We start from the raw sequence: 243,793 nt of genomic DNA, 5'->3' as shown, positions 1-243,793 counted from the left end.
CGAAGGACTGTTCCAATCTCCAGCATACTTGGAATTCCACCGAGGCCGCGTCCTTGGTTTGGGGGTAATTTCGAGGCTGCACATGGGTACTTTGCGTCCTTAAAATCCCCACAATGCTTTGCGCACGGACCAATTTCCCCAAATCTGTGGCGTAAAATGTAAGGCGGGGCCTCTCATATGATGCACACCTGCACACTTGCTAGCCTGTTCCACACTGTAAAAAAAAAAACTGTAAAAATCTGGCAGCTGGTGCTTCCAAAAACTTACCGTCAAATTACAGTGAAATACCGTAATTACAATAATGGGAAAAAACCGTAAATATAATTAATTTCCTTTACAGAGAAACACTGTTATTTTACAGGTATCTTCCCTTGTTTATTACGGACATAATTTAGAGTTAAGCATGTAAAAACTGTTATTTTACAGTTTTATCCTAAATTATTACGGTCAAACACCTTCAATAAAGTGACAGAACTTAAAGTTCAGCAGTGTTATTTTACAGGTTTATCTGCTCTTTTTACAGTCAATAACCTTTAATAAAAGTACAGCACTAATACTTCTATGGGCAAAAACCCCGTAAAAAAACGGTCAAATGACTGACAGCAGCGGCTGCCAAACAAAAACCATAAAATTAAAGTAAAATTAAAAATACTTTAACTGAAATAAAGTGCAGAAGCAATTAGTATACAGAAATTGTCCTTAAAGATTTTACGGGAAAACACTTTCCTCTCTTTTCAAAATCAATTGTCCTCAAATGTTACATTCAAATACCTTAAATAAAGTTCTGATGAGAAAAACTGTTTTTTACATTTTTTTTTATTAGATTTGTATGATCAAACACTAAAATAAATACAGAACCTAAAGTTCTACAGCTAGAATACTGTTATTTTAAAGCTTTTTTTCTAACAATTTCCAATCAAACAGGTTCAACAAAATGACATGGAAAAATGGAAACAATTACTCTGAAAACTTAAAATATAAAAATATTTGTAGAATTATAGTACAACTAATGAATACAGCATTTCATATTTAAACATCATACTTATAAACAGTAGAAACAAAAAGTAAGCAGAATTTTTTTAAGAGTACTTTGAAACATTCTCAACTGAAAATAACAGGAATGGCGACATATGTTCACATTGTCAATTTGAAGGAGCAGTGTGCAGGATTTAGTAAGTCTAACATTGTAGGTTCCAACCAATGGATAACTTGTTCACTCACCCTCCTATCCCAAGTTTGTAGGATAATGTATATTGGCTGCAAAAAACTTGAGGCCCAATCATGTTTCCTCTGTCCATTCTGCGCTACTGTAGACGTGGCAGTGCAACCTAGATGACAAAAAGATCAGAATCAGAAACAGGTTTATTGCCAGGTAGGTTCACACGTACGAGGAATTTGACTTGGTGTCGTGGTGCATACATACAAATTAAAAAAAGTACACAGATAGCGAACTATATTAAGATCACAAATAAAAAATATAGTATGATAGCAATAAAATAAAGCAGTAATTTACATCGAAATAGAATGCAATCAATTATAGAATATAAAATATGTGCAGTAAGCAATATTTAAACATTGCATTATTTACAATCCTGTGATCTCCATTATGTAATGCATAGAGTCTGCGTTGTGGCTGAGGTAAAGTGTCAGTGGGGGGGGCGGGCCTTGTTGAGGTGGCGAGAGGTTCTGGTCCTGATGGAGAGAGGTTTTGGTCCTGATGGAGAGAGGTTCTGGTCCTGATGGAGAGAGGTTTTGGTCCTGATGGAGAGAGGTTCTGGTCCTGATGGAGAGGTTCTGGTCCTGATGGAGAGAGGTTTTGGTCCTGATGGAGAGAGGTTCTGGTCCTGATGGAGAGGTTCTGGTCCTGATGGAGAGAGGTTTTGGTCCTGATGGAGAGAGGTTCTGGTCCTGATGGAGAGGTTTTGGTCCTGATGGAGAGAGGTTTTGGTCCTGATGGAGAGGTTCTGGTCCTGATGGAGAGAGGTTTTGGTCCTGATGGAGAGAGGTTCTGGTCCTGATGGAGAGGTTTTGGCAGGGCGCACTTCGCACACACTAAAAAATTCCACGCGCTCACATTATGCTGGGCCCACATGCCTTAGCACCGCTGCTATGACTCCATCCTAGGGAAAACACTGAAACACATATTTCCATTTGAGAGGGTAGTGATTGGTCTAATGGATAGTGAGGTGGGCTGAAGATCGGAAGGCTGTGAGTTCAAATCCCGCCAGGAACACCACCACTAGTGTGCCCTTGAGTAAGGCACTTAGCCCTTAGTTACTCCAGGGAGAATGTCCCTGTAATCGGTCATTATAAGTCGCTTTGGATAAAAGCGTCAGCTAAATGAAATGTAATGTGATTATTAAAATATGCATGAATAAATAAAAAGTTAACTAGGTGAAAAAAGGTAAGATACACTTTTTAAAACTTGTTGAGAGCTAAAACTAGTCTTTGCTGCTGCCTCAAAGAGGAGGAGAGGAGAGAGACAAGAGAGGCTGATTCAGGAGCACACACACTCATAACTATAAATGAACCAAAAATAAATTAATAAACAAGTTTCAGTGTTTTTTTCATATTGGAAATGGTATGTTATTGGTTATGGCCATGATTTTATGATTATTGATATATTAATATAGGTGTTTCCATAGATCTAGTCTCTTTATTTTCCCCTGAAAATGCACCAGATTGATGCATTTAACTCCAAAATTAAAAAAAAATATCTTAGCGGGGGAGCATGCCCCCGGACCCCCCTAGAGGATTTGAGGTCGACCCCCACTTAAAATCACATGGATAGGTTCCTAAATACATTTATAAATACATTAATTATTTTAAATAGTAACCCATTTCCATATGTTTATGTGTGAGTAGTAGATTTAAACTATAGGGCTATCATTATGGGTCCTGCCTGTAGCTGTTCGTTCTGCCATCGCGTGAAGGGTCTGCTAACAAGCGACCAACAGAAAGGTTAATGTTGTTGCACGTCACCTCAACCCCCCCCTCCCCCCTGCTACCACCACCCCCCCAAGTATATTTCAGATCTGTGGGAAACAATGGACCAGCACCAGAGGCGTTCCCATACACACAGGCGTTGGAGCTGTTCTTCATGAAACCCAGAAGGATGAAGTGCTCTGACAAACTGCCATCTTTGTGCAAAATGATTATACAGGAATGAAAAGTCAATAAATAAACATGTTGTTAAAACTCATGCGGTTTTTTTTTATTTTGCGCATGGTCTGATTGTCATGTACATGTACAATGTGGGGTATTTTTTTAAATACTTTACTAAACCACATTCAGTGCTTCCCCTACCATAGTCTTGGAGGGGAGCTGCGCCCCGCCAACGGAGCCCCGCGCCCCCCTCCCTGAAATTCAAGGTGTTTAAAAAAATTTTTTATATATATATTTTTTTATTATTATTTTAAATATATATAGCACCAAATTGCAACTAATCTATATCTACGGTCACTTTTCACATTGAACATGAGCTCTTTTATTAAATAAACTAAACGCTTTCATTTTAAGTTGAGTTTAGTGTTTTTGACCCTAAGAAACACTGATGCATTAATCAATAACAATAATCCACAGCTCCTCTCTCTGCTCCAGAGGATTTAAAGAATATATCAGCAGTAAATCTAGGGGAAACACTGACATTCAATATTATGTTAGACACAAGTTAGTTATTACTCACGTATCAAAGTCTTTTCATCTGCAAGATGGAAGAATAGCTGGGTGCTGCCTGGAGAGACTGATGAGAGGGACACAGGCTGGCTTCAGCAGCTTTCCACACAAATTCATCACATCTTCTGTTCCATAGTCTTCACTGTCCACTGGTGCTCTGTCAAAAGAGTGAACATCACAGCTGTCATGGTAACCCTTTGTTACACAACATACAACCAACATGCGTCAAAAGTGACCCAAATTAGTTTAAATTGTAAATATCTTTGCAATAAATTACTTCCAGGAATTCCTCAATTAACCTGTTTTTGATCAACACCAATTCTAATTTTCATTTTAACTTTCTTACTTTAAAAAAAAATAAAAATCATGTTTGTATCACTACTTCTAAGGCACAACATGGGTCAAAAATTATCCATATTATTTTCCTATGTTATTTCATGCATGGCTGAGTGTTTCTTTAAATACATTGTTTTTGATTACCACAAATCATTATTTTTAATTCTCCCATTCTAATTGATGAACTAAAATAGTTTATGCCAAGTGTGATACAAATGCAAACAAATAAAGATACTTTAATGATAATTTTGTTAAAAATAATAATTTTAGCAGAGATTTGGACCAAGCATGTATGATGTAGTAATACAACAACTATTTTAGTTCACACAGTGTGACATTAGCTAGTCATGTTAGCTTGTAATATATAGAGCAGAGCTAACGAGCAAGTTAGCCAAACGTGAGTGGTTAGCAGTTTATGCTATGATAGCTGTTGGCTACTGAACATTAACAAACTGGATTCCGCAGTAAAAAAGCTGTGAAACTTTACAATAAGATTGGCGACAACACTGTGACACCCTGCTGGGTTTATGTGTAATCGTCCCGCGTTGGAGACGAGAGGGTGGCGGCAGCACTGCAATAGCTTGGGTTCAGTCATGTGACTTCTATGACGCGCAAAATTCAAGTGGAGGTCAGGAAGTGACAACGCAATCATTCATCAACGCAGGAATCATGGAGGACACCGAATATGAACCTGCACGCCGCAGATATCGTGAAAAAATCACAACACACTCACAATGGTATGAGCACCAGACATTAGATCACATGCCAATGTGTTTTTAGGTAAATGGTCAAATGTAACTAGTATTTAGCTAGAATCCACTTCAAGACACTGGTACTTGCGTACCATGCTGTGAATGGATCTGGCCCTTCCTACATCCAGGACATGGTTAAACCGTACACCCCAGCACGTGCACTCCGCTCTGCGTCAGCCAAACAGCTCGCTGCACCCGCACTGCGAGGGGGACCCAAGTTCCCGTCAGCAAAAACACGTGGGTTTGCTATCCTGGCTCCAAAATGGTGGAATGAGCTCCCCATTGAAATCAGGACAGCAGATAGCTTACACATCTTCCGACGCAAACTGAAAACTCATCTCTTTAGACTCCACTTCGAGCGATAGAATTACTAACAAAGCACTTATATACTAATAAAGGGCTGGCTTTCTAAATGCCAGTTGAGTAGCACTTGAAATGTTTGGCTCTATGAAACCTGATGTACTTATATGATTCTGTTTTCTTAAAGGTTGTATCTTCCTGGTCGAATGCACTTATTGTAAGTCGCTTTGGATAAAAGCGTCAGCTAAATGCAATGTAATGTAATGTAATGTAATTTAAGGGTAACATTTACAAGAGATGGCTAAGCTAATGTTGGTAGCCAGCTAGCTTATAGACTTCTCCATCCTGCTTAAGCTTAGCAAATATTCAATGAAAACATATTTTAAGTTTGGGGTTGCAAGTAACTTCAATCTCACAACTCTAAACGTTTCAATATATTCAATGTTGTAGTTAATTATACAAAACATTTCATTGTGATGGTAGCCGGGGCATAGCTGCAATGCTAAATACTTAGCTTACCTAGCTGCACACGAGCTAACGTTGTGTCTTGTAGGCCAACTTAACTGTTACAATCATTCCCCGAATTCACTTTAATGGCATTATGATTCAATAAATCCGGTTCACTTAAAGGGCTGATGTTGCGTTTGGGTCAACATCAGCTAACGTTTGGTTAATTAGACATTGCTAGTTTGGTTAGCTAAAGCTTCAACCTACTAAGCTAGTCAGCAATTTGTTAATGTGAGTCCACTGACAGCAGACAACTGCAACAACTTTAACAACCCAGCAACGAGGTTTCACTATACATCATAATTTAAACATGTATAACGCGGGATAATAAAGACTTTGGTTCAATAATAATGTTCTACAACTACACTTTTTATTTTCTTACTTTTATTTCTTTTGATCGTTGAAATGATTTTAGATGAACGTTATGCTCCATGTTTACACATTTGGGTGGTTGGAAATAACCCTGAGTCATGTTTTTGGTCCTTAAATGAAATACATAGATTTCAGTCATTTATTTTGAGGACAACATTATTCAGTATCTTATTTGCATGTTGCAAATAATACATATTCTTAGGATATTCTTTACATGTTATGCTGTATAGAAGGGCCTCAACTTAAACTTAATTTTTATTTCAATGAATGTGCTTAAAAATGAGCTTTATGTTTAAATAGTTTGATTTGTCTCTTTAATCAGTTGTTTGATCTATCAATGGTTTAAGCTCTGACTAACTTAACTCTTCTTACGTTTCTCCTTCTTCATGCAGTCTATTATGTCCTATAACGGAGGGGCCGTCATGGCCATGCGAGGGAAGAACTGTGTGGCGATAGCAGCGGACCGGAGGTTTGGCATCCAGGCTCAGATGCTCACCACAGACTTCCAGAAGATCTTCCCCATGGGAGATAAGCTGTATATTGGGCTGGCAGGACTGGCCACTGATGTTCAGACAGTGTGAGTGTGTAGACCTCCACCTTGTTCTCTCAAAGTGGCTAAACAGTTGTGAACACCAGGGTACTATGATGACAGTATTGATTTACAACTCTATAAAGCTACAACTCTCAGATCTAGACTAAGTAAGACTTCTCATTTAGAGAAAGCCTGGAGTGTCAAGTACAATACTACACCTATAATGTTTATACCAACAACAAAAGGGTTGTAGTTGAATAGTATTACTATGCATTCTAATAAATAGGGGAGAAAACGTTATTAGAAATTCTGCTATCCATAGCTTTGAAATAAGTTAGATTTGTGACGACTGAATTCAATGTAAATATCTGAGGATTGATGGATGTCTTTGCCTTGTGTGTAGATCCCAGAGGCTTAAATTCAGACTGAACCTGTACGAGCTGAAGAAGGGTCGCCAGATCAAGCCCAAGACCTTCATGAGCATGGTGTCCAACCTGTTGTACGAGAAGAGGTGAGTGCACTGAACTTAATATAGACCCATGTCCACATTTAAGCTGCTTACAGTAGGCACAAATACCTGCATAAATGGTAAATATGTCATGCTCTCATCAGGTTTGGGCCATACTACATCGAGCCTGTGATCGCCGGAATAGATCCAAAAACCTCCGAACCATTCATCTGCTCCTTGGATCTGATTGGCTGCCCCATGGTGACAGAAGACTTTGTTGTGAGCGGAAGTTGTGGTTCTCTCCTTGTTGCATTATTATTTGCACAGTGGCAGCTCTTTAACCTGCATTACAGCACCTTCATATTCACTGACCACTAGGGATGTAACAACTAATCGACTTAATCGATTAAAATCGATTACCAAATTAGTTGGCAACTAATTCAGTCGTCGATTCGTTGGTGACGTCATCACATGTGTTCTACACCCCGTTAAGCTCCAACGTTATCGCTCTTTTTTATCGGTACAGGAGACATTTAAAACATATGTCATATGTATTATTGCTACATAAACATTATATCGCAGTCTTAGTGTTGCCAACTCAGTTTCTAATATGCAATATGACTACAAAATGCGTCTATAATGTATTTTCGATCTTCCCAATTCAGACGAGAGATCTCTCCCCCGCCTGCTTGCGAGGGGGCGGGGCAGTTTACACACACAAGCAGGAGATGGCGGAGAGAACGCGCTCCGAGGTGTGGTTAAACTTTAGCCGTCTCGATGTGGACAATGCTCGTTACCAAAAGTGCAATAACAGTTTATCATATAAAGGCGGTAAAACGAGCAATTTGTCTAAACACTTAGCAAAAGTGCACCACATTCAGACGGAGGAATGCACCGGGTTCGACTGTCTTTCTAGTAGCTCTGTAGCCCTGTCCACGAGTAACGTTTCCACGTCAGGTGTTATGTATGCTAGCAGCAACACACAGAGTTAACTCAGTTATAAAAACATAGGTTAATGATTAGAGGTAACTGAGTTATTTTGTTAAAGTTTCAGCTATTCGGTTTACAGTTCTGTCATCACATTATTTAATATGATTTGTTAAAACATTGTTGTTTCTTTTGATGTGAAATATTATGCATTTAATTAAAATAAAAAGCAATGTTAGTTTTGTTCACAATTTGTTTAGTTAGTTTACCTTATTTCTTGTCAAAAGAACCGTTAATACTATCGTTAAAAGGACCGGATCGATAAGCAGTATTGATATAAGTAGTAGTACAGTTAAAACCTTAACGATCCGAATAATCGATTAATCGTTTCATTAATCGATAGATTAATCGATTATCAAATTAGTCGTTTGTTGCAGCCCTACTGACCACACTCACTAGAGGAAGTAGGGCTGTGTGATATATTGCTATTGTAAAAAAGATGTTTACTGAAAAGATTAAATGATACTAAGAAGACTGAATAATACATGGTTTCTTATTTACATTTACAATAACCCTCAATGGCCATACATGGGAGCGTCACCAGACCAATTGTCATCTCTAGAATATTGTTGAATGAATTAAGCCTGAATGTAGATGAAAGTTGTATATTGATTAGGGCTACACAATTTACAACACACAAAAAGATGTTTACTGAAAAGACTTGAACACAAGATGCTTGAACACAAAAAGATGTTTACTGAAAAGATTAAATGATACTGAATAATACATGGTTTCTTATTTACAAGACTACAGCTCCATGACTTTACTCCAATGGGACGACAGACACTGACAGATTAGACAAGGCACAGCAAATAACCCCAATCTTGTCAATTAATGCTAGTGCGTCACCTGGTTTTGTTAGCATGTGCTCTATGGGCACAGCCCTGCTTTGCAGAATCTGATATTTTCTTCTGACTAATCCTATGACTCTTTCGACATGAATACGCACATTAGCTATTTTTCTTGTCTCTTCCACCTCGTATGCTGACAGCTGACTTTCCCCCTGGTGAATGCAGGCATCTTTAGGGTAGCACAGTAAAATCCCACACTATCGCCAATATCGAACCCACGGTCTGCTAGGACAATATCTCCAGGTAACAGTTTTTGTAGGAGCCCACTCTGTATTGTGATCTGTTTATCACTAACTCTTCCTCCCTAGGCAGAAGATATGTAAGCGACATAGCCTTGGGGAGCAACACCAATCAGAAATTTAACAGTATGGTGATGCTTGTAGTTGGACCATGTTTGTGCTCTAGCTAGTAAATTAGAGGGCCTCTCAATAAAAACTTCAAAACAGTCAACAATCACAGCAACTCTACATCCAAATGCCTGTCTGAATCCCATTGGCATTTTAGCCTGAAGTACATGTCGCTCTGGCCACTCAATTATAAATTCTGTACTCTGATGAAGTATGTCAATTAACTTATGCCAAATTCTAGAAGCAGTGGAGAGAGAGATGTTGAACCTGAAAGCCAAATCTTTCAGAGGGAGATTTAGTCTCAGCCTCAGCAAAACTAAAATGAACTGTTCAAATTTGGAGAGCACAGACATAAGGCCACAGGTGATGTAGGGCTCGCACAGTTGAAAAACCTGAAGTAAAACTAAGAAGTTGGGGAGCCCGGTGTAAAACTTTGTCTTCTCTTCGTTGTTCTCAAAGGACTCCTGGTTGAACTTTATGTCCAGTGCCTTTGTCCGAAGATCTCCCAGCTCTGTTGTGTTCTGTCTCAGAACATCCTCCATCCTCTCGATGTCCTCCATCGTTAAATCAGTCTGGCATCCTGCATCTGCATACAATATAGCAGTAGTAAGCATAATTAGTTATTTAAAATAGTCAAATATGAATGTGAATTGTTGTGATGTTATCTTTTTGACAACCTTTTTACACACATGCAAGTTCTCTGTTCCAATTATTGCAGATTCTCAAGTTAGTACTCTATTTTCTAAACCTAAACCTAATTCAAAGTTTGCATTGATTTTCTGACAATCACATTTGTAATATTTAATAATAATGCTGGTGGTTAATTGACCTTGTTGGTCATTTAATATCCCACTGGTGTTCTCTGGTTGTGGGCTGTCAGACGGGGGTTGCGTCGGTTCTGGGCTCTTGGTTGTCTGCAGGAGATCCAACAAAGCCTCTGCACATTCTGATTGTCTTTGTTGGTCTTCCTTGAGCTCCATCCTCTGCTCTCGTCGAAGAGATGCCTCTGATCTGGGCTTACTTGTTGTGTGGTAACCGAGGCTAACAGTGGGAGCCCAGTCTACCGACTCAACGTCACCCAAAGCGCTAGGGCACCCTAAAAAGTCCCAACAAAGTCCATATTAGACTACAGGTAACTTAAACATGATCAGTATTACTAAGTACATAAGCATTTAACCACAACCCAATAATACATAAACAAAGCCACAAAAACCAAGTTAGCTAATACCTCTGATGAAGTGGTCGCTGCAGACACGTGCATTAGACGACTCTGCTCCTCCCGACCGCAGATGTAGGTTTGAAAGCCATTTTTTCCGGCGTTCTTCGGTTAGCTTCTTAAATTGCTCAGCTTTATGGACGACAACCTTCGGCACTCGGTAAAACCTCTTGTTTTTCTCTCGGCCGGATCGATTGGAACAACCGTAAACTAGGGGTAAACCGAATGGGAAATTCTTGGCCGAAACCGATACCGAAAATAGGAAACAGTTGGCCGAAAACCGAATGCCGAAAATGATTAATAGAAATAGAAATATATATATATATATATATATAATGTATACATTTTTTACCAATGTTGTTCAGCTACCTGATTATGGCAAAACTTAGCTTAAATAATAATCACTATTATGGGTCCATAAAACATTTATTCAGCACTTTTGAATGCATTTTCTTTTCTCTGTAGGATAACTACAACAAAGTGCATTCAGAACAAAGCCAAGGTGCTTTAAAATAAACATCTAGGCCAGTAGGCCTACAACAAAATAGTGTAAATAAAGACTGTAACAGCCAGGCCTTCAACAACAACAAATGCACCTATAAGTGCATGCATACAAATGTGCAAACTGGATAAATCCACATGAATGTAACTATTTACAAATGAAATTACAATTGAATTTCAAGAATCTGTAAATAAGGCTGTCTGTCCTCATAAGCAAAGTAGTACAAATTGTATAAAGATACATAAAGTGAAAACTGGATACAAAATCCAAACCAATTACAAATTAAATTACAATTTCAAGAATCTGCAAATAAGGTGGTCTGTCCTCATGAGCAATGTAAACAACATTGTATCATTTAGATATAGAAATTACAATATATTGAACACTGTGCTGCTGTCATTTCCCCCTAATGATAACCTGAGATGGTGAATTATAACTCACAATGAAAATTGTTCAGGAAAGTAGGTATAGAGTAGACATGTAGAACTAGATAAGCTTATGATAAGCCAGCCTTGTCTACTTATTAAGGAAAAGTGGGAGGTTCTTTTTAATTAACAGTAGCTTCTCTGCTTTATCAGCCATAAGTCTGTTCCTCTTCTCATCAAGCACATGAGAGGCAGCGCTGAACAGTCTCTCGCTGTCAGTGCTTGTGATTTGATCTTACTCCGCATATTTGTCCGGGTGTTTTGATTTCAAGTGGCGGAGTAATCCCGAAGTGGTGAAAGTCTTTGCAGTTACGCCCCCTCGAGAAATGTCAGCTGAACAAGTTTTACAAATCGCAATCCGCGCGTCTTTCTCTGATATTTTTAAATATCTCCAAGCGGCAGACATGTTGGCTTTGAGCCAGCCGCGAGCATGGTCGCGCGCCGTGCTGGTCGCCGCGTTTTGATTACGTCATCACAACAACACGTTAGCTTACCAACGTAACCCTGTTCTCTGACATTCGGTGATATTTTTTCGGTGCTAGAAACCTTTCGGCCGAAAAGGCCTTTTTAACCATTTTCGGCCGATAATTTTCGGCGGCCGAATATTCGGTGCATCCCTACCGTAAACTACACAACACACCGGCATTTTCACAATGGTAACAGCAGCTAGATCCTCTGTATAAAAATTACTTCCTGACCTCCAATGGAATTTCGTGCCAAAGGAACGCAGCGGTGTGACGTCAAGTGAAACCAACCTATAAGCTGTAAGCTAACGTTAGCAGCCACCTTGTTAACCTGTATAGAGAGGCGAAGTCACGCCCATCTACTTCCGGTCCATGGGACCCCGGAAGCGAAAAATTATACATTGAATTCAATGGAGAGAGAAAACGTATCTTTTGATCCCGTTTGAATTGTGCCACGAACTACACATATGATGTTTGTCAATCTTAAACAATCATTTCCATGTCAAAAAAGTCACATTTTGTCGTAAAACTGTTGAAATATAAGACTATGAAAAATACGCGACTACAAAGACTACAAATCCCAAATCCCATTCTGGGTCGCGCATGTGATGTCACAGGCGATAATGCTCCAAGTGGTTGCGACTCGTAATTAAAGCGAAGAAGAAGATTTCATAACTGATTTATTCCCTCCAATAAATATAAGAGATTGCTCCAATAAATTCACTTTTACAAGATGCCTGTGTGCTTTTGTACCATGTTGTAATCACAAAAGTGATCATACCACTTGCTCGTTCTATCGCTTCCCGTCTTATGAAAGGACCAGGAGTCGCTGGATCAGACATATCAGGTAATATCATAGGTAATATACATGTTGTGCATGGAACATAGTCAAGTTAGCTACCTAGCTAGTGGCGACGAGTAGTGAGCACGTTAGTTAGCATTACATTACTTAGCCTTGTCATTTTTAGTAGCCTTACCATGAAGTTATTATTTTATTACATGAAGTACACCAAAATGTTAAACAGTAAGAGTAGTCATCATGGTAAGTATTTCTTGAAACATTTGAAGAGTAGCCTACTGCGCCCTCCACCGGGTGCTAAGGAAGCAGTTCAGGGAGAGTCGAAGGAAGGCAGGCAGGCAGGGAGCTTTGCATGACATTCTTCTGGACATGTGTCATTGTGATGATAGTGAGAGTAAGTCAAGCTGTTTGTTGGAAAGACAGTAGTTGAGTGATTACTGAGAGAAAATTATTAAAATAGATAATTATTCAGTGTTGTTACTTTAAAGTGTTGTTACTGACCTTTTTCTCTTATTGTCTTTACCTCACCTGTAACTGCTGAGACCCTGAGGAACATGCACACTGACCTGCTCTGGCAACCTGATTTCCACTGTACGTAATAGTATTTGGTTATGGTATATTATTTATATACATCAAAGGCACAATGCACCCCCCAGAGAGACACATGTATTGAGTGTGATATTTTGCATAGGTCATGTGAAATAATCTTTACATACTAGAAAACTGTAGGAGCGGCAACTTGTTTTGAAATTGAATTAATATCCGATAATAAAGTTGATCTGTTTTCTTTATTCTTCTCTCTTCCCAGCTCCATCCATCACCGTTCTCTGTTCCTGCAGGTCCTGCTTGCTAATAAATGCTTTATTTGTTTACACAATTACAAATAAAGTCAATGTATTGTATGACATGAAGTTGTGCTTCATTCTGAGTCAATAATAAATTCATTCTGCCTTCAACTGCAAAATGATTGTGGACTGCACCGACATCCATGTAGCTGCCCCCCAGTAAGATGAACCAAGCAAAGCTGACACAAAGCTGTGCTCTTAAGTTGACATGAAGAATTTGTGAAATATTGGTAATTATTTGGAAAAAATTACTGACGATGCAGAAAACTTTTTTTATTTAGGAACAGTGGTCAGGTGAAGCATTTATCACTACATATGTGTCACACTTAAAAGGCCAAACACACCTCGTTTACAACTCCCCAGTTGACAGCCATGACTCCGTCTAAATTGTACCCCCCAAGCACCCTCTTCATGAGGGACGCGCATGGAGTGGATGAAAGTCCCGACCTCAGCACAGCACCAAAATTGCTGGCTGTCAACCTGCCCTGCCTGTGTAACTGCCACTGAGGATTTGTCTGCTGTCCTACGGTGGCTGTCTGGATGGCAGCTTAATGGTCTCTGCTCAGTCGCATTGAGGCAAGAATTGCCTCAAGCCCACGACCCCCATGCTCCTTCACCAGCTCCGGCACGTTGAAAATGGCCTGATGTTGAGGCTGCAGCTCTGGCTCAGGTGACAAAAGCCATGCCATGCCACGCTGCGCCCCTCAGTGCAGACCTGAGTCAGTCTACTTCCTCAGTGGCGATGTCTCTGGCCAGTGGGTTGTATGTCTCCTCTTGCTGTTGGTAGAGTTGAGACACCGGCTGGACTACTTTTGAAGTGCCAGGCTTCCTCCACTGGCACTCAACTTCTGTGGAGCTGATCTGCCACATGGCAAATATTGCCAATGCTGCAGCGTGGCTGCATTTGTACATCCCCCGTGCACAACCACAGACAGCGCTCTGCATCGCGCCATCCTCTCCCATGTAGATCTGTACAAATAAAGTAAGTACCATGTTTGTTAACATGCTATAATAGATTGAATGAGCAATACAAGGATGGTCCAGATCTGGGGGTGGGAGGGTTTATTTTTCCATTGTTTTGTCCTCTTGTCTGATTGTTGTTATTGTTTGTTTTTTCTGAAGTTTTTGTAATTTGTGTTGTATTGGTTGTGATTGTACATTGTATTTTTTTAAATGTGTATTACATTTTTGAAAAACATTTGATCAACAAAAAAGGATTTGGTCAGGATCTAGACTCAGTGTGTAGTTTATGAATTAATCAATGCTCTCTACATTAGGAAAACACATACCAGTGTACCAGAGGGAGTCACACACAGCTGTGCCTAGATAACCAAACAAATTGACAAGATAACCAAAATCCTTGAATCTACACACAGCAAATAAACTCAAATGACACAACGAGATGTAAAAAGGAGATCGCACATATAGTCGATATAAAACTGGCCGCTTCAATCTGAAGAGCAACTAAAACAAAACACGGGAGTATACCTTGTTCTTGTGAACACTAATGTTATCCACAGCATACACACCCGTATACAGTACACCCGTTCTAGGTTCTGATTGGCTCTCTAGGTTGGCATTCTAGCTTCTGACTGGCTGTCCAGGTTGTCAATCACAGCCGTGGTTCATATTATGCTAGTCGACTCGTAACATCGCTAAACTTTTTTTCTTGACGGTTTTCTCAGTCAACTAATGCTATTGATAACAGTAACATAAATTAACACAGCCCTGCACACTGCAGTCATTATATGCCGGGTCTGTGGTTCATCATCTTTTTCATTCTCCTCCTTATTGACTGACATTAACGTTAAACATTGCACTCATGTTACTCACCGAAACCTTGTAAAGCCGGTCCCGCATGCTGGCTCTTACAGAACCGACTAACTCCCCTTTCGTGTATGTACAGCTCTCAACGGGCCCAGACTTGTAGTGATTTTCACCTCGTTTTATACTTTTATTCTCATTCTGAAAGAATGAGGTGAAATGTTCCAACGTGACGGTCATCTTTGTGTTGGTGACGCGTATTGTGCGGGACCAGAGACATGTAGTTCACTGAGCGGCTTAACATAAAAAAATGTGTTACTTCACAGTTTTACGACACATTTTAATTTTTTTGACTTGCAAAATGTTCTTTTAAATTGACAAACATCATATGTGTCATTCGTGGCACAATTCAAACGGGATCAAAAGATACGTTTTCTCTCTCCATTGAATTCAATGTATAATTTTCCGCTTCCGGGGTCCCATGGAGGCTCCCGGAAGGGGAGGGACTTCGCCTCTCTATAGCCCGATTGTCCCGCCGGTGGGACATCTTGCAAGAAACAGCATCTCAGGACATCTTAAAATGTAACAACCTATTAAAGATCCTTAACCATTTAACGGGAAGAAACTCAGCTAACTGACGATATTAACCATTTTTAACTAAACGAAACACAAGTCTAACAGCTAACGGGGCTAACGCTACTTTAGCACATAACAAAAGCGATCTTTTTTACTTCATGCTATCTGCACAAACGTATCATATGAAAGCTGAGATTCCACAGATTCCCTTAAAGTATATGTCTCATCACTCAAAACTCACTGAACTAGAAGAAGAAACGTAACCTTAAATACACAATTGAACATTCACAAACTAAGGATTATCTAAATACATGTTTAACTCCATTAAAGTTGCAGGACTCACCAGATCTCAAGTCTTCTGTTCTCTGTTGACGTCCCGATTCTCATATTTAACGTGTAGATGTAAAAATATCCCGATATTAGTCATTAGCCCATAAACTCGTGAGCAGACATACAGACAGCTGTAGCTCCGCAGGAGAGCCGCTCAAACTGACGTGGAAGTTTCAAATTGGATTGAAAGGCGCGGACAGTGTTCATTAGCTGTTTTTTTCGATGACGTTTATATCAACCAATCAGGAGTGTTGTGGACTCATTCCAATCCTGCTTGTCTTGTCTGCCGTTGTATGGCTGGATTCCATTTCAAGTGCCGTAGCTTTTTACATACATTTTCCTTTTTTTTTATTTGACACTTTTTTTTTACAGTTAACTATTTTAGTATACCAAGAAAACTACTTTATTTACACAAAATCATTTTTGGGTATTTCTGCAATATATTACATTTTTTGTGAAGATGTATACATTTATTTAACATTTTAGAGATGTTTTATAATAAGATTTCTTTTTATTCTACAACAGTACAGAATACAGTTATTTTTAGTTTTTTTACATTTTGTTACATTAAATTTAAGGTTTTACTGCAACAAAAAAAGAAAGTTGCCTTCATTTTACATGCAGTAAAATTATGTGTATTTTATGTGTTTTTACCAGGTTTTTTACATAGAATTCAATGTAATTTAACATTCAAGACAATTAAACAATGGAATTATCTTGTAAAAAACCGATAATTTCTCATCAAACCAATTTACAGAATAAAACCTTTATTTATTTTAAATAAAAGTAATTTACTGTATTTTTATGGTATTCACACTTAAAGGTGGGGTAGATAATGTTGGAGAAACCAGCTCGAGTGCGCTAGAATTTGAAAATACCATATATATAAATGGACGTAGGGTCCGTGACGTCACCCATAGGATCCTGCAGAGTTGCCGAGAAGCCCTTAGTAGGCGGAGTCGGCCACTAACGGCTCGACAGTGAGGTCAGAGTTCAACTCCCGCCTACTCCAGTCTACTCCAAATAGAGAGGCGAAGTCCCTCCCTTTCCGGGGGAGCTCATGGGACCCCGGAAGCGGAAAATTATACATTGAATTCAATGGAGAGAGAAAACGTATCTTTTGATCCCGTTTGAATTGTGCCACGAACTACACATATGATGTTTGTCAATTTAAAAGAACATTTTGCAAGTCAAAAAAATTAAAATGTGTCGTAAAACTGTGAAGTAACACATTTCTTTGTGTTAATCCGCTCAGTGAACTACATGTCTCTGGTCCCGCACAATACGCGTCACCAACACAAAGATGGCCGTCACGTTGGCACATTTCACCTCATTCTTTCAGAATGAGAATAAAAGTATAAAACGAGGTGAAAATCACTACAAGTCTGGGCATGTTGAGAGCTGTACATACACGAAAGGGGAGTTAGTCGGTTCTGTAAGAGCCAGCATGCGGGACCGGCTTTACAAGGTTTCGGTGAGTAATATGAGTGCAATGTTAACAGGTTAATGTCAGTCAATAAGGAGGAGAATGAAAAAGAAGATGATGAACCACAGACCCGGCATATAATGACTGCAGTGTGCAGGGCTGTGTTAATTTATGTTACTGTTATCAATAGCGTTAGTTGACTGAGAAAACCGTCAAGAAAAAAGGTTTAGCGATGTTACGAGTCGACAAGCATAATATGAACCACGGCTGTGATTGACAACCTGGACAGCCAGTCAGAAGCTAGAATGCCAACCTAGAGAGCCAATCAGAACCTAGAACGGGTGTACTGTATACGGGTGTGTATGCTGTGGATAACATTAGTGTTCACAAGAACAAGGTACACTCCCGTGTTTTGTTTTAGTTGCTCTTCAGATTGAAGCGGCCAGTTTTATATCGACTATATGTGTGATCTCCTTTTTACATCTCGTTGTGTCATTTGAGTTTATTTGCTGTGTGTAGATTCAAGGATTTTGGTTATCTTGTCAATTTGTTTGGTTATCTAGGCACAGCTGTGTGTGACTCCCTCTGGTACACTGGTATGTGTTTTCCTAATGTAGAGAGCATTGATTAATTCATAAACTACACACTGAGTCTAGATCCTGACCAAAAATTCTTTTTTTGTTGATAAAATGTTTTTCAAAAATGTAATACACATTTAAAAAAATTCAATGTACAATCACAACCAATACAACACAAATTCCCAAAAATTCAGAAAAAACAAACAATAACAACAATCAGACAAGAGGACAAAACTATGGAAAAATAAACCCTCCCACCCCCAGATCTGGACCATCCTTGTATTGCTCATTCAATCTATTATAGCATGTTAACAAACATGGTACTTACTTTATTTGTACAGATCTACATGGGAGAGGATGGCGCGATGCAGAGCGCTGTCTGTGGTTGTCCACGGAGGATGTACAAATGCAGCCACGCTGCAGCATTGGCAATATTTGCCATGTGGCAGATCAGCTCCACAGAAGTTGAGTGCCAGTGGAGGAAGCCTGGCACTTCAAAAGTAGTCCAGCCGGTGTCTCAACTCTACCAACAGCAAGAGGAGACATACAACCCACTGGCCAGAGACATCACCACTGAGGAAGTAGACTGGTTCAGGTCTGCACTGAGGGGCGCAGCGTGGCATGGCATGGATTTTGTCACCTGAGCCGGAGCTGCAGCCTCAACATCAGGCCATTTTCAACGTGCCGGAGCTGGTGAAGGAGCATGGGGGTCGGGGGCTTGAGGCAATTCTTGCCTCAATGCGACTGGGTAGAGACCATTATGCTGTCATCCAGACACCCACCGTAGAACAGCAGTCAAATCCTCAGTGGCAGTTACACAGGCAGGGCAGGTTGACAGCCAGCCATTTTGGTGCTGTGCTGAGGTCGGGACTTTCATCCACTCCATGCGCGTCCCTCATGAAGAGGGTGCTTGGGGGGTACAATTTAGACGGAGTCATGGCTGTCAACTGGGGAGTTGTAAACGAGGTGTGTTTGGCCAGTGTGTTTGGCCTTTTAAGTGTGACACATATGTAGTGATAAATGCTTCACCTGACCACTGTTCCTAAATAAAAAAAGTTTTCTGCATCGTCAGTCATTTTTTCCAAATAATTACCAATATTTCACAAATTCTTCATGTCAACTTAAGAGCACAGCTGTATGTTGAGTGTCAGCTTTGCTTGGTTCATCTTACTGGGGGGCAGCTACATGGGTGTCGGTGCAGTCCACAATCATTTTGCAGTTGAAGGCAGAATGAATTTATTATTGACTCAGAATGAAGCACAACTTCATGTCATACAGTACATTGACTTTATTTGTAATTGTGTAAAAACATATGAGCATTGATTAGCAAGCAGGACCTGCAGGAACAGAGAACGGTGATGGATGGAGCTGGGAAGAGAGAAGAATAAAGAGAACAGATCAACTTTATTATCGGATATTAAAAATTCAATTTGAAAACAAGTTGCCGCTCCTACAGTTTTCTAGTATGTAAAGAAGATTTCACATGACCAATGCAAAATATCACACTCAATACATGTGTCTCTCTGGGGGGTGCATTGTGCCTTTGATGTATATAAATAATATACCATAACCAAATACTATTACGTACAGTGGAAATCAGGTTGCCAGAGCAGGTCAGTCCAGTGTGCATGTTCCTCAGGGTCTCAGCAGTTACAGGTGAGGTAAAGAAAATAAAAGAGAAAAAGGTCAGTAACAACACTTTAAAGTAACAACACTGAATAATTATCTCTTTTAATAATTTTCTCTCAGTAATCACAAAACTACTGTCTTTCCAACAAACAGATTGACTCACCCTCACTGTCATCACAATGACACATGTCCAGAAGAATGTCATGCAAAGCTCCCTGCCTGCCTGCCTTCCTTCGACTCTCCCTGAACTGCTTCCTTAGCACCCGGTGGAGGGCGCAGTAGGCTACCCTTCAAATGTTTCACGAAATACTTACCATGATGACTAATCTTACTGTTTAACATTTTGGTGTACTTCATGTAATAAAATAACAACTTCATGGTAAGGCTACTAAAAATGACAAGGCTAAGTAATGTAATGCTAACTAACGTGCTCACTACTAGCTAGGTAGCTAACTTGACTATGTTCCATCCACAACATGTATATTACCTATGATATTACCTGATATGTCTGATCCAGCGACTCCTGGTCCTTTCATAAGACGGGAAGCGATAGAACGAGCAAGTGGTATGATCACTTTTGTGATTACAACATGGTACAAAGCACACAGGCATCTTATAAAAGTGAATTTATTGGAGCAATCTCTTATATTTATTTGAGGGAATAAATCAGTTATGAAATCTTCTTCTTCGCTTTAATTACGATTCGCAACCACTTGGAGCATTATCGCCTGTGACATCACATGCGCGACCCAGAATGGAATTTGGGATTTGTAGTCTTTGTAGTCGCGTATTTTTCATAGTCTTATATTTCAACAGTTTTACGACAAAATGTGACTTTTTTGACATGGAAATGATTGTTTAAGATTGACAAACATCATATGTGTAGTTCGTGGCACAATTCAAACGGGATCAAAAGATACGTTTTCTCTCTCCATTGAATTCAATGTATAATTTTTCGCTTCCGGGGTCCCATGGACCGGAAGTAGATGGGCGTGACTTCGCCTCTCTATAAGGGCAAAGAGGCGGAGCCGAGGCGGGACCTGCTGCCACCGAGTTGAAAGTTCCAGAGCTGAGCTGAAGCTACCAAGCTAAGCTAACATGCTCCCCATCTGCACACTGCCGTGGCATTTTACGTTTCCAAGGTAAGCAGACATGAAACTATTCGGCAAAACTATAAATAATAATCTAAGTTAATGAGTTTTTAGCATAATACTTCAGAATCTTAAAATCTCTTAATGTTTGTAAGCAATTGTGCTAAATTCAACACTGGAATCAAGCAAATATTAATATGTTTGCATGACATTAGTTATTTATATTTTGATATCACTTAACTATACGTTTAATACATTACACACACCATTGCACGCTGTACGCTTTAGTCAACTGGACATCATTATCAATGCGCAGATCACTGCACTGGTACAAACTCATCTATACCGCTATGCTTGGACTGCTGCCCATCTACATATCCACTTACATATCACACAAACAGTACAGCTATAGACTACGATCTCAAAATTACATCAGTCTGTCCGTCCCCTCAGTACGCACGGTGCTTGGGAAAAAAGCCATATCGTACTCTGCCCCCTCGACCTGGAACACACTTCAGCAGGAACTTAAAGAGCCTGTGACACGAACCCAACAACTGTTGTGCAATGAAATAGTGGGCTACTAGTAATCTCGAACCGTCAGTTTAAAAAAGAAAAAACCGATACCGTTCCGATAAATATCAATAATTTCGAACATCGCGGGAAAATTCCTTCGACTCATTTTGAGGTTTTGGGGGAAGCCGGAAGTGACGTCAATGCAGGAACGCTTCACTGTGCGGCGAGAGAGCCAAACACGGACAAAGTGTGTTGTCATGCGTAGAAATGGTGAATTACTGAGTTTAGGCACGTTAATAACGTTTTAATGAAGTTGACTACAGTATATTCATATTTGTCAGTGCTTTCATGTCAATTCGGCAAACATAAACATAAATGATCGTGGTGAAGATGATGATTAAATTAGGATTAAAAATCGGTAGTGAGAGCTGCTGAATTTCCTCCCATCGGATCTGATATAAAAACAAATCGATTATTTTTGTAAACTCAAGTGGATGAAACTACATTTATTAGTGCTTTCATGTCAATTCGGTGAACATATGATACATTAAATGATCGTGAGGATGATGATTTAAAAATCTTTTGTTTGAGCCGGTCTTCATTTCCTGATGAGAAAACAAACCTTAGCTTTTTGTAGTTGCAGTCAGTGGTGTAGTGGGCGTTGGAGGCGGGGTTACGCCGTACCCCCACTTATTTGAAGCATGATTTCTTTTTTTAATAGTCTAATACATCTAAAATCATTGCCAGTGTTATCAGTTGCAAGTGTGTGTTTGTTATAATAATGACAAAAACATAATAGGCCGATTTCACAGTAATTATAATAAAAACGTAGCTCAAGCATTTATGCAACTTGATTTGAAGCGTGTGTGTGTGAGGGGCAGAACTGTGTGTGTAGGGTGACCAGGTGTCCCGCACTGTGCGGGACTGCACACACAGCATTTTTATTATTTGTCCCGCGTCCCACACATTGAGACTATGTCCCGCATTTGAGTGATAGTCGCGCAGAAAGGCCGGATCGGTTCGCTGACAGCCGGCACCGCCCTTTATTATTATATTGTCTAAACGGCATCATGTAAGTTGCGCTGACAGGCGACACAGAGGTCCCCAAGCCCCCCCCCCACCCGTTGACAGTTCACGAGCGCGTCCATAGTGTCTCCCGTCCACCCACCACCCCGTCCACCCAGTAAAAACATCCCCACCCCACTACACCACTGGTTGTAGTAGTACACCAACATGGATTAAACGTGTGGTTTTTTTTACCACAATGTTGGGAAATTAATGGATAAAATGCACGGATTATTATTATTATTATTATTATTCCCACTCCGATCGGGACACTAGGTCCACCGTTTCCCCGCAGCAAGGCTCCCCCCGTTGACAGTTTACGTGGGCTGGGCTGGGTGCAGTGGCGGACTGGCCATCGGGACGAATCCCGATGGGCCGGTACCGAAGTGAGCCGGTCGGATAAGTCACTAGCACATCCCCCACTCCCCCCATTGACAATTTACTAGTGGTACCGAAGTGGGCCGGTCGAGAGTCCCGGGCTGATTTTTAGTCCCAGTCCACCACTGGCTACATGACCGTATGATCGCCCATATTGACGCACCTAATTCCTAAACTTCTAACAGATACAAAATAAACCGATCCTTCAGCCTCATATGAGCTCTCAGACACGTTCAAAATTAAACTGTCATCGCTGTCTGAGCTTGCTGCTGTGTGCCCCATCGTGCGTTTACATGCAGATGCTGGGATCCTGAACGGTGCAGCTGGAGCGCTGTGCCCGCATTGACGTCACCCATAATTTGGCGGGACTTGAAGAATCCCCGAGAAGATCCAGGAAATGGTCAACATTAAAGGGCAGATTAATGGTTATCAAAGTAAAACTGTTCAGTAACGGTTTTCAAGGGGACAATATTTACTCAAATTGATGGGTTTGGATGATGGGGGAAAATCGTGTCACAGGCTTTTTAAGCTGACCAGTTTGATACCCATCACGGATTTTAAACTCATTTTAAAAAAGCTGGAGAAATCATCTGTGGGTGTTTGCACCTGCTATATCTGACTGTATATGGATTTTGATGACTACTTTTTTTTTTTACGATGTTGTATTTTAGTGTTGCCCCTGTGTTTAGTGTCCTGTCTGTCTGTAACTTTGTCTGGTAGTGTTACCACTGACAGGTCTCTCTTGAAAATGAGACCTTGTGTCTCAATGAGATCTAAAGCTGTATAAATAAAGGCTAAATACATTTTTTTAAGTCAAGCTAAGGTACATTTCATGGTAGGTAGTTCTTACCTGTGAGGCCTCCTCCAAACAGCATAATAACCAGACTGTATCATTAAAACTAAGTACCAGTTCTAGATCCTTGACTTTAGACAAACAATTCAAAAGACAACATGTATTTAAAGACCAATCTTTATTTGAATGTGCCTCTTAACCTGATATATTAGTTATACAGTAATAGTATTGACAATCTAAAAAAACTGAGCAACTCAACAGTCAACTTTATATTTCTTATTGTCTAAAGCATTTATTATTTTCATTTTCCCCCTCTCATATTCAGTGTGGACGGATTGAGACAGCGTGGTGTCCATAGAGCTGCAGAGACTTCAGGGAGAAACCTCCGTGTGATGGACGTCCTGTCTGTTGGTTTGGAGAGGACTGTGGGTCTTTCTGCACGTTATTTGAGTAAATGTGTTTACTTATACATTTAATAGGTTTACACCTTCTGTCCATATGTGCTTTTTATTTAAAATATTTGATTAACTTTTGGTTCACATTTCAATAAATTGTATTTGTATTTGCACTCCTTTCGTCCATTATTCTTACTGAAAATGTTAGGTTACACATTCACATCTGACTGAAGATTGGCCCCATTTATTTGTGACATTGCAAACTCTGGGGTACAAGGCACAAGTGATGTGAAGCTCATAAAGCGCGGCAAATAGAAATAATCAGCGGATGGAGTGTAGATGTGGAAATAGTTGCATTCCATCAGCTGATTGTTTTTACCATAAAAGTAGTTTCTTAGTGAATGTCCTGTACTGGTCTTAAAATCTCATAGCATCAGCTTTTAATTTTCTTCTTGGATGTTCTTCTTGACCCTCAGAGAAGGAGAAAATGTTGTGTCTTTCAGGCATGTCCTTTCCTAACTAAAGATACAGGAAACATAAAACATATTATTGCAGAACAAGTGCGTTATTTATGAAAGCGGTGTGTTTGTGTGTTTAGGGGCTGTAGATATAATTATTTTGTAATTGTAATGTTTTTTTTTTATTTCAACAGTGAGCTACAAAGACAATCAGATTATGAACAGTATGAAGTTCATCAACATTGAAATATATGTTATTATCAAAATAATATTTAACTGTTATCAAAACGTAGTGCAACTGTAGAAGCTTGCTCTGTTGTCTCACTGAAAGAATAACTTTTACCACGTTTTTTACAGACAATATTGAGAGATAAATAGTAGCAGTTTAACACTATGTGTTAAATATCTTTGCCTTCAATACATTAAATTAGAAAGCTGACAAAATCACATTGCTTGTTAACATCTAAATGTAACTTTTTGCATTGAAAAAACCCTCAACTTCACTGGTGTGTAGGTGATCTAGTATTGTTTAATGGAATGTATATCAGTGTATTAAAGTCAATACTTCATTTATTTAAGCCCAATATCTTTCTTGGTTCTTTGTACAGTATGAAAAAAAGAGTCTTTGTACCTGAGCTGAAGTTCACTGCTGTGAGGAGTCCAGTTATGTCTCTCACTCTCTGGTCTAGCCTGTCTGCATCACCTGGAAAACCTTAAACAAACAGATATATATGTAAAACAAACATAAATTATATATATTGTAAACAATATAACTGATTCCCTTCTGTTGAACATGTTGGATTGTGTATTGTACGAGTGAGGGTCCTTTTTATTCTACTGTAACTTTGGAAGTTGTGTTACCAATGCTTACTGTTTATTTGATACCAATTTGGTAACACAATTCATAAAAACAACAAGGTTTGGGTTTGTTCTTCAGATGTTAACGTGTAAGCTCAATAATGAACTCCAGCTCAACCAACCATATTGTCTGTATCTAAGTAATCATCTTGAAATATGACATTAATAATTGTAATATACACACATCTTATTGTGAGGTTGATTTCACATACACTACTTCGACATTAGCTTGTCTACATACTTGAGCATAGCCAATTTAAATTAACCTTAGCAATGCATACAGTTCCTACCTAAATAATAATCATCTCTCTAAGTTACAAGGATGAGCTTATTTTATCAACCTCAAACAGAAGCCCTTTGTTCAACAGTATTATCCCGCTTAACACTTGTCTATTTCGTTTTAACCTTTATAAATATAGTCTATGATTTTAACTTGGAGGCTACTATTAGCATCGTTAGCACCGATGTAGCTACCACTCGCTTACACACTAACCCAAGCCTTAACATTAATTACGTAGCTGATTAAAATCATTAACACATAAATAAGTACTCAAATTTCACTTACCGCAAAACCGCATTCATGCATCGTTTGTTTCAACCGCAGAGCGAGTCACAATAGTCCGATATATAAGCATGAAGAACAAACAAACACGGCCGGGGGCAAGTTGTGTTCCCTGGATGAGCTGAATAGGCAGAGTGACTGTAGCTTCACGGAGCAGCTAGCAGAGAGACAAGAAGCTAACAGCAGCAGTCACTTCACAGAGCCGTCACTCAATATGACCACGCCCTAATTTATGCAAAAACTTTAAGACCTAATATAAATAAAAGGGTCGTGTAAGAAAATAATTCACTCACAGATCCATAATCCATAATGAAGGTGGAATCTAACTATATTCATAATAATATTTATTGCATCCATGGGTAGAAACATGTTTTTTTCTGCTGCAAAGTTGGGCATTTTAACATGGGGGTCTATGGAAATTGCTCCTTTCTGCAGTCAGTCCCTATCGGCCAATAATATGAACTGCAGTGTGTGCCACTTCCGTACCCGATCTTCAGCTCTGCCCGATCTGCAGTGCGCATGTGCGAGATGGTCCGCCATATTGGACAACTCCGGACGGCAACCCAAGTCGGACAACATTGACACAGTGGCTTTTGGCAAAGCTCAAAAGGAAAACTCGAGAGAGATGAGTTATTGTTATTACAACATGACTTCAGTATTATTTAACAACTCTTTTTATGGGGTTCTTTTATTTGGGGTCAAGTACATTGTCAGAATAAGTGACAAATGAATTTAACTTCTGTTAGACAGCTATATGCCATACATTTTTGCACACATTCACAGTAAATATGTATTCAGTATGATAGCTGTCTAACATTTGAGTGATAGTCGGATCGGTTCGCTGACAGCCGGCACCGCCCTTTATTATTATATTGTCTAAACCAGGGGTTTTCAAAGTGTGGGTAGGTGAGCCTCCCCTCAGAGAACATAAGAACAGCCGCGCCCCCCCTCCCAATTATTATTGCTGTTATTATCATTATTATTATTATTATTATTATTATTATTGTTGTTGTTGCTATAATGCAGGGGTATTCAATTGCATTTCAAAGAGGTCCAGTAAGAGAAAATGTAATTAAATGCTCTGTTTTCGCTGTCTACCTTCCGCCATTTGAAATTACTCCGACTGTTTCTCTCCTCTTGTCTCGTCTCTGTGTGTGTGTGTGTGTGTTTGAATCTATCGTGCTGACTGCACCGATTTGATTGGTTGAGTAGCGTCACCTCCTTAAAACATTAAACAATAACTTTTTTAAACCTTTTTATTTTTATGTTTTAAACATATTGTATAAAACTCCCCCACTACTTGGACTATTCCTTGCACCCCTCTAGAATAAACCCGAATGGTCTCAACCATATTGCATCAGTAACGTGCACTTGTTATTATAACAAGATCGCAAGGACACTGGTAGCGATCGGAAAATTGAGTGTTGTTCAGTTTGTGTGTTGTGGAACATGCGTGTCCGTGCATGAAAATATACCACACACCCAATTACAATTGCATGTTCAATTCACTACCCTGGAAGTTAATACAATTGTTAAAGTTGGAACAGCCTGTGGATAGCCGTTCTTCCTTGCATGTCAGTCGCCGACACCTTCTTACAGAGGACAGGCACATCTAGCTGCAGCACGATCCGTATATTTCCGCACGCCGTGTTCTCAAGACATTTTTTTTTTACATTTTCAACATGGTGGATAAATCCTTATATGCTACCGGTAACACACTGAACGTCAACTTTGCCTCCTTATTACACTCACCCCTACTTTAGTGGGAACAATGAGTCTGCGTCTTTGGTCTCCACATACAGCCACAAGTGGGCAAGTGTCACTTTACTCTTTTCTCGTTCTTTTGTGTCTCACGCTGCGCCTCCCCTGAAGCTCTCTGGCGCCCCCCAGGGGAGACGCGCCTCACACTTTGAAAACCACTGGTCTAAACGGCATCATGTAAGTTGCGCTGACAGGCGTAGTTCACGAGCGCGAGTGTCTCCCGTCCACCCACCACCCCGTCCACCCAGTAAAGAAATCCCCACTACACCACTGGCTGTTTGAATGTAAATGTGTACTTTTAGTTTTGAATAAGAAGCGACCCAGACGATCAATCGGATCCTGTGTCTAATTCTTCCTGCTGCACTTTTCTGTTTTCTACAGATATAATTTATTGTTGCTGTGGTACCCAAGCTTTTGGGACCCGTAACATTCAATATTCAATTCAACATTCCTGTCTATTGCTTTCATTTGTATTTAATGTTATTATGTTTACTTGTTTCCACACATTTCACAATTCGGGATGATTGAAGTATCTAATATATATATATATATATATATATATATATATATATATATATATATATATATATTGTGATGTGAATGTTCCTGCATGGGCACTGATTAACTGAACTGAAACAGGTGTGTTAATCAGCGGAGGGACTCACAGCTGGGAAACTGACAGCTGAGAGTGAAAAGGCAGTGGAGAACTGTGAATGGGGGTTGGAGGACGCTACATGTGACTCGGCACTCTTTTGGGTGGGAGGGTGTCGTTGGCAGCGGATAGAGCAGCCGGCGACGAAGACAGCCAGACAGGAAAGACGTTCGAGTGTCAGGATTGGGAGGCCTGTTACCTCCTATAGATGGTCAGGTCCAGAGCGGGTGGGGGGATTATGCGGAAGGGATGCTGGAACTCTCCACCTCTCTCCCTCGACACTGTGACATATTGGTAGCCCGAGTGGTTTGCAAAGTTGAACAGGGCCTGCTGCCAGTACGCGTTATCAATGTAAACAATGAAGCGCGAACATTAAAGAAGGGCATGAAAGTGGGCAATTTTCACCGACATTGAGGTGGGGGATGAAGTGAAGCAGTGCGAAGAAGGTGATAGCGGAGACGTACATCAGTCTTGGACAGTAGACATGCTTATGAAACAGTTTGGGGTGGAAGAGAAGGGCTTTTCCCCCTGGGGAGCTTAGTGCAATCAGACAGTTACTGCACCACAACACCTCTGTGTTTAGTCGTGGGGAGACTGATTTAGGCAGGACTACCTTGATCTTGCATGAGATTGACACAGGGGATGCCAAGCCTGTTAAGATGCACCCACGAAGAATTCCCCTCCACTTGCAGCAAGAAGTAACTGAAAATTTAAAGCAAATGCTGGATAATGGTATTGTTCGTCCTTCCTGTAGTCCATGGGCAGCACCTGTGGTGCTAGTGAAAAAGAAGCAAGTGGGGCTTCGGTTCTGTGTTGATTATCGGAAACTCAATGATGTTACTAGAAAGGATGCCTACCCCCTTCCCAGAATTGACGATGCCTTGGATAGTCTTAGTCATGCTTGTTGGTTTTCCACACTGGATTTGGTGAGTGGCTATTGGCAGGTGGAAGTAGATCCTAAAGATCGCCACAAGACTGCCTTCATCACACGCCAGGGGCTGTTTGAGTTCAATGTCCTGAGTTTTGGTCTTTGTAATGCACCCAGTACTTTCCAGAGGTTGATGGACTTGATCCTCGCAGACTTGCAGTGGACTACAGTGGTTTACTTGGATGACATTATTGTGTTTGGCCGGACTTTTCAGGAGCATTTGACCCGCCTGGATGGCGTGCTCCAGAAGCTCCGGCAGGCGAATCTTAAAAAGTGAAACCATCCAAGTGTAACTTGTTCTCCACGCAGGTCCATTACCTCGGCCATGTCATATCTGCAGGGGGGGTGATGCCAGACCCGGCTAAGATATAAGCAGTTAGGGGGTGGCCTGTTCCAACAAACCAGACTGAGGTTCAGAGTTATTTGGGGCTAGCCTCTTACTATAGGCGTTTCGTAAAAGGTTTTGCGGATATCGCTCGCCCCTTGCATCAGCTCACAGAGAAAGGGAAGCGTTTCCGATGGAGTGAGGACTGTCAAAGTGCTTTTGACCGACTTAAGGCTAGTCTGATCACGACCCCTGTGTTGGCGTATCCTGACCCCAGTAAACCGTTTACCTTGGATACAGATGCAAGTGATGTTGGAATTGGGGCAGTGTTGTCTCAGGAGGAGGGAGGGCTAGAGCGAGTTATTGCATATGCTAGCAGAGCACTTACAAAGCAAGAACGTAAATATGCAACTACCAAAAAGGAGCTGTTGAGCATGGTGACCTTTACAAAGCACTTTAAACACTATTTGTTAGGTAAAGAGTTTGTTTTGCGAACCGACCATAATTCTCTGCGTTGGTTGCATAATTTTCAGGGCTTGGAGGGACAGTTGGCTCGCTGGATTGAACAGCTAGCAAATTTTCAATATAAGATCATCCATTGTCCAGGCAAGCTCCACAGTAATGCTGATGCTCTTTCCAGGCTACCAGCTTTTTTTTAGAACAAATGCCACATTGTGATCAGAATCCCTCCCAGGGAGGCATAAGGATGGTAACCCAATATGTGGGTGCAGTACAAGAGACCCCCTCAGCTTCAGCGCCATGTCAGGCAGAAGAGATGGATGAATTGGTTCAGGCCCAGATGGATGACACCGAGTTGCGGCGGATAATTGACTGTAAAAAGCGGGCTGACAGTCGTATGCAAGAAGACCCTAAACTTCAGAGATATTCCCCTGTGTGGAATCAGCTTCAAATGCAGGGGTCTAGACTGGTGAGAATTCCACCTTTATACTCTGATGCTGCATCACAAGTGCAAGTCATCCTGCCTCGGTCCATGGTGCAGAAAGTTTTTGGAACAGCTGCACAATGTTTCTACTGGAGGTCATTTGGGGGTGCAGAAACTCCAGGAAAAGGTTAAGGACCGCTTTTATTGGCCAGGATGGTTTAGAGATGTTACAGTATGGGTCAAGGAATGTGTGGATTGTGCTTCGCGTAAGACTTCAGGAAGGCTACCATGTGCTCCGTTACAGCCATCAGTTATGGCTAGACCATTTGAACGGGTGGCACTTGATATTCTTGGTCCTCTCCCAGAGACGGCTAGTAAAAATAAGTACATTCTGGTTGTTGGTGATTATTTTTCAAAGTGGACGGAGGCTTTCCCACGCCCCAATCAGGAAGCACGCACCATTGCCAAGGTTTTGGCAGAAGCATGGGTTTGTCGCTTTGGTGTCCCACGCAGTATCCACTCAGACCAAGGACGCAACTTTGAGTCCACACCCGCACAGGCAACCCCATATCATCCCCATATCATCCCCAGTCGGATGGGTTGATTGAGCGTTTTAATCGTACTCTTTTGTCTATGCTGGCCCTGTTTGTGGAGGATAATCAGTTAAACTGGGACACTCTGTTGCCTTATGTGATGTTGGCTTACCGCAGCAGTGTACATGCTAGTACCTCTTTCACTCCATATCAGGTCTTATTTGGACGGGAAATTGTCTTGCCTGTTGAGATCATGCTAAATGTGGACAACCAAAAGTCATTTGCTTCAGCGAATGAGTATGTGTCTAAACTGAGGGAGACGTTGTCTACTGTAATAGAGGCAGTAAAGAAGCACCAGGCTAAGGCATCAGAACGACAGAAAACATCCTATGACTTTAGGGCTAATTTCCAATATTATTCTGAGGGGGGGGGAATTGGTCTGGGTGCGGAATAAGGCTAAGAAGCGTGGGTTGTCTCCGAAATTGCAGAGGAGGTACAAGGGTCCATTTAGAGTGGTGGATAGGGTGACCGAAGTGCTTTATAGGCTTGTGCCAGTAGAGGGGGTTCCAGAGGGTGTTGTCCATTTCAATCGACTTAAGCCCTTTACCTCTTCTTTAACAGCACCATCACCTCCAGCTTCTGGGTCCAGAGTCGAGGGACAGATGAGTCCCCAAGCGGGGACCAGTCGGCGTCCTCGGGTCCAGTTCGGTGCCAGTTGGGTCCACTTTCGCCAGCCCACCCTGGAGGCCCCTGCAGGAGGGAGGACACCACTAACAAGTCGGGAGGACCGGAACCCTGTGCGGGAGGACCGGAATCCTGTGGGGGAGGACCAGAACCCTGTGGTTGAGGACAGGAACCCTGTGGTGGGGGACAATGGACGAATTGCAGGAGCCTCGCAAGGAAACCTATCCGCTGAGGGACCAGCCTCTCTTTCCAGGGCCTGCCTGGTCCCCCAGTGACTTCAGACGCGGCAGCTGTGTCGTAAAACTAGCCCTGCTGAAGTGTATTTAAAAGTGGACTCCACAGTCTAGTGGGGGTTTCTGGTGCCCCGTGGACTCGCTAACTCTTGTTCTCTCCTCTCCTCTTACCAGTGAACTGTTGTGGGTAAAATAAAGATTGTCCTATATTTTGTACAAAGCTGCCTCTGTATTTATTAGAAGGTTCTGACAAAGTAGTAGTGTTTCCTGCCACACCTGAGCGAATCCAATATTACAATATATAGATATAGATTATCTATCCATCTATATGTCCATCTATTATACTCATCTATTTATGAGTTTGCAAATCTTTAAAATGCATGTGGATGGTGTTTTACATTTACAAATCACATATTTACTCACAAATTATTTTTATGTTCACACAAAGAATTATGAGACATATCTAAGCCCATACTTTCTCCTCAGAATGAGTGCTGCAGCCCTCCCTTCCGTCACTAGGGGGAGACACCGTGCCAGAAATCCCCCCGCACGGTAGCATCAGAGCCCTAGAGAGAATTTCTCTACGGCTCTGGGTAGCACCTATTGACGCCCTTGAGCTGCTGCCGGGACCCAGTGACGGATTGGCAACAAATGAAGGTAATCTGACAAATGACTGAAATGATCTCTGAAGCATAAAACCAAATGGAGCAGTGTCTACAAGCTGCTGTTCTGTAGTTGATGATTTCTCTGGAGTTTGGCCCTGACTTTGTTTTGTCTCCTTCACAGAAAACTTTGTTGTGTGTGCGCTTGTCATCCACTATTTATGTTTCAAACTTCTCGGGGAGCTCGCTTCTGAAGCCGAGGCAAACGCTTCTCTAGTCAAAGAAGGTAGGATTTTGTACTTTACATAAATCCTCTCCTGGCCTGATTAATTGGATGTGTCTAAGAATAAACGTAGCTCAAGCTGCGTCAGTCCGGGTGTGTTTACTGTATTTGTGTGAGTAAGACTCGAGCACTCATCATGAGAACACGTTATGGCAGGGCACGAGATAATTACAGGCTGCTGAAACTGTTTGGGGACTGTGCAGAACAGAAGTCGTTGCCAACATACACACCTGCAAAACCCCTGCTTTGCCTGAGGCTTGGAAGACAGTCTTCATCACTGTCTTTCCGTATGTCTGTCACCCATCCCCTAACCACTCCCCCCTCCCTCACGCACCTTGTTGAATGTGTGCTTTATGTGAATGATGCCAGTTCGGTGTGTGGCTGTTGATAGACTTCACTTTATTACAGGCTGAACCCTCCAGTTTCTTTTTGGAAAATATTCTAGGATGGTGGATTAAGCTCAGGGATCCCGAGTTAATTAGCTAATAATTAAGATACTTTTCCAGGATGGTAGAGTTCTGGAATCAACCTCATGATCAGCAAATCTTTTTCATCTTTTTCTGTGCAGATAAATAGCAAAAACATATGGCCTCCAACATACTAAGCATATACATCTTTATATACCAACCCCTTGCCAAAAAGCAAATGAAAACTTAGTTTTTTTCATATTTCCTGCTCAGTATTTAGTGCCCAGATTTCTCACAAGGGCAGTTTTATGTGCAGGGAAGGAGGCATGGAAAAGAAGACCTTTCCTTTTGAGCTCACAGATTTGCAGTAATTACAGAATCACTTCCATATGTGGCTCTCTGGCTGCCTTCTCGCTGCCCCCACCACCCCTCTCTTCCCCAGTGTTCTCTCTCTTTCCCTCTCCCCTCTTTCATTTGCATTCTCCCTTATTCCTCATTTTTTCTGCTTTTATTTTTTGGCAACCCCTCATGCACTCAGGGCATTTTTTTGTAAAACCACAGCTTAAACAAAGTTTATGATAATCAGAACATCCTGGCATTTTTGGCAAATGGCTGCGCTCTTTGGTGATTCAATTAGACCACGCTTGCCAAGAAAATAGTTTGTGTGCTTCAGTGAGAGAGGAGGGAGAGAAAAAAGAGACATGGACAGGAGAAGGGAAATGTTGAAGAATACGGAAATATGAAAAAGAGGAAAGCAAAAGAATGGGAGCTCAGTGAAGAATTTGAAAGGCAGGAACGGAGCGTGAAGGAGGGAGAGGTGGAACAGAAAATGAGGCTGTGAGAGGGAGGGCCGGCGTAATGCTTTTTGACAGAGGTGGGTTCAAGATGGGTTCATGATGACATCATGGCGGATTTTTGAGGAAAGTATAGACAGGAGAGCTGTTCACCTTTCATTGGACACACATGTTGGGGAATAGGCAGAGCGCTCATGTGCTGGCACACACCATGGTAGTTGTGTCGACAGCCTCTGAATGCACCCCAAAATATGCACACAAAAAAGAGCACACACACACACACACACACACACACACACACACTCGTCTTTTTTATTTTCTCTTCCCCTCTCGTTTTCCCTTAGTTTCTTCAGCAGTAAAAATGCTTTTGGCTCTTGCTCTAACTGTTCCAAGCTTTGTGCTCATTTGTTTTTGTTAGAAGAGTACATAGTGGTATATGCCCTTCGGTCCCTAACACATAAATGTCTCCATTTTGCCATGAGCAACTCATTTTCCTGTGACTACTATTCCTCTGTGTATGTTTTTACTTTAAGGCGGTTGGACTCTAAATGAGCGCACTTTGCCAGGCTGGATGAATGAGCTCCTTCATTTCACAGGATGTGTGTTTAAGTCCGTAACCAAGAAAGTGCAAGCAAGTGTATATTTGTGTGTGTGTGTGTGTGTGTGTGTGTGTGTGTGTGTGTGTGTGTGTGTGTGTGTGTGTGTGTGTGTGTGTGTGTGTGTGTGTGTGTGTGTGTGTGTGTGTGTGTGTGTGTGTGTGTGTGTGTGTGTGTGTGTGTGTGTGTGTGTGTGTGTGTGTGTGTGTGTGTGTGTGTGTGTGTATGTTTGTAAATGAGTCTTTAGTGGGGTGTGTGTGTTCTGCCTCTCTCAGTGTGGCACCAAACTTAACATGACATCAATCTGAATGTGGGGAAATAGTGATCTCATTACCGGCATCTTGTTACTGATTAAAACCTGCCGCCACATGCCCCCACCACCAATCCCATCAAAACCCCCCTCCTCTCCCTCCGCCTACAATCCATCCCTCTCTCCATCTCACCCCCCAGATTTTCTTCCCCTCCCTACTATTTCACACCCCTTTCTCTCACATTCGCTGTACTCTGGCCTACAAACCCTCCTCCCCCTCTCCATCTCACTTTAACCTCTGTAACCTCACTTCCTCCCTATTTTGCTCCCATCATCCCCCCTTTCCTCTTTCCTTTTCTTAGCTGCTTTTCCTCTGCCAGCAAGCCTCAGGCCTCTACTCCATGGCTCTGTGAATGCAAATATGTTGAATCTAAAGTGGAAACACACGACTGAGTACGATGTTTTCCATGAATATTTCATATCTTCATAAACACACCCAAAGAAGCTGCGAAGCTGAACAATGCCTTTGTTTGCCGGATGACTTCCTGTGAGGAATTGCCTCTCTTGCGTTCAACTTTTTGTCAGAGCACACTGTGTCAGGATTGATGTCAGGGCAGTGTGTTATGATGTCACAGGCTGAAGTTAATGATACGAGAACGGACGGGGCCATAGGCCATGTTTCCAGTGGTGCCCAGAGAGAGAGATAGCACCCTGATCTATCTTCATTATCCCCCACTCTGCAGCCTCCCAGACACAATGATCATAAATCTCTGCCTGGAGCACACTTCACTGACACTGAAACACAAACACTAGTAACCTCTGACCTTCTCACTGCTACTTCCTACTCATCCATGCACACACACACACACACACACACACACACACACACACACACACACACACACACACACACACACACACACACACACACACACACACACACACACACACACACACACACACACACACACACACACACACACACACACACACGCGCGCGCACACAAAGCCTAAACACAGCCCCTGCTCAAGCTTACTGTCATAATTTAATGAGGAGCACAGCATGCCCCTGCGCACTGACACACACGACTGCCATCATGCACTCAAATGCACATTCTCCTGACACAAATGCATGGTCTCCGTCAGAAGGATTGCATCACACTGACTTGAATTTCACACTTTCCAGTTTTCATCCCTCTAATGGCTAATTGAAAGTGTTTGTAGTGTCCTATGGCTTCTCGTTTCTTATTGTTTTCATATTGCTGATTTAGCACTGCTATGAAAACAGCTAAGGGATTTCTATTAGCCCTAGTGGCCTCATAAGCAACACATAAATCAAATGCAAACAAGATAAGGATCAGCTGAAGTGCTTTTTGCAGTATGGCTTAGATCTGTGCTTCCTGAATATAAGGTTTCTACAAAAAGGCAGCACTGCTTATCCATTCATTTACCCTGATTATGTACCAGCAAATCCACATCTGAAAAATGTATGAAAGAGCATTTCAGTAGCCTACTGTTGACCATATGTGGCAGTACATTTCGGAAGCACACAGGAATAAGGAGAGCGGGGCCGGGCACTTGTGTTTTTTATTATGATGATGGCTTGACTTTATCCTGGAGACATATTAGGGTCAGTGTATTTGAGGATACGATCTCTGCCTGAATCGGGCCGGTAACTGATTTACAAACAAAATATGCAGCGGTTATATCAGGTCTTAAAGGCAAAGATAGCTGGGAAGACCAACAAAAAGTTGTATTTGCGGCATTATTTGTCAGTTATGCCTCAGACTGTTCGATTTGGGTTAATGTGTAGCGATGCATTAATGATTTACCTGATGGAGAACGTTTTAGAGGAAGTTTCATATATATATATTTTTATTTAACCAGATAAAAAGCATTGAGATAAAATCTCATTTACAATGCTGACCTGGCCAAGAAGGCAGCAACGTTACACATAACACATAACACAAACATATAAAATACAGAGAAATTAACTAAGAAAACAAAAGACGAAAAAAAAAAAGCAGTTACTACATTGTGCACATTAGGACAGTAAGAAAGGCACTACTTATTACTGCAAGAGCAGCTGGTGGTAAGGACTTCTGACAACTTCAATTTAAAACAGGCTATAGAAACAAGTGCCGTCAGTTTGAGGCTTGTTAACTTGTTATTTTAAAAAGCTGCACTTACTTGATTTAGATATAAATAAGACTAGATTGTTCTTATGTGAGAATGGATGTTTCAGTATTTAACCTCTTTTTCTTTCTTTCTTCACAAGGTGTATTATCTTTCCTGTGCAGCAGAGGTAAAAGTGCCCGTTGAGGTGTGCCCTCTCCTCCCAGTACTGAGGTTTGAGGTGCTCTTCATAACCAAAACAACTTGAGAAACATTACATTCAGAAAAGCAGGGCACACGCCCATAACCACAAACACATAAACACAGATCTGAAACATATGTTCTCATATGGAGAGAGGGGCACGTTCCGGGGCACACCCAACTCTGCTGCTGCTGCACAGCTCTGCCATCTCTCACAGGACTTTCCTGTGCCACCACTACTTGTTATTTTCAAAACTGAAGTGACTTTACACATAGAAATCTTCAGTTTTTCTTTTAGACAAGCTTACATTTCGACTCAAAAAACTACTAACTGCTTAATGTTTAGCAGGATGTTGACAGAAATGTTAGATTCCTGCTTTGAATGCCAATTTCTGGTTTCATTTATCCTCAGTGAGGATGTTGTTCATATTGTATCCGTTCTCTTTGTGTCCAATACTTAATTATTTTCACAAGGGTCCTCATACTTTCTTTAATATGGAGTCCTATCAGTATTCATAATAATGGTAGTTATTTATTAGTAGTTCTTTATTACCACAGCTGTGGGAAGATTTTCCCACAAACATTGAAATCAATAAAACCCAACGCCAAACACAAATGACTTCATGATAATTCCATAAAGTGATCACATTGGGAATAAGTAACTAGGTGAAAATACTCAGAATAAACCCTTTAAAGCATCATCTTTGTTAAATCAAAAACATTCTAATTTGTGTTTAGGATACTGAAATATCCTTTCCTGTGAATTCCTTGATTAAACATGAGCGATCTAAGGATCACAACATGGCGCCGCGTTTTGACATGCGCAAACAGTTTGTGGGTAAACCGACTCTTTAGCCAAGAAGATGAAGGAGAGAAAAAGATTTCACCCGAGAGACAAAGAGGGGAGAGAGAATTAAAAACAGAAACTTAAGCTCTCTGGGCCTTTTTCTTCCCCCCAGGCATTTTGTGGCTTGTGAAAAAATGTGCTGTATATTTGAAGTGTTGGGTCACGTGACAAAGGAAGGCTTTATGAATCAGAGAGTATAATTATTTCTTAGTGAGTGAGAGAGTGAGTATGTGCCTGTGTTTGGGGAGTGAAAGACTGATTTTAAGAGGTATAGACTGTGAAAGAGGAGGAGGAGAGAGTGCGAGAGGGGGAGCGAGGGAGAGGGAGAGAGAGGCTCACTGCTACTCTGTCTTTGCTGTCAGAAGGACTCTGATGAACGTACACACGTCTTTTCTCCTTCTCCCCCGGCTAGCTCCGCTCATCAGACCGCTCCGGCAGCAGCTTCATCTGTCCGTCGGCCTCATCAACACCAGAGGGGGTGAGTAATTTGTGCTTCAAAAGTTCAAAAACTGTAACTTTAGCCATTGTTTGTTTTCTGTTTTGTCCCTTTCCCTCTCCGTTAACAGAGGGAAAGGAAGGGGTCGACTGTTTTAATTGAAGACAGAGACTGTGTGTGTGCAAAACACTTGAGAGGCTTTGAGACAATTAATCATTGTTTTCCCCGAAATCCGAGCAGATTCTCATGTGTAAACACTAAAATGTCCTAACACACATGTTTGTTTGCATGCAGTGTTTTTGTTCCTTTCTGATTTATAAATGTGAGAGTGACACTGAGTTTATATGAAAACATTCTTGAGCATGTGTGCCTGGGTGCACATATGTGCTTATTAGTGAGTGTTTCAAGTGTTACCCAGTGCATGTGGAGCTCTTTATTATTAGCATATGTGTGTGTATTAGTGTGTACACACTTGCATGTGTTTGATGTGTATGAATGTATCACCATAGGAGTCACCAGTCCTTGACCTTTTTTTTAATAAGCAACATATGAACACTTGGAAGAGAGAAGCATTGTTTTCCACCTTTCAAACAGCAGAGTCTAATTCCTGTGGCGTGAGGTGTGTCTGAAACTCTGGTCTTAGTTTACATCGACATTTATTCATTGTGTTCCCATAGTAAGCATCGTGTCAGTCAAAATTATTTATTGACGCTGGCATACGTGCCAGGGTAACAGGTTCCACTTGTTACAGCCATGTGTAACACAGTGCATTTAGTGCTGTTTGATTTGGGTATCAGATGATCATGCGCCTGATGTCACAGTGTAGCTTTCTGCAGTGTTTTGGTTTATTGCTCCAGCAGCGACTGGTCAGTAGGTAAATTGCTGCAGCTGGACTGCCTTGGCTTTGCACCTGCTGTCCACCGCTTATTTCCCTTGGTGGACTTGACATAAGTGTGGGGGACAGCTTGATTGAAGGGAACTGAAAAAAAAAACACCCACACGGTGGAGTGAGGGATGCCGGCTTGAAGGCCACAGTGATATCTGGGGCGTCCTCCGCTGTCATCTGGTCCATCAGTTCACGTCTCAGTCGGTGACATCTGGAGTGGAAGGAATGGAGCCCCTCTCTGAGTAATATTACTGCGCTGTCCTCCTCCTCCAGAGCACCACTCGTGGGTCCCTTTTTTCGAGGACAGGCTGTCCATGCAGAACAGCTTTACCTTCATGGTGTTCAGTCACAGCATTTTGCTTGTCTTCTGTGACAGTTTGGAATCAATTATTATTTGTGCTTGCTGTTATGTGATCCAGATGGGAATGTGTCATTAATCATGATGCATGTGATCATGAGTATGTCAGCTTTATGGGCCTCACCAAAAACATTCTCTAATTTCTGTTGTTGTAAATATTTATCAGGCAACAGACCAGCTTTAAAATGATTTGGTCAATCCTCAGACTACAGATCAGGAATATTACACTTGTTAAATATCTTATAAATAACTACTTTTGAACAGAATCACAAAAGAGTGTTTTAAAAAAGACTTTTGATTAGTGGTAGTTTTCAGTGCCTTAACTAAGTCTTAGACATATCATAAACAAATATCGATACACAATATAATAATACCGGGAGAAGATTATAATAACAACGAAAAATAACTACAATTACATTTTCTATGATTTCGTTTTTTTGATTAAACCATAAAAGTAAAAAAAAACATTGTTATATATTTGTTACATACATTTTTTTTAAACCAAATAGCAAATCCCTTGCATGTTATGTGATGAAACTCTCCAGGTGTAGAGAGGTATGAGGCTTTGTGGGAACCACTGTAACAACATTTGCCCCATTAAAAGTTTCTGGATTGCAAAACAGTCGTTCATTGTGACATGACTTTGAGCTGTAAATCTGGGAGTTGTTGATACCTGTCTTTTTCTGGAATTTCTATAGCAATTAAGGCAGAGCAGTAGGGAGGGGTTGGACAGGTGGTTTTAGGAGAATCGAGGGGCTCTGCTGCTAACACTCTATAATTAACAAGGAAACTATCTGCAAACCATTTCCTATGTCTATTTTTGCAGGTGTTCTGCTCCGATTGTGAGGATTTACATGTTCAACCTGCCTTCAAGCTCTCATTAAATGTTTTGGCACAACGTTAAACTGAATGTGGGTTGTTTTGCATGTGTGTGTTTGGGCCTGCTTGTGTCTGAGTGTTGCTTTGACTCCTGAGGCTAAAATAGGCGGTGATGATCCCATCCATTATGCATCACTTTATACAGAGAAAGGATTGTTTTCTCTCTGTGTTAAGGAATGGAAACACCTTCAGTGTGAATCCCTTCTTTGAGTTACAAAAAAAGACCTACAAGTTGCACTTTTTAAATCTAGAGAAGTAGCCGTCACACTGTTTCTTTTGCTTTATGTCCTTTCACTCTGACTCTCTCTTTATGTGTTTCTCTAAATGTCTAGCCATCCTCTGCCTTTTCCTTTTCCTGTTGTGCTTTGTTTTCTTGTTGCTGGACCCACTGCTGAAGTCTTAATGTTGGGTTCTCCAAAGAGCTGTACCACATCATGGAAAGAGCAAGCTGTCAGGATGACTTCATGTCACAAAGTGTTTTATGTCTCACTGACTTCTCACTCTTTCCATATTTCTCTCCACTACTGCGAGTCAACACAGTTTTGTGACATTATTTTTAAACAAAGAGACGATTTAGGGATTGACGTGTGATGTTTAACAGATACAAAAACAAGGATTGCCTGATGACACTCCCCGGTGGCACTCATGAAAAACAATACCTCTTAAAGTGACAAATGATTACACAGAGGTGCTTTGAGCAAATATGTGTTGGTGAGATGCCGAGCGCAGGCAGATGTCAAACGGGTTTGAGGTAAAGGAATGCCGGTTTGTTTGGAGGCTCTGGACGTCTGTCACTCGTTGTCTCTCGCAGAGCCATTAGCAGGCCACTTGTTGAAAGACTGGGAGCTGTCAGCCTTGCATCAGATAATAGTGTCAGGGATATTGTTTTCACAGGAAAGATACTGCTGACGCCAGCAACAAGATCAGATAACACTCCTGATGTTTCAATATGAATATTTGGGTTCTCTATCTTGACAGTCCACAAACAGTTTCTGATGGCTGTCGGCATATTAAGCCGTGATCATGCCACTAAGTGTTTTACATTTGGAAAAGCTAGTCTGTCAGCTTAGAATTTATGTGGAATTATTGTTAAACTGCTGAGGTAGTATGACTTCACCAACGACCCAAAACTCAAACATACGCTGCTCTGCTTCAAGTCGGTTCCTTTACAAAGTTGCTGAAAATAAATCACTTTATGATGTTGTTAATTAAAGGACAGTTCCTGGAAGTCATGCACAGTTTTCTAACAAAAATATGAGCAGGAGTGGGCAAGTCAGAGTTGGAAAAAGAGGGAGAAACCTCTGCCAGGATGCATGGTACACTTCATTTGTCTGGAGGCTGTTAATTTACAATTCAGTCCTTCCAGTAAAAGGCTTTGATTTGTTGCTCAACCTGCACTGACTGACACATATTCTTTAATTGACCTCACAATAAATGTCTTTAAATTGCAAATTGTGGTTTTCTGGGGAGTTCAGAAAAACCCAAAGAAAATGTGTGAGCCTTCTCAAGCTCAGAAAAAATAAAACAAAAAGTCTTCCCAAGAGTCAGAGAGTGAGGAGTAGAGTTTGACATCAAAGGCACATTTCCTCAAAGTCAAACATACCATTATAACTCAATATAACATCACAGACAGTTACTGTAAGAAAGTTGTGTTTCCGTAACTGACAGAAGAAAACGTTTTTCAGGTCGGCCATGGCACCCAGAATCCTGCTCATATACGCAGAGTAATCACCTGTGGTTTCTTCTGCTGGCTTAAAAACACACTGACTTTCTCGGCTGTGTGGTGCAGCGCTTCCTGAGATGCCGTGATTTATTTGTTATGTTTGACTGCAGTTCTTATTGCTTGAGGGGCCTCACTCCGTCACAACGTTTAATGCACAATTGTTGTTTGGCTCACAGAGGACTTGATACCCTTTGTTTGACGGACATTCAATCTGTGGGAACTTTTCTCTCTCTCTCTCTCTCTTCCAGTCTCTTTCACTCTTGCTCGATTCTACTTGCTGCTACATCTTCATGTTGAAAGTTAAACTCTTAAGCAAACAAGAGAATCTCATTCTCCATAAGCGTGCCTCGTCTTGAAGCGCCATCTCCAAAGTGATTGATCTCATTTCATTTGCTACACAGCGTTTTGTACTGATAACATCAATGGATTATCTCAAGAAACCAACGAGGTGCTTTAAGATGATGAACTACTGTGAGTTTTGACACTCCACTATTTACAGGAAGAACCAAAGTACATTTAAACTGCTACAGCGCCACTCTTAGGGAATGATGGAAAGTCCCAGTAGCAGCCGGGAACACGCTCATAGCTGGCCGTGGTGCTGCCTGCCTGGCCGCCTGCTGCCTCCTGTGTGCCCCCCAGGCTCAAGGGAAGTGGGGAGGCCCTCCATGCCCATTTGGCCCTGGCTAACAGGGGATGAGGTCACTCCAAATTCCCCTTATCCCCTTATAGCCCCAGACGGGCTGGCGAAGTGAACCTACCACAGGACCCAACATAAAAAATAAATGGCTCTGTAAAAAGCTGCTGGACTGATGTGACTCATTAAAAAACACTGGCGCCAACTCTTTTATTAATTCATTATTGTGTTTGGGGAGAGTAAAGTTACTGGGTTCTATTTTAAAAAGCTGAATGTGTCTCTAAGTACTCTTAAGGTTTTTTTTCTCAGATTTTTTCCTTTAATGACATGTGCGAACGTACAGTGGCACTGCGGTTTATTTTGCCGAGTTAGGATTTTCAAACTCATTAAAGGCTTTGCTTTTAATTGATATACTGTCGTTTCCCTGTATGGGAATACAAAAATCACATGGCTACTCTCTTTTTCTCACACATCTTCCTTTTACTCTCTTCTCTGAGCACTCATAGACAGATTGTGCTGCCTTTATGGGGCCTGGTTTGAGTTCATGAGGCAGATACCCAAACGTGCCAAATGCTGGCCAAGTACACACACACACACACACACACACACACACACACACACACACACACACACACACACACACACACACACACACACACACACACACACACACACACACACACACACACACACACACACACACACACACACACACACACACTTTCTGGCAGTTTTGTTTTTCCAGTCTCTACCTCTTCTCCCATTAGGCTCACTGTGAAATCTTTAGTGATGTTTTTGTGTGTTAGCCACACAGTGGAACCGCTGCACAGGGTCATGGTACAAGTTGTATAAGCAGTAGAGAGATGGAAATGGGGTGGGGGGAGGTGGGGGAGAAAGGATTGAGTATAAGGACATGATTATAGAGAGGAGATGTGGGGTGGGTCAGAAAAGGGAAACAAATCACAAGTAGTTTAGATGAAGGATAGATTGAATAAGATTGGGAAAGAAATGCAGAGAGGAAGAAGGAAAGAAAAAGAAAGATGGCAGCATGGCTGTGTTGGCAGGATGGGGGTTGGTGCCTATCGGCGGCTGCTCCTTCCTGAAACGTGGCCACCCGAGCCTGCCTGGGCCCTGAATGCACATGTGGAACAGTTTACTGTAATGGAACTCTAAATTAGTGGTGGTTTGAAGCTGCCTGCAGCAGTAGGGTGTAATTAACTGGCTCTGTTGAAAGAGAAAGAGCCAGAAAGCGAGGCATTGAGGGAGCCAGAGCCCTGGAAAAGGCAAGGGGTGAGAGAGGTGTGTGTGTGTGTGTGTGTGTGTGTGTGTGTGTGTGTGTGTGTGTGTGTGTGTGTGTGTGTGTGTGTGTGTGTGTGTGTGTGTGTATGTGTGCGTGTGTGTGTGTGTGTGTGTGTGTGTGTGTGTGTGTGTGTGTGTGTGTGTGTGTGTGTGTGTGTGTGTGTGTGTGTGTGTGTGTGTGTGTGTGTGTGTGTGCTCACACACGTGTAGAGGTTTTTCTTTTTTCCCCCTGATTGCATGTGTATGTGTTTCCAACTCTGAGGTTCATATGTGTGCATCTTGGAAAGTTTTGCCTCTTTTTCCTGGGCACGGCGCCACCTCTTAGTGCCCCCCAGTGCCCAGACCCTGTCACTGTTCCTCAGTGCGTTTTTCGCTCAGTTCGGCAGTTCACCAGTTCAGCCTTAGATCTTCCCCCCCCCCCCCCCCCCTAATTTCTTTGTTTATACAGAATTCATTACCAAGATTTTTTTTAACTGTCTTTTCTCCCGGATTCACAAGCCACAGCAGTTCCAAATTCCTTGGCTCTGCTCTTTTTCAAAAGCCACATTTAAAAAAACAAGCAGATCACACCACCCACTCGTGAAATCACGCTAGAAAACCAAAAGGCAAAAAAAAGAAAACATGAAAAAGAAAACCGGAGGCTTTTCTGGGATTTGTGTTCCCCTCTTGTTTGAACAGTCAACAGTGGGGCATAACTGCAGCCTTGTCCACACGTAAGCCTGTCTGTGCCTACTGTGTGCAGTCAAAGTGAGGAGCGGGCTGCAGGAGGTTAGGGCCAAAATGACTGTGGGATGGGAGCCTCAAGAGAAGATAGTTGGAAGTGACAGCAGCAGTTAGCAATCAGTGGATGTCATTTTCCCTACCCTCTACCCCCATCACCACCACCCCTTCCCTTCTCCATGCTCTGGACCCCGTGTCTGGGCCTCTGGTCCTGGGGGAGAGCAGCAGAGAGGCAGGCTGCTGTGCTAGGCTGGCAGCAGGAACAGAGGAGCTCTTTATAGTAGAGTTCTGGTGATTTAAATCATATGGCATAGCCTGGAATCACTGTAGACGTCTGGAAGCTCTTCAAAACTGCAAGAACAAGAGCTCTCTCTCTTTTTCTCTTTCACTTTTCCCCCCTCCCTGCCTCCCTCCCGCTCTTCCCTGTTATAACTTTTTCCAAACGTCTTTCTTATTTTCTTTTCCCCTCGCCCAGTCCCAGTTTTTCTGGCTTTTCCTCTCACAGCTCACTCATTCTTTTACTCTAACGTCTTTATCTGTTTTGGTTCTCGCCGCCCTTCCTCACTTCCTCTTTCCATCCCATTCTCTCATACCTGATGCTATGAAATTGCACATTCTTCTTACATTAGAGCGGTAGATGAACTGTTATCTACCCCAGAATGTAATGGATGACAGTCTCAGAGTTGAAATTAGGTGAATTGTGTTCTGATTGTATTATCATGCCAATTCACACTTATATGTGGTAACACATCCCTTTGCCCTCTCTTCTGCAGGAAACTGAATTGGATGACCCTTCTAAAGGAGAGACACTAAAACCAGAGGCCTCTTCATCACTCATCCATTCCCGACGTCCTGAGAATCTACTAAAGGACACAGATTTCAGCTTTTTTTCGGGGATTTTTCCAGGTGTTGTGAGAACTGTTACTTTCACCCAGCGGCCTGCTGCGGACCCCTGGGTGTGCTCTGTCGCCATGGCTACCAATAGGGAACAGCAGGTGGGTCACATGACTGGCTTCCCACCTGCTGTCTACCCCTTCGCCTTCAACTCCATGAGGAGCCACTCCCCTTTCGACCTGCTGGCCAACAGCAGCCTGTTTGGGAGATTCGGTGCTGACCTGCCTAAAGAGATGGCTGCTCTCTGTAAGTGATGTTCTGTGTGTTTAACTTTCCTCCCTCGAACATATCATTTTCTAATTCAACCCTTACTTCATATAGGTCCATACCTCCCTTTAAGTCAAGCCACATTATACAATTTAAACAAGCACTGGAAAAGGGAAATACTGCTATTTAAATTGCACTTCATTATGTGTAATTTTGTGGAAATGGAAAACCTTAGGGTCTGTTTGTGATATAGGACAAAGTGGTATAAAAAATCGCCCAAAAGACCGTGAAGCAAAAATGCCACTTTTATCAATACAATGATGACTCTTCTCCTGTGGTTTCCGTATAGATGCTCGTAGATGGTGTGGTTATGACCACAAACTCAGGCTCTGTCTGTGTGTGTGTGTGTGTGTGTGTGTGTGTGTGTGTGTGTTGTGTGTGTGTGTATATCTCGACCTCTCACAGTGCTTTTGTGCGGCAGTCAACCCACAAGTCTGCAATTAGAGACAAAACAACATTCTTTCAGTGTGAGGTGATGAGTGCTCTGAGCATCAACAAATATTTGAAAATGAGCACTACTTCAATTCAAAGACTTATCTGACTGTTTATTCAGACATTAGCATACCCCACACCGTATTATAGAAAGAAATGTGAGATCAAACAACCAGACGAACCAGCAGCAAACTTCAGCAGTCTCAGGCTAGTTGTTTCAGACCTGACCACAGGAGGCACTGTTGTATGCAAAGGGAAGAGTATAAGAAAAGGAAGATGGAAGTTACACACTATGAGAGTACAAAGAGGAGATTGTTGGTAACTGAGAACGTTTTTCTATCATGGACAAACTAGCCAGATTTGACACACTGCGGACATACATTGCTCGTTGTTTGAAACACTTGCTAGTTTCGAAGGGCAGTGTCTGATCAGCATCAGGATTCTGGTCAGGGAGTATCCTCTCATAAAACCACTGCTGCTGAGGCTGTGAGGGTGAGAGACAGAAAGAGAGAGACTTTCGTTGAGGTTAGGGTGCGAGGTAAAGGTAAGCAGGGAGTTATTTGAAATGTTATCTGGGCCCAGTGTTAAAGGGGTGGCAGGTGGTGGTGGGTGGTAGGTGGTGGAGGGGCTATAATGGGTGTGGGTGGCAACAGCTGAGTGCAGATCCTGAGAGCCCCCCTGCCTGTGTGTGAAGTCCCCCTCTCTCCCCTACCACAGCATGCCTGAGCACCTCTCCAGCCTTTCAGACGTCAATCACTACCTCACCCCCTCCCCCCTTCCTCCTCGTCGCTGCTGCCCACCTAATCCTCAAGGTATTTTCAGAGAGAGAGAGAGAGAGAGAGAGAAAGAACCTGGGGGTAATGTCCTAGTGTGGTGGAATCCAAGAACACACCCTGCTAGGAAAACACACAGACACACACCTATAAACACACCACCAGAGACTCTTCCCACTCTGTCTCTCTACCTCTGTCTCTCTCTCCGTCCCTCCGTCACACACACACACCCTCATACACTAATAGGGCCCTTCTTTCATCTAAAAACTAGAAACATACCTCTGACGCTGAGTGAAACCCCACTGCACTGACAGATGGATTATTTTTGTTTTTACACTGGAATGAGTTAAAACAAAAACTAGAATCAAAGCATAAACAGACACAAGCAACCACTTGCACCGGGCCCTCACACATGACTGCCTGTACTGACACATCCACGCTGGCAGTAGTATCGTTCACAAGGGTTAAAGACGGCAATTATTTGGTTTAAGCTCTATGTCAGAGCTTAAACCAGGCTGGGGTCAAAGATTAAGTCTGGATCATAGTGACAATTAGTGACGACTCAGCTTTATCTGTGTGTATTGTAGTGGACTTTTTTTCGTTCGACCTCTTTTCTGGCTGATCAAATCAATGTCAATATTGGACTTATATTATACTGTGAATAGAAAGACAGTTTTATTTTCCTTGAAGTCTCAAATAACTAATTTCATCTTTTTTTACACACTTAATCACCTCAAAAAATATATCAAGAATGGTGACAAATGAGTTCTTAATCATAGCTGCTTTGATTATTGGAATAATAATATGTTTAAGAAATAGTGAGACATGCAAGATCACAGAGCAAACATTATGTTCTTAACGCTTTTTAGATTTTTTATTTTGGAATAACCAGTTATTGGACTAACTGTTTGGCACTAAAAATGCCCACAGCTTATTTTGTGCTAAAGCTGTTATATATTATACATATGTGTGAATATTAGTTTGGGTTTGGCCAGTGGACCAAAAACTATCAGCTGTTAGTATCGCCTTTTAAAACATTATTTTGGTGTATCGCTTTAAGAGGAATGTTACAAGTTATTTTACTGACAGCAGTCTTGTTCCCCACTCTCTTAAACGTTAGCAGGGAAGACAAAAGGCCTTGGTTTGGACATTCCCCAGGCCCTGTTTTTCTTCTCCTTCTACTTCTTCTCCATGAGTTAACAGGCCTGCTCATTGTTGTCAGGGCTGTCTGTGTGTTCGTGTGTGTGCAGTAAATAGGACTGCATTATTGCCCAGCTACAGGCCTCTTTGCGTAATTATTTGTTAGAAAGGCAGCCCAGGTGACACCTACCTTTGTTGGGCGTGCCTGCTGTGCCGACAGGTTGGAGCGCCTCCCACGGCGGCGCTGTGTTTTGGCACCAGAGTGTCTTTGGAAATACCTGTTTTGCACAGAGGTGGCAAGAGACAGGAGAGGGGAGGGATAGTTGTGTTTGCACATGAAGAGATAGAAGGCTTGTCTTTATTCTTAATGCATACATGGAGGAAGTGGCCCTAGAAAACCTTAGTGCTTTACTTTGTGAGGTTCACTGACCATGTGGGTGTCCTGCAAGACTCCCACCCTTACCACCCATGTCTTTATACATTCTCAAAGAAGTTTGTTCATCCATGAGAGGGTCTGACGGCTCTCTGTGTGTAGCATAGGCTGTTATCAGTTGATCCCTGTCATTATGGGAGCCCTTCAAACAAACAGTTGGAAGCCCATTAAGGCCACTTACTATGTGATAACATCATCACTGAGCCCTGAAACACCTCTATAAGCTTTCACCAATCAGGGCCGGAGCCCTGGCCCCAAAGCCAGTCACAGGGATGTTTTGAAAAGCTAGTATGTCATTTCCTACAGCCCACATGGCTTGGACCAAAATCTGCAAGCCTTTTCTCTGCTTGGACTTCACATCCAGACCTCAATTTTGCGCATTATCTTGAGTGATGAACTCATAAGGGGCTCAGCTGTGAACGTTTTTGGCTGCATCACATTGGGATGAAATTAAAAGCATTGTATTAATAGATAGGAATGAATAGCATGTTGAAACTTGTTTAAACGCTGCCTCAGTCTGCTCAGTTGTGCCTCTGCTGGAGTTAAAGCGAACAGATGTTTAGTTTATGTACAGTGTGTGTTGGGAATGGATTTAAACCACACACACACACACACACACACACACACACACACACACACACACACACACACACACACACACACACACACACACACACACACACACACACACACACACACACACACACACACACACACACACACACACACACACACACACACACACACACACACACACACACACACACACACACACACCATTAAGTCAGACAGACAATGAAAAGGACCAAGATGTTCCAGCAGAAAAGAATATCCTCATGCAGAGTGACATAATTAAAAACACTCATTGCATTCTTAAACACATACACAAGGAGGTCATGTTGGCTTAGGGAGCTCGGGGAGTTGCGTAAAGGAGCCATTTTGGTGGGAAATGTGGAATGAGAGGGAATGTTAAAGTGAAACTTTAAATGGAGGATAGGGACATCAGGGAAGGATTTCGCCTAGCAGAGTGAAGCCTTCTCCGCTGGATATGGGCAGAGCACAAACAGCACATTGTACGGCTGTATTTATTTTTATAAAGGTTGAAGTGCCGGGTTTCAGCCCAGCCTCGATGGAGGTGCTGTGCGTGACTGACTGTGAGTGTGGGTATACTGTATATTTGAGGCAGGGAGGGGGACGAAAGAGAAAGTGAGCTGTGTATGGATATTCAAATGAGGAGCTCAGCCCTGCTGGCCCTCACTTCCTTGAAGTTTCTCTCCCCGTTTGCTCTTTTAAAAACTGTGAAAGTCCCTCAGAGACACCTGCAAGTTTGATTTTATGTTTGAAAACCGATCCATCTCTGACCTCTTTGCACCTCTCTGTCATTTGTGATCTCTGTTAGATTTATTGAAGGGGCCTGAGCCTGGGGTGAAAACATTTTGGATTTCAAAGAATTTCAGGAGAATTTCAGGAATGAGAGAAATATATTTGGGATTAATAGTAGACTATTATGTTCTCGTTGCATATGGATAACAATCATTTAAAAGACTGAAATAAAACATTGGAAATGATTAATAATAATAATAAAAACAATGTTTTATTTCTTTTAACAAAGAACAACATCTTTAGTCTAAATATAAAGTATATACATACATTTGTTGATTTATTGTATGTACAATTGTGGATAAGACTATAAATATAATCTCTATCCTTTAACGGGTTTGTATTTTTGAATCAATGTAAAGATACTACTACATTTAATGACGAACCATCCAGTTGGTAAATCATTTTGAGTGTCAAAAACATAATTAGTAAAAAAAGGGCCATTAAGGAGCCATCTGCTCGCTGGCACCTCTGCTCCTGTGACCATGATCCAAATAGCAAATTAGCATCGCTAGGACTGGACCATTTGTGTACTTGTGTGTGATGACAGCACGTTCAGCGCTTGTTTGGCTTGATCCATCAGTGAGACCGGAGCCTCCACTGCTGTAATAAACAGCCCTGCATCATCTGACATCCTCGCTTTCATCTCCCTTGGCGACTGCTCGCTTCAAGATGACAGCTCTCCAAGGCGCTCCCCTTTCTTTTTGGAAATCGATTCCCCTCACATTGCTCTTTTCTATTTTGTATCTAGCACTGGCCTTGATTCAATAGATGAGGGGGGAATGAGCTGAGCACAAAGGCTGACTTTGTTTCCCAGTCAATTTAAAGTACCAACTGACAGAGGTTTTGTGAAACTGGGTGGAATATCTGCTCCTCCGATGATATCCTAAACCCTTTAGGCTTATGCTCTCTTGAATTCCCTTGCTCTTTTCTCATGCTTTCTTTCTCCTCAGCCTCCACCTTGGATTTCCTCTCGTTATCCCTCTGTGCAAGTTTGAGCCAATTTGCCCTAAGTGCTGGAAACTTTCTGAAAGTTTGCGTGTTTGTGTGTGTGTGTGTGTGTGTGTGTGTGTGTGTGTGTGTGTGTGTGTGTGTGTGTGTGTTTGCTTGTGCCTGCATGCCTGCGTGTGTGGAAAGTCAGCAAAGGTTGCTGGTAAGGGAGAGGCCACAGAGTTTACTATAGCTCTGACATGATGACAGATGAAGATAAAGAGGCTACTATTAAAAATGGGAGGGGTCTGTTTTCAGATGTGTCTTCGTGGGCACGTGCAAGACAAAGAGCGCGCAATGGCGAGAAATGAGGGATGGGCTCTCAGAAGACGTGGGAGGGCGCATAGGCACAGGGCGGGCCTACGAGAACAAGACGGGGGGCGGGGGGGTATATTTTTGGCCGCACACCTAAAAGATCTTTTTTTTTTTCCCACAAAACACGGATAGCAAAATGTCATGACAGTGCAGATAGAGGGAGAAAGAGGGACAGAGAGTGAAAAACACTTTCTGAAAGATGGCCAAGAGTGATAGAGCTCTGAAAAGTAGCTCTGTTAGGCCTTCGCTGGGACCAGCACCTGAACAGAGGCCAACATGGCCGCCGCCCCATGTCATACTTCACCTTCCACTCATCCCTCATCTGTGACACATCAGGTATCTTCAGAGATAGGAGATTGTGAGTGGGCAGATGAGTGGATAAAGTTACATGTCTTGTCAGAGCTGAACATGTGTAAAACCCGCGGCTGGTCGAGCAGTTGATGGATGTGATGAGTGAAAACGCTTTGATTATGCTCTAACAAACATAACTCATCTTCATAAGAGGTTCATCATTTTTAAAATGGCAATTTGTTTTGGGTGTATGGACCTAATTTTTCTTTTTGTTTAGAAAGCACAGCCTATACAGTATAGGACCTCTGCGTGTGTTTCTGAGTAACCTGAAACTGTCTGCAATGAGAGAGCGCTCTGTGCTGGTGTTCAGTGTCTCTATCATCACCGACAATCTGTTTCAGCACGTCCACACACTGCACATATGTTCACATCAGCGCTGCAAAAGCTCTACATTCCTTTCAAAATCACCGTGCTGCGTTTAGTGCATAGGCATTTATAAACAAGCCGTCTTTATTGCCTCACACACCACTGTGTTGTTGACTGCCTGGCTAGAACCTGAATGACTTTATAGAGAGGAAGTGGCAACAATGTGTTGTATACGTCTTATCTGTAATCGGCATCAAAGTGTCAGACAGTAGTAAAGCCTTATTTTATGCAGGGCTCCAGCCCACGTGGAACTATAAACAGTCTGGGAGCAGTTGATGGAGCTATCTACTGTACAGATAAAGACATGAAACATCATATCACAAAAGAAACATTCAAATATTTTAAATGAGAGCAGAAGTCTGGTCTAATCGGAGCAATTACATTTGATTAAATGCAGCAGTCTCACAAAAGGGCCAGTGAGTTGACAGCCACTGAAACATTTCCAAAAGCAGAAAAAAAAGCAGAGCATTTTGTCAACTAAAACAAATCATGCTGTTATGGGTAAAAAATGGTCATAGGGAACTTGATGAAATGGGGGAGATATTAGGGAGAGTGATGGAGAGACTTGTGAGCCAGAGAGTGAGTGAGAGAGAGAGAGAGGGAGGGAGGGAGGGAGGGAGGGAGGGAGGGAGGGAGGGCAGGATAAGTTTGGGGGGAAAGTTAGTGGCCCAGTGGGGGTTTCTTCTAGAGTTCAACCTCTCTGGCTGGGGAAGGAAGAGGAGGAGGGAGGGGAGGCAGGGACCGGCCTGGGTCAGCAGCAGTATGGAGTATGTGTAGATTAGATGTCTAAACTCACTCTGCAAACCCTCTGAAGCACTAGAAGACTCTCAGCTCACAGTGCTGTGCCAATAAGAGGGAAACCTGGAGTTAGTGGTCTGAATTACAGTCTCAAACACAGTAACAATGAAATGTAAAAACCACGAGAGTCGGATCCATAAATCTCCAAAAACAAAAATCATTTTCAAGTATAAGTACATGATATTACAAATCGATTGTATTGGCCTCATCAGTCCAGAGAGCAGCCGTGGCAAACAACACTGATGTTACAAGGAACATTTGAACACCAGGGGATTAGCCAGTTTAAAGTTTCCAGGATGCTGTTTGAAACTAGCTGCGAGAAAGAAAAAAACAACACAGGAAACAGACGAAAGACGAGTGTGAGAAGAATGCCTGTGGATCATAAAAATGTGACTCGTGGCAGTGATGATTTAATCTGAAATGCATTAAGATCAGGACATTCTTTTGAATGATTGTGTAATTGGGTAGAGAGTGAAAAGGAAGAGAGTAACTTTTAACAACAAACTGTTAGCAGGGGCATATTTGATAGATAACAGTTTGTTTTCTTGCCCCACTGTTCTCTCTTGCTGTCATAAAGCTTCCTCTTTATGACCTGACAGCTGTATGAAGAAACACATCAAGCTACTGATGTTGTTTACTGTTTGATGCAACACAAAAGAGCTTTTAAATGTGTGAGTGAGTGTGTGAGTTGTATCAACCTGAATGTGTGTATGAGTGTGCCAGCCTAACAAAATAAACACAAGATCCCAACCGAAGCAAAAGCTTAAAGGTCAATAAACATTTTGATCAAAATCCTTCAAAATAGCCCGAAATGTGAAGGCACAGTTTTTTTCATAAGACAGGAAAAAGAGTGAAGTGTGAGACGGACGAGGAGGAGGGAGGGCAGTGTGTGTTTATGGAGAGCGTAGCCAGCAGCACAGATTGACAGGAAATGTTGTCTTTTTTGCCTGCTGGGCTGTACCACTTGTACTTGCCTGACAGGGGGGAGATGAATGTGAGAGGCACACAAACCAAAGCCATTCTATTATCATACATCTCCCATTGTATCAAGCTGTTTGCTTTAGCCCGGCCAGAGTCTATCCGTCTGCTGAGCAACAGTTAGGACCAGTGACAGGCTTTTTTATTGACCGCAGACCGCCTATTGATTTCCTTTGATTTACCGCCACTGCTATGTTTTAAATTGAATTATTTTAGATATACAAAGAACAGCCTGTGTTAAAGAAGGGCTAAATGTGGAAGGGCACATTTTCTGACTCAATGATACATTAAGGGGGCACATTAAAATGAATACTTACACAACAACATCACATCTGCATTGTTGCATCTGTATTTCCTCATGATGGTTGCTCAGAGATTTATCACAAACAAGGTCAAGAGAACCTGTGAGAAGTGTGTCCAGAACATGGTGTGTTTGTATATTGGGGGTATTTGTCTCTGTAAATGCACTACGGGGATTGAGCAAGGCAGCCCTCATTCATCACTGTTAAAGCACTTCCAGGGGGAGAGACGGAGCGTACTGCCCATCCTCTGTTCCCTCAAACAGACAGACAGAGCGAGAGGAGGAGGGATTTACCCTGGCATCTGGTTTCTGGGTTCAACCACGACACAATGTTCTGTCTCGCTCTCTCTCTCTCCGGCTCTCTTTCTCACACACACACATACTCACCCGGCCAGTGGCTGGACTTTAATATGGTTATGATTAGAGACGGGGGCTCAGGGGAGGGAGGGGAGGGGGCTCATATTTACTGCAGGGGAATTGGGGGAGGTGCGATGGAAAGAGAGACAGAGACAGGGACCAGATCTGAATGGGACACGAGGGGAGGGGGACCGTGTTTGTTTGCATTCTGTGCTGAAATATGAAACACAAAAGCAGCACGGACAAAAAAAGGAAAAGAAGAATAGCAATAGAGTTTTGTCCTCTAACCAGATCAGTTCTTTCTGTAGTGCAGGCTCTGCTGGCCGGCCCCCTCTCCTCCCTCTCCCTCCCTGCTCCCCCCACCTCCTCCTGGGTCCCTCTCTCTGGCCCTCCCTCTCTGGCATTCTCTCTCTCACTCTCTCTCCACCCCCTTTCAGAGCGTCATGCCGAGGCAGTTGGTTCGCTCCGCCGTGTCTGGGGCTCAGCGAGAGCTGTGAGAGGCTGTTATTTAGGTCTGTTACAGCAGACAGGGAGCAGCTCACCCAAGGGCAGGGGGAGAAGAGAGAGTCAGAGAGAGAGAGTCAGAGTAACGCTCAGCTCAGCCAGGCAGGAACCAGATCTGCATTCCAGCTGAGAGGGAGAGAGGGGAAACTCCAGCATCGGCAGGAAAGGGCAGCAGAGAGAGTGACAGCCAGAGATAAGTGGAGGCAGGGAAGGGAAGGTAGCAGATCCGGCTAGCTGTTGCTGCTGCTGTTTGTTGTTGTCACTGCCTCAGTGAGTGACGTGAGCGCTGGAAGCAGGACAGGACGCAGGCAGGACTGAGGGCTCTTAGTGATTTTTGCTGAGGGCGGGGGGGGGGGGGGGTGCCATGTTTGACTGTATGGAGGCTCTGGGAATGGGCCCCCGTCAGCTCTATGATGTCACCAGCCGCGGTGCATGCATGCTGCGGAAGGCAAGCCCCTTCTTTGCCGGGCTGGACCCCTTCGCCTGGACGGGCAGTGCCAGTGTTCAGTGTAAGTGGCATCCTGTTTGGATTTCTTGTATGACACCGTCACGTCTTTCTTTCTCTGTCTTTCCCTCTCTCTTTCTCTCTCTCACACACACACACACACACACACACACACACACACACACACACACACACACACACACACACACACACACACACACTCTTCCTCTCTCTGCCTTATTTCTGGCTTGCTTACCCCTCAGGGCTCAACCAAGGGGGCTGCTGTCAGGGGCTACAGAGCAGCACAGGAAAAGACTGGGACAGACAGTCTCCTTTCCTCCTCAAGCCCCCCCCCCCCGCAACACACACACACACACACACACACACACACACACACACACACACACACACACACACACACACACACACACACACACACACACACACACACACACACACACACACACACACACACACACACACACACAGCCCAAAGCCAGTTTGAGCTGCTCAGCCATCTGAAAGAAACTCTGCTATGATATGGTGTGTGTGTGTGTGTGTGTGTGTGTGTGTGTGTGTGTGTGTGTGTGTGTGTATATATGTGTGTGTGTGTGTGTGTGTCCATGTTTGACTTCTGGGTTTAAGCATATGGAGTCAAGTTTCAATGACAATGTGAAGCCACCTGAGGTTTGACCTTGCCAGGTGCTGTATACTAAAAACAAAACTATGAGTGTACCCAGATGAAAGAGTAAAAGAGTTATGTGTGTGTGACAGGAAGAGAAAACACTGACGTTTTGAATACACTAACAGGTTTGGCTCATCTTTTCATCTTCGACACTTCAAAGTTTGGTTTCCTATTCATTTCTCACAAAAAGTTATCGGCAAATATTTCCTGTTGAAAGTTTTGTTCAGCCTGCCGCAGTCCTCATAGGCCAGAGAATTGTTTATGCTTCTGGATACAAGATGGATAATGATATTCCTCTGGAGCCATGAATTAATAAGTAGATGAATTATTTAAAGTATAAATGAATAAATTAGAAATGTAGTCTAAATAAGCAGAGGGATATTCTAGCAAGCTTTTCCTTCTCCAGTTTTCTCTGTCAGACTCTCATTTTCCCTGGCTCTGCTTCCGCCTCTGACTTTAGACAAGTCTCTGAATCTAACAACAGGCCTGTCTCCGGACAGACAAAACTGGGGTCCATTTCCATACACTTACAGGGGGCCGCAACCGTTGTGAGAGAGCGTGTGAGAGTAGAAAAGGAGTGGGGGTGTGTATGCATGGTATGGTGGGAGAAGTGTGGAGAGAGTCAAGCCAGAGATGACAGTGGAAAAACAATCAAGAACACAAGAAGAGATAGAGCAGTGGGAATAACAGCACGACTGTGTTGTTGTTTTTGGAAAGAATTTTGTTCTGAATTCTTTGTTTGGTATTTTCCTGTTTATTCGTCATCCTGCTTTTTGTTCCTTTTCGCTGCCTCTTGGGGGGAGTCATCTGTCTTCATTAATCGTGAAGACACCAGCGTTTCAGTGGCTGTCATGCACACTGGCTGAGCTTTAATGAAGACAGATGCCCTGTCATTGGAGGCCGAGGCCAGGGGGGACTCCAGCCTGCTCGGCCTGCTCTGTTAGCTAGGGAAGCCCTGATGATAACAAGATGAGATTTGTTTATTTAATCAATCACACTTCTATGGCCTCTCCTTTTAGCCCATTCACACACATTTTGAAAATTAGGCCTCCAGATTCCAGAAGAACATTTTCCATTGGCTCTTTGTTTCAGAAAATCAAAGAGCTAAAAAAAAGGCCAGAGAAGCTGCCCCGAGGGTATGGGAGCTGAGACTAACAGAGCAGAGCAAAGTGGAGGTTGGTGTGGTGTACTGTTTCTAGCCCTCTGTGCCCAATAACCTTTGTAAACAAGGCAGCCCTATCCCCACATGAGGAGCCATAATGCCTCTCTTTGCAGAAGCAGTTGCCCCTCATTGTCCTCATCAATGAGGCTGATGAATTGATGTTTGAGTCTGATATCTCATTAAGCCGCCCCAGCTGCACAACAGAGGGACCTGTCTCGCTTCTAAAGACGCGCTAACACAAGCATGCACTCTGCACACCAAAATAACCACAGGGTTAATAAATAGTCACCTGGCTCTGGCATGATACTCAACAATGAATTACTGTGGTCAAGCTACACCTTTTAATGTCTGAAACAATAGTTCAATAGTGTGGGAAAATGTGTGTTGGAGGGGAATTCCGTGAAAGCATGAATGTTTGTAAAATAAATCAAAACAGACACTATTTCTTAAGAGATGTGTGGAAAATGTGTGTGTCCCTAAATCTTCCACCAAATGAGTACATCCTATTGTCGTGGCAGTAAATCTCCTGTGGTGATAAGTGTCACTGTTGTTGGCCATTAGCCCGGGACAGTCAGAGGACTTGAAAGTGTGTGGTCAGTTTTCCTGTTTTTTTGTTCACCAGTGGGAGACCTCAATGTCAGAGGTTAGTGAGAGGCTACGGCCTGGCCAATGTCAGATCTACACCATGTGTGGCGGCCTTGTCAGCTTGCTGAAAAGGAGACCCTTTCAACCAGCTTTGCTTGTGTAATGCCCTTAAGTGCCTTATACCACGGAGCTGGTACTACATCTGAGCTGCCCTGCGCGTAAGGATAATGGACACTGATTTAGTCATACGTCAATGAGAACTGAATTAGTCAACTGCCAGGGAAGCCATTTCAGAGAGCCTATGCAGACCGATCCCCCCTCTGTCAATGTTCATTTACGTAGAAGAATGAGGCAATTACGCTTAGCAGTTCTCCAGGGTCAGAAGAAGGAGAAGTGTGTTTTTCTCACCAAAATACACTCTTATTTTCAATCTCTTTGATCACTGTTTGGATATTAATTGTGATGTTGCAAGTGATACATACAAGAGGGTTACATCATACTGAGAGATTGCTAGAGAGATCAATCACTTGGCAATCACCCACACACACACACACACACACACACACACACACACACACACACACACACACACACACACACACACACACACACACACACACACACACACACACGCCTCTTTGTTTTCCCTTAATGTGCTGTTCAAATGTGAATTGAGGGGCTAATTGAAAATGGGGGGTATATCTCGGCAGCAAAGGCAGAGAAGTAAGAGCTTCCTGTGACCGCTGGCACATTCTGGCCCCCGATCATTTTCTCTCTGATGGAAGTCCGCAGTTATTTCATTATAATTACAAAAGATTCAATTAAAAGATTAGAATGCCTGAGGGGGCAGGACTGGGAATAGATAGTGGTATCTTGTGTGTGTGTGTGTGTGTGTGTGTGTGTGTGTGTGTGTGTGTGTGTGTGTGTGTGTGTGTGTGTGTGTGTGTGTGTGTGTGTGTGTGTGTGTGTGTGTGTGTGTGTGTGTGTGTGTGTGTGTGTGTGTGTGTGTGTGTGTGTGTGTGTGTGTGTGTGTGTGTGTGTGTGTGTGTGTAAATATGAAGGAGACTTATAGCACCACGGTTGCAGTTCTAATGAGGACTTGTCTGTGCTGTTATATATACATAAACCTTGTTGATCCTTTCAAGATAATGTCAAATGAATGTGATGAAGTTAAAAGGCTTAAGTAGTCAGCTGGTCCAAGGTCAGTGAGTCGTAATTGATACGACTGAGGGAAGGGCCTTCACTTGTCTCTGAAAACAATTATGCCAATGCAACTAAATGAGCTGTTTGAAAATATGAGAATAACCTTTTCTGTTCTCTAATTCCAAACTGTACTCTCTAGGAATGTGTATGCATACATGTGTATGTGAAAGCTGATATGTATGAATCTTGTTATTTATTTTATTTACCTTTATTTACCCAGATAAAATCAGGTTACATACATACAATAAATTACAAAACAATGCACATCTGTAGAGAATAAAACGTGTGTTTGTTTGTGTCTGTGTATACTTTATATCTTAATAATTTAGTTTGCAGTAACTCAGGCAGCATCTTGTTTTACAGGAATATAACAATTAGGTATAATAATTACTACTGATAATACAAATTGGCAATGAGGACAGGTGTAGTTATTCATACTTGAATTCTGAATATGACGGAAAATGAAATGAAAATGAAGTTAATTGGAACCATATAATAGTTGTAAGATATTTACCTTATTATATTACATTATACCTTGGAAAACATTTTCATAGCATGGAGCCATTTTCACTACAGGGACGAGTTGTGCTGCAGTATCACACCTCCCTGCTAACAGATCTGTCTCAGCTCTGCAGTTAGAGCCAAGCCCATTAATAGGCAGTGCCGCCTATAAATAAACAATTTGAATCCCTGCAGTTGCTTAAAGTTATTTCCACAAGCCCCCTTTTCATGCGTGGTTTTGCTTGTACATAAATATGAGCATGTCAGCCTGCGCTTGCGAGAGTGGAGTCTGTATGTGAATTCCTATATGTCAATGTATGTAGTGTTTGCGTGCCTGTTTGGCTGGCGTTGGGCACCCAGACTGCTGTGTCAAATCCAGAGACAGACAATGTGCCAGGCTAGATTCCACAGGCCTGTGTTGGAATCCAGCTCTGCTCTAATAGCAGTTTATAGCCCCTCAGCAGCGTCAGTCACACCACTGTAAATAAAACTCACCTAACACCATGTGGCGGCTGAATCTGTCACCTCAGACTTTCTGTCGATTTTTGAGATTTGTTGTAGGTATTTCACAAGAGTGCTTACGCATAACAAGATGAACCATTTGTTTCATAAGCAGTGTATAAAAATGGAATTTCGTAAGTCCTTTCACAATAGTTCTCTGGTGACAGGGGTATTGTGGCTGCCCGCCCTAACACCCATGTCTGACTGCTACTATTGTAACTGTTTACTGAGAACAGTTCAGCACATTTTCCCTTATACAAAGGCGTGGGCTTTTGGCAGGTAGTGTATTTATGTGTGCGCACCTTGGCGTTTGTGTGTGCGTGTTGTACTCGTGCATGCACCTGTGAGAGTTTATTCCACTGGTGAGCACGCAATGTACGGTTGCCCATATGTGTTTGTGTATCGTATATATAGGAGTGTGTGTATGTCAGCTCAGGGCCATGTGTGAGTTGAGTGTGAAGATAGCAGTTCTGGTACCACCATGTTATTGACTGACGGCTTGGCTCGAGGGTTGCTAGGGGCTGACTGTTATGAGAAGCGGAGGGCTCGGACAGGCAAGCCGGGACTAGAAACCCAGACGAGCCCGACTGTCCTCCCTGTGTGTATGTGTGAATGGGCTCTGTTTACGCAGCCGACAGTGTTTGGCAGGGAGTGGTGGGCGGCTGGTGAAGTGCAGCTATTATCTGGGCTCAGGGGTGGAGAGTGATGGAAGAGAAGTTGTCCGAGGGAGGGGGAGGGGGGCGGACTCCCGCTGGTGTTGTTTTCACTTGGACATTAGTCAAATTCTGCCAATGTGCATGTGTGCAACTGCCATGTCCACTCTTCCTGAAATATGTGCATCAGTTCATTTGTATATACTTCCGTTAATCCATTTGTTTGTGTGTATATTTTGTGATCACTGAAAGGGAACAGGTGCAATGTTAGACAGTTTTAAAAGGGAAAACATAAATGTCCATGAAGAACTTCACAGAGGCCCCTGTGTGCACGTGTGTCTGTGCTTGTGTGTGTCGCTGTGTTTACTCACTGAGCATGTTTACACGCGCACATAAAACCAGGTTATTGGAAAATCAGGTTAAGACAGGAAACAGGAGAAGTTGTTCACATCTTGAAAACCTTACATACAGCTGGTCAGTTATCAGATTTCAATCTAACCTATGGCCATATTTTTGAACCAAGACTCAGACCACACTTTCTCATTTTACTGGGCACCTTTGGAAACTGACTTCTTTATACTGCTTTCTGTTTTCAGCCAGATGTTGTATGTATGTCGGATAAAGGAATAAACAGCTGCAGTAATTACCTTTCTTTTATTCCATAGCTTTGCAATCACAGCGATACTTTTCTGATGCTGCCCCTTTGCTGTGGGCACCCTGTTACAAACCTATGTGAACATGGCTATGAAATCAGTTTTCCCTTCACTAGAAATGAAGGAAATTAAATCATTTTTTTGTAAACGAAAATAAATCAGGTTACTTCAGAAAACTCAAAATCACCAGGTTACTGAAGTGTGTGTAAACACCCACTTTTTCTCCCTTACACGCGACACACACAGTATGCATGAAACCAAAGCTCTTTTCTCATTAGCAGATAGTATGTCCCTGTCTTTACCGTAGCATATCCTGTGATTGAATGAGAGTCAGCTGTAGTCCTTCTGTCAGTAGGCTTGGATTTATCAGCTCCTTCCCCACTGTTTGAGCACCTCACATTTGCCAGAAAAAACTGAGAGAGAACCAGCCAGCCAGCCAGACAGCCAGTTAAGACAGGAAGCAATCCGGCTGAGGAGTTGGGGGCCGCTAGGGATGATTTATGCCTTGTTTTGGAATGCTGAATGAGTTCAGGGTGCACTTCTGCTTTGGGCTGAATGGGCATTGCTTACTCTCTAAGTGATTTGTATCCTCTAAGAGGTTATAGTATAAATGTAAAAATATGAAGTCAATATGACACATTGCTTAATATATATAAATATATATAAATGGAACTTCCAACACATCAAGAGACAGAGAAGCAAATGAATCATTCTAGGCCCCTAATCTACATTTATTGTCAGTACCCAGCCTCCTAGAAGCAGAGTTGGGCAACCTGTTAGTGGTCGGTTGCCAGGCAAAAGTGAAAAACTCTGATATGCATCATTGCTCTATGAAACACTAAAAGCAGAAGTTTCTCAGCGCTGGTATGACTGTGAGTTTGTGCCAGTTTAGGGGAATTTGTACCTGTTGAAGGGAGTGTGCCAATGTTGCAGTGTTATACATATCACCACATCCTTTCGCAATGATATCTTTCAGTTCTCAGGAAGCCACACTCATTTTCTTTGTTGAGCCATCCTGCTCTGTCTCTCACAGTGCTGCCTTTGAAGTCAAAATATAAAGGAAAATTGTTGCTGTAAATTCAAAATAGTTGCATTGTAACGTTAGACAGACGGCTAGGCCAAGGAATACAGCAAAGGGAAACGCGTAGTGGAGTGTGTGCAGATGCTTGTGCGTTTACATATTGAGTGGGAATGAACTGTGTGCTACTACTTGTGGGTGTGCTTGTTCCTTCCAATAAGAGGTTTGCTTTTTTACGCTCTGGTCTGCGGTGCTTCCCCAATGAGCTGGAGTGAATACTACTGTTGTTGTTTATGTTATCCTCCTTTCCCCTCACTTCCTCTGACAGAGTAAGGCTCCAGCTGGGGCTGGGCTACTTCTACTTTTGTAGGTTTCTATTGTTGTGGGGAGGAAGCAATAGCAATTGAACGAGCGCTAGTGGCCTTGCCAGAGACAGGTGAGAGCTAGGGCTACAGATGGTGAGAGGAAGTGTGGGAGGAGGAGAAACAACCTGAGGATCAAAGGACTCAGGGTTTGCCTCGATGACTCTTCTCTCCTCACCTCGGCTGTATGCCTGCCTCCACTCTCTGTCTGATTCCTCGCCTGCCCGTGAGTTGTTCTGTCTTCCTGACATGATCAACGGCCCAGGCCCTCGCCAGATTGCCAGGTTTTGGGTTCACTCTGCAGTCAGCGGAGGAGAGCTGTGTTTCTCTCTGTCTTCTGGTGGGCAGATGAAGAGTCAGCTGGAGCTCACCACAGGGATGAGGGGGCACATTTATTCCACAGATCTGCACTTGACTGTCAGATTTGGCACTAGCCATAAAAGGGCCACCATTTAAAATCTCTTCATTGAAAGTATGTTTCCTTTAACTTCCCCTCTCTGTTTAAAACCTCCTTCCTCAGGTTTCTTCCAAGGACATTTGAAGGAAACCTTTTTTTTGTCGGGTTCATGGGGGACAGGCAGCGTGGTGGGCAAGTTTGTGTGTTTGAAGCCAACTTGTGTGTGTCTTGACAGGGTTGTGTGGTGCAGGAAAAGGGGGGTGCTTGCTGCCAAATGTTAGCTTGGCCGACTCCATCAAGAAAATATCAAAAGGCCCTTTATGAGGTGCTGTAAAGAAGAAAGGGTGTTTTGAGAATGCCACCAGACTGCAAGGGTAATTCCACTTTTTAAAATGTGCCCTGAGGATACAGGCTTATCCCACCTGCTGCCTTTCCTGCTCTGCTCTGTTTGTACGCTTTCTCCGGGGGGGAACTATAGATGAAGAAGTGCGAAGTGTGTGTTGGCAAGAGTCTGTGCGACATGTCACGTTGTGTCACCCTCAAAAGTTCATAGTTGCCTTCATTAGAACTCGTGGCATCTATGAACACATGCCAAAATGTTTTACTCAACATATCCCTCAGGTCTGGGATCATATGTTTGCATCATGTGCGTTCACATGTGTCCATCTCTCTCTGTGTTTCATGGCTTTCTGCTGGTTCTGACAGAAAGGTGTCAATTCCTGGAGGTGTGTGTGTGTGTGTGTGTGTGTGTGTGTGTGTGTGTGTGTGTGTGTGTGTGTGTGTGTGTGTGTGTGTGTGTGTGTGTGTGTGTGTGTGTGTGTGTGTGTGTGTGTGTGTGTGTGTGTGTGTGTGTGTGTGTGTGTGTGTGTGTGTGTGTGTGTGTGTGTGTGTGTGTGTGTGTGTGTGTGTGTCTGGTTTCTCACTACTCCTGTGTTTTCACCGCTCAAACCCGAGCAATCTCCTGGTCGGCGGCCAAGTTTTATCATAGACCTTGTTTTAAAGGCAGCTTAGCGGGGCCTCTTTACAGGCGTGTGAGTGAATGTGTGTGTGTGTCTGTAGGAGCCCAGGTAATGAGCTTTCTGACAGCTGTTGAAAGGCGTTGCTACTGCTCAGCACCTTTTAATGAAAGCATCCCCCCTCCTTGTCAACACACACACACACACACACACACACACACACACACACACACACACACACACACACACACACACACACACACACACACACACACACACACACACACACACACACACACACACATTCCTCCCTCCTCCCAGCTTTCGACTTCCCCGCCATATAAAACATTTCTTTCTCCGTAGTAGGCAGGTTACATTGTGAGTGCTTGTGTAACTCAACACAATGGGGACTTAATAGACCTCCCACCTAAAAGCAGGTGACTCAACTGTGTGCAACAGTGCTTGAACAGAGCAGCAGTATCACTCGTCCTGTGGGGAATTACAGCACGTAAGAAAGGTGAAGTAACGAGGGACTTCGAGAAGTGGCCATAAAAGCAGTGACGGAGATCCTCCGGAAAGACTGGTACTGACAAGAGGAAGGAAACGAGCGTGTTGTGGGGGACCTTGTAGCAGAAGCCTCAGAGGAAGACGTGGGCAGAGAAACAGAGAAGGAGAGTGAAACATGCTGGCACTACTGTCAAGGGTGTGGTACTTTCTTTTCCTCTTTCATGAAACCCAGTTCTTCACAGAAAGCTTTCGGTGTGTTGCTGGTCACTCAGTCAGCTCCCTGTAGTGCTGCAGCCTCTGCCACGGGGTAGAGGGCCAAAGGCACCCCCCCAAGGCCCCTCCTAGTGTGCCAGCAAGTCTTCCAGCCCACTGTTCACCATCCTTTCTCAATCTGCTCCCCTTCTGCCCCTGCTTTCTGCCCAGTGCCCACCCCTCTTTTCACAGTGAGGCCTACTGTGTGCCCCTCTCTCACACACTGCCTCCAAGTCTCACACACTCTTTTACTGCTCAGTGCATTTGACAAGAACACGCAAGCTTTACAGGCTGTTTAATGAAGGTAGAGACGCAGACAAAGGCCCCACATGCCCCTGCTTGCAGTTTAACATGAACAGGAAAAAAAATACGCACAGAAACGAAGACAAGAAGATATTTTAATGGGGAACAGTAAGGCTCAATATACAAACTACTATGAACAGTCCTGAATTTGCAAATCAAATCGAGGCTTCAGAGAGTGGCCAAGCGGCGCTGGCTGGAGTTACACACCCAACATGAACACAGAAGTGTCTCAGCCTTACGTACTGTATTGAACACACTCTGTCCTCACACAGCCTGTGCATTCACTGCCACATGTTAAGACTAGACTTTTAGAACAGTGTCCTTCTGAAGATTCAATCACACTCGAGTCACGTAGACAAATTCTGCAGGCCTATTGTGAAAGAATACTTGTTACCCTGCCAGAATGTCATATGCTGCTCAGTTAAAAGGAGTGTGTTGCAACACAAAACACGAGCCACATAGTCACGGCCTTTACTCACATACGTTAGGAACACTCCCTTTTCCAGTTGAGTGAACAACAGGCAGCTTTAGTGTTTTATTTGTATAATCTCTTCCTATTCGCTCTTTTTCTCTCCTATTGTACTGTATCTGTTGAACCTAAAGGGACGTCAATTGGCCCAGTTGACCTGACCTAGAATTAAATGTAATTGACCTAGTTGAAGTCACCTTCAGCTAAACAGCTATTTCTGTCGTGTGCAGTAACATTTCAGATCTAATGAGGTTGTGGAGAATAATGTACTGCACATCCCACTCACGCTGAAGCACTTTAGTGTAATGTAGGGGAGGGCAGATTGTTATGTGAGTGTGTTTGCTAGTTTGTAGCCATTGAATAGTATCTGTGTGTATATGACCGGGGGATTAGGCCTGGTCAGTGCAGCTGGGCCACTTGTGCACAGAGAGCATTGAGAGAAGGGGATTAGGGAGTAAACTGATACTGGACAGGAAACGAACAGTGGCTACTGGTAACCCAACTATCCCTCCTTGTTGCCTCTCTTCTCCTTTTCTCCTCCCCCAACAACAGCAGCCACCCACCTATCCCACTCCTCTCCTCTCATCTGTCTGTCATCGGCTCACAGGCCTTGGCCGGCGGATTGTCATGCAAATGGTGCCCTAGGCCTCGGAGCACTGATAAGGAGGGCCTCTCATTTCACAGGGCTTTGTTTTCTAAACAGTGATGAGCTGAGTTGAGGAGACTAGGGAAAGGGGCTGCCTGAATGGACCCTCTCACTCTGGCGCCCTGGGGTGCGGGGGATTTGGATGGAGCGGGCTGAAAGAGGCGAGGTCTGGGAGGCGGGTACAGGAGTCATGTTCTCTGGCAGGAACCAGGTTCAACGTGTTGATGGAGCCTGATGTATTTTCTCTCTCACCGCTGTCCGAGTTTTCTTCGGGATGGCCATTCTCTCTTTGGCGAGCTTTCTTCCTCCATTTAGACGGTGTCAATCAGTGTTCGTTACTTGACGCCACATATGGTTTGTCCTTTTCTAAGGGGTTGTCAGCGCTTGCTCTGGAGCCTCATTTGCCGTTGTTATTATTGCATAAACACAGAGGTTCATGGCACGTTCAGAGGGTTTCTGCTCTCTCACTGACCCTGCTGCTTTGTTACATTCTGGCCAGGAAGATATGAGAACTGCTGTAGAAACATTCAGCGGGTGTAAACTTCAGATTTCAGATTGATTTGCACATTTGGCTTTGAGATCGCTCCTAAAAAACTAATGGAAAACATCTTTGCCTCCAGCAAAGTTAGGCTTTCAAAGCAGGAATTTGAATGTGGATTCTGAATAGTTAAATATAAAAAATGCATATGAAAAACAGATGTTTGAGCAGCAGGCAACAAATGAAAAATGCCGTAGCGGGGCAGTCGCAGCAGTTGTAGAAGGAAATGGCAGCAGTTGTAGAAGGAAATGGCAGTAATGGTCATCTTGGTCTTGAACAAGACTTGCCCTCAAGAGCAACTGTGTCCCCCCCCCCTTTCCCCCTCTGCCCCTTTCTCTGTTTTTTATCAAATTCCTCTTTTTATGCCCCCTATTTTTTCTTCTTCTTCTTTTTGAAGTCTCCCCTCTCTTGTAAAAAGCCAAGCTGGTGGTTTTTGCCTCAGCCTTGGGTGTGAGAGAGGGGAGGTGGAGGGGTGTAGGTTAAGTTTAGGCTAGCCCTCTGTGCTTTCCATTGAAGGTGCTGGGGGGAGGTGGGGGTAGTAAAAGTTAGAATTTTAGAGCCTCCCTGTTTTTTATTTTATGATTGGCTTTTTTTTACGGGCTGGGAGCTACAGCTGGTGGTGTGAATAGCTGCCCAAGGTGACCGAGTCCCAATAAAGTGTAGGCCAGCCGGGCTGGGGCCTCCAGTCCAGCCATGAGACCGCCTTTATAGGCCGCCTTACGAGCATAGGCCTCTATTAAAACCTGGCAGGGCTGCACTGAGGAATTTAGGGCCAGGAAACAAGAGAAAAATAGGGTTTGTGTGTCAGGGGGTGCTGGGATGCAGAGTTGGGGGTTGAAGTTTGAGGGTAACTAAGGGTGAAAGTTGAAAGAGGTGCTGTTGGGTAAGTGGATGTTCAAGTGTGCAGCGTATGGATTCCATACTTCCCTCGGGCAACATGTGTGTCTGTGAGCTTTTGCAGGCTAGCATGTGTGACCAGGGGTCTGGTCCTATGTGTGTGCTGCAGCTTATGTTTCTCAGGGGAAGTATGGAATCCATACAGCACACTTAAATGTCCAAAAGAGCCTGTTTGTGTTCCTGTTAGGAATAAAGTGAAGTTTAATGTACCATAGCAAGCATGTGACTCAAGTTTGCGCTGACATCACAGTTCCAGTTTGATAGGTAGAAGGAGGGCTTTGCACGCATGTGTGTTTGACATTTGTCTACTGTGCGTGCAAGATGTCATCATGAGCTGCCGTCAGTCTGTGGAATGAGGAAGAGCCAGCTTGGACTCTTGGCTGCAGCTCATTCTGTAACCCGGCCTTATCAGACAAGCTGTCAATCAGGAGCTGCTGCTGTAAAAATCAGTTTTGTCTCTGCTGTCAGGCAGTCATACCTCCTTTGTTTGTCTGTGTTCACACAAAACAATAATCTAACCAAACAGTCACCTAAATGCTGCTCCTGGTAATTGCTGCCTTCAAGCAGAAACAGTTGTGAGTTGTTCATACTCTATTCACTGCTTATGTAATCAGTTCTGTCCCACAGAGAGAAAAGCTAAAGAAATCTAAATCCACCTCCAGGCAAACTGAACACAACCAATACTCACCATTTCCTGCTGGCCTCACAACTCAAATGGAAGAATCAAATGCTGTCAGCTGTCATGTCCTGTTTGAATACAGTTGAAAAGCCTCGATTACCCGCATCTGCTACGTGTTTTAACATTTGACATTTCTTACTAGCCGTAGGACAATCATTTGTGACAAATCATGTGCTCATGTGCTCCGCTGTCTTTTTTCTTCTTCTCCAACAGCGGTGGAGACCCAGAGCACCAGCTCAGAGGAGATGTTACCCAGTTCTCCATCTCCACCTCCCCCACCTCGTGTCTACAAGCCCTGCTTTGTGTGCCAGGACAAGTCCTCGGGGTACCACTACGGGGTCAGCTCCTGTGAGGGCTGCAAGGTGAGAAGAACCTCTCATAGCATTTTGAGCTCTGCGTTGTTTGAATTCATATCATATATTTGGGGGGAAATGCTGGGTTTCAATAACTTTTAGTTACCTGCCTTTTCTTTAAGGTGAGAATAAAGGAGCCTAATAGGCAAGCAACTTCTACAACATGGGTTAGATTGTAGTATGAAACATGGAATCAATAAAGTGAACAGGTCTAATCATAATAACGCAAAGAGTTCAAATGTTATGCTTTTTTCTCTTTTTGATTCAAGCTTGTAAAAAAAGAGGAAAGAAGATTGATTATGAAAGACAAACTAAAAGTCACATCCTACATTTGATGACTTGACTAAAACATGCTTTCTTTGCCCTCTCCCCTTTTGTGTCTCTCTTCCTGGTGCTTCAGGGTTTCTTTCGCCGCAGTATCCAGAAGAACATGGTGTACACCTGCCACCGAGACAAGAACTGTCAGATTAACAAGGTCACTCGCAACCGCTGCCAGTACTGCAGGCTGCAGAAGTGCTTTGAGGTCGGCATGTCCAAGGAAGGTGAGCCTTCCAACACTGGAGTGACCCACTTCCAAAACATGGATATTTACTCACACAAACAATCACAAGGCAGCCTTCAAATATTTCAGACATAGATCAAGACATAGTATAATATACCAGAATGCCTTGGAGACATTGGCAAACAGTTACAAACATACCACCAAAGTATGGATGTGCCCTGGGTCACATAGGGTGAACTTATAGATTTATTAATGCTCAGCGACAGAGACTCTGGGAAACTATGCAGCAGAGAGACGCGAGCAGATGATGAGCCTACCAGGGGTGGTGATCCGGGCGAGGCTGGGCACTGTACCAATCATATGACTAATCACTTTAAGAAATAATGTTTCACCACATTACCTCGCCCCTCCGGCCAGCACAGACACTGCTTTCATTGATAAAGACAACCAAGCACAAAACAAGATTTGGGGTTAAGACAAAACTAATGGCGCCAGGATTCATGCAGTGGGTTTAATCCAACACCCACTTTGTGACCTCTTTACTTTGACCTTGTGTGTGTAAGTGGCAGTTTCTTGCCCTTCACAGAGCCCATGGGACATCTATGTGGGTGTAATGTTTGTGTGGGATGTGTGTTAAGACCGGGATCACATTGTGCCTCTGCTATTACTGGATATCCTGAGAGGAAGGAAAGTATGGGAGGAGGAGGGAGAGGAGGGAGCGAATGGAAGACTGGCTCATGTGCACCGGTCAAGTGGATAGAGAGATGGACAAGGAAGAGAACGGGTGATAAGAAAGAGATTGCTAGTGTCCGTCCCATGCTAAAGGAAATATGTTAATACTGTTAAGAGCAAACCTCCGCTGTTTCCGTGTCCTGGTTTCCACTAGCGTGCACAATGTCCTTGACAGTGGTGAAAGACACAGAGCATGAGTGCTGTGGATGTTTTTTCATGTGATCACAGATAGAGAAGAGGAACTTTCTGTAACTGATCTGTGTAGCATCTTGTTTTTCTTTTTTTAAAGCGGTGCGTAATGACAGAAACAAGAAGAAGAAGGATGTAAAGGAGGAGTTGGTGCTTCCAGAAAGCTATGAGCTAAGCGGAGAGCTAGAGGAGTTGGTCAATAAAGTCAGCAAAGCTCACCAAGAAACCTTCCCGTCACTTATCCAATTGGGCAAATACCACACCGTAAGTCACACACACACACACACACACACACACACACACACACACGCACACACACGTACACACACGTACACACACGTACACACACGTACACACACACACACACACACACACACACACACACACACACACACACACACACACACACACACACACACACACACACACACACACACACACACACACACACACACACACACACACACACACAATGTGGCAACATTCTTCATGCTATGCCGTCACTAAGGTCTCCCAGATTGCATGCAAAGACGTACATTTACCGTAGCTTTCCCAACATAGTGGTGGTTTAACTAATTCAGTTCCCCATTAAGCCATCTGTGTGGCCTCTGAATGATTGATGTAACATGTAAATGGCTTTTTTTCTCCTTGATTGATGTAAAATGTAAATGTGTTGTGGGGCTCGGACACGCTCATCCTTGATGCAAACAGGATTGCACACCACCTTTGTACCAACAAACTGTTCTCTGTGTGTTCAGAACTCTAGCTCAGACACCCGTGTCCAGCTGGATCTGGGTTTATGGGACAAGTTCAGTGAGCTCTCCACCAAATGCATCATCAAGATTGTGGAATTCGCCAAACGTCTGCCGGGTTTCACCACCCTCACCATCGCTGACCAGATCACTCTACTGAAGTCAGCCTGCCTGGAAATATTGGTGAGGAGCTATGGTCTTTGTTTTTCCCTTTTGTCCTCTTCACTTCTTACAAATGAACGTACTTGACACATGAGGTAATACTGGCCTCTGGTGGTGAAAACGGGTAGTGCAGAATTGAAAACTAAGCCTCCTTATTCTGTGCTGTGTTATATTAGTTATATAACTCAAGTACATGTGTTTATCTACTGAAGATATTTGTAGATAACCTTAAATCAACATTATGTCATTTTTTGCTAAATGCTTACATTGTTTTCCCTTTTGTTTTGCTCACAGATGTTGAGAATCTGCACACGCTACACCCCAGAACAGGACACTATGACCTTCTCAGATGGCCTGACTCTGAACCGGACCCAGATGCACAACGCTGGCTTCGGACCTCTCACAGACCTGGTGTTTGCCTTCGCTGGCCAGCTTCTACCCCTGGAGATGGACGACACAGAAACCGGCCTCCTCAGCGCCATCTGCCTCATCTGTGGAGGTACTGCAGCATTCACATATACAGTGGAAATATCAATAAAGAGGAAGTGGGTTTAGTAAATCTGTGTTTCAGCATTAATGATTTGTGATTTTGTAAAAATGTTGAATTACATTTTTTTTTACTAAAATGTACTTTTCTGATAAATATATATATTTGTTGCCCTCTTGGTTAGACCGTATGGATCTAGAGGAGCCGCAGAAAGTAGATAAGCTGCAAGAGCCTCTACTTGAAGCTCTGAAGATCTACGCCCGGCGCCGTCGCCCCAACAAACTCCACATGTTCCCCCGCATGCTGATGAAGATCACCGACCTCAGGGGCATCAGCACCAAGGGTAAGTTTAAAGAGTTATTCCTAGAAAGATTTAAGGAATCAAACGTAATCATATCACATTCAATCTTTTGGTGTTTCTTTTGTATCCTCTTTGTATCAGGGGAGCATTGTTTTAAAGACAAGATACTTATTATCTACCATCGCCATGCTCTTTGTTTCAGGTGCAGAGAGAGCCATCACTCTGAAGATGGAGATCCCAGGGCCAATGCCTCCTCTGATCAGGGAGATGCTGGAGAACCCAGAGGCTTTTGAAGACCAAACAGAGGGCAAAGAGAGCCCGCCCCCCCCTCCTCCGCCACCACCACCTCCACCGCCCGCCCAGGTGAAGCAGGAGGTCGAGGATGAGGACGACAGCTGGGCCACAGAGAACGGCAGCGAGCCATCGCCGGAGGAGGAAGACGAAGACAATGATGACGATGAAGATCGAGACAGGGGCTCGGACAGTGATGGGGAGCCCTGGGGGGTTCTGGATGCCATCGATGGGGCGAGGAAAGGCCTTGTTGGGAGGGCGCAGTGAACCAAGCATTTCATACATATACACATGCACATACAGGTTAAAACACAAACATACATAGAGACATACAACACGACCTCACCTACTCTCCACCTCAACAAAATGCTGGTCCTCCCCCTGTCTCTCCTTACTGCACATCACTGTGTCCTCCTCAGCGGAGCACAGCAGAGCCTTATGTGTATAGACACTTCTAACTCAGGCCTCATGGTCCATGACAACTGAACTACAGAAAATAAAGGAAAGGAAAGATGACAGTAAACCATATGAACTCCTGGCCGAGAGGGAAGTTAACGTGACAATAAGAACAGAATCTCTTTGAGAAAGCTTAACGCTGTTTTTTTTCCACTATTGTTGTTTGTAACTTAATAGGGGAACGGCCAAACCAGAACTGAGCAGTTGATTCCAATGGATTACAACAAGCACAATTCTCAAAAGACAACAAGAGTACAGGGCAAAACCAAATCGAGTATGCTAACCTTTGTTTTTGTGGTTATTGCTTTTGAATATTGTTTTCAGTTTTACTTTTCTTATTTGTTTCAATTTATGAATAAGTCCATACATATCTATATACCATTATATTTTTGCCTTTGTTTGTTATTCGGTTTTTTATATATGAATCCTTTAAGACATTGTTTTCTTTGAAGAGCTTTCCTGAGAAGATATTCTTAAGGAAAGAAGGGTAATCTGAACTGGCTGGGTCTTCCTCATCAGCCACATATGTTTAGCTGGGGCTTTTGGGGGCACTATGGCTCAATGTGGATGTCAATGATAATCAACCCAGAGGACTATTGTTAATTTGCAGTGACTTAATCAGTTTCTGTTATCAGGGAATTGGCATTATTATATTAAGCTCTCATTGTAGCCGATTTGTGCTGTCAATGCTGAAATAATTTTGTGCCAAAGTTAGGAAAAGTCATCTTTGGAGCATGAGTTTGAGTACTGGCAGGGACACCAGCCTTGATCCAGCAATCCTCACAGCAGCGCGCTCATTCAAACATGCCCTAACACACCCTGATATCACACACACACACACACACACACACACACACACACACACACACACACACACACACACACACACACACACACACACACACACACACACACACACACACACACACACACACACACACACACACACACACACACACACACACACACACACACACACACACACACACACTCCGTTGGCTCCACCCTCAGCTGTAGCAGATGCGCTGACCTGGCATCATCAGAGGTTTAAATTAGACCGTATATGTAGCACTTGTGTGAGCCTCAATTCAATGAAAGGCACATCCTGTCCACTGAGAGTGAACTGTCTGTGAGCTTACAATATTTCCATTAGCATGTCCAAACTGATGACAACATCAACACACAGAATACAATCAAACTTAGAGCACTCCCCGATGATGTCAATAGAAGAATGCACACTTACAGCACGGAGAAAAAAACATCCAGTAGCAACATCACGCATCAACACAATGATCAAAAACATATGCAAGACAAAAAAAGCAGGAATCTTTATGGAAGACATTTTGGAATCAGACTCAGGGCTTTTCAGTAAGGACCAAACCCTAGCTGCTTTCAGCAAGCTAGAAAAAGGCAATATTTATGTGTGTATTCTTGACTCTGTTTTGATCAGCTCAACCCCTCTGCGTGTACATAGAAGGTGACAAGTCTGACAAACAGCATGGATGCCAGCGTGGCTCTCCCAGAGGGGGACGAATCATCATGGTCATCATCACTGCCCCGCCTGTGCTCGCGCTGGCTTCCATGCAAACAAACTGCCTTCTCATCCCAAAAGCCATTATATCCTCTTGTCTTCTTGTGTATATCGTCAACTCTTTTTAAAGAAGCTATGGAGGATTACGAGTTCTCATTTATCCTTTCTTTATTGCCAAAATGTCTCAGTAGGCGATCAGCTGTGGGAGCTTGGCTGCTTTACAGCGCAGAGGGTTTTTTCTGTCTCTCTTTGAAGCAATATGAACATTCTTTCTGTAGCGGTGAGAGGTCCCATTTTCTGAACATGTGCAGGTCTCCTCAGTGTGTATGTGTGTGTGTGTGTGTGTGTGTGTGTGTGTGTGTATGTCTGCGTGCGTGCGTGCGTGTGAATGCTTTAACAAGTTGTGAGTCATTGTGTGAATGTCTTCAGCATGGTGCTGTTCTCTCTCTCTCGCTCTCTCTCTCTCACTCTCTCTGCTAACCTGTCATGATGTCAATGATGGTAATTCAGGCAGAACATTGAGATTATGTTGTTTCATGTTTTTTGTTTTTCAACATGGCCAAGGTGTTGTCTACCCTCTGTTTATGTCAACTCTTGTCATACAAAGAAAAGCCATATAAACAGTAAGAGGCACAATAAACTACTTTTGCGAGATTACTGGACTTTGTTAATTACATTTCTCTGCAGAAATATTGGTAACATTGTCTATTAAGACCTATGTATAGTGCATTTTGAGGGTAATCAAAGTGCATTATAATGCATATATAATATTTCATAGCTCATAAACACACAGTTTTCTGATGCACGCCTCCGCACATTGAAGCATCCAGATTATGCAACTTTAATCATCATGTTTTATTGTTGGTTGTAAGTAAAGTGTAGCCTATTTTCATGCATTAAAATAATATATGTTGCATCAGAATGACACCAGAATTGTCACTCATGCAAGGGAACAAATATGAATGCAATCACAGTAAATTAGTAGCTTTGAGTGAGTATTACCATGCAGTACCAGATGTATCAGTAGAGGGAGCTCTTGCACCATGACTGCAGGGAGCTCTGCATACAGCAGTGTTCAGCCTGCATGCAGGATGAAAGCAGGGCCTGATGGGTCACGGGGGGCTGTGGGTGCAGAGGGCAATAAATTACAGCCTGCTGCTGAACAAGGACATCAGATAAAGGTCTGTTCACTCTGCAGTTGGGTGGTAAACTATAGGAGGTAAAGAACCTATAGTTTTTCAATTTCTATGTAAATCATTCTGTTTTGATTTATTTATAGAACTGAGAAAAGGTGGACTAATCAGAAAATCCTTATACGACACAACAAATGAAAACAAAAAGATCAGATATAATTATTGTATCTCATTTAAAGAAACATGAAAAGGAATGAAAAATAGTACACAAGTAGTCAATTAAAAATGAATTTTCATTGAGAAATGTTGATGTTTTCTTTCCATCTTATTGTAAAGCTAATATATATTGTTTTTGGACTTTTAGATAAGAGATTTGAAGATAGTCTCCTACTGTGCAAATGAGTTTCCACAATTCTTTATGTTACATTACATTACATTACATTGCATTTAGCTGACGCTTTTATCCAAAGCGACTTACAATAAGTGCATTCGACCAGGAAGATATGTTTATGCTTATGTTTCATAGACTAAACCATTAATCAAAAAGATAGCTGGCAGATGAATTGATATTTAGAAAAATCGTTAGATAAACCCAATATATTAGTCATGTCTATATTGAACTTCTTCTAAGGAAAATGAAAGTGATGCTTCCAGATAAACACTTACATGTTCATGGTCAAACATGGCCGCAATATTTATTGGACTCATATTAGATCTCATAGAAAAGAGATCCAAAACTGAATTGGGTTTGGTAACTCAACTCAAAGCTAACTCATTTAAAAGAAGCACATTAATAAAATAAGCAAAAACCCTACACATATTTCAGATTCCTTATAAATGTCACAAAAAATCTAGAGTTATACGTCTGTCCCAACATTTATTACCACAAGTGCATCACTGTCACTGATAAGAGCAGCTCTCCTGACATCCTGATAAGGAACAGGAACCCTCTCTGTAAAAGACTACTGATACTGAACAGCTTTTTTTTTTTTCACACAAATCAGTGTGGGATACTTCACCTCACCTTGATTTTATGAATAGAGAGAGAGAATCAGAGGAGGGTGATAAACAGAGATGAGAATCTATCAATTATATGATTGCTTTAATTAACTATCATTAAAGACAGATCAATAACGGCAGACTGGAATTAAAATAAGGTCCATACATTATACACTATTTTACAAGGAACAATCAAATGGCCCCATATACTGAGCTCCTGGACGGTGTTGCCATGGGAACCCAAGGGAGGGCTTGGGTGTGCTTGGGGGAATTTAAAGGAGCCAGGCCAGATTTCTATATACTCACCCTTCCACATCAATGATGCTGGATTAACCAATTACACGAGTAAGGAAGTCTTATTCCCTAGAACTTAAAAAAAAAAAGTGTAATGAAAGGCCTCTGGAAAAGAAGGTATAACTGTTGAATGAATAAATAAAAGGGTAAAAATATCTCATGTAATATACTTGTAGCCTCAGGACATCAATTATTCAAATAAAATAGTAAAGAATCTATGAAGTAGTTCATGAGTGTGGCATACCAAATAGTTTAATTTGAATATTTAAACATAGAGAGACCACATCTGCTGAGTTTGCTTTGAACATAAGCAAACTGCAGCAGTACCTTTGTCAACACGCAGGAGAGATAATGGAGCAGGAGAGGTTCGCTCCTCAGAGAGTGATCGGGAGGATAAAGCTCACTGAACCCAAGTGCTCCTGGCAGCAGTTGGGGGGGGGGGGGGGGGGAGCCTGGGCTCAGGGTGTGATAAAAGCAGAGAGTGGAGGTGCATGTGCCCTGGGTTTGATGTGATAAAAAAAAAACCTGTGGGGTCTTTCTACGTGGACCTAAAGCTATATACGAGACAGGCGTACGTGTCATGTGCAGGATGCATGGAGTTGGAAGCGGGGTCACAACACATTATTTGTCTCCTAGTCAGAACGGACAAAAAGGACATCTTCCTCATTTGTTACATATGCAGCAAATCGATTGGGAGGCTTGGGAATCAGTCAAGGGAAGAAAGAAGAGGTGAAGGGAAGGTGACAAACGTTTTCAAGTGCAAAGACCATCAATTATAACACCTTTCAATGTGCGAACAGAAAGGGAGGCGGGCGATCTTAAAGGAAGGGTAATGGAGAACGTGATGAAGAAACGGGTAAAGGTATCTGTGACAAGAGTGTGAATGGAGGGTGGGACAGAAGGGAGGAGGAGGAGGAGGGAATAAACAAGGCCAGGTAAAGGAAGGAGTGAATTGGGGAAGGGAAGCGAGAGCTGTGGAAGGCGGGTGTCAGGGTCATAAAAACTCGGAGATGTGTTCTGGCCTCTGGGTCTTCATATCTTTTACATTTCTAATTAAAAGAGATAAAGAGTGAGGGAGTCATCAATCCCACAGTGATTTCCCAGTTAAGGTTTTAGAGGGGGCTGTAAACTAGGCAGCCCGGCATCATTGATTTTATAATTAGCTATCGTCACCCCAGACTTAAGATGGAGGGAGTGTGGTGGAGGGAGCGGGAGAACCGCCGGAGGAGTGTTCACGCACAAGGATGAAGATGATGAGGAGCTCTTGCCTGAGGGGAGAGTGAGGGAGAGCCAAAGGTGAATGGAGAGAAAATCCAGAATGAGAAATGTATCTGAAACAGGCAATGAGCCAAAGGGGAATATAGGTTATATAGCTGTGTGAAAAGAAATGGCATAGTTAATTACCAGTGAAATGTCATGTGAGGATCAAAATATTGCTATGATCTTTGGCCAGAAAAAGACACATTAGACACGATAATGGATACATAAACCTCTTTATTATACGTAACCCCACCCAAACCCCGGTACATGACTGATAAGAAAATACACAGCGATGTACATGTGGGATAACCTTCACACACAAAACTTCAAAACAAACCATAACCACTGGAGCTTTATTGCAACCGGAGACGTGTCCCGATGAAGAGCACTCGTCCCTTAAACTCTCAGTGGGATGACAAAAGAATAACTTCCCTAAGACATAAAGTCAGATTAAAACCACAAACAAGGACTATGGAGGATACATGTAGTGTAGTGTGCTATCTTCTGGGAAAGAATACCAGGCTCCTTAAAACATTCCCACTTCTTTACAAGGAGAATCAACATGTACTGCAACATCAGAGTAAGCAGTGACACAAGGGAAGTGAGAGGTTGGACAGACATGAACTCCTTTCGAGTACTTTCATAATCCTGTTTAATCAATCAATTCATTTCCTCCACTTTAAACTCAACATGCCGGTTTCATTCCCTTTCATTAGCACCAATATCTCAAAACAATATAACTCAAATCTTTATAGTCAAAGTACGTTTTTAAAAGCAGAATGTAAGAATAGAATGTGTAAATAAAATATACGTAAACACAACACACAATGGTAATGATTAAGATAATGATGAAAGGACACACGACTGACATATAAAGTATCCGTAAACCTACTTTTCATCTAAAAACTCTTCTATAGTAAAAATAGGGTGCAAATTTAGCTGATGAAATCATCAAGCATCAAAGTGTCTAGCAAATATTTTTAGCCAAGCATGGAAAACTTTTTCACACATTGCACAGAGTTGCGTGAAAGACTTTGTCAAACTAAACCTGCATAGTTTCATTGCAGCATAGCCCAAGTTAATTATAAATAGAAAAGTCATGAAAAATGCATACAGTATTGATTAAAAGGTAGGCAGCGATTTTTATTAGGCAGTATATTGCCATAGGGCTAGGGGAAATATACCAACACCATGTCATGATGTCGGGATCTATAAAGCTTTTTTTCTTTGATTATTTTTAAAATTATTCTAGGCACAAATTTAGAACTGCATGAATGCAAGATTTCTGTACAATACAAACCGTTACGAACACTAAATATCTAAACGGCCAGCTAGTAAATTAGGATTTAATTTAAATAATTACGGAATCCAAGATCATTACAAAGTAAAAACAGCAGCTGATAAATGGTAAAGAGCTTATGAGCATTAATATCATAATAATGGTGAAATAAAGGTACTGAAGTAGAAAGTTGCATCTGGCATCTATTTAATAGACTTTAAGCAAAATCTGTTCAATAGGCTTTCTATTTCAAATGCATCTCCACCCGACACGAGTCTGCATCACTATATCTCCTTTACTGCATCTGCATGAAAACAATCAACTTCTACTGCGTACAAGAAAGTGCATATCAAATCTTACTTCTGGGTAAATGGAGGAGAAATATGATGCCATGAACCTACATTACTGCAATATAATTCTAGCACGATGCTGTATCATAACTTTATGCTGCCGTGAATAGCGTTCCAAGCTGCTGTGGAGAATTTAATGCTGGAAGAGAGTTTTGCCATGATTTCAGGAGGGGCCGGGCCGACACAAAACATCATAATTACAGTGCCTGTCATGACTCCTAATCACAAAAGTCATAAAAACGACATAACATCCATCGTAAAGCCCTCAACATAGCAATGATTCAACAGAAATCATTCTGCTACAGACTGCAAACTCTCAAACGCCTGAGCCCAAAAGCATCCCTTTTCATACTGTGCACCAGCCTTATGTCCGTCATAAACACGGTGTTGACCTGCCACCACGAGCATTATGTCATTCCTAACAACTAACAGCAAGGGCGATAACACAACAGTCTAAGAGGGGCAAATCAAGGTTCACTGCAGATACAATAATTGCATATTAGCATTTTGTGTGTGTAGTGAGTGAGCTGTATATGTGCTTGTTAGTGGAAGTAATGTGGAACCACATTAACTCAAATAAAAACCCTTTTTCTCTTTTTGATCGCCTGTCTTGGCTTAGTGTCCACTGGTTACCATAGCGAGGTGTCGGCCAGATCACTGCAGGATGAGACAAAGCAGAGTGTGCGTGTGTGAAAAAGTGAAAGAAAACACACGTTCTGGTTGAAAAAGGAGGTTAGACTGAAGGAGCGGGAGAATGGGAGAGAGAGAGCTTTAATGATGCTGAAAATTGGCCCGTGACTGCAGTACAACCCTCAGGTAAATCATTCCTACAGCTTGCTGTCAACTTATCTGTCCCCTTGTCCTCCCATCTCGCCCCTCCCACACCACAGCTCTGTCTCACACAGTCCCCCCCGCCTCACCCTGACTCAACTTCTTTTACGACCACATATTCAAAACTTCCATCTTCCAGCCATACTCACCCTGTCCCCATAAATAATTGGTCACATGTGTCTGGGTGCATTAGTAAGCTTTAAATTCACTGTGTGCGCCTGAAACCATTTCTCTTTGAGACCTGAAGTGGAAACTCTGCACTCAGGTGCTATGCACGAGTACAATTACTTAATTCCTTTCTCTTTGAAATACTTCGGGCTTTTACTTCTCTGCATTTAAGAAAGAAATATGATGCCAGACTGCAGTTATCTGGCTGCTGTGTTCACTAATTGCTCTGCAGAGTAAGGTTGTACACACAAATCAAGTCATGAGCTCATAAAATATGATGCATTGCTAGAGTTTAAGACCAGCCAGTATGACAGGAAGAAATTTGTTGTCTTGTTTGGCCTTTAAAGAAAATGTCCTTAACATGCAGGCATTAATGCAGAACATCAAATCTTCAGCTGTGCTGAATTGTGTTCTCCCTTACCTTGCATTAATCTAACCTAAATCCTACAATATATTTCAAGGGAAGGCAAGTTTATTTATTAGGTAAAAAGATATGCGTACTGTATTATGAGCTAGCTATTTTTATTGTGATATTTTATTATCTAACTGAGATCTTGGTCTGTTTGATCAAATGTTTGTCAAATAAAAATGTCTGGAAGCTTCATATTTTGTCTGATTCCTGCCATAGTTAGATTTTTTTAACGTAGCACCTTTAAAGTTTTTGGGATGTGCATTACCTACAGTACAACCTGTTTATCTAAAACTAGTCTCATATGAATGTGCCCATCTAAATATACCTTTGTATTTGTAGAAGCTTTAACATTTCTAGTAACATTTGATTCTTGCATGTGTCACAGTGTTATAAGTAGCTCTGGTGGAAGCACCTAAAACCTACATTTAGATTTGAACACTAATTAAACAAGACACAGATATTCCATTACTAGTAAAGGCTCAGAGACAACTATAGACATTTAAAAAAATACTAAAGAACTCAGCAAAACACTGCTTGTTTTTAAAAGGGTCACAAGTGAATAGGGATTGATTAACACCACTTGACAATCTTTAACACGCTAAGTGGAAGCATCAGCCAATGTCCTCCCCTCTAATAGTAATAGTAAAGCACAATTACCTTAAAACTGTACTGTACTAAATCATTTATATTAAGCACAGGCGAAAATAACTTTCTCCCTAAAGCTTTTAATAGCAATACCTACAGTATATATACCAATTGGTAATGCTCCCTGTGTGTGTGTGTGTGTGTGTGTGTGTGTGTGTTTGCGTTTTACCTGATAACAGTGGCAGTGTGCTCTGGCAGCAAAAGTGCTCTTTCCTCTTCAGAGCTGAGCCTTCCGCACTGAAGTGTATCAGCTTCCTCCTCCTTTACACCAGAGAGCAATACACACACACACACACACACACACACACACACACACACACACACACACACACACACACACACACACACACACACACACACACACACACACACACACACACACACACACACACACACACACACACACACACACACACACACACACACACACACACACACACACACACACACACACACACACACACACACACACACACACACACACACACACACACACACACACACAGCAGATATTACAGTCTAATTCCTGGCACACTAGCGGCCTAATTGCTCTGAGGAGATAATGTCTGTATCAAACGATTCACTGCCCATTATTAACTGGTGTGCACGCCTATCAGCATGAAGACATACCTCATTTTCAGTATCGCATGCAATTACACTATGTTGACGCTGAATGGCTCGAATAGCGTGTCTCACCGAATCAGAGCTGTGCGGCAAAGTGTCAGCGTCGGCCTGGTGTGGCGAGGAGAGCGGGGCTGGCTGGTTGATGACCACTGCACAACTCTCCGCCTCCCTTGGGGAGGAAGGAGGGGGGGCAAGGAGCAGGAAGTTTGACTGGCTCTGCTCACACAACCTGTAGTGACCCAGAGGTCTTGCTGGGCGGAGGGGCTGCAGAGCCTCTGGGTTCTCGTCCTCAGAGTCAGATAATGCACTTCCAGGCCGCCCTGCCAGATAGAGGAATTGACAAAGAAAAAGTGTTCGGTTTTCCTCAAAGCACTGCTCCTGTCGCCCCCCACTACAGAGGCTGTTCGGAGGATTATTTAGCGCTGCTGTTATATGATGGTTTACAGTTTTATCTACAGGGCATACAGTAGATTAATGTGTGGCTCCATTCACCTGTAGAGGCAATCGGGGCAGCACTCCACTTGGCTCTGACCATTGTTCCCATCTTCTGCTCCAGCTGACAGATGTACTCCATCAACTCCTGTAGTGGAAAACACAGCCATCATATCACACGCCCGGGCAGGCCTTTCATCGTGGCTTCAGCAGCCATCACCCTCGTAACCCTCATGATGTTCCACTTCTTCCAGCCAAAGCCACATAAAATGGTAACAAATGCACAGCCGCAACACTTGTTATTATATAAATATCATTATCTCCGTTCAATAAACATTTAAACATTAGTTTGATTTATCATGTGCCACAGATTGGCCGCTTCGCTCTCATGTGGCGGATGTTAAAATTAAGCTGGACACTGATTTTAAAAACATTGACTATCTACTCTGCCAGTAGCGGGCTATTGTGAATGTGGTTATCCAACAAAAACTCTGCAGGCACTTTAACAGCGGCAGCACTGACTGCTCTGAAATCCACTGATTTATATTATGCTATAAACCATTTATATTGCACAATAACAACCAAGAAGACAACAACAGACCGAAGATTCCCAACACCTGGGACATTCACAACCCCTATACTTGCATATATCTGTTACATCGGTAAGCTTTAGGATATGAATACATTAATAATAACGAGCATTTAGGGAAAAAAAAACGTATTTATAGATGCACTCAAGCTGGAGAGAGGTACAAATTGTAACTTAACTTTAAAGCTAATAATGACTGAAGTACTACAGTTATGGGCTGATTAGGATAAAACTGTTACACTTTATTTGTTAATCTATACCATACCATAGCCATTTATTGGCCTTGAGACCTTGTCAGCTGATAATGAACAGCACACATATAGTTAGTAACTGTGACACTATAAAGGCACTTGTTTTTAACACAGTTTAGCTTCTCCTTTTTGGACACATATTCGGTAGGCTTCAGCTTTAAGTTGTCCCCTATGTTTAATTAAAGTGAATTCTGACCTGTTTCTCTGCAAGTGTCTGCTCCTTCTCTTTCTGGGCGACCCTCAGGCTGGCCTTCAGCTCCTGGAGCTCCCTGCGGGTTTCCCCCAGCTGAACCTGCAAGGCCAGATAACACAGGACAGGGTATGTCAGAAAACAGAAATACTCTTCTACAAAATACAACTGCGTAGCAAACAACACACACACACACACACACACACACACACACACACACACACACACACACACACACACACACACACACACACACACACACACACACACACACACCCACCCCCCCCCCCCCCCCCAAAGAATAGCTTACGTTTTCTGTACTTAGAAATTAACTATATAAGAATATCTTACGGATTCATGGTAAATGTCGTTGTGTTTATTGCAAACACAAAATAAAAGTGTTTTAAATATTAGCTATATAACCTTTATTTATACAAGTAATCTATTGAGACACAGGTTAAAAAGAGAAACATGGTTAAGAAACAGCAGCAATACAAAATAAAGTGACAGACAAAAAGGACATTCACACACAGACAAAATAAAACACAGTCCTAAAAGTCACAAGTGCCAAAGTGTACAGGAACCCCTACAGCTATTCCCTCCAGATATTACAAGGAACCCTGAGTGCAGTAAGTTCTGAGTGCTCTTCCCACCCGGTTGCAATCCTTTTCCCTGCCAAGCTCGACCTCCAGCTTCACTCTCTCCATCCTCTCGTCCTGCAGCCTCTCCCCCATCTTCTGCATCTCAGCATTGTATTTCTCCAGACTCTCGTGGTTCTTCTGTCAGGGATGAGCACACATACACTTTCTCAGTATATAACATTCTTCATTGGTTCACTGGAACATGTATGAGCTAAGGAACTGTTGGAGCCATAATGTATATTTTGTTTGTTTTACTTTATCTGCACGTTGAATGTATCATACAGTTCCAACATTGAACACAAGATAGAGCATTCACTTGTGAGTGTGTATATATGTAATCACTGGGTGATGCGATTCAGGTTTGTGGGACAGAAGCAAACTGTTTTTGACCATGTCGGCAGAAGCCGTGTCGATATGAGCTCTGTTAACCTGTATGTATCAGAGCGTGACTGGCAGGCATATTGTTAATCTGAATGGTAACAGAAAGGCAATATGGATACAATCAATATGGTGAATATATGGAACACAAAATAAAGGATAATCAAGGATATACACTCGTATGGACATTGTTTTATTGTCTGGAACATGCGTCCGAACTAAGTTCTCCCGTTCCCATCCCTCAGTGGCTTAAGTATAGATAAGGTTAAAAAGTCACTGCAGGAACATTTAGATCTTAAATACATCATATTTGGTGTTAAAACATTGCTATTGAAGTTTTATTCAAACTTTAACTCTACCCTATCACAAATTATTTAAAGTCTGCACTTTAGTTCTAGCAGCTATATGTACCTCTGCAATGCGCTGGAGATGCTGCCTCTCCTGGGTCCAGCGGGCTCTTCCCTCTCTCATGGCCAGACTTGAATCAGCAAGCTGAAGTGTGAGCTGTGCAGCCTGCAGACGAGCCTGATGCAATTCCGCCTGCCCATGATCCCTCTGGGCCACCATGGCATTTAGATCACTCTTTAAGCCCTCTGCAGCACGCTCGCTCATGTTCAGACGCTCCCGCAGGCTCCACATCTCCTTCAGTGTGGCCTCGTTCTCTGCCTGGAAATAACGGGAAAAGAAAGCATGTTGGCTACATATCTGAAGATGATTTCCCAAATAATGCCAGTTGGGGTTATAAATAATACAGAATATGAAAAAGCCAAAGTAGTTCTTCAAGTATGTCTGGTAAAACTTTAGGATGTGCTTTCATTATTATTTAAAGCTATGTGTGTTAATTAGGAAATACACCCATGTATATGTTGAGGTATAATAGGTAATTGAGCCCATGTGTTAAGATACATTTGGTTTGCCGGTGCTTAAAGGAGGTGATGTATTAAAAAAGGACAACATGTATTTTGAACATCAGTGAAGCATTATTCTTGTCTTGTGAACACAAAGAAATGTAATGCCCCTCGCATACAAATTTGCCGATTCCAGTTTTAATGATCAAACCGTATATTATTGTCAACCCTCATTTCCAACCTCTTTCCTGTGTGCAGTGGTGAGTTTCTGGGTGAGGGTGGTGATGCTGTTTTGGAGCTGCAGAACACTCGTGTCTCTCTGAGCCAGCGAAGTCCTCAGCACCTGAAACTCCTTCGACAGACTTCGGAGTTCACCTTCTGTCTGTTCAAGCTTGGTCTTATAGGAAAAACATGACACAGATGGGGAAAGAGAGTGCGATGTTTAAGAAAGAACAAATAAGACACCGCTTTTATTATGATGTACAGCAATATTCATCTGCATTGAAATTACCTGCAGGCTCTTTTTCTCACTATCCTCTTCATTTTTCTGAGCTCCTGCCCTCTTTACTCTTTCCTTCATCCTGCACACATAGAGTTGATTACTGATGATCAAAAGTACTCATGAAACCCACATAAAACTTAATGTAGAAGCGACAAAGCGGAAAAAAAAACGCCATACCTTTCCAACTCTGTCTCTCTTTCCACGGCTCTCTGTGTCAGGGTTTTCAAATCCTCCTCCAGCTCTTTGATTCTCACTTTGCTCGCCTCCCTCGCATCCAATAAAGCACTTTTCTCCTGGGCTAGTGATTCTCCAAAAGCCAGCTTCTCCTAACAGACCGGAGGCATTTTTAATTTTTATGAGGAATTGTATTTTATTATGACATACACTAGGAAACCCATATAAAAATATATTACATTTAATATTTTAATATAACGGCCCAGGCATTTTATTAAATTACATTAGTACTTGACATTAAAAAAGACATGACATTGTTTGAGCAAAGACATGCTTTGCATCTGAGAATAAAGGCACAGATAAGGAAGAAAAATATGGAAATGTCCAAAAGCGAATCGGTCATAAGCAAATTATCTTTCCCTCGTCATTTGCCTAGCTCTATACATACGTTGTGCTCCGTCTCCATCTCCTCTAGCATCTCTTGACTCTGCTTCAGCTCGTCCTTCAGCCTGGCGGTTTCACTCTCCAGCCCTCTGCGTCGTCTGTCCCAGGCCTCCCTGGCCCTCTTGTAATCTTCCACCTCTTTCTCCCTGTGCTTGTTTTCTGCTTCCTGCGCCTGCAGCAGTTCAGCGCGCTCTCGCAAACATTCCTGCAGTCGACTCTGACGAGAGACAGAAGGAAGCGGATGGGAAATTAAAAATTAAATGTTCCGGCATATTTGTTTTATCATCACTCATTAATTTAGCAAAACAAAAATACTTTGCTACCTTATTTTGTAAATATATTCTATGATTGTTATGCTCACCTGCAGCAGTTCAGCCCTGGGCACTACCAGCAACATGCCTGTGCCTCCTTCCTCACCATGGGGCTCCTCCTCAAAGGTCACCAGATCCTCAAGGGGCTTTGGAGCGCAGAAACTAAATGTGGAGCTGCGGGAGCAAACTTCCCCCTTTGCGTCAATGTATACAAACTCATAATCTTGGGAGCTGGTCTTGGGTAGGTAGGAGGCTAAGGAGTGGTGGTAAAAAGATGAGACATGAGATGTTAAGTTTCAGTTTTCAGTGTTTTTTTTTTTACCATTATGATATTCATAGGAGGCTTAATGCATTTTAGTTGGCAAGATAATTTAACTCCCTCTTATTTGGGGAGAGCAAATCTCCTTTATAATAACAGTCTTTATGAAAAATAGTATAACATGATTTAAAGAGTTTAGATTTTAAATGTAAATGCATAAAAAAATCATTTACTAATGCAATTTAAAAATTGATTTAAAAAGAAAAAAAAGGTATTGTATCGCTGCATTGATTCATGAGCGGATTGCTGCAATACAGCTTCCCACCACGAGCGGCAGCATTCCGTCAATTAGACCAGGTGAGCGCCAAAATAATTGGCGTAGAGCAAAACATTTGATTCACAAGTTCAAAACGCTCGCAAACACTTGAGCGGGCTCTTTCAGAATGAACCGATGGTTTGTTATTGATCACCGACTTGGAAAATATTTTGTCCATCCTGATATATCTTCAAGTAGTCTACCTTGCCTTGAGTAAGTTTCCATTTTCTTTTATTATACTTAATGAACGCAGATAGCGTTTCCTATGCAGGTAAATTAATCTGTCCCGTTTGAGGGCTGTTTCAAGTGTTGTCATCAAAGTACTAACATTTCGTCAGATGAGAGTTTATTCTGTCTGTTAATTTAGATGAGAATATAAAGTTTAATATTTCATAAAGTTAGTAAAACAAGTCTCTGGACAGGTGATCTGAGGAGTGGCCTACAATAAAACAGGGTGTTTGTCGAGCTCTATCTTACAACTAGCCGATTCTTCATTAAAAGACCACAAGGTTTAGCTATTTCTTTAAGGTTGATCAAAACATTTGGAATGTGGAAGATAATCGTTAATTAAGAAAGAACGTAAACATTCTTTTAATTAATGCTTCCTGTTTCTCTCAGAAAGTAGGCCTTAGGTTTACCAGCTTTGATGAGGCTACTAAATAACTTCTTTCTTGATTCACTTTAGTTTTGCTAAGACATTAAGACCAATATCTTTTTAAACTGGATTTTACTTAAGGTGCCTTGTCATTTGTTTTCAAGAATTTGTTTAATATTATTTGTTATAGCTTGTACCATGTATTTACAGTTACTTTACTTTATTTTTTAAAATGTAATTTATATTTAAACATGTCATTTTATATTTGATTTAATATTTTCTATTCTTGTTTCTTTACTGTTTATTCTGTGCTGTTTTTAATTATTCTTTGTGAAGCACAAATATTTCAGTTTTTTATTTATTATTCTTGTCTATTTCTGCAATACTTTGTTGATAGTGCTCTTTTTATCTTGCTCTGTAAAGCAAGATAAAACCAATATCTTTTTAACTTGCTTTTACTTAAGGTGCCTCGTCATTTGTTGTCTTATTTTGTATCAGAAAAAAAATGATGCTATTTTTTATTTTGCTCTGTGAAGCATGAATATTTATTTGCATAATGTAAGGAGCACACAGCTTGACTTCCTCCAGGCCATAAAGCTAAGATAATAGTATCCTTATCTAACACAGGCTTCATGTTTAGAATGATATACACTTTGCCATTTTACAAAATGTGTACAGTAAAAGGGCCTGATGGAAAACAGAAAAGGAAGAATGACATACAGCAAAGTTTATGAGCTGTATTATATCTTACAGCACCGGCTTAGGTCACAATGCTGATGATAAGGAAACATCTGAAGTTTATTTATACTTTTCTCCCTCTGCTCTTGGCAGTACGCTTAACTTAGTGAAAGTGCTGTCAATGCTGCACCCGCTGTACATCTGGCCCTCGCTGAATGGGCTTATCAGCTGCCTTTGATAAACAGTACAAAGAGTTTTCTTCAGTATTTAGTAATAGTTAGAGCAGGCTTCGACAGAGGCATTGTGCTTGTCATCCTCATAATAGCTCAGTATTGTAACCATGATACAGCCTAGTCCCATGTTAGAGTCCAAGCTGAGGGATATTTGTCTTCTATTTAGGATAAGTTCAGTGGAAACACTCTTTTAAGGTACAAATAACATTTTCTTCCACTCCTTAGAGTAGAAGCTAGCCTTTTGTGTCTTGGAGAGAAATTCAATTTACAGAAACATCAATCTCCTAGTGAAGGTTTTATATGCGGATCTAAGCACCGTACCAGTATAGATTCTGGCTAACTATGGGAAATAAAATACAATTAGAAAAAAAGGGCATGAGTACCCTGGAACTGCACACAGCAGTTGACATCCATGCCCTCTTGATAGTCAGCCGGGGCCAGTGCCCAAACAAAGGTGTGGTAGTCCTTCGCTGACAGCCATCCCACCTGAGGAACAAAATATGCACAATGTTATTTGCCATTAAATACTCTTCATCCACATTATTTTTCTGACAGTCTTTAGGATAACTGTACCTTGAAGAGTCCTATCCAGTCATTGCTGGCCCAGTTGTGCTGTGAGCTCAGTGTGTAGTGGCAATCGACTCTGCTCTGAGGGAAGTAACTGCAGCCCACGTTTCTGAACTCGACCTGCCAAGTGTTTTCCATGGCAACACTAAAGGAAGGCAGGCTATTTTGCACATGCAGGAAAAAAAACACAATGTTCAATGTTGTTAGGAAGACAAACAAGACAGAGCCTATAGTCTGTGAACGTTTATTTAGTGTAAGTAGATATCCTTAATTTGTGCCAACTTGAGGAGAGAACACCAGAACGTAACCTCAGTGACAGCACTGCTGTTGAGCAACATGACATTACATGTTTGTCACAAGGGCTATTTCAGTCATAGTCAACATAATTTGCTATTGTACACCGTGCACGTGTAAGCATGAAGGACAAGGTGTCGAGAACCTTCAGCTTGTATAGGTCTCAAATTTCACTGGCAAATGCACTTTTGAGGAATTCCTGCCTGCAGTTAACCATTAAACCACTTGTGGCTCAGAGAAGGCATTATTTATTCATTTAGCATTGTGTGGGGTGTTCAATCCACCATATGTTAAGTGTGAGTAACTATTGCATGCGCCCGGTCATCCTGACAGACATTCAGGTGACAACACTTGCAAAGAAATACAATTTGAGAGGGGATTCTAAAGGCACTATTTGGGCCTAAAGTGTACATATGCTGCAGTTGTAGATTAACTGTACCTTTCCCATACTTTATATTTCTCTCTCGTGTTACATCAATTTGTATTCTTGTTAATTTCGTTTTTCACTTATTTGTATGGTTTGGTAACTGAGCTGTTAGATTTTTGTATTTTATTCATTTAATTGTTTCCCTGTACAGCACTTTGGTGTGGAGGCTTTAAAGTACTTAAGCTGTGTTGTGTTGTATAAGCCAAAAATAACTATAGAGGTGTACAGTTTCTATTTTTATAATGCATCTTCCTAAACTTTGCAATAAGGAAAACAACTTATATTGTTTTATTATTTAAAAAAAACATTTTGCAGATGTGTTCAAAAAACATGGATCGGTGACAAAAATATACACTAGCTTTCGGAGGGTTCACATTACACGGCACGAGGCTTGAGGCCCAACAGTAGCAGCACATGTAGTGAAAACAGTGTCCGTGCACGTCGATGCAAAGATAGGAAGACAAACATGTCAACAAAGCAGCTAAAGGTGGATCTGAACATGGAGGCCTACTCGCTTATTATCGACGTATCATTAGTTAGTGGGCTGTGCATGCACGTCAGGCAAGACAATAACAGGCTTTGTTAACTACAAAGACATCTGCGCACATTATCCCTCCACCGTCTCGGCCGGTTATCCTGCTTACCTTCGCCCTCGCGTCTCTGTAAACAGTCTAGACGAACCGTCTTTCTATCAGATACAGGAGTCACAATGTGGAAGAAAAAACAACAACAACAAAAACATGAGCGGTACACACGCACTTTCCTCTTCAGGCTCAGTTGCTCCAATAACCCGAAACAATAACAAAAAAACCAAAGCAAAACACAAGCATGACAGCTTCACTTCCACTGCGGAATTATGGGAGCTGTTGTTCATCATGTGGCTATATCTACGTTGAAACACCGAATTTAAACTACATTTCCCAGGCTCAGAGCAGAACAGTAGAGGTCGCACTGGACGTAATATGATGCTTCTCATCGACTGCCGTTGTTTTTCTCATCGCTTGTCAAGGCTCAGAGAGCCACTGGGATGTCTGACAGAGTTGTGCATACTGACCAATGGGAATTAGTATCTCCGGTTTGCGATGAGGAAAACAACGATTAGCGGTTGATGCAGCTAAACGGATGTGAGCAGAATGAGAGAGCGCAAGCTGATCCTTTGCATTTCTGCTGTAATTGTTGTTGTTGCAACCTTATATCTCATATGTTACAGAGAATATTTTGAATGTTAACTTTATTATTTCGCATATTTCCTATTCAACTGGAAGGTAAACATGCACCCTATAAAGGCTATTTAATTTGAATCACAGTAAGATACTACGTTATCTGTGACTGGTATTTAATGTAATGTTTTTATTTGAAATGTTTTGCTAAACATATGAATCGATATTCTGTAAAAGTTAATTATGAAGGTTTTTCGTAGTTACCTGCAGAGGTTCAAGAAGTCTAATCTTGTACTTAAATAATAGTAGAACCAAAGTGTAGGAATACTCTGCTATAGGTAAAAGTCCTGTACATGTACAACAAGTATAAAAGTATTGGCATCTAAATATACTTACATTTCTAGAAGTACTTATTATTGAGACTGGCCCGTTTTGCAATCATATATATATAAATAAATAAATATATATATATATATATATGTTTTAATTATAGTTACTGATGTATTCATATGTTTATAAAGCTTGTAAAGCTGGAACCCATTTGAATCCCTTTATTTACTGCTGGGTTGAATGAGAATTTGAAATAGATGTAACTCAAATCTAATTTAAGTGTCGATCATTGTTTCTCACTAATCTGCAAAGTAACTTAACTTACTAAATGTAGTGGAGTAAAAGTACAACATTTACCTGAGTACAAAGTATCATGAAATGGAAATACTCAAGTAAAGTACAAATACCTCAAAATTGGACTTAAGTACAGGAATGAGTAAATGTACTTAGTTACTTAACACCACTGATTACCTGTATAACCTTAAATTATCATCTTGTATAATCTTGACTGTTCTGCATTTGATGGAGTTTTCAGGTATTAGTCATGTTCAGTCATTTTTTCAAAGAAGAAAGTCACAATTTGGCAATGAGTTTGGAGAGACATTGCCTCGTAACATGTGGGGGTACAAATATCAGCAGTTGCTGGTTGGGCTCCGGACAGCAGATGGCAGTATACCATCTTGATAATCCTATGCTTTACATTCAGGCTGCAGCATATATTTCTTAGCATCTATAACACACAGTGCATGATCTTCAGCCTCCACATACTGTCCCACGGGCTTCTGGAGGAGTCTAAGGTTTTGCAAATATTGCAACCGCACAGCAAAACTAAAAGTGGGTAGCCCAGAATGAGGGAAATATCCCTGCAAAGCCCTTTAGTGATATACTACTACAGTTATTTGTTTAATTGATTGTCTTGGAACTCTTTTTAAAAGTTTTTATTGACATATATTTAAATAATGGCTTTTTAATCACACACACATTATATTTAAAATGATTTGAATCAAACCTGTTGATAAAGACAGTCAACACACTCTGTTGCAGTGAACTCAATAGGAGTCAGTTGGCTGCAGGAACCACCATCATAGAGGTGGACATTTAAATGAGTATTTAAGATTTAAGGTTATAATGCCTCAGTAACCACAGTTTAAATAATGGTCATCCTAAATTACTGAAGTTATTGATGTTTTTCCCCTAGCCTTCTTATTTATCTCTGCTCATTGATGAGTCCATCCAGTCACATAGTACTTTACTCTTCTCAATTAGTAAGTCCAGTTTGGCTAATTTGGTCTGTTGAAGACACTATAAGGACGCTTCATGTAATTTTATGCCGACGGACAGTCGATGTTGAGACCCTATAAATTGTATTTAAGTGGATTAATAGCGTGCTAAGCCTGTGAGCAAAGCGGTGCTGGAAGTAGTGGCTCTCTATGCAATAGGATAATTAAATAGCTTGTACCGCAATGACTAGCTTATTCAGACCAGTGACAACTGTTTGCATGTGTGTTTAGGGCTAGAATGTGAGGACATGTAATATAATACTCTTCTTCTTGTTTTGTGGCAAAAGATTCATTATAAGTGTCTTGCTCTTTCTTTTATTTCAGTTAACCAGTATGCATCACTGTTTAAACACAGATATAATGATTCACTACTTTGTCTTCTTCTTGCTCCTGTTATGCTAATTGTTTGGTGTTATTTTTGCCACTGTCATTTTAGAAAACGGTATGGCAGGCAGTTAGCCTTGACTTTGAAGTTGTTAGAAGATGGCTGTGCTAAAGGAATGTGAGGCTTCACCCTAATAGAGACTAGACTCAAAGTGGATTGTCCATGAAACTGCTTGATCTTGACCTAGCTGCCTGCTGTTATGGCCCCTTTGTCTGTCATAACCCCCCACCCCAACAGACACACACACAGGCAAACACACACATTCACACAAACACGCACAGACACACAGGAACACACACACCATATGGATGCATACTTTTAGTCTGGAAACTGTAAGCTGGACTAATATCAACACTTTTATGCATTACTTGGAAAAACCCACTACAACTGTTCTGGCAAAAGCTTCTGCAGGCTGTTTGTTTATCTGTTGCAGTACTACTCCGCACAAATGTAATCCCTGTCGGCTGCTGATTTCTAGCAGCCTGGCATGGAATTCCTCTCAATATAAGAAAATGGTATAGCCCTTAGTGCTACTGCAGTTTTATTACCTGAGGTGGTCTGTCTGAATATAGCTTACCACATGTCTCATTCAAAGGGAATGGCAGGTATGTGTCACTAGTCATAAATTGTAACTTGCCTTCAGCAGTAATCAGTTGCCAAGGAAACCTCAAATGGGATTATGACCTTCTGTTGTGTGTAGGCAAGTAAACTGTTAAAGTTGTCAACCTCCAAGAGACAAACATAAAAGATTTATGTCAGTAAACAATTTATTTTCTCATCATGATAAATTAAAGTGTAATGTGTCTAGTGTGTAAACAGAGCTTTTAGATATGCATTTTCCCATGATGGATATATGGTTTAAACCAATCTGAGCACTTTTGAGTTAAATATTACCCATCATCGTAGTGAGTGATGTAAGCAGTGAGGGCTGTGTGACCATCCAGTCAAGGAAAGGCATTAGAAGGGTAGAAAACAAAGAAAGAGGGAGTGGGAGCAGAGTGCCTGGAAGGAGAGCAGAGTGTTGGGAGGGCGGAGATGGAGAAATGGGGGACGGTGGTATTTAGTATGCACGGCCAAGCTGCCCCATCTGCTTAGCGCAGCAGTCCCTGTCGTATAACTGTCTACAGGCCGTGGGCCACATAAAGAATGTCTCAGATTTGATGTAATTCCGCAAAATTAATGACAGCTTTACTCGGTATGGGCCGTGAGGGAATGATTAGTGTTTGATCGTCCATCTGATCAGTTCCCTTGGCTGGCTGCAGGAGATATGCTCCACTATATGACTGCTGCCTATGGCAAGCACACACAGATATACCTATCCCAAAATCATCCCTGGGTCCCCACGCTCTACTTTAGGTTTGAGTTCTGGTTCCTGTTTCCCTTCAACACAGACAACCAATATCTTGTTAAACTGCCTGTGCTGTGACACTTCACATCAAAATGAACATGAACCTATTGATGGGCAGGAGGCAGGTCCCACTGGTGGTGTGATTGTGAACATGGCCGTTTTTTTTTATTCCAGGCTGTGCAGTATTTCAAAGGAAAGTGGGCCAACCAGCATCCAATTTAGAGAACTCAGAGGTCACACTATGACCTTTTACAAGATATGCTTTACTGCAGCTGTGATTGGAATTGGGTATTAGTTTTTAAAAGAGATGGGGAATGGATTGGGAATTTGAGTGAATAAATTGATCCACTGGATGGATTGCAGGAGTTTGACAAGTGGAATTCCTCTCTTCCTTTTTAATTCAGCCCCACCTCAGCCGGCCCAACCCCCATCTCTCTCCTCCTCCTGGGCTGCTGCGTTTACAAGCGAAGGGGGCATTCTGTTTTACAAGTGAGCCTGGTGCGTCTCGGTGTGCTAGCAACATTAAAATTGAACCCGTCTTATCTGTGCAAAGCGTGAGGCTTTACATCAGACGCTGTCGTGCTGCTGCCATGAGGCTCCTGTGTGCTTTTATGTAATGTGGTGCAGTCAAAAACCCAGCGGACAATTAAAGTGAGCTGATAGATAAACAAGTGATTTAAGACAGGGATGTTTGTTTGTGGAATGTAAGGTAGAGTTGGGGGAGGGCAACTTCATTGTTGAACGTTTGACTATTGTTAACAAGTCCAACACATTACACACATTTCTCAGCCAAATCAACTGTCACTGTATAAACCGCCCGATCTGGGGAATTGTTGTTTGTTTTCAAAGTTGTACCTATTTTGTGCTGAGTTGCATATGGCAAAGCTAATTTCCCATCTGACCATTAGTACTCTGGTCCAGTACCAAGCACAATTCTGCAAAGGCTCAGGGAGGGTTGTGTTTATGCCAACACAGATTGTCGGACAGATTGGCAATCCTTCACTGTGTATGGATGCAGTGTTTTCCCCTGAAATTGTTGGCCATTATAACAAATTACTTGCAAAAACACCATTAAAGTAAACAAAAAACCTCTTGCATCTGTTTTGATGCTAGGCTCGTTCCAGTTCAATGCAACTCAGTTCATTATCCTCTCTGTTGTACTCTTTCATCAGTATTTTTCCAACACTCTTCAATAACACTGTCTTTCCAAATTACTTGAACGTATTTCTTCCCGCCTGGGCCCCCCCTTCCCAATCGGCATCCTCTGATGTTCTTTCATATTGCTTTCTTTCTTGGCCCACTCCTCCTCCTCCCCCACTGCTTTCTTTTTCTCCTCCACATTTTATATTTTTGGCTGAGCTGAGGACCTTTCTTAGCACAGTGACCTTTCTGGTTTTAAATTAAGCCCCACTGCGGCATGTCTCTCTTCATAGACCGCCAGTTACGAGCCTTCAGAGAACCGCAAAAGAAATAACGATTCTGATGAAATGGCCCCTTTAAAAAGCTCTTCCAAATTCCTTATACATTTTTCTTCCTCTCTTCCCCCTTTCTGGTCGCATTAATATTCACACTAATGAGGAACATCCTAAAGAGCAGGCCATGGAAAATGTGAGATGAGAAGCATGCGCATGCCTCCCCACATACACATCATACACACACTGTTGCTCATTGCTAATGGGTTCTAATCAAATGCCATGTATGTTTGAAGTGATTTATGAAAACTGGCCAGCGTGAGCTTGCAATGTGATTGCTTAATCAGAAAGGGACCATTTTTCAATGGATGACCCAGTTTGTGGACTTTTAGAAGAGACCATGCTTTACATTATGTGTAGAGATGTCCCGATCCGATCACGTGATCGGGGACCGGAGCCGATCACGCGATTTTCAGAAGATCGGAATCGGGAGAAAAAAATCGGGGATCGGGATTTATTTTAATTTTTTTATAAATACTTTTTTTAAATTTTGTATTCAATGTTACGAAACAAAAACGACCATGTTCAAGTCTTAAAGTCATCCTGAGGCCTTAGTTTTGGTTTCAAATTACACAACATCATGTATGTGTTGCTTCTTTGGGGCTTGTTTTCATAGACCTGGTTGCTTATTTCTCTCAAATCTGGCAACAGAGTGGGCAGGGCGCAGTGTCTAATTGTAGCAGTAAGCTAACGATTACTGATAAGCTTTATTTTGTTTTGATCCAATGCTGCACAACTGAACCGATCCAATGCTGCTGTGAAAAAAAAGAAGCTATATCCATGTTGGATAGAATATCCAATTTAAATAAAAAAATAACCTTAAGGGACAACTTGAATGCTTTTTTTTTTTTTTTTTTTCTCTTAATGCATTGCATAAAGATCGGATCGGGAAAGATCGGTATCGGGAAAGATCGGTGTCGGCAAATTGTCAAAATCAAATGATCGGAATCGGATCGGGAGCAAAAAAAGGTGATCGGGACATCCCTAATTATGTGATTAATAGGCTTCTATTAAATTGTATTTAGATGATGAAGAGTTCTTTATGACTCTACTGAGGTCATGTTGTTACCTGGTTATTCTCAATTTGTTTCAGTACTTCACATATGTTCAGAATTTCACAGTATTATGTCAGCAGTGCTGTGGTAGAAAGCAGGTGATGATAAACCTCAGAGCAGTATAGTCATACAGGACCTCCCAGGTGACGAGTAATGTTTTAATGGCCTCGTTCACTGTCTATCGTCATCTTTTAGTGCGTTATCCTGTTTTAGGTAAATGAACATGAGGAGTTAATTTGATGAGTGAACCAAAGCATGATACATAAATGATACATTTATCTAAAATGTGGGGCATTTATGTGTTGACCTGTGCTGACTGACTTACCATACCTAAAACTCAAGACAGAAAGCTACAGCTATCACAGCGAAGAATCTGAATAATTAAGCTCTGAGCGGAAGGCTGTTTTGGGCCTCATGGGAAAAGGCTTTGAATGGGTGTTGAAGTACAGTGTTTTGTTCACACTCCTATGCACTCGTATCACACCCACTCTGAATTTAGGTGAAGCACTTCACAGTTTTACTCATGAATCCACCACTTCACTATAATGTGCTTTGGTGTAATTCCAACTAATGGTGTAAGAAAATATTGATATACTGTTAAAGGGACTGGGATAAACGCAAATGCAGATCCCACATTTGTATATTTCTATTTCTATATACTATTGTAGTTTTTCCTAAAACAAAAACGTATATATATATATATATCAATATAATGAATCATAACACTGTAATATGATGCCTTAATCCAGACATATACAAAACCTTTTACTGAAGAAAAAAAATACCTGGGGGAAACTCTCGGTAACATGGATCCCACAGTAGGATGACATGTTTAAGGTGTGAAATCCATTGTGGACTTAATATTTTTAAGAATTAAGAGAATACTATTAGGGAACCGTTATTCACTAACTCAGTATCTATTTGTGCAGATATAAATAGTCTGGAGATTTAGTGTGGTAGCTTTACATTTAAAAGGAGATGTGATTGAATAAGTCTGCTTTATTAGAAGACCTTTATAAACAAAGATGATGGTGTGTAATTCCCTTTTACTTGGTAATCAGGACCAGCCTTCTTTTTATATGGTGCACAGTGATTACTATATTTATCTCCTTTATAAAGCATGGGGCACAATGGGACTTGCAACATTTAATACTTTTAACATTTTGGAAGAGGTAAGCCCCATACTGGGTTTATTGCACCGGGAGGAATGCTGTATTTAAGCACATTATAGCTGTCCTTTTTCCAGTTACATATGGCATTTTACGTCATAACATTTCCACTGACACCCTCAGATGCAGACACGGAACCAAGACTTAAAGACTCTGGGTAAATTCAGAGCAACATGGAGTGGAAATATGCAGACATCAAATGGGCTGGTTTTTCCTACTCAACAGATTGTTTTTTTCCACTGGGAGATGAACATACTGTAGCCCTGAATATTAATCCCAACCCCCATCCCCTATACAGGCTGCAGCCAACAACATGCAGAGATGATTTCTGGGGCCTCTCTTCTTAGGTGCTTCTTGTAGCCTTGGTAACCCTAATGAATTATGGGCCAGCCCAGTTAAAACATGTGTGGTATTACCCCATTCCAGGGTGTGTCCTCCTGGGTGTCTATGAATCACTGATCTCATCAGACGGGTTCCTTCTCTCTCTCTACCCTTCTCTCTCCTACCTAATCTTCACATATCTCTCGTTCTCCTCCCTTCCTTCGCTCCCCTCCCCCATTCCCTGGCTGTCACACACCAGTCCCCTGGGGCGTCTGTCTGGGATCTGCCAGGATCATCAGTGTAGGAGGGGAGAAGCTAACTGGGAGTCCGTCCTGGCTGTAAATCTGACCAGGGAGGGAGGAGAACCTGCAGTGGCCACATTTGCAGACCAGCTATTCCAGAAGCCCCCTAATGCACTGAAAACCTCGTACTTGCATCAACATGTGCAGACACACATGACAACAACTACTCCCAGAGGTAGTGTTCACCCAGGTGTTCACTGCCAGTAAATCTCAACTATCTTAGTGTCACTGCAATTAGCTAAACTTGTCTTATCCTGAGAGTGATAATGAGCTCTCATTCTATAGCTTTACAATTCTTTCACATAATCAACCAGCATGCATATACAGGACCTTTATTTTCTGTAAAGGAAAGGCATAAACATGTTTCGCAGCTGAAATTGAAGTTATTTTGTTGTCGATCCTTTATGCCTATGTGTCTTTTTTTCTCTATTGTAAAAACTAATTGAAATTATGCCTTTATCCGTAGGGGAGAGTATATACATTTATTACACATTGTATTCCTGGAGAGGACTTTCCGTTTAGTGTTTCCTAAAAAGACGATGATGGCAAATGTTTGATCCTAAGGAGATAGTGACAGTTTGGTGGAATACTATCCAAGGAGTGAAAAGTATTATTTAATCCATGGTGCTATGCAGAGGTAATTTCAGTCTCCGTTGCTTTAAAGCCCTGGCAGCCTAGCAAAGATCTGGACTGCAATGCAGTGAGGGGGGCCCTTCTCTCTCATACATACATTTAGTTGGGTGTGATACCATTCCATACACATAGACACACACCCTCCCTCTCCTTATCTGAGAAATAAGCATTTTTACAGAGTTTGAGCTGTAAAAGGAGAGGAGCAGATAGCCCATAAATCTAGCCATAAAAACGTTAAGTTGTCAGAGGTGCCATCAGCCATCAATCGTGTGCGGCAAGCTGATGAAGGGGAAATAGGTGATAAAAAACAGCATTTTAGGGAAATTATGTCCAGTCTTCCATTTGCGAAGTGCTGCAGTCGCATCACGGCAGAATCTTAATCACTGGTTGGTGTGGCCAGGGACTGTTCCTTGGTGTGACAGTGAGGAGGAGCACACCCTGGTGGAAGGGTTGGATATTGAGAAGGAAAGGAGAGCCATTGGGGAAGGTGGGGGTGGGTTGGGGGTGTTGTAGAAAATTATACAACTAGCATAAATCACTTCTAAACTACCGTTTTTCTCTCTCCTTCATTTTCTCGCTTCCCTCATCTCCCTCATCCACTCGTTCCCTTTCTCACTGTTTATTTGTATCCTGCATGGCCGTGCATCTCTCTCTCCATTGCTCCTCCACCTGATGCCCCTCCCTGACTTTCTGCCCTTTTTTAATTCACTTTTCAGTCCCCAGCCATATGCTGGCCACCCTCACTAACCCACTCTCCATCCATCTCAACTTCATTTCCACTGTGGTTTGTTTACATGCTTTTTTTATTGATCCGATTTTTGTTGCCTACCATGGATTTATCCCCTGTCCATGGGACTGTATTATCAAACCTTGAGATTGACTCGTCTCTGTGAGATGGTTCAGATATAGTCTGTACTTGAAATAAAAGAAAATACCATTTGGGCTGACGCTTAATTCACACTTTATCAGACAGCACTGTGACATGATTCCTGGTTGCTTCTTTATTGTGGCATTTTCCTCCCCAAATAGAAAAACAACCAGTGATTTTTTTTTTTTATCCAAAGGCATTTGAATACAAGGCAGATTCGTTAAAGTGGCTGCGAGGCAAACGTAAATTGTGCATACCATATAGCTGTTTTTTTTATATTTACTTATAATACAGTGTATTTGTGAGTGTCTTGTTCAGTGCAAAGGAGTGTTAGCTTGTAGCATGGAGGAATGATATAAATGCATCATGTGAGAATAGCCTTGCCTATTGAATTGATAAATGCTCTCATTGTCTGATCTGTGACTCCCCCTTTAATCTAAGGTCATTTGTTAATTAATTTGAATAGCCTTACAGGCTCTGCCTCGGCTCCAGTCTTGGTTGACTGATGTCATTCTGCACTGAGAGCAGACTATAAGCACTGTGAAATGGTTGCAGTGATGCATGTTCATCTGCAGTGGCGCCTCCAGTATATCCTGTCCAGTGTCCATTTATCAGGGGAAGGTGTTACTGAGCACAAAGCAGCCCTTAATAAGTGAAAAGTGGCAACGTTGTATTTCTCACATGAACATGGTGGCAGTGGTGTACAATTGATTAAGTATACAGAGCTAGTTGTAATAGTTCTGATGAGTAAATTATGTTATAATGTTCATTTGGGACTGCCACAATGCCAGCTTTGTTTGCCAAAGTTACTCTGTGGTCCTGGTAGTTAATGCTGAGACATTAAATGCTCTCTGATCAAAGTTAGCGAAGTCTTGTGTAGGGGCTGTGCTGCCACCCGTAGTTAGACTGAGGTACTGTAATGCAGCATCCAATCCTCATGTCAGTTTTGGTGGGCTACTCTGCAGTTCAGTCACACAGCATGTGTTTGTGACAGAGTGTAGTTTAACAACACATCTAACCTTACTGCATTAAAGCTACTGCACCAGTGAACATGCAGGGTTTATGTAAAATGGACTGTTACAAAAACATACTGTCCAATTGCGGTTAGGCTCTCTACCCTCTGCGCTATTAATGTTTAAAAACTACACATGATATCCGTGAGGAAGTGCTGTGTTCCCATGCATTTGAGGCAGTTATACGGCCTTACCATTCTCATACTTTGCTTTACATAAGTGTTGATGGGTATCTTTTTCTTTTTTACCCATGGAATGTTACTTATTGCTATCTATTTGTGTTGCTGCTAAATGTGTGGAAATGCTCTTTTGTCCACAAAGTTGATACACAGTGGTCCTTTGCTCATATTAATACTGTTCTCTAATGTAAACTGTGTAACTGCAAACCGGCCAAAATCTGGAGAGCCATTAAAGAAACATTGCTAGAAAAGTCAGAATGTAAAGGAAATGCTACGCTCAGCAGTGGATCACCTTGATATTTTATTACACACGACCAAAAATCTGGACATTTGCCATACATTTTATTAATTTAATTTGTCAAGGTTTTATTCAGCCTAAATGTGTCGTTTTTTTAAAAGAGGGAGCTGCCACATACTGGCCTTCACTTAAGCGTACACTTTTACAAAGCTCTGAATACCATTGGGTTACTAATGTTTGGAAGCTCAATGTTTTTTATTTGAGTAAAGTGTTAGGGTGCTTCCCTGCATCTTTCTTGGATCATCGGTCAATTGCGTTGTCTCTAGGAGCAAACTCCGAACAATGCAGATGGCAGAAATGAGAAGGGGAATAAGACACATTTGCGCAGCAGCATTTTTCTCTGGTTTTCTGTTGTAGGGAGTGGTTTTCTTTCTGGTGAAATGTTAGCGCAATGACAGCTGCATCTGCCAGGGGGCAGTCGAGCACACACACGAAGGCAGCAGAGAGTGAGAGAGTCCTGCCTCTGCAGATCTCCTTTTCTCCCTTTGTGGCCAGATTTCTCTTTCTGTCATTCTATCAGAAGATAAAGCAAGTTGCTAATCAAGCATATCTGTGTAATGTTGTATGAATCATTGTTGAGATTATTGCTGCTATTTGAATTATTATTTTGAGTGGTGAATATAGTTCTGTTAAGCTCTGCTGTAATTATAAGCACTCACTGGTTTATATCCCCCATTAATGTTCTCTTCATTAGCATTAAATCATGTTAGTCACTTTCTATTTTGGAGGTCAGAGGAGGCAAAATGAGGTGTGGAGTGAAAAGTTCTTATCTATAGGACGATGTCTGGTGAAAAAGGAAATGTTAAGACTATTACATATTAATGTTAAAGCATTTAAAAAGTTTAAACGGCGTACATAAAAAGAACATTTATTCACTCTCCCAAGTAAGCTTGCCAGTTACAGTTAAATGAATTCAAAATGTGGAGTTGTAATTTTGTGCCCATAAAACTGTGAAAAGAATTTCATTTATTTCTCTACACGGCCCATTTATGAGCAATACGAAATAGATACATTAATGTTATTGCAAAGGATAATGCTGCTGTACTAAACTTCTGCCTGAACATTCACACAATGATTTTGTTTTTTTTCCTTTTATTCAAAACCAAGGAAAGTAAAACCAAGTAATGATCAGGCCACTAATGAGGAAGTTTTGAAAGCAACCTTATTTATATTTCTTGTAATGCTTTCTTATGTGTTTCATAATAGGACATAGTTAAATAAAATGTTGCTGTTTGTTTTTATTCACAAGTAATTTGTTTCCAGCTTCTCAGCACTTTGACTGTCCGTGTGATTAAAAATGTTCTGCTTTAGCTCAGCGGGTGTTAGCAGAAAAGTATTTTCATTGCAAAAGTATGGTTGCATAGCACGCTGTGCAGGTCTATCTGTTATTGTGCTATAAAGTTGATTATATCCCAGGCTTAAACTTGTTTTTCAAGCCCAATGTCACTTCTGTTTCCTCAGCCCTCCATAGAAGAAAAGTCATAAACCTTTTTTTTTTCGAGCAACCGTGTTAAAAAGAACACCTGTAACTCGACACACAGACTTCTCTACTCAAATGCCAGGGGCAACTTTATGACTTACTCGTATGGGGACACACGGCTAAATAGCTAGTTTGTGTACTAGCCTATCTTCTCGTTGTGCAATCCTTTGGTTTCAAACAAAACGTGCATTTGGACATCTGAATGGAGGCCATTTTGGTTTGGCCTTATGTTTGCACAGCCTTGGGATTGTGCATGCGCTAGTGGGGGATGGGTGGACTGCTGCTGCTACCCCTACCCTAAAGACTCCTGTTAATGTTTTAGTCATTCTGGAGCCGCTGGGCTGGGAGACAGATTCAGTCAAAAAGCTCTGAGCACCCTCAGGTCCTTAGAGTGATTTACTGCGTATTTGGACATCTGCAAAGAGCTTTTGCACCTTGAAATTCTCCCTCCCTGACTGTCTCTCTTCGCTGTAGTAAACCCTTGAGAATGTTCTGTCGTACTGAGTCACCTTGAAGGTATCCAAGGTAGAGTCACTTCCTTTCACCTTCTCCCTCATTGATTCTCCCCTCCCTCTTTTCCACCCCTCCATCTTACCTCATATTTCTATCACCTTCTAACCTTCTGCTTGGGCCTGAACCACACCCCTCTGGTCTCGGCCATCGCATTTAATGTGTGCTGCTCCTGTGTCTCTTAGCCCACCTCTCGCTCACCAGCTGGACACATCAATCCATGTGACAGGTGCTTGTCAGTCTGCTCCTTACTGGGCAGCATCCCAAAAAGGAAACACAAAGTCTTAGACAGCACAACAGTAATAAAACAAGAGCTAATGTGTCAAAATAGAAACACATCTTTATAGGATATCTATCCTCACTAACAAGACACGTGTAAGTAAATGATAAGTGGTTACGAATAAGTTGCATTACCTAGTAGACAAGTTGTATTTACTGCTTTGTTGCCTATGGCGGCCACCCTGAGTCAAGTGAAGAGGAGAGCCGTCAATGGTCATCAATAACAGGTCTGTGTGGTGTGGGTGGTGCAGGCTGTGTGGCATGTGTTTGAGAAGTGATGGCCAGAGGCCTTCTGTCTCTGCAGCTCGGAAAATATGGTGTCATTAGTATCTGTGTCTCCATAACTGGAACTGTTGCTGAAGAGGCCCAAACATATCTGGTATGCAGTGTTTAGGAGGCACGCCGACAGGATAATTGCTGGGCAGAAACTGGCCGTAGCTCCAGACTTTCAAGTGTTCATTGCCTTTGAGTGTTTTACACCCCAAGTGGCTGAATAGCCCAGGGGAAACGAGGTCTGCATTGATTTATTGCTCACCCTTAGGTCTTTTTGTTTCTTTGGACCAAGGACAACTCAATCAGCCACCAAAGAAGTCTCAAAATTGAGTTTGTAATATCATTAATGATTGACTGGTTATTTGTTGCACAAAGGAATCGGAATACCGTTGAAGTGAACATGTAAAATAAGGAGAGTGTCTAAAGCCTTTATTCCTCACTGGTGCATTCCCTGAAATGTTTGGCTGCATTTCACAACCACAGTCGTCTCTCGCTGCCAGTTACCAGTGATTGAACAGAGGAACAAAGTGTTCTCATTGAGGCAGAGTAAGACTTGGAAAGCTGTCAGGGTAATTATAAAACAGTATATTCAAATGAAAGAATATGTGGAGGTTCCTGCATCATCTTTTTTGCATGCCGAGTTATTTAATATCACAGTAACTAAGTTGCGTGCACATCGTTCTGCTTCTTCTTTACGTTCTATTTTCTTTTTTGCTGTAAGAATGTTAGACATTGAAACTACTGCCAAGTAAAATAACAGCGAAAGATTAACTGTCGTGTCCCCCTTCATCTCTCCTCTCCTCCCTCACTTTCTTGTTAAAACACACAAAAAAAGACTTCATAATTAGTTGCATATGGTAGTCAACTGGCATACCCATTTATTTGTGTGTTGGCCAACTTGGCCAAGACATGTATACAATCAAATGTTATGTCTTGCCATAAACATATTTATTGTTGTATTATACACTTGTGGGGATGACACAGTGATTGACACCACAATAAGGAAAACAGTAGAGAGGCTATGCATGAATGTCGTGCCATTAAGAGGGTTTTTATACCTGACAAAAAGCTAGAGCGAACATACATCTTTGTTAAAATGATGGTTTTGTTTGCGTCAAAGTTTATTCAACATTTAGAATTTATTTCTTCAATGTGGTGGAATACAGAAGCTTGACACAACAAATTACACAAATGAGTCACACAAAGTCTTCCCTTACTTACCGACATTTTTGCACTCCCGACGAATACTTGTTTTTTTTCTCCTGATATTTAAGTTACACCTTAAAATAAGAAGCAAAGCCAATGCCACAATTCTGATAAATTATTTAAACCAACAATGATATGACTTGCTCTTAGTATGAGCTTGGATAGTTAGTATTCATCGGAGGTACGTTCTTTTCAACTGCACTGTGTAATACAGGGTTTCTTTTGTTTGAATTTGAAGTAACACAAATATAGTTTTCCCTCTCTGATGATAAAGTGACACAAGCATCTCTAATGTTTATGAATATATGGCTGAATCCACATAGTCTTTTTTTCTGACTACAAGGATATTTCTACATTTTTACAGTTAAAGCAATTATTTCAAAGACCATACTAAGACTCATACCTCTGCACAATAACTACATGGTTGTTATCTCAACCAGTTTACTTCAAACTGGGAAACCTTTGGCTTGTGTTTAGCTCAAATTAGAGCTGGAATATCCGTCTGTTTGAGCAAACCCCTGCTTAGCCCTCTAAGGTATGGCTTGAAGTATGTTCAACCTCAGCCAGCAGCCAGTACTTGCCAGCACTATAAATGCCCAGATGTCAGTACCTAAGCAAAGCTTAACATGTGGAAAAATGATTAAGACAAGCAACCGATTCACACAAAACATTAGCTGCTGAGAGATAAAACATTTCCTAGATGTAATCGCATAACTTAAATCCATCAGAACTGAAAAACAGTAACATTTTCAAGCTCACATTACCATGTTCATGGGATCCACAATACTTTAGATAAGGACTTTTTAAATGTACAATTTGGTGGAAACTTGTACACTTTCTGACATTTTCAAAAATATTTTGCCCTATAACCGACAAGTACAGTCCTTGCATGGAACCCATTCAATATCTAGCCATAAATGAATAGGGACAAATGCTTTTGGCTATTTGAGGAGAGGCCCCCTAATGGCTTTTATGTGGATCTGAAATACTACGTGGTGGTGGAGAGGCTTAAATTAAAAAGAGGGACATCTGCATACCTGAAAACATGTTAAGTGTAGTTAAGTAGTATCTGTCATTGCCCTATGTGAGGTTGAACTCCTTCATATGTCACAATAAGACAGGATTTATGAATAATTGATATGGAAACTTCGTTAAGGAAGGCAGGAAAGGAGGAGCCATGTTGTGCAGAGGGATAGTTTTTCCATTTGGTTAGAAGGGGACGAGAAAAGATGGCTCCTTTTCTGTTGTGCTGTTTGAACTCCACCCACATTACCAAATAAGTCCCAAAAGCCACGCTATACTCCACCTTCCTTTTGATGCTGAGCAAAGGGTTTTGCGGTCTGATTATAAATAATACTTTTTTCCTTTTGCAAGGATTTTATGACAATGATATATGCATATACTCGTGTAATTATTCACAGGGACACACTAAGGCTCCAGACATGGGTGTGTGCTCATGCAGACATGGAAAACAGAGAAGTAGAGGGAAAACTGCTTAGATGAAGGGAATTAAAGACCTTGTCAAATGACCGTATGTGGTTAACTGTAGAGGTACAGCAGTGGCAGTCGGGAGCGATGCACCACAGAAAGTGAATCAGAGTCACAGCTTCTGCAGTCGTAGACTATTTAAGGAACCGTGCCAACTCCAATCATAAATAAACAGACAACCTCCCACCGAAAGTTAAAACAAGCGATTTGAGTACATTTCATTCTTAAATGTACAGCCTGACTTCTTTATACAAAAACTGACAGAAAGTGACTGTTAAACAAGATTAAAAAAAAACTGTTTATTGATTGTAAAAGGTCTAGTAAAGAAGACCTTTATTTTTGAGTTACGATGTGATGAAAAAACTGTGAAAAGCTATGGCTCATGAAATATCTATAAATACTCATAATATAGCCAACTTTGGAGCCCAAGCTTTGTATAATAGTTTGTGTTACTCCTAATTTGAAATGAGAACACGTACTAAAACACATATTCCAAGTTATGCTCCATGTATGCTTCAATCAAATGGACTCCTTAGCATTTGCTCAATCACTGCAGAAGAAGACGATATTGTGCTTCTCCGTAGGCATTTAAGTATACAGAAACTTATAAGAGAAATAAGATAATTTATACTTTCTTGATCCCAAACCTGAGGGAAAAGCACCCAGTAGGCAATGAGGTTGATGCTTTAAGTTTGAAATGTTAATCAGTGTTGTGTTTCAGTTGCACATATGCCACCAATTGCTCGGTTAATTTGTATTATAGAAATAAATAGACATAAATAAAATAAGCACTTTTCATTTAGAAAGATACAACTAAAGACCTAGGCTAGTACGAACAGAGAACATTTATTTGTTTTGGTTTAAGAAGTCTCATTTGATCTAAATAAACAAAACTAAAAAGCATATTTTCTTTCCAAAACGTAACCTTTCCATCTAATAAATTCCATGGAAATTGGATCATAATGTATTTTGTTGCATTATGTTTTTGTTTTTGGGATTGCTCCCCTCTGCAACGGCATCACTTCTCAAAATTGAGAGTGGCCATTTTCATAAATATAGCATTTAAATTACACAGCTAGCCAATGTATATTTTTGCAAACTGGCCTTAAAATAGGGAGTTCATTCATTCCATATCTGTTTCTTTGATCTCATTATGTCTTGCTATCTGTACTGCAAACCATTTAAATCGTTCTTCTTGATTTATGATTGTCACTGCGGTTGAGTCCTCTTGTGTGCCTTTATGGGCATCTTGCTTTGTGTGCGTACGTCATGATTTGTTTCTATATAATGTAGTCTTGCTTGGACGTATACATGCATTTGAAATACTGGCACTACTGTTATTTGGCCCATATGGCGATATGATGGTCTTTTGGTAAATTGTTGCGTTTGTCGGGATCTTTTTGAAAGACTTCCTCCAACCCACACTTTACTTATCTGTGACATCCATTACAATACAAATAAAGGTTTTCAGATGTAATAGTTGACCTGTGATGTGGCAGACTAAATAGGATTTTAGATTATCATTTAAAAAAATCCTTGGCTAACCTGCTAATTAACCAAACGAGAGTGAAAATGACATTTAATTCTCATCGATGTATGGCAAGCTATAAATAAGCAAGTCGGTAATTTTCCCAAAATGTTGAACTCTTCCTCTTAAAGGGTCCCTATGATGCTTTACGAGGTTTTCCCTCTCCTGTATTGATTGTATATGTAAATGGTTTGCAAAGATTAAAATCCCAAAGTCCGCTCCAGAGGGAGTTTCTCTCCCACACACTTTTCTTTTGTTACAAGGTGAATAAGTGAATCCCTCACATGCAGTGTAGAGCTCTAGAGTTTTGTCAATACAAGTGGCATGGCTCTAGTGACGGCTCTGTTTGTCCATTGGTCCAGACTGAAGTACTGTATTGTTAACCACTATCAAGTTGTTTACTGTGAAATTCTGAGTCCTTGAGACTCCTTGTGAATTTAGTGATTTTTGTGTAGTTTCGGGACTGCTTCTTGCATCTTTGGGAGGCTTTCACGGTGATAACATCTTTCCACACACTGAAACATAAACACCTGGCAAAGTACTCAACAAGGCTGCGGTGGTAGTTCAGTTTACAGGAGGTGCTTCCAAACCACATTTTGCCACTATGACTCACAAACTGAAAACAATACCGACATCGCCTTTGTGGCTGCTAAAAATAGCAACATTGTGTGAGTCTGTGCTTTGGTACATAATAATTCCTTTATTTATAAAATCGTATTCTACTTTTCCATGATTTCAAGCTAGATAGCTTTTTAAGCAACTCATTGAGGCTGTTCACGTTTACCCTTACGATGGAATTCTGCACAATCCATAGGTTACTGTTTACGGCTGGTTAAACATGCTAGCATCCTGACTAAGAAAGGGAACATGGATCACATTATAGCTGCTGTACATCAGTGTAGCGTCATTAATATTGTTGCCATGCTGACATTAGCTTTTAGCTCTAAGCTCCACCTAATCGAAAGCTGAAAAACAAATTTGTCTTTGCTCACCTCAAGGTTGGCCGCAGAGAGTCAGTTACGTTTTGATGGTGAGCTCCCCTGCTAGCTTGTGTTGCTACATCCAGCTGTCATCTGATTTGTTGCAAGTAGAAAGGTCATCTGTAATGGGGTCAAAGTTGAAATAATTTGAATTTTGAGCACAGTGCTCTGAGACAATTTCGGGCGGCACCGCTCTCTACATAGAAAACATTGATAACGTCAGCGAAGAGCTGTCTTTCCACTTGTCATGTGAACGCTCCTTAAGTGCATCCTCACACAGCCAGTTGGGCAGTAGACCCTCAGTCTTGTTTAGATATAACTAAGATTGTCTATGGTGTAAGTGTTTACATTGAAGATGAGATTTTGAATGATAGTTTAAAATTGCGATTGTTAGGCCTTTCTTAAAACTGAAGCAAGACAGGAAGGTCCTCAGCAACTGCTGAGTTACAGGGATGTGGGATTAGAGATCTAATACAATATGCCCCTGCTTGATTCTTCTGTAGAGCTACATTTAATAAATACCTGCTAATTAAGTGAATGCAACAGACCAAATGTTATTGATTCATGCTATCGCCAAAAACTAGTGCAACAGTACGGCCATTCCTACGCCATCAAGATGCAGGGAATCGGATTAAAATATTCTTGTCTTGCATTTTATATATATTATGCTTTTTATTCACTGGTTTTCCTAAAGATATATTAAGAGGCTACAACTAATTAGATATTTTGATGCTAGACTTGTAACTAAAACTAACAAAAGACAGCTTATTCACTGCCATTTCAGCTGTACTACATCAAAAACATTATTTTAAAGTCATTTTGTGTGTACATACAGTAAAGCCCATGATCGCCCTGCTTTGCTGTATTGCAGATTCCTTGAACTTAATGTGCCCTTACGTTTAAGATCTCCCACTGTGGGTTTGGTATATGGTCGGAAACAGCATTGTAAGAACATTTTAGATACAGCTTTTTTTTTCAACTCTGTACTCAAACTAGAGCTGTCTATTATGACCTTACAGTTAAAATAGTTATAATGATACTCAAGTAAAACTAGCCTTTAAAAAATAATGTGGGAAAATAATCAAAGTATTTCCTTTAGTACACTTGCTTTTCAGTTAAAAAATGTAAGGAAACTCAATCGATACAATAGAAAAGTTTGTCTCATTTCAAAAGCATGCATCAGAAAAGCAGAAATGAACAAAGCTGATAGAAAGTGTCTGAAAGGGATCATTGGACATTTGATTGTATTGCATTTCACTTTATTGCAATTCAAAGACTTTTTTCAAAGATCCATTGTTTACCATCTTTAGAAAAGAGATGACCCACCAATCTGAGTCCACCTTATGGTATTTAGTATGTTTTTTAGTCAGGAGACACAAAGGGAATCTATAGGAGTGACACACTGTAGCTAGAAGTATGTACCTTTTATGTTGCATGGGTAGTTTGAAAAATGTTCCCTCTCTTCTTCAGCAGCCCAAGCACCTGTTTTCAGATATATTCATGTTTTGGGTGGTCTGAAACCTTTCAAGAAATGTGTTCATAATGTTTCCATAGTCAGCCAACCCACCCTCTGCATCGCTGATTCAGAGGTGCGGGGAGCACACAAATCATTTAAACTGGAGCTAGCACCACCGCTACAGAATAGTAAAGTGCTTCTACTCATAATTCCAGTATCTCCTTTGCCCAATAAACAGGTCTGATGTTGCCTCATTCATTAACAACACAAAGAGTCCACAGCCACACTAGCAGATCTGTAAGGCTGTACTGAGGCACAGCATGCTCACAACAGCATGCTCACAATGACTGTGGTAACATGCTGATGTTAAGCAGGAATAACATTTAGCATGTTGACCATATCAGTTAGTATGGAAGCACGGTAACCTTTATTAATTGGCAACACAAAAACAACTGAGGCTGATGGGAATGTCATTAATGTTGCAGATATTTAGAAATAAACCAAAGTGTTTGACATGGAAGTTAAGAAACGGTTATCTTATTCTTTACAATGAGAGAAGAAAATCCAATATCAGTGATTGCAAAGGGTCATTTAAGTAGTAGCATAATGAGTTAAATTCAGTTTTCAATTTCAGTTGGCATAATTTGTACAAAGTCCCGGTTTGGGTGTTCTTATCATCCCCATCCCGCGCTCTTATCTCGTATCACTTCTGAATTCTCCCCTTCAGCTTAAATATTGTTATATCTATCTCTATTGTTATATATCTCTATACTGTATTTCCTTGTTAAAGATCACCAGAAACACAGCTAGATATACTTCAATCAATGTGATTGCTTTTTTCTCATTTCAAATCCAAATTGTTGCAAGTAAAACAAGAAACGGTGAATCTTTAGATATAAAAATATTGTTTGTTCGATCAGTTTTGATGTTTCATAAATTTGTTGCGTAAGGCAAAGGAATTGCAAGAATTCTAGATAACACGGTTTCCTTCCAAATTTCATATCAGTATTTGTAGGGATGTCTTGTTTTCTGGGTCATAGTTATCTACACATATGCTTGTGCATTTATGCGAATAAGAGTTTTACTGTTTAGTAATACCAAACAAAGTAGTCCTATCACATTATGCCAATTGCCCAGCAGTTTTTTTCAGACTTCATATACATTACTTAGTGATTGATGCCTGCAAAAGCAACAGACCATGGCTCACTCTCTTATTGCCTGTTTACAGGGCTCCGACACTTTTATAGCCCTCCTAATACCATTACAAAGTATTACTCCAACAGCGGGGCTCTCGCCTTTCCTGTAGAATCAGATACAAAAGGCTGTCTGCTGTGATCATTTGAAGCAGCGCTGTTTATGAAAATGAGTTTTTGTTAAGGCTGCATAAAGACTTTAATTACAAAAAACGCCAGACAGAAGATTGTAAGTGTATTGAAGTTGTATGATTATGTATAATTAACATCTAAAAGTCTAGTGCTACCCTCGATGTGGGGACCATAAAATGCTGATCTAGTAATTGTTTCAATGCATTCATCTTTAGTTAATAGTGCAAAATACTGAAATAGTCAGAGAGTTAAAGATTTGCTCTATGCATGTACGGTGCTGTTTACACGAGAACGGAATGGGTTGTATCCGCTACTTTTCTCTTTCGTATAGCCCGTTCGTCAGAGGTGGGGACTCGAGTCACATGACTTGACTCGCATATTTTTTGACTTGAGACTTGCTTGACTAACATTGATAAAAGACTTGACTTGACTTTGACTTGGTAATCATGACTTGGGACTTGACTTAAGCTTGAGACAGATTACTTGAAAGGACTTGACTGTTTAAAATTAAATATTTGCGTTTGTTTTGAGTGAGATATTACATTTAGTTTTTTCGAAAAACGTGATTATAGCGTCATGCGCGCAAACCTGGCAACCCACTAGAAGGCAGGAGTGTCAGTTAACATGGCAGCGGCTACTCCAACAATAGTGAAGTTTGGATTCAAGGATTATTTTGTCGATGACGCTAATAAGAAGAGAACAGCGGTATGCAGGGTCTGCAGCATAAAGATCAGTGACAGGACCACCACAACATCCAACTTCATTCGTCACTACAAAAAACCCACAGGGAAAGGTACGTGCGTGTGTTGTGTTAGCTAGAAAGCTAACGTTAAGTTTAAGCTACGTTAGACTTGGTTTCAAATCGATTAAGCATTGCCAAAAGAAGACAAAACGGTAAATTAACACTAGAACCGCCAAGGGATTCATTTAGACCAGTGGTCACCAACCTTTTTAAGCCCAAGATCACCGACCTCGGCCTAGGTGAAAGGCGAGATCTACCTATTGCAGAATTGAGTGAAAAAGACGGCCCAGAAAATGCTTCCAATTTGAGGCCTTTTAATATAGGCTAATTGCATCTGAATTACTGTTACAATGAAGGCTCCATAATCAGCTCACGGCATATAGGCAGGGGTAAAGTGCTATTGGGGGGCGGACCTTACCTCCTCTAGGGGGGTCCGGGGGGATGCTCCCCTGGGAAGATTTTTTTTTTTAAATATTGAAGTTCAAAGCATCAATCTGGTGGGCTTTGAGAGCAACATGAAGAGACCTATGGATACCTCTCTCAGCACCCATATGAAACAGAACTGTAAACAGATTTTCTTTTTCTTTATGGATATTTTACAAATCACTCCCCTTTTAAACTGTATTCTTGTTTTATTGACATACTGTATAGTAGGCTATGTCATACCTGTTTTTCATTTATTCTCTTATTGTTTGTATAACTATAATGATCATATGAAGGTGTGCCGCGGAAATAATATTTTGAATAATTTGTGACAAAACCGTTCTAAACACTCAAGAGAGTCCTTTAGCTCACCTGAGCCCCTCAGTCTGACAGGGGAGGACTCTCCTCCAGCTTGCTGTGGAAACAGCTCCTTATGTCCGTTGGTTAGTTAGTGCAGCTAGCTAACCATATGCTAACATCACGGTCCCCGCTAGCACCGGTCCCTCTCCCTCCCTCTATCACACTAAATGCGCTATTGCCACACACACACACACACAGAGCCGAGCTTGAATGACACAAGCACACGTGTATTTCCATGCAACTCTCTGATTGGTGTGGTGTCTTGCCTCTGTTGCGTTCAGTGAACACGGGAAATTACAGTCCTGCCGTTGTCTCTTGTGTCATGATGAGGTTCACGTAAAGCACGGTTAATGTATTATATTATTGAGGTGTCTCAAATATACGTCAATCAAGTGGCACCTGCTAACGGGGTGGTGGATGATAGGTTTAGAGAGAGAGAGAGAGAGAGAGAGAGAGAGACCTCGTGACCTCGTTTGTTTCCCCTGTGTTATTATCAGAATTAATTACATTGAATAATGTAGTTCATCTACTTTTAGTAGTCTGTTTAAACGTTTTAATTATGTTGTTTTTGTTTGTAGAAGTGCATCATTCCTTGATTTATTGTAAAATGAATCTGAACTTTTTGATCTGTTTATGATGATAAACTGTAGCCATTTCTAAATTAACCCAATTAAGTGAGTTTTAAATCGTCCTACTTAGTTTAAAAGGAAATTATGAAGAGGAACAAATTAAATGGTTTGAAATGATATCTCTGTAGATGCTGACGCTGTTGGCGGTTCTAGTGTTAACAGACATTTAAATTAAATATGTGTAATGGCAAATGCCATATATGATTTTCTTACCTGGAATTCTGCCTTTTTGAACAGACTTTTTGAGTCCTAGCTATATTGTCTACAGTTCTGGGATTAATATGAATCTAATATGATTGTCGTCGGTCTAAATTAGATTTCAAATGATTCACTGTGTATGTAATGAAGATCATAGTGTGGGTTGAATCCATTTTCACAACCACTGTCTTTTAACTGATTTAAATGCGGAAACTGGGCTTATTCATCAGAATTTCGTATGACTTGACTTGACTTGCTTGACCTGAGCAATGACTTGACTTGCTTGACTCTCACCACAGTGACTTGGGACTTGCTTGATACTTGTAGGTCAAGACTTGAGACTTGCTCATGACTTGCACATGTAGGACTTACTCCTACCTCTGCCGTTCGTTCACACAAGGCCGTAACGGAACCGCGGAAACGGACCCCTAAAACGATAACGGCTCCCAAGGTGGATAGATTTGCGGACGGACCTCTCTGGTGTGTACGTACTATACGATAATTTTATGATAACGATGAAGCCATACCCCCACCTCTCCCCACCTCTGCTGCTCACTGCTGTAGCATGGTCAGTAGCTACTGACCATGCTACAGATGTTAGTGCAACATCTACAGCTCCTCTATAACAACCATCAGCAACAAGTGGACATGTAGAACTACATGAACAACATGTTGCTAAATCCACCACGGAGAGTAAACAGAAGGGCAACCAGGCAACCATGTCAACCATGCTCGGGGGTCTTCTTCACTGCTTTTAGTGTATTTTGTGGCGGAAGTACAACGCCACTTACAGGCCCGGCATATGTACTATAGCGTCTCCAGCGGGTCGAGCGGTCTTGTGTGAAGGGACACGTTTATTGAGCCGTATCCGTGTGAACAGAATACTTTTTTGATATCGAATTTGGTTCGTTTGCGTTTCGTTTTTGTTTGCGTTCCCGTGTACACGGGGCCTAAAGCTCAGGCTGATTCTGACATCATATCAAAAGTAGGGAAGTGTAATTGAATGTAAATTATGTGTCACAAACAGGGCTCTCACTTGTATATAAGTGCTGATTAAAATGCTTTGTTTTTTCTAACAAACAGTCCTTAACCTGTTCTACACCGCCCCCCCGATACCGGGGGGAAAACGCGTCAGCTGCAGGAAACAGCGTCTGAGGGCATCTTACTATTCAATAAAATATGAATGTTTTATATTCATGTAACGGGAAGAAACTCCGCTAACTGATCATATTTTTTTTTTTTTTCAAAAAAAATCACAAAGCTAGTGCTGAGCCTATGAATTAGCCACGAGCGGGAAAATGCCAATGCATTACTGCACAGAAACTCACTCATAACACCCTGATTACTTATCGTAGCTGCAGGTCCAACCCATCGATTCGCATCGTGAGATGACACAGAATGGTACATATCGCAAGAACTCGCGAAGATATTAACCTGTTATGCCCTGAGCCTGTTTTTCAGATCTCAGGCTCGAAAATGACATTCCCAGAGCAAATGACCATATCTTCCCTTCTAAAAGGGTTAAATTAATCATCTTTTTTCTCAAAGTAATGATAAACCTGTGAGTTGGATGTAGAAACATCAGAATCAATATAGATTTTTTTTATTTTAAAGAAAATTCAGATTGAACATAGTAAAAAAACTAAATTATAGTTTCCGTCCAAAAATTCTTTTTTACTTATAGTGAAAACTACTCTTGGATGATGGTAAGGTAGACTAAAAGCTTTAGGAATACAAAGTACAACATATAATAAGTACCCTGTATCAAGATTGATGATGCAAAAAAAGTCACATTGGACCTTTTTCGAGAGGTTTAGCAAGAAAAACTCCACCTCTGAGGTGATTTGGGTGGAAATGGCCGTTTTTACCGTTTCTCTGGAACCCATTGGTCGATCTTGGTGATTGACATCTCTTTTTGACCGTTAGAGCCAATAGCATCGAAGAGGAATTTCCACATACACACACATGGTAAAAAAAAGAAGTTGGGGGCTTTGCGCATGCAGGTTTGCATTAGAGCGAACCTGCTGAAGTTAATCCATAGGCAGGGCCGGCCCCCGGGAAGATTTTTTTTTTTTTAAATGTTGAAGTTAAAAGCATCAATCTGGTGCACTTTGAGAGCAACATGAAGAGATCTATGGATACATCTCTCAACACCCATATTAAACTGAACTGTAAACAGATTTTTCTTTATGGATATTTTAAAAATCACTCCCCTTTAAAACTGTATTCTTGTTTTGTCATATAGTATTTCATAACTGTTTTTAATTTATTCTCTCTGGACGTCCATCTCATAATGTTCACATAGAAACTAGCTCTCAATAGGAATATCATTCAGAAGAATTATAATTCATGCTAAAATCTGTCACAAAAAGAGGTTGCACATTTAAATGCAGGTGTTGTTATGGCAACGTCAGTGGCCAAACAGCCACATTTACTGCTGCAAATACGTTCAAACATGCTGTCAACACGTAAAGCAGTGGCAACTATGCCACCATTTCAGCTGACTTTTTCTCAGAAATACTGTCACATAACATCCATATATTTCAGTTCTAGGTTGATGCTTAGCTAAGCTAACTATGAAACACTTTAACTGACAGAACTCAAGATAAACTGTGTACTGTAAGGTAGCTTATAGCTTCATGTCGAACAGTAAGTCAACATTTTCCAGAGTGCTTTCTTTGAAATCACCAGGTAACACTAAAAAACATAACATTTAGATTGTATGACAAAGTGTTTATTTAATATCTCTGGCTAGCTATAGCTACTTGCTAGCAGTTTAGCTTACCCCCGCGATTCAAAGTAACGTCAACGTGGCTGTAATTTATGCTTTGCTTACATGTTCGCATAACTTGGAAGTTTACTGACATTTACATATCTTGTTTACCTGGCTCAAGTGGTGGCTCTGGGGTTGTTGTGTGAGCCACCACTTGAGAAATGTCGTATTTTTTAAGAAAAAATGTTCTTATGTCCATCTTCAAAAACTCTGAGTTGACAGTTTATTTTAAACATTGTCACAGCTCACAGGATAGGTACCTGTCAGCCAAAAAGAAAGATGTTTATTTCCATTCAACTCTGGTTGGTCTGGTGTCTTGCCTCTGTTGCATTCACTGAACACGGGAAATTACAATCCTGCCGTCCTCTCATGATGAGGTTCAGGTAAAGCACGGTTAATGTATTATATGATTGACTCAATAATATAATACATGACTTTTGAGAGTAGGCAATCTAGGCATATTAACAACATTTATTAAACATACTTATCACGGCGACGGTGTACTGAGATCTTTTTTTTTTTCTTTTTTTTTGCTAGGGGGCCCTTAGTGGCTGCGGGGCCCTAAGTGGCCGCTTATGTCGCTTAATCGGTCGGGCCCGCTCTGTCCATAGGTTAATCCAATGTGTATGTGTCCCTTTGAAATGATTTCTGATAATCCATAAGCAATAAACCTGCTTTTCCGTTTCCAGATGTCAGAGCGAGAGATCAATCAATCAATCAATCAATGTTTATTTATATAGCCCAATATCACAAATGTTACATTTGTCTCAGTGGACTTCACAGTTTGTACAGAATATCAGTATGACAATACGACACCCTCTGTCCTTAGACCCTCACATCGTACAAGGAAAAACTTCCAGAGAAAACCCGCAGTTTAAAGGGAAAAATGGGAGAAACCTCAGGGAGAGCAACAGAGGAGGGATCCCTCTCCCAGGACGGACAGACGTGCAATAGATGCCGTGTGTAAATTGAAAAGATAATACATTTGCAACATAGGTAGTCCAAATGTTTGGAAATGCATGTGTGTATAATAGGAAGATGAATCCACGAGTATATCCATCCAGGACTTATGATCCAGGACCACAGCCACGACTCAAGATCCAGGACTCGCAATCCATGACACAGGACCGCAGGATCATCCATGACTCCGGATCCCGGCGTATATAGACACCAAAAAGAAAGAAATTTGGGGAAGCTGGGTTAATCGGAACATGAGAGTACACAGGTATAGACAGAGAGAAGGAAGAAGTAAGATGTCCCCCGACAAACTAAGCCTATATCAGCAAAACTAGGGGCTGAATCTAATCAGCCCTAACTATAAGCTTTATCAAAAAGGAAGGTCTTAAGCGCACTCTTAAAAACGGATAGGGTGTCTGCCGTCCGAACACAAACTGGAAGCTGATTCCACAAAAGTGGAGCTTGATAAGAAAAGGCTCTGGCTCCCATTGTACTTTTAGAGACTCTAGGAACAAACAACCCTGCATTCTTGGAACGCAATGCCCTAGTAGGACAATAGGGTATAATGAGTTCTTTAAGGTAAGATGGCGCCTGCCCATTAAGGGCCTTGTAGGCGAGAAGAAGAATTTTAAATTCTATCCTGTGTTCTATAGGGAGCCAGTGTAAGGCAGCCAGAACAGGAGTAATGTGGTCCCTTTTCCTAACTCTGGTTAGTACACGAGCTGCAGCATTTTGAGATAGGTTCGCTCTGATGCAAACCTGCATGCGCAAAGACCCCACCTTCTTTTTTTTTACCATGCGTGTGTATGTGGAGATTCCCCTTCGATTCTATTGGCTCTAACGGTCAAAAAGAGATTTTAATCAACAAGATCAACCAATGGGTTCCAGAGAAACGCTAAAAACGGCCATTTCCACCCAAATCACCTCAGAGGTTATGTTTGTTTCAGCTAAACCTCTCTAAAAAGGTCAAATGTCACTTGTTTTGCATCAATCTTAATACAGGGCACTTATTATATGTTGTACTTTGGATTCCTAAAGCTTTTAGTCTACCTTACCATCATCCAAGGGTAGTTAATAAGTAAAACATTATTTTTGAACGGACACTATAATTTACAGTTTTTTACGATGTTCAATATGAATTTTCTTTAAAAGAAAAAAACATCTATATTGATTCTGACTTTTTCTACATCCAACTCACAGGTTTATCATTACTTTGAGAAAAAAGATTATTAATTTTCCCCTTTTTAGAAGTGTAGTTATGGTCATTTGTTCTGGAAGTGTCATTTTCGAGTCTGAGACCTGAAAAACAGGCTCAGTGCTTAACAGGTTAAACAGAAGAATTGGGTCTACTTAACAAGTGAAAGGCAACAAAATGTACATATTTTAACTTGAAAGTGACTCCAATACTTAATGCATAATAAAGAAGCAGATGTATTATGTTTAAAGACTAATAGATTAATAAAGTTATAGTTGCAGCGCTTCTTGCCAAGTGTCTTTACTTTATTTAGTAAATCCTAGAGTGTGGTGAAAACATTCATATGCAATTGATCTTAATGTTTGATTATTTTTATGGGATAGATGTGGTAACCAAAGTGGAGCCAAGTTTTTTTTAAACACTTCCAATGCCAATAAAAAGGATTATCACCAAGCACATGTTCTTGCAGTATATTGGAAATTGGGAATGATAGCGGTGTCCGTTTGGAAAACATTTAAATGCCAAGCTGACAAACTCCTCTTGGTTTGTGGGTAGTATTAGTGGAGATGTATTGACCATAATAATAGACAAATATAGACTTCTACCGCTTGAATGAATTTATTACAATGCTCTCTAATAATATTTATGGACCACTATCTGCAGAGTTGTTTAAAGCAAACGTGAGCTAACATTTATTGGAATTCATTGTCTGAGTAGCATGTTGAGATGTTTCAGTGGATAAATCAAAACTTGGGGCTATATGAAGACTCAGACTAACACTAGAGTGATTGAAGGGCTCCTATGAATACCGTGGATCTATTTTTAAATGTCATAGTACTCCATCTGATAACTGTTGAGATATTTCAATCTGTACCAAAGTGCTGTTTACTAATGGCGCATTTCCACTGCAGGGCCTCACACGGCTTAGTGTGGTATAGTTAGGCCTTGGTAGGCCAGGCTCACTTTATGCTGCATTTCCATTACAGTTTAGGAACTGGTGTAGTATCTATAGTAACGCAGTGTCGGCGGAGCCGTGACGTCATCTTCAATGCGAATCACAAAACCAACATCAGCAGTTAGCTGTTAGCCCTCAGAGCTCACAGCTCCTCATATCTGTTCAGAAACTAGACAAAAGTTAAACAAGTACAAACCACAGACTGTCTGTGTCATGGCGAATACAGTCGCTGGTTTATTTATGTCTGTATAGGCCGTTGTTGTGAGTGTGGACGGTCGGAGCATATACAACGTTAGCTTAGCCGATCTCCATTCAGAAAACACGCATTTTAAAAGGTTTTTCGCCTGCTGTCTTGTCTGCAGACTTGTCAAAGCATTAATTCATGGTTTTTACTAACCGGTATCAGTATGTTGTTACTTCGGCATCATTTTGAAACGTGTATTACAAATAAATCACGGTAAAAATGTTCATTTTGTTGTAGTTGCCAGCAATTAGCATACTCAAGCCGGTTGTTAGCTCGGAAAGAACCTCGATTTTGGAGAGCCAGAAAACTGTGAAAAAGTACCCGCTAGCTGGAACTGCCTCTAGTGGAAACGCAACCAAAAACGGGCTAGGCACGGCACGCTTAAACCGCTTTCAATAGATTGGCTTCACTGCAGCACTGATGGCGCAGGAAAAAGGGGCGATCATGTTGAGGTTCCTGTTTGTTAGATAAATGTCAGCACAGCAACTAAAGAGTGAAAAAAAGAAAATCCAAATCACAGATGAGTCTGTAAAGGCTCTGTTGCAGACAGGCACCTTCAGGCATCAGTCCTGCTGCAGGAGAAACCTTATATTGTTGGTTTGTACATCCTGCACATTGGAAATGCCCATGAGCAGCGAGTGAATAAGCCAGAAGAATGTCCATATACCATAAGTGAAGACGCTGCCGATTGGCTGTCATCTGTTTTGTATTTTTTGTCTGTTTGTTTTAGTTGTACTGCTCTAAGTTACTTACTTTATATTGTAGTTAAATTGTTGGAGAAATACTGTTTTTTGTCGCAGATCTGGATTTTGTTCCTGCATCATCTAATGAATGCAACACGCAAAACTGAATGAGGAAACCTATGCGAGCCAAACAAGTATTTGAAAATGTTTCTTTAGTATTAAAAATAGTTTCTCTGATCTGGCATACTGGACTCAACATCGCCCCTTTTCTTTGCATTGTTGCAAATGAATTCTGCTTAGGCCAATCAAACACATGTGTTCATTCTGCCCCATGTCTGTCTTCCTTTTGTTTGGGTCCCAGTAGTTCAAGAATCTAAATATATTTCATTTCATTTTTATTTGTCCCGCTCATGGTACGCAAAACCAAATGTACAATAATTGCCAACAAAACATGACTCTACCAAAACACCATTGAGCGAAAAGGAGCAGGGAGAAAAATAAAATCTTATGTGACATGCCCCTTTCTAAAAACACAAAAATAAATACAAATAGATGGTCTGCCCTTCATAATGATTTTTTTTTTCCACAGCCAAACATTACAGTATGTTAGGATACTAAGATAAACACAAAAAACACTTATTTCCCATTTGACGGTTAATGGAAAGAAACAAAACAACAAAAAACAACAACACCAAAGCATCACATGTATAAGGAAAATAATACTATATATATATATATATATATATATACAAATCTGTACTCATTGAATCATTTCTTGATTTTGTCTCCTAGCTGCTGATGTTATTGCTGAAGTCCAAGGCCAGTCTTGGGCATCTGGAACGCCATGTGTGCAGTCTCCCATCAGCTCCTGCAGGTAACTGCCTCTGAAATTACTTTAACCGTTAAGTTATTTTCAATCCAGTGATAGTTCTTTCGGATTAATGCAGATGTTCTCATTAATTTTTGATGTGTTTTTTTCCCTCTGTTCAATCACATGAATGAACATGCTGCTCCTGTAACTACATGGTAAGTCTCAGTGTGCGTAATTTGGATAACTTCTAGTTTTGTATGTATGTGTTCATGTTCACATCTCACAATAAATTGTTGATTTGTTTAATTCCAGACACTAACATAAAGCATAAGCCACTTAATTTAAACATTTTGAGTTTTTGCACAGTTTCTGAAGTCAAGGTCCTGGATTTAGAAACACTTTGTGGCTAGAATTCTACTTTTGGGGTACTTTTTTAGTAGTATACTAAACGCTATGTCTTTAAATCCCCCCCTTAAACTCCACAGCCCAGAAAATCTGTTGCTAACAAGGCAGACTTGCAAGCTTGAAGCATCTGCATCTATTAGAGAGAAGAATCAAAAGCATTGGAGTAAGGATTAGGAGGAAAGGTGAAGAGAAGAGGAAATCAGTCAGGATTTATTTGCCTTCTAGCCATAAAATGGATGTAAAACCTGCATGCTGTAGCCACTTGAAAGTTGTTGTCAGTGAGCCTGACTCAGTAGTACCAAAAGATGTGATGTAATTTGTCTAGTGAAATGCAACTAGAAGTGAATTTCCCCCAACTTCTGATAGACTATAGTTTCCAAATCATAAAAGAACATGAGATGTAACATGAATGATCTTGAAAATAAATTATAGCAGCGAATAACAGACATAGACTCGAAAAATATATACTCCTACTGTAATATAATAAAACAATTATTTAAAAAAGGAGTATGTATAAATCATGTACAAAGTACACTCAGCCAAAAACGCACCTCTTTGCACTGGCTTTTAACATTATTGAACATAACATATTTACTTGCACTATATTTGTCTGTATTATTGTGTTGCACTGTTGGAGAAGCCTGTGGCCTAAGGTCTTCATCGACATAACTACTCATAACTACTCTGTAGCTATGTTCGTATGATAGATAAAGAACCTTGAACATTTGTATGTGTTTTTATATGTTTCTAGTTATTGTGCTTTTATCATGTTTTGAATCATTGTTTTGTTATTTTACTCCCATTGTGTTATTTTATATTGTATTTATTCCCTGTACAGCGCTTTGGTCAACTGAGGTTGTTTTAAATGTGCTTTATAAATAAATAAAGATTGAGATTGAGATATAGTAGTTTCATGAAACATGGGAAGGATTGAAATGAACAAGAAATATACAAATGTTTTTGTCTAAAGTGTAAAAAGAATTCCTCTTTTTCTTGAACTCATTAGTACAATTACTTATTTTTGATCTTCTTAAAATATAACAGACAAAAGTAATCATGGGTAAAAACTATTGTTTGGTCCTAACTTGTAAGAAGTGGTGTTTTGGTCTTCTTGGCTGCTTGAAAATCGCACATGTGCAGAGACATTGAGACTGTGAGACTTTTTCCAATTGGTAGATATCCGGTGTTGGAAAAGCTCCTCTCTTGCGGTTATTATGCCCACAAGCACTATGGGAATGAGTTGTAAAAATGACATTTCCTCGCTCAGTGGCCTAAGTATTCATAAATAAACACAAACAAAATCTTTCTGCCCACTCTCCATAAAACTGCTTTGAGTCAAGTCGATGTGTTTGCACGAGAGCGTAGTCTGAAAAGAGAGGACAGAGAATCTATGCAGATCCCATTAGTTGTCTTTCGAAGAAATTACTTCAATGTGCTGTAATGCTTATGCAACACACCTCAAAGATACAGTCATCAAGTTATTGAATTAAAATCTGATATCCTACTGTAGACAACAGTATCCGAAGATAATTATCCTCTCTTTTACTTAGAAAAGTTCTGAAAATGTTTGATTTAACAAGAAGTAAAATAGTAAATAGTTTGCAACAAAACAGATGTTCCTGTGAACAGTTGACCTACATTCACAAATCAGTTCTCTCGTGCGGAATTGATTCATTAAATACAAAAACTAGTCTTCATAGACTGTTTTCTTTTGTGATATATAATTGCTGCTCTAATCTTATGCTAAAACTTCAAGTTAATTTCACATTTTCTGCTATACGTCTTTAATGATCATGGTGCTGGAGAGTGTTTGGATGCAGCTAGAGGCACCTAGGGTTTAGTTTTTGTTAAAGATGTTGCGTCCAGTATGCCAGATCAGGGAAACTATTTTCAACACTAAAGAAACATTTTTCAAATATTTGTTTGTTTCACATAGGTTTCCTCATTCAGTTTCACGTGTTGCATTAATTAGATGATGCAGGAACAAAGTCCAGATCTGCGACAAAAAACAGTATTTCTCCAACAAATTAACTATATGCTCACTATTGAACTGAATCCTATGTGATATCTTTCATGAGTTTGCTGTATTTCATTTGCAGGAGACATAACGTTAAGGCTCAAGGCAAAACAGGACAATGATTACCTTTTTATGAGAAACATATAGGCAAAGGTGACATGTTTACCTCACATCATATTTTGGTCAAGATTTGTCTCTAAAAATATTGATAAAATGTAATGCCTCAACTAGTTTATTTTCTAAATGATATTCGATTGTTATATTATAACTTTGCAGCTAAAACGAATTACATAAATGAAAACATGACTCCTTTGATTACTTGTATAGCTTTATAACTGTAGCCAGGTATACAGCACTCCCAACAAAGTAAATAAAAAATTTAAAACTACCGAAATGATACTGTGTATGGGTGCAGCAGAGAGGTTCTTCATGTGCACTCACAATTCTCAACACAACTTAATAGTGTTTTTGTTAAATGCTGTTAGATGTATATAAGACAGTTTTAACATTACTGCAGTGAGAATGAATGCTCAAACTGCAGCATTTCCTAATTGCTTTAAAACAGTGATGCTCATTTAGCAGCCTGCAGGTCACATCTGGCTCCAGCTTAAAACTGCCCCCCCAACTCTACCAGTTCTTGGAATGGATTTACCCAGATTCTTGGCCCAATTCTGCAAAAGCTAAATGGTCTTTTTGTGTTAATTGTGACGTTAAGCAAGGTCATGAGCAAATATTTCTACTTGGATATTTCCCGGATCTCACAACGGTCATGGGAGTTGTGCCAGCGGTGTTTTGTGGACCACCAGTATTCATTTACAAAAGGTTATGATTTATTAAAACATTTGATCTACTTAAGGTTCTGTAGTCACTCTCCATTTTGTGACAGTGTTTACTTTGTCAATGTAATGTTTAAATGTTAATAAGACCCCTGAATAGGTGATTTGAATCAAATGATGCAGCTGCTCTCATTTAGATATGTTGTTCGCTGTAAAAATGCAAAAATATTATATTGAATTATCCTTTAATCTGAAAATATACACCTAGCCATTTAGGATATTCATATGGTAAAATGTACAACTATAACAACCTCTCACATTAAGAAGGATTTATCGAGTATATGAAACATTGTTTGTAGTGATGTAAAACCTTTTTTTGTTTAACATGGCAATATATCTCCCGTTAAAAGATGAACTGTTATTATTTAAGCATGTCTAAACGGTCAGTAATGTAAACTTTTCCTCAAATGGTGTAATGTTGTGTAAATATACTGTAGAGATTTGATGATGAGTATTCATCGTTTGTATTATTTTGATTGGTATTATGCCCCTAGAAATGTACTGATTAGTCTATGTGGCTTTATTTAATAAAGGCGTTTTTGTTGTCTTGTTCAGTCCGGTCAGGATTGCTCGATGTTGCTTATTAATTTGTACCCTGTACCATATTCTAAAAAAGATAGCCACATAACTTCATGTAAAACCCTCTAACGCATTTTATATTTTACCGATGCGGAATATTTACAGCCCCTTCAATCGTTAATTATGCAATTATATAGAAAATTAATGAAATCTCTGAAGCGCCGATGCACTTCAGACCCTGACTTGTGATAGGCTACTGTACGTAGCTACTGTACGTAGCCTATCACAAGTCAGGGTCTGAAGTTTTGGAGTTTTGTTGGCTTTTCCATAAAATCCCACGCAGGAAGAAAAAAATGAGAGAATGAGGTTTTTCATCGCCCTAATACTCCTCTGAATATTTTAATAAAAGTGCTGGTTTGTACTAAAGTGTTCTTTATAGAATAATATGCAGAGAAAAACCCTGCACAGCTTTTCAAAAGCACTAACAAAATAGAAAACACGGAACAGCCGGGACCGGTTTGGAAATCTGGAGTATTTCTATTAATTTTTATGCTTCAAATAACAACAAAAAAATACTGAATTTGTGTCTTCCTTGCATTGATGTGTGGCAGATGTGTGTCCAGATCCATATGCATATTAATAATTAATTAGTATTAATAATTCAGAGGAAAATCTACAGTCAAGCCGCAGTTTCACATCCCTTTCTTCCGGTGATCAACAAGAGTTTGGGTTGGCCTACTGTACCAACACTTAGATATAGATACAAATATAAATTAATCGGATTTATAAACCAATGCTTTGTTTCTTACGTTTTTCCCGAGTAAAGGAAATCTCACACATAATATAGTTGATGTGTCATTCACAATTAAATGAACACAAGACCAGATACGCATCTTCGCGCAGTGTTAATAAAAATCCAAATCTGTGGACAGACAACTGCTTTAACATTATTATTTATAGATTAAAGTAAAGCTGGCTTTGTTGCTTACGTTTTTCCCGAATAAAGGAAATCTCACACATATAGTTGATGTGTCATTAACAATTAAATGAACACAAGACCAGATACGCATCTTCGCGCAGTGTTAAATAAAGAGCCCGATCTGTGGACAGACAACTGCTTTAACATTATTATTTATAGATTAAAGTAAAGCTGGTTCATGGGGAGTCAATTGAAAAAAAAGATGCCTGGTGATTTGTCAGTAACTGGAACTCGCTCTGGAGAGGTTGATAAGACTATTATGTTTCGTTGTTAGCTCGCAGGTTGAATCGGAGTCTCGGCTATTTTTTCATTAGGATTGGATTTGGACCCCGTGTATGCAAACGGCTACTGTTTTCGATTTATGGCCGAGGTGAGAGAGGTGAGGGGAGTCCTCTGCTCACCCTGCTCTGTCTGAGCAGCGACTTTGAACTTGAACTTCGCCTTGCTCATCTTCATAATGTTTGCAATTCACTGGCACAAGTGAACCTGCACTAATTATAGTCCGTGGATAAACGCGCCTCGTTGGCCTATCAATCTCCGTTCATTTAGGCCAAAAGACATCCAGAGCAGAATGAGCTGTGACTCACCAGAGAGCAGGCGACACACAAATGTCAGCATAATCCCACTTTGGTTTTCCTCTCGGCCTTTCATTTAACTCGAGCTCTGGTTGCTTTGCGTATAGGCTACTTTGTTTTTTGCGTAACAGTAGTGACCTGGGGCGACTTTTAAATGAGACATTTGAAAAATACGGAAGAATGTAGGCCTATGTTTGCTTTCGCGTTTTAAGCCAAGAACTCATGTTTATTGTATGTAATGGGTCCAAAAAGACCATGGGAGGGATCTTAGACTTGGAAGTAATTTACACTTGAGCAAATCTACTTTAAATCCAGAAATAATACCTCTATATAGCATATGCTGAATCTTTGTACACAATTAATAATATTGTATTTTTTCAATAAGTGTTTTAAAATGTGTTCATTATATTAGGATTCACTTAATGCTATTTTCACATCATTACATGTATTGTATTTCATATTAAGCTTGACTTCTTTGCAATACTTAAGTTCACATCAATACCTTTTCTGATGGAAATATCGCGTGAAAACGACATCAATGGGCCGATGTGAGGAAAGCAGTTGGCAAATGTTGGAACATGCATGAATACAAATACTTGGTTTTACATCCTGCGGGTGACGTGGTCTTAGAGGTTTGAGCCAATCGTTGCGTAAGTACCACATGGGTTTGATTTCAGGTATAGGTGCACTGAGAAATATCACATCGCACACACAAAGTACTGGAGCTATGTCAAGCTGTTTGTTATTGTTTGTAATAACCCTCCAATGTGGACTAGACCTACATTATCAACTTAATAGCGCAGCCATCTCTAAACTTCTTCACTAAATAGAGTAGAACACATGCCGTTACTTCTGTTTCTGGACTCTGTTTAAAATAAAATGTTCATCTGACTGAATTCAGCTTTGCTTATAGCTTCACTGTCAGTTTACAACATAGACATTAGAGCCCCAATCGCCCCAGAGTTGTATTTTTTTCACAATGGTATACTTTGTTGGCTAAGGCACAGCTCTTCTGATCCGCTTGATTGGAAATGTCTACTTACCAAATACATCGATAATCTCTTAAATCATAACATGGCTGCTTTGCTAAAAGCTCCAAACATTGATGTGGCATATAGTGCTGTTCTTTGCACCAGAGTGTGTTCTCGATTCTCATATTAGCTATTTTTTGCATTTCCCCCCTGCAAAACGTGTTGAATTTAAGATCTCCGTGCATTCACTGCAGGATGAGGAAGTTGTTGTCCTTAAGCTCACTTTCTGTACATTTCTTGGATTTTTATTTGAGGTCCTTGAGCAGAGTGGTCTTAACAGCATCGGATATATAAATAAACCATTTTCCTAAACCAAATATATAAGCTTCATGATTTACGTTTTAAACAGCAAAACAGCTCGTATAGGTGTTTCACTATTAACAACTATTAAGGATAGTGTAAATAAAGTAATATATCTTACTGATTCCTTGGATTGTATCTTTACGTAAATTGAATTTGGCCTGATTAAATGTAAAGAACATTAACGCACTTTTTTCTTTTTTTTTAAAGATAATGTGTAAATGTGTCTGCCATATAAGTCTACAATGTGATTTCAGGAACGAGTCGAGAAATGTGCTATTTTAATTTGAATCATTATAGAGAAAGAATTGTGGTAATCCTGCAATTGAAGTTCGTTCACATGTATACACTATCACTTTTCAGGCATGATTTAAACGTATAGTATTTGCCCTTTGTACTTAATACTATAATAAAACAAGTTTATAATTTAACTTTATTGTCAAAAGAGTTTTTCAGTTGGAGATATAGCGATGTGTTAAGCTCACACGATGCAAAGCGCGTGTCCTAAGCATTTTGACACATTTTCTATTTGTGAACATTTGAAAGCTGCACTGTGTTACAGGCTGCAATTCACATTAAGTGGCGTTGAAATATGACCCAAACTCAAGCTTTGAGATTTAGGAAGATATCAGAAGAAGATTATTGTGTTACAGATTGTATTTTCTAGGGGACCTTTTTTCCTCACGGACGAAAGCAAAGCTGCCCATTGAAACTGGGGTGACCTTCAAAATTGAAATGGTCTAAATGACCGTGTTTTTTTAAATCAATTTATAACTGATAATCACATTTAAAATACACATGTTATGCCATAAATAACGTTCAAACTAATTCTAGAAATATATCCTCATCACAAGAAGTGTTCCATTGAAGCCCAAAACCTTTTAAAATGCACATCAACGCATGTTTGTACCGTTTAGGCAAGCCTGCATATTGTCTGAAATATGCGCTACAAGTTTTGAAAGGGTTGTTTTTTCTGTGAGAGAAGAAGTGAGATGATTAATGATGGACGTGTGGGTCTTTTGTTTTGCTGTCTGGACGGATGGAGCGACCGCCTCTCTTAACTTGAACTTGGACTTCCGACGAGACGTGTCCAACTGTGGTTTTATTTTTGTCTGCTTCTCACCGGTTTACCAACCGAACTGTAGCAAGAATAATCCTCTGCGTTATGACTAATTGTAGAAGGATAACGTGATGTGTTCACCCCATTTAATTAAACAATAAGAAGCCACGTTCTTTATTGATAAGACATTAGACCGGGTATGCTGAGGCCCACAATATTGTCAAGATATGAGTTGTTCAATTGTTGCTAGGGCCTAAAATGTTATTAAAGGTAAATATATTGTAATAAGGTAACAACCTCAAAACATTCAATTATGAACATTGTCTGCACAGTCCTTTAGTTACCATGCGTAACATGTGCATATTATCTCATGCAGTCGCGCATGTCCAACTTCATGTTAGGATACAAAAAATATATGTATTTGTCCAAAGTTGTACACTATTGATGTCTAAAAATTGTAATAAGACTCATCTTAAAGTCAATCATTTATTTACGTAAGCTTTAATTGCAAGGGTGAGAGAGTAAAAGGCTTGCCCCGCACTTCTATTCTCGTAGCTTGTAATTTAATATTACTCGAAATTGTGATATTCCACTGTATACTCCACCAGACACGCACATAGATATTTCCCTCTCAAATTAAAATCTGGCAGTGCGCATCGAGTAACGACCAACCGACGGTTTAATAACAATGGGATAAGTGCACTGAATATAAAAGCTGTAAACCTATTTCGTAGATCCAGTCTGGCCTGGCTGCAGCAGTGCCAGCCTGCCCTCCGTTCTGGGGGCGCGACTCCGCCTGCCTGCTTCATTTGGCTGTTTAGCCACAGCCATCCTTCTACCTGCTTTGGGTGAGGTTAAACGAGTAAAATCCAAAGTTAATCCAAAATTAATGAGCATTAAACTTGGAGCTAATCTATTTCATGCATGGCTTTCAACAGCTAGTATATAGACTAATATATATATAATCAGTGGTAAATAAGAAAATATGTATTTACCTCGTAATGATTCTGATACAGAAACAATCCAGAAATCTCCTAAATTTTAAAGGAGTCCTAATGTCTTCATTTAAAGCATCTACTTCGATAAATGTGCGGCACTGCATATCTTCGATGACATTAAGAAGAGTCACATAAGAAAGTGTTGGTGTAAAATGAGTGTGAGGGGGGTTACTCCCTCCATACGCTAAAACTCGATACTTTTTGTGTCCCCTATTCACTGTATGTCGTTTCACGAATACTTAAGATAATGTCGGTGTGGTTTGCAAACACAGCTTTCAACCAGTGGCACAGTTGCAATAGATGTTTTTTGTTTAACTTGAGGGCTGCCTTGCTCTCTATAGTTTTTGTTGTATAATAGTCCAAAATGGTGCATGCTTGTGTCAGTCCTGAGTTGGAAATGCGTTCCTGCAGATGCAGTGAGATTGTGTGAGTAAGGTGACAACTAGAAAATACGTTAGGATTGTCCATAGTACTCTATTTAAGCATAACGATTGTGTTGAAATGTCCCTCTCTTGTTGAAGCCATTTCTTCCTGTTTGTTACGCATCAACACTGCACTGCTCTATGTATATTTTAGACAACATTTTAGTATGTTATTGCCAACATCGTGCCCTGACGGCTGGCATAGAAGGCAAGTGGTCTTGCTTTATGCAATTATGAACATTTCTGATCGTAAATTAAAGCCAGGCGGAGGGAAAACACCAGATTCAGATGCTGTTTTAGTTTTGGAGGAATGTTTTCATGACAGTGGACTGCTCTGCTCTCCCTCCATCGTGCTGGACAACAGGCCAATTTTTTTTAAAGCACACACGCACACAGACGCCACGTGAAGTATAAGGAAGCAAAAGTTCAGATTTTGCTGTGGAAAGTGTTGCAGGACATGAACCAAAATGCAAAATACATGTTACGCCAGACCATGCGCACATGAGTCATGCGCAACTTTCAAATCAGCCTTGATTTATTATGAGATTTATGTATGCACTGCAGTCAGATTTTTTTCCATTTAATTAATTCAGACACTTAATGGGTCCAAAGTTTATTCCATTGAATGTGACATGTTAATTCACTTAAATCTTCCAATCCTCATTTTGAAAATGCACTTGGCCTTTATACTGCTGTTAGAATCTATTTGTTTGTTTTCTTTCGTTCACTTTGTCCACTGTCAATGTTACCACTTGGTGTACTTTGATTATTATAAAAAACAGTTCTCATAGCTAAGTCTGAAGCTGGCTGAAAACTCGTAAACATAAACGCAGCCTGATTTCAGCATGCATGGCGCAGAGTCTACCTGCAAGCTGTCAACACATTCTTGGATCGCTACTTCGCCTCTTCAAAGACTGTTTTATGCGCAGGGATTTGCATCATTCTCAAGACCGGTGAGACAATGTTTGACAAGTGATAGTATTGCTTTTTACTGGCATTTTAGCGGCGTTTAACAAAACACGGAGTCCTTTTGATGGAGGGCTCTCACAGCAGAAAGTGTAGCCAAAAGGTTTCCCTTAAATTAAGGCAAATAAATGACAATGTTGAATAGTTTCCATTGGACTCTTTTTGTAGTAATGTGGAAAAGAGGAACTATTTTTGAATGATTCCAATAGGGTGGAGCGTAGGCTTCTGCAGATATACTTGTATACGTTGTGTGTATAGAAGAGAATATTTTGAGTACATAAAATCCATCTGCTCACTCATGTGCATGTGCAGTCAGTTCCTGAAAGCGGAAGCCGCAGGTAGGCAGTATTTGTATCGGGATGGGTGCTCTCCCCTCCCCCACAAACCTCCGCCTCAGACGGGCTCTCTCAGTCTGACATGGCCTGTCTGGAAGGACATGATGTCTGGTTGTCAAGATATTTACAGCAGCACATCATGGCTGGTTGTGGAGATATTGGTAGTGGTTTCAATTAACAATTCCTGAAATAAGTGAAACTGCAGCGAAAAAGTAATCATTTTGGTAGATTTGTTTTACGCTTTTTAAGAGCGTAAAGCAGTGAAATGTGAACACATTCGTTAAAAGCATATATTTTTCCAGTAAAGTTTTACCAGAGCACTGTATGAATAGTTGTAATAACCAGCAAACATATTGATGTTTTAAACACTTCTAATGCACAAACTGACACTGCAGCAGTGTTTTTTTTAATTATGTGAAACCTGTCGGTGATTATATATTGTATTTTCCCTTTAATGACGCAGGGTAACAGTGTGAAGTTCTTTTCCTTCCTGTCTTGGATTTTGGTTGATTTTAGTGGACTTGGATTTTCGAATGTGGTTAAATAATACTGACAGCTGCACGCGAATATTATTTGTCCTTTCGCCCATGGCTACTTGTTTGAGTGTTAGGAATTTGTATACAGTGTATACATTTAAATTTAAACCCAACTAATTATTTATAATTAATAACATTTCGGTTTACGCATCATACTATTTTAATTCATACACATCAAAGGCACCACCCAACATCCAACGCTGCATCAATAAATAGTTTACATGGTTAGAAAATATAATCTTACATATCCATTGGCTGCCTTTAAAAGTACAATAGGCGGTTAGGTGGCTTGTTTTTAAATACCATCCTGATAGGCAGTATATAGGTGATAACATTAAAATACAAAACAGCCCTGAAATGTGAAAATTGGAAAAGAAAAACATCCTTTAAGAATCCACCTGTGTGACTTGAACATGTTAATGAAGAAAAAATAATTAACGTTAGCAGTAGTTAGTTGGATGTGTTAGAATTCATTGTGAATTTCTTTTAGCAGGATGTGTATTAGATAATAGCGCCGCATGAATATATTTGGTTTTAGATTTGGCCGCTGCAGTGCTCATTTAGCTGTTGGCCTAATGTGGAAATGCGCCAGACGCTTAAATATTTAATATTTGGCTAATCATTAATTTGCTGGCTCCAACGCGAATAATTCTAGTCTATTAGTTATTGAAAATAGAAAATGTTCGTTGTGAATTATTTTGTTGTCCCTTTTATATTAGATAGTACTTTCTTGTAATTGTATTTCTCTTTTGTAAAACATAATTTATGAGAATGTATTTTTTTATCCATCTTTTCAATCTTATATTTGGAGATTCCTAAAGACGTTTGACGTGTCATGTATGATCATTGCAACATTACAATTGACTTAATCAAATCCTGGTATTTATTTGTATTTAACAACTTTATAACTAAGACTATGCCGCCTGTTTGACCAAAGCTACATTGTCCGTATATCCCATGGGGGGAAACTATGACCACAGACACTTTGGCTTGATGTGGAAGTTAAGCTTAATGAAAAAATGCAACAAACTAAACATAATATAGGCCTACTATCATTTAAAAACTGGTAAATGATGATGGAACTTTGTGTTGAGGTCTGAGCTTTCATGGAAAATGTTTGTTTTGAAAGAGCCGCGGTTTCCTGCAGCACAAAAGCTGTCAAATTCCTGATCCTTGGAAAAAAATCAACCCACAAGGCATTATTTAGAGTTCTCTCTCTCTCTCTCTTCACACACAGAAGATATTTTAGAGTAAGGGTCTCTAAATAACAGCTAGTTTGCATGCATACTCTAGTGTGAAGTTCATTCTTGTCTGTCTAGACTCTGATTACGACCCTGTTTGTCTACGTTTTTTTTTTACCTTGACCTTGGACTTCCGTGCAGCTGCCGTTTGGATGAGCCCTTCTTAGTTGTAATTTCCTTGAGACAAAAGAACTATAGTCTCTGTCCGAGGGGGGACAGGGGTCTAGCTTCCTTGGCACACACATACTAAACTGTGGCCTGATTATTCCCAAGGAAACTCAGCAGTGCAATAACGTTCATAAACTAGGAACCCTTCGCAGGGCAGCTTGTAGCCTGCTTTATGAGTAACTCATAGGATAGGCAACGCTAAAACTCAATTTGACGGAGGACTGGGCCTGTGCAATCTAATAATTTCAATTAAAAATACAGTTTTAAATAATAATGTAGGAGTGTTTATTGTAAAAGGAGATGGATATAGCATTGTGATACAACGCCCGGAAATTAGATGAACTAAAAATACATTTTGGATTCAAAATAGAGCTATAACCAGATTTTCAAATCTGAAGGACGATGCGTGCATAAAAGAGTTTATGAAAAACAGGTCCGCATTTCAATTAAAGTGTTTTTGAGCAATATCTGTAAATATACTCCTTCTGAAAGCGACCATTGTTCTTATTTTCGCCTTAGAGCGTCCTCTTACTCAATGTTATGAATTAATAGCTTAGTGATACAGAAACATCACAGGAAGTCGTTTAATCCTCATTTAAATTGGTCACGTTGTCGCTGAAAAATCTTTTGGGCCTAATTGAGAATACTACAACTGAAAATGTCGCTCACATGTAGATGTAACCTGCAAAAACTAGAAGACTATATGATTCATCGTAGCTGATTACTGTAATTATCCCTTCACATGGAAGATACTGTGTAGGCTCCTGAACGGTAATAACAATGACAGTATTTTACCTGAAATAGCTTTCACCTCGTCCTGTGGCTGTTGATGCTAAGGTGCAACGACAACCATCCAACACATTTATCTTTGTCAAAGTCTTAGTTCTGGTTGTACCACAGAAAACACACGCATACACCCTGTAGATACTAAGTAGATTTTATTTCTGACTGACTGAATGGTTACACTTGCAAGAGTTTTATTCCGCTACACACAATATCAACCTCTGAAAGGCAAGATTAGTATAAAAACATAAATATTAGTCCTTTTGGAAAAGTAATAATCCACAACTAGTCACAGAATCTCATCTCAGGATGTTAATAGTTGACCCATGGAAGTGTAATACGGGTTTAAAGGAAATGCGTCCTTCAAAAAGGAGTTTGGATAAGATTGGAAGGATACATGCGTTGAGAGCACTGTATTTATTAATGTTGAATACTTTGTCATATAATATACATCAAATTGACTACATTGCATGCATTTCAGATTACATCACGTTATATGTATTATAACATGAAATAGTGAAACTTAAGCTCAGCCGAACATATCCCTGTCACGAGTGAAACACAAAATGCCTGCAAAAACGCACACATATATTTCAGTTGAGCGATTCAATTGAAATATAGTATTTGTTCTCCTTTCCATGTAACAACTACATGTCTCATATGTTATCATATTATCTGGCAGTCTTCGTAGTCGGCCAAAATTCACAGGTTGTTTTCGTTTGCCTCGATCTTAAAAGTGTCCATATACTCCCCTTTAAGGGTGTGGGTCTAGGTGATTTAAACCAATGATATGTCTCGATATTCTGCAGGAAAAAACGGTGACATGGGAGGCAGTGGGTCTTTAAAGGGCTGCTCTGCCCCAACTCGCAAGCCCAATCTCGTAGGACTTGTTAGCGTATCACGTGCCAGATTCTTAATGAAGTGGACACACGGGGGTCTTGTGTGCGCATGCGCTTGGTGTAAAATGTAGTTGGAAATGAGGTGTCCGTCTTGGAGTAGTCGACTTTTAAAAAGCATCGGCAGCCCCTGATATGACGACTTCGCTGGTTCTGCATCCACGCTGGGCGGACACCTTGATGTACGTTTATGAAAAAAGCCCGAATGAAAACAACCAGAATAAAAGCCAAACAATGGAGGGACTGAGCGGTAATTGCCCTGCGACCCACTGCAGGGACCTAATGTCGCACCCCGCGCTGGGACGACATTCTGGCTCCATAGCGACCCACCAGGGCTCCGTCTACTCGGATATTTCTTCTCCAGACGCCGGCCGTCAGTGTCCCGCTCCTCAAACGTCATCCAGTGCATCTTTGAGCTACGGTTATCCGTTTGGAAACCCATATTACGGCTGTAGATTGTCTCATTCGCACAACGTGAACTTGCAGCAGAAGCCCTGCTCGTACCATCCCGCAGACAAATATGCCGAGACCAGCACAGCGCTGCCCACGGAAGAACTGTCCACCAGGGCGAAAGAGTTTGCCTTCTACCCGAGTTTCGCCAGCTCATATCAGGCTGTCCCTGGATATCTCGACGTGTCAGTGGTGCCCGGTATCAGTGCCCATCCCGAACCAAGGCACGACGCCCTGATCCCCATGGATGGTTACCAACACTGGGCTCTCTCCAATGGCTGGGATGGGCAGGTGTACTGCTCCAAAGAACAAACGCAGTCATCTCATCTTTGGAAATCTCCCTTTCCAGGTATGTACAAATTCAGTTAAGTTTTTTAAAGCTGTATTTAGGCTGTTATTCACGTTAGTCCCACCGCGTGTATGCTTTTAATACACGTGTCATCACGTCCAAATAGCCATTTAAATGTGGTTGGACATTTTTTCTTCAAGCAACATTTATTGCTTAGTTTATCTATTTTACTGCGTAAAAGGGCCAATATCTACTTATGAAATACCTCCATGGAAACTATACGTTTGCTGAATACACATACAGCTGTCAAGTCGTATGTCAGTTATCATATGTCCATGGCTACTCTGTTAGAGAGGTAATATTATTCTTACATTTAACATTAAATGAATATGCATTCTACTAGAACTGTGCGTAAAAATCATAATTGTGAGTTCAAGGAAATGTCAGTTGAATGGACCCTTTTTATAATACATCTATAAACGGAGCATTTTCTTTCGACAGCCTGTATTCTAATTCTTCGGAAGTCATATGATGAATATAGTTTCAGTCACGTAGAGCAGGAAGGTACAACAGTGCATACCTTTGCTCCCTGACAATATAGTGACTATTGCTATAGTGTTTGGGTGGTGCCAATAGATCTCAGCGACCTGTTTAGTCCTCTGCTTGTATAAGGATTCATTTATTCAATATTTGCATTGCAGGGACATCAGTTTTTTAGTACTTCACAACCACTGATCAGTTAATATTTGATATTCAAGCTCTCCTTTTGCTTTGCTTACTTTCATACATGCACGATATATGCTAATAGGCACACAGGCCCGGTCAGTATGCAGTTTACAGAGTGTTTACTACACTGCTTCTTTTACCACAAGGGTTTATTAAGTATGTGAAATCTGTGGGAATTTTTATTTCCAACAGGGAAGTTCTCAGACCTCTACTGGCTCTATCACACGACATTTGCCCTGAAAATACACAAGAGCAAGCCACGAAAGCACGAGCACGCAGTCAAATGCGCGCGCACACATGCACAAAAACACAAGAGTGCGCTGTCCATGTCTTTCTGTATTGCTTCACAAACCACATACACAAAAACAGACATAGGCCTATTTTTGCTTTGAGATAATAAAACGGTAACCCAGATATTCTTAACGTACTTATAACTTAATATTTAAGAACAATAACAATATCTTGAAGATAATATTTGAATTATGATTTACCAAATTAAGAACTTCCATAATGTTGTATTCACACAAACTGTGGTGAAATATCCACAACTCTTGAATTTAAAAAGACATTAAAAAGCCTAATGAGTCACAGCTTGCCACTATTTCACAAGGTATTGCCATGCTTGTCCTGTCATGTTTTTCATTGGCTGTCTTGCACTAAACTCCAGTCTTGGCGAAAGGGTGTAATCCCAGAACTTTACCTGAACAAAAACCGTTGCCACTGCCAGACGGTTTTGGGGCTTTCAAAAACACATAGTGGAACCAAATTGTATGTATCTATTTTTTAAAGGACAATTCAGAGAACACATTTTAAATACATTATGGTCTGTGATTTCTATTTTCAAAACGTTTTTTAGTGCGAAATGCACCCACATTGAGACTTATTGCAGTTTATATTTGCACAATCGTACCCAGTTCAATTACATGTGAGAGATTGACCTAAAATAGCGTTTACAAGGATGGTTGTGTAGTAGATAGTTACTAGTAGATTAAGTATCGACATGCACCTAAAGAACAACATTGATCACTTTTCATTTGAAACGAAGGACAATGGTAGTGGCTGTAACATGATACTGACATGTACGAAAATATAGGCTTGCTCAACACTGTAACAAAAGAGTATATTTTATTAGTGAACTCTATGTCACGATTCTATAATTGTGCTCTTACATGTCAGGTGCAGTACACCTGAGATCCTGACTGCATTTTGGTTATGACCCCCTCCACCTTCCCCCCCCCCCAAAACACACACACACACACACACACACACACACACACACACACACACACACACACACACACACACACACACACACACACACACACACACACACACACACACACACACACACACGCACGCATACACACACACACACACACACACACACACACACACACACACACACACACACACACACACACACACACATACACATACACATACACATACACATACACATACACATACACATACACGCACACATACACGCACACGCACACACCTTCGAGTTTCGACCTTGAAAATTGAATTGCCTTGCAACTAGTTTCCTATTTATTATCAGTTAAAGTCAGTAATTATATATCAACATGGCAAGTTTGTTCAGAAATAGACCAGTTTTGTCAAATACAATTTCTGCTGATTTTGTGAAGTAGCACATTGCGGTGTTTTTGCGCAACATTAACATTTTGCTTGGCATTTTCCCTCTTTCTCTAGATGTTGTGCCATTGCAGCCTGAGGTCAGCAGTTACCGCCGCGGGCGTAAAAAACGTGTCCCTTACACCAAGATGCAACTGAAGGAGCTTGAGAAAGAGTATGCAGCCAGCAAGTTCATCACCAAAGACAAGAGAAGGCGCATCTCGGCCGGCACCAACCTCTCTGAGCGTCAAGTTACCATCTGGTTCCAAAACCGGCGAGTCAAGGAGAAGAAATTTGTCAGTAAATCCAAAAGCAATCACATGCACACCACTTGATAAGATCATCGACCTTCTTGAAACTGCAACTCATACCTTCCAACATCATGCCATATATTTACCTCTTCATATGAAATCGTGGCTGAAGAACATTTTTGGCAGTGCTTTTTTATTTAACTTCCATCATCTCCATCGACCATGCTACCACGCCCCCTGTTTTCAAGTTAGAGTACATGCTCTAAAAACTGTGAAAATTTTGAAAATCCATTTCACATTTGTTTTATATGAATGTACATATATAAATATATAATATTTAAAACAATATCTGTATTTCAAAGACAAGTATTGCGTGTTATTCTTCTCTTTTTTCTTCAAGCCAAATCTCAAAAAAGGACTGATTTCTAAACTTGCGATGAGCATGTGAGAACAGAGGAGACTTTTTGCTGTCATTTTAGAAAGATAATCGCCACATGGACATAATTTGTGGAGCAATGACGCGCTGACTTTGAGACTTCTTCAACAAAAAGCTCACAAAGAGGACTTTCGAAAGAGAGAATGATTTTCTTTTAAAAATATTACTTAATTTCAAACGCTATGTTTCTCTATGTGGGGGAATCATTTAATAAGCCTGTGATAAAACAAAGGCTCCTATGTTGTTAATCTGTATAGTGCAATGCCTTTTTATTTAATTCATATTATCTTGTATGGCGGAACTGTAACTGGAATATCCCAAGACCTGTATGTTTTTCCTTTGTCAGTGAAGGATTCTGTCATGCAACTGGAATGATTGTAAACCATTAAAAAGTCAGTGAGTATTACACATAAATGCACAATCGTTGTATTACTTTTTTGTCTTTGTTTAATGTTAGAGTAGCATTAGCTGATCACACGCCGTGTACGAAGCCTGTCTATTTTTACTTTCGTGCAGTATGTGAACTGTATTGTGGTGTTGAATTACGTACTGGTAACGTGTTTCATAAATAAATGATGATTATGAAAATGCTTAAATATTCAAGTCAATCAACCATCCTTGCAGCGTTTCCTCTCGTTTCAAGTTACACTGGTGTCATTAAGCAGCAGAAGCTCTAAGCAATGTCGTCTTTGCTCTTCAGGTTCATAACATCAGCAGCGGATGGGTGGGTGCGGATTTTATGCTGCAGAGTGCTTGATTAAGACTTATTGGGCATCCTGGAGTGTTGTTAATGGCGAAAGTAGACGATGTAGTAATTGCGCGTCGTTGGTGAACAGCATGGCGGCTTTTCTCACATTGCAATACAAAATGGATCATAATATTTAAATTTATATTCCAGATATTATATATGAAGACTTGTAGGGTTGGATCTTTCAAAAACAATCAGTTAAGAGGAACACAGTCGGTGGCTGAGAGAAACTTGTGTTGTTTGTCCGAATCTATCCTCCCTGACATCCAAACGTATTTTATCCAACTGAATCATGTCAGAGGTGTTTTACTTGCTAGGATAGGCTACTTTGCAGTTTTCAGAATCATCACAAACAAACCAAAATTAAAAGAGACGGGTTTGTCTGCTATCACGGAAACATGTAACTCGTGACCGCACAATATTATATTCATAGGCTATATTCTGATATTCCACAGGTAGGCTACAATTTATTTGTTCAAATTACGAGAATTGTTCCCGCACAATACACCAGTTCCACGGGGACTCGTGTATTCTCCTTACACTTATATGTCCACTTTAAGGCCCACATATTTAGCTGATTTTGCTTTTTGTCATTTATAAACAATTAAGGCTCAATTTAAAATGGCAAAGCATTTTTATACATTTTGAAGCACAAAATGCCTGTTTGGTGTAGCATCACCCGCACGTATTTGGATGCAAGTTAGACCCTGTTATCACTGTTAAAAAGCAGGTGAGTTTAGCAATGAACTTGAAGATACATTGTATAATGTTACCTATGAACCCCTTATTTGTATTCTAAACACCTAATAATGGAAATACACGTACGATAAAGCACACATTGAGTACACATATCGGTCCGAAGCAGCACTGCAGATTGAGCTTCTAGTTTGGTTTAGAGATATAGTGTATTTAATATTTGCAGATTGTGTGTGTTTGTATGGTTGCGGGACGTGTTTTTGAATGCATGCGACCAGGCTTATTGAGTATTAAGACCTTATAGTCCTAAAGGCAAGTTGGGTTACTTAAGTTGTAGTTATAAACAAATAAATATAGGCCTATGTGGGAAAATGTGTCTACATTTAAAAATGAGATTCAAATGAAAGATGGTTCATTTTAACCTACTTGGACTCTCAAGTCTATGATCATTTTTTTTCCATCCCTAATAATCGCAGATTGTTCTTAAGGTTAGATATAAATAAAAATAAATACTGCCCCGCAGCTTTTGTCAAAATGAATCACGTCTGAGGCCTAGCCATACTACAGGTCTAATGTTGTAGCTTTTTTCGAAAACATCACACAGTAGGCTATCATTTGCAATATATATGTAAGTGTGCTGGTGTTTTTGTAGTTTACTTTTTTCTATAGGTCAGGCAGCCCTATCACTTTTTCCAGCTCTTCGGATGTTCTGAGATTGTTGATTAGAATCCAAGCAGTCGGACTTCAAGTTTCTGTTTGTCTGCTTTCTGGGTTTTCAATCATTGTGGAAAGTTCTGGGTCTCCTGATTTACCCTTGACCATGACTATGCAGTCACTTTGACCTTGACATCACAGCAGATTGTGAATAATAAATAGGGGGCTGGACACCAACGTTGGCGGTTTGTTTGTAGGCAAACAAGGTGTTATTTCCCTGTCTAGACAGCCAAGCTTAATGACATGCCATAAATACATAAAAAAGGGGAAGTGTAGCGATATCCTCTGACCTGCATTTCTGACCATCTCTCAGAGCATTGCATTAACATTTGGGCTCCGTTATTTTTCTGTGTTTTCTGCAGAAGTCTGCCAAAAAGTTATTGCTGTGGCCCATGCACGCTGGAACCGCCAATGGTTTCATGCACACATCGTGAGGTGTGTGTTATTGACCACGGAGGACAGGTAGGATTTTTGACGTCTCACACCAACACCAGTAATCCCACAGCAAGCAGCCATACTGTCTGCACAGCGAGAGGAAATTATAATACGACGTCGCCCACAATATAACGATTAAAGGTATGGCCGTTTTCTTCCTACCGGCGGTAGGCCTACGTGGATAGTTTTGGCTGTTTAGGCTGTTTATCTTACACAATTTGCTGTTCATTGAACAAACAAAACTAATTTAGAGTAATATTTTGTATTTCATGTTACAAGTGATTATTTTTGTCAAAGTAAAGAGCGCGATGCGGTGATGTAGGCCCAGTTGAGAAAAATAAAATAAGCCAGTTTTAATTACAATTTAACTCCTGACATTTAACGATATTAAAGAATACATTATAATTGTGTTTATGGCGTTCAACATGACCAACGTCTGCCACATAACATTAATAATCTTAAACAATGAGATAAAACTGTAAGAATATGCAAATTATCTTTCATTTATATTTACAATGTCACATTTCATTTTAAATTTGAATGGATATTACATTTAAATTTGAAATGTATTTAGAAATGTAACATTTCACAACGGGTTATCACAAAAATATCCAAATACGCATCTTTAAAATAGTTCTATATTCAATGGTAAAAGGAAATATAGAATTATATTCCGTTATCCCACCACTCAATATCCAGTTTCCAGAAAGTAATGTTTTAATGGTTTATCCTGTCACCTAAATAAGGAAATGGTCTACTTTCCCGGGATTAACAGTTACCTCATAGGAAAACACGGAATTCATACTAGACTGGACAGCATCTTTTCAAATACAAACACAAGATTAAAAAAACTTTTTAGACTCTTGGACGCATCTTCAGCTGCTGATTTTTACCTTGAAATGTAAAATGTATGAAGAGTTTTATTGCTTTTGGTTGTGTGTGTGGAGGCGTTATACTCTGTAGGCCGCTGTGAGCAGACGCATGAGACGGGGGGCTGATAACCTCTGGTGGTGACCAGGGGAAACTATCAGGAAGTGCTGCAACAGTCTCTAAATTGGGGATGTTGTCGTTTCGCTGATTTGTTGTTGCATTGTTACGACTCATTAAACTCAGTGGTGGATTTCTTTTCTCCCAGTGCCTTTGATAATATATATTTTTTAATAAAATATGGAGTTGACAATGCTCATAATTTTTGAAAGTGTTTTTACATCGGTTACAGTAAGGCCTGCTTGGTGTATGATACAGAAAACACTTAAATTACAACTGAAACCACACGAGTCCTAAAATGTTTTCAGCTGTTTTGAAACTAGTTGTTTATTAATATTTAATTGTACATTATAGCAATCAAGGCATTGTTTTTATATACAATGGGTGGTCTGTGGAAATATATCCGATATTGTGGGATCAAATGTCGGAGATAGGGAACACAGATTACAAGGATTTCCAATTTGATTTATTTATGTTTTGATTTTTTCCATGATGTCTTTGCGTATGGCTTTAGGTCATACATGTATAATTAACACATTTGAAAACACTGTAGTTTGAAAAGTGACAGTGAAAGGGTTATAAAACGTATCCAATCGGACGGACAACAGTTCGCACACACGCTCACACACACACACACACACACACACACACACACACACACACACACACACACACACACACACACACACACACACACACACACACACACACACACACACACACACACACACACACACACACACACACTAACACACACACACTCTAACATACACACACACGCGCGCACACACACACGCACGCACGCACACACACACACACACACACACACACACACACACACACACACACACACACACACACACACACACACACACACACACACACACACACATTTTTCATTCTGGAATTGCAAAATAGTTTTTAATAAAGTGATTAATTATGTTTGCAAATCTTGTCGCTGCTCATGGTATAACGTTTTCGTACTTAATGACCGTCAAATTCAAATGACGCAAAGGTTTTACTAATGCTAGTTTGCTATGTATATTTTGCATATAAACATTGTCATGTAGAAATAGAAATTGTACAAAGTGAGGGGCTATTTTCATTTATTATATTTGAATTGTTTATTTGACATTTAAGAAATGTAGGCCTATATTGTTTTATTTTCAGATAGATATGAACAATCCTAAAAATATATATAAAGTAGGCTACATATGTTTTTTCCTGAACTTTGTTAGAGAATGAATGATTACACAAAGCCGAATGAAATATTGTCTGCTGTAAACAAATAAAAAAGATCAGCCAACCCTTTCAACTTAAACGGTACCACTTTTGTGGCTTCTTTAAGCTTCCCTGGGCGGTGTGTTTTCCTTGAAGGAAGCTTTAAAAGGGTCGCACAAGGCCATAACTGTGGCAACCTGCCTGCAGAGAATCAAAGAGAGAATAGGGAAAGAAAAGCCCTTTGTTTAGGCTATTGCCTTGTCTGGACAGGACCAGTGGATTCCAGGAGGGTAATTTCAATATCGAGCAGACGGTGTACTAGACAGTGACCTTGACAGTGCTCGTTTTACAAAACTCTTTTTTAAAAAAGAAGCAGGTTTTCATTTAGCTAAATGATACCACAATACCACATGACATAATCGCTAGCTGAGCTAAAGACGCACTGAACAGACGATCAGTTGTTTGGATGTGAAATGCGGATCTGTGGGACTGGATCGGAGGCGTGGGGAGACGATTCAAGGAGGCGCAACACATGGCCTCTTTCTCAGAGGTAAAGTGGCGATTTAAGCCTTCACGTTACTCTCTCACTGGATGAGCATCCGGGCCATTTTGTTGTAAACATCACACTGCAATGCTTTGCTGTAGTTGCTGTTATAATATGACAAGTGTTGCCACGACACCCCATTGCTCCTCATAATAAAGCACAACATATTATATTGGATTGTTGTTACTGCATTGCGAGGCTCTAGATGCAAGAATGTGCAGTGATATGAGAGGCAATGAGTCAAAGAGACAGAAAGAAGCCGCAATGGATCCCTGAGAGCTTCTCCAGTTTAAACATTTGATATTTGTCTTTCTATTTAAGGCTGGAGCAAGGTTCGGTGCCTTTGGGTAAGCTAGGATACATGGTCACTGGTGACGGGTGCAGCTATCAAATATCGGCTGACTTGCAAATCGTTCACAAACCCATGTTTAAATGAATGTACTCACATAACACTTCATTGGCGAATTTGTAGCACGCAGCAGCGCCCGTCAGCACGCATGTGCAAGCAGCTGTAACCCTGTACATTTTTTAATCCCTAACTACACACTATCCATTAATATTTAATTTAAACAGCTTGTTTAATTGCAGTACTTGGAAACTTCTCAATTATTTTATTTTCAGAGTTTCATGTTCATTATGATATGTGCTTTTTAAATGAATGAAATAGCCAGGTGAGCATATTGGAATATACTCGTGTTATATAACTCGTGCTGATAGCACTTACTTTAACCTGCCACAAACTAATAGGTTTATTTTTGTTTATTGTCATTTTTCTTCTTTCATTTATTTAAATGGAGATTTGAGTTCAATATCAAGTTCAACCCACCGTGACTGTGTCGTGAACTTGGGTGGATTGATGGCGGCGTATAAAGTCGTATATAAGTGTGTGTATGATTATATTTGGGAAACTGTGCATTGATGAGTCTAACTTTTTGTCCTTGACGCAGTCCGATCTTTTTTTGATTTCCATAATTGAGACATAAGCAGCCCTGCACTGCTGAGTTGTGGAAACTTTTGAGATCAATACATTGATATTGTCTTTCTTATGTAGTCAAGAGGAGGGATGTGTTAAATAATGAATTTAAAATGAGAGGGACGGCATAGCAAAATATGAAGTGATGTAACATAATAGAAAGTTATAAAGATTGAGTGAAAAAAAACAAGATTTTTTTCATTTCATGCCAAGTCTGTAGACCAGAGGGAGGAATGCAAAAGGCAAGGGTCAGACATAAGGATATGTTTGAGGAGGGTGGTTGGGCAGTTTGATGACCAAAAACCACATTAGAAATGCTTGTGCCAGCTGTTGGCAACATGCCTGAATCCTTTGCACATCACGGAGAAGTTTTCTGCAAACAAAGTGTGCTGTGGTCCCTGAAAAAAAACTATGGTAAAAAGAGGCCTTTTTTTCAGAACAAGGGCGTGACTACAGTGTAATATATTTGTGTAGTGTCTTCAGAGCTGCATCTACAAATCAACTAATTAGCCAGGTATAAAGCAGGAGACTCTCGACTGATTGAATCAGTTACGTGCCCTCTGATAGCTTGTAAAATTCATATAAAAGAATTGTGAGAGGTATAACAATCCCACCATAGTTTGGCTGTGAACGTTTATTGGAGGTATCTGTTAAAGTTGTTCATGTGAGGTGTACTAGGGAATATTATGTGAAATATACCCTCTTAAAGTAACCTTGTAGAATATCGTTCACTTTTACAGAGCCAGTGGCTTCAACCTGCTGACCCCGTTTCTGTAAATATGAGTAGAGTGCGGCAATGAGCATCAGTCTTTTCTTAAAACAAGCTTGTAAAATTGGGACATCACAGGTTTATATGACATGGGATTCAACCATCATTTGATAGAAAACAAGATGTCACATGCACCCTCTCCTTCAGGAAAAATAGTTTTCATAAGCAATAGCATTTTAAAAACTTTTGCCAGCTTATAAAGATATTAAACGAGGCCATGGACAGTTCCACGAGTGAAAAGGGAGAAGCAGCCTGGGCTCCTTTTGGACTCAGCGTGACTCAAGTGCAGAAAAACAAGATCCTACATTTTAATAAAAGGTTTATAGTATTTTTAAAAAGCATATAAACCTCTGTATTACAGAAGTTAATGTTTTGTTTTGTCTGAGAAGGACCGAGTGGGTGGTACCATGTGTAGCAGGAGTTCGCCTGGACACGTGGTTTGGGGCGGACCAATCAGGAGCCCCTCCAGGTTTAACTATGTTAAATGTCAGATTGCAATAAACTAGAAGCTGTTGGTCGGGCCCGCGGAAATGGGCGAGCATAATCTCCTTAATCCAGGGTTTGTGGGACCTTTGGTAAACATCCACACTGGAGACACATTTTACTTTCCGAATTTTAGAGCCTCAGGGGGACAACTGGCGGGGCTACCGTCGCTCTCCTACCCGAGAAGGGACAATGTTTGCTCCCTCCCGTGGAATCCTTCGGAGCCGTGCAATGGATACTCTCAATCCTACTTTGGCAGCCCCGTTTCTATCAACCCCTCTTTCAATCGGTCGTGTGAAATCAGCAGACCCGAAGATGGCAAATGTTATTATAACAACGGCAACGGGAACAGGGAGACCTGTTCAGGTGGCAGCAGCCTCAAACGAGAGGATAGGGCGAGAGACACATCATCATTAACATCTGACCACGGGATGCACAGTGGAATTGGCAACACAGCCGCCTTCTCCAAATACGATTATGGGACCGAGCAGCTCACACAAGATCCGCCATCCTGTCAGTCACTGGAATCCGACTCCAGCTCCTCTCTGCTAAACGAGGGCATCAAGCCTCCATCCACCGACACACAGACCCTGGTGTCACCGGGAAGCCATTCAGGCAACATAGCTGCAGGCGGAGGTGGGTGATCCTTTTTTCGACCAACATTATCACAAACGCATGTTCACAATATGTATTAGAGACTTGCACATATATCACACTTGCGTATACGTCGTGATTAGATCTCGTTATCTTGATGCACAAGTTGCAGCATGATTAGTCTGCAGGGTACTTGCGTGGTGTGCAAACGCCGCTAGGGGTTGCCCTAAAATGCCTCACACACCATGTGGTTGTATACAGTTACAGATAACCTCACCAAACCATAATGCCCACCAGTTTATGAATAAATGATCTGTCCGTTCATTGCATGTCCATCCCTTAAACGAAAAAAATGTGATTCAGGCATATACATGGTTGGTAAATTGTTATACTTTATATAAACAAATTAGCGCTGTGATTTAAAGAGGAGCTGCGCTTTGGTTGACTGCATTGAGTAGAGAGAGTTTTCTTTTTAATGACTCGTAAACAGAATTAATATCTGTCGCTGTGTACTCAAGAGTCATTTAATATGCTCTGAAACTCGCAAATAAGTAGGGGTGTTTGCAAGCAGGCTTAATTATCAGCTTAATGCTACTTTAACTACAACAATAAAAAGTCTTGTGACACAAGTCTTTATATACTCTTACTCTCTAAATAGAGAGCTGAACAATGCACTAAAGTCTCCTATGATAAACAAAATGCATAGAATTGGGACAGAAGTGGTTGCACTGATGCATTTGATATGTCAGATGTGTGAAGGCAGAGACCAAAACAAATCCAGTTTGGCTTTGTGTGGAGGAAGTGACAGCTTCCAGGGGCGTCAGTTCTCTGAATCATAGCATCCCTACATCTGGGATATTTGGCAGGGATCACACTACATTTGCGCTCCCTGAGAAATATTTAGGAATTGCTTTATCTCCATAATGTAATCAGACCTATAGATATCTTTGTTATATTGCCCTCCAGTTTACTGCTCAAGTTAATGTTCAATTCAATTGCAAAGTAAGGCTGTTACCCAAGCTTGGACAACTGACGCCCCCATAGGCTCCTCGTAACCTTGGAGGTGACCGTGATTTTGCAACTGTGGTGACTTAACCGTCTCCCCCTCCTCCTCCTCCTCCCCCCTCTCCTCCAGGTGCCCCATGGTACCCGATGCACACTCGGACCAGAAAGAAGCGCAAACCGTATTCCAAACTTCAGCTAGCTGAGCTAGAAGGTGAATTCATGCTGAATGAGTTCATCACCAGGCAGAGGCGGAGGGAGCTCTCCGACCGTCTGAACCTCACCGACCAACAAGTGAAGATCTGGTTCCAGAACCGCAGGATGAAGAAGAAGAGACTCATGATGAGGGAGCAAGCCTTGGCCTACTTTTAGAGATGCAGCAGAAGGTGAATCGATAGGCAGTAAAAGCCAAGCCTTCTACGTCCCCTTAGGTCTTATTTCAATGCATGCACTCATCTATCCATCTTTTAGATTGCAAACAATTATTACGAAATGTTCTGATATTATTTCTTCTCAAAGGTGCGGGCTGCGTAAATCCACAAACAGCCAATATCTGGCAGTCAAAGCTATAATCTACATGTCTTGAGACTGCCTTCATGTCTGGTATAATCGCACAAAAATATGTACGAATGTGTTATTGGATACATCTCTTGCGTGTCCTGATTGGTCAAGAGATGAGTCACATGCAAACCATGAGAAATATGCTGTCGGGGCAATAGCTCCGTTTCGGATGACAAATTATGAAAACATCCTTTCTGTTACTTTTTTTTTGTCAGAGAAATTAGGAGGAAGGGAGGCCACTTGGTAAAATAAAAATAAAAATAGGCCTAGAAATAACAGTCTAGCCGGAAAGACAGAGAAGCCCAGTTACAGCCGCATCCGCGCAATAATTTCTCTGAGGTTATGAGTTTATAATTAAGATCTCCCTCCCAGTTGCTTAATACTTCCACTGCCACAATGTGTTGGGTAAGAGGAACATAATCCTTATTTCCCTCCTATAGTTTTCTCCAGGCTTTGTGCACGTTCACGGTAACGGGCAGGAAGTCTGCAAGTCTGCATTAGAAGAGGGAGGGCTAAAACCGCAATGTAATCCGTATCAATATCGTCATGACTGCGCATTGAAACATGAATTGCCATGACTTTGCTCATGTGCTAACAAGTTTAAAGGTATTCCTTGTATTACCTTGTATTATCAACAATCCCAGAATCCTGCATGGATTGTACTTCTTTAGTTGAGTGAGGTCATCGTTTAAATACGGCTTTGAGCTGCTATTAAAAGTCTATGTCCATATTTTGCCCGTTAAAATAGCGTAATAAACCCGCCAGGATGTGTATTGGAAATGTTCAGCATTACATTTTAGGCCAACTCGGTTAAACAAGGAAACCGCATATAATGGGCACTGGGGTTGGGGATACGTTTTTAGGCCCGAGAGAGCATTTCTGAAACTTGGTGCTCATTATAAAAATAAATATTTAGATATTTAGAAAAAGTTAATCATAGGTCTACGTGTGTGCTCTCTTAATATTGGGCGAATGCAGTGCATCATCTGTAATGTATAACGAGTAAGATATAACAGTGAAATGTATTATGAGCATGTTATTGATGTGAAATAGCTATAAGTCATGTTCTGCGGGCCACTTTTTCTGTAGGTGACTTTTTTATACCTTTTTTTTTTTTTCCTGAAAACAATCCAAGATCGAACAAAACCTTAAACATTTTTGACACAAATGTCTACAAAGAATGTATTATGATAATGTTTATTATTATTAAGATGAAAGAACGGAGGGCTTAGGCCTATATGTTTGCTCCTTGCAATGTGCTCAATGTTGTCTCTTTCATTAACTTGTACTCGTGTATAACTTTGTAAAATTAAATTACATATGTTAGTTGCATCCAGCCTGAGGATCCCTTATCGCTATGTAATAGTGCTTTATGTTTTTGATCGTCTTTTACATCGCATTCCATATAACCTCTTTGTGGTTGTAAGGGTTGGAAATGTAGGCCTAGTATATCATACTATTATTCAATGATACAATGGATATAACAAATAGTATGTACGAAGTGTCACTATACATGGCATTTAAACAAACCCCTTTTCAGTGTAGTAGTTGTTTGTCGTTCTTTCATTTCGTCCCTCATTGCATTCCCTTCTTTGCGCTTGTAAGGATTGCTACGTTGTCTTGTAAAAGTAATAATGATATGAATGTATATGCGTAAGGTCTTCAATAAACAGAATATTGAAACGTTTATTGGTGTTCCTCAGTCTGTCATTAGGTTGCCTCTGTGAATGACCTGCTTTAAAAATCCGCTTTCTGAGTGCTGACTGGTGGGATTATTTTATTAGTGACCTGTAACACAGTTTAAAAACAGGCTACATGTGTCCAACGCAATGAAATAAACATTAATGGGACATTTGGAAGTATTTGAGAGGGTGTTTTGTTGGCACATAATTGTACACGCTTTGAACTACAATCAATAGGAGCCCACACAGGTTGGTCTTGTTATATGCTCGAATACAAAGGTAGGCTATAAGTATACATCTTTACATGCAAAATGGCGGACAGGTGCATATATTGAACCCCGTCTTGCATTGGATATTATCACTACTTTATACAACTACATTGGTTTAAGCAACATGTTTATTTTCACATGTTCTTAAGTCTTTTGAAGGTGTTTCCCTTGAAGTTCAACATAATCAATGTCACTGCTATGCTACAAGCCTATGCGGCTCAGCTAAACACGCAATAGCTCTGTAAAGCAGTAATAGGGCTACACCCCAGTGCTCCATATAGTCAGCCCTCTTGGGCTGTGTCTTGTGGTTCGCACTAGGGATTTAAACAGGTTATAATTGCACATCAAAACTCAGTCATTTAACACACAGTTGAAATGCTTTCACACTAATTCATCTTTACACATGACTCAGATTATTTTCATTAATCCGCAAAGCGCTCCCTACTGGCAAGGAAGTGTAAAGTCATGCAGGGTTATGCGGTCTTTTCATATAATATGATTTAAAACCATGAATGCGTTTGTCCTCAACAGCTTCCACTCTCAGTTAGATAGAGTAGGTCCAACTGGAAACTCTTGTGCTGTCTCAATGTTGAGATCAGATGTTGCCTTTTCAGTGAACTGTGAACGGCTTCTCCTGCAACCGGCCTTCCTTGGTTGGTCTGTCTGATCTTCAAGACAAATGCACACATGTAAGACAACGTGAGCTCATTACTTAACACAGTCCTCTTGGTGCTGTATTAACCAATGGATTGAACGTTTGTCAATTATATATATTTTTCAGATTCAATATTTTTACGACGAGGCTTTTAGCTGAGTGTGCTCTCATACTGCAGTGATGGTAACAGAAGCCTCTGATATGTGACTGTTTGCCTTACTCCAAACCTGCAGCTTCCCCAAATAGGCTACACATGTCCTCCATCCATCAACATAATACCTTATAGTTATTTGCGAACAGTATATGTATGGAATTAATATAAGACTGCGTAATACCCTTCATGACAGAGAAAAAACAATCCGCCTGGACGCGCGGCTTTTCGAACATGCAAAATGCCTTAGTTTGCAGATACCGAAAAGTAATCATTATAAATTGCTGTAAAATGTATGGAAATATACCAAACAAATCATGGCAATAAGTCAAATTATTTCTGAATATACAATGTACGTATAGTCAAAATGAGACAGGATATGATAATGACATCCGCTGGTTATATGTTTTGGAAAACGCTATGTGCATTTACGCATCTGATTAAAGGTGGTTTGAAGATTCATTCTACTAAATGAATACCTGGAATTTGAACGTGAATATCAGAGGAAATAAGATATTGGATCTTCAGGTGTTTCCTCTGCATTATAAGCGAAATACATGCGTAATGTTTGGATATTAACCCTTTTACGCACCGATGTCAACAGATGTCTGAATGTTTTTAATTCGAGGAAAAGACTATGCATTCGTTTTGAAGTATCGTCCGGCTAATGAAAAGCATAGCCAGTAAGTGTACAAAGTATTACCAAGACTATGAAATAATATTGAGGACATATTTAATTGCATGTGTTGAATCACACCATCCAGATGACATCATTCAAAACAACACCAATCTATTTAGCCTATCAAACGCGCTGTTGACTATAAAAAAGATAGACCAGTGTGTTATGTTTGTGTATTGCCTTGTTAAATGGGTAAGAGGAGAATAATGGATGCAAAATGCTCCATGACGCTGTCCTGTAACGCAGCCATTATTTGTAAAATAAATCTCCAAGTTCAACGTTTTATTATATTGTCAAAAAAACTTCAAGACTTCAAGAAACTCTTCCGTTTACACGCTATTGAAATGTAAACATCAATATGTGTAATAACTTAATTAGGTTCAATTATTTATATTTCTAGTTTTATACGCCTGTGTGCTTATCAACATGCCCAAACAATCTGGCTATGTGCAACAACAGAGCGGGAGATATCCAGGATATTATCCAGGATCCATCATTTGCTTATTTCTATATGTATGTATATTATTATACAATTCAAGCGTTTCGTTCACTGAGGAAAGTGTTAATATAAAAACACAGCAGCGATAATGTGCATAATATGTTAATAAACGTGTATTTTGACAACGAGAAAATTAGTTTAAGCATCTTAACCACTCACAACAATGAACACAGCGTGAACCGCGTCCTACATTTCATGATGGAAACTTTCTTTATGCTTTTACTGGCTAGTTAGGTGATTGTTGTTTCAAACAGTGAGATTATTTAGACTGAACAACATGGCGGTCTGGCCTTTAAACAAGTAGTCTTAACTTGAACTTCAAATAGGATTTATCTTCCTATGTTACGGAAAACTTTATGCCGGATCTTATTTCTTTGGATATGTATACTCTTTCATGTTTCTTAGGACAAATACTCTTCTGCTGGAAACGTTTTTAAAGACGTCCAACAAACAATACAACTGCATTATATACAACAACACACTGCGTCTTTCCCTATACCACCCCTTCTCTTCCAAATCTAGAAATAATCCTGTGTAAAAGCTAATATCATTTTTCAGTTGTTTGCCTTGTCTGCATTATATTAATTATAAATGGTATAATTCACTCTATACAGGATAAAGGAGGGAATTAAAAAAACAACCTCAAAGAAACCATTGCCAAGAACCTCGAGATATTTGGATTGTAAAACAGGATGAAATCTCTGTTGGCTTTGCAGGTCATTACAATAGGTCTTTCACTGCTCTTGAGCACTTTTGACTTTGAGACTGGCTAAATCTGTTTATGGCGGCCTGTCTCCGCGTCCCAAAGGTCAGTGAGCTTCACAGTGCCCTTCGCAGAGAACTTGTGAGGCATGTGGTCTGCGTCCCTCGCCACCCCTCTGCCGTTTATGGTACGAAGCTGGCTGGGGAAATAGAAAGCAATGTTATTAAAGTCAGTGTGAGTGTGTTGCGTCGGGTAGTGTAGAGTGTATTGATGTGCGTGAGAGTCTGGGGTGAGAGTGTGTGTGCTTTGAAGGAAAATGCTAATGTGATATAGAAAGATAGAAGAAGGCAGCTTAACATGAAAGATAGTTTCTCTCTTTCAGAACTGTTATATATTGATTTTGACATGATTTGAAATGCGCTCTCTATGGGCTGCATTTTTGCGAAATGTACTATCTTATCAATTTGTTTTAGCATCGCACGTCGAACAACCCCTTAATACGGGGCGTAAATGTTTCATTTATGCCTTTGAAGAGCCGGACTTGTCTCAGATCCGTTTTTTAGAATCGAGTCCAGAATCGATTCAAATGGATTGAGGTTGCACATCAGTCCATTTCCATTTGTGTTTTGTAGCATTTTTTTAAAATCATGTGGCCACATTTTGACAACGTGTATAAGACATTCGTCAGTGAGTGTAAATAATGCACTTATTATGCAGAGTATTAATTTATTCTTAGTTTGTCAATCGTGTTTTCAATGTTTTGTATACAAATAGAGAATTCCCTTTTCCTCTGCTGCGCATAGGACTTTTTATTTAATGTGTAGTATTTTGGAAGTGGGCTATCTCCTCCAGGCCGACGCTGAAGGTCAAGTATGCAGCACACAGCAGCACAACTGGCGCTGCCTGCTCAAAGCTCTGACTATTTACAAAGATGAAAAACTCTCTGCCACCTGTTCAAGTTTATCCTGTATCGGTTCATTGCCCTTTCAGTTTATCTGATTTAAAAGAATACCAACATTTTGTCTGTAGTTTCCCAATGTGTTTAACCACCTGGCTCTGAAGAAAAGCTAGAAAAATCCTGCAGCTAAGACGGCTAGGGTAAATGGTTGTACAGAAATGTTTGAGTAAGCTTTTTAATGATACCTGAGTCTGTACCTTGAAGCTCAGAGCTCTATTTTGGGTCCACATACTCGACCACTGCAAGACCAGCGCAAACAAAAATAATGCATTTTGACCCCCAGTGCGTGAAGGACCAACCAGTGAGCGCTTTGGCTCAAATTAAATATATATTTTCATAATACACATTGATAAAAACACGTTATGGTAGTTTAAGCACCCTGATCAGTCCTCAACAAGATTTGACCAAATAAGGAGAAAAATATGCCATCAAGGTGAAGACTTGATCCTTTCAAAAATCTCTTTGTAGAATTGCTGCACATACAACATACTTTCAAAATATGATCAAAGTATAGTTGTGATCTTTTTGTATTGTAATTAAACTAATTATATCACTTGTATGTTAACACATAAGAAAAAGAAAAAAATATTGGGTAATAGTTTGCAGCTCGTGCGTAATGCTGTGCCTTCTGACGCGTAATTTCCAAAGCATTGGAAAAACTGTTTAATTTAGATAGTTAGTCGACCCTGAATTGTTTTCAAACACTATTATCCTTGCTGATTTTAAAGGTGATTCAGATATTTTAGAAGATTAATTGTGCAAATAAAAGAGGTCTAAAACAGGCAACGCCTACAAACATATTTTTTAATATATCGGCATGTGACAAGCAATAGCCTGAAGTACATTCTGCACAAAATGCTCTTTATTTGACTTTTACACAGTGGTATTAAGCATGAACTAAGAACCCCTCTAGAGAAATATCACACACAAGCTTATTTTTAGTTAACTAGAATGTGTTCAAACATAGATGGATTCCGTGTTTACGGTCCCTTTGCCCAGGACTTCCAGGTTTTTCCAGGACATCTAAATAACACACAGGAGCTGGAGCCAGAACTATTGGGCAATTTCTTGAAATGTGAAATCATTTAATACTTCTAATAAAAAAGTTAACACATTGTTGTGAAAGCTTTATGTCCTGGTGGTTGAAAGAGAAATACACTCTAGAGATTGCTCTAAATGTAACAGCAACACACATCCTTATCTTATAAGCTATTGTTGCCACCTCAGTCGCTGCACGCTAGGTGCATTCACTGAGACCTCAGTAAAAAAACAGAGCTCTTTAGTGTTGCTTGAAACTGTTCGCAGCTCATACAGCCAAGTTTAACTGCCCGACTTACATCCAATTAAACTTATCTAGGCCATGAGGGGACAGTAATATGATTACACGGGCTTCCTGCATTTAGCCTTGACTTCAGCTAACTGTGAAGCAGTGTCTTTGTGAACTGCACCCATTGTGTGTGTGTGTGTGTGTGTGTGTGTGTGTGTGTGTGTGTGTGTGTGTGTGTGTGTGTGTGTGTGTGTGTTTGTGTCGTTGTGTTTGTGTTGCTGTGGTTGTGTGTGTGCTGAGTGTTGTATCGTTTGGCAAAGGATTTATCGACGGAGCCAAAACCCTGCAATATTAAGGAGCGCCATTTTTGAACAGAGGTTTTTTTAAACAAGATGGTGACACCTACGTTAACCATTGTAATTATGTTTCTAGATAATCCATAGCTTACATTCCACAGACAGAGTCGTAAAGTTAGTGCTCCAACAGTGATATGTAAGCAAATAATGGCAAATGTTTGCAACACCTTCTTTTTGGAGCACAACGCAGAACGTTTTGTCTATTACTTAGAATAGCCAGGACATACATTTACAATAATATTTATCATTGTATGAGTCATTTAAAAATAGAATAAGTAGAGGACTTCTAACTTAGATGCAGCCACTTTTGCGTGCAAACTCTGCATACTTAGCCGGCTTATTTGGTGCAGCCAAATTGTACTTTCCTGGGTCCTACTGCTAGCAGAATATCAGCTGCTGTGAGTCCATCTAAGGAAATTAACACATGGTAAACCTTATTTTTTGACTCATGGTCTGAGCGCACCAAGACAAAAATAGCCATTTTTAAACCAGCGGAATACGGATATTTCAAAGTGATGGCCGTTGAATGGTCATATTTTGTCACATTATGACAAACCCTGCGACTTTAAGGCAGCCAGGTATTTTCCATTCGTTTACAAGCTTTATTTCGTCTTGTGTACGTAGCCTTTAAACTTCTCTTTAGCATTTTTCAGTTGTCTTGATTAGAAGCCCTCACTTTTAAATGTTAATAGTTTATCACTTATTCATATCTTCACATTACTTATTTATAAAGTGCTAATACGCATCATTGTAATGATTATGATGAGGAAATGATTTGACAAAATGGTTTTGGACTATCAGTCTGCTGGAAGAGAAGTTTGTTATTTATTTGTATTGTTGTGTTTTATTTGTATTTCATTCTACAGATGAGATTGTGATCAGAGCAATGTTGACATACTGATACGTTTACATTTAATTATTCAACACCTTTATTATAGGCCAATTATTATGGCGGCCTTTACATTTTAAGAAATTCAACTGCAAATGCATGCCTCACGTTTATTTTGTTTTAATTACAAAGTGCACTTTATCTTTTATAATGTTAGAAGGAACTGACATTTGATGTGCCATTTATTATTGTTATGCAAAACAAAACACGAATGCCGCAGCATGTGTCGAGCATGTGTCCATAAAGGCCACAGGCCAGAATGTTTATACAAATATTTATATAGCTGCGGTTATTAATCTACTTAAAAACCAGTAGCTGTGCTTCACTGCACACACTTACATTTTCTGGTTTTTTTCGTATTCTTGGTCACATTCATGATCTCTTTATTTTTGTTCGACTGAAATGTTTATCAATGCAAAACATGTCAAAACACAGAATTTGAGGCTTTGTTAGGCTATGTTAGTTTAGCCGAAATTGCTACAATTTTAATAGTTTCAAAGCCAAGCTGCAGAAAAAAAAGTTATTCTGTTCGGTCTGGAAATGTAGTTCACCAGTGTTTTTTTTATTAAAGTTGTAGAATACCTAGTTGCTGAAATACAAATGATTTTCATTCTCAAGGTTTATGGTTTTTAAGGGATTCAAAGGGATTTAGCGTTACTACAGCCATTCGGGGTTTTATGGTGGACGTAGAGAGAATTTTAGTGGTCAAATTCAAGTGCTGTGTCTGGACAGCTGTCTGCTTTCTTTGTACTTGGATGCAGGATGCATCATGTGAGACAACCTTTTGTCTGTAGAGGTAGTAAACAAGCTAATGCCAATGCCACCTTTTTCACAAATACGCCTGCAATGTACTCTCATGTCCAATCCTGAGGTCTAATAATGTTGCTTGTTGTTGTCCTTGCTGTTGGAAGTCACCGACGACAACATTTGGTTTCCATTTTTTTTAAAACAACAAGTGTCATATAAGTGATTTTAATAAAACACGATAGTGTTATTAAAGTATTGGATAATAATTCAAAACTCTATTGCAACATTTAGGAAATAGCCTACAATGGGCCATCATATTAATTTCACCTTGTGATAGTATCAGTTAGTCTATAAAAAATCGTAAATGGCCCTCAACAGTACAATTAAAAGTTTACAATGACGCAAGAAAGCACACGCATGCGCATCTTTTCACCAAACTGTTAATTTATGACCTTTTATTTAAAATGTGAACATTTATACAAAAAAAAAGTTCAAAGGACATACCAAAATGTTCACATCAGCTTGGAATATCAGCTGGGACTTATTTCATTTTAGAGGCAAATGTCGGATATTCATTGTGCTTGTTCAATAGGGCCATTCTGAGTGGCGTATAAGTAGCCGTTTACAAGAAGACTAATTGTTGTTCTGCTTTGAAGCTTATCGACTTAAGATGCAACCCAAAACATTTAATTTAGATCAACTCCTGAGTCCAATGAGACGACATATGCCAACATATTAATTTGAATATTTTCAGAAGAAGAAGGTCACATATCGCGGAGATTTTGTGGGCGGTGTTGTCAATAACCACTCCAAAGGGAATAACGCTGAATCCATCAATTTGAGGGGAGTAATTACGTTTTTCTGAGTTTGTGTTTAAATCGTCAGGGTGCATTTCCCCACTGGATGAGATACAAGGTCCCAGGGCTTCACTGGTAGTACTCCTGCAGAAACTCCTGCAATGTGGTCTTGAATTGCGCAGTGGTTTCCAATGGACTCTGTCATGATCGAAAGTCAAAGGGAATAATGAAAACTGGTCCATTACTTTAATTTACAGTCAACATGCATGCTGTGCATCCTACATTGCCCAATCGTTGGTTCAACTTCATTTCACGGCCTAATTGTACACAACCAGTTTAGTGTTGCAAAATGTGTCATTTAGTGTAAGAGATAAGACCCTGAAAAACGGATGATTAATACATATTTTGCATAATATTTGATTGATAATCGTGTGTGCAGCAGACTCGTGTGGTATAGGGAATAACAGGAGATAGGAGAACAAATATATATAACCCTTGTGGAAAATATCATGCATATTCACAGACCACAGTGTAAAAAGTTGTAGAAGAACACGACTCATTCACTGTGATTTGTTAAACTTTTGTAAAAAGTGAAACTATGATTAGGCTCCTGGGATTTTTTTTTTTAACAGGCTTACTTTATTGGCTGTATATTCATTGATTATTCTAATCAATCCATACTCTCTTACTGCATATGTTGTACTGTGCGTAACAGTGTCATATATCATTTTTCATTCTATTATTACAATATTGAAATTACAATAGTTGGTGATTTGGAAATGTTTCTTAATGATGATAATATTAATGAATACAACTAATTTAATAATAGTAATAATAATTATCTTACCTGCAAAATTCCATAACACTATGAAATACATGTCACTGAGTGCACCCTGCAGTTTGTGCTATGCCTGTTTAAGGAGCTGTAGCCGTTTAGCTAGCCTACCTCCAGTCCATAAACATAAACACAGCACATATCTCTCTAATTGTCATAACCCAGCAAGCAGGAATCTGTTACTGGTTTTCTGTGTGTGCCTGTGGTGTTTGAAAATTATTCGTTTGAACCTCCTCGATCTTACCTAAAGCCAACCACTCCTACACATCCAACTCTTCCAAATTGATATATGACAATATCTACTTTCGATCACGTGTCTGCGGGGCGACTTAGACGGATTGCGCGTCATCTCGCCTTCCCAAATTTTCCCCTTCTGCTGCAGCTCGTATCCAAAACATCTATCTATAGTACGGAGTACGAGAGAGAGAAAGATGTTTAACTCGGTGAATCTGGGCAACTTCTGCTCCCAGACGCGCAAAGACCGGACATCCGAGTTTGGGGACAGGACGGGCTGCGCGTCCAACATCTACCTCCCCAGCTGCACCTACTACGTCCCCGAGTTTTCAGCCGTCTCCTCGTTTCTTCCCCAGGCCCCGTCCCGGCAAATCAGCTACCCTTATTCCACAAATCTGTCTCAAGTGCAGCCGGTTCGGGAAGTTTCATATGGCTTGGACCCTGCTAGTAAATGGCACCACAGAAGCAATTATGCATCGTGCTACTCGGGAGAGGATCTGGTGCATAGGGATTGTCTCCCACCATCCACCATGACAGAAATGCTTATGAAGAACGAGAGTGTGTACAGCCACCACCATCATCATCACACCCATCCGGGTTCCAATCACCCCTCCACGGGTTTTTACTCCGGCGTGGGGAAAAACAGCGTCCTCCCGCAAGGTTTCGACCGCTTTTTTGAGACCGCATACTGCAGCAGCACGGACAATCAGTCAGACAATTGTTTACAAAAGGGCGAGGGGGGAAAGCTGGAAAGCGACTCCCAACAGCAGCAGGAGCAGCCAATAGCCCCTGTAGCCGGAGCCCCGGAGCAGGAAAAGGACCCAGACGATGAGGAGGAACATACAAATTCAGGCTCATGCACGTCTTCCTCCGCAACAACCAAGGACGGCACCGCCAACAAGAGCAGCCACTCGAGTAGGTATACCGAAGCTGTAAAATGGGGGAAGGTTAAGGGGACTAGCCCGGTGTTTTTGTCGGTCAGATTTTATGTGGAGTTTTATAAGCATTCAAAGGATTTTATTATAACCCTACAAAGCTCTTTCTTGCTACGAGAAGAATTTTTACGATGGGAAAGCGCTTTGAAAAAAAGAGGATGTTATACACAGACGCCTCTATGGTGAGAGTCTGTGAAATTTTTAAGAGAGAGCTATTGTGACAAATGTTAACTTTGATCATGAACTTGCGTTGGGAATTTTAAAGGATTTTCTCGTTGGGCTGTCGAGAGTAAAAACCAATTGGGCAGAACATTGCTTTTGGCGTCTTGTGAATTTTCTTTTAGCACTGGGTTTGCCCGCAAAAGACATGCTACACAGTGTATCACTGACTTTACGGTTAAATGCGTCCTTTTATAGACATCTATCTAGATAACCATCTATCTAATGACAGATTAGAAACCGTTTCCCCCGTTTACAAAGAGGCAGTAGGTTAAATGAATCAGTGTCAGATAATCCAGTGTTTTGCATCGTCCATATGAGAAGAATGCATGTGTCTGCAATTTAAGCTATTACATTATTAGCCTCTTAAAATAAATCTTAATTCCAAATCCATGTCCCCATTCAATATGACTTCCCTTGATGTAAACTGTGTTCACTGTTAACTTCAATATCAAGATTTTAGTAAAATTATTAATTTAAAAATTCCTAAATAGCTGTTAGACATTGGTGTTCAGCCTCATGGACATTCCATTGGCCCAACCAGGCTGCAGACACAAGCTAACTGAGACTGACCCTCTTCCCCACAGAAAACATAAAAAAACTCCATCTATTTCCCAGGTCACCAGTTTGATAAGAAGTTATAAGGCCACAGGGGTCTACATAGGCACCATTGGTGATGCATTTTAACTCACTGCCAAAAGATTGTGTAAATAGTTAGTTTAGCTCCAGAGGAATGTGGTGGACATAATGCGGTGAAATACTTTTGTTGTTGTATATTTATAACAGATAAACACGTACTTAGAGCCTGTAAGTTGATATTATTTCCTCTAAGCGATTCGGATATTTAACACTCTTTATGGCTGGTTTATGTGATAGCCTCAGCCACTTTGCCTTGTTGACTGAAATGTTATCATTACGAATGTCACTGAAACTGAATTGTATATGCATCTGGTGAGCCTAGTCACATCAGAACTAAAGTCCCCTGCTTTGTATAAATATTATTATCGTTAATGCCTGTGATGTGTTGCAATTAATACTAATAATTTATTTTAAATGTTTGTTTTTTTCAGGCACTCCTCGCACAAGGAAGAAGAGGTGTCCATATTCTAAGTTTCAGATTCGCGAGCTGGAGCGGGAATTCTTCTTTAACGTTTACATCAACAAAGAGAAAAGGCTTCAGCTCTCCCGAATGCTAAACCTCTCCGACCGTCAGGTTAAAATTTGGTTTCAGAATAGAAGAATGAAAGAAAAGAAGCTGAGCAGAGATCGCCTCCAGTACTTCTCTGGAAACCCCCTATTGTGAGCAGGAGCAGAACGTGTCACAATCTTTGTCAGTGACATTGAGGCCCACTCTTATCTCATTGAATTGTAATTGTGGGCATAACCATTTTCTAAAGGAGCCCATATCACCAACAGTGCAATGTTAAAGTGGACAGTGGGAGGAATAGGCCTGCATGGGATAAAGTCGCCATTTTCTTATTGCCCCATGGGCGGCGGTGAATTTCTTGCTGGTCCCCAGAAAGGCCTACATGGTTGAATAATCATTTATACCTATGCTGTTCTTGAATATGTCTCTCTATTTATCACGATTCTTTATTGTGTTATTATATTGTTCATATAGACATATTTGTTGTTAAAATATCAAATGTAACAAACAGTTTAAATCCTTATTGCGCAGACAACTTTTAGCTCTTCCCCGTCCCTATATGTATATAGCATATCATTATCTAATTATTTCTTGACCAGAGTATGAACAAGTTATAGCAAATATACTGGCTACATTTTTTTCACCATTTAACAACTGTGACGTCCAATCTGTGAAAGTATATCCCCCTGTACATAGTAGCCTATGTGCATTCGTGACTGTAAATAGGCGTATATGTTAAATTTCCTTTCCCCTATCCCTGCTGCTATTTTTCAGTACACTGCCCATACAACTTTAACAGCTTTAACGCCAACACTCGTTAAATTATTTGCTTAAACATTGGTGCTTTGGATTTCAGAGAGGAGCAACAGATTATTGGCCTGTGTATCATTAATATAATACCTATGAAATAAACAAAAACATATAGGCAAAACTCAACGACTTTGTTCTTTTTGTGCCATCATAATTGCAATTATAATATGTATTTATTCATAAATGAGTGAGTCAGAGCTTTTTGGAAAAAGCAACTGCCTCATAACTGTTTCACTTAAAACCGGCCCTCATACATAAAATTAGCACACTTTAAACTTGTGTTCAGGCTATAGTTAATGGCGATACACGATTTTGCTGTGGCAGATTTGGTGGCGGTTGTGAAACTAAGGAAAAGGTCCGGCGGGCCTACACTTGTCAGGTTTTCGGCGATTTTAAGATAACAACACTCTGGAAGATCATGTTTAAATGTAATCAAGCATGTTAAACGAAGATAGAGCTCAGATCTTAGAAATGTAGAGAAAGAGACTAGAATGATAACCTCTTTTAGTGCCCACTAAATGGAATCGCCACTCTTGTAGTCTAGACACTGCCATAAAGACAGGCACTAAATGGCTATTTTTTTCTCTTAATTGCACCGTTTGTTCGGAGGGAATGGCGTCCACTTCCGCAGTAAATAGTAAACAAGCAACCCTGGATGTCCAAGAGGGGGAAAAGAGGTTTCGACATGAACTAGGTCTGTGTAGACTGTAACGTCAAACCATCCCAACCCCCTCTGCACACAACCGCCATGCATGTCCGCTATTCCTCTAATTTCAATATTGGACAACCGCGGCAAATCCAGAGGACAGATTTTCCATTGAGTAAGTTTTATTTATTTATTGAATTGTCTGGATTTGGCCTCGTAGAGACCTCGTGGACTTGTAATGTTTTGCTGCTCCGATTCAGCCACGCATTTGAGATAGTAGCCTATTTGTCTGAGCTGGCATCGAACCTCAGCCTATTTCAACACGCCAGCTATGAATAAATGATTGTCGACTAATTGGAACACGTGGTAAAAGTTCTAAGAAGAGATAGCGACGGGAAAGGAAATCAAAATTAGCATGTCCTTTTTATGCAATATGTGTGCGTGTGTGTCCCTTGGGTTGAGCGCATGTGTATATAGGCCTATATGTTCCCCAACATATGTGCATGGTGATTGCACGTGTGCATTAACTACAATTTATAATTAAATGTAGTCTTTGAACTTCAATAATGTCAAGGCCTTCACCTTTAACCCGCTGCAATAAAGTGGAATCAAGGAGCCCCTTTAGCCCGGAAATGTGTGCAGCAGCGGAATGGGCCAATGGGAGTCAGTGGGAACAGAAAATGGAATGTGTACAGAGCCCAACTTTGACCCCTCGCATTAAACTACAGCAGGTAACTTGGCCAGCTTTAGCACGCCCAGTAAATACACTTTATTGTCCTTGTAAAATGTATACGTTTTCACGCATGAGACGTTTTAAAACATGTTGGTATAAACTGTAGACCTATATTTGTTTTTCTAAAGACAATTTGTTGTTGTTGTGTGCCTGTCGCACCGTGCTAAATCATAATGGGTGGTTCCTTTATAGGGCAAACATGACGGTTTCTGCGTGCGTGGGTATACGTGAGTCGGCCTATCCTTTGATATCTGTCTTTAGATGTGAAACCTGCTCATGCTGCTGTGCATGGATCAAGTGGATTTTACAGCGCAAACTATTGCATAGCTTTCTATTTACTTCCGAGTGTTTAATTAGATCTGGCTCGGTCAAGGTTCTGGCCAAGGGTTTTACATTATTTGAATGCAAATAAAGAAAAGATAAAAGGGAACGAAAACTCTGGTGGATATCCACGTAATACACACTTTTTAGTGCATGTATTAATGAACACCTGGCAGAAATCTTGCAGGAATTAAAGTTAGGTTCAATCTGCATATGTCGGTGTAATATCAGGAAGGACAGGTGGCTGTTCTGACAAAAGAAAGGCGATGCACACTAGCAGAGATCAAGGCTATAGGAGCCCCCATTTCGCCACACCCACCAACCTTGGCCCTGGGACGGTGACGTGGGCAATTTGTAGCCTAGGTGTCAGCAACACACAACGTCACTAATGTATAGGGCTGCAGAGGCTCCTGCAAATGTTGTCTATCAACCACACGAGGGCCAGGAGTATCCCTGCCTCTGCACTGTTTTGTTTCCTCAACGGGATCTTGAAAGCGTTTCCTGAGATGGATGCCTCGGTGACATCACAGTAGTATTATGAGTCCTCGAAACATCCACTTCGAGGTGTGTTTTGTGACAGAAGTACAGTCCACTCTGCTGGAATGCAGCTCCTGAGATCACTCATGTTTAGTTGTTGTGGTGGTGAAGGAAAATGGCGGTGTGTTTTATGTAGATGAGGCGAGCCAGGAGGGAAAGATGAAGCCTGGTGCCATTAAAATGCAAAAGAAAAATTGATTGATTCAGCTCCATAAAATCTGAGGAATAGTTTTAAAGAATCTCAGTTTTCGATATGATGCTATAAACTATCAATAAGACTTTATTTTATTTTTGGGAATTTAACTAGGCTATAAACAAAACATATCTACCTTTTGAGTCAAGGGAAAGGTGTGTATTCATATTGAAATGTGTAAGATAATTTACAATATAACAAAAATGGTTTGGCAACATTATAAACGTGCCTACTAACTGAATATAAAAACAAATTTGTTTCCATAGCAATAGAAAAAAACAAATGTTTAAATATATATACAAAACATAAACTATATACATATATAAATATTAAAATATAAAAAATACCTCGAAAATAAATACAAAATAAGGTAGATTATAGGGGGAATCTGCAAAAATGTGAAGTGTTTTCGTTTTTGTAAAATTTCTATTTCTTTGTTGTTGATTTGAGGAAACTATTCATCGGTTATCATTTTAATTTTTTTTTATTGTGTTGTAAATGTAGGGGTGTTCCTTTATTTTTCTCTACACGTCCTAATCAAAAGGGTTATAGGCTATTGAATGGTTTTATACACTACTATTCGCATCTCAGCACCTATCCTGTTCTATAGGGCCATAAAACAGTTCGACGCTGTAAAACGAGCTATTGCTGCAACCAAATAACTCAAAACATTTGAATTTACATTAGTGCATTTGTACGCTTCTATTTATTTATGGTTGCTACCAAGTTTAGTGTGACTGTAATTTGTCGTAAGTTTTAAGTCAGATATGGCGGCTGGTGTGTGTATCTGGTGTCGTCGACAGTGGCAATAATGTAGTAGGCTATGCTCTACTTTAAAGGCGGTTACCACTCTGGTTTTTAATTAAGAACTTACATGATTCTGGCACCATAAATTTGCAGTTGCGCATGGAGTGGACAGCAGCATGAAAAAGGACACAAAACAGAACCGCCTCACGTCCAACTGCAAATATATCTCAAAGTGGCTGCCATGCAGGAGCAAATTAGTTGTGTCGCAGTGGATCCTGATTACAACATCCTTCTGCTCTGCAGCATTCAACACCCATACCTGTTTGCAATATAAGAACAGCCTCCAGGTTTGCAATCAATTGGTCGGCAATTTAGTGGCGAAAGTGTTGGCTCTAGTTTAGTGTAAGTGTAAAGACCGTGGTAAAATACAGTCGTGTGTGTGTGTGTGTGTGTGTGTGTGTGTGTGTGTGTGTGTGTGTGTGTGTGTGTGTGTCAAACTTTACTTAACGCTTACTGAACATCACATCTGCAAGGAAAACACATTACGAATTGTGTAGGAATGGACTTGTGGTATACATGGTTGCGTTTGTGTTTCAATGATTGAAGTACAACTGGATGGAGAGAAAAGCTGTGTGGAATGTTATAGAAGCAAAAAGGTATGCTTGCTCAGTCAAAACCTTTCCATAGCTTGGGAAGAGCCGTGTTGTTTTTATAACTCATCATATACAACTGTAGAACAAGCCCAATCTACTCAAATATATATTCACGAATTGCCCGCTATTGAGCATGCAGGATCAAAGTCGTTTTTTAAGCAACTGTTTGCCATTCTCAACCCTTTATCATAATACTTTGTGTAGCCTATACACAATCTTGTGTGCGTGTTACAGTCTCAGACCTTCTTTTATTACGCATGTGCCATGATAATGGTTATTCTATACTGGCAGTATACTGATAAATAACAAACTCGCCTACTACGTCTGAGGCCTCACAATGCCAATGTTAATACATTGTTCGGTCAGTGACATCACAATATTATGTAATTGCCACGGACATTCTGAAACTAAACTAACTGTGCCGTCACAACACGCACTCTACTGCGACATCGCCATAGTTATTCTCTAATTCTCTCATGTGTGTGAAATTCCAACAAGAATACTGTCCCACTCGTCATTACAGGCCTATGGTATAATAATACCTATTTACCTGACCCGCCATGCAGGATTATAATAGCAGGTCATATGTTCTCTGCGTCTCATTTGAAATGTAGGCCTATACTTGTTATTTCGAGCTCTGTGCTTTTTGAAAAGTTGTATATAATTTGTTTTTATGTGCATGCCTTTTTCGTGCTATATGCTGAGTCGAAGGTAGCCTGCAGGCTAGGTGTGAATGTGTCATAAAGCAGATTTTGTGTGTGAAAGATTTTGTATACTATATTGGGTGTGTTTTATTAATTAATCCCACACAAATCAGAACGTCTGTGGGGATTACAAAATATGTCAGAATTATTTAATTTAATAATCCTTTATTTTAGGATTGTCATGTTATTTGGAGGGAAAACGTCCTTCTCCAAATTATATTTTTAAGGAATATAAGGCCTACTCATCAGAACACGCCAGTTTTATAGTGTTATATTTGTAGTTTTAAAAGGGTTCAAGAGGAACATGTTCTGCACACTCAAAGTTATACGTCCCTCTATATAAAACGCTTTTTTCATATTTAGCTATGAATGGCCCTATTTATTTCATAAATCTGTAGGATGTTGGTCATTGAGATAACATGAAATACACTCTTTATTGGTTTTTGCTTGTTATTTATTTCAATTACATTCAAAGTACAACATGCAAAAACTGATTTTATTTCATGTGGAAACGTCATTGTACACACATATATAACAAATATGTAAAGAAATACAATTGTAATTGTACTCGGCATATCCTGCCCTTGCCTTTGGAAATGATTGTGAACTGAACACAGACAGACGGACTGACAGACAGACGAGCGTGCAAACAAAACACAACTAGGACAGCAGCAGATTTAAAACTGGCTAGACGCATGCCATCATTGCCTGCATCCGTCTGGAAGTGTTTGCTAGAGAACTGTTAGTAATATTATTATTTAAAGACCAAAATGATTTTTAGACTCAGTCCTAAAACCTTATACGTGTTAGACATGTTACATTACTTAAGCCTCAATGGCCGTTTGGAGGACTTTTTCAAATGGAACATTTAGATAATATCTACAAGATATGAGATTAGTTTTATAAAATGTAGTTTTTATGTCAAATATGAAAAATAATCCAACATTGTCCGCTTCTATATCATCATTCATTGTTGCATTTGTGCGGTAGAGATTTGTATCACGTTATCAAACTAAAACAACAATTGTAAGCCTGTGAGGTTTTTGCAGCAGTGTGATTATCGCTCAATTCTGCGGGTTTGTTTGGACTAGATGTCCTTAAAACCTACTGATTGCAATATAGAAAACAGGCCTGGCACAAAGCAACACACACGAAACAAAGACAGCCAACACAACACTGTGGGTGAGAAAATAATGGAGGTTAGGCACGCACTTCATAGTTTTAACCTGCGACATTGACAGAAGAAGAACAACAATTCACACTTCCATGGTATATTCAATAAAACCTTAAATGTTTGTCCAAATTAATTAAATATTACACACACGTTATTGTATTTTCGTGAATTTGAGTTTAAGTGTACTTAAATGTATACTGTATATACTGTATTCGAGATAAGTGTAGTTTCCTCATTTCGTCGTATTTACATTTCGCAACAGTCTACTCTTAAATATCGTAGCCACTGCAGCACAGCACATTTGTTAACCTTTTGCTACTGACAACTATATAAAAAAACATTGAACTGAACAGGACACTTTTAAACTCAAACGATAATGTTGGCAACGTCTAAATAGTTTTAAGGAGAAGTACAATAGATACTAATCCACAGGGCGTGTTTAAATAAAGTCTCAGTGCATGAATACGCATTCATTTAAATGAGAGCCACACTTAATCGACATACCAGCTCTTCTGGTACAAACCTAATTGAAAAAAATAATACAAATAAACAATAAACACCATTTCATATATTTACCAAAAATAAAAGCACACACAATTACAGAGAAAACATCCTGAAAACAATACAGAATTGTATATAAGCTAACGATAGCTCAGGCATGCAATGAATTATTTATAAGCCTGTAAGATATTTTGTGTGAACTGTAAAAAAAAAAAAGGGAAGCATTACTCTTGACGTAGATCTGTATGGTTTTCCTTTTACATCACAATAATAAATGTCCTTATAGGCCCTTCATCCACTGGCGCACATATTCCACAGTCTAGTTAATATGTTGTTGCTCATTTCAAGAAGAAAAGCAGTTTAACAACCGTTTGCGGCTTCTTGAGTATAAGCCCAGCCCAGTTAAAGTTAACTAATTGGTCTAACAAGATCTAATAGGTTTGCTTGTTAACGAATTCTATGTTGTAATTCTGTCGGAGTAGTAAAGTCATGAAGAAAATATAAATATTCTGAAAGTCAAAAGAAAACACCTGACCAAAGTAAACGGTTTTCGTAATAATTCATAAAATCAATTTTTGTAAATATTAAAAAGGAGGACAGTAACACATTTCAAAAGATAATATAATCCTATTTTAACTGGTTAGGCAAAAGCGAACCTTTTTTTTATTAATGTCAAGGGTTAAACCTAGTCTGCAAAGACTTTTTTCAATTAAAAATTCATAAAGTACTTAGCATTTCTGGTATTTCTATTAAGATTTGTTTTAATAGCACACCTGCGTACAACTTACCTTTCTAAATCGGTGTCAACAACAAAGCAAATCGACCAAAACATACAAAAACAGACACGAAATGCACTCTCAAATGAATACTCCTCGATGGCTTCTCCACGTCGCTAGCGCAGTGAAGAAAAGACACGTTTTCTTTCAAATCAAAAGAAGTTCTTAACTTAAACCGAATATATTTTTGTTAGCAAAAGTCACGTAGGAAGTGCCTTAGAAAAATCCTACTGCAGCAGTCGCCCTTTGTTCCCCTGGTGTTGGCCTGCTGTCTTGGCCAGCGTTTGGTCGCTGGGTGGCGCTCTTGCTCCATTAAAAACCCTCCAGCTTCCCCAACTTGACCGAGCTGACGTCACGTCAGTCTGGAGCATCAAGGCCACATCCACGACGCTATTGGCCTAGAATTCACATGACATGTCTCCCAGCATCCATAATTATGTTACTGATATTTTACCCCTCCAAAAGATGTCAGCATCCTACTGTCCTTATTCTCCAGGAGAAATCCCGTAGTTCAGACTCGGTGGAACACACTTAACGATACCGTGTTGCCAAGTGCAAAAATGTCATGTCCGAATAACATAGCTCCCGGTAACTTCCTGATGGATTCCTTAATGGGAGGATCATCTTCCTTCAGAGGTGAGGGTTATTCCAGCAACCCCGGGATGTACATCCACACAGCTGCAGAGTACGGATATTCAGTGATGAGAAACATTGGGAAGGTTGGACCATCTTCACTCCCCAAAAGAGACGAGGTTCCTCCGGGCGGTGTGTCGCTCGGCGGCTTCCAGGATGCGTCCTACCTGTCAACACAGCTGGCCACATGGACCCCAGGCTCCAAAACCAGTAGGGACGAACAACCTGTTGCCCAGTGTTTACAACCCTGCTTGTTTCCAGCGGGCAACGTCAAAGAGGAGGCGTGTTGTTGCATCTATCAGGATGACAGCAATAAGGGCAAAGAGACAACAGACTCGGCCACTTACATCCGGCTCGGAGACAATAGCTCCCGGCCTGAGCAAACCGCCTCGTCCAGCGGCTGTTTCCAGGTGTTCAACGGAGAGAGGCCGCAGCAGGACGAGCAGCAGTTCCCCTCCGGCTTCTCTCTTACCCACTTGGCGACATCTGTTGACTCAGAATCGACACTAAGTTGCAGTAAATCGGCGCAGGATACAGCGAGAGAGGTTTTAAACACAGATGAGAGTCAGAGCAGGAAGGAAGAGAAGGCCAAGAGTGACAGCTGCTCAGATAACTCGGACGGGGAATTAAAAGGTAGACGACTTTACCCCCTCCTCTTCCTCATACCTTACGTACACTCTCACACAAATAGGCCTACACATTCACGCAAAACGTGCTTACAAAAACTATTTTCACACGTGTATTAATTATATCAGTGCTGTGTGTGCATGCTGTGTTGTGTCATGACCCAGTAATGTAGACTTGTGTTTGAAAGCAGTCATATTGGCTGCATTTGACAGGCCTGCTTGGCAGGGGTTATGGTTCCCGTGGCATTTAACACCTTTCCTTTAATTTGAGAATGTGAGATGAGCAGTTATCATCGAAATAAACACGCTCACACGCTATCACATTCTTTGTTTCTGTTACATCGGCCAATTACGTTGTGAAACTTAACCATTTTAACATTGCCAATTGTACGCATCAAAATTGTCATTTTTAGCCAACGTAAAACTATACAGCTTAACTCCATCAGAAAAAATCGTTTGTAAAAATTACCTTGTTTTTTTTTTAAAACCGAACAATTCTCCCTTATTTTATTCTTCAGAAATCATTTATAATTCGCTGTACGGATAATTAACGATAAATCAGTCCCGTTTTTAAAACATAATTTTCCACGTCTGAGACATTTTCTTTCATGATCATTTCCTTCATGCTAACAGCGGCTCAATAAGATTCGGGCAAATTTGTCGTCTTCCGCTTGACAAAATTATATATGTACTTTAGCAATAATAACTTTATTAACTTTTTTTGAATAGTTTTTTTTAGTAAACTTCAACGATTGGTTGATAATAATTAAAACCCACACACACCACACACTCACATTTAACCGTTAGAATAATTGTTGCCATTAGACTGCCCTTATAATGGATGCTAGTAATAAAGCAAACAGAGGTTCACCCTTCTGCTACCTTTCTTTAACTCTTTTTAAAAATGAGTTCCAATTTCATGTGTAGGCTAAGTTGCGAAAAATACATGCATGTAATAGGATCTGTCTGTGTGTGTGTGTGTGTGTGTGTGTGTGTGTGTGTGTGTGTGTGTGTGTGTGTGTGTGTGTGTGTGTGTGTGTGTGTGTGTGTGTGTGTGTGTGTGTGTGTGTGTGTGTGGGGGTGTGTGTGTGTGTGTGTGTGTGTGTGTGTGTGTGTGTGTGTGTGTGTGTGTGTGTGTGTGTGTGTGTTATATTACTGAATTACATGTTTGGTAATGATTATGTTTGGGCCACACACTGAGTTTTCACATTAGTATAATTATTACTGCAACCTGCATTGTGTGTGTGTGTGTGTGTGTGTACGCCTCTGCTTGTCTGTGTACGCAAAAGGGGCGTTATTCCCTTGAGCCTGCAACCTAATCAAGAAATTACCAGCGGTGTGTGTTCCCTGCTAATACCGACATAACTGTTTTGCTCAATCTGATATTATGCTACAGAGACTTTGTTTTGTTTGGGATGAACCTCCCAAAAAAAAATTGACTCCGGCGTGCAAAGGTAATAACATTTTATGGGAGTCTGAGGTCCAACACAGACAAAAGAAGTGCTTACACACCCTAGCTTGATTTGATCTAATTATAGCTGTACATCACACAAAGGCAATTTGAAAGCAGTAGGAGTTGAAGCAAAAGCTGGGATGTTCGACGTTGTTCATTCGTTCAAGGGAGAGTGTCGGAGGGTCCACCCCGGTTAGTCTGGTCTTCTAAACTATTTTGATTCAGATCAACGTTAGTGAATGGACATGTGAGATATGGGCGTGGACATAGCATCTAGCGTACTCATGGAGGCTGCATGATTTCTGCACAAAATTACTCTCCGGATTTGGCCACATTTGTTCATCGTTGTCTTTTTTTTTGCTCCGGTAGATGATTTATCCGCGGAAAAGACACCGGGAAGCTGGTTAAAAGCCAAAAGTGGAAGGAAGAAGCGCTGCCCCTACACAAAGCACCAGACGCTGGAGCTTGAGAAGGAGTTCTTGTTCAACATGTATCTGTCTCGGGAGCGCCGCCTGGAGATGAGCCGGAGTATCAACCTGACCGACAGACAGGTCAAGATCTGGTTCCAAAACAGACGCATGAAGCTCAAGAAGCTTAGCAGGGAGAGCCGAGAAAGGGGGCACAATGCAGTTTATAACTATTCCTGAGGACATTTAAACCACACATACACTCACACACATACACATACCCACACATATGCATTTACATGACAGGTATATACAGACATGCATGTGTAATCTTATGCATTCAGTATCATAGGCTATCTATCTAATTTATCTATATGCTCACTTACACGCTAAACATACACCGAACACACATTCACATATCCACAGCGTACCTTCATTTGAACTAGCTGCAGACTACTTGAGTAGCTACCAGGTGAACACTTGCAACAGCGTTGGAACGATGAGGTGCAATTACCTTCCGATGATAATTATAATATAACATGAAGCAAACGAAAGGAGGAGGCAATCCCAATCAGTCTATAAATAAGTCTTGGCATTTAAGCAGTTTTATTTTTCTGAGCTATAATGAATGTTAAGCCACTTGTGCCGCTTCTTCGTTGGTGTCTGTTGCTCTGGCATAGCCGTGCAATGTAATGTGCATGCACAAGACGATATGAAGCTCATGGCAAACCATTCAAAAACAATAAAAGGAGGGGGAAATGGAAAGGTATTACCAACTTTGTCCTTCCCCTGGCATAGTGGTGCAAATGAGAGGGAGGGAGAGACACTGCGGATGAGAAAAGGGAGATCATGGCAGTTTTAATAGAAGAGAGACCATAACGTTGATTTAAATATTATCCAGGTGACCACAGTAAGTCAAGGTCATAAAATTCTAATGTCAGGTTCGCCCTGGAAAGCGTTGGGGGTGGATTTTATGATCTGCAAATATAATGTGCTGCAGCAGTAAAGATGCGTTTAAAGGTGTGTGGAGGAGGGCTAATCCACACAGCAGAGACTGCAATGTGCAGGATCCAGCCGGGGCACTGGGCTGGAAAAAGCAGCCGCCTCCACCCAGGATAATGGATCTTCATGGGAGCAGGAGATAAGAAAGATGGTGGATAAAAGGGACCGCGACGGCTGCAGGAACAATAACAACAGGCATCACGGCAAAACACGTGGATAACTAAACACACCGGGAAAGCGTCTGCAGGAAGCGAGTGAAGGTAGGACTCACATTTGATGTAATATTGTTGTTTCCTGTTTTGGAAAGTATGCCACATCTGTCACGGGGAGCTTGCTTGACAGCTCTTGTGGAACGCATGGTGCACGCCTGCACATGTCGATAGTTTATAAGTTGTTGATCAATCAGCGCTGCTGATCTCTGTTTTATTTCTCTTCTCCTCTCCTCTATTCTGCTTTTACAATGCTGGTTGATTCATATTTTTTCTTTATGTTTCTGGGTATACAAAAACATTGTATTTTCTCATATTTTGTAACTGCCGAATTACTTGATGTGGTATGCTGCTACTGTTATGGGTTTAGAACAAAAGCACTTTAAAACTGATGCTGTTTTTATGAGCAAACGAGTAAAGGCATGCCGGGCTATAAAAATTGTTATTAGAAAGTATGATATCTAGCGCTTGTGGATCATGTTATGTTTTATTGTGTTGGTACTCGCCTTTCTCTTTGTGCTGAATAGTGTTAATCCTCTCTTGGATTTTGCATATTGTCCTTTCCATGGATTTTAAACCCCTTTTGCGCGAAGCTGAAGCGTGGTTTAGGTAGTTTCATGTTGTTGGGGTTGGCTTCCTGGCTCGGCAACAAGAAACTGCCTTGATTACGTCAGTTCGTCTTCATCAAGGGCACCATTTCCGCTGAATTACCCCCTCACCCAGGTCCCCGCAAATGGCATTGTAAATGAACTGAGCTGCAATACCTTGGACAGAGACGCTTTCTTTCTTTGCTGTTATTTTGTGGCGGGCTGTAAACCCTTCCGAGGCTCTCAGAAGGAGAATAGGTTGTAAACAACATGGGGTAAAGTTTTAGACTGCGTTGTATTGCATCTGTCATCACTGGCTGTCTGCTGTGGTTTAGTGGTTTCAGCTGCTTTATGATGATCTGAATAGAGAGATGGGTTGATACCAGTAGATAGATGCCACATATTTGACTCTTTCAATTATCTGACAAATTAATCAGACTTCACAACAGGAAATGGATGCGTATTGACATTTCCATCATTTTATGTGTTTGAGCATGTGTTGTTCCTGTTAATGCTACTCTGCTGCTTTAAATGTTTTATTCCAAAATGTCGTGCAATTCCATTTTTCACTTTGTTGCAGTGTGAGGTTGTGTACAATTAAAACATATTTGATACTTTATTATTTTAAAATAATTTTTACTTCGAAAGTATTTTTTTACCACAAATGTCAACAAACATAACAACACTTACACTCGCAACAATCGTCCCATTAGAATTCACATTTTGGTAATTGAGGCCTATTGGATTTCTCTTCAGGAAAATTCCTGCAAACATTATTTTTGCACATCAAACAGTTTAAGTCGACATGTCATGCTTTAGGTGTCCTTTATCTTGTTTAATGTTTGCATTTAAACTTTCTCTTTTTATATTGTTTTTGCACGAACCTTTATCGGGCTGATGCGTTTATTTTTAATTTAGTTAAATATATTATATTACCCTAAATGTTGATCAATAAAGCTACAACAGTTTTAAGATTTCGGCAGAGTGTATTGATAATAATACTTCTATCTTATTTTGATTAGAATAGCATCACTGATATATGATATTGTAGTCCAATAGCACTAACTTAATTGATTAACGGAAAATAACATATTGTTATCGATAGCACCTCCTATTTCCATTTGATTATTAAGATAATGTATGTGCTAAGCAGGAGTGGATTAATATCGGCCATTATGTGAAATAAAAATCCTCAGAAAGTGATGAGTTTATTTTAAAAGGAAGAAAACGTAAAAGGTCTGTTTTTGTGTCTCAGTCAGCATTTTTCCTAAGGCAGTGTTTATCCTGTTCACAATTTCCCCTTGTTTTCTCAGCCCCCCTCCCCGGTAGTGCAACTGGAAGAGACAGTCTGGAATCCAAAGTCACTTTCATTCAGCTCAGTGAATGAGGGTCTCCCTTGGAATGCATCACTGACAAAGACTTTACAGCGCTGGAAACAGCCCCGAGAGCTGCGCAGATTCACCCTAAAACCATATACACATAAAGCCATTTATTTCACTTTGTAGTGGCGCACAGGAACTAAAGGCTTTAGTCAGCCACTTCCTCCGGACAGCTGAAGATGTGTTACTGCCACTGATCAGACATGAGCCAAATATTCTAACCGCTTTACTTTTTTCCCCCTCTATTTTGACATTATTATTATTATTAGCTTTATTTTAGGATATTTATGAGGAAGTTATTGTTAGTTCGTTTTTTGCTATATGGACCATGAAATTAAGAAACGATGGACACTAGCTTTCTTTCATTGGAACATCTTCAGATGTTTTATTTCTTTGAAGATTGCTGAATACATTGCATTTAATATGTCGCTTTCAGCAACAATTTATCTACAATTATTCATTGGGGTTTATTTTATCGGTATGATTTGAAACTGGCGATCAGCTGTGCAGCAGAAACAATACTTAGTCATTTTTTAAAATTCAAAATCAATGGATTATTATCACTTGCCGGTATGATTTAGCCTACTTCGCCTCTTTAATTGAGAAAAACTGTAGGACCAAAATGCAAAATGTGCGGCAGTCATCACCATGAGGATATCTTCAGGCCTATTGATCAGCATTATTTCTCAGCACATGTGTTGAAGAGGGAGGGGTTTGCTTTTAGGACAATCTTAATAAATAAACTAGGAGCAGTGTTATGATGAAACTGTTAAATGCAGCGGTTATCGAGGACATTAATGCTTCAGTTTGGATTACAAGGTTCTGCTGAGCACATGGGTCTTTATAAATAACTTTTCATATCGACTTTGAATTTGTTATGTAGAGTTTCAGCGCGTATAATAGGATCCAAATGCTGCACACATTTGTTTTTATTTATTTGGTTAAATTGCATCGTGAGCCTGTTTTAAGAGACTATTTGTTTCTTGTGTGCTTTAAGGGGAAAATGCTGTGACTATTTCTCGGAGGAAATTACACTTAATATCTTCATTATTGACAGTAGCTAACTAAGACTCGTCTGCCCTGTCGTCACGCAAGCTAGCAAATATGACCGCATGTGTCTGATGGGAAATTCATGTTGCAACGAACTAAGAGCTTCAATTCTTTGTTTGTTGTTCATGTAACCAGCAATCACACAAATGTGTTGTGAGGACGGAGGTGAAAACAAACAATGTTCAGACTCCCATGACAATGAAGATGGATTACAGTTACCTTAACAGGAGGTGTGTTGGTCTTTAACAGCATGTCGAGCTGTTTCTTTATCTGTTTTATGATTATAATAGTACAAAGAGAAATCTGAAGCATGTGATAATCTCACATTTGAACATGCATACTGGGCCGGTCTGGGGAATGGGACTTGTTGTTTAATCTATTTTCAGATGAATCATCTCAATTGAAGCTGCAATTTTCAATAATTATATTTTTTTGCATGTTAACCCTATAAACCGATTTAGGTGATGTAAGCAATTAAACCAAAATGATATTTAGTCAGTAAATCTAACGGCATATTTCCTAAAACACTACTTTTTGCCAATACATCCAAATTCAAACATCACTGCACTGCGGCGGCGCTCATGCAAAAAGACTTAGTCTTACTTTAAATGTTTTTGCCCGTTAGCGTCTACCATATGTCTATATGGGCAAAAAGCTTTACATAACTTAATTTAAGTTTAAACAGAAAAAACATTGTCAACCTCAGTAAAGCTGTGATCATGCGATAAGTAGGCCTACTAATATATTTTAAGTTATACTGCACAAGAAGAGTTGTCTATATTAAAATGTGTGTATGTGTTAAGAGAAAAACCGAATGGTATAGCTGAGTAATATGAGAGCCAGTTTCAAACATTGTTATCGGCATCAATTGATTAGTTGGTTATAGCTTATGAATGAATTTGCATTTGATCAAATCCAGCTCATCCCTGATCCCGTACAAAAAAAACAGAAGCATACGTGAATATGAAAACACAAAGTGCTACATATACTTTTTGAGATTAAAAAAGCCTATAGGCACATTTGTGATTTGGTAATTTATTATACAAATTGACTTGCATTGACTATAGACGATCAAACACCTCATCTAAATGCAAATCATCCCAACTTTCTGTATGGTTTGTCTTATTCTAAACGAGCACTGTTGCTTTATTTCTCAATGTACATTATTTATTTTCATACATAACTGATACTGGATTATAAATGTTTAAAACAAAATTGTCTGAACAGTGCTTTTGTTTGCCAAATAAGGCTGTGGTGTGTCGGGGAAATGTTAAAGAAGAAGTTAGATACTTAGATATTAAATACACAAAAGTAGCGATGCAAAAAACATGCCCTTTAAGACTTTAATGCCGAAGAAATGTTGCAAGTTCACTTGTATTTACGGAGAACAACAGTAAAAGGCAGACATATCAGAGATAAGAACCAACAACAAAGGAATATTTAATTATGCATTTTTTTTATTGTAGCACAACACATATCGCATATGGATAAAAGAGTTGAATAGATAAGACATTGTAAGAAACAAACATTGTCACTTGTTATAGATCTCTCTCTCTCTCTCTCTCTCACACACACACACACACACACACACACACACACACACGCACGCACGCACGCACGCACGCACGCACACGCACGCACACACACACACACACACACACACACACACACACACACACACACACACACACACACACACACACACACACACACACACACACACACATACACACACATACACACACACACCAGAGACACACAAAGGATTATTAAGTGGATTACTTTGGACATAGATACGAGCTATAACGTTTTTATATGACCATATGTTATAGTAATAAATGGCCACCATGCACATTTTCGTTCCTTTTTTATGGCAGCTGCAGAATAAATGGACTTGCGCCCTTCAAAATGCATTAAACACAACACTTTAAAAATCTATTTTAAGATTTGCTTAAACTACTGAACGGCGGTTTTTCTGTTAACATTTGGGGAAATGTTGGACTAGCCGCAGACTTGCGCATTCATCAACGCTCACCAGGACGCCGTTTGGTGTTAACCGGGTTAAGGTCTGGCGTCTGGCGTTTTACATTTCATGGTTGAATCTGAACTCAGCAGCCATGACAAACATCGCACATCGTAACACCTATACTGATAACATTAAGCATAATGGAGTCGAAATATTAAGTATTATGATAATTTCCATGTGTAAGTACGAATTTTAACTGAAGTTCAATTTAGTCTACACTAAGTTGTAATGTCATGTGACCCTTGTAGCTTGGCGATGACAAAGGGGAGATTTGTTTTCAAATCCTATGACTTTACAGTTTTTATTTTCCTACAGAGCAAGTAGCCTAATTATCACTCGTAAATTAGGGTTTATTTTGAAATTAGGTCCCTGACTTAACTGTCATTTCTTATTTATGGAACTCAGTGCACTTAGTTTCAGTTAATGTGAACGTAGCGAATTGTAGTTTGTTAGGCAGCTACTGATTTCCCTTTTGGAGGTCTCCACATTCATATTTAGCTCCCTCTTCTTAAAGTTTATAATAATTCAATTCCGTTTTTTACTACTACTAATCCATAGTTAAATAAAAACACATCGTAATCTAATGGCAATTACGCACATCATACATCACACATAACAAATAGCCTAAAACACACATACACGTTAAGATCCGTAAGAACGTCAGCATCACAGTTTCTTCAAATGTGCAAATTCACTCTGCACCAAAGTCACCACGTCACAAAAACATCATCTTTTTGTATTTATAATGCATGAACTATTTAGTTTTGGACCTCATCCTTAATTCAAATGTGCATTAAACCACAATTAGTCTGATTTGTATCACCTGAGACATTAGTATCAATTATATTGTTATTTTGTTGCCTTGCCGCTGCAACCCAATAGTTCAGGGATGTGTTACAGACTGACTGACAAGCTACACTATCGCAGGGGAAAACAGTAAATTCCTGCCATTAGATACAACAATAACAATATCCCTGTTATGAAAGCATTAATAGTTAGCCCTTTAACGAACCTTTTTACCTCCTCTGCTCTCTGCAGTCTTCTGTTTTCTGTCTTCGGCCTCTGTTTCATAAGAATTGTTTCACATGCATAACGTGGTGGTGGTTTTATGTTAAGCGAGGAACTCGGAAGCAACCTTATTAACGACACGTTTATGAACAATCAAATGGTCCTCGTTAAAATTTATTGATGGGCATAAAAACATTGACGGTCACTAGCCGAATATAACCCGCTGTAGTGGGCTGCTTGTCAAGAATCCAAATCCCCTCCTCTCCTATCTCCGCAGATCCCATTTAGAACATGGTTGGTTTGTTGCGTCCTCGTTAAAACGGTGCAAACTTAATTGTTGGTTACCCTGCATCCCGTATTATGATTACCACTCCCGTCTGTCGAGTCTATATGTAGCTACTGTGAAACCTTCTCTCACTATTAAGAAGTAAACAGCATTCCACCGGAAGTTAAACCCTTCACTGTATCAAATGTGCTGCTTTGATAAAGATAAAAGGCGCAAACGATTCAATAAACACTTTAATGTTGTAATACTATCCATTGGAATAACACGGGGCTACGGATTTCGCTAGACAGAGATTGATTACACCATCAAATAGTGCCTTGCTCGGGTTTAGACGTAATGTGCGCAGGTCTGTGCTGCGACTGGATAAAGATCCACTATTAGCTCTACAGAGGAACATTTCCTTATAAAGAAGCATGGTTGTTAAAGTTACCTCTAATACGTCCGTGAGAGAGCAAAAGAGCACATTCTTTAATCCGATTTATGTGCATTGGATCCGAGGATAAGTGGCGCATTGATCCACTGTACAATTTTTGTGGGGGTAAATATAATCACGTGTCCGTGAGGCAGCCAATCGCAGCCAGGCAAGCGTTGAGAAATAATTACCTGCCTTGATTGTTCTATGGCTAGATAAAAAAGTACACATACACTCCATATAATAATCGGATGCATGTAAAAGAGTCAGGGAAGCTTCGACATGTCGACCACGGGTCCCATAAGTAATTATTATGTGGACTCCTTGATCAACCATGAAAACGAGGATGTCCTTGCTGCAGCTCGGTTTTCGGCTCCCGGTTCTCACCCAGCCGGCTCTCGCACGACGTCCCTAGTACCGGAGTGTGCCGACTATCCTTCCTGCAGCTTCGCACCCAAGCCTCCCGTCTTCTCCACCTCATGGACCCCTGTACACTCCCAGTCCTCAGTGGTTTACCATCCATACAGTCACCAGCCTCACTTAAGCACAGACTCGAGGTATATGCGGTCATGGCTGGAGCCGATATCAGGCGCCGTGCCTTTCCATGCCTATCCGGGGAACAGCAGGCACTTTGGGCTGAAGCCCGACGCCTTTCAGGAGCACAGAGCCGCGGAGTGTCTCGGCTCCAGCGGGCGTACCTACACGGATTATCTGTACTGCTCATCCACTGACATGCGAGACAAGGCACTGCAGAGTATCCCTTCTCCCGAGTCGGAGCTCCTGGCTTCAGGGAAACATAAAGAAGAGAAGCCGGAGCTAGATCCGAGTAAGTTCAAGCTCCATACAGTCTTTTACAACCGGGTGGGAGTTTTGGTTTGAAAATCTGTCAATCTGCTCTTGACGTGAGGCATTTTAACGGCATGCATAAAGTAAAATTATAATCTGTTTCATCCCCCCTTTTCAGCTCAGCCCAGAGTAACCTCTGCTAGGGGGAAAGCTTTAGGAACTATAAAAGACAAACGCTACTAGGCTAATATTGGGGCTATAAAACCAGACGGGGTTGTAAACATGGACTCAAATCTACAGGAAGACGTTGAATTTGGAAGGCTATTGCATGATGTTAAAAACATACAAGGTGCTCTTTTTAAGCGAGCGACATACACCGACATATGAAATAATATTCATCAGTAAATGCTTTATGATGCAGCTTTACCACCATATTTTTGACCCAGTGCCATTTCACAAGGCACATTCAGTCCTTATATTAATGTAGGCCCGTCTTCTAGTGAAAGACACTGTTAGGCTCTATTTTATCCCCAGTAATGATGTGGATTATAATATTCCCCCACATAATAATGATAATAAGATGCTCGACTACATATAGTTGCATATTCTTTCTGGGTCCAAAACTAATTCACATGACTCTTCCAGCCAACTTGAGGAATGTAGGGACATATTGGAGGACTTTCACCACGGACCTGCTGTAAAGGCTTGAACCACGGGCCATTTTATGGGCCAATAAAGTGAATAAGCGCATTGAGTATTTTACGACGGTGTTACTCACAAGTCAAGGGGACAAGGAAGCAAATCAGTGTAAGGTTGGATAGTCTGAAGCTAGAATACTTCCTTAAAATGTTTACTATCAGCTAAGCTACAATGGTAAATATCAAAGCTATGTTTAATTTGACATGATTTGTAAGGATTGCACATTGGAATTAGACCACATGAATGCTGTAAATGCAGAGGCACATTTTTCAAATGCTCAGCATAATGTGGTGTTCATTAGTCATTGCTTACGTGTTTTTAAATGTCCCACGTTGTTGTTCTGTCTTTGTTATTATTAATATTATATTATGGTTTTAATTGCAGATAACCCTGTGGCAAATTGGATACACGCACGCTCCACGAGGAAGAAGCGATGCCCCTACACAAAGTACCAGACTCTCGAACTGGAAAAGGAGTTTTTGTTCAATATGTACCTTACTAGAGACCGCCGTTTTGAGGTCGCTAGGGTCCTGAATCTGACCGAAAGGCAGGTCAAAATCTGGTTTCAGAACCGGCGAATGAAGATGAAGAAAATGAACAAAGAAAGGAACGACAGAAAAGAACAATAATGTGGACTGCAATCACAAAACAACAATAATAACCACTAGTCACATGGACAGCACAGATTTACCAAATCAACCTTCAATCTCTTCATATTTATCCCTTGGTTGGATTGTTTTATTAACCTTAATCTTCGAAACTGTTTGATGCTGATTATGTTATTTTCCAGTCCACCGTATAAGAAAAACTAAAAAAAAAACTTCTGAAGAGATAATTACATTCTGCTTTCACTTCGAAATACCTTTGTGTTTTTTGTAAGAGAAATTAGTGCAGTTTAGACACGTTACAACTGTCTGAAGAAAGAGAATACTTGAATTCTTTTGAATTTCACAAATCCATAATTTATGATGTAAATGTTTTTCTCTCATGTTTATTTCCTTTGTACTTTGTTGTGCAGGTGTAGTATTTTGTACAGACACAGAGCATCTGCGACCGGACTTGTTTGTCTTGTATTTTGTGATAGTTGTTGTATTTGTGCATCTCTTTTTTTTATTGTAGCTAATGAGTTTAACTATAGAGTGTAGATACAGACCTCTGCAAATATAAACTTAATCACTAAATGGTTGTATGCTGTGTTCATTGTGACTTAATGATATCATGCATGTAAACGCATATTGGTTAGGCCTACATAAAGGGCCTTTTTAAGAACAAACCGAATCTCATTCAATGTCAGTTTAAATGTTTTCCTGATTAAAAAACCGCAGAAAATCTAATTACCAAATCATTATTTGGTTAAGCAAGATATTGCAAACAGAGAGTATGATAAATAAGTATGCCATCGCAATTATTCATCTAACATGTTTTGCCCGACGATCATTGCTCCAAATACAGCTAAGAGATCTGCCACCGAAAATAATGGCGAGGTCTAACATATATGTTGTCAGCGAGGCTTTAGAAAGGCTACACTGTCTTAATTCAGCTTTAAACTGGGGTTTAATTATCCTTATGTAATCCCCGGCCACGTACATTTAAAGTTGAACATACATTTAGGTAAAAGTGCACTCACTATGAAATAAAGGCACAAATAGCCGTGTTTGGTCTTTTAATGGGAAAACGAGTTAAAAGTTCATTTCTGCTGTTTTGTGTAAGTTTTTCAGACACAATTAATCTGCAGCCATAACAACTATAGTTTACTTCAATCGCACACAACACCTTCTGTTAGCCAAAGAGAATAACACAATTGCATCAGGCATACGATTTGTTTTATTGCTCCATTCCATATGCCTTTGTGTTTAAAGCTGTTTGTACGTTAGTCCCATTTCAGAGAACGCGTTGGTATATAATAAGTATATTTCTTCACAAATAACCTTCTCGAAAATATTTTTAGATTTATAGTTGTATCCTTTCGCCAGGCCCACATGGCGGTCTCAAAATCTGGGTCTGAATTTGAACATTTGAGTGTCGAAGTGACAGACAATTTCCCAAGTCTCCCATTTGTTTCCTGGGATAGTCCTAAATTGCCTTTTTGTGGTGGCAAACAATACGGACAGGATGCTGTAATTTCAAAGCCTAATCCAGTGCATTTCCGCTCTGCTCGGACAAAAATGCCAGTTTTACAGCCCCTGTTGGAGCTCGGCTGTTAGTCTCAAATGCAGACGAACAAAGCAAACTCGACTAACTGGCTAGACGTCTGGGCTAAATTACTTTATGGTTTTAATGGACGTTGGTGGTGGACTCCTTCAAAGGAGAGTCATGCGCACCGTTCAGGGGACTTTTGCCTGATGGGCCTGCCTCAACCCCCCGCACTTCATCACATGAGTGGTCTATTAGCCTACAATTAGATGAGGAAACGTCGATAGTTATTGTGCATAAATATGAGTGCTGCAGAGCACTGCTATCTCTCTTATAGAAGAGCAGCCATGATACGAACAAAAAACAAAAAAAACAAAACAACGAATTCAATACTGCTGTAAAACAGACTGAAGGCACTTGGTTACAGATCGGGTTAACTGCTTCTTTAACTCTATCATATTTAAGGAAAACAACGAGATATATACAAGGTTTGGATACATGGGGAGACCCTTTAGGTCCACATCGCAGTAGTTTCTGATTGGTGGATTCATTCAGGTTTAGGCCCACATCTGAACACTAGATGACGCTGTTGGTCCATGTTTTGGGCAGGATCTGTGTGTTGAAGGGCTTCTTTACAGCTCTTTGGCTTGGCTGAAAAATGAAGAGTAACCTATCGATGACAAAATGACAGATATGGTCCCTCACCGCATTATGTGTAATAGGCCACAAAGCAGTACTCCAAATACAGCTAGCTGGTTGTTGTGTTGCGCACAGAGTTTTTGCATAAACATGATTTGTATTTTCTACTTATTTCACTTTTCTTTTTTTTTTTCCTTTGTCTTGTGAGCTACATTTTTATTGTGTTCCCTTTTTTAGACTTTGAAACGTCTTTAATGTCCTTAAATTCATAAGTTACTGGAAATGTGAAAGTGTAGTTGTTCTTGTAAGAATTTCGTTCCCATTAAAATAGGAACAATTTTCTCAGACATGTTTTAGTTTGGACAAAAGTCAATAATATCTGCATTTAGTAGGGGTGTTAGTAATTTGGCATGATGCGTTTGTATCCTGTGTCTTTATTTGTTTTTCAATTTTGTATTTTATTTGGATAAATAACAAAGGATTTAATGGTCATGAAATTCATTAAAATACTTTTAGTGGGGAAAAAATAAATACATAATTGACATAATAACATCATAACATATTAAATGAAAAGCCAGAAAAAAATATTTAAATATATAAAGACTTTAATGAAAATTGCATCAGTTACATCAATACCAAATAATCAAAACTTAGAGAAGTCACAACAGCATAAACAGCAAAATGAAATACAACAATTATACAATACACTGACATGTTAACCATAATAATACTTAATAATAAGAATATGTACAATAATAAATATCATAATACCAAAAATAATAACAACAATTCAAGTGCCTTCTGCATTGCTTGTTAAACACAAAAACACATCTAACTGCTTATTTTGCATATCCTAATATGTGTTGGTTGTGATGTGTGTAGCTCAAAGTCCCCAAAGAAGTATGCAACAATGATTGGCAATCTGCATATTTATAGAGTGTGAAAGGTCTATAAATTCACCCAGTGCGCCTTCATATTTTACGATGATGTGTATAAAACGTCAGTAACCCCACAAAAACCGCACTGGCATATTTGGAGAGAGAGCCCATACAACTATTGAGCTGGGAATTGTGCGGGTGCTCATTGTAGCTAAACATCCGATGTAAAATTTTATGAACTCCTCCACGTGGGAGATTTACTGCGTATCCTCGTCGGTTTTTACGGGGTCAGTAAGTGGCACCTAGTATTCACAGGTCGTGTTTATATTTGCGTGTGTCGGTGTTTTACAGCGCATGGTGCAAGTGTGTCGCCCTATAGCCTTTACTCGATTACACGAGGAGGATGTGTTTGTTTTATTCTCATACGTTATTTACTATTGTGTGATGGCTTGAATTGCATCTTGCTTTATATGTGTAGTTTTTAATGCAATATTTTGGGTTTCAAGAACATGAAATGCTATGTTGACCCCCTAGTGCCCATACAATCTAAACTAGTTTCTGGAAATTAGTGTAAAACATCATTAGGACCTGACATGACAAACAGCAACTCATAACAGCTTTATCCGTTTTTAAAGAGGGGACCGTCCTTGCTTTAAACACATCATAGCCTCCATGGTTATGACAAGACAACTAGCTCAAGTCAGACTGTAGTGAAATGTTCTACCATGTGTCTCTTCATATCTTAACCACTCCATAACTCCATTGATCATCTTACAACAAAGCATTTTTTGTGAGAAACATATCATTGATCACATTTAAAGCCTATTGGGTTGTTGCTTATGATTAGTGCAGCTCCTCTCAAGGTGGATACACGTAGGGCCCACGTCTGACCGGTCGTATGAAGATGAAGGGGTGGGGGTGGAGGAGGGTGGGGGGCGCTTGTGGTGGGGGTGGTTCGGTGGGAAGCTAAAAAAAGGAAAAAGAAAGAAAAGAGCAGCGGCTGTGACTGTGCCGCTTTGAGCAAGCCAGCTTTAACCCAAGCTAACGCACATCTAAAGCACATGCCATGAGCCGGGTTTGAGCCTGCAAACCTGAAAAAAACACTCACGACTGCGAGCGAAATCCGATGAGAGGAACGGCTCAGAGAGAGTGAGCTGCCGTAGATTGTCCAAAGGGGCAGCGTTTCTCCTAGTTCCGGTTTGTCTGCCTGTGCGCGCTGTGCGAGTTGGGACCCTAAACAAAAGGCTGCCATCATCCTAAAGGAGATATTCTACTGCGAGAGAGCCCGTCTGCTTGATGCTAACTAAACATGAGCTCCTATTTTGTTAACCCTCTTTTTTCTAAGTACAAAGGCGGCGAGTCACTGGAGCCAACTTACTACGACTGCAGGTTTCCACAAAGCGTTGCCCGCAGCCACACGCTGGTTTACGGACCCGGAGCAGCCGCACCGGGCTTTCAGCACCCGTCCCATCATGTGCAGGACTTTTTCCACCACGGGACCACCGGGATCTCCAACCCCGGATACCAGCAGAACCCGTGCGCTTTGGCTTGCCACGGAGACGCAACGAAATTTTATGGATATGAAGCCCTTCCGAGGCAAACGCTTTATGGTACCCAGCAAGACGCAAGCCTAGCGCAATACCCAGACTGTAAATCGTCGAGCAGCTCTAACCCCGGAGAAGGACAAGGCCACTTAAATCAAAACACCTCTCCCACTCTTATGTTTCCTTGGATGAGACCCCACGGTCAGAATCATACAATTATTTCCTATTCTTTCTGTGTTACTGTGTGTGCGCGGGCGCGTGTGTGTGTGTGAGCGTCAGTCTGTGTGTGTGTCTGTAAGTATGTGTGCACGTGTTCTAAATATGCCTAAGTATACAGTCAGTGTATCTCTTAACTATAAAACGAAATAAGTCAGGGAACATGATGGGGCACATACAACCTGTACTGCAGGCTGCTGTTACTCTGCAGCACATGTCCATACAGGGCTGAATTTTTGCTTTCAAAAGTGCCTTTAAACACTGAATTGCTGATCACAGCTCATAACACAGGCTCTTTGAAGTCAATTATCGTTGACATAAGATATTTCACAAACTGTAAACGCACTAGGGGAAGGATAAATAAGTCATAGTTTAAAATATGGTGTTGCCACACACACCAGCATGCAGAGTGACAGGAGGGTTAGCTGAAACACAACATGCCACGATTAAACACAATCCGGGTTTTAGGGGTTTGGGGGTAATTTGACCCACAGGCCCAATGTGCCCCGGACATTTACAGCCATAATCATGAGGGCTTTGTAGATATTACCTCCTCCATTCATGGATCATTCTGTTCAGGCTATCAGGCTACATTAACTCCACACAGGTGTAAGCTTCGTTTTTATCTGCTCACAGATATATTTATCATCAGCCTGCTCCCATCTGTTGTTACAGGGCAGCTTAATCTGCCTCTTTTCGCATACTTTTCCCCCCTCTTCTCGTGTCCCCCCTCTGTGTGTCACTGTGTGTGAGACTTAAAATCTCATGCTTGTATAGGCCCTTGTGAGGAAAATCTTATGTATGCCCCTACATGTAGTTTGATTACTTACTTAAAATACAATATATTGATTTTATTTGTATTAGCATCAACAAACAGATGGCAATTAAGGACACTTTGACCCAAATTTACAGGTATATTAATTAATAATTGATAGCCATTTTACATAAACACAGCATCTTAATCACTTACACACTAACCCCTTTAGTAAAGTGAAAATCGCAGCTCCTGCAGATAGATCTGTAAATGGTATAAACAAAACATTAATATGAGATATTTACACACATTTTGTACAATATGACTTATATTGTTGAGTAGTACATTTACAATCTCACACTTTAAATAAGGACTTCCCCCGCTCTGTATGAGTGAATGTGAAAGCTGAACGACTAGAATTTATGCTGAGGGGAAGCAAATAGAGAATTAATTACAAGTCATCTGAATATATCTTTTATGGGGGACCGTGGTCAGCCCAGCTAACCTTTTGGCTTTATTTTATTCAAGCCCCAGGAAGACGGAATGGAAGGCAAACCTACAGTCGTTACCAAACTCTTGAACTGGAGAAGGAGTTTCTCTTCAACCCTTACCTGACTCGCAAGAGAAGGATCGAGGTGTCCCACGCCCTGAGCCTCACCGAGCGGCAGGTGAAGATTTGGTTTCAGAACAGGAGGATGAAGTGGAAAAAAGAGAACAACAAAGACAAGTTTCCGGGTCAGAGAGGAGAAGCTGAAACTGAAGCTGAAGCTGAAGCCGAGGCTGAGGCTGAGGCGGAAGAAGAGGGCAACGAGGACGGTGAAGTGGAAGAGGCAGAAGAGAAAGAAGCGGAAGAGAAAGAAGAGACCAAGGAGTGATTTTATGGTCCTTTTTATGGTTATATGGCTGAAAAAGAGAAAAAAAGAGAGGTCCCATAAACAGACGAAGAGTCACAAGGAGGCAGAGAGCGTCCACTTTATGACCACCCCTTTCATTTTGGCAAGAGGCAACAGGAATCCCTCTTAATATTGCTGTCATAAATAGGCAAAATTATCCCTTCTCGCGATTATTCTAAAATGAGTTGCATTCTGATTTTTCTGTAGAAGCTTCAAACGTTCAAAGCTTTAGCATACTTTATTTGATAGAACAGTCGCCCTTGCAAAAAAAAAGGGTAAATTAAATCGCATGTAAGATGGAAAATGGCTTCGCTATTTTTTACAATTTGCTTTGAATAACTGCGTCAAAAGCATAGCAAATTACGATAATTAATATCAAAACATGACCAACGCCGACCTTTGTTGTAAATAGATTATAGCTTACATTTAAAAGAACATGAACGTCATTTCAGAGTAGCCTTTCCGAAAATGTAAGCGAAATGTAGGCCTATAACTTAGTATTAAGTGTTCAAACATCATCGCAGCAGTTGCATCGGCTAACGGCCTGTGTAGAAACCACAAGTTTTATTATTATAATTGTTACTGTTACTGTTTTACTCGTTTTCATGTGAATGGCCTAGACAAAGATAGCCATTAGCTCCTCAGACATCTTTTTCTAGGATTTACCAGGGAATTGCAATCGTTTGAAATCCTTTGATGCTACCTAAACCTGGGGGAATTGCAATAGAGATTTCTGAATATAGAGATTTCATATGGTTTTAATTTTAAAAGTGTTCTATATCAACATTATATTATTAAGTTATGTATGTAGCATTTACCCAATATACAATATTACACTTGTTGAAGACAATTTGTGAGTCTTGGGAAAGACAATTAGCTCAAAGCCAAGCAAACAATTTTGAGATTGTACTACGGCACTACCTAAACTCAGAGCCTTGCCTTTGCTGAATTTATATTCCTCACTTGTGGCATTGCTCTGACTTGATTGCAAGCTATTTCCCCAACAACTAAAACTGCCTATAACGCACATGAACTGTGTAAGATAAAACCTGCTACAATTACAATGATTTTAAAGTAAGGGATTTTTTTTATTTTAATGTGCTGGTGACATAGCGTAGTTGTTTTGCACTGAATATAATCTTTATGTACGTCTTGTTATATATTGATGTTAACAATATGCTCGTTTCCTGGTGTTTCTCCTGTGAAAGACAGAATTGTGTGTCCCCGCCATTGTTGATGTAAAATCACAAATAAACAAGATGGCTCACTACCATTTCTGTTTTTTATTTATATTACAGCCTCGTTTACTGACATGATTACCCCCCCCCCCCCACACACACACACACACACACACACACACACACACACACACACACACACACACACACACACACACACACACACACACACACACACACACACACACACACACACACACACATGTTAACATGTATAGCGCGCACACATACATTTACAAAGAGTAGGCTACAATCTAATATGCAGTTTAATAAACATGTCATCCTTTTGCCTCTTCTTTGCTTTTCTCTCGAAGTATGCTCTTTGGAAGGCTGTAGAGGCAAATATGCGCCTTAGTTTTCATATCCAGAAGTCTTTTGATGCAGACAATCCCAACAACTCAACGAGGTGGTGCCGTGCAACCATGCTGATGCTTTGATGATCACTTGATATTTAGCACATATGTGCTCAAAACATTTACTTTCTGCGACAGGAGGGAATGGAAGCTAAAGATTGCCTAATTTAAACTTTAGAACTTATTCGATAAAAATAACACTGCAGACGTGCGTTTGCAAACGTATCCTTTTACCTTTTAAGGAAAGTTTGCGAATCCCGTTCACAGCATGCATACTCTCCAAAGCCATCGTGTTTGATTCATCCTCTTAATAAGAAACTTCCTCTCTTCAGGGAGAACACGAAGCTTTTCTTAATGAATCTTGTGATGAATAATGGCTGTTTGAGATGAGATGAACAAACATCTGGCGTGATAATAATGATGAGACTAAATAATTTCAAAGCATAAGGGAGGCTTTATCTGTCTATACCATGCAATGTGTTGTGTGAATCCATGGTGTCCAGACAAACCTCCGGAAAGCATCGGAGCGTTGAAATCAAAGCGGAAATAAGAGGCCAAGTGCAGGTAACACCTTGTGTTTCCTCCACTCCTGCCCAGCTGCTGCTGCGTTTATTATGACGCTTTAGGATTAACGGAGGAAATGAGGAGTCAACATAAAATCCCAATATCATTGAAGTAGCACAGACGGTGCAGAAATGTAGATCACCTAAAGTCTTCTTAGAATTGACCAGATACAATAGGCTACTAGCTTTATTATTTTTACACACATAAATGTAATCGTTCTTTTGCAATATAGTAATTGGACCTTTCCTCCATGTTTGCAACACCATTTTACCCACTTTTAAAGACGAGCTCTATTTTTTATTTTGAAGGCTTATGAAATATATATTTGTTTACTTTAATGTAATATTGGTTTTTCTTCTTGATTATGGACGTCTCTCCTTGTGGTGGTTTTAGTTTCATGAAGCTAAATTATTTAACACTCCTGGTGCATCTCTAGCCTGGCTGCTTTGTATCCGCTCAGTTAGAGAATAGGTGAATAAACTGTAGGCTGGGAAAGCAAATACTTAATACAAATACATTTAAACATTATTCAATCAATTATTTATTGGGTTCTTAACATGTTTTACAAAGTTTTTTTATAATTAAAGGTAGATTAGGAGAATTTAAAAACTAAGACCAAAACGGAATTGTATTGTTTAGACACAGGACAAATATGAACAAAGCCATGCATTTTCTTCAATAAACAATTGATTCTAAATAGTTCAATATGTAATTATTTTTAATCAAAACGAACATATAGATAAATATAGAAGGTAAAACATTTCATCTGGGTGAGTTTTGAAGTGTAGTCTAACAAACAATATCGCAACGAAAACCCCGTGTTACCAACAGGCTTTCGATTGCATTTTGTCCCTGTAATAAAATGCAAATTGCCAGCAAGCTGCTTATTAATTTCATTATTTTTTTCTAGATTTAAGTCCAAGCTGAAAAGGGCTTTTCCCTTCAATTGTTTCTTGTGTTTTTCTGAATGAAACAAAGTTGCTTCAAAACGCAGCCTTTTTACTCAGGGTGTTTATAGCTCTATTTAGGCGCATGTAGTCTTTAGAAAATCCCGGATGTGTCCCCCAAGTAACAGCTATTCTGCACCATTATGTGTGTGTGTACTTTTACCACAGGGCTGACATAACCAATAAACTTTAGTGTACCTGTTGTAAACTTTATTGGCGGTGTAAAGGCTCGGCTTGGATGGTTCTGCATCTTTTGTCTGTGTGTGCCGAGGCTCAGTGTGGAGATCACGGCCTGCAAGGATAAGATGCAACGCTCATCCGAGTAGGTAACTCAAATCTTTTTTAATATTTGGATGTAGGACATTTATTTTATGAGTTACGCAGACTAAATGTCATTTCGTTTTATTTTTTAAACTAAAAGCTCCTGCTCTAGTGGATTTATAAGACAACAACTGCGCTTAAATTAAATTATTTCTCCTCTATTGTTCTTTTCATCTGGAATCTTCTTTCTTTTCTATTTTCTAATAAACGTATTTCATTGCAATATATTTGTTGAAGGTGAAAACATTTGCTTGTAAACCCTGTGGCCGCCTTATGTTGTCCTTGTTTCTAAAATGTACAAATGTACGTATTTTGTCCTTGTCGGTGGGTGTGACTCTTTGATCCTGTTACAGTGTATGTTGTTTTCAGAAGGTTGGAAGCTGCTGTTATGGGTGTGTGTGTGTGTGTGTGTGTGTGTGTGTGTGTGTGTGTGTGTGTGTGTGTGTGTGTGTGTGTGTGTGTGTGTGTGTGTGTGTGTGTGTGTGTGTGTGTTCTCTGCAGGCTTACAATCCCTACCTTTCTTGCTTTTCAAGTTTAAAATGATAATACCCTGCAGCCACTCACATTGACATATATACTCTTCATTTCATCACGCATGTAGCTCGGGCATGTAGTTCATGTTTGATGTGAAGAGGGTAACATGATATCTGCTTTCTGACATATCCATCCTGAGAGTCACTCAGGTACACAGAGGCCCTGATAGGAAAGTGTAGTTTAGCTAATTGAAGTTTAATCAGACATCTCCAGCATGCTCCTCTCTCTCTCTCTCTTTTCCTGTCTTCCCTCCCTCTGATTGTTTCTCACACACTTTATTTCCCATTTCCCTTTGGATAGGTACACTATGGCATACTGCTTGTCCACCAGGGGAACTGTCAGATTTTGTTGACGCACGTCTGATATGTGACTTATGGGAAATCTCAGCATCGTGCTATAGTGTGTGGCCATTTTTAGTTTTGTGCAATCGAAAAAAAGAAAGGGGAAGAGATGGGTGCAAACATTCCTGGTTGTTAAAGGGAGAAATTTACAGCTGAGTAATAAAAGTTTACGACTGAATCCTTTCTGCGATTGGCTGCAGCGAGCCACGTGGCCCACGCTCTATGAACATGAACTTTATGCTGTTGTCTATTCTCTGGTCCTTCCCTTGTATCAGCAGCAGACTAAGCTGGGGCGTAGAAACGTCTTTTTTTCTTTATTCTCATATATAATCACTGCACAGACATTTTGGCGCTGATTCGTGTGATATTCATCCGTTCTCCGACTTCCTGACAGAGGGATCTTCGGGACAGTCACCGCCTCTCCAGCCGCTGCGTTTATCCCCCCCGGAGGCAATAAAGCCGCGACTGGGAAGGAAAAAAGGAGCCATCCTAGAAAAGACTTTTACCGGCAAACAGACAGCCTGCCTCCACGGGCTTCTTATCGCCAGGGTGTGAAGACAGTACGCGGGAGATGTGCACTCTGTTGATATTTCCCTCTCGCCATCGTGACCCCTCAGCTGCTCTGTTGGACCACAGCGAAGCCACAAACTACGGCGAGCCTATCTGGGGTAAGATTACACATATCTCTATCACTCTTTCTTAATGTTTTCATGTTGTGTTTGGCAATCCGCCGGTGTTGGCCGGGTTGAAATTATGAATGATGCAGAAGAGTGAGTGAGATGTCTATTCTGTGTAGTTGTGACCTGACCTGTAGCCTGGGAGGCTGCTGATGCCCACGGCAATTTGCATTGTGCTTTACTGGCTGATGTGGAAGCACCTGAATGTGTGTACTGGCCGCTTAAGCCTACATTAGCGAGGCATTTAAGAGATGCTGTGCCAATGTGTGGTGATGAATTGCCTAATGATAGTAAACTTTGTCATCACTCACAGGCCCTGCTGACCATGCAGTGACAAATTGCAGTCAATTGCTCTTATTAGATCTGGTTCCCATAGTTGTTGTCACTTGTTGTATTTAGTCTGTGCCAAGGGCCTGGGTATAACATGCATTTTTACGCACGCACATGCACGCAGACACACATATACACTGAAACACAGATCCCGCCAGTGCCCCCTAGCGATCAGAAGCGTGGCATGTGGAAGTGGGCGGATGTTGAGGCTTGTTGTTTATGGCTGCTGGTTTTCGGCGGCGTTTCACTGCGGATGTCAGCTGACCAGCTGTTACAATTCTGCCACCGAGGAGGGTTCCTGTGTCTGATTTGTGGTTGTCACCTCGAAGTATGAGAGATTGGTCTGCTCTATGGTTTTGTTCTGATATAACGAGGTACAGCGATGTGTTATTAGATGCTGTGACATAACCACTGACGACATTATGATGAACACCATGATATTTTATTCCACCTTTGCATAAAAGCATCACAAATATCATCTTCATTATCATCCAAACCACCAGCAATAACGACACACATTTTAACATTAGTGGACAGGGACAGGGTCGTATCATTGAACAGCATACTGTAGTACACCAAATCAGATTATGTTGAAATGCACTGCAGTTCGTCGATTTATTTTTTGACTGAAAGAAATGTTATTAAAAATGTCAAATGTTTTTCTAAATGCTATGGGCATATGGAAAATAACACAGATCAAGATGAAACCCATTTTCATTCCTGTTTTTGTGTTCCTTTGTGTGTGTACCTGTGTGTGTGTGTGTGTGTGTGTGTGTGTGTGTGTGTGTGTGTGTGTGTGTATGTGTGTGTGTGTGTGTGTGTGTGTGTGTGTGTGTGTGTGTGTGTGTGTGTGTGTGGTGTGTGTGTGTGTGTGTGTGTGTGTGTGTGTGTGTGTGTGTGTGTGTGTGTGTGTGTGGGGGGGGGGGGGGGGGGGTGTGTACCCCCCACACACACAATATAAGATACAACAATGTGTTAAAGATATATTAATATAGAAGGCAAGGGATACTTAATTGTCCTTTTACCCCATAACAAAGTAACGTACTAATTGCAGAAGTATCCAATGGCATCTTAAATACCGCACCGCCATGTGTGTGTGTGTGTGTGTGTGTGTGTGTGTGTGTGTGTGTGTGTGTGTGTGTGTGTGTGTGTGTGTGTGTGTGTGTGTGTTTATATGTGGCAGTAGAGCATTTTTGTGTGCATTTGAAGTTGAAAGCGTTTGTTTTTTCAAAGCTCAGCTTGCTGAAAAGCTCCCTCTGTGTTTTATTATTGTCTGTGCAGAAACCAAATATTTTTAGTGTCGTAAAGTGATTTCATGCGTCTGTGTCCCCTGCTGAAGCTCAACAGTCTCTGCGTTTCAATGTTGTAAAACACACTCATTGGCAAGCCTCGTTCTGGAAGCCTTTAAAGTCTTATAACCTACTGTTACAAACGTTGTTTGCTTTTCTTTTATGAAACATTGCTGTTGCAATGGATCGTGTCGCTGCTGCCCAATATGCCTGCAGAGAGAAAAAGAGAGATGTAGAGAAACAAAGAAAGGGAGAGAGAGAGTCCATTTTATACATGACATTTGGGTTGTTAGGTAAATCTTAGTTTAAATATAAGAGGGGAAAACCACAGACTATTGTTTTGCCCTGCAGCGTTTTAAAAACCAGAGATAGCTTCGCATAAAACTCCATGAAGTCATGAATCTGTCCGCATCACCACATTTAGAACCTCACTTACAAATCCCGACAGGGCAAATTTTTTGCCTTCTAATGGTCATAATTTATGATGTGTGGATCAACATGCGCTCATTGGGCAACAGCTTCCTGAGTGCTTAACGAGCATAAAGTCGAACACTTCCGGACATTAATTGGGCTAGCCAGCGATGGTAAAGTGCTTATAGAGGGCTTTACATTGTTAGTATGTGAATTACTCCTTATTAGTAAGGTTAGAAGCGGGGGAGAGGAAAAAGCATCAGGGGCAGACCACGCTTTGCCTTCCTTGCTGTGTTTTTAATCATGGCCGATAATGTAGAAATTTTACAGGTCCCATATAACTAATTCTGAGTGATGTTGTGCTGTGGGATATTGATGTATAAGAATGCAAAAGAGAAGTTAGAGGTTCATGGACGTGGATGGGCCCTGTTGTGTTGTATGGGGAGCAGGCTGATAAAGTGAGGCCTTCAGCTGAATAACCAATTAAGAGCCACGTTAAAACCAATCCAGCATGATAGTAGTCGAATATCCCTTAAAGATATAACAATAATAATATAAATGATTATAATATTCATAATAATAGCACTGTTGCGGATGATCTATTTCCATCATGCGTATAGCCTTCCTTGCGCATTCACCGTGGATAACTACTACAAATGAAGAGGATACACTATTCATTATTGAATTATTAATTCCAATTAATAATATCCATGGTTAGTACTTAGTACCAGGCTATTGTTAATATTTTATATTTTTTGTCTCAGTCCTTCTTAGTACTTTCGTTCATCGCCGCTCTTAATATCCTTTTAAAGATGGTGGAAACGTGGACCAAACGGCTCCTTTCCTTCCTGCATCAAAAGCCGTGCATGTGATTTGCCTCACGGGCCGCAATAAAACACTAAAACACGAGGGGAAGAATGACCTTTCTAATTCTGCACACTGCCACAGCCTCTGCTGCATTCCTGCCTCTCGGTCCACACATTGGCTTTAGTGTTCAGCCTTTATTTACAACCTAAACTTTATGGACCAGTGGGACTGTGAATAACAATTAGGGAAGATCTGTGTTCTGAAATCCAAATATTTTCTATATATAGTTTAGATAAAGCTTTTAACAGATATATTAATTAAAAAAGTAAACGCGTTTTATATTGATTAAATTACACCAATTGCTTAGTAACGACAACAGAAAGTGTTATAATAAACCAAATAATACATCATCGTGTTCTCATGCTGTTTCTGGCGCAGTGAGTATGACAAATCAAGAAAGTAACACTGACTGCCATTCATCAAATGAATCACATTCTGAGCTTCATTTGAATTGTGGACAATTAAATTCGAATTTACTTCTTCAAAATAGTGAAAACTTTTTTTTATTTTCTGTAAATTGTTGTTTGGTAACATTTAGCAACACTGTGGGTTAAAAGTGCATTTAGACAAATTGGGTCCCCCAGAAGTTTTCTCTGCCATGTATAAGTGTGCGTCCCATCTTAAACTGATTCGTTACTTGTTATAAAAGGGAGGATGAAAAAAATAATGCCAGGAAAGAAACTTTAGTGCTTTATTTGTCTACAATGTGTGCGACGAGGATGTCACATATGGCCACGAATAAGGTGAAGGGAGACTTTTATTGCACCAGCTACTTCCTTCTCTTTGTTCTTGTCTCTTTTATGGGCTATTCAGGATCCCAAACAACAGACCAAACAGTGTTGCACGTTTAGGTTGCAAGTATTCACCCTATTGAAGAAATCAATGATGTGGACCAATAGACTGCTGCGTTTGAACAGACATTATTCAATAACTGTATTGATTATTTTTATTGTTATCTATTATTGCCTGTTGCGGAAAAACCAAGATAATGTGAATGCTATTGTTTTAAATTAATATGTGGAGCTGGATTGTTTTATCCTGTCTAAACACGCTTGTTTTATTTTTTTAAATGCCGATGGTGGAAACCTGCGTTTTTATTAGGTGTACACAAAGTAATTTAATTATATTGAACCCAAAAACAGAGTGGTTGAAGCTGGTCTCTTTTATATTATTAATGTGGAATTTTACACATTTCGAGGTAGCAAATTTCTCTATGTCAGGCGTCTTGTTAAATTTTTGCAGAACACCTCTGAAGTCATTTTGTAACCCATAATTTGCTACTGAGATAATTATCGGTTCCCCTTCCCCCTGTGTGTGTCTGAGGAATGTCGAAGTATGATCAGAACAGTGGAAAAAGACTGGAACATGCATAAGTATTTTAACACGTTGCATTTTACTCCTATTTTGATGCGTAACAAGGAAAGGATCATGTATTGTTATGAGTTAAAGAGACTGTACCTGAGGGCTATCGCCGGGCACAGTTGTTTTGACGTTTGCTGGACAGTCGCATAACTGATTAGATTTTCAAAATGCAAAAAATATCTTCTGAAACGCAGTTCTTTAATAGTAAGTCGGACCTACACACGCTGTTTGCCTTTACTCTATGCCTCCACGTGCGTTCATTTCTGGATCTGGGAGATTGCTGCTCGTGTTGCAGGGCTTTGCTGCAGAGATAGTTGTTGGTGTGCTGTGGAACGTCACTTGTTTTATTGCCTTCACAGAAGAGAGACCATAAACGCATTCTTACCACCTACACCCTCCCCCAGTTCACTGCAAAAGCATTGAAATTGCTCACATGCCAGATAATACATACGGAAACATTAACAATGTTAGAAACTCGTCGATATGACCGAGATAAACAATAAATGCCAATATTAATTTCAGTATCCACACAAAGCCGGTCCGTCCTGCTGGATGAGGGCATGTAGATATTGCAGCCCATCGCTGCAATGGTGTTGTGAAATTAAAACAGAATTGTTGTTCACACACACACACACACACACACACACACACACACACACACACACACACACACACACACACACACACACACACACACACACACACACACACACACGCACACACGCACACACACACACACGCACACACACACACACACACACACACACACACACACACACACACACACACACACACACACACACACACACACACACACACACACACACACACACACACACACACACACACTCACACTCACACTACATCTATACCAGAAATCTCGAAAATTCAAAATCGCAGGGAAGGGTTTTGACTTATATTTGAGTAAATGTGTGTAATTGCTGATTTTCTGAAATAAACTCTTTAACACACCGTTGGAGTTGTGCTCACATGTGTTTTTATGCAAATGTTGTGCCTTGCTTTGAATGTGATCACTGTAGGCTACTGAATTACATTGCCCACATTTAGCATATTCTTCCTCCTCAAATATCATATATTCTTAAACTTCAAGTCAAACATTTCTCATCCAAGTGTCAATCCAACTCTAAGTTGTGTTTATCGGCATTTAGCACTAATGTTCAAGCTCTGAGCTAAAAGCTACAGTTTCTCCTTAACTCCTGCCTCTCAATTGGTTGAGAACGGTCAGCTGACGTTGTCATATTGTCTCTCACCGAGCCAAGCCTCGGCTATAACACTCGGGTTTGTGCGTCTTAACCGGAGATTGGAAATTAATAATATAGAATCCTCAAACTAGTCCACGTCCAGTTAGAGAAGAAGAAAGTCGAGGGGGGAAAAGAAGACATTGGAGAAAGGTGTGGTTGGTTGACATAGACGGGAAGGAGATTTACTGAGAAGGAGATTGAAAAGCGACCGATAAAGAAGTGGGGAGAGTTGGAGAGAGGGATACAGGCAAGGTATGAATTCTTATTTCGCAAACCCTTCGCTCTCCTGCCATTTATCCGGTGGTCAAGATGTTTTGCCTAACGTACCCCTGAACTCCACCACCTATGACACAGTCAGACATTTTTCGTCGTACGGTGCTGCTGTGACCCAGAATCGGATATATGCACCTTTCTACTCTCCTCAAGACAATGTCGTTTTTGGCTCTGGCAGGGCACAATATGAATATGGATCAAACGTGTTTCTTCAAGACAAGGACGTGCTCCCTAGTTGCCGGCAAACAAACATGGGACTCAATTCACAAAGCCACATTGCTCAAGAGTATAGTTTGGATCAAGGAAGAGCAGGAGCGCAGGATCAGAAAACCAACATCCCGATCTACCCGTGGATGCAGCGAATGAACTCACACAGCGGTGAGTTTTACTACGACAAATAAATTAAGGAAATGGGCCAGTTTTACGATATGTCTTACCAAGAGAGTAAGTTACTTTTTATGGCCCCATAAAACATTACTGTATCCCCTAGACTTGTAGATGGGCCTTTACATGTGCAAACAAACAGCTTTCATATTAAGAGAGATATAGTAGCTATAATCAGTAGCGTGAGACAGAGAGAATACATTATGATGCTTTCATTATTTTAGATAATAAAGCAAAGATGCCCTTTGGGATAGGATTTCTCTATCAGTTAAAATGTGTTTGGCTTTCTTAGTGGATTTGAATAACAATTACGATGATAAAAATGAGATAAAACGTATTCCTAACTGCATTAAAGTATTATTAGATCACAGACAGAAGCATGCCTTTTTTATTTAAAATGTTCTTAACTTTATAAACAATTAAATCAGTGAATTCACTTTGTATTTCAGCAGGAGTGGGCTACGGGACAGACAGACGCAGAGGACGTCAAATATACTCTCGTTACCAAACACTTGAGCTGGAGAAGGAGTTCCATTTCAACCGCTACCTGACCCGGCGCAGACGCATCGAAATCGCCAATGCGCTTTGTTTAACAGAGCGGCAGATCAAAATCTGGTTTCAGAACCGACGCATGAAATGGAAGAAAGAGAGCAACCTGACATCCACGGTGACTGGAAGTGAACAGACAGCAGCCTCTCCGGAAGAGGAACGCAGTGGCGCAATTGAAGAAGAAAAGGATGAGGACAAGAAGAAAGAATAGTTTTTTTAAAAAGATGATGGGAAAGAACACCTGATGACCATTAAAACCCAACATAACTACCTAAAAAAAAATCGACATGGACTTGAGAGCGACTTCACTGCATGATGGCTAGCCCGCAGCTCTCCCACTTATATCCCATGCTGACCACAAGAGTGTTGAGCCTTAGATATCAAGATTATTTCAGCCATATATGGCCCCCTTTGACATTTGGAGCGCTGATTTTTTTATTGCAATGTCTCACTTGTATTGTGAAAATAAAAAGAAGTGTTCATTTATACGTTGTTTCTCATGCCAGTAAAATCTATGTATTTATCCCCCAACACCCTATCCATCACTGTGAACTCTTTGATCACCTCATAAAATACAGTGTTGGTCAGACTTAACTCAATGTTGTACATGCACATTCCACGGAAGCAAAGCAAAGGACCGGACGGACACTTTATTTGATCCTAGTATAACTAGTACTTGAATCATCTGCAGAAAAGTGTCCTGCATAAACATGAAAGTTGCACGGATATAGACTACAGTCCACACACAACTGAAATGCCTGTATATAATCAAAGTAACAGTATACTATGTAAATCCAATGAGGACTGCATTTAGCCGCTTTGATAGACGCTGCATAACATAAAACTGCGCTTATCCCTCTTTTGTTTGATAATTGACACAGTAGGCTTTCATTGTGAGATAGATTTGTACACTAGTAATTCTTCACATTTGTTTGGGAGTTACGAATTCATGTTTTGTCATAACTGTGTATCATGCAATAAAATATTTGTAAAAACTTAAACATTGTCTTGTGATTCTGAACATTGCACTTCAGATGACCGCATATATAAAGACTCCCTATGCACCAAACTCAGAGCGTGAATCTGGTTTGTTATTACATTTTAATATCATCATTACCTTTATGGGGAATTGAGGCTGTTAAGGCAATTGGGAAACAAATAAGCTAATTAAGTGATTTTTAAGCAAATGCTGGCCTCTTTAATATGAAAAATTCAGGTTAATTGGCTAATAGGAGCCCGGGAATGAGCTATGTTCCAATATCTCAACATTTTTCTAGTTGTGTTCCTATAACAGAACTTCCAGACACGTAAAATGTTCACTTCCACATGCGTAAATATATTTCTACCAAATGAGCACTTTAAAGTGTAATCGTCATTATTATTATTTGTATTATTGTTGTAATTGTTCTTATTAGTATGATATGGGGCTGTTGGTGCACTCGCAGTGTGTCAGGACAGAGATCTCTGGCCGGTTCTGACCGTCCTGCCCCATACCAGACGCCAGATGACGCTCTTGTCTTACTGTCCTGCCCTTTTTGCGCTAAAGATCCCTGCCTGGTCCTCAACAACAGCTCAAAGTTTACCGGACACGTTTCTGCTATTCATCAATATCCCCATTGAGTATCAAAGCCAATTTATGACTGGCCAACATGTGCACGTGATCCCATACAAATACCCCATATTTGGGCAGCGCACGTCGGATCAAGAATTAAAAAAAAGATACCAAAGCCTACTCCACCTATAAATCGTGGATTATTTTTTAAGGGAAGACAGCTCTGAATTTTCCAAAAGCGGCCACAAAGAAACGCAATGATCAACAAAAACAGGGAAATAACCACAACTTGCATCCCGCAGCTATCGCTAGTTTAGAAAAAGAAATTGTCGGTGATAGTTTGAAAAAAATGAGCTCTTATGTTGACAGCTGCAATCTCAGGCAAACAAGCGAGACAACTTCTCCTAACACTATGTTTAGTTTCGATCTTTCCGGGCGCCCGTCCAGCCACTATGAGGGTGTTAATGTGAACGGGATATTCACTTGTCCCGTCCCCACGACCTCTGTTGAACGGGAGGAGATGAAAACTAGCCTGCGTGGCATTACGGATACTCCTCTCCCGTCAGGACCACAGATAACCATGGTCTCCAGCAGCTCTTCCATGGACTCAAGCGGGCTGAACTACGGCAGCAGCACTCTGCTTGGACGAGGGGTGGACAGAGACCCGGAAAGGAGCGCAAAATCCGTCGGCAACAAGAACCACGACAGCGAGAGAAACGCGGAGAACACGCAAACGGTGAAACGACACACAAATGTGAACCAGCGTCAGGACAGTGAGCAGCGGCCACAGATTTATCCATGGATGACAAAACTGCACATGAGCCACGGTAAAGTTTGCCTATTTTCTAAAGTGCGACTAAGATGCTTTCCCTTATTCACTCTTTACGCTGCAACACTTCTTTTCGCCCAATCCAGTTTCCCTCTTGAGTTTTATAGGCCAAACGCAGGAAATAATAAAAACTCGCGGTCATAAATTTTATGACAAAGGCATCCATTGCTCGTAAACCTGCTCTGTTACGGTGGAGAGGTGATCTGTGGGCTGATTTATGGAGGTATAATTGGATAAGAGAACAAAACTGATAAAGCTATGAAATAATATTCACAAATTCAGCTCCAAGTATTAGTTTTTGCCCTGCTGAGTTTATATTATTAGTTAATGTTTTACACTATCAGACTCACTGTGTGTGTGTGTGTGTGTGTGTGTGTGTGTGTGGGGGGGGGGGGGGGGGGATGCTTTAGCCTTAAATTGAACTCTGGGAAACACCAATGCCCTGACCCAATCATGAACTTTTCACCTCTAAAAAATTTGAATATGCGTGCTTCTTGTCCATGCCTTGGAGCCACTGCTTGACAATGTATGCTGCAGATGGACAGTGAACACATTAGCTGCGAAAAGAAGCTACTTTTGTTTTGTGCTCCACATGCAAACATCCTGGAGCACACAGCGTGGACGTACAAAAATATACAAGTCCATTTGCAGAACAAGACCTGTTGCTTTACTTAGCACGCTGAACAAGTCTATAAATAGGGAACCATATCTGGAAACCATCAGATTTCATTTTCTAATCCCACTTCTTTAGATATTACACATCTGTTTTTCCTCCCACGATGTTATACTCCTGCTGCGTATTAGGCCGAGGCCAGTGTTTACAGGGAGGCCAGCACATTATTAGTTATCCTGTCTTACATAAAAAAAACATAACATTTCTTAAGTCTAATATATATATATATATTTTACTGTGTTAATGCCAAGAAAGAAAAAGGGGCCTCCTTTCTTAAAACGGAGTTTATGTATTGCATCTTAACATCTTCATGAGGCTGACATACGCTTTTAATACACATGTCTACAGTGAGTCGATATCAGGTTAAATTATGCTAAATACATATATTGCATATTTTAAACAAGGGAAGGGGGTTTCGTCATAAATGAATAGATGTATGCTTGTAATGTTTTTTTCTATGGATAGTCAATCTTTTAAAAATAAATGTAATACTATAAGCCTGCTATTATATTTATTAAACAGTATAATGCTCCTAACTGATTTTAATACCACTTTAGAATCGGAGGGTAAACGCTCCAGGACCAGTTACACCCGCTACCAGACTCTGGAGCTGGAGAAAGAGTTTCACTTCAACCGGTACCTGAGCCGCCGCAGGCGCGTAGAGATCGCCCACACCCTGTGTCTAAACGAGAGGCAGATCAAAATCTGGTTCCAGAACAGACGTATGAAGTGGAAGAAGGACTCAAAGATCAAAGTGAAGGAGTAAAAAGTGCAGGAGAGACCCGGGTGCATGCAGCACGTTTTCAGCCCCACACTGCACAGTGCTGGAGTGCCGCCTGACCTCTGGATGAACTGCTAGGAGCAATGACATCATGACACCGCTCTGTGTGCTTCATCACCAATTATGTGTCACTTGCTGCAGTTTGGGACCTAATGTATTGAATATCACTCTCTTTGATCAATCGGTTTACATTTCTAAATTAATTTGCAGCCCATGCGATGATAACGTCACTTTGCTGCACGAAGGGGACAAGAGGTTGAGGGGAGCTGGGGTCCTTCACGCTGCAAGGCTGTGTGGTCTGCAGTGCACTGAAAGGCACAATGCTACTAATATATGTTTTTAATTAGGATAATAGTAGTGGAGGCTGGGCAAAGGCCTGTATCATTTCCAATATCATCATCATGTGATACAACTTTAAGGTCAGTGAATAAATATAGAAAGACACATATTTCTGGCTGCAATCTTTCCTAAATGATAAACAGATAGTTTATCTCCTGTAAAAATACTTTTTCTTTCTACTTTTGGAACTCACTCTCTACCATGTTGCAGTGGTTGAAGGTGAGATAATGTCCTGTGAGATAATATCGTTGTGAATGGGTTTCTGTGAAGGCATCTTCCCTGTTGTTTGTTATATCCTTGTGAATTTGAATCATTATGTGTTATTCAGTCACTGTGTGTGATAATATTGTGATGTGCAATGAAGCCATTTATTTTGCCCTCTGTAAACTTACGGTGCCTGGAATAACAGATGGCTCGATTGTCAATTGTAACCAATAAAGTCTCATCAAATTAAATTAAGTTTTCCTATCAGTATGCACTTTTGTCTCATTATTTTTCTCATATCGGAGATAGGTATTCGAATCACAAAGCTCGCATATATTTAAGGACTTGTGTGCTATAAGTCTACTGAATTTAACTACCATAAAAATTGTACCCTAAAAAAGGAGACTACGCTTTTTAAATATTATTTTTGTTTTATTCCACTAATCACGTTTTCTTTGCGTCAATTTCATTGATGACACACAAACGCGCTCTGAAGTTTAAGGCCCTCATAAAACTTTATTGCCCCTTTTTCCAGCACTCCACCACAGGCAGACTGCCGTTTCCTGTTTTGCCAGGGAAGGAAGGGACACTTGCCTGTGATAACACTAGCCCACGACATGGATGCAAAACTTTGGTTTCCTGTGGCCGCAGAAAAACGCGTCATCAATGCTGAGGCCATATGGCAACTTTATGATATCGCCATGCTCTTTAATTCTGGCATAATTACACTGAAGTTAAAACAACACTATAGTGACCTTGTATATCATGCTTTTGCCTGGTGTCTATATCCAACAGCTTTCGTCGAATTAGTAGTAGTATGACGCAGCATAGCCCAAGGTTGTGAGGTAATTTCTCTATAGTACTACTTAAAGAAAATAAAAATCAACTCACCTCTCAACTAATAGCTTCATTAAACTCCCTTGACGGTTATGAGAACCGGTCAGCACAGCGTCCACTTTCTCTGCGCTCTGTTGGGCCTAACCTATATGTGGACAATGTATTGAATCCCTTTTTGAATGTCTTTCTTTTTGGGTATTTTAAAGTTTACAAGGTTACACATGCCAATTGCCCCAAGCAGGGCCTGTGAATGGTGCGCAGGAAGCACGTGGTGTCATTTAAGTGGGTTTTATGGCCTGGAAGAGCTGACAAACCTTCGATATATACACATCATATATAATCTTAACTGTCCGGAATCGCAGCTGCTGGCATCCCCTTATCTGAGGAAGAAAGGGCTTTGTGGCAGTGAGGATGCAGTACCTTTCTCCGGACTGTGTAGTAGTCGGTGGTGCGGAGGACTGCGAGCTACTGCAGTAAGTTGCTTTTAACTTCGCTTTCACAGGCCTGCGACTGTGCCGTTATTTAAATGGGGGAAATACTGGGTACGTTTTATACCACTACCGTCAAAATTAACTGTATTAATTGATGGTGAATATGCATTTTATTATGTTATTATTTTTTTCTTTTAAATGTTGGTGAAACTGTTGTTTTGAGGCATTTTTAAGGAGATTTGTTGTCGCATATTTAGTCTGGAAGAAACGGGATTAATGCCGCTCATGGTTATTGTTTTGTAATGAGGATTATTGTTTTGGCAGAATCCTCTTTATATTTGTACATGGTTAGTTAAATTATTAAATGCAAAAAAGGATATTTTAATGCATCTAAAAAGTTTACAGTTTGTAAAATAACAAGCCACATATTTGAGAGCTGACCGAGGGAAATAAAAGTCAGACAGGACTATCAAACATCTTCATCAGCTTCACGGTCCACCCTCTCCTTCTCTCTCAGCATAGATTTACGGACACTTTTTTTTTACCAATGCACTTTTTGAGTAATTCTTGTTTTAATTCCTTTATTTTCAAGGGTGCAGATAGTGCAACCGAAACAGTTTATTTAAAATATAATGTGACTTTTGTTCCGTGTGTGATGCTAAAATGTTGTTCTAGTTGAAATACTGCACCATAAAAGCTATAAAGTATACGCTCCTTATTAAACTGCTTAATCTCACTGTGTCACCTTGAGGTTAGTGTTTGTCCTGGTGAGCATCTGTTGTTTTAGGGTCATGTCTGGGCCAACAGTCAGGTTTGATTCAAAGGCACTTTGCAGTGTAATTATGGCATGTTTAAACTCAGAAGCGTGTGAAACACACAGTGAGGATGTGAGTGTGACTATTGCATGTTTTACAAAAATGCACCTTTTTTTGCACAAGGAATATGTGTTCTCCCCCCGCATACCCCTTCTGACTTGTTGTCTTCTTTGCATACACTGATTTGATCAGTTTGGAGACTGATGAGGCGATGTGATTTTAATCTCTATAATCTTTCTGTTGCTCTATTGTACATTATTTACTTTTCAACATGTCTTATATACCTGTTCAGACGGGAAATACCTCAATTGTATTAATCAATGTGTGGAATTGCAAATTGCTCATGTTGGTATTACGTTAAGCTGGCAGAGCAAGGTGCAGCAGGTTCGACTCAAATGATGGGTGTCCAGGCTTCAGGTTCAGATGTTTTACAATCTGTAAACCCTGATTAACCTTATTTTCTTTATTGTTTAAACTAAAACAATAGGATAACTATTCAGTATGTTTTCAGGTATGCAGGATAATGAATTATACACCTCCAATAGGGGGCACTGTGTAACACTCTCCTGTGTGGGTGACTGTGGGGGTAATGTCCACGTAAAAGCATGGATTATTACTCTGTCCATTGCATCATTTTATGTTTATATTGCCCTATTTTTCGAGCAGTTGCGTTGTACTCTTTACTGTTATCAGAAGGAAACAATATTATCAAACTCCCAAACTAAAAGAATAATATAATATTTAGAGAGTTGTTTCCTTCAGAGCAACGTAAAATAGTATCTCTGCTACAACACATGGGAACAAATGTATTATGCGATATGAAACCTTAGAGGATGCAGGACCTTTTATTATAACCGAAGTTGTGTTTTTTCTAATGACTTTCAGTCCTTGCATCTTCAGAGGAAGCTTGAATCAAAGTGACTCTGGCCTAAAAAAAATGCACTTCAGTAAAAGTGTAACAGTCTAAACATCCGTTTTCACTGCTATGTTCTGTACTGCTGTATTCCTTTCTTTGACCTGTGGAGCTGACACTGTCATCATTCAATCCACAGAGGTCATTTCCGGGTAGGCACAGACTTCTCTTTGTCTCAGTCCAAAAAGGAACCATAAAGTCTCATTACATCGTTTTCCAACACAGCCTAAATGTATTTACAATGTGAAGACAAAGTCGTGATTTTTTTATGGACTGTGCGCAATAATTCAGCACCGTTGAAGTCCAGGGATTTCTATTCATAGAACATTGGCCCAAGGAAATACCAAAATGCTTGTAAATTTACTTTTACTGTCTGAATATGACCCGTTCTAAATTGTTCTGTCCTCGGTCCCAGTTCTGCACGAGCCCACACATGTCAAAGCTTTTCTAGGGCAGCCTCCCTTCAATTAGGCTAGATGACAGAGATCAGGCGCAGAGGGACAAAGTAACTGAAGCATCATTAAAATGAAATTATAACGAAACATAAAAAAAAATAGTTCGTTGTGTTTTCTCACTGCAAGGTGAACTTTAGTGAAGTTGTAGGGGAAATGTTCTGAGAATAAATATAGAGTTTGTGATTAGTTTATATCATCTGTTGCTCATGGTTTGATTTAAATAGCTTCTTTGTGAAATAGTACCTTTGTATGATATTGTGGCAATTTTAAATGTAGCAAAAACGAAATATGGACCACAATGCATTCATTCAGTTCAACGTTTTAAGCATGATTTATTTGACCTACTTGCTCAATTCATTCAGGAATGGACAATAGATATTCTAAATGTATTTGTTTAAATGTAAATATACATTTTAAAATGTGTTGAATGTTGGGCCCTTTGTCACACATTTAATTGTGCAGGTTGGATACAAAATTCATGTTCACAAAAAAAAGACTGCTCCTGATTTTCGTTTTCTTTTTTCTTTTTTTCAGGCAGTCCATCGGGTCAAATTGAATGCATGGGACCGTGGATTTATCAGTAAGTGTTTTCAATCTCCCCACGCCTTTCCACCTGGCTTTAGTCAAGAGAAGTGACACTTTGTGGAGGTTGTTATTTGCCTGACAAACAGCTGGATTAACCCCGGGTACTGGTGTCTGCACTCATAGCGAACTGGTTAGACTGCGGTTTTAAAAATCACATTGTTTTTACTTTTTTTGTTTTTATTTCAAACTCTAAAAATCGAATTACTGTCCTCCTGCAGAGTACTTTTGCTTTAATAGCCAGAGAAGCTGCACTCTAGTTGCACAGGTGAACTGGATTTAAGTCTGCAGTGTGATTCTAATGAACCACAGCATTGCTCTAATGAACTGCAAACCTACCCATGTTTTCTGTGAGCATCCGGTATCTGAAAGCACCTCTGCTCCCCTGGCGGCTGCTGTTAGAGGGTATTCATATCCAACTAGTCTCCAGTCTGTCTGCACTTCATTAAAACTTTTTATTTTAACTGGACGATCCAGTTTAACATTATTACACCTGGGGAGAGTAAAGGCTATTAGGTTAAGGGTTTGATTAAAAGCGCATCGTAACAATGTTCATCAGGGAGCAGATTATTGCACTGTCTGCATCCAGGTCAGTTGCTGCTGGGCCACCAAATTAAAAACGTGCCATACATGGACACAACCACGTCCTCCTCATAGTTTTGCACAGATTTATTTTGTTTACATATGAACATGTGTGAACAGGATAGTACTGCTGTTATTTTGCAAAGGGGAGAAAAACAGAGTTTAACAATTCCTCAGATGAACAAATGAAACATCAAATTAGTTCGCCTGAGGGCCCGAGTTTTTGTACTTCTACATTATAACTAGTTATTGAACTAGGTGCACGATCTGAAAGCCATTTGTGGGGAGAAAGAATTCATTGCTGTCCCCCCATCAATAATCCTTGGCAGTGAACTATTGGAATCAGTCAAACGCGAGGGGTGAAACGCAGGTCAGGCTGTCTAACTAATATTAAAATGCGTGCGCCGGAGCGAGCGAGAGGGAGTATGTGGTGTGCGTGCAGCTCCTTCACACTGACTGCTTGCACAACAAACTGCATGCATTTAGATGAGCATATGACAAACTCAAATTAACATGGGTTTGTTTTTTTGTGACAATGTTCGTTTGTTCACTGTTATATGGCTACAAATTATTTGCTCTTCAATTCAAGCAATCTATGAAATTGATACACACTCGGAGAAATATGTAGATTGAGATAATTTCTGACAGTGTTTGAAGCCCCTTGTGCATTTCCGCATGTAATCAATTCTATTGATTCACAATCTGAGCATGTTTGCTGTTTTTAATAACCCTGAAACAGGTCACATGTCTGATATCGCATTTTTCATCCGAGGCTTTTCTCATTAGCTTCCAGAGTGGCAGGAAGAAAGGTTACCGAGCGGTCAGTATGGTAATGGCAAGCAGAAGGAATGGTTGGGAACAATGGAAACTTATTTTTCATCTGTGCTGTCACGCCGTCCCTTTGTATCCGCCGTGTTTGTGACTGAATATTCATATATAGGAGCTACCTCAAAGGCAGAGGTTGAACGTTAAGAAAAGAGACCCCCTTGTCCCTTTTGCACACGACGCGCTTGTGTGTGCGTGTGCAGGCATATGCGTTTTTGTTGTATGGGGCAACACATGTTAAAATCACATTTTATTGGACAGAAAAGCACCATTCATATGATTTCTTTTATAAACAACATCTCATGTGCAGTATTTCTCGCAGCCTGAATATTTCTTCTTACACTACTTTTTTCAGACCTACCCTGCTTGCATAGAGGTTTGCCTGAGAGATCTCCTTTGCAGTGTGTACCCTAAAACACATTAGTTGTCTATATGTACCCTGTAGAACCGAATTTGTGTGAAGTACAAACAATCGCAAATACGTCTCTACAGGAATACATGGGCAACTGAAATACCACGCCATGGACTCTTCTGCTTCTGCTCCTCTTCACGTCTCTTCTGGCTTCCCTGCTATTGAAAACACAAGCATCATACAAATACCGCCTATATCCAGGCACTAGCAATGCAATAACATTGTCACAAAGTGTATTCATAGTCCAGACAGCCGTAGATTGCGTAGGTAGGCCACAGAGAGCAAACCCATGCAGTGTGCGGCTACTGTCTCAGACCCTGTAAAACACGTTAGGAACCAGGGGTCGTTTAAAAGTGACTGATTTACGGCTTTTATTGCTCTATAAAACGCCTCTAACATCCTCGCTAGGGGTAATAGAAATGTCGTGTGCATTCTGTACAAACAGGACAGCCAGAAATGTCATTTCACGTCTCGTTTTTAACCATATTATGAAGTTATTGCTGTGAAAATAGATACATCGGTTAACTGGCAATTTACAGCTTTTGACCCATAGAGTAAGTGTTACTTCTGCTCAGGCTTAATGTTTCTCCAAGTGGGAGCCTATGACTTTCTTTATTATTATTATTATTATTATTATTATTATTATTATTATTATTATTATTATTATTATTATTATTATTATTGTTATTATTGTTATTATTATTATTATTATCATTATTATTTGTATTATTGTTATTATTATTAATGTAATAATAATAATAATTATTATTATCATTATTATCATTATCTTTTCCTTGTTATTTTTGCTGCTGACGCGCAAACATCCACAATAACATTTTTATAAAAAGCACTACAAATATATTATAACCTAGATGTTGTTGGGAGGCTGCTAATCTATTAAAGGGAGTTAACCTTTCTCTCTTCAACCACAGCTGACTCTGAGATAAGAATGGGAAGCACAGCACATGAAAAGTTTACACAGCCAGGCAGCATCAGTTTACATTTACCAGCAGACCTCCAGTAATGTGGTCAGGGCTTCAGCCAGGAATAGCATGTAACATTTGAAGGCAGCAAGACTCAGATATTATGCTAATTTTCTAATCGTTTTTTCCCTCTTTTTACAAAGTTGAAATAAGTAGGACTATAGTTTAAAGAAAACTACAGAGTAAACCAATCAGTTGCTTGTATTTCTGTATGGCATTTTTTCAAATACTTCCTCTCAGCACTTTCTTTCAGATAATATGGGTTGTAGCAGGTCCACACACAGCCAGCTGAATTACATTGTAGCCACATGTTTTTATTGTAGGCCATAACAAAGGTCAAACAAGTCTTGCTAGTAAAAGGTAAGGACATTCCAATGTTGTTAAAACAGAAGGCCAGGAGAAGATGAACATAATAAAGACAAGAGCAGCACTTTTGTTAGAAAAAGCCTCAGAATTTAAATGATTTGTGATGGTGTTTGGTATTTTTTCATATGTATCTTTAAGCAGGACTTGCTTTATGTGGTGAGCTCTCTAGTTAAAAGTGAGGGAGTTCAACGGCTTTAACCGGTCTGCAGCGACCACATTTAATTTCTCTGTGACACAATACATAAGACTCCCTTGCAGTTAAATCAGCAGATATATATGTTTGAGACTCACTATTATGATATTGGTTCTGAGACACCCTGTGTTCCCATGCTGGCTGGTCTGTGACATCATGATGCTCTGAACAGTTGTCAGGTTTGTGACACTGCAGTGGGGCTGCTGTTTTATGAACGGTGTGATTTCAAAGCAAATAGAGTAAGTTTGGCCTGTTGGCTGATCCACTGGAGTCTGATGTTATAATTGTATTTTGAGCTTTTCTACACTGTTTTGATGGTGTCATCACAATTACCATATTCATATTTAAATGTAATTATTCAAAGCTTTTGTTTAATAATTGTTGTATCTTACAGAATAACAATATCATTAAAAGTTAAAGGAGCATCTTACACTTTGGCTTTTCTTCTTTTTCTACTTTTATCCTTTTATAGAACATGGCTTTTCTTAATTCTTATCACCTTATTTGTTTTTTTGTAAATCAGCCAACCCCTTTGGTTCCAGCTGATGTATGCTGCTTTGACATTCAAAGCAGCTATACTGAAAGTACATGCCTGACACTTTCAATCAGGCACTTTTTTTTTGTTATTCTCACCAAATTCCAATTAAAAGTTGAAGGCTGAGACTTTTAATTGATAGCCTGGGAAGAAAATTGATCATTTCAAAATAGACAAATCTCTCATAATTGAATGAAGGCTTTTGTTTAAGCAGCCTGACTCTTCCTGTCCACCTTTTTACAACATTATTAATTACCAGCCCTACTTTCAAAAAATCAACCACACCTCCATGAGCATCTCAACACTCCAGTCTTTTATGACATTTAGATTCACTATTCAATATTAGTGCTGAAATGCTTATATAATCTTACAAAACTGATGCAGCTGTAATGCTATGTGTATTAATGGACCGTAATATGTTTCACAGCTGAAGAGCTGTTGGTAAAGCATGTGCCTTCATTAATTAGAAGATAACCTTTATATAAGGAGCAGGCTAACAACATGATTGGTTTGCTATTGTTGTGCCTTATCCTTGGCGGATCACCCATTCTACCTTTGAATAATTGAGACCAGTAGATGTTGCCTATTTTATTTGTTCCTTGGTCAGCAAATAGCGACTAGTTTTGTCCCCAAGATCAATTGCCTTGGTAAGACAACGAGAGAGAGGAGGGAGTGAGTGAGATAGAGAGAGAGAGAAAAAGAGAGAGATGTGTTCCCACAATGGCGACTGTAGGTATGCTAAATACCTCTGGTTCCTTATCCGGGAACTACCTCTTACTCTGCTATTGGGCCATTGGGTCACGTGGTAAAAGTAACTTTACAGGGCTGCTCGCAAGTAGGAGGGCTTTATGGAGCAGAAAAACGACAAAGCTAGAAAAATTATTTTCCACTCTAGAAATTAATGATCATGAGCTCGTATTTGATGGAGTCTAACTACATTGATCCGAAATTTCCTCCATGCGAGGAATATTCGCAAAATAACTACATCCCTGAGCATAGTCCAGAATATTACAGCCGCGCAAGGGAGTCTGGCTTCCAGCATCACCATCAGGAGTTATATCCTCCGCGGGCGAGCTACCAGGACCGCCAGTTTAACTGTGCAAGCATCCCTGAACCTGACTCGCCAAGGGGACATGGAGTACCCCAATCTGCGCACCTGGTGGTAGGGAAAGGGCAACCTGCTTCCTGTGAAACCCCACAGTTGTCCATGTCCCCCGCCACCCCACCGGCCGCAACCTCCGCCTGCAACCAAGCTACCCCGGAGCATCCAAACAGCACAGCCTCCTCCAAGCAGCCCGTGGTGTACCCATGGATGAAGAAAATTCACGCCAGCAATGGTAGGCAACTTGTGTGTTTATGTTCCCTGCACTCCTCATGCTCCTCTCTCCCTTTCCCTCCCTTTATCAGTCCCTCTGACTCCCATCTCGTTGCCAGCCCCTGCTCCGATAGCAGGGAAGCCTTTGAAATGGCACAATTGAGGCGGATTTACGACTCGGCATTGGTAATTACACCCACCATAAATTTTATAGCCGAGGTATACTCAGGGCAGCCGTATCACCATGTGGCTTCTGCTGTTATGTATTGCGCGATAGAGAGAGGGGGAGAAATGAATAAGAAAAAAATTGAGCTTTGTAATCTTGCATTAATAATTTAGCTCATAGTTGGATGTGAGTGTCCTCTCATTACCCTGAGAAGTTCTTAACTTCCCATTTAAATTGCTCAAACAGCTAAACATTCATATCCAATAAATCTTTCTAGCCATATCTCAGTTCAGGCCATTCTTGTTTACCCCTCCTTTCCTCCCTTCTCTGTCTTCCTTTCTCTCCACTTATCCTTTTTCCAGTTTCGGGTTACAATGGGACGGAGACCAAGCGGTCTAGGACAGCATACACCCGGCAGCAAGTCTTAGAATTGGAGAAGGAATTCCACTATAACCGATATTTAACTCGGAGGAGGCGCATCGAGATCGCCCACACCCTGGTTCTCTCCGAGCGACAGATTAAAATCTGGTTTCAAAACCGCAGGATGAAATGGAAAAAGGACCACAGGCTCCCCAACACCAAAGTGAGATCCTCTTCCTCCTCCTCTGGGTCCAACACAAGCTCAGCAGCCGGCGCTGTTGCCGCTGCCTCGGCCACTAACACTGGGGCCCCCGACGAACTCTCCGGAGCACAGCAAGGCGAGGATATTACCAGGTTATAAAACCAAGAAGATCGGGGGTAGAAAAAGAACTGGTTATTTATAGAACAATTATATATTTTGTTTTCGTAGCTATCTTGTGCGGTTTCCTTTAAGTCCACAGTTATATAAAATGCATGTTATATAGCATGGATTACTGCGAATACCGATGAATTATTTTTACGTGACACAGGGTTTAATTTATTTGAAGCTGAATTAAAATGATGTTTTTTATTAAAAAATGTTTTGAATGAAGGATGAAAAAGTAGAAAAAAATATACATTTTATCAAAATGTTATTGGGGGCCATTGTTTTGCCCTGCTGCCCAATGTGAAATGCACAATCTATTTATTTCAAACAACACTGGAAGGAAATCAATATAATAATAGTTATTTTTGGTATAAAAAAGCTGGAACACACCATTGATCTTGAACTTGTATGTTTTGGATAAAACCAATGTGTGAATTACCTCGTGTATTTCAGAAACAGGATTTTGATTTACAATTTAATTTTGTGGTGTTGATGTTGTGTTTATTAGACCGTTAAAAAGCAGATTATTGTGAAATGCAATAAACGGAGTATAGTGTACTTGTGATAATCATATTGGTCAATAAAACAGTGAGTGTCTTCTAGTTTTAAATACGTTTGGTCGAACTTCATTTTAGGCAAGATGAGGTCTGCTATTGTTTTGGATTTTCTTTTTGTTGGATTGCTCTAAAAAATGTACAGATGTGTGAATACTTGAACATTTCATGAGGGTAACAAGAATCACTGTGTTTTCAAACTGTGTTTGTAAATCCTGCAGCTCATTCTTGCGTCTTTGAATTATCAATGTGTACAGGCAGTGTGTGTGTGTGTGTGTGTGTGTGTGTGTGTGTGTGTGTGTGTGTGTGTGTGTGTGTGTATGTGTATGTGTGTGTGTGTGTGCGTGCGTGCGTGCGTGTGTGAGTGAGAGAGAGATAGAGTGTGTGTATGTCTGTGAGTGTGCGTGTGTATTTTAAAGCCTACGTTATAATGGACTGAAGTTGTTTCTAAAAAGTGAAATATTTTTTGCTGTGCATTATGTGCAACCTCATCAGTCTGAAGGGCATTCAATTAGCTCCATGGAGAAGCACTGAGGCCCTCTGCACTGCCTCTGCACCCTTCGTTCTGACTTGAACACAAAGCTGCATGCGTTTAATTTATAGGACATTTGTTAGAAATTATTGTTGTGAAAATATTCTTATTCATTTTGTTACATGAGTAGCTTCCCAGCTTTTCTATAGTTCACTGCTTCATGCGGCTGAGTTTTCAAATGTAAAGAAATAAAAGAAATACAAAAAAAAAGTCGTGCAGATAGACTCAATGTAATGCGTCATGTGGTGTTGGGAGTAAACTGGCTGACCTTTGTTATCAGGCTCTGTAGCATTGCCTTGGCCAAAAGAAAGGAATGCTGATGTTTATTTGTATGTGCACTCTTTGACTTGTGCTTGTGTAAACTCTGTAACATATTCTCCTGTCTCCCCTGTGGGCACTTTGCCTCCAGAGTGTGCAGCAGCTCGCGAGAATTCATAAAAACTACAATAAAAAAAAAACACGAAGCGTCTCACTGCAACGTCATCGTCTAGGAGGACCAAAACACTGCAGAACTGTTTACGACTGCTGGACTCATACACAATTTTGACGAAATACTTCTTAATCTGAACTCCTCCACTAAAGTGTCTTGAGATGTTATTTTTCTCACAGAGATGCATTCATTTTTTGTCGTTCTTTCTGGACAGAAGGTTTTCCGTTTTAACATGACTAAACCCAAAGACACGCAAGAATTTGATAAATTATTGAATTGTGACATGAATAGGGCTTATAAAATGCCTCTCGTAGTGGGGGGCAAAGGAGCACAAAGGGAAGAGGTATTCTCCATCATCAATCTTTCACTACAGAGCTTTGTGTTATTCTGCAAAACAGCTCCGACAGCAGCAAGTTTTGAGTTTACCAAATATTATGTACACGGCCTTATCCTTGAACATTATTCCCAAACGTGAGAGTTTAAATTGATTTTGAAATAAAGCACATTAAGTGGACCAGAGCAGTTAACATCTGCTTTCTGGACGTGTCTTTTGGAAAGGCACTAGAATGGTGGTGAGACGGCTCTGAGAAATGAATATAGAAGCCTTTATGTTGCTGGACAGATTAGAGAAATTAATGTTCTCGCCAGAGTCGCAGCATCCCTCCAACCCCTTATAGGCCCTGTCGCCTCCATGTCGCGAAGCTGAAAAGGTACTTTATTAAAGTTAGGAGGCGAAGTGGGAGAAGGCCGAGTTCACTTCGAGGACACATTTTCTGTCCCATTAGGCTCATCTCAGTCTGGATGGTCGACCTCTCCCACCCTGTGACCTGACTCCCTCTCTATACGTGTACCTTCTGTGAGCACCCTAACTGGTCCCCCTTGGCCTCGGTTTTCTTTGTGGACTTTCTGCATGGTGCCTTTAGGGAGGCCTGCGGTGGGGCATCACTGAAAGTGTTGCTCCCTTTGTTAGTCAGAGTGGCCCGGGACAGTGTTAAACTCTCGGACAAGTCCTCTTCTCTGCATCCAACAGACGGGCTTCCAAACATGCACCTTCTTTGGAGCATCTGAAACCGAGCTGGCAACCGTGTGGGCTGACTTTCACCGAGTTGATGCAGTGACCACAGAAGTGTACAGGCAATCAGATTTGTGTGTTTGGTACCTTAAAACAAATAATAATAATAATAATAATCATAACAAAAATTGCATTTTTTAAGTCATACACTCATTTTAAACGGATAAATTACAATTTCAGTGAAATTAGCACAAAGCTTTTTTTTTAAAGTCCTATTTTCAAGGGATTAATTAAATCCCCCAAAGTCTCCAAAAACATTAGGCCGTTACAAATAGTCACTTGACTTCTGTGTGGCTTAAGAGAATAACTGGCCTCAGGTCAGAACTTCCTCTCAAAAGCAAGCTGCCAATTATAGCCACGTCTTTCTGACAGTACTGGGACAGTTGGTCATTGTGATTAGTTTATGGACAGGGACCTTCAACTCTCTGTAGTTACTAAAAACCTTGCAAACTTTCTACTGACACCCCACTCTTCAGCCAAGGTTTCATTTTTAATCCAAATGCACATTTTTACGCACATGAGATAGAAATACACTTATGAGTCCATGCAAGTTTTCTTCTACGCTTCAACAGTATCATTGTTTGTAATAAAAACAGAATATATATGCTACAGTCTTTAGATAAGAAACTATGTTTACTGTTTTCGCAAGCAAACTTAAATATTCTTATTTTGATTATTTGAAAACGTTTGGTCACTTCTGTGGCCATAATAATAATATTCAACGCTGAGAGAAAAATATTCGACAACATGCCTTTTAAGATAAACAGCTGTCACTGAAACCTAAACAACTCGTCTGATAGTATAGTGATTGTTCAACTTCCCTTGGGTAGACACATTTAAAATTGCACTCTAAACAAGGACCGGATGTAGTTTATTTTGTTTAAAACATTTTTTTTGTAAAGTAAAAATATTAGGCATACTTTGCAGGTATTATGTTTTTTCTTTTCCATGCCAAGGAAAATTATTTACTTAACACGGCTTTATAAGGCATTGTTTGGTTTACGATAATAAACAGAAAGTGTGATTTCAAGCTATTATTTAAACAAAAGCTCGTGTCGTTTGTCAGACATAAATCAGGATTATTTCGCTTTATGATACTAAACTTTGAGATTATGTGCTGTTAGTTAAATTCAATATTTGCACAGTTATGCGTCACCATGATAGAAAGTGCACACCATATGATTTAAGTAAGCAAATAATACCTTAACTCATTATCGTCAAAGTTATTCTAACCTATCAGGAGATCAACACAACAAAATTAACAACATAGTATCTATTTAAACTAACAGTTTACAATAGTTGTTTTATTTCTAGTTTTGTCCTGTAGCTTTGAAGCCGCTTTCACTCGGTGTAATCTGTAAACATTGAGTGGTTGTAGTTGTTCTTAACCTCAGCACCGGAATATTGTGTAGTCTTTATAATTTTTAGAAATTCAGTGTTTAAATTCCTCAACACTTACTCTTTTCTGACTGGAGAGAGACTGTTGAATCACACATGATTTTCAGCTCACATTGCACCGCTGCAGGCTCTCAGTGATTTATGAGAACCTCAGACGAGGACTCTCTCTTGGAAGATATACAAACTTTACACAAACAGCAATCGAAATGTTTGAACGAGAGGCGAATATGACACCAATAGGATCAGATGTTGTGTCGTTGGTGTGGTTTATTACCTGTTTATTATTGTCAGAGTACAAATGTGTTTTTTTTTCTCCACTCGTCTCAGGTGAGTGTCTTCTTCAGCCACTCTGGTGTGTGATGAAAGGTCCGGGGCCAGTGCATTGTTAGTGTGTAGTGTGTTTAAACGGCAGCCATGGCAGTTGCATAAAGGCTGAGAGTTGAAACGGGGGTCACGCTGCTATTTTCCAGGGACAGAGAGGCTCTCTCGCATTGACCAGCAGTGGGTGTGTCATAAATCCGTAAATCTCTCTCCCATCCGTTCACTCAAGAGAGCAGATGCACCATGTCTTTCTTTTTTTTGTTCTTTTGCGTCTGTGTGTGGGGGTGTGTGTGTGTGGTTTAGTGTGTGTTTAATGCATTTATATAAAACTAGATTTTAAAACTCCATCAGACATGTTACAATGATTTGCTGTCAGAGCTGGCAAACATTTCAAGCAGGGGGACAACAAAGCAGCTGGGATCAACACCCTGATATCCCACTGTACACTCCAACATCACATCATATAAGAAATGATGGCCTGTGTAAACTTGCCAGTAATACTTTATGTCATCATAACGCCTCTGAGAAATGTGTCATTAGCCTATTTGCTGCATCGTTGAAGACCTTAGAAATTAAAGTAATTTCCCCTCAGTTCAAGGTGTCACTGGGGGCCAACTTTTCATTAGCAAAAATGATCTGAATATGGGATCCTGAGACTATAGATCCACAATTATAAGCTAAGTGAAAATGCTCTTTTTATTCGATCTGCTCTCTCAAATGATTCTCTTGTGCATTTGTGTGACCACCAGTTGCATTTCGACAACAGTCTTCTCATACTTACACTCTGAAGACAGATGCTGCAGCATTTGTATTCAATTTGAACATATAGTTAAATATTGTTGAATAGCATGCTATACTGATAATTCAATGTTATCGGCAAAGTGCATCATCTGAATGTAAACACAGAAGGGGAAACTCCCTTCCATTTCTTTAAACACAATCCGCCTTCCCACACATAATGATACCTTTTGATAAAATGATTGCTAAATTCAAGACATTAATATTAATATTTAACATTAAAGGTTTCTAGGAAGACAGATAGCATGTTTTTATGATAAGATTTCATATGAAAAATATATATAACATATTTGTTTTTATGCTGCAGCATTATTTCATTCGAAACATTTAAATATTCAGAATAAAACATATTTCCCCTGAGTGAAAAAAAATCAAAATGTGACACTTTCAGATATTCCCTGGTCCAGAACTGCAGGATTTATGCTGTGTGCACTCTGCAGAGACAAGCCAGGATTTACAGTGAGCTGTGCTTTAAACAGGCCCAAATTAATACTCTATGTTAATGCACATGCTAATGCAGGGTCAGGACTTGTTTGGGAAATTGACAATGTGTGTCTTTTCCTCACGTATGAAGTGCAGTCTGCAAACTCTAGTCCTTTCATTTCACTCTGCATTGTTTACAGCAATATAGGGCACCGGGCTCATAAATCTTCTCCTTGCTCTGCCAAGACAGCGCCATTTGTATGCACCGTTTTAACCGACAGCATCCTCTGCCCATTAACGTCTTCTCCCCTTCTCTCTCTCAGTCTCCTTTTATCTGTCCAGCTCTATCCCCTGGAAATACATTAACTGATCATCCGTGCGATTCTTAAGCTCTGAAAAACAATTATGTTTTTTGAGTGTAAGGAATATATAATTTACGAGTAGAAAATGCAAGATGGTGTTGCATTGCACAGATTCCCCCTGCGGTTGCATATACTCCCCTATACCTCAGTACCGTTTCCCCTGTTAGTTATTGGTATGGAAAATAAAAGTTTATCGACGATTTCCTCGGTTGTTTGTGTCAGCAGGCGAGAGAGCGCAGAAGGTAAGGAGGAATTGTAAAAGGGTTGACACCCAGAGCGACCGGCGCGCTTTTGTGTGAGAGAGAAAAATGATTTATTGCCACTGAGGCGGTTCAAACAGAGTTCACGGAGAATTGTGGTGGAGGCGCGGAGGAGCTAAATTATGGTCTTGCTGAGCTAGTATATCATAGGTCCTATCTTCAATTCAGAGAGTGTGTTCAAGGGTGTGAGGTAAGAAAAACAAAACGACTTTAATTACTTTCCTCCATTTCTGTCACCGCTGACTTACGGCCCGATTCGCCTGTTGTTGTAAATAATAATAATAATAATAATAATAATAATAATAATAATAATAATAATAATAATAATAATAGTTATTGTATTTTTTATTGGGGGGTGTTAAAACAAGACACAAGAAGATGTCATTATATTTAAATTTATTTTAGCTCTAATGGCCTACATTAATCCAATACCAAGATTAACAGAAGAGACATTTAGCACTTCACTGCTATTTTAATGGGCAGTCTTAAAAAATAAAACCTGTTTTTATTTCCAAATTAAAACCAAGTCTCCAAGCTAGCCTTTTTATGTTTAAACTTTAATTATGATCAACAATAACATCATGTAGCAGTCATTTTAATGTCGATGGTTACCAATACTACGCCAAAGTGTGGGACCATGTTTGTGGTATTGTGCCCTTGATCCAAACTGAACTGAAAGGAAATACAAATCAAAAATATTTCATTTATTTACAAACAAATCCAAGGACGTGACTCCACTGTGGAGGTGTTCAGGTAAAACCTCAGTGACGGTGGCAGCAGGGGTGAAACGAAAAAGGGGGAAGGCTCCTTTTCTTCCAAGCTATGCAACCCTGAGTGCATAATCCATCACGCAGAGAGACATCTAAAGAGGGTTTTCTCGACAGCTTTGTTGTAGAGAATCACCAAATGGAACTTATATCCAAAGCCTGCTTTAACTAAGATTAATACGCACAAAATATACAGAGCCCTCTAGTTTTGGAAGATACTTTTGGGTGCATAATTTAAAAAAATGTGATGGCTTCATTATTCTAGTTATTTATCCACTTTGCATACATTGTACTGTGAAAATTAAGCAATTATGTTTTATGAGATTTTTTTTCAAAGTGTAACTCAGTTAGGCCACACTTGATGTAGTATTTAGCCAACATAATTTCCCCCTACAAATATTTATTATGGGTTTTTTAAATGAAGTTACAAAAATCCCATTTGATTTAAGTGGTTTGAACCTTTATAAATATATTCCCAAGTTCCTGGTGTTGTGTGCTCTGTGTGGTGAGCGTAAACAGGCGCACATACGGGCGCTGCTGAACATCTCCCTCTGCTCTTTTGTCCACCAGCCGTGCAGCAAGCGGGATGTTTACCATCCAAAACGTCCGCAGTGTTTGACTGTTGCCTCACAGAGCCATAGACAGGGACACTTGATACTGTACAGTGATGCCTGATTAATGCAAATGCGCTGAAAAAAGAAATCTCTAATGATTGCCTCCTTTGTCTTTGTGTGGCAATGACTGTCAAGCCTTTGTTTGACCACTCCCCGTGAATCCTATTAAGCCAAAGCTACACTTCCACTGAGACAGTTATAAGCATTGTTATTTAAAGAAAATAAAAAGAATCCCGCCGAATTTTAAAAACTGGGCTGTTAAATGAGATGCAAACTAAATTATCCATTATAATCGCAAAGATTTATTTTACAGGCAAAAAGGAGGCTTATTGCAGAGTGCCCATTTACAGAGCAGCCAAGAAAATACGGGAATAAATATATGATTTATCATTAGAGTTAATTGGTCAAAAATAAACCTGGAACAAGGTGTATTTAAAACCCATTTTACATCTGAAAAAATACAGCAGAATAATGAGTTGTAGTGGATAATGTGTTAGTATCCAGTATATTACTCGAGCTCCTAGCAGCCTACTATAGCAGGAAGTCGTCGCCTTGATAAAAACCTACCACAAAAACTTCAGGATGTGCAGCTGCAAGCGATGGTTCCTTGTAAAAAAAATGCGTCCTGTCAAAAGATTTAGAATGTTACAAGAAACTAACCCTATTTGTAATGAGGCGATTCTCACCACACATGGTAATCTCTGTCTCCCCCCTCTGCCATTTTTCTTTCTCCGTATAAACAATTCTTCCTCTTTCTCTCTCTCACACGGATTACAGTTGTTGGCCTCTACTCATATTCTGTTTTTTTCCCTCCCTAGGTAAAGAAATGCAGGCTGTTCAAAGCAATGTTGTCTGAAGAAATATCGCAAAAGCTTCTTTCGGCGCCCCAAGTTGCCAGCGGAATACTTTTTAAGTCCAGAGCTCTGCCATTGGAGGACGGTCACACGTGACTATACGGCACCCTTCTGGTAAATATTATTCAAATATTCCACATGGTTACTCCAAGTGCTCATCCCTGCATGGGCTTAGACATTCATGTTAATTGTGATCTGATATTAGACAGACAGAAGTCCAAGTCTTTAGTACTGTTGAGGGATTTATTTCAGACAGTTTGATGAGCTGGGTCCATGATGGACCCCCAACCGTCTGCCCTCCCACTGCAGCTGCATGGCAACAGTTTTGCTATGAGCTCTGGACAAGTGCCAACACTAAGTGCTGGATACAATGAAGGAGGAGGAGGCCAAGATGCTGGTCTTCATCAGCAAACCATGACCTCCTCTGCTCGTGTCAGTTGCAGGTTGAACCCAGGTGAACAGTTTGGGTGCCCACTGGAGCCTCTGGTTCACTGCCATGCCAAGGGCAGGCTTGACATGAAGAGCAGGAGCTGCAGTTTACTCACCATCTGCCGCTCAGGAGTTATCTTTCCCTGGATGAATCAACGGACAGCTGACTCTGAACAATCTGGTAACTCTGCTTTCCTTTATTGTCATTTACTTTTTAAAGCTTTAAAGCTATACGTGAGTCTACATAATCTTCATTAGATGCTCTGATGGGGTGAATCCATACATTTAAATTTAATGAGCATTTCCATCATTTGTTCATTGAGTTCATAACTGATATCTGACCTTAGCTGTTATAGACTCTTTGTTGCACAAAGACACATGCTGAAACTACACAGTCAGCTCCTGGTTGTTAAAACTTTCTACTAACACATTTACACACAGAGCAAGCCAAAGTCTTACTTCTCATGTTTTTTTATATCATGCACACAAACACATTTATCAGATGTAAAGGCTCTTTCTTCCCTATTAAGTTAAATACATCTATAAGTGTTTATGTTACAGCAGTTTTAAATATATATCAGTCTTACTCACATTGTTTGTACTTCCGGGTTGGTATAGGCAAAGTAATAAGCTGCAGTAAAGAATTATTGTTAAATAAAACTATAAACCTATATCTGCAGATACCCTAATTCTATTATGTTGCGTCTTGTAAAAATCTAAAATGTGTTTATTTTGAGTGTAAAATGTCAGTTATTTTTACGACAAATGGTTATAATTACAAAAATTGATTTAAATGGATCAAATAAAACTGTATATGATTCCCCAATATGCTTTTTTCAGAGAAATATATAAACATCATTAGCTAGCATACAACCAGGAAGCTACAGACTCCCTGTCTGGTGATAAGGAGAGCACTTTACACTCTAAGGTCACCACAGGCCTTATTAAGTTTCCATTAACCCCAATGTGTTATGTTGTTATCAACAGGACCCTGGTATCGCTCATATACATGTCAAATAAAATCTCTAATTGTGGTTATTTTCAGTGGTGGTCCCAAGGTACCTTTTAACTGACTGAGATGGGGATTTGACAGGTCTGCTTCTGTGTGTAGCTGTGATTAATGTGGCCTGTCAGGCAGCCGTAGTGGCATCAGATGTTTCCCCCAGACTGTTTCTTCGGGAGGTAACTTTCCCTGAACACATGACACAGTAGACAGCCAGTCTTGTATAGCGTCTCAAGCATGACTGAATACACAGGAAGAGCTGAGGGCCCTACTTTGTCCCAGGTTGATTGGCTGAGGATTAACGTGGGCCTTACTGGCACTTGAAGTCCTTCTGTGGAGGTTGATAGACTTGTTAGAAATGTGGCTTTTAACACCCTCTCTTCTTTATGTGCTCCCTCCTGCATCAGTCAATGGCAATGTGGCGGTGGGTCTGACAGGCGGAGGAAGGCTGGGTGCCAGGAGGGAAAGAACGGCGTTCACCAACAGCCAGCTGCTGGAGCTGGAGAAGGAGTTCCACTTCAGTCCATACCTGTGTCGTCCTCGGAGGCTGGAGATGGCCGCCGGGCTGCAGCTCACCGATCGGCAAGTCAAGATCTGGTTTCAGAACCGCAGGATGAGGTACAAGAAGGAGCACAAGGATGGAGAGGTGACATGTTCCTCACAGGGGTCTCCCTGCAAGCCTTCCTTCAGCTCGAGCTCAGGTGGGGATCACTTGGGGTTTCCGGGTGCATGTGTTTTAAGAACTTCTTCCTCCTCAGACCTGCACTTCATGGATCACGCTCCTACGTCCTCCTCTCTTTATGGCCCTTACAGTGAGGTCGGCAGTGGTCAGTGTGTTCACCCTGCATACCTGTCCCATCAATGCGGCATACTTCCATCTGTTGCAAATGGTCCACCTCCTTCCTGTACAGCCGTAGATAGTCATCACTATGCTGGCATTTTAAACTGGCCCTAGGGCCCCATAATGGCCATCCCTCCTGTGCTCATCCAAATCTCAATGATATATCCACTTTCACTTACTTATGAAAGACTGCGGTATGTCTTATTAGCATCCCCGGGTTGAAATCCCCTTAACGTTCGCCATTCATGAAACATTTTAATTAAACTATGAACATATCTTAATTAAAGCAGAGCTACAGTGATATCATTTGTGTTTCTCAGGCGTGGAAGACTGCAGGTTAAACTTGCTGCTCGTATTGTACGTACACTGCACGTACAAATGACACCCTTTGCTGTAATTTTGTCATTGTTTCATTTATATTGTTGTTGCATGTTAAATGCATGTGTGAATCATATTAACAGTATTTTTTTTCTATTTCCCTCTGTTGTCAGAGAATAGCTAAGTGGTTGTCATATTTTCTAAGTGTCACATTTGGCCCCTGTTTTATTATCTACTGTTAATAGCAGGTAATTTGTGTAAAATGTTTTAACTGTGATAAAATGTTCACATCGACCAATGTTATATTTTTGTTAAAGTCATTAAAGGATACAGCAAGTCTTTGATACAGCTCTTGATTAATTGAGATGTCATATAGTGTACATGCTTAATAAATACATTTGGGAAAACTGTAGCTCTTGTGCAATGCTTACCCTATTCATCGCTGATTAGAGTTACATTTTTCCAGCAGTATTTCATGATTAAGGATTCCTGGACTACATCCCAAAGGGGGAAAAAAAATCGGAAAGTAATCAAATTAAGGCATGCTTTAGATTCATTGAAAACTCTACAGTATTGTGCATTCAAGTTGCACAATCTTGCCACATAAGCCTCTTCCTCGCTCCTGCCTCCGAGTTCCCCACCATTAATCACTGAGACAAGGCAGTCTTTCCAGCACTCCAACCACAAGTCTGAACCCACTGGGCACCATGACAAGATCTGTTGCCTCCTCCTTCCCAACGCTTGCCTTTTCAATAGCCAAATTGTAGTGCTGCAAGTCGGGGCTGGCCTCCCTCTCAGGGGCCATGTTAGTTGTGTAGCTTAGACGTCCTTCCAGCAGCACATAGGCCACAACAGACCAATGAGGTTCAATCACTAATGACAACATTATCTTAAAGAACAATCAGACGTTGTTTTTTAACATCATCCACTGTGCTGTTGAGACAAGGGGATTCTCACATGAAAATGATGTCACAGAGACATTTTTTTTCTTGCTTTATCTGACTTCATGATTTCCACTCGGCTAAATTACTCACACAGGGAATTGTGCGTTCATTTGACAGAAGTAGGCCACAGGTTCTCTTGGGACTCGACAGCTTTACACGTCAAACACAGACAACAACTTTCATGATGGAGTGAAACTCCTCTTACACATGATAATGTGAGCAGGAGTGTTAATACTCCTAACACAACATCACACATTATTTGGAAATGCTGGCACTTTTATATCAGTGGCTTCACAGTGAATGAGCTGTCACAGAGAACTACTGACAGCAATGAAATGAGAAAGCTGATCCCCGGGTGGTCCTGGATAGAATTACCTCTCGCTCCTAATTCATTAGCTAATCAGCCCGTGGATCAGCTGTCATTTTGGTAAATATTTGACACCATTTCAGACTTACTCAGTAGGTATCATGGGAGCTATACATTGCTATGACTCTATAAAATGAGGTCTACACTTTAACTGTATCAGAGAGATGGTGACGTAATTTTAGAGAAAAGTAATAAAGGCAAGAGAAATAGACGAAGAAAAAGTTCTCACTTTTAAATAAGTCGCCTACAGAGAGAGAGAGAGAGAGAGAGAGAGAGAGAGAGAGAGAGAGAGGGAGAGAGGAGGGGAAATTGTGAAGAAGGAGAAGCACACAGTGTTGGATTCCTGAGATTCTTGCATATGCCGGGTGATTTATGGTGTTAATGGAGCCAAGGCTCAATAGGAACTTTACCTCTGGTTCCTCACCACATTCTCTTTCCAGACCTTGAAGCCAGAAGGATCCATGCACTGAAGTGCAGTAATTCAGTGGACGGGGTCAAGGGGGATCCACAAGGGTCAAGGAAAGCACCCCCCCCCCCCCCCCCCCCAAGGGCCCCAGTGCTAGGGTGAACAGTCTACTTCCATTTGAACATTAAGTTAGCCAGTTGTTCTCACATTGGCTCGCTCCCACTTAGCAACTAAACTCATTATTTTCTTTTTGCTCACTTGACCCCAGTGTGATGACATCTGTTTTCATGAGGGCAGATCTTGAAAGCCAAAAATCCTTGTTATTTTGTTCGAAAAATTCTGGGCTTTGATCAGACTGGAGCATTGCATTAAGAGGTTCTTTGAAGTGATAAATTACGCCAGTCGTGGTGCCATGAAACCAGCTTTGGTTACGGTCCATCATTAATTTCAAGATTTTGCGTGATGTCCTTTACAGTGACTGATGTACCACTGTCCAATCTGCAGCTGTTGTGAAACTGATTTTGTGGTAAGACTTGAAACATGTTCTATGCCTCAAGACTCTCTTAAGCTGCCATGAAAAGAAAACGGCTGTGTCTTTAACATAGGCGTGCCGCTTTAAGTATCTCTCAAAGCATTTGCCCCTGTGCTAAACAAATGTAAAGCCTGAAAACTATAACCATCACAGTATAAGCTGCTGGTGTCAACTGCAGTCTAATGTTATGATGTAGGTATTTCAACCTTTATTTGGAGATCACTATTAGAGGAAAAACATTATAATAATAATAATAAATGCAAATCATCTATGTGTGTGTTTGCTCTGCCTGTTTATTCTCTCATAGACTGTTGAGCTGAGTCCCCAAAGATTCATCCATGCAACATTGACACCTCTTTCTCTCATCACTTGAACAGTACTTTGGGAATGCTTTAGTGTCTGTTTTTATTTGTATATCTTCATCATTACAGTCCCAACATGCGTTTATTCGCGTCACTAATTAATGCCAGGATTTACACATTTCTAAAGCATTTTGAACGCACTGCTGTTTCCACTTGTCTGGGGGGACACAATGAGCAACATACCACATTGACCCAACGTTTGCTAAAGAAAAAGCTGCTGAATCACTTACAGTAACATTCAATGTGATTTATTTATAAGAAAATAGTTGACCGAGAAAATCAACTAATGCAGAAATCGAAGCAAAAAAAACATCAGAGTTTTTCAACAATGGCAACACCAGAAACAGAGCAACACCAGAAACAGACAGCTCAGTGCAATGGGTCTGGGGGATAGACTGGTATTCAGCTTCACTGATTGTTGAATAAACTTCAGGTCATCTGGGCGCTGAGAGAGGGCCGAGGCTCCTGAAACACAGAGAGAAAACACATCCAGAACAGGATATAAGGTTGAGATAGCCCATGGCAAACAATACCAAGAGAATCAATTTGACTGAACATTTATCACTAAATAATGATTTATTCTCTCAATATATCACCGAATATGTACAAACATATAACATGCACAAATGTTAAAATGAAAACACTGAATTCCTACTTTTACATCTAATTTCAGCCTAAAATATTATATAGAAAGCAGCAAATTAATAAAAACAATTCAACAGTTTAGTCCTGAAGATTGTAATAATTAAATATTCAACAATTTAAGATTATTTGAGGTTAAGGTTTAATATCATACTGTATGTTTTTTTTAATTTGTGGTCATTTACATCGTATAAAATGCGATATGGTTTTTTGTACAAGGTACTCTAAAAAGATGCGGGTGCTGTAGTCTTGTATCAATAATTCATGGTGATTTATAGATGACCGATGAAGGGACTTTATATATACAAACCAGAATTGTAAAATAACACAGACACTATCCTTACAAAGAAAAGTTTGATGAAAGAACTAACTGCTAGCTCTCACTGTGTCCGAAGAGTTTACATTTACATTGAAACATGACCGAAGTATTATAAAAATCACTTAAGGCTGCCATAATCTATTACCACATTGGTCCGAGCCTGTTTAAGTTCATGACAACAGAGACTCCTTTTGTAAATAAAAAAATCCTACAAATAATAGAATTCTTCTTGACAGTATTAACACAACGTGGGCAAGACCTCAATAGCTACAATCTCAATATATTTGGTGAGTAATTTGTAAAATATAGTTTTTAATAATCATTATGTTTGATAGTTAAATGATTTGTAAGATGAAAATAATAGTAATAAACCTTACTACAGTGTGACTGTTACATGGGATACTTTGCTACATTGTTGAGCAAAACCCTGAACTTTAATGCCCGGCCTTTAGGAGGTTTTGTTCTTTTTATGACCTATTAACCTTCTCAGCCTTTTCCCTCCACAGCAGTTACGGCTGCCCACCAGTCTCTCCAGGTGCTTGTTGCTCAAGATGATTGTTAAGTATCAATTTCCTGTGTCACCTTTATGGGTTTTATTTATTTGTCTGCCCCTTCATGTGGAACAGAGCCTGAGCATTACTCATGTAGATGGATTATAACTCAACTGCTACGACTCATCAATCTTGGAAATTTGACTTCCTGAATCTCATACAACTGTTACTGTCATATTACGGCACAGCATTATCAAGATCAATGACGTTTTAAATGCTTCCCAGTTAAGGATGATCGGTGACAATAAAAAAGGTAAGTTGGTGATGAAACTGTCTCAGCTGTGGTGAGCGGCAGTGTGCACAGGGAGCGAGTCACCTGCTGGAGATCACTTCTTCCTCTGATGGGCTTCGGTTAAATGAATGAACTTGTAATCACAGCAGTCACCCCGCTAAATGTCACATGTTGACCGTTATCGATCACCCAGGAATTATTTAACACCCAACGGCTTCATCACAAAGAATCTAATCAATGTACGCTTTATTTTGGTTGTTCTCTCATAAAATATGTGTGAAAAAATCTCACATAATAAAATTTGCAAATATCAACAGTTTCAGAATACTGATATTCAACGTTTAAAATGTCCAGTGTATGTTTTTTGTTTGAGGTCCTTGAGAGCTTGACCCTCTTGCAGCTCAAAGAACATGCATAGTAAAATTGTATTTGCCTGTTAACCAACTTTTGGGCCACAGAAACCCAGATCTATGTACGTCGAAATACTTTGAATTTCATCTGCTCTAAATCTGAGATTGGTGTTGACAGTTCTTTTCATGGATCTTCCAAACCCCCAACAAGTGTCTGGGGTCTAATACATTTAAAATATGACCAATATTAGAATAACATATGACACATAACATTTGTCTCTTTTTGAGTGTTGCTTGAAATGTTGCTTTAACCTACTTCATTTGCAAAGATTTAGACCCTTTCTACACACTTTCAGAAAGGGAATAAAGAAGGATAACTCTTATTTTAAAAAACTAAACAAGCCTTTGGATATTTGTCAAATCATAAAATATGGAACAACAAATATGTAAAAAATTAATACATTTGGAAATGACTTTTTTACACATACAGCAGGTGGATCTAGAAATGTGTTGTCAAGAAATCCAGATCGACATTTTGTTATTTTGAATTCCTTTTGAATCCCTATTGAACCTCAAATGTTAAAACTAAACTTTTGAAAGAATAATATTACGATGTCAAAGTGTCATATTAGTGTTCGACAGTGGTTGTTACAAACCTATGCTGTGAAGCCAAACATTAAGTTTCATACAAAATATTTCAGTCTGCATCTTTGGTTAGCATGTAGAAATGATGCACAAGACATCAAATATTTCCACCTAAAATTCATGGAGTCTTGAGTTTGAAAATGTTCTTCAATGTAAACATCAAATAGCGTCAGCGAAGGTCATGCTGAGACAGATTATATGACACTGTCAGACAGTGATAAATGCGCAACTGTGAATCTACTTAACCAGACATTAAACTAATATTTTGATATTGTAAATATCCAGTACTTCATTCATCTAGATAGACATCTAAATATGTTATAAGGTTGACATCTCTCCTCTTATGACTGCAGGAATAATCCTTCCTGAGCCCAAATAGAAGATTAGCGCTTTATTAATACAGTGTCATTTTTATATCAGCATTTTTGCTATCAACCATGATTAGCATGCACAGGAGACTACTGATCTGCATTGTGAACAAGCAGGGGATGTTTAAATACAAAAAAATAAAAACCACTCCTACTCTTTCCCTGCAGCGAAAACTATGCTGCATGAGGGAGAATGTTACACAGTGTGCTGCAATGATGAACATTTCCTCCTGTTTCATGTTTAACCCCGCTCATTTCCCACAGTAAGAACTCCGGAAACACACAAGTGTGCGCAGCAGCTTGGAGGGAGGATGACTGATGGCTTGTTGTCATGATGTTTGGGATTCAGCCGACTCGAAGCCTCTTGGCTCACTGAAGCTGTGAAGCACTGCAGTGCATACAGGCTGTTGTTTGAAAAGTCCCGGTATTAGCAAGGTATTGCTTCATTGTCACACTGTTGAGCCTGTGCAGAATGCAGTTATCTGTCCCTAGCCATTTACACTGTAGTTGCATTGGATTTATGATTACACTTCCTGAACCGGGACATATTTCCAACCATTCAACAACGTAGCAAAGACACTTATTAGAATTTTACAACGGGACTGGATGTATTTTTTTGTTTTCAGATGTTATTCCCTAAATTGTGTGTGGGCTGGGTATACACTGAGCCAAACCTCACTCCTGACACCACTATTTCTCAAAAATGTCAATATTTGAAAAACACAGACATGCTCTATCAATCATACAGATAGCCATCTTTCAACCGGTCAATGTGCCACACTTGAATATCTGTCTGCCTCTGCCTCAGCAGTGCTCTGACCCTTTCTCTCTCTTTATTTCTTTTTGCCACATTACAGCTCTATCATGATGCCACATTGATGAGCCTGAGCTCCATAAACATGGCAAAGATGGCTGTCATCTTCCCCTCCTGGAACTGCATTAACGGCAGTGACCTCTCTGGGTGCTGGTGACAGTCGTCTGTCAGCGCTGGTTGATTCCCAGTCTTGTGAGGGTCAAGAGCTGACATATAATGAGGCTTGACAGTGTTGGAGGGACAAGGGTCTGGTGTCAATGGCGGCCAGTAGCATCATGTCAGCAGCAGAAGGATGAGGGGTTCAATTCAAACCACGGAGGTAATCCGAGCACGGCTGCTTTATCCCAGGGCCTCAACTGCCTATTGACACACATCAGAGCATGGACGCAAAACAAATTAGCATCAGTCAATATTCTCTCCCTCCTCCTGCCTCCTGACACAGCCACCCAAGGGCTGCCATGTTTGCTTCACCTCCAGTCAAAACAATAGAGACAATAGTGATCATGATGGAAAACGCCTGCGCTGACTTCTTAAGAGATGTTTTCAGGGTTGGGGGCAGAATGTTCACAATTCTGGTCTGTGTGTTGATAGCATGCAAACTTTGGTTTGAGGGGAATTTCCTTTAGAATTGGATCTACTTCACTTAAATTGTAGGAATATTCTCTTTCTTATTTTTCATGCAGAATTTGTGGTTTAAGGGATACAAGCTGTCCAGAGGAATGAGCCTCAGCTATAGATGTCTTGTTTTTGTGTGCTAAATGTGATCATATAACTTCTGTTGCATAAAAGGTGTTGGGAAGTGATGTGGAAAAACACTTCAAATATGCTAATCAAACATATGGCACTTCTAGGGAACAAAAACGGATTGCTGTTGTCGTCCTACATGATAAAAAGGTTACTTGGTTTTAAATGTAATTTGAATACGTCCGAGGGCTGCAATGGGCTGAGGCTGATGCATTTTAAAACACACAATTTGTTTGCGTTGGGGAAAACAGACATTGTTCAGTTTTTTTTTCCATTCTTCTTGTTCTTGTTCTTGTTCTTCTTCTTTCCCCTATCTGCAACCCCCCTCCCTATGCAGAAAGCCATTACAGAAATACCATTTCTAATACCTCCGCACAGGTCTTCGATCGACTGCAAACAAATTTATATTCAGGCGGTAAACAGAAAGCTGCAGAGATTTATTTATTGAGTGTGGAGGAGAGAAACAAGCTAGCGTGTGAACCCTGAGTAACCTCCGAGCTGACATGAAGATGGATCAGTGCGCCCTGCAAATGCATGGAGAGAAGGGATATATTGCACTCAGTCATTCAGCACATCGCTGCCTGTAGAATCCCATTAACTCCCACAGCTGGGACCATATTTCTGTGTGGTAAGAATGCAGTTAGAAGTTGTTCATTACGCTGAATTATTTTGTAATTACTGCAGACTTAAAATAAATAGGTGATATTGTTCAAATAAAACTGTAAGATCAGTAATCTGCCATTGTTTAATATTTAGGTTGTTGTTAAATGCTATGGGTGTGAGTGTTGTATGGTTATCTCAGTTTGAGAAAATAACAATGATTACAAGTCAAATGTAATTATTTAAAAATAATTGATTAATTAATTAATTGGCTGTATGTATTTTTTTTTAATTGATTGGGACAGGAAACATTCAGAAAAAAAATCTAAATAACACACATTTACTTTGAGTAAAATTAATTTCAAATGGCTAGGCTTTAGTGATCATTTGTATTCCAACCACAGGAAAAAAAATGGTTAAGGTATACACATTAATGAAAATATAAAACAAAGTCTCTTCAGTTTGGACTGAAAGCAAAACAATTTAAAAGGTTTGTGGATTAAACATTGACATGTTATATATAGCTCCATTAATTCCGTATGTTTTCAATGAATGCTTGGAGGCTCTACGACACGTGTATATTGGAAAGTAGGTCACCAGATTTCCGTGAAGAAAAAACAAAAAACTTCTGCTGCTGTGGAGCTCATTGACATTTTCACTTCTGGGCGGAGGTGACAACACTGGGCTGCTGTGTTCCTGTGTGCTGCAGCACAGGCCGGTTTTATTATTTGCATGTGTTTCAGGGCAGTGCAGGTGAAGTCGTGGGCTTGGTGTATTCTTCTTGTGTATGTAGTTATGGAGAGTTTTTTTTTGTGTTTGTTTATGTCACTCAAGTTTGAATAGCCGCATGTAGCGTTATTTGCACATGCATGAAAAGTATCACACGGCGATTCAGGACTGAGTAAACACGCAATTGTATTGAGAAGAAGAAGAAAAAAAAGGCACAGGACTAAAACAGATTCTGGGCTCTTTTTTTAGCGCATGGACAAGCTAATCCAGCGGAGGAGCTACTTTAACCTCGATATGAACATGTCCCTTCTGTCGTTACAACATCTTGATCTCTGCTCGAAGCCATTTTTGTATTTGTTCGAGGCTAATTACAAATCTGCTGCCACTGAACTTCTAAATAGCAGCTGTCACGACCTCTGAACCCATTAAGTGTGCCTTTCACATGACCTAAGCCCTTCGCTAAATAGGGCCTCGGGTTTTCAAGAAGCTTCCACACATTAGCATAATCCATTAGCTGCATCAACGTAGGCCTATGCTAATCTAGTTTTGGGATCAAATAAATGTTCTTTGTTGTCTTGAAAATGTATCTCGTTCTTTGTGTGTGAAATAAACACTCCTGACGTAATTTCCTACCTGAACGCAGGTGAGAGGCCCATGAAGGCCCTAGCGTCTGCTGCTGCTGTTGGAGAACTTCCTCGCTGTTTAAGGATGTTTTGTAGTGTTAGTAGCTATGGCCTGCCACTCTTTGTGCTCGGACACAATTAAAATGATGACCTGAAGTGAGTTTCTCAACTCGGTTTAATCAGTGTTGTCCTCTCTGATGACAGAGATGTCCGGCTATTGGCCGAGACCAGGAGGGCACGTCATCTCCATCAATCAGGGACTGCTGTTTCTCCTCTGAGGAATGTCCCCACGGTCGTCCAGCCGCCTGACCATGCGTTACTTGGATGCATGAGAGGCCGGGCATGAAGTGCAACCCCGTCCAATGATTATGCAGGGAAGAGGTGATAATGACTTCCTATCAAGAGTTAACGGCCGAAGGGAAGAGAAGCCCTCTGTTCACGGGCTGCTGCCGAGCAAAAGAGGTCATAAACCGGGACCTGAACGGCAGGACTCTCCCTGAACTCGACAGTCATGATGTGGAGGGGAATCTGGAGGTGGAAGTAGCCTCAAGATGTAATAATCCGCATCCCCGGTACTTAACTCTCTCCAACAGTTTGACTCTGTGCACCTCTTTGGACAGCCCTCCTCCTCCTCCACCACCGTGTGAGGCTCTCGAGGGCTTCTCGACACCGGCCTGCCCCCACTCGTCCCGTGTCCCCTGGCGGTGCAGGGCGCAGGGGCAGGGCTCTGCAGGACGCGGATCATACTGCGCGTCAAATAACAACGAAACGCTACAATCCGGCTTTGGGTCACTTACTGAGACAATTCAAAGCTGCTCCCATAATGGCCCCGAGATTCACGTCGCTATGGGGAGATCAGCTGGCTCGGACTTTAACGTAGCTCATATGGATGTAAGCAGTAACACTTTTGAGTGGATGAGAGTGAAGAGGAGTCAGCACCGAGCGGGTACGTTTTTGACAAGAGGAGGAAAAAAGTTACTAAATGTATTCAGGATATTCATGTTTAGGATTGAGTTTATGTTTAATATTTAGCTTTGGTTAACTTCAATTCATAGTTGGGGAAAGTTTGGTCGAAGTTTTCTCTTCATGCTTTAAAAAAAAGGGAGAGAGAATGAATAGCTGACGTGTTTTGTGCGTCATCGTCCACAATTTCCTCCGTCCACAACATTGAAGGTACATTGAAAATAAATAATGTAAAACGTGTGAAGGCATATCAAAACGTTTGAGAGGCTGCACTAGTTGTTTAGTCGAGGCACATTTGAATATGCACATGAGGAGTCGGTCACTATTTCCTTAACGGTTCCATGTTAATGTGAGTCTGTTCTTTAACATTGTCGCTCCATCTGCTGTTACAAGCAGGAGTTAGACTGTGCACACAAGGAGGGAGGAGTATAGTCAAAGGCCTGCTTAGCCTCACTGTATATTCAACCCGGAAAAGGATAAATTATTTACCCTTGCCCTTACTAACCAGTAGTCTTTAAATAATGCAACACAGCACTGCCTATCGAGACTCACAGGAAGTTGAGTAAAACTTACTCCTGTAATTTGGAGTGCTCCCTGAGTATTGATTAGTTGTCTGTTTGTAATGAAAGCTCTTGCGTATTGATTTCAGTTTGCAGCACCTTTACATGTGTCCACCTTTTTAACATAATTGCTGTCACAGATCATCATTTCCCTGACTGATGAGTCCTGGGCACAGAGCCCACAGAAGAATACATATCCCAGGCTTAACAATTACCAATAGCTGGCTAATGTGAAAAATGCCTATCAATCATCAATGTTATATGAGTAATAGCATCTTATATAGATCACTCAATCGATCAATAATGTCAGTTGACTGACTTGCCACTGGACCTGGGTTGGGTTTAATTCATTTTATGTGAAAAGATTTACTACAGTGGTGGTCCAGTTTTTTCTTTTCCCATTGCACATTATCTGTCTGCTGAAGGGTGCTGCTGACCCAAATGTTCAGTGACCAAAGATGCAGGCGGGTCATTAGCACTACTGTTTGTGGAGAAAAGGCCATGCCTCTCTGTGAGAGCTGCAATAAACAAACGCTGCAGCCAAATTCACATTAATATTTTTGAATGATGTGGACTAAACGCATTGTTTTTGATAATGATTCATATTTAAGTCAGTGTGCCCAAAATGTGACCTCACAACATTTGATGTGGCTTCATAAAACGATTTTTATCCTTTTGATAACCCTTTCTTGCATGGTCATTTATGATCAATCATATAACTTGTGAAACATCATTTAATATCAAGGCAGGAGTACAGAGGCAAAAGAAGACATTGCCTTTCATTTGAGTATATTAATATTATCTGATGGAGAAATCATGAACTGTAAATTGCAATGTTGTAACATGCACCAAAGTCTGATGATGCCACTGTGAGGGAGGAAAAGGTTACAACAACACATTTCACTGGTCGAGGAGTCATTTTATTCATAAAACACATTAGCCACTCATCTGATCCAAATCCGAGCTCTTGAGAAAGCCATTTACTAACAACCACCCACGCACACACATTTCCTCTCACTACTGTTAGTATCTTTTTAACCTCTTTCTCTATGTCTCTGAAGGGGATCATCTGTAGGAGTAACTCATTAGAGCTACTGTGTAACTTGTAAAAGAGTCATTAGTGAAAGTACGCTTTCCTCTGAGGTTGTATTGGTTTTGGCACCAAAGAAAGTCTTGCGTATCTTTCCACGTTGAAAGGCCTCCACAGACCTGCAGTAACCTGATCTCTTGGCTCAGTGTATATACTCCCAGTGCGTCATTCTTCAATTATGCTTTGACAGCACCTGAATTACTGTGGGCTGGATGCCCAGATGACTGAGGCAATGTGTATCGATCTATCCCTTTTCTTCTTCCCTCTCCTTGCCTTGGAAGGCCCTTCCATTCCCTTTGCAGCCTGGCTATTTTTAAGCATGCAAGTCATTTCTCAAATATTTAGTTTGATTCTTTTATGCCTTCTGGCGGCATCAATTCTATTATCTTTGGCGCCATTAATCAGAATGTGCATGTGATTTGCACTCCTGAAAGCTGAAGTTCTTAATTACAGTTCGTCTGTATTGGTTCTTCATATACACTGCCCTCTAATTCTCAGGCTTGGTTACCTTGACATTCATTTTCTTAAAACACAGATGTCGACATTTATCCTACAACTGACCTTTCCATCTGCTATGCTTTTCCAAGTGGCTAGAGGCCTGTTAACCTTCCTCCCTATGAATTGTGGTGGGAGACATTGCTCTACACCTGGCACGCTGACTCCATTATGCAGCAGCAGCACATTTTCTCAGAGGCAAAGATACACTGGCGACTTAGCCACAATGTCAGCAATGAAAAATCAAGATATAGCTGCGGTTCCTGTCATTCATTGCACATAAGTAGCACAGATGATACTTTAATGTGTGACCCAGAAACCTCAGAGGAAAAAGTGGAGACATTTGTCATTAATGCAGTGTTTGAAAGGATTTGTAAACTGTTAAACTGTCATTGACACAGAAAGGCCTAAAGGCAAATTATTAATGATTCTGATGAATACAGTTAATGGACTGGAAACGATACAAAGTTGTTTTGACTCGACAACTTTTATCTGCAATATACAGCGACATACTTTGTTCAACTATTTGGTGATCTTGTCTTGCACCCGCTATAAAAGCAATACCTTAAGAACATAAATGTGAAGCCTATAAAATGTTTCCAAGTCAGAGGTGTCGATTCAAATCTCATCTTGTCTGCAACTTGTTTCTTCTCTGTTGTTAGATAACACACAATTCCTATTTGATAGCAGCAAAATATTTTACAATGTGCTTATAGGCTTCTGCTAAAGTTGATAGTTCGGTGAAATACGACTACACAGACAGAAAAATGACTTATGGGTAAAACTTTAAATCAACCAACTGGCTGAGCACCAATTCCTACAAATCAAAATCTTGGAAAATAGTTTAATGGATGTTTGAACTAATTTCTTCAATATCAAAAACACGTTTTAATATTATTTTTGTATTTGGTATTATAACACAAATTACGAGAGCAGTCTAGACATATAAACATTTAATAACATTTCTGAGGATTTATGCAAAAGTTAAAACTATAAATGGCTTTGACTTAAATGACTGGTTCCTGATTCAGCCCTGGAATAATTGTTCATTTTATTTCCTGGAAAAGTGCGCGTATAATTGTATTCAAAAGGGTTTTGTGCTTCTTTTGTGGGTAACCTCATTGATCTTGCTGACGACTGTTTTCATGTGTTCTGTTCACAGTCAGGATGCACATGACCCGTGGGTTCAGTATTGGCTCGGGCCTCGGTGCTGTTGAGGCTGGAAGCAGCAGCATGTGCACGGATGGCCAGCCCACGGTGAACGGGGCCCCGAGGACCAGCTTCAGCACCAAGCAGCTGACCGAGCTGGAGAAGGAGTTCCACTTCAACAAGTACCTGAGTCGGGCCAGGCGGGTGGAGGTGGCCGGCGCCCTGCAGCTCAGCGAGACGCAGGTGAAAGTTTGGTTTCAGAACAGACGCATGAAGCAGAAGAAATTACAGAGAGACGGGCTGCTCTCCGACCCGGGGCCCGCGTCTGCGAATTCAAATGCCGACTTTTTGGACACCTGCCCCTCTCCTGGACCGACCCCGCCAAAACACCTGCCCCTGAACTCCTGAACCGCAGGAGCTGCACAGCGCGTCACACATGCACGGGCGCCTGCCTGCAGATGTTTTGATTCCAGTTTGCATCGGTTTCAATCAGGCTTCACCTTTATTTGCTTACCACGATGGATGCTTATCGCAAGAAGCGCAATGCCAAGTTTCTTCATGCAAGAACGGGTCAAAACAATTTGTCTTCCTCCCCCGGCTTCAGTCTGGCGCTCTGATTTGAATATTAAAATTCGAGTCATTGCATCCTCTCTAGACAATGTAAACAAGGAAACAAAATTATATTAATTGCCCATAGAAACTGTGGCAGACTATTTGCCTATTTATTTTGGACAATTTGTCCAGGAACTGAATTTACGTATATATATATGATCAACAGGACACGTTGCTCCTAGTTTTGTTTAAAATGTATATTATTTTTATTTATTTAAGGTCTTCATTTGGTCATGTTTTTTCAGTTTGCTAAGACAGGAACTACATATTAAGTCAGTTGTACTATTTATTTCACCAGATCGCACACTGCTTTCTCAATCAATTTAAGTTGTAGCTTAATGGAGCTTTCTTTTTTCCCTTTGCTTTGACATTCGTTTGTCTCTGACACATTTGAGGAAAAAGTCCGATGCACCTGTTGTAGAAAAATCACATCCTCAACATGTTAGACAATAATTATCATTCTAATTTAAAAGAGCTTTAATGTTGTGTATTGGTTTTAGGATTTTCCTCCACGGAAAGATTAAAACCATAATTGACTGATAGGTTTATTGATCGCTTATATTCGAACTATTGATCCGTGGTGGTGATCCATCTATTCGAGGCACAATTCTGCGAGCATTTGCATGCATCTGTAACTGCATGTTAATGGGATGTAGAAACATCACGATCGGGAGTTGTTGCGTCTTTTATTACCTCTATATACATGCATCAGAAAATGATAATTTTGCCTGAACACTCATGCGGGAGAGCAGACAATAAAACGCTGTCTGTGCTGTTTTGCAGATCAACCAATAAATTGTGTTGCCCCAGCAGCTCGGGCTGCTAAATATTCCTTCCGGATTCACATCTCATCTCATATAAAGTAAATGATTGTAAACTCGGCCCTTAAACACTGTTATGTTCCCGGATCGCAATGCGTTTCTGTCATGTTAATGTCTATTCAAATATCAAGATATGAGGCCATCAGCCACATTAATTCTATAGCCTATGTGGGAATATTTTTGTTTAGCTTTCAATTAGCGGTGTTTGCTCGGGATATGAACGTTAGTAGATCCACCGCGGATGTTAATGACAACAAAGGAATTAAACCGTAAACCAGTTGGGTGTCGCTTAGAAATAAAGAGCGAGAAACAAAATGAATAAATTAGGTCCGTTTCAATCCCCTTTTTACGTGTCCTCATTAAAATTTAGCGTGTAAAAAATACTAATAAGATAATTATTAGAAAGTTGCTCCTCTGCAATGCGCAGGAGTAGACACGAAGCTAAAATATGCAGTTACACTGGAGTTCACCTCTCACCTATTGACCTTTGTCTTGCCTCGGGATAACGATGACCCGGTCAGCGGCTCGGAGAGAGAAAGATGCACCATTCATTTGGATGACCTCGAAGTCTGAGATTACTTTTTTCTTTATATATTTTTCTCTTCCCCCCCTCCCAACAAAACTCGGAACGCTTTTGTTCTGGGTGTCTGTGTCTACACACGATATTTCATCCAGCTGAATAGATGGGCGACTGGGCCATAGGATAATTGTTCATATTATAATTTCATACTCCACATAATGCATTATTTCTACACCTAGAGCTAACCTAATTTTTGCCCAATCTCTTATTTTAATAAGCCAAAAAATATGCTCTTGGCTCACTTTATGAACTGGAAGAAAGAGTCTTTTCACGCAATATGTTTTTAGATATAAACTACAGACCTATTTTTAATAACAAAGTTGACAAATTAAAGTTACTTGAGCATGCTGAATACCTAATATGATTCCATGTCTCAGCCACTATAAACACGATTTAGAACAA

The 243,793-nt window shown here is 40.5% G+C and overlaps 13 protein-coding genes and 6 long non-coding RNA genes across 26 annotated transcripts; 14 read left to right on the top strand and 5 right to left on the bottom strand.

Annotated features, from left to right (window-relative positions):
* Window positions 1-227: 227 nt before the first annotated feature.
* LOC307035721 lies at window positions 228-16,484 on the bottom strand. 2 transcript variants are annotated; one of them, XR_013807167.1, is made up of 3 exons: window positions 16,042-16,484; window positions 3,686-3,832; window positions 228-1,328 (listed from the first exon to the last, which is right to left on the bottom strand). It is a non-coding gene; the product is annotated as an uncharacterized lncRNA (long non-coding RNA). The 2 variants fall into 2 exon arrangements; XR_013807168.1 differs by lacking the exon at window positions 16,042-16,484 and adding an exon at window positions 6,315-6,444.
* Window positions 4,604-8,635, top strand: LOC307035719 (proteasome subunit beta type-3-like). Its single transcript, XM_079675372.1, has 4 exons — window positions 4,604-4,748; window positions 6,335-6,519; window positions 6,878-6,985; window positions 7,087-8,635. The coding sequence occupies exons 1-4, from the start codon at window positions 4,746-4,748 to the stop codon at window positions 7,298-7,300; spliced, it is 510 nt and encodes a 169-aa protein (XP_079531498.1). The 5' UTR covers window positions 4,604-4,745; the 3' UTR covers window positions 7,301-8,635.
* On the bottom strand, window positions 8,536-12,047 carry LOC307035720. The gene is made up of 2 exons (XR_013807166.1): window positions 9,937-12,047; window positions 8,536-9,693 (listed from the first exon to the last, which is right to left on the bottom strand). It is a non-coding gene; the product is annotated as an uncharacterized lncRNA (long non-coding RNA).
* LOC307035723 lies at window positions 12,054-13,420 on the top strand. The gene is made up of 2 exons (XR_013807170.1): window positions 12,054-13,104; window positions 13,322-13,420. It is a non-coding gene; the product is annotated as an uncharacterized lncRNA (long non-coding RNA).
* On the bottom strand, window positions 13,617-15,585 carry LOC307035722. The gene is made up of 2 exons (XR_013807169.1): window positions 15,192-15,585; window positions 13,617-14,327 (listed from the first exon to the last, which is right to left on the bottom strand). It is a non-coding gene; the product is annotated as an uncharacterized lncRNA (long non-coding RNA).
* Window positions 16,485-19,296: 2,812 nt separating the features above from the next.
* LOC307037673 lies at window positions 19,297-20,306 on the bottom strand. The gene is made up of 2 exons (XR_013807753.1): window positions 19,621-20,306; window positions 19,297-19,400 (listed from the first exon to the last, which is right to left on the bottom strand). It is a non-coding gene; the product is annotated as an uncharacterized lncRNA (long non-coding RNA).
* A 12,073-nt stretch (window positions 20,307-32,379) lies between these two features.
* On the top strand, window positions 32,380-74,907 carry rarga (retinoic acid receptor gamma a). Of its 4 annotated transcripts, XM_079674397.1 has the most exons (11): window positions 32,380-32,430; window positions 32,560-32,661; window positions 38,281-38,346; window positions 45,577-45,943; window positions 68,708-68,856; window positions 69,248-69,389; window positions 70,347-70,534; window positions 71,029-71,205; window positions 71,479-71,683; window positions 71,856-72,014; window positions 72,175-74,907. In XM_079674397.1, exons 4-11 carry the CDS (start codon window positions 45,775-45,777, stop codon window positions 72,528-72,530), a joined length of 1,545 nt encoding a protein of 514 aa, XP_079530523.1. In that variant the 5' UTR covers window positions 32,380-32,430; window positions 32,560-32,661; window positions 38,281-38,346; window positions 45,577-45,774; the 3' UTR covers window positions 72,531-74,907. The 4 variants fall into 4 exon arrangements, with proteins under 4 accessions (XP_079530523.1, XP_079530524.1, XP_079530525.1 ...); XM_079674398.1 differs by lacking the exons at window positions 32,380-32,430; window positions 32,560-32,661 and having other exon boundaries at window positions 38,082-38,346; window positions 70,371-70,534; XM_079674399.1 differs by lacking the exons at window positions 32,380-32,430; window positions 32,560-32,661; window positions 38,281-38,346; window positions 45,577-45,943 and adding an exon at window positions 55,025-55,591.
* Window positions 74,908-78,152: 3,245 nt separating this feature from the next.
* Window positions 78,153-114,387, bottom strand: calcoco1a (calcium binding and coiled-coil domain 1a). 2 transcript variants are annotated; one of them, XM_079676776.1, is made up of 16 exons: window positions 114,250-114,387; window positions 109,944-110,051; window positions 89,660-89,813; window positions 89,470-89,572; window positions 87,056-87,258; window positions 86,699-86,911; window positions 86,254-86,402; window positions 86,086-86,155; window positions 85,816-85,971; window positions 85,138-85,392; window positions 84,361-84,486; window positions 83,714-83,809; window positions 82,738-82,825; window positions 82,318-82,565; window positions 81,791-81,882; window positions 78,153-80,222 (listed from the first exon to the last, which is right to left on the bottom strand). In XM_079676776.1, exons 3-16 carry the CDS (start codon window positions 89,789-89,791, stop codon window positions 80,195-80,197), a joined length of 1,959 nt encoding a protein of 652 aa, XP_079532902.1. In that variant the 5' UTR covers window positions 89,792-89,813; window positions 109,944-110,051; window positions 114,250-114,387; the 3' UTR covers window positions 78,153-80,194. The 2 variants fall into 2 exon arrangements, with proteins under 2 accessions (XP_079532902.1, XP_079532901.1); XM_079676775.1 differs by lacking the exons at window positions 109,944-110,051; window positions 114,250-114,387 and adding an exon at window positions 91,019-91,199.
* On the top strand, window positions 113,133-124,456 carry LOC307036436. Of its 2 annotated transcripts, none has more exons than XR_013807351.1 (3): window positions 113,133-113,505; window positions 122,664-122,897; window positions 123,168-124,456. It is a non-coding gene; the product is annotated as an uncharacterized lncRNA (long non-coding RNA). The 2 variants fall into 2 exon arrangements; XR_013807352.1 differs by having other exon boundaries at window positions 122,664-122,745; window positions 123,173-124,005.
* Window positions 124,457-136,830: 12,374 nt separating this feature from the next.
* hoxc13a (homeobox C13a) lies at window positions 136,831-140,886 on the top strand. Its single transcript, XM_079674413.1, has 2 exons — window positions 136,831-137,548; window positions 139,928-140,886. Exons 1-2 carry the CDS (start codon window positions 136,885-136,887, stop codon window positions 140,182-140,184), a joined length of 921 nt encoding a protein of 306 aa, XP_079530539.1. The 5' UTR covers window positions 136,831-136,884; the 3' UTR covers window positions 140,185-140,886.
* A 7,245-nt stretch (window positions 140,887-148,131) lies between these two features.
* Window positions 148,132-150,526, top strand: hoxc12a (homeobox C12a). Its single transcript, XM_079675812.1, has 2 exons — window positions 148,132-148,742; window positions 149,836-150,526. The coding sequence occupies exons 1-2, from the start codon at window positions 148,154-148,156 to the stop codon at window positions 150,072-150,074; spliced, it is 828 nt and encodes a 275-aa protein (XP_079531938.1). The 5' UTR covers window positions 148,132-148,153; the 3' UTR covers window positions 150,075-150,526.
* Window positions 150,527-161,039: 10,513 nt separating this feature from the next.
* hoxc11a (homeobox C11a) lies at window positions 161,040-164,207 on the top strand (the record flags this gene model as incomplete). Its single annotated transcript, XM_079675811.1, is given in 3 exon segments — window positions 161,040-161,171; window positions 161,173-161,899; window positions 163,209-164,207. Coding segments are annotated over 3 exon segments (1,092 nt in total). The 3' UTR covers window positions 163,442-164,207.
* Window positions 164,208-169,067: 4,860 nt separating this feature from the next.
* LOC307036678 (homeobox protein Hox-C10a-like) lies at window positions 169,068-174,439 on the top strand (the record flags this gene model as incomplete). Its single annotated transcript, XM_079677206.1, has 2 exons — window positions 169,068-172,346; window positions 174,162-174,439. Exons 1-2 carry the CDS (start codon window positions 171,641-171,643, stop codon window positions 174,437-174,439), a joined length of 984 nt encoding a protein of 327 aa, XP_079533332.1. The 5' UTR covers window positions 169,068-171,640.
* Window positions 174,440-180,096: 5,657 nt separating this feature from the next.
* On the top strand, window positions 180,097-184,824 carry hoxc9a (homeobox C9a). The gene is made up of 2 exons (XM_079677213.1): window positions 180,097-182,984; window positions 184,028-184,824. Exons 1-2 carry the CDS (start codon window positions 182,441-182,443, stop codon window positions 184,270-184,272), a joined length of 789 nt encoding a protein of 262 aa, XP_079533339.1. The 5' UTR covers window positions 180,097-182,440; the 3' UTR covers window positions 184,273-184,824.
* Window positions 184,825-188,196: 3,372 nt separating this feature from the next.
* hoxc8a (homeobox C8a) lies at window positions 188,197-191,973 on the top strand. The gene is made up of 2 exons (XM_079677039.1): window positions 188,197-189,038; window positions 190,336-191,973. Exons 1-2 carry the CDS (start codon window positions 188,603-188,605, stop codon window positions 190,680-190,682), a joined length of 783 nt encoding a protein of 260 aa, XP_079533165.1. The 5' UTR covers window positions 188,197-188,602; the 3' UTR covers window positions 190,683-191,973.
* Window positions 191,974-201,243: 9,270 nt separating this feature from the next.
* On the top strand, window positions 201,244-202,888 carry hoxc6a (homeobox C6a). Of its 2 annotated transcripts, none has more exons than XM_079677399.1 (2): window positions 201,244-201,847; window positions 202,306-202,888. In XM_079677399.1, the coding sequence occupies exons 1-2, from the start codon at window positions 201,451-201,453 to the stop codon at window positions 202,611-202,613; spliced, it is 705 nt and encodes a 234-aa protein (XP_079533525.1). In that variant the 5' UTR covers window positions 201,244-201,450; the 3' UTR covers window positions 202,614-202,888. The 2 variants fall into 2 exon arrangements, with proteins under 2 accessions (XP_079533525.1, XP_079533524.1); XM_079677398.1 differs by having other exon boundaries at window positions 202,303-202,888.
* A 1,267-nt stretch (window positions 202,889-204,155) lies between these two features.
* On the top strand, window positions 204,156-207,047 carry hoxc5a (homeobox C5a). The gene is made up of 2 exons (XM_079673460.1): window positions 204,156-204,781; window positions 206,014-207,047. Exons 1-2 carry the CDS (start codon window positions 204,304-204,306, stop codon window positions 206,220-206,222), a joined length of 687 nt encoding a protein of 228 aa, XP_079529586.1. The 5' UTR covers window positions 204,156-204,303; the 3' UTR covers window positions 206,223-207,047.
* Window positions 207,048-215,149: 8,102 nt separating this feature from the next.
* Window positions 215,150-218,135, top strand: hoxc4a (homeobox C4a). Its single transcript, XM_079677208.1, has 2 exons — window positions 215,150-216,046; window positions 216,553-218,135. Exons 1-2 carry the CDS (start codon window positions 215,611-215,613, stop codon window positions 216,909-216,911), a joined length of 795 nt encoding a protein of 264 aa, XP_079533334.1. The 5' UTR covers window positions 215,150-215,610; the 3' UTR covers window positions 216,912-218,135.
* A 19,369-nt stretch (window positions 218,136-237,504) lies between these two features.
* hoxc1a (homeobox C1a) lies at window positions 237,505-241,973 on the top strand. The gene is made up of 2 exons (XM_079677207.1): window positions 237,505-238,067; window positions 241,392-241,973. The coding sequence occupies exons 1-2, from the start codon at window positions 237,509-237,511 to the stop codon at window positions 241,784-241,786; spliced, it is 954 nt and encodes a 317-aa protein (XP_079533333.1). The 5' UTR covers window positions 237,505-237,508; the 3' UTR covers window positions 241,787-241,973.
* Window positions 241,974-243,793: the final 1,820 nt, after the last annotated feature.

This window comes from Notothenia rossii (assembly GCF_949606895.1).
Source record: "Notothenia rossii genome assembly, chromosome: 4".
In the NCBI taxonomy this organism is placed as follows: domain Eukaryota; kingdom Metazoa; phylum Chordata; class Actinopteri; order Perciformes; family Nototheniidae; genus Notothenia; species Notothenia rossii.
Note: the sequence above shows the minus strand (reverse complement) of the source record. Positions and strands in the feature narration are given on the sequence as shown.

Excerpts from the sequence above, each read along its gene's own strand:
- LOC307035719 (XM_079675372.1), top strand. Across the intron at positions 6,520-6,877 it reads GCCACTGATGTTCAGACAGT|ATCCCAGAGGCTTAAATTCA; the intron begins GTGAGTGTGTAG and ends CCTTGTGTGTAG. Across the intron at positions 6,986-7,086 it reads AACCTGTTGTACGAGAAGAG|GTTTGGGCCATACTACATCG; the intron begins GTGAGTGCACTG and ends TGCTCTCATCAG.
- rarga (XM_079674397.1), top strand. The coding sequence starts at position 45,775 with ATGGCTACCAATAGGGAACAGCAGGTGGGTCACATGACTGGCTTCCCA. Across the intron at positions 70,535-71,028 it reads AATTGGGCAAATACCACACC|AACTCTAGCTCAGACACCCG; the intron begins GTAAGTCACACA and ends CTGTGTGTTCAG. Across the intron at positions 71,684-71,855 it reads CATCTGCCTCATCTGTGGAG|ACCGTATGGATCTAGAGGAG; the intron begins GTACTGCAGCAT and ends CCTCTTGGTTAG.
- calcoco1a (XM_079676776.1), bottom strand. The coding sequence starts at position 89,791 with ATGGAAAACACTTGGCAGGTCGAGTTCAGAAACGTGGGCTGCAGTTAC. Across the intron at positions 82,566-82,737 it reads TGCCCCGATTGCCTCTACAG|GGCGGCCTGGAAGTGCATTA; the intron begins GTGAATGGAGCC and ends TCTATCTGGCAG. Across the intron at positions 81,883-82,317 it reads TGCCGCACAGCTCTGATTCG|GAGGAGGAAGCTGATACACT; the intron begins GTGAGACACGCT and ends TCTGGTGTAAAG.
- hoxc13a (XM_079674413.1), top strand. The coding sequence starts at position 136,885 with ATGACGACTTCGCTGGTTCTGCATCCACGCTGGGCGGACACCTTGATG. Across the intron at positions 137,549-139,927 it reads TTGGAAATCTCCCTTTCCAG|ATGTTGTGCCATTGCAGCCT; the intron begins GTATGTACAAAT and ends CTCTTTCTCTAG.
- hoxc12a (XM_079675812.1), top strand. The coding sequence starts at position 148,154 with ATGGGCGAGCATAATCTCCTTAATCCAGGGTTTGTGGGACCTTTGGTA. Across the intron at positions 148,743-149,835 it reads CAACATAGCTGCAGGCGGAG|GTGCCCCATGGTACCCGATG; the intron begins GTGGGTGATCCT and ends CCTCTCCTCCAG.
- hoxc9a (XM_079677213.1), top strand. The coding sequence starts at position 182,441 with ATGTCGACCACGGGTCCCATAAGTAATTATTATGTGGACTCCTTGATC. Across the intron at positions 182,985-184,027 it reads GAAGCCGGAGCTAGATCCGA|ATAACCCTGTGGCAAATTGG; the intron begins GTAAGTTCAAGC and ends TTTTAATTGCAG.
- hoxc8a (XM_079677039.1), top strand. The coding sequence starts at position 188,603 with ATGAGCTCCTATTTTGTTAACCCTCTTTTTTCTAAGTACAAAGGCGGC. Across the intron at positions 189,039-190,335 it reads TCCTTGGATGAGACCCCACG|CCCCAGGAAGACGGAATGGA; the intron begins GTCAGAATCATA and ends ATTTTATTCAAG.
- hoxc6a (XM_079677398.1), top strand. The coding sequence starts at position 201,451 with ATGAATTCTTATTTCGCAAACCCTTCGCTCTCCTGCCATTTATCCGGT. Across the intron at positions 201,848-202,302 it reads GCGAATGAACTCACACAGCG|CAGGAGTGGGCTACGGGACA; the intron begins GTGAGTTTTACT and ends TTTGTATTTCAG.
- hoxc5a (XM_079673460.1), top strand. The coding sequence starts at position 204,304 with ATGAGCTCTTATGTTGACAGCTGCAATCTCAGGCAAACAAGCGAGACA. Across the intron at positions 204,782-206,013 it reads AAAACTGCACATGAGCCACG|AATCGGAGGGTAAACGCTCC; the intron begins GTAAAGTTTGCC and ends ATACCACTTTAG.
- hoxc4a (XM_079677208.1), top strand. The coding sequence starts at position 215,611 with ATGATCATGAGCTCGTATTTGATGGAGTCTAACTACATTGATCCGAAA. Across the intron at positions 216,047-216,552 it reads GAAAATTCACGCCAGCAATG|TTTCGGGTTACAATGGGACG; the intron begins GTAGGCAACTTG and ends TCCTTTTTCCAG.
- hoxc1a (XM_079677207.1), top strand. The coding sequence starts at position 237,509 with ATGACTTCCTATCAAGAGTTAACGGCCGAAGGGAAGAGAAGCCCTCTG. Across the intron at positions 238,068-241,391 it reads GAGGAGTCAGCACCGAGCGG|TCAGGATGCACATGACCCGT; the intron begins GTACGTTTTTGA and ends TTCTGTTCACAG.